At 38.5% G+C, this 288,358-nt stretch overlaps 1 protein-coding gene and 1 pseudogene across 10 annotated transcripts; both read left to right on the top strand.

Annotated features, from left to right (window-relative positions):
- The first annotated feature begins 47,424 nt into the window (after positions 1–47,424).
- Positions 47,425–286,362, top strand: Ccdc85a (coiled-coil domain containing 85A). 10 transcript variants are annotated; one of them, NM_001415114.1, is given in 7 exon segments: positions 47,448–48,448; positions 54,164–55,118; positions 233,783–233,859; positions 272,669–272,803; positions 276,136–276,255; positions 279,290–279,388; positions 283,113–286,362. In NM_001415114.1, coding segments are annotated over 7 exon segments (1,737 nt in total). In that variant the 5' UTR covers positions 47,448–48,187; the 3' UTR covers positions 283,203–286,362.
- Positions 97,741–97,858, top strand: LOC120096863 (U4 spliceosomal RNA; annotated as a pseudogene).
- Positions 286,363–288,358: the final 1,996 nt, after the last annotated feature.

Below are 288,358 nucleotides of genomic sequence, written 5' to 3'. Positions count from 1 at the left end.
CCATAAAGATCTACTATAAAATATGTATAACAAAAATGTGTAAGAATCACAATACTAATTATTAGGGGCTATGGAGCAAATTTAGTAAATGTGTCTACAACTTAATTATTACTTGTGAAAATATAAATTATATTTTCAAAATGACAACCCAATGTTGTTGAATTTTTAAATTTGTATATTCTTTCATTTAGTCATTTCATATTTGGGGATAAAATTACCTGCAGCTAAGGACTTATGTACAAAACTGATTGTTGCTATGTTGCTTGTAATTGTGAAACAAAACAGCTAATTACAGATAAAACCCCTCCAAATGGAAATATATTGTTGGCAGGAAATTATTGAATAAAGCATTTGAACATATTTAATTTTATTAAGATTTATTTTCAATCATTGTATAGGGGGATATGTATTCATAAAGACAGGTGTCTGACGAGGAAACAAGAAAGTCGTTGGACCTTGGAGCTAGAGTTATAGGCAGTTGTAGGCCAACTCATGTGGGTGCTAAGAACTGAACCCACATCCTCTGGAAGAGCAGTACATGCTCCTAACAATTGAACCATCTTTATAGCACCATACAGATTTTTATATATTAGAATTTTACATACAATTTTGTTTGAAGGAGATTCTTGGCACGTGCAAACTATATTTGAATACTATAGCTATTGCAAATGATGCCTGAACAGGGACTATTTTAGTACAATTACTCCACACATACAGTTATAATTATCTTTTGAAAGAACTAAGTATTGTTCTACTCCTAGCACAGATGAAGCCCTGAGTCTGATCCCTAGCATTAAATAAACTGGGCATACTGGTGCATGCCTGTTGTCCTAGCACTGCGGAAGCAGAGACTGGAAGACTAGAAGTTCAAAATCATCCTAAGTAACAGTCTCAAACGAAGGCAAAATCCAAGGTACAAAACCAAAATAGTTGACATAACCTGGATACCTAGGGGTGACAAATAGCTGTTCACAGTAAATTGTTCAAGAGTGATTTAGTTGGCCAATCAGAGCCCACTTTGAGTTTATCCTTAGAATTAGGAAAGGGGTTGCCCTCTTCTCACTGAGTTCAGTGGCTTTTATGATGAGGCAAACTTAGAGCTGGAAGTGACTCTCAACCATCACAGAGAAAGAGCTGAAAAAGGGAGAGAGTGTACTGAATTATCTGCACTCCTGGATCCATCTATTCTGAGTGAGTTTGCTGTTTTTTATTACGTTATTACTATCATTATCACTATTATCATCACTATCATCCTCATCCTTGTCAATTGTAGGATATAATAGTGGCTATTCACTGGGTTTAGTTTTATCAATAAGTATACATGGAAATGATTCTAACTTATATGAGTATAAGCCCAGAAACTATGATACTTTATATGATTTAGGGTCCAATAAATTAAAATAATAGAAAAGGGAAATTGTGGCATATTTCTGTTTCTAATTACATTCACTTGAACTAAACAAAACAGAGGGGAAGGACACCAAACTTTTAGGGTATTTATTTCTCACTGAAAACACTTTTCTGTATTGCTGCTTACAGTTCTCACAAAATGAATTGAAAACTGATGACTTATGCAATGTCTGCCACAAGAGTGCTTTAAGTGCACATATGGGCACCAATAGTAACTGCCAAAAGTCTTCAGAAGATTTTTTTCTGAGGAAATAAGAAGACAGGATAAGAATTGTCTTACTTGCATATGGAGAGAAATGAAGGAATTGTCTAGTTCATTAGGGAAAAAGCTATACAAGAGTGAAAAATGTAAAAGGAATGCACGTGAGAGTCACAGTGGGCTGGATACTGCAGGGGATTTGCTAACTTAATGAAGGCTGGGAAGCCAGTTCAGCTCCTCCATTGTAGGCAATGAACAGTCAAGGTGATGCTTGAGCAGTGGCAGAAAAACACATCTGTTTGCCTGGCTTTGCTTTTACTCCTGAATTCATCTACCTGGTCACTTGCCTGGGATTAGAGCCAGCTTCTTTAGGCTTCTTAGGACTGAAGACCAATGGCTCTTCAGGACCTTTACAGGCTTTCAGCACCAGACTGGGACTGCTGTGGTAACCAATCTGCTTGACTGATGGTGGATCAATTTATTGGCTTTTCAGTGTGAGACAGTTGCCATTGGACTACTCAGACTGCATCTTCAGTCTAATAAATTCTTTTAAAATACATATTCCTTCTGTCCATTCTGTTCCTTTAGAGGACATTAATTCAGATAATAAGGGGGAGAGGAGGATTGAGTTAGAAATTCTTATACTGAGGAATAGAATACCTACCTGATGGGGCTTACCTGGGTTTCTAAAAGTGCTGGCAATCTGGCGCTTCAAATTTCTGATTTCCTTACAACACTGAAAGGAAAGTTCCCATTTCATCAGGCTTCCACTAAGCACATGAGACCTACAGGATGCAAAGCTGCCATGGAGCCAGGCTGCATCAATGTCAGCTCCATTTTTCTGAATATCCTGTTCTCTAAGATGAGAGCTATGAGTATGACAGTGTCTCACATCCTAACTAGAATGACACTCATCTACCACAAGACCTGGGCAGGGCTAAACCAACCTAAAGAATAGGTATTGTTTAGTCTGTGCTCCAAAGCTTATGTATAGTTTTCTAAAAAGGAAGGCATGGTCCACCTTATGCAGATGAGTAGCAATAAACTCATCTATGTCTTAAAGAAGTCTACATGAAGCTGAACATGTGGGATCTTCCTTTAAGATTTGGTTTCTGGGTTTGGATTACAGAAATTGGCTTATAAAATTAATTTTTGGCTCTATGAAAGGCTTGAACCTGTTATAGTTTCTGGGTCTGTCATTACTGGCAAATATTATACTATTGTTTAACAGCATTAACCAGCACCTGCCCTCCTGAAAGCTTGGGTGGGGTCCATGTAAACCCTTGATGTATAAGCTTATGGTTGTATAGCTATATTAATTTTTGTGATTGATTTTCTTTTTATACCTTCACATAGAAAAGACATTTTCATTAACCTGAGCTAGAACAATGCAACATTTCCTCCATCTTTCTAGATCTTCTTCCAAGGGCATACAATTATCACCATCTTTCATATATGGTGGGTTATTTGTTTATAGATTTTTTTTTGGTTTGGAACAGGGTCTTTCTCCAAGTTTGTGATCTTTATGTTTCAGCTTGCTAATGAGGGGTTCCAGAGACAAGGCACTGTGAATAGCTGAGAAATGAAGACAGACTTCTGAAGACGCTATCTCAGTTCCCGGATCTGCTTCTTTCATGGAACAAACTTACCATCTGTGTAAATGTCTTATCTTTGAGCTGAGGAAAGTCATAACCTAATTTCTGCATGGTTCTTGTTGTTCAGTACATGGTTCTGAGGAGAGCTGTTAGGAAAGAGAATAAAAGGGGAAGCTTTGGTAGCATAGCAAACAATATTGATGGCAGTTTCAGGTTTGTGTTGCAATTTGGAGATACTAAGTGCATGATAAGAACAGGACACAGAGGAAAGTGAGATGAATTATACTACACAGCATCCAGAGAGGGCAATTCCAGTCCTGTGGAAACCTCTTTCTGAGCCCTTGTAGAGACTTTCCATGTTCATGTACACCACTGAAAACAACTCTCACAGAACATTGCTAGAAGCCCCATTTAGGAGCCAATATTGAACTAAGCATCAGCTAGGGTGCAGAAGAACTCTGAGGAGGTGACCAGTGGGCTGCCAAGTGTGTGGTCAGTGACACCAGGACATCATTGAAGACAGGAGAGTTTGGAACTCAGAGGAGATTACAAATGGGAAAATGTAATATATTTAGATCTATAAGGGACAGATTGTGGAGAAAGCACAAACTTCAAGGAAGTCAGAAATTCTTGCATTGTGATCCATACCAGGTTTTTAGATTTGGCTAATGTATTGAAGTATCCCTAGGCTAAAATAACCAGGCAAACACAACTTCCACAGTGAAGTCGTAGCCATTTCTAAGATGTATAGGTTGACATAGTTTAGCTTCTGACATATGCACCCTCTGTTTGTTTAAAAACTCAGAAACCCATTCCACTCTCTTCTAGTCCTTTTTTTTTTTTTTTTTTTTTACTTCTTGAAGGGACAGATCATAAACTTAGGTCACACATCAGCCCATAATTTCCACTCACTCATGACCATTTTGTACTCCCTACTGAAAGCAATGGCAGTTGGGTTATGGATTAGAAATGTGTTTCCTGAGAGAGAGAGAGAAGCCGTGGCAGGACAATATGGCGGGTGATGTTAAGATTCCATGCTGTACCTTTACAGGTTGTTACAAATGATCTTAAGCGATGGATGGTACTGGGCTTTGTATGTTTAGGTGAGCAATTATATCTTACCAATTGGGTCAAAGATTATTGTGTTGTGTGTTCTTTTATGTTTCGATTTGAGTGTAGTAAAGTATGCGGCGGCAGGAGACACTAGGCCGCGGAGGAGTTGGGATGTGTTTCTGCCAAAATATCTAGCAGATATCTTGGGGGCACCATGGTGGTGGACCTAGCAGGGTAAAAGATAACCTTACTTTTTTATTTTTTTATATTTTTACAACAACAGATGGTGAGCCATTGTGATGGGCAAGAATCCACAGCAATCCTAAGAGTTGAGAGAAAGTTTTTATTTTCTAAGTAAGAGGAGGCCAGTGCCATGTTAAGTCATGTGGTATCTCAAGGGTGGGAATTTAACAAAGAAACAGGGAAGTAGCCTGGGCTGGCAGGCCATAGGTCCCCTGCTGTGTGATAAGTAATGGCAGCTCAGATAGTTAGAGATTAAAAGTTGCTTTTTAAAGAAAGTTGTTTAGAAAGTCTTTCAGGATACTCATATTCTTTTTAACATGGGCTCCATGGGAATTTTGGGTTGAAATCCTAGTTAAACAAGCTACTTCTTAATTACAGGTATTATTTAAAGGTGATTAAGTTTGTTTTTAGAAAGAAGAGAGTAAAGAGATTCCCTGAATCAGGTGGGGATTTTCATCCACCATTCAGAACTTAGGGAAAAATTGGTCACTAACTCCAAGTAGAGAGTTGTGTAAATGTCTGTAACACCAGGGAGAGTGAATGCAGGCATATATTATAGAAGTTATTAAGGTTAAATAAAAATCTGTGGCTCCGGGTAGAGAGCTTAACAGATGGATATATTTTGGACTAAAGTCCTGGTTTGATATGTTGCTTATTGATATTGGAATTGATAGAAGGTATTTGGTTTGTTTTATGAATTACCCCGCTAAATGTCATATGGCTCGTTGATGCCAGCTAGTGAGGGTTTGTGGTTATTTTTTATATCTACCACAACAGGAAGCTCAGATTCTCTTAACATGGGCTCCACAGGAATTTTGGGTTAATTTCCTGATATAACAGAGTACAAAAGCCTATCAGGCTCATTGATTAGCTTACTTCCTTTGTAAAAAAAAACTGTTTAATCTTCATAATGGGTGTGACTGAGTTTTATGGTTATATTATTACTCTGGGAGAGAGTGCAAGATAACAAGCTTTTCTGGTTACAGACTAAGGAGCACAGTATATTGGGAGAAAGATTTTGTCTTTGTGTTTTTAAAATGTCTGATGAGGCTCTGGAAACCTCACAGAGTCATACTGATCAGATTTGATAGAGGTAGACTGCCTGAAAAAATTAATGCAGGAGAATCAAACAGAGATCTTGATTCTAAACTTTTGTCTTGAGAGCTGTATTTTACAGAGTATGCCTACTTGGATTCCTGGTTTCAAGGACTTTCAGCTGGGTCCAGTCAGGATGCATCCAGCTACAGCATTTGCTTCATTCTTCCTACCCTCTACCCCCAAGGATATCTCAACGCCCACGTACAGCTTGAAGAAGTTATGGAGGAGTCATTGCCCCAATTCCCTGGACTTTTGGGGGGATGAAAACAGTTATTCTAAAGTTGTTTTTATGAGGAATTTAAAATTGGTTGTAATTTAACAGGGAGGAATTAGCTAGATTGAGTTGTATAGTTATAATCTCATTTCATAACTAAGCTAAAATCATATCTTTGCTTTGATATAGAATTTATTTGTTAAAAGTTTAAAAGTACAAGGTTTAGAGCCAGTCCTTCTAATGATGTCATTACTAACTTCTGAGTTGATTATACCTGTGAGTTAAGGGCCAAATAATAAACATATTGCTGAGTTTGGGAGAGTATATTCAAGATATTATTAAGATACAAAGACAACAGTACAGATTGTCTTATATAGGTAGATGGTTTTCAACAACGTCAGAAATCCACAAAAATTGAGATTTAAAGTTATTTATCTTTTGTTGAGACATATCTGCTCCTAACAGTTCCCCTTTGGCAGATTTAGCAAAGAATTTGAACATCTCTACATCCAGGTGAGGCAACACTTTGTGGCTAGGCAGCTACTAGACAAAACTGCCTGTTTCATCTGCAGACTAATACTGTCCAGAAAAGGACAAATTATGCAGAATAGTTGACTGATAAACTCTACCAAGACAGGGTGATCAGCCTTTCAAAATCTGCATTTCAAGAGTCTATCAGTTGATTTTGGGCTAGAAGGCTGAATGAAGACTTGTGCTCACATGTTGCTAACAGGGGACTGTGCTAGTGGAGATTTGTCTCTACAACCTCTCAGTTCTGGAAGCCATGTTAGGCTTCCTATGTGTATAGATATTTGGTCATTCAAAGATTTCTGACAGGGTTGAAGACTGATTACAGTCTCATAGCCTATCAGACTGTTTAACTCTGAAAATACATATTTATTGGATAGTTATCAGATAGTATACAAGCTAACCAAGATATAATAATAGATTTTTAAGCCTTTCTTAAGCTGGAATGCATAACTAAATGTTCTGTTTAACTGATATAGTGATGAACTGGGTGTTGAGTATAGTATATGTTTTATAAATTGTAAAATGGTAATTATTGTAATCAATTTATATGTAAGTGAAAAGCCTTTTTAACTGGATAAAAAGGGGGGGGGTGTTGTGGTTTTCCCTGGAGTTAACTGTATTTTGATGTTAATTCCACGACAGCTGCCTAATTACATACTCAGGAATCAAGTGACTTCACCAGAACCTTCTCCCCTTTGAATTTGTAAAATACAGGTGAGGGGCAGGTACAAGATAGAAGGAGCAGTGGGCATGTGAAAAGACTGAAACTAGTTTATAAACTGGCTGATAACTAGAAGGTTAATTTCATTATTAGAAACTGACTATGTCATGATCCTGACTCCTCTGTGAAGCTGGGTATATCAGAAACCAAAAATATCCCTAGCATAAATCATGCCTCTTCTAGCATCTGACAGCCACTGTCTCAAACTCAATTAGCCATTAGGCACAAAGAAGCCAACACCATCACAGATTCATACATGCTTAATGGATAAAGCATGATGTGGGAACACATCTGACAGGCTCTGTCTCAAACTCAATTAGCCACTGGGCACAAGGAAGCCAACACCATCAGAGATTCAAACGTGTTAAATGGATAAAGCATGATGTGGGAAGTGATTTCCTCAACTTAATCTCTGCAGTTCAGTGTTCATTAGTAGATCTATTAAAATAATTAGGGCAACACGGGAAGTATAGTTAAAGCTGGGTTAAGCAGATATGCTTTATTTTTTAAAAGATTCAATCAATTTTATCCCAGAGGTATAAAAATAAAATTTGGGAGGCAGAGCAAATGAAACAGGCACCAGAGGATATATAGAACATTTAATCAGAAAGCTGCTCTCATTGCCTGGACAAGAGCCCTTAGCCCTGAGAGCAATTTTTGAAACTTAGACTCCGAACATAGGACAAAACCAGACTCCAGTGATTTTCATTGCTGACTAAGATGCTTCTTGGTAAGAAGCTAAGCAAAGACAAGGTTTCATTCATTGTCACTAGAAAATAAATATGTGAGTTACTTCTACTAGTCCAGTTTTAGCAGTTTTCTATACGATGATGTCTCCACAATATCTGTTTTTCTGTTGAGGATTAATAAAGGTATAGTTAATAAAATTATACCAAACAGAGTTTATTTGTAGTTTCCTGATGCTATAACTGACAGGCTCTAATATAAATACTTGAATAGAATTTTAGTCTGGGAGGCAATTTTAGACAGTGTCTCTCTGTGAATGTGTACATGCATGTGCATGTGTGTATGCATTTGCACATGTGCATCTGTATTCTCGCACATGTAATTGTACATGCGTCCAGAAGCCACAAGTCCATATCTGGTGTCTTTTTCAATTGCTGTCTTCCTTATTTTTGAGACAGAGTCTCTCATTAAATCCATCTAGAATGGCTAACCAGCAGTTGTTAGAGATTTGCTGGTCCCTTGCTCTCCCCAGCTGCAGTCCTGATAACCTGGGGTGCCTTGATTTTACATGGATGCTAGGGATTTAAAGTCAGGTTCTAGCACCTGTATGGCAAGTACTTACCAGCTGAGCCATCTCGCAAGTCCTTGTATTTATCTTTTTTATTATTTCTTTTAATTTTGAGATTGAAATGTATTTGGATAATTCCCCCTTCCCTTTCTACCATCCACGCTCTACTGTATACCACTCTGTAGTCTCTTTCATATTTATAGGCTCCCTTTTCATTAATTGTTGTTCTATGCATACAGGCATATGTATATACATATTTATTTCTAAATATAATTTTCCCAGTCTCTGTAACATTACTTGTATGTTTATCTTCAGGGCTGATCAGTTGCTGTTGGGTAAACAAGTGTTGTGTTTGTCTCACCCCATCACTTTCTTAAAATATGAGATTTTTAGTTGTTCCTACTTGTATGTAGCCTCTGTCATTGCCTTTTGAAATGAATTGGGCTTCCTAGTACCCTTGGAGTGATATTTTATATGGCTTTTATTTATATTTGTTAAACATATTTCCTATTTTTCTTTTATTGAAAATATATTTTCTCAAATATTTTAATTATAGTCCCTCCCCCCACCACTCCTGATTCTTTACCAGCTTCCCTCTAATCTGAATCTATCCATTTCTGTCTTTCATGTAAAAAAGACTTCTATGGGATTATAATAAAACATAATATAATAAAATATAAGATAAAACAAAAATTAAAATACCTAATTCGGAAAAGCAAACAAAAAAAGGAAAAAGACCCCAAGAAAAGGCAGAGGAAACAGAGACCCACTTGTTTGCACACTGAGGAATCTCATTAAAACAGTGAATTGGAAGCCATAATACACATGCCAAGTACATATAGCAAAAAAAGAGAATCATAGATAGATATAGTTTATATATAATATATGATAAAATATAGAAATAATAAAATAAGCAATTTTAGAAGAAGGGGCCTTAAATGATATTGCAAGAGAAGGAACTTTCAAGTCTAGTTTAAAGCCAGATATTAAAATGGCTGAATCAGCTTGCTGCTTAGGCCATTTGCTTAGAATATGTTTTTGATATCCTTGAGTTGATGTCTACCCTGCAGGTTAACATGTGTTTCTAGAAATCAGCAAGGAATGGATTCTGTTTTTGCATTCATTCTGTTAGTTTATGTTATTTATTGGAGAATTGAGAATAGTGATGTTGAGAGAAATGAATGAGCAGTGTCTGTTGATTTCTGTTGTGGCACCCATAAGTGTGCCGTGTGTGTGTGTGTGTGTGTGTGTGTGTGTGTGTGTGTTTCCCTTAATGGTTTGCTGGTCTAGGATTATTTATTCCTTGTATTTGTTCTGGTGGGTTTAAACTCTTTAGGATGGAGTTTTCCTTCTAGAACCTATTGTAGAGTTGGATTTGTATATAAATATTGTTTAAATTTGGTTTTATCATAGAACTTTATTGCTTTATTTCCATATTATGGTAATTGAACTACTGATTGTCATAGTATGGGCTGGAACCTTTGGTCTCTTAAGAGTTTGAAAAACATAATCCCACAGCTTTCTGTACCTAAATGTTGTGGAGGAGAGAACTGCACTCTCAGAATTGTGGACGTTCCTGAGAGCTCAGGGGAGACTACCATTTCTGCTCACATTCCTGACCCAAGAGTAACCCACCTAGAGCTCTCTGAGCACAGAAATCTAGGAGGAGTCAGAGGAAGGACACTTCCAATTTCTACCTGCGCTCAGAGCAGAAAGCCAGATGCCAGGAGCGCTGACACACCTGAGAGCAAAGGGATGGCAAACTCTTCTGCTTAGAGTGACCTGTCTGGAGGCCTCAGGATACATAAACCCATGAGTAGTCTGGGACAGAACCCTTCAGGTTTATGCCTGCATCTGGAGCTTAAATGGTCACACAACTCTCTGTACCCAAAGCTGGCTAATAGAAAACAGGTCTACAGGAGGGCTGAAACACAGGCTTACAGGAGGGTCAAGTCACTGTCAGAGACAACAAGACAAATTAACAACAGAGACAATCTGATGGCGAGAGGCAAGGACGGAACCTAAGCAATAGAAACCAAGACTACTTAGCATCATCAGAGCCCAGTTCTCCCATCAAAGCAAATACTGGATATCCAAACACACTGGAAAAGAAAGATTTGGATTTAAAATCACATCTCATGATGATGGAAGACTTTAAGAAGGACATAAATAACTCCCTTAAAGAAATACAGGACAACACAGGTAAATAAGTAGAAGCCATTAAAGAGGTAATACAACAGTCCTTTAAAGAATTACAGGAAAACACAATCAAATAGATGAAGGAATTGAACAAAACCATCTAGGATCTAAAAATGGAAATAAAAAACAATAAAGAAAAAACAAAGGGAGACAACCCTGGAGATAGAAAACCCAGGAAAGAGATCAGGAGTCATAGACTCAAGAATCATGAACAGAATGCAAGAGATAGAAGAGAGAATACAGGAGCAGAAGATACCATAGAAAACATTGACACAACCATCAAAGAAAATGTAAAATGCAAAAAGCTCCTAACTCCAAACATCCAGGAAATCCAGGACACAATGAGAAGAGCAAACCTAAGGATAATAGTAATAGGGAGTGAAGACTCCCAACTTAAAGGGCCAGTAAATATCTTCAACTGATTTATAGAAGAAAACTTCCCTAACTAAAGAAAAAGATGCCCATGAGCATACAAGAAGCCTACAGAACTCCAAATAGACTAGACCAGAAAAGAAATTCCTCCTATTACTTAATAGTCAAAACAACAAATGCACAAAACAAAGAAAGAATATTAAAAGTAGTAAGGGAAAAAGGTCAAGTAACATACAAAGGTAAACCTATTAGAATCATATCAGACTTCTCAGCAGGGACTATGAAAGCCAGATGATCCTGGGTTGATTTCTGCAGACCCTAAGAGAATACAAATGCCACAGCAAAACTCTCAATTACCATGCATGGAGAATACAAGATATTCCATGGCAAAAACAAATTTAGACAATATCTTTCTATAAATCCAGCCCTTCAAAGAATAATAGGTGGAAAACTCCAACACAAAGAGGAAAACTACACACACACAAAAAGGAGGAAATTAATCTTTTTTCAACAAACCCAAAAGAAGATAGCCACACACACATAATTCTATCTCTAACAACAAAAGTAACAGGAAACAACACTGGTCCTTAATATCTCTCAACCCCAATAGACTCAATTCCCAATAAAAAGACATAGAATAACAGACTATATGTAAATAGCATCCAGCAGTTTCCTGCACACAGAAAACACACCTCAGTGACAAAAATGGAGTAAAATGCTGAAAACAAATTCCAAGCAAATGGTCCAAGAAACAAGCTTGAGTAGCCTTTCTAATATCGAATAAAATTGACTTTCAACCAAAACTTGTCAGAAATGATGAAGAAGAGCAATTCATACTCATCAAAGAAAAAAATCTACCAAGACTAACTCTCAATTCTGAACAAATTTATGCACCAAATGCTAGAGCACCCACATTCATTAAAATAAAATAAAACAACTTTACAAAAGTTCAAAGCACACACTGAACCTCACACAATAGTAAGGGGATACTTAAACACTATACGCTCAACAATGAACAGATCGTGGGAACAGAAATTAACAGAGACACAGTGAAACTAACAGAAGTTATTAACCAAATGGATTTAATAGTTATCTATAGAGCATTTCATCCTAAAACAAAAGCATATTCCCTGTTCTCAGCACCTCTTGGTACCTTCTCCAAAATAAACCAAATTGGTCACAAAACAAGCCTCAACAGATACAAGAAAATTGAAATAATTCCATGTATCCTATCAGTTCACCATGGGCTAAGGCTGGTCTTTGATAGCAACAAAAATTTCAGAAAGCCTACATATGCATGGTAGCTGAACAATGCTCTACTCAATGATAACTTGGTAAATGAAGAAATTAAAAAAAAGAAATTAAAGACTTTTTAGAATTTAATGAAAATGAAGAAACAACATACCCTAAATTATGGAGCACAAGGAAAACAGTGCTAAGAGGAAAACTCACAGCTCTGCGTGCCTTCATAAAGAAATTGGAGAGAGCATACCCTAGCAGCTTAATAGCACATCTGAAAGCTCTAGAACAAAAAGAAAAAAATTCACCCAAGAGGCAGGAAATAAACTCAGGGCTGAAATCAAACAAGTACAAGTAAAGAGAAATATGCAAAAATCAACAAAACCAGGAGATAGTTCTTGAAAAAAATCAACAAGATAGATTAAACCCTTAGCTGAACTAACCAGATCACTGAGACAATATCCAAATTAACAAACTCAGAAAAGAAAATGGAGACATAATAACAGAAACCAAAGAAATTCAAAACATTATAAGATCCTACTGTAAAAGACTATACTGAACAAAACAGGAAAATATGGTTGAAATGGATACCAGGTATCAAAGTTAAATCAGGAATAGGTAAACCATCTAATCCCTAACCCTCCTTTTCCATATCCCCTATTGAATTAGAAGCAGTCGTTAAAATTCTCCCAACAAAAAAAATGCCCAGGAACACATGGTTGTAGTACAGAATTCTACCAGACCATCAAAAAAGACCCAATATCAATACTCTTCAAACTACTCCACAAAATAGAAACAGAAGGTACACTACCCAAATCGTTCTATAAAGCCAGAGTTATGCTGATACCAACACCACCTAAAGACTCAACAAAGACAGAGAAATTCAGAATATTGATTCAAAAGTGCTCAATAAAATTCTTGCAAACTTAATTCAAGAACACTTCAAAACTCTCATTTAACATGATCAAATAGGCTTCATCCCAGGAATGCAAGATTGGTTCAATATACAGAAATCCATCAATGTAATCCACTATATAAACAAACTCAAAGGAAAGAAAACACATTTGACAAAATTCAACACCCCTCATGTTAAAAGTCTTCTAAAGATCAGGAATTCAAGGCCCATACAGAAATATAGTAAAAACAATATATAGCGAACCGGAATCCAACATCAAACAAAATGGAGAGGGACTTGAAGAAATCCCACTGAAGTCATGGACTAGACAAGGCTGTCTACTCTCTCCCTATCTATTTGATATAATACTCTAAATTCTAGCCAGAACAATTAGACAACAAAAGGAAGTCAAATTGGCAAGGAAGAAGTCAAAATATCACTATTTGCAGATGATATGATAGTATACTTCAGTGATCCCAAAGATTCCACCAGAGAACTATGTCAGCTGATAAAACAACTCCAGCAAAGTAGCTGTATATAAAATTAACTTAAACCAGTAGCCTTCCTCTACTCATTATAAATAAGCTAAGAAAGTAATTTGGGAAATGACCCCTTCACAATAGTAACAAACAATTTATAAAATATCTTGGTATGGCTCTAACCAAGCAATTGAAATTTCTATATGAAAAGAACTTCCAGTCTTTAAAGAAATTGAAGACCTCAGAAGATGGAAAGATCTCCCATGCTCATGGAAAGGCAGGGTTAACATAGTAAAAATGGCCGTCTTACCAAAAACAATCTACAGATTCAAGGCAATCCACATAAAAATTCCCACTCAACTCTTCACAGAGATAGAAAGAACAATTCTCATATTCATTTGGAACAACAAAAAACTCAGGGTAGCTAAAACTACTCTCAACAATAAAAAACCTTCTGAGGGAATCATCATCCCTGATCTCAACCTCTACTACCGAGTAATAGTGATAAAAATTGCATGGTATTGGTACAGAGACAGACAAGTATATCAATGGAATAGAGTTGAAAACCCAGAAATGAACCCACATAACTATGTTCACTTCATCTTTGACAAACAATCTAAAATTTTCTAGTGGAAAAAAAGGACAGCATATTCAACAAATGGTGCTGACTTAGGTGGCAGTCAAAATGTAGAAGAATGCAAATTGACCCATTCTTTTCTCTTTGTACAAAGCTCAAGTCCAAGTGGATCAAAGGCTTCCACATAAAACCAGATATATTGAATTTATTAGAAGAGAAAATAGGAAAGGTAGAGGGTGGAAGGGACTTGGAATGAAGAGAGAAGGGGGAGAGGAAAAGGGGGGCAAAATCAGCTCTGGAAGTAGACAGGGGAGATGTACAGAGGGTCATGAAATTGAACAGAGGTATGTAGCAATGGGGCATGGGGAACTGGAGATAGCCAACTGAAAGTTCCAGGTGCCAGGAAAGCAAGAGTCTCCCAGGACCCAACTGGGATGACACTAGCTGAAATACCCAAAAAAGAGGAGAGAGAACCTATAGAGAGCAGAGCCAGAGGTTAGGCATGGTTCCAGTTGAGGGCTGGGCCCGCCACCCATTTCTAAAATATTAACCTGGAATTGCTCCTGTCTAAAGAAAATACAGGGACAAAGTGGATCAGAAAGTGAATGAAAGGTCATCCAGAGAGTTCCCCACTGGGGATCCATCCCATATACAGACACCAAATCCAGACATTATTGCTGGTGCTAGGAAGGAAGTGTTTGTTGACAGGAGTCTGACATATCTGTTTCCTGAGAGGCTCTGCTGTAGGCAATTGCTTTCTGCAAGATGGCTCTGTCTTTGTCACTGAGGTGTGCTTTCTGTATGCAGCAAAATGCTGGATCCTATTTACATATACAGTCTGTTAGTCTATGTCTTTTTATTGGGGAATTAAGTCCATTGGTATAGAGAGATATTAAGGAAAAATTATTGTTGCTTCCTGTTATTTTTGTTGTTAGAGCTGGAATTATGTGTGTGTGGCTATCGTCTTTTGGGTTTTTTTTTCAAGGAGATTACTTTCTTGCTTTTTCTAGAGTATAGTTTCCCTCCTGGTGTTGGAGTTTTCCATCTATTATCCTTTGTAGGGCTGGATTTGTGGAAAGATATTGTGTAAATTTGGTTTTGTCATGGAATATTTTTTCCATCTATATTGAGAGTTTTGCTGCATATAGTAGCCTGGGCTGGCATTTGTGCTCTCTTATGCTCTGTATGTCAGCTGCCCAGAATCTTCTGGCTTTTATAGTCCCTGCTGAGAAGAATGGTGTAATTCTGATAGGTCTGTCTATATATGCTACTTGACCTTTTCCCCTTACTACTCTTAATATTCTCTCTTTGTTTTGTGCATTTGTTGTTTTGTTTATTATGACACAGGAAGAGTTTTTTTTCTGGTCCAGTCTATTTGGAGTTCTGTAGGATTCTTGTATGTTTATTAGCATCTCTTTCTTTAGGTTAGAGAAGTTTTCTCCTATACATTTGTTGAAGATATTTCCTGGCCCTTTAAGTTGTGAATCTTTGCTCTCTTCTATACCTTTAGTTCTTAGGTTTGGTCTTCTCATTGTGTCCTGGATTTCCTGGATGTTTTAAATTAGGAAATTTTTGCATTTTGTGTTTACTTTGACGGTTGCATCAGTGTTTTCTATGGTATCATCTGCATCTGAGATTCTTCTATTTCTTGTATTCTGTTGGTGATGCTTGCATCTATGACTCCTGATCTTTTTCCTAGGGTTTCTACCTCCAGGGTTATCTCTCTTTGTGATTTCTTTATTGTTTTTATTTCCATTTGGATCTTGGATGGTTTTATTCAGTTCCTTCACCTGTTTAGTTGTTTTCCAGTTGTTCTTTAAGGGATTTTTGTGTTTCTTCTTTAAGGGCTTCAACCTGTTTACCTGTGTTCTACTAGATTTCTTTAAGGGAGTTATTTATATCCTTCCTAAAGTCCTCTATCATCATCATGAGATGTGATTTTAAATCTGATTCTTGCTTTTCTGGTGTGATGGTGTATCTAGGACTTGCTGTAGTGGGAGAACTGGGTTCTGATGATACCAAATAGACTTGGTTTCTGTTAATTATGTTCTTTGCTTGCCTCTAGCCATCTGGTTATCTCTAGTGCTACCCACCCTTGCTTTCTCATACTGGAGCCAGTCCCTCCTGTGATCCTGTTTGTGTCAGACCTCCTCAGAATCCAGCTTTCTCTGTGATTCTGTGATTCTGTAATACTCTGATCCTGAGATCCGTGTCAGAGCTTCTGGGAGTCAAGCTTTCTTAGGGTGTTACAAGAGTGGATGGAAAGACAGCACCCAAGAACTGCTCAGGGCACAGGTTCAGACTGGAAGAAACCTGTGCCCTTGGCTGGGTGGGGGTTCCTGCATCCCTGGATCCTTAGGGACCCCGTTATTACCTGTGTTGGTGCAGATGTTGTGGCCTTCTCATCTGTAATCCTGGCTGTGTTAGAGCACCCGAGAGTTCAGCTTCATCTGTGTGTTGTGGGATTGGGTTCAGAGCTAGCACCCAAGGTCTGTTCCAGTTTTTATTTTTATAATAATGATTCCAGAGTGTAATTGGAATGAGACTAGTGGTTTTGTGACTGTATGTTGTTACTACTGTTTCTATCATTATTAGTTCTTAGTGTTAACCTCTTATTTTTACCAAATTTACAAACAAACATCATTATAGCTATGTATGTAGAGAAAACATAGTATATGTAGTGTTTGATACTCTTGGTAGTTTAGGCATCTTCTAGTAGTTCTGGAACCAGCACAAGGTTAAAACTAAATAAAGAATTACTAGGAAAATATTAGGTTACATGTTGTCACCATCAAGAAGGATCTTGATGCTGTCAGGCTGTGGGAAAAAAAATTTGAAAACTAAAATATGGCCATTCAGAATCAGTGAAGCAAAGATTTACCAAAGGAAATCTAACCTGGAAGCAAGGGAGAGGTTCCCCAATCAACTAAACCACCAGACTAATGTGTACTATCTCCTATTTCAGAGTTGCAGAGCAATTGTCTAAATCCACAGAGCTTCAGATCCAGGTTTGTGTGGGATAGGCTTTCCACCACCAGAGGGAGCTGAAAAGGATCACTGAAAACTCATCTCAAAGTAAATTAAGACATTGAAACCTAATTGTTCATGTGACTAGACACTAGAAGATCATGGGTCTAACCCTCAGGATTACCTCAGCCCAATGGGTTTAGAAAGGTCCTTGTTGTACTCTATCCTCCCAAACTACCAGTAAGAGGAATGGTTTGATTAATTACCCTGGCAGAGAGCAGATTACAAAGGGTAGCAATAGAGGTTGTGGTAACACATGACTTAACTAGCAAAAACATGAATCTATGCGTTAAAAGACTCTAACATCTATGGAGAATTGAAATCAGGCTTAATGTTGATTTTAGGAATTGGAATAGAAAGGTCTTAGAACCCGACATGTGAGAGAGTAGGGAAAGATTGTTCTGCCAGTCCTCAGTGCAGGCTGCTGACATAGCTGGTTACAGTACCACACATGCCCTAGCTCATGGGTTGGTGGTAGTTAAAGGATCAGTGGTAGATCCCCAGAGTCAGGATAGGTCTTTCTTTCTGAATGGAGGGTAAGAATTCATCCAGGTAAAATGGCAGGTGCAGCGTTTTCTTCTTCTAAGGACACTAAGTGATTTGTTTGTCCAAGGAGCTCCATTTCTGAGTTAAGGGCAGCAAGGTCAATTCTGGAGCCTTTATGGGCAGCACTGTGGTCTTGACTGCTCTAGGCTTAGTGCATCATTTGACTCTGCATGACTTAAAATTGGTAAGTCATTTGTTTGCACTCTTAGTTTTCTTTAAAGAAAAACTCATATTCGTTCCTCAATATGCTTACAAGTGGTTAGCTAGATTTTTTTTAAAGTTTGGAATATTTGAAAATAAGCTTTCGAGGTGAAGATAAATGTGTTTATGTGTTTGTGTGTGAGAGAGTGTGTTAATATGTGTTTATATGCATGCGTCAGAGTGTATGTGCGTGTGTGTGAATGTGTAGATGTATGTTAGTGTGTGTGAGAGTGTGTATGTATGTGTTTGTGTGCATGTGCCTGTGTGTGTGTGTGTGTGTGTGTGTGTGTGTGTAGCACATGTGTGGAAATTAAAAGGCAACAATCGAGAGCTCCTTCTCTCTTCCACTTTTTTTTTTTTTGCCCTTTCTTCCTTATTGTTTCTGCCACAGTGCATACTCAAGGATATCTGACTTTCAAGCTTCTGAATGAGCTTCCTGTTCCTACCTCCCATAGGAATGCTGGCATTATAGATGTGCACCACCACATCCAGGGATTGTATGGGTTCTGGGTGTCGAACAGAGGTTGTGAAGTTAGGATAACAAGTACTTTTACCTACTCAGATATCTTGGCTACAGACTGTCAGTGGCTGCTAATAAAAGAGTTACTTCTCTCCAGGGACAATGTTCTGCATAGGATGTCCAATCCAAAGTAGTCATGAACACATGTACAATATAAGTAACATTAAATAGACTCAGTAAGTTGTATATACACACATGTAAATATATACACACATATGTATGCAATAATAAAGAAGAAACCATACATTTTGGAGCAGGGCATAAAAGGAATTTGAGAGAGGAGGAGAGCATGGTAGGAGCAATGTCCATACAGTATTTATACATGGTTCTAGGCTCTACAAACTTAACTTTAAAACATTTGAGTAACTATAATTTACTGTATGTAAAATTGAATTCTCTTATCTCCTTTGTATCTATCTATCAATCTCTATCTATCTATCTATCTATCTATCTATCTATCTATCTATCTATCCAATATATTGGCTAATTATTTTGTAGACTGAAATGAGTGTGTAGCCAGAAAGCAATTGAAAGTTGTAATAGGGTGCCATCTACTGGAGAAGCAGAACAATATAGTAAGAAAACAATAAAGGGTTTAATTGCAAGGGAAAAGAACTTAAATGTGAAGCAGAAGAAAACAATGGAAGAGATGTAATATTTTGCTTAATACTGGGAATTTCCATTTCAACTCTGTTATGCAATACTTATATTTTGTTTTAACATTTGGTCAGACATCTACAGAAACCTTCAGTATTTACTTAAAATCCTATAACTTTCAAGACCTTTGAACTCTCATGAAACAGATAAAAAGTGGTCACAGTGAGAAAGACTCACCCATGCTCTCCTGCTGAGTGACAGACCATTCTTTGGTCCTTCCATCACTGGGATAGCCCTCTCTTGGATCACATGTCCATTTGGCTGAATATAACCTGAGGTCTGCTGGACAGTGATGCAGGACCAGGTTGGGCATCCTTGCTCTTGGCTGGTTTGATTCAGAGAGTTGTGTGATTGGTGCTGTGCTCTTGTTTGGCTCTAATATTTTCTTGTTTGTGCTGTGGACCACCATCAAGACCTTCACAGGAATTTCTGAATAGCTCTGTGGCTCTGTTTAATTACAAGGCTATTGCATGGTTGCTGCTGTAGGTCTAGTTCTAATAGGAAGATGGAGATAAAAGTGACCATGGCCTTACTGAAGTGGTGTTATTCCTAGGGTACATTGATGAGGCACAGACCCTTGGATCCAGACTTCCAAGAGAAGAAGATAAACTTATTTGTTTAATTTGCATGAAATAAGGATGAAGAATAAAGGACAGTGATACTAAGCTATCTTGTAGAGTCTTATCACATAGTTGCTGACCATATGTACTGTAACAGCTGGAAATGGAACTCCGTGTATAAAGCAAAAGACAATAGGCTTCTTTGGGAGGGAGGAGGAGGGACGAAGACAGAGGAAGAGGAGGAAGAGAGGAATGGTAAGAGAGAGAGGGGCGGGAAAGAGACAGAGAGGTGAGAGAGACAGAGAAAGACAAAGACAGAGAGAGATAGAGATTCAAAGATGAAAGTGAGAGGAATAAGAAAAAGAAGAAACTGGATTTTGCAAGTTGAAAAATGGTAAGGTTGGTGGAGATGCTGAGTCCTAGAATAGAAAGATAATAACCCTAAATCTTAATGGCTATTGCAACCAGTCAGGGTGAAAAAGACCATTTAGTTTTTCTAAAAGTACTGAGGACCTAAACCATGAAGTTAATGTTTCTAAAGGCCGTAGAGGCCTCTAGATAGATTAGCAGAGCCCTTACCTCAAGGGTGGAGAATTGGCAGGGAAGATGGCCACAAAGGACCTACACATAAAACCAGATACACTGAATCTAATAGAAGAAAAAGTAGGGAAGAGCCTCAAACATACGGACACAGGGGAAAATTTCCTAAACACAACATCAGTGGCTTATGGTCTAAGATCAAGAATCGACAAATGGGATCTCATAAAGCTGCAAAGTTTCTGTAAGGCAAAGGACACTGTCAATAGGACAAAACAGCCACTAACAGATTGAGAAAAGATCTTTACCAATCCTACATCTGAGAGAGGGTTAATATCCAATATATGCAAAGAACTCAAGAAGTTAGATTCTAGAAAACCAAATAACCCTGTTTTAAAATGGGGTACAGAGCTAAGAATTCTCAACTGAGGAATACCTAACGACTGAGAAGCACTGAAATAAATGTTCAACATCAGGAAAATGCAAATTAGAACAACCCTGAGATTACACCTCATACCGGTCAGAATGGCTAAGATCAAAATTCATGTGACAGCAGATGCTGGCAAGGATGTGGAGAGAGAGGAACACTCCTCTATTGTTGGTGGGATTGCAAGCTGGTACAACCACACTGGAAACCAGTCTGAAAGTTCCTCAGAAAATTGGACATGGTACTACCTGAGGACCCAACTATAATTCTCCTGGGCATATACCCAAAAGATGCTCCAACATAACAAGGACACATGTTCCACTATGTTCATAGCAACTTTATTCATAATAGCCAGAAGCTGCAAAAAAAACCAGATGTCCCTCAACAGAAGAATCAATACAGAAAATGTGGTATATTTACACAATGGAGTACTACTCAGCTATTAAAAACAATGATGTCATGAAATTCTTAGGCAAGTGGATGAAATTAGAAAATATCACCCTGAATAAAGTAAACCAGTCATAAAAGAACACACATGGTATGCACTCACTGATACATAGATATTAGCCCTGAAACTCAGAATACCCAAAATATAGTTAATAGACTACATGAAGCTCAAAAAGAAGGAAAACCAAAGTGTGGATGCTTCAGCTCTTCTTAGAAGAGAGAACAAAATATTCAAAGGAGGAAATATGGAGACAAAGTGTGGAGCAGAGTCTGAAGGAAGTGCCATCCAGAAACTACCCCACCTGGGGAACTATCCCATATACAGATACCAAATCAAGACATTATTGCAGATGCCAAGAAGTGCTTGTTGACAGGAGCCTTATATAGCTGTCTCCTGAGAGGCTCTGCCAGAGCATGACAAATACAGAGGTGGAAGCTCTCACCCAAATACTGAACTCATAACGGGTTGCCCAATGCAGGGGTTAGAGAAAGGACAGAAGGAGCTGAAGGGGTTTGAAACCCATAGGAAGAACAACAATATCATCCAACCAGAACCCCCAGAGCTCTTAGGGACTAAACTACCAACCAAAGAGTGCAAGTGGAGGGACCTATGTTTCCAGCTGCATATGTAGCAGAGGATGGCCTTGTCAGACATCAATAGGAGGATAGGCCCTTGGTCCTGGGAAGGCTGGATGCCCCAGTAGGGGAATGTCAGGACAGGGAGGTGTGAGTGGTGGCTGGGGTGGAGTTGGTGGGGGAGCACCCTTCTAGAAGCAGGGGGAGGGAGGATGGGATAGGGGTTTCCAGAGGGTAAACCCTGAAAAGGGATAACATTTGAAATGTAAATAAATAAAATATCCAAAATAATGGCCACAGGTGATTATAAAGGTAAGGAAGCACCAGATAAACCAAGTGCAGATAAGTATAGATCAGAAGACCCAGGGAGGCACAGGAATCAGATTAGAGAGAAAAGTAGAGTAATTCTTTGAAGAATTTAAATCATTTCAAATTATTTTTCTATTAAGACAGAGGTTGAACTATGTATGTGGCATATACTATTGCTGATTCTGAATGTCAGTGATGGTCAGGGATCAGCAGTTTCACGGGATCCAGCCCCATGTAACTTTTTAAAGCATGTTACCGAAAGTCCTCCTATCACCATGGCAGAGGACATCCACCCTCATCCCTCTCCAGCCTAATATTCCATTTGCAACTCTTATGGCTGATTTTAGCTATATTTTGGCTTTTTATATTTACAGTATACTACAATTTCTTGATTTTTCCATCTTAATGATATCTGTCAAAATTTTTATTGAGGATGGAGACTTAACTGTGTTCTGTCAGCACTATCTTCCTGTAAGGACGGAGACTTGACGGTCTTCTGCCTGCACAATCTTATTGTGAGGATAGAGACTTGACTGCATTATCTTATGTACTATATGCTTCTATTTTGTGGCATTGTTATTATTTCTACTGAAATCTCTCTTCATATTTGCTTCATTGATGTCAAGAGGGAATCCTAACTCTTTGTTCTGTGAACATTACAGTGCACTCTTTGTCTCTTGCTTCATCTATTTGCCTTTCTCTTGAGTAGGAAAGCTTGATAAGGAGTCATTGCGTGTGGAATGGCCCTTTGCCTGTTAATTCCTCTGGACGTTCTCAGGAAACAAAGAGCAAGCATGGTTTGAATGTGTTTCCCGGGCTGTCTCTGCACTGCTGAGTGGGAAAATCTACCTATTTCTGGTATTGAAAGCCCATTTGGAATTCAAATCAAAGTATATGACCCAAATCAGTATTTTTGTTTCTTGCCGTCTTAAATAATCAATGGGTTTCTTTCAGTTCTGGAGTTTGGGAAGCCCCAAAATCAAGGTAGAAGCAGATTTTAGAATCTGATGAGGGTCTCCTCCATACAGACAGCTAATAATTTTAACCCTACATAGTGCAAACTAGCCAAAGGGCTGAATCACAGTAAGAGAGAGAGAGAGAGAGAGAGAGAGAGAGAGAGAGAGAGAGAGAGAGAGAGAGAGAGAGAGAGAGAGGAAGAAGAAGAAGAAGAAGAAGAAGGAGGAGGAGGAGGAGGAGGAGGAGGAGGAGGAAGAGGAGGAGGAGGGGGAGGAGGAGGAGAAGAAGAAGAAGAAAAGAGAAGAGACTTGTCCTCAATGTGAATTCCTAAGCTTTCTTTGCCATGTTGTTTAAAGCATGGCTTAAAGAACAAAGTGAGGCCTCATGGAGATCTCAGCAATGTGCCATGTGGTTCTTTGGGGTTTCTAAGCTTGGGAATAAACTCCTCTGTACAAGCTCATTGCTTCCAAAGATCTCCCTTCAGGTCTTCCCTGTTTCCTATCTCTGTCCCACCCGCTCTTCTGTTCTCTGACATTTGAGTATCTGATACTTTGAGGTTTCTTAATCATCATGCTGAAACTTGGTTTCCTTTTGTTCTTGTGCTGAACCATCAACTTTATGGATTCTATGGCTTGCTCTTTCTTGGGTTGTGTTCTAAACTGACATTTTACAAATGATTTTTTAAAGTATAGAATTTCATGTTAGATAAAATTCCCTTGAGAATATTGAAGGAAGTGTCCTCTAGAATCCCACCACGTCACAGGGCATTTCTGGACCCCTCCTATAAATACATTCTTCAAGGTATCAGAAAAGTAATGAGCTTGTACAGAGGAGTTTAACTAATTTTAGAACATTTTATCTGCCCATTTCATCTAGTCCTAGTCAACTACTGATCTACTTGTATGCCTATAGATTTGCCTAATGTAGACATTCAATATACATGGAATCATATCATACGCCATTCTTATACCTAGTTTCTTTTGTTTACTATGAAGTGACGTCTTTGTCATGTTGTATTATGTTTCAATTTTACTTATCAGCAATATTCTGCTATCTGCAGATGCACTATTGGTCTACTCACCTCTTGTTAGGTAGCCACATTCTTCCCCACTGTTAAGCAATTTTGAATAATGCTGCCATAAATATTTGTGTACATTTTGTGTGTAGACATGAGCTTTCAAGCTTTCACCTCTTATGACTGAATTCTATGACTAGAATCACTGGGTGGCTCTACTTGTAGTCTTTTGAGGAACTCCTGAACTTTTCTCATAGTGTCTGTACTGTTGCTGTATATTCCTGCTCAGTGTGTGTGAGAGAGTTTTAATGTTCAGCATCATTACTAGTATTTTCTATGATCTGTCTTCTGAACATGAGCATCCTAGTGAATATGAATGCTAGATTATTGTGGCTTCATTTGCATTCTTCTGGCAGATGATCATGTTAAACTTTCACATGTTTAATATGCTTCTTGGTCATTTTCATTTCTTTTTAAGAATTAACTACCAAAAATATTTGCTTGTTTTTAAATTTAGTCACTTGTCTTTTATTAATGAGTTCTAAGGATTATTTCTTTATTTTTTACTATATTATTTTTTAGCCTATGCAATCTGTAAATGAATCTATACCTATGAAACTCACAAATTCAAAACTGTTTGTATGCATTTGCAGGTATTCATTTCTGTACTTGGGATTCAGAATAATGAGAAAGATGTGCACGATGACACACAACTGGACTTCTAGAACTTAGGAAGCTGAGGCAGGAGGATCATAAATTTGAAGCCAGCCTAGTCAAGACATTGTCTCAAAAAAGTTTGTTTCAGTAAGTATATGCCAATAATAAACTATTGTGAGTGCACAGAACAGAAGCAATTGAAGTCTGAAGCCTTTGTTCTATGTAACAATCAAGAGAGAAGACAGGTACACACACAACAGAGATGTGCTATGACCTCCATCTTTTCCAACTTACCAAAATGTTGCTATAAGTTCTAAAAAATTAGATGTATGATATAACTCACATACAATATGAAGCTTAACAAGAAGGAAGAACAAAAAAGTGGATACTTCAATCCTACTTAGGGAGAACAAAAATATGAGAGGAACCTGGGAGAGAGAAAAGGGGGTGCAGGATCAGGTATGGGAAGAGACGGGAGAGAAGGCCAGAGGGTCAGGAAAATGAATAGAAATATGAGCAGTTGAAGGTGGGGAATAGGAGGAATCACTAGAAAGTTCCAAACCCAAGGGAAGTGAGAGATTCTCAGGACACAACAGGGATCGCATTAGCCAAAATCCCAACAAAGGGGAGATAGAACCTGAAGAGACCAGATCTAGTAGATAGGCATGGATTCAGTTAAGGGATGGGACCACTCACCCACTCCAAAAATTTTAACCCAGAATTGTTCCTGTTTAAAGGAAACAGAGATACCAAAATAAATGGAGCATGGACTGAAGGAAAGGAAATCCAAAGAACATTCCACCTTTGAATCCATCCCTTCTGCAGACACCAAATACTGAACACTATTGTTGATAACAAGAAGTTCTTCCAGACAGGAGCCTAGTATGGCTATCCTTTGAGAGGCTCTACAAGCATCTCACTAAAACAGATGCAGAAACTCACAGATAATCATCTGACTGAGCCCGAGGACCCGAATAGAAGAGTTAGAGGAAGGACCAAAGGAGCTGAAGGCAATTGCAACCACATAGGAAAAACACAACATCAACTAATTGGACAGCCACCCCCCCACCCCCCTGAGTTCCCAGGGACTAAACCACCAACCATAAAGTCTACATGGATGAGTCCATGGCTCCAGCTACATATGTAGCAGAGGATTGCCTTATCTGGAATCATTTGGCTCTGTGGCAGCTTGTTGTCCCAGTGCATGGGGGATGCTAGAGGGGTGAGGTGGGAGTGAGTGGCTGGATGGGGAAACACCTTCTTAGGGGCAAAAGAGAGGGAGGATGGGATGGGGGATTTGCAGAGGGGAGACTGGGAAAGGGGACAACATTTAAAGTGTAAACAAATAAAATAACCAATCAATTAAAAAAATGTAGATCCTCAACAATCAAGCAATACACATTGAAACATTTGATTTATGCAAGTGATGAAGTTTGTTTTGAGCTAACTATGTTTTTTCAGTGTAGCTAAATTGTTCCAAATCGTGACATACCCCATTATTATTGAGGTAAACATATACTCTCTTGTCACTGATAAGAAGTCACTTAGGAGCTGGAGAGATGGCTCAGGGGTTAAGAGCACTGACTGCTCTTCCAGAGGTCCTGAGTTCAATTCCCAGCAACCACATGGTGGCTCACAACCATCTGTAAAGAGATCTGATGCCCTCTTCTGGTGTGTCTGAAGACAGCTACAGTGTACTTATGTAGAATAAATAAATAAATCTTTTAAAAAAAGAAGTCACTTAGACTTTTTGTGAGCCTGAATCCTAGTTGGGATCCTCAGGTTTTATATGAAGTCATTAACCACACTTTTTCCTACTGGGGAATTGAATTTAGAATTCTTGGCACAGTATTTTATTATAGCATCATTTCATAGAATAATTGTTTGAAATGACCTGGAAGACAGTGATTTTCCTATGCTAGTTTATGTAGAAGGTGGTGATGGTAAGAAACCAGGAAAGCAGAGAAGTGAGAAAGTTTGATGTGAATTTGAGAAATGATGGTTATCTCAGCTCCTGGACTGAAGCATTAAACCAGATCTGGAAAACAGAAGACTGTACCATTAGAGAAAGAATATTTGGTGACAATAAATCATCACTCATGAAAATGTTTTGATTATTTACTATCTGACAGGTATAAGATATAGAAGAATGAATGAACAATGTTTTTTACCCCATATGACTTATCATTAGAAGACATCATCTAATAAATATTCCCTATGCAAGAAAAGGACAGGGTGCTCTGAAAAACAGAATGGAATAAATCTTCATAAAGGATGGAGGCATCTCTAAGAAGGTGACATTGAAGCAAAGACATGAAATTTGATGGGTGTCTAGATGCAGTTGTGCCATCATCATTTCTGAAAAGATGGATGGGGGGGATATTTTTATTCAAAGATAACGGTTGCTGCAGAGGCTTCAGTTTAAAGGTTTTGGTAAATATCCAATGAATCAAAGTATGATGAATGAGGAGTGACATCAGCAAATAGCAGTTAATGTCTTGGAGAAAGGCAAGGCCCTCTTTCTTTGAGAAGTACACAAAAGATGGGAAAATTAGGCAAAAAAACACATCTTCGTTTCTATATACTTTAATCTACATTTTGAAATGGATGGGGCCAGTGTAGAAACATCTGTAGTTCTGACAGTTGGCAGTGACATTCAAGGCTGTGATATAGGCTATAAGCAATCTGGATATAGGACTCTACGTTTGTGTTTATAGCAGAAGTGGGTTTGATCTAATTTGTCCCACAAGATGACTCTTCTACTAGTGTTTCATTATTGTTTAATGATGCTTCAGGTCCAGCTGGAGAAAATCTCTGAAGGGATTATATGTTGTATTTCATCTACAGGGATGCATGTATATTTGAGCGAGGACAAGAAGCCAGTAAGAATGTTAGTCACATTAAGGTCAGCAATGCCTTTGTCTCTATAGACAGCATCCTTAGGTGTGACTTGGCTGTATGTCTGTAGGCCAGAAAACTCTCCTGGAGTGTACTTTCTGTTTGTGAGGTAACCTTTAGTTTTAACTACAAATATGTATTAACCTATCTTATCCCCCATTAATACTGCATTTTTATTATTCAATTTTCAGAAAACATATTATTTATTGAAGTTGCAAAATATACCTGAAATTTTTCTCAATATTATATAAGATGAGATAGCATATTTGGTGGATGGGCTTCACAAATTAGAAGCAATTATTGTGCACCTTCATAAAGCCATTGGATTATGTGACTGAAGTTGAGTGGGGAAAGATATGGTTTGGTTAAAATTAAATGTTCTATTTATCTCAAAATGGTTGTCTGTTCATAGTGTTACCTGGCATAGTATGTTAGCTTTCCATTGCTCTGACAAAAGCTTACCTGATGCAAACCACACAAAAAAAGGTTTTTAATGGCTCATGGACTAACACAATCTAATACACTATAGTTGGCTATGATGCATTTGAGTGTTTGGGGATTCCGAACATTACAGGAGAAGTATGTTGTAGAATAAAATTGTTTACCCTATAGTGACCAGGAAACAAAGAGTTGGAGGGTTAGAGAGCTGAAGAAGTAAACTAGATTTCAAAAGCAGGCCCTGACAAACCTGCTTTTTCCAGTGAAGACTAGTCTTCTACCACCTTTCAAAGGCACCTCCATTAGGATACCAAACACATAAGCCTTAGAGGAGATGTTCCAGATTTAAACTATAGCACTTGGTATCCCTCTGAAAACTTTTCCTCCCATTTCTCAAAAATTTATTCTTGGTGCTCCTTGTACCTTCATTCCAAGAGAGTGCAGATTATAATGACTTCTTCAACTGGTCTCCAAAATCAAGATTTACCTTCCCTACCTGTTCCGTCTTTATAGGAGAAAGCAGTGTTGTCCTCGCAACTCTGGCCATGTGTGTACAAATGAGGGCTACACCCCTTCATGTGTTCCTGCTTTCTCTCTCGGTTATAGTGATGCATTGAGAGACAATCTCTGAGCTCTTCCCTGAGAGGTCTTGACTGGGAGTTGCTTTTCCTATGTGACTTTTTGGCTAAAGAGCCACTGTCAGATAAAATGGTGGTCATCCTGTAGAGAGCAGCACAGTCAGGACAGGAAACACCAGGGATGTCCAGCTTCTTCCAATGATTGCAAGAGCCACTGCTAAAACCCACCACAAACACAACTCTCTGTTTTAGCTATTTGAAGTTTGATTCTTTGACTTGCTGTTTGATAGGAAGCTAGTATTAGAAGTGAGTTTGGTGACTGAACTTTTTCTGAATGCACACTATGGAAACAGTAGCCTGCCCTGCCTGGTCTGTGTTTGTGTAGAGCAGAACAGTGCCAGCATGTAACCCCTCAGAATCAGTCTAGAGACCTCCGAGGGCTTTCACAGGGATAATCTGAACTATCAGAGATCTTAGGATAGGATTCCGGATTGGAAAATGTCAATTTTTTGTAGCCTTAACAATATGTATGTAAGGAAAAATACATTGGAATGATAAACTAATTGCCAGAAGAATGAGACTTCTCAGAAGTCCGTCTGACTGCTGTGAAGTAGGCTCTCACTTGACACTGTCCCTGGACTTTGATTCTTACTTACCAACTTCCATTAAGGAGGGAGTAATTGACCTTCTCTGAATATAGCTTCTTCATACTTGCCTGCCTTTTCACCAAATGCTCTCTATAAAAATTGGATATACTTTAAGGTTGTTTGAATATGTCATCTCCTCAAAACAGGGTGTCTTTATTGGCCCCATATAACATCCTTCTCTGTCTCTCTAGGGTTTTATACTTCCCTTAAAACTGATGCCTAACTTCTCCCATAATTATAAGTATACTCATTTTTTTGTGAAAGTTTTTATAACCTTAGAATCAGGAGGCTGGACAATCTAACTTTTAATCTTCCTTGTAGTAATTCTTTACTTGGGTTATTTTGCTGATCATACCAACTGCTCACAAATTTTAGGTTTAAATAAAGGCATATTTCATTGTCTCACAGAACCATAACCATAACTACTGTCCCTCCCTTATTCCCTCTAAGGTCCATCATTATCAGGGAGAAGGTTTTCCTTTGAACTCCTCAAAGCACAGAAGGTTGGACTTGACTTCATTTGGATCTTTTCTTTCTATTTAGCCTGGACCTTAGACCATAGAGTGATGCTGCTCACATATAGAATGAGTCTTCCTTCTTCTGGAGACAGCCTCACAAATGTGCAGAAATCTGTCCTGTAAGCAATTATATTTCTGGCCAAGCCTACAGCCCAGATTAACCATCACACTTTATTTCTCCAAGTTTCTCATGCATAAACTCTATTAGTTTGACAGGGGTGCAGACAATGTATATGTACCATGTTAAAAAATTAAAGGTGAAAGATGTGTGCTTTTGAGTTTGCTCTCAAATGTGGCCAGTGGGTTTTAGCAATGTGGGACCCAATCTTGAGATTAACACAGTTTTCCTTTGTAGGAAAACAGTTAGCTTTGTTTTAGAAGGATCATTTTAGAAAGGTTTTTGGAGACAATATCTTCTCTTACTGCATACTGAGATCTGACATGGAAGAGTTTTGCTTTAATCACAAACTCAATTTGGTCTGTATGCAAAAGTTTACAATCTTCCCAGAGATACAGGACATGAATAATAGAGAACTCACCAGGCAGTGTGCTTTTCCATAAACTTCGGTGTGTAAACTGAAGAGCTATCTTCAATATCACTTTGTGCAGCCTTAAATTCAGAGACATATCATCTACAGTATGACTTTGAATACAAAATGGAGGGAAAATGGCATTTTATTAATGAAAAGACCTAAAAGGATAATTAGTATTTCATTACTTGATTAACCTTTCCATCTACACATTCATTTTTACTGTCATTTGGAATGTAAAGTGTAATTTATTTCCTACACCCTCTCCCCCACTCCCTTCATAGCCAATCAGGTAATCTTGTCACAAATTTGAATGTTAAAGGTAGCCTGAACATCTTACTTGATTTGACAAATTAAGCATTAAGTTTTTCAGTTAGCTCTGTGTTTATTTGTGGGACATTGCATTGTACATGTGAAATAGATGGAAAGATTTTAGACTAAGAAGAAAGTCATTACAGATGTGGGTAAAAGGTCATGAGATATGTGTGAGATGCTGGATCCAGGAAAGAACTCCACAGCACTGGAGTCCATTAAGGCGAACTTCTTTTTAAAATTTTAAATCCATCCTCCCTGATAGGATTCATAAGACAAGTGGGTATAGGCTAAACGATGCCTACCTGAGGTAAAGAGACCAATCAACATATCACCTTTTTGTAATTTGGCCAACAGGGTTTACAAGTTTACATCTTTTCTGTTGTTGTGTATTGACATTAAGGACGTGGACATTTTGGGTCAGGAGTCATGAGAAGAGTGAAATATCTTTCTAGCTGTTCATGGATTCTGAAGCCATTGACATCCATCTTAGGGACGTGGGTCATAGGCTACTTTGTTCTCCAGATAATCTGATAAATGGACACAAAGACAGAGCTTACTATGAGGTTAATAATTGATCCTGAGAAGAACTACTCACTTTTAGCCTCAAAGAAAAATCCTCCCCTCTTTCGTTCAAACACCTGAATTTTCTGTCATCACAAATACTAGCATGGTACTTCTCACTCTGATTGTATTTCAATAGGAAATGTGTCAACTAAATGTTAGAGATAAAGGACCGGGTCCTCAGCTTCTTTGTGTCCTTTAATTGTATAGCCATGAACTTAATGTGTAATATGCTACTCATTGTTATGGATTGTAAACTATTTTATGAATTATTAATTTAATCATTTGGGTTCATTATTCATGCTTGATGAGCATCCAGTCAGTTAAACATATACATGAAGTTTCCATTTCTGTTATATTTTTTTAAATAGAGTCAGAGTTTACTTTGATTCATGATCTTTCTTTCATTGTAGAAGCTTTATGTTCAGAATGCAGTTTCTTTAATTCACTAAATATTTACTGGTCTTCCATTATGAGAAGGGTTATGGGTTATTAAGAAACAAAATAAGTGCATAACATGTGTGTTTTTCTGTGATTGGGTTACCTCACTCAGGATGATATTTTCCAGTTCCCTCCATTTGCCTATGAATTTCATAAGGTCATTGTTTTTGATAGCTGAGTAATATTCCATTGTGTAGATGTACCACATTTTCTGTATCCATTCCTCTGTTGAAGGGCATCTGGGTTCTTTCCAGCTTCTGGCTATTATAAACAAGGCTGCGATGAACATAGTGGAACATGTGTCTTTGTTATATGTTGGGGCATCTTTTGGGTATATGACCAAGAGAGGTATAGCTGGGTCCTCAGGTAGTTCAATGTGCAATTTTCTGAGCAACCTCCAGACTGATTTCCAGAATGGTTGTACCAGTCTGCAATCCCACCAACAATGGAGGAGTGTTCCTCTTTCTCCACATCCTTGCCAGCATTTGCTGTCACCTGAGTTTTTGATCTTAGCCATTCTCACTGGTGTGAGGTGAAATCTCAGGGTTGTTTTGATTTGTATTTCCCTTATGACTAAAGATGTTGAACATTTCTTTAGGTGTTTCTCAGCCATTCGGCATTCCTCAGCTGTGCATTCTTTGTTTAGCTCTGAACCCCATTTTTTAATAGGGTTGTTGCTTGAATTACCCTAGATGCACAGAACACATGAAACTCAAGAAGACTGACCAAAATGTGAATGCTTCACTTCTTCTTTAAAAGGGGAACAAGAATACCCTTGGCAGGGAATAGGGAGGCAAAGTTTAGAACAGAGGCAGAAGGAACACCCATTCAGAGCCTGCCCCACATGTGGCCCATACATAAACAGCCACCAAACTAGACAAGATGGATGAAGCAAAGAAGTGCAGGCTGACAGGAACTGGATATAGATCTCTCCTGAGAGAGCCAGAATACAGCAAATACATAGGTGAATGCCAGCAGCAAACCACTGAACTGAGAATAGGACCCCCATTGAAGGAATCAAAGAAAGGACTGGAACAGCTTGAAGGGGCTCGAGACCCCATATGAACAACAATGCCAAGCAACCAGAGCTTCCAGGGACTAAGCCACTACCTAAAGACTATACATGGACTGACCCTGGACTCCAACTTCATAGGTAGCAATGACTATCCTAGTAAGAGCACCAGTGGAAGGGGAAGCCCTTGGTCCTGCCAAGACTGAACACCTAGTGAACGTGATTGTTGGGGGGCGGGTGGTAATGGGAGGAGGATGGAGTGAGGAACACCCATAAAGAAGGGGAGGGGGAGGGGCTAGGGGGATGTTGGCCCGGAAACCAGGAAGGGGAATAACAATTGAAATGTAAATAAGAAATACTCAAGTTAATAAAAATTAAAAAAAAAGAAACAAAATAGTATTCAATTATTTAAAGAAGTTTCAGTTTAACACAGGAATGTGAAATGGTCTCTAAGTATCTACTTCTATCAATTGCTAGTGGCTACTTGGAATTGTAAGAAAGATTGTGAGACTGATGCACATCTAGGAGAAAATTGTCTAGTGACCAACTAATAATGTCTTTCGTTTACCTAGGAAATGAGAATGTCGATCCAAGTGTCATATATTATAACCGCAGGATCAGGGATGCGTTCAAACTCTAGAGAATGGAAGGCTTTTATGTCTAGTAGAATCAGTTAATAACTTCATCAGATTTTTTGGTATAGAGTAAGAGCCAAACAAATAAATAAGTGACATGAGCTTGTACACGTGTGTGTGCATGCATGCATGGATGCATTCATGTTTGTTAAAGTTTTATTATACTTACTATAATAAAAATCTATTTATTAATGTGTTAACGCCCTACATTGGCTGTTACTCAAAGGAAACATTGAAACAGGATCATAGACCTCATCATGTTCTTGCGTATCCACCCAGCCCTCCAGTTTATATCTCAGAGTAAAGTAATAATAAATAATCTTTATCCTTTGTTATTAAGGTAAAAGCTAACCCAGGTTTTTGTTTTGTCTTTTTTTTAACTTTTGAAATATTTTTATTTTCCATGTAAATTTCATAGACTTTATTTTGACCACATTATCCCTCTCTTTTCAGATCCATCCCCATATTCCAAGCCCACCAAACTTTTGTCTTCATTTATTTATTTTAAACCATCAAGTCCTATTTGTACTGCCTATATACTCCTGGTGTGTGGCCAAACGCAAGGTCATCTTAGTCCTACTCGGATTCACATTGTTAAAGACAATTATCTTCTTTAATTTTTTCCATTTATTTTCTTTACATCCCAGTATCAACCCCTCTCCTCCCAGTTCCCCCTCATATTCCCTCCCCAAGTTTCCCTGCCCTTCTCCTCTGAGAAGAAGGAGCTTCTCCCAGGTATTACTCCTTCCCCCTTCCCCAGTCTCTCTCCCAACTCTGTTATTGAAGTCCAGATTTAGTTCACGGTAGTCTGATGAGGTACAAGGCATTTCAATTCTCTTGTATCTGTTGAGGCTTACTTTGTGACTCAATATATGGTCAATTTTGGAGAATGTTCCATGAGGTGCTGAGAAGAAAGTATATTCTTTTGTGCTTGGGTGAAATATTCTGTAGATATCTGTTAGGTCCACTTGATCCATAAGATCTGTAAGTTTCATTTTTTTTCTCTGTTCAGTTTCTATTTTGATGACCAGTCCATTGGTGAGGATTGGATGTTGAAGTCTCTCACTATTAATATGTAGGGTTCAATGTGTGATTTAAGCTTTAGTAATGTTTCTTTCTTTGTTCTATGTATTTAGTGGCTTGGTTGGTATGTGGTGAGAGAATTTTATTTTCTTTTTTTGGTTCACTCTATTTGGTACTCTGTAAGCTTTTTTATGTTTATTGATATCTTGTTCTCTAAGTTATGGGAATTGTCTTCTATGATTTTGATAAAGATATTTTCCAGACCTTTGATTTGAAAGTCTTCATTTTCTTCTCTTCCTATTATTCCTAGGTTTGATCTTCTCACAGTGCCCCAGATTTCCTGGATGTTTTGTGTTAGAAACTTTTTAGCTTTAGCATTTTCTTTGACTAATATATCACTTTCTTCTATCTCTTTTATGCCTGAGATTCTTTCTTCCATCTCTTGTATTCTCTTTGTTATGCTTGTATCTGTAGTTCCTGTTCTCTTCCCTAGGTTTTCTATCTCCAGGATTGCCTGTTTACTTGTTGCTATTTGTGAATTAAAGACCATTAAGTTTTTACAGTTATCTGAGTCTACCTTGGATAAATACATTTCTGAGAGAGCAGCAGGAACTTCCAGGGGACCTTCAATTAACACCACTCCTCCAAGTTAGCACAGTCTTAGGGAAAGATTATTGTCCTATGCATACTGCATACTCATCTGGTTCAAGATGTACAGCATACCTTTGAGTGTGTAGGGGCAACAAGGGTGTCACATGTTGCCACATGCCTCTCCCACCACAATGTGGAGTACTTTGCAAGCAACACCTCTGGAATCTATACAGTTGTCTTCTCTGACCTTTGAAATGAATGTTTCCAGACTGCCAGTGGTTACTTGAAACCATATAAAACACCAAACTCTATGTAAACTCCGTTTCTCTTATAAACATACATATAATAAGGTTTGACTTATAACTTAGGCACAGTTATAACCACTATCACGAAACCACCAATATCACTATTCTTGAACTTTGGAGAATCATTAAGTAAAGACTTACTTGACTAGGATTGGTGTGTTATCACAACAGTTGATGTGATGATTTGTGGTTAGGTAGTAAGTAGCATTTACAGCATCACTGTGTAGATAGAAGAGTGACCATGTACCTACTGAAGTGAAAAGGAATCAGGAAATTTTCATTACAGTTGAAGATTTGCAAACTGTTTCTTTCTAGAACTTTCTATTTAATATTTTCAGACTGTCATTTATTTCAGGGAAAACCACAGATAGGTGTGTGGAGAATTGCAGTATCTACAACCTCACTAAGTGTCTGCCATGTAAAAGGAAACACTCAAAAAGTATCTGTTAGCCAGGTATAGTGGCATATGTTTAAAATCTCAGATGCTTAGAAGACTAAAGCAGGAGAATGATTTGGGCTGATAACTCGGGCCAGCCTTGGCCCTGTAATAGAATCCTATCTCTTAGAAATATTTAACAGATGAATAGATGAAGAGAAAACTATCAGTTTAATATTAACTTCAGAGCAAGAAAGTGCAAGGGGATTTCATTTCCCCACATGGTAAGCAGTTTCCAAGGAAACAGCTTGCAGTAGCTAATGGTCTAGGATTCATCCATGACTGACTTTCTTTTCATTGATGGGATTGTGCAGTACCAAACATCTCACCAATTTTCAACTAGATGAGACTGACTAGATTATAACAATGAAATGTGTAAGTAATGACTCATGCTACTTCCAGTCCATACATTTCACCTAGTGTGTCATGCCCACGTTTCCACTTCTCTAGCAAGGAGGTTTCACAGTCCAGTGTATATCTAATACATAGAATGTCATGCAGCTTTTCATTCTATGCCCATGTGTATTGAAATTACTCTCCTTCCACCTAATCTGCACTGAGAGAGGTTGAAGATCATGAGAAACTCTTATTGAGATAGTCAAGTTGAGATTTCCAAACCAAAGGGAAGCATCTGAGTTACTCAGTACTCAAAACAGAAGGAGAAACAACAGAAAAGGCCAAGACCCTAGGGTAGTAGGACTTAGTTAAGTGGGCTACAGTAGATGTGGTACATGAGAAACAGTGGCAATAACTTCAAGAGATGAAAGGAACTCAGATGTGGATGGATTAGCTTTGAGAAGTTCATTGGACACACATGCTGTGCATGGAGATTAGAATAGTACACTTTCCAAGGAGTCAGGTGAGAAGCCATATGTCATGATTGGTCTTGGTAGTCAACTTTTCTGCGTTAGCAGGTATCAGAGACTGAAAAAATATACCTCTGTGTGTCTGTGGGGGATGTTCCAGAGAAGACTGACAATTAGGACAGCAATTGGTGAGGGAAAACCTGCTCTCATTGAAAGCAACAACTTCCATTGGTCTTGGTGGCAAGAAATCTAGATAGGCAGCAGGCCTGAACGGGAAGGCACTTTCTTTGCTGAGCAGTGGTATCTTTCATCCTTGTACTGATTAACAAATGGTATGTAATCTACCCCCACCCCCACATCCCTTGTATAATACATATATATCCTTTTGTTTCTGTTGTGCTAGAAGATCCCGATTAGGCCCAGTTTCACTAAGTGGAGAGTTAAATACTAAAAGCATTTAGAAGCCTGGCTTATCAGTCTTGGGTGTGTTGGTGTGCATTTCATTTTCCCAACAACTGAGATTAAGATGTGTTTACAGGAATGGGTATTGATTTGTTAGCAACTTCACTGGTAGAGAGCCGTCTTATACCATTAATAGTCACAATTTGACACTCTGAAATAAAGGACCTATAACCACCTGTCTCTAAGATTCTGTCTCCTTGTGTTCAGAACTCTTTTCCTGGCTTTCATATATTATGGATGAGCACATATTTATGTTTCTCCTTTCAAATGTTTTTAAATTTTCAGAATTCTATGAATAAGTACACTGTATTTGCCTCAATTTGAGGCCCTTTATCCCCATTCTACTCTTCCCATGCCCCAAAATCCCTCTCTTGAATTTGACACACACACACACACACACACACACACACACACACGTGTGTGTGTGTATGTGTGTGTGAGCATGCAAATATGTGTGCATGTGCATGCATGTGTGTATGTATGTATGTATGTATACATATACATCTTATGAAGGCCAATTAATGTTGCTCAGATGTTTAAGTATTTAGGTCTACTTAGGCTTGAGTAACCTATCACATGGGTCTTGTCCCTGAAGAAAATTGTTTCTCTCTCTCTTAGCAGCAACTGACAGCTTGTAGATCTTTATCTAGAAGTGAGGCCTTGTGAACTTTTCCCCCATCCATGTTGGGATGTTGACCATTTTGGTGCAGGTCATATGCTAGCAAACATATTGTTGACAGTTTCCCTGTCATATCCACAAGATACCATCTTTCTGAAGTCATTTGGATCTTCTGCCACTTAAAATCTGTTTGTCTCCTCTTCATGGTGGCCTGCAAGCCTTGTGTATAGGGGTTATGTTGTAGATAATCCAATAGGGCTCAGCCCTCCACATGTATGCTTGGCATTTTGTCCATGGAGGTCTCTATTGATCTATCTCTTGGTAAAAAGAGATATCTCTTGATAAGGGTGGATAGCTGCACTTTGGGTATAAGGACAACTGGAAGGCAGTTGGAAACTATATTATGTTAGAAAAATGGCAGCTATGGATTCTTGGCTAGCTTTACAGTACAGGCATGAGTTCTTTCCTATTAACTTGCTCTCCAATCTAACAAGGCAATTGTTCGTTACTCCCAGTATATAATTGCTACCGTTGCACCTTTGAGGTTTCTTGCCAGGGTGGTCATTGTTGTGTTCAGTTTAAAACTTGGTAGGACTGTTGATAATATCTTCCATGGCATCTTGCACAACACCTTCTGACACTAGAAGATGTGCCACGAAGGAGGCTCTCCGTTCAGCTTGATCTTTCAAGGTTCTGTGATGGAGGTGTGGGGTGTCTCCAGCAACAGGGTCTTACCTTCAAGTTCTGGCAGGCAACCAGGAACAATGCCTATTTGTTGTGGGGGGTGTGTCTCTCGGTCCTCCTGACTAACAACTCAAAGGGAAATATTAATCGTTAATACTGGGGTTTTGTCATATAGTTGATATCTCCTGGGAAAGCATTATCTGTCATGTGGGATAGCTCCATTTAAAACTATATCTGTATACAAATGTATATATTATATGTGTATTTTAACGTAGTCTTATAGAATATAGGTTTTACTGTGGCTTTTTCAAACATTTTTAGCACTATTTATCACTTCTCCTTCCCTCTCCCTCTGCTTTCTCTCCTTCCTCTGTTATGTTGATCTGTTTATCTTCTGAGAATAAAAAATTACATTTTCATTCCAGAGTCTTAGAAATTTAGTTTCTAAGCCCGTTACCATAGCAAGATCTCTCTATTCCCCAGCTTTCCCTGGATGCATTGTTTATGTTTCTTGGCCAATATCTGAATCATTTCTCTCCCCACTCTCATGCTGCTGTTGTTCACTCCCTCCCTTGTCTTTGTTAAATATTTGTATACTGTACATGTGAAATTGAACGGAGCCTTCATATGCACTGCCTTCCTCTTTCATTTGTCAAATGGATAAATTCATGTTGACTGTTGTGTTCTGATGCCAGCAGCACAGTGTTCTTTAGCTTGGGACATTGTACTCCTAGTTGTCACACTTGTATTATACTTGACAGTGCTCTGTCTGTGGCTGGTAAACAGGGACTCATCCCTTCTGTTACACATCTGCAACCTTTGGGACTCGGAGCTCACAGAATGCATACTCAGTCTTTATTTCCATTAATTTTCAACTTGTTTATATTATTCCTGGCCTTGAGGACTTTCATTTTCCCCTTCCTTATTTATCATTGTTGTTGTTGTTGTTCTTGTTGTTGTTGTTGTTGTGTTTGTTATTTTCTCGGTTCTGTTATTTACAGCTCAGGTAAACATTTTCACAGACCCACCAGAAGAGGAAATTTGTGTTTTGTTTGTATTGCTTTGTTCACTGAAAGGGAAGATTCAGCATTGTGCCCTTCCCCTGTGTGCTTCACTTAACTTAGATGATTTCCTGGAAGACTGTGTGTTAAAAACAAATAAGCAAGCAAGCAAACAAACAAACAAACAGAAGAACATAAAAATGATGCTTCCTTCCAGCAGCTTATAAAGGGGCTGATCTTTTCTTAGGGTATTAGATGTAGCCCAAAGCAAGGACAGTTCAGAAACTAAGAGATGTGAGGGAAGCTAGAGTGAAGGCCTATGAAGGCAAGACTCTAAGTACCAACTGTAAACAACATCAGCATTCCGTAGAACAGATATAATGTAGCCCATGCATGACTCTACTAGATTTCACAGATCAGGGGAAATGGAGCTTGAATAGGAGTGCAGTCTATGGCCCACTATATACTGATGTATGGTGATTGATTTTGTTTTAACTATTGGGCTATTACATGTTACTATTTGATTTAAAATATTTTGGGCAAGTCTTTGAAGGATTTATGGACAATGTTAACATCTGCAAGGAAGAATGAGTAAAGCAATCACACTCCTCACTGCAAGTAGGGCTCCACTGAGTTCCTAGAAAAATAAAGAAAAGGTAGAGTGAGGGGAATTCCCTGTCTGTCCTCAATCTGGGTAAGTTTTTTTTCTTCTGATTTCACACATAGATGCAGACTTTAAGCCACACAACTGTTCACCTGGGTCCAAGATCTTCAGAGTCACAGAAGTTGGTACTGTTGACTCTCAGTAGTCAGGTTCAGCCCTTGGGTCTTCTCAGCCTCTGTGTTTATATCCTACAATAAATCTATATGTGTAGGCTCTCTATTTTTCCATCTGTCCGTCCATCCATCCATCCATCCATCCATCCATCCATTCACCTCATTCGTCTGTCTACCCAGCTTTATTTATCAGGAAAAAGCAGAGTAACACATGGCTGGAAATGTCACTGCAGAAGAGTGCCTCTTGATAATTCATTCAAAGCTTGCCTGTGGATTAAGCAAGGTTTCAGAATTGAGCATGGGTGTAGAGAGGTTGGTGGATATAGATGAAAACTCACATTCCCCTTAATTTAAATGTGGCTTAGGGGCTTGACTCTGGGGTGAAACTCTTGTACTCTACATAGTCAATTTTGTAACTCCAGAGGGACAGAAACAAACAAGGGCGTAGTTCGTTGGCTATGTTAGTGGTGAATCTTTAGTGGATACTTTGCTGGTTGGAGAGGGATAACAATGTGGAGACAAATAATATCCATAGTAAATACTATACGTTCATAAACATGTTCCCTTCACTATTTTGACACAAAAGGTCTGATACACATTACCATCCTCTTTTTAATGGTACAGAAACCAGAGCAAGAGAGGAGATGCCATGGCCTAGTTGTAACTGGAGGTCAGTTGGCTTCCTAGTTATGCTGTACACTGGGCTTCCGTAGCTTGCCATCTTTATTACATTTGGTTTGTAGTCCCACAAGGTTTCAGATTTTACTAAAATCCTCTCACCTCATCTCTTAGAAAATTGGGATGATTTATTCATGATCATACTTTTCATATGAACAACATTGGCAATTTGGGAGGTATAGAGTTCTATTATTTTTATGAGAGAATGAGCCTATTTTTATACATGCCAGAATAGATTTCTACTGTCATTGTCTGAGGATTTCTCTATTTTAATTATAGCTATAGAGATGAGAATCATATATATTCAAATGGACACAATAGCACACAGACATGCATCTTCTATAGACACACACATATATAACACATATGTAACATGGCCACTTTGTTCAGTGATTTGCTAAAGTTAGTACTTAAACTTTACTCAGGCTGACATGGCATTATAGAGACCTCTGTAGCAGGAGCTGAATGAGAGGTTATGCCTTTAGTGTCTGGTATGATGCTCATCCTTAGCCAGTAGTGAACAAATAGCAGGAATATTGTGATGCAGTTGAGAATTCTGTGTGCCCTAGAGAGAAGATGAAAGTCACTGAATATAAAACTCGTGTTTTGGCTTTGTTGTGCTTCTTACTACTCAAATTGACTTTGATTTTTTTTTTTTTTGCCTTTTATACAAGCTTCCTTCTGGGGCTCTGAATGCAAATTAAAGCAACATAGTTATCTACACTTTGAACCAGAAATAAGCACTTTAAAGGTATAGCACATTATATTTATGAACATTGTTGAAAGATTCCTGAACAGTTGTCCCAGCAGCATTCTAGGGGAGCATTCTGGGGAGCATTCTAGATAAAGAACGATTAAAAGAGAATGGTTGAGTCAAATCTCAAAGAACACCAGAATTATCTTCACCTGACATTTTACTGCTTGCCCAAATGTTCAGATTTCCCTCTAGTCCATCATTGACCTCTATTTGACTTTGGTTTGTGTTAGCGCCTCTCAGACTCTGTGTGCTTACATATTACCTATGGCCCCTGTTAAGCAGATGCCTTTTCAGTAATCCTGAGGTGCAGGTGAAGCACAGTGCTGCTTCCCATGGGAAAGGCCTCAATCTTACATCTTTGTTTAAGAATTGTAACTCACAGTATTTAGAAGGCAATATTAGTCCTAGAATCTTGCTTATGCCTCTAGTGGGTAGACAAATGGTACAGACAGATGGATAGGACTAACAGGACTTTCCCAGACATCCCAAAAATTCAGAGAAAGGGTCTGTAGAAAGGGCACCTTGTCATGACTCTTGCTGTCCATGGAACACCACCACCACCACCACCAAAAACAACAACAAGAGCAACACCAACACAAACAAACAAACAAACAAACAAACAAAAAAACTCAGATGAAGGAGGTGGGCCAGGGTCCACATAGTTGTATTGATTAATATTCTAAAAAAAGCCTTCCCAGGGGCTATAGAGATAGCTTGGTGGCTATAAATACTTTCTGCTTGGGACAAGGTCTAGAGTGGGGGAAGTAGCCCCCACAGTAGACATCTTGTAACTGTCGGTCACTCTAGCTCATCTAGTGCTCTCTTTTGAACTCTGTGGGCATCCACACTTCCTTGCACTTGTTCCTCCACCCATAATTAAAACAGGGGGTGAAGAGATGGCTCAGCAAGTAAGAACACTTACTGCTCTTGCAGAGAGCCAATAGGTTTCCAGCAGCTCCATGGAGCCTCATAACCATCTGTAGCTCCAGTTCCAAGGAATCTGAGGCCCATTTCTGGTCTCCACAGGCAGCAACCACACCTGAGGTGAACATACATACATGCAGGCAAACACTTACAACATAAAATAAAAAAAAATAAATATTAAAATGAAAATAAATATTAAAAGAAAAAGAAAACAAACAACCTTTTAATACACACTTGCAGAGCTCATTTCTCACCAGTGGCATGCAAATTTCCATCTCTTATGAAACATGTCATTGTTAGGGGCACCCTATGCTGATCAGTTAATGTTATTAAATACCTTATATCCATCCATTTCCTAAATGAGTTACTGAGTCATCTTACAGGTCAGACAGCAGCAGCAGCTATGTTTGCCCCGGGTACTCACAGTTTAAAGTGAAAATTAAAAGGATGTTATTAAGAGCTGCCCTATCTCTCTCTTGCCTCCCTACCTCCCTGCTTCCCTTCCTTTAGCCTCTCTCCCTCATGCCTCTCCCCATCCTGCTTTTCCCTCTCCTTTGTTTCCCCCTCCTGCCTTTCTCCCTCATGCCTCTCCTTCTCTTGTCTTTCTACCTCCTGTCTCTGTGGTTCTTCTTGCTTCTCCCCTTCCTTCCTCTCCCCGCTTCTGCCTGTGCCTTGAAGAGGCTTCAATGTTCAATCTCAATACTCAGGTGCAGAGGCAGGTGGATAGTTGTGAGTTCATGTCCAGTATGGTCTACCTAACAATTTTTGGCCACAGAGTGAGAGCCTGTCAAAAAAAAAAAAAAGAATAGTAGTAGGAAATGTATAATATGCACTGAGCAAGAAACAATGTGGTAGACTCAAGGTGAAGGGATCCATTAATTCATTTTCAGAGGTGCTGGTTAGTAATGGTGTGTGTCATGGGGCTCATCTGCTGAAGTTTCAAGATGGAGGGATCGCCCAGCAGCATGGTGGTGCTGAAGCAGGGAGGTTTGTGTGTGAGCATCTCTGATGGGCACAGCACTAGGTTTAGAAATTTCATTCAGTCCTCCTAGAGACACTAAAGAGACAAGTCACTACTGCCTTCCCAGTGCACTATTCTGCAAGTGAGAGTCTTTACCAGGTGACAAAAGACTAGAGATCAATTTCCTGATATCCCCATAGCCTCTCACTTTTTGTTCGCTCTTTCGCTAAGGCCCAAACTTTTTATTCTGTATTTGCTTTTGAATTTTCATTTATTTTATTCCATTTTCTTTTAATTTTTTTATTTGCTCTTTTGCTAATGTCCAAACTCTATGTTCACAGAGGACCCCCATGCTGCCCCCTTGGGGACTCTCAAGCCTCCCTTCCATCTTCTAGTGAGGATAAGCATTAGAAATTACTCTGATAACAACCGCAAGAGTTTGCCCGGAGCCCCTAATTCTCTGCAGAACGAACTAGTAGCATATGTCCTCTAGGTTATCACTAAGACTCTGAGAAAGCATTTGTCCACTGTGGCTCTGGAACCCTGGCCAGGGTAGGAAGTGGTTTTCTGTTTTGAAGGGTATTGAGTAGGACTCCGTTTTTAGTCTGCTATTTATAACATTTAGTTATTTGGGGGGAACTTGACCTAAACATTTGGCTGATCCTGCAGCTGTTAGAGCCTGAACTATTAGAGAAAAACAAAGTCTCTAATAGTTGATTTCCTTCTTAGCCTGCCTGATCTGGTGTGAATACTCTGAGCAGTGGACTTCGTAAAACAAAACAAATCTCACTGTAATGGGTGATAAGGAGTGGTATTTTCACTTGTAAGACTCCTTACCATCTCCATTTCAGAGGCATGAACAGACAGACTAGACTCTTCCAGATGAAGCAGAAGCTGGCCAGTTCTGCAGCTGCACATTTTTGCCTTGCAGTAAGGCCTGATAGCTAAACCCTGCATTTAACATTCTCTTTTCTCTGTTCCCCAGGTTATGGATCCTCGGAAATGCTCCAATGATGGGGCCTGCAGGCAAGGCAGTGTCTGTGGTGTTGTTTGTGATCTGCTGTTTCCCAAATGGAGATCACTTCAGGAGGCAGTCTTCCCTTTGCGCTTTTGTCTTTTGCACATCAGAGCACAGGCACCCTAGGGACTGAGCTTCAGATACATTTGAACAAGCTCTACTGAGCTCCTACTACAAATGCTTTACTTGCCAGATGTGGTAGAGGAATGGGGCCCTTCCCCTGTGAAAAGGAAGAGGGCGGGATGGGATGGTAGGTACCTACTGGCTGCACAGTATCTCAAGCACAGTCACGCTTTGTTTTAAGTGGCGATTTATTGGTTTTCTGTTGAGGCTGCAAACCTATTGCCTTAAAACATAGGTAACCAGAAGTCTGAAGTGAATCTTAGAAGAGTTATAAACAGCTGAACAGAAGGCTTTGTTCCTCTGAAAGCCCTAGGCAGCATCTGTGCCTTCCAGCTTCCAGAAGTTGGAGGAGACTGCGAGGCTTCAGACTCTGCCGCAGTGGTCCCACCACCTCTTCCTTGTCCTCTGTGAAACTGACTCTCTTCCCAAACGGGTTGAGACTAACAGTGAGATGGCCTGTTTCTTTTCCTATCATTGTGACCATACCTAGCAAGAAGAAACTTATGGTAAGATGGAGAGTGGCTCACTGTTTTAGCAAGTAAAGGGTATGGGCATGGAAAGCTCAATTATGGACTCAGAATTTAGGCATTAAAGGTGAACTGTAATGCTTTTATGGTGAGTCTTGCATATTTCCTGGGAAATTGGCTCTTGTTGAAATAAGAGAGAATGTGCCTATGGCTACCTGCGTTCCTGGGTTCAAAGCAGTGAGGTCAGCCCTGCTTTATTAGTTGCTATTGTCTGGCATCATCAGAAATAACAAAACAAAACAAAGCACAACAGCAGCAGCAGCAACGACAACAGAACAGTCAACTGAATGAACACATTTCACAGAACATTGTGGCTAAGTCATTATAGGCACATTTTATCCTAATTTTAAACAATTTGAAAAGGTTCCAACTGTGTACAACTTCCCTAACTTCCCCAACAGTACAATACAAGACAGTAAGTAATATTTGCAAAATTAAGGGTTTGTGTATATGTTGTGTGTTGTAAGACAATCCAAACAAAGAGACTAAAAGAATGAGAACAAGGAAAGGTCCCCCTACAATTGTGCTAGCATTAACCCCCTTTCTTTCCTCCTATTTTTATTTAGTGCTAACTCTGAGCTAGGAGTTAAGGGGCTCACAGAGATGAAAACTCACTTTCTTAGTTTTCCTATTATTGGGCAACTTACAGACACCAGGCAGTTCTTTCCTGTGGTCTAGAGACTGAGAAGACTAAGATTAGGGCCAGTCGTAGATGGAGGGACCTGCTGAAGGAGCACCTTGCCAAGGGCACCATGACGGATGAATGCATGGCAAAAGGAGACAGAAAGGGAAAAAGATAAGTTCTGAGAAATAAGCCAAGCAAGGCAGTAGATTCCTATGACAGGAATCTACTACTAGGGATAAATACCATGGTGGTTCCAAGGTTCAGACAAGAAACTGTCTCGAGCACTGTGGTCAGTGGGATGAACTTTGCAGCATCCCGATGAAGCACTTAAAAGCATGGCATCTCCAAGGGGCCTGAGTACCCCTGGCTCAAGATTCATAAGAAAACAAGAACAAGTAACAACACGCATGGTTTTCTGTCTTAAATCTTCTCTTCTCATCCCCAAACTGGTCTGGGGCATTGTCTTGAAAACCTTCTGTGCATCTGTGTACAAGGAAATATCAAGAAATTTGCACCAGACATGGTCAAGACCATCAAAACAGGGGAAAGGCTGAGTTATGTGAAGTGAAAGGCTGGGAGGGTTGTGAACTGAGGTGAGCAGTGGAAAGCACTAGGGGACTAGCTGCTTCTTGGTCTCAGAGGATGTTGAAAGAAGCCATTGACATCTCCCTTTGCTGAGACCTGAGAGAGTAGCCACTTCCTCCTATGATTACAGTGCTTCTATGTATCAAGAAAGACATTTTTGGGTTGCAAATATGACCAAAGGTTAGTGGGGAGGAGAGTTAGATCCCAGTATGTCAGAGAGAAGGTCAGAGGAAGTGCATGCTGTGAGAAGAGAGGTCAAACATAGAGAGAAGTCCCAATGAGTGTAGCTGTGTGTGTGTGTGTGTGTGTGTGTGTGTGTGTGTGTATGTGGGTGTATGTGTGTATGTGTGTATGTGTGTATGTGTGTGTGTATGTGTATGTGTGTGTGTATGTGTGTGTATGTGTATGTGTGTGTGTATGTGTGTGTGTATGTGTGTGTGTATGTGTGTGTGTGTGTGTGTGTGTGTGTGTGTGTGTGTGTGTGTGGTGTTCTTGGTCAGGGGCTAGCAGTACTACTTCCCTTTGCTCTCTAGAAAACAAAGGTCTCAGTCTCCAACTGGTCATTTTTATTATTTTATTTTAGTTTTTTTTTTTTTTTACAAGGTGGCAGGTTTAAAGAGGATACACATTGCCTCGTTTGAAGGTCCGTGCTTAAGATCCTCATTGCGACCGAAGCTCGGCTGAGAAGCGTGATTCTGTAATTTTCTGGTCCTGTGTGCTTCCTAGAAATGATACTGTCAGGGCCTTCTGCACCCATCCTCTAGGAAAATAAATGTATTTTCAACTGAAAGAGGATTGTACTGTACTTAACCAGAGACTAGCCCAATCAAAGAACCCAAATTGTCTCTTACCAGATACGAACATCAAATACCAGCCCAGTTCACAACACAGATGAGTGAAAATCTCAGTTACTGTGGTTGGTATTTCAATTTGCTTTGCCAAGGACACCGGGTGTGCAGACCTGAAAACCCAGGCCCCGGGAGAAGTTATTTTATTTTCTAAAGGCCTTGATGCTTCTCAAATGAATTTTTAAAAGGTTCAATACTTCCTCCTGAAGCTTCTTCATAAGGTGGTGAGTTTTTAGAGAAAACAAAAGCCTGGGAATGGGGTGGATGTCCTCAAACGTCTGAATTCAACAGCTCTTTGCCCTGTTTTCCAGAGCTTGAGAATTATGTGACCTCCGGATCAGGCTTTCTTCAATCTTCTCCAGTTCTCTCTATCTATCTAGCTATTCATATATCTTGTTCTCAAATTTTCTGCATCCAATTCTTCCAAGTACTGAATGTTTCTCATTTTGGTCAGCAGGCTGCTTCTCCTGGTAATTTGCAGAAACTGAGGGGAGGGGACCGCCTTTAGTCACTTGGTGGCGCGCGCGAGCCTCGCAAGGCCCTAGCCGCACCTGCTCTTAACTCCAGCCCCACCCGCACCTCTGTGCTCTGGGAACCGCGCCCCCAGCCGTCCCTAGCAGCAGAGCACCTGGTGCTCAGGGTCCTGTCGGGCAATGTCGTCCGCATTTGGCCCTTGCAGGAGGCGTTGCGGGATGCGGGCGTCCGGGACGCCAGCTTCCTCCCCGCTGCCGCTCCCCAACCCCCGCCCATCGTCCTCTGGGCTCTGAAAACCCAAGGCTTCCCAGAACAGTTTAGGATCAGCCGCAGGACTACAGTCAGCCGGCGGCGTGGATCGTTCAGGAAAGGACAGCCTCTCTCGGCGCGCTCCAGCCTCCCTGGGAAGCTCAGACGCTCAGCAAGCCCAGGGCAGCTAGAGGAGCAGCGGAGCCTTGGGGTTGAGCTAGGGGAAGGCAAGGGCGTGTGAGTGTGTGTGATAGACTGTGGGGGTGGCTGTCTCGATCTGAGCAAAGGAGAGGGCAGGGGATTGAGGCAGAACCCTCTGGGTGTCCCCGCCTGCTCCTGCTCCCCGGCGCCCTTCATCATGGACTTGCTCGGAGTTGGGGTGGACCACAGCAGCGGCCAGGAGCTGGCTGTCGGGCCCCGGGATTCGGCAGGTACGCACACTTGGATGGCGAGATAGGATGGCCGCGCAGCGCGATCCTCGCCGTCCCCACGCAGCGGTCCCCGGGAGGTGCCGCTGACTCTCGAAGCGCACAGGGGTGTGGGCGGAGGCCGCCCAGCCGCGCCCGCACCTTCCCCAGTCCTTTCGCCGCTTCCACCCACTCGCACCTGCCGCTGCGCGGATACCATGTCGAAGGCGGCTGGAGGAGCGGCGCCGGCGGCGGAAAGTTGTCCCTCAGCTCCGGCCGGCGTGTCGACACCCGCGGGCGTGGAGGATCTGTCTAAAGTGACGGACGAAGAACTGCTGCAGTGGAGCAAGGAGGATCTGATCCGCAGCCTGCGGCGCGCCGAAGCTGAAAAGGTGAGCGCGATGCTGGACCACAGCAACCTCATTCGCGAGGTCAACCGCCGCCTGCAGCTGCATCTAGGCGAGATCCGAGGGCTTAAGGTGAGTACTGGGCCTGGCAAGACAGCTGGGCTGGGCGTGGCAGGGTTCTGGGAGTCGCGGTGGGAGTAGGGTGGGAGAGCCAAACTTTCGTCCCTCTGTCAACAGGTGAGCTTCTCCCTTCTCCCAGGAGCACCCCTTGTACCCATCTCCAGGCTTAAAGTTTTCCAAACTTTGGAGGCCTTTCTTTTCTTCTTAAGGGGACTTGGCATCTGGCTTTCTCCCATGCTTCTGAGACTAAGGGAACAGGAACCAAGGATGCTAGAAGTCAGAGAGGGGCACGGTGATCACAGGGGGCCTTTAGTATCCCAAGGAATCAAGATGTTTCAGGAATTAGGTTACAGTACCCCATGGGAGAAAACTAGCAAGCTTGCCAGCCCTGTACATCTTCGCCTTTAGGGGTCGGGTGTAGCTGCTTGTGCGCCACCACTAGCTTTCTGGTGAGCAGAGGGCAAAGAAAGGACACCACTGCTGGGAGCAGGAGAGAAGCCTCGGTACCACCCGAGGAGCCAATGTGAGTGTGACTCGGTGCTGGGTGCAGGCAAGCGTGATTTCTGCCTTCAAGTCTTTTACAGCTCCTATGATTTTCTTCCCTTACTAGTGTTCGCATTACCTGGTCCTGCTTCACCTCCATGCTCTCTTTCTTCACTTGGATTTCACACATTAATTTTATTAAGCATGGGGTGGGGGCAAGTGTAGGGGGCGCCTGGTAAGTAATGCTTTGTTTTTGTGTCCGGTCTACTCCCAAACCCAGGAACTTTCTTTTCTCTTCGGAGAGCTCTAATGTGCCACTCAGGCTGCAGCAGACCCGTCGGGAACCGCCCTGCTGCTGTGCACAGCAAACTTCCTCTGCTCACAGTTAGCCTGGAGCCTTCTGATATTCCTTCCTCTCATTGTTCTGCTTTTGTTTATAGGAAGCCAGACACAAATGAAATCAACATAGGAACCCCAGGGACCAAATTCCCTCTACGCACAAAATGTTCCTGTCCCTCTCCTCTCCCCCTCGGATTCTCAGGGAATAGGCACTATTCCTTAGTTGCTCCAGTGCTCCAGCTCTGGGATTCTGGGTGATGAGGAATGTGAAGGGCCAGATGTTCCAGATTTACTTATTTGTGAGCTCCCACGGAGATGGCTCCCTCAGGCCCAAACCTGATGTCACACACTGCCTAGAACAGGTGCAGATATGACTATGCCCACTGTCCAAATCTTTCTCGTTTTTTAATTTATTACTAATGAGTATTTATTAAATACCAGACTTCTTGGGAAAATGAGAGGAAGGCTAGAACAGAAGGAATATGGTCTTCGAAGTAAGTTTGGAGAATTCTCATTAATCAAGATGACAAACTTGTAATTAATTTCTCAGATCTTTGTTTTATTTATTAATAAGATGAGAATGGTAAGCTCTATTTCCCAAGGTGCTGTAAGAATAAGCTACAACAATGTAGAGGGTTTTGATTCTGGAAACTGTGTTAGCTACTGTCATCAGGAGAAAGCATGAAGTAGACCCATGTGCTTCCAGGAGTTGGGTCTCTTAGCAAGGCTGGGCAGTAGGACTTGTTTGTGATGCTCCAGTTTAGTCTTCTTCCATGGTTTGAAATACAGTGTGGCTTAGGAGAGTTTCTAGTTAACTTCTAAAGATTTCACTTAGATGAAAAACTATTATTAATAACTCAAGAAATCTTTGGAAGTTCTTTTAGACTGTGTATGCTAACTATGTGCAAGTCTAGGAGAGGGCAGGGAGGAGAAGCATGAGTGGAACATTAACTGGTCATTCCTACAGTAGCCTCATTGGGACAAATAACTATTGAGAGTTAAGAGCAATTGTTCTTCAGGTAGGCAGCTTGGAGGGCTGGATTCATGAGCCAATATTACAAGGCTCAGTGGAATGAGAATCAATGGAAGTGGTCAGTAGGATGTTCATGCATGGTTTAGATCCCAGAATCTGACTAGGCCAAGGGCAGAAGGAAATGGCAGCACACGGACATACAGAAAAGCTGGGATCAGGTGGGGTGCACTCACTCTGATAGAGGGGTACAGCCTCATCACTCCTCAGGCTCAGTGTGCTTATTACATATGGTTGAACAGGGGGGTAAGATTTTTGCGTATAGATGAACAAGGAGGTGCGGTTGATATATATACATACACACACACACACAGAGAGAGAGACAGAGAGAGAGAGAGAGAGAGAGAGAGAGAGAGAGAGAGAGAGAGAGAGAGGAAGGTTTAGCTGATCTCCCATAGGCTGTGTCTGTAGGCTGTGAACATCTGGTAAAGGGAGAAAATGGTGACACATTGTCAACTCTGCCATCCTTCTGAGCCTCACCTGGGGAAGGCTTTGTCACTCCTGTGGGACTGTGGTAGTAGTATCCTGACATGCTACCAGCATATATCACTTACTCCTTACACGTTATTTTCTGTTGCAGACTCTGAGCCTTTTTGTTGTAGCAATGGTAGAGTAAGCCCAGGCTTTTTTGTCTGTCCTCTGTGTTCTGTGGTTTGAAGGTTCTTCTTCTGGGACAGAGTTCTGCCTTCCATTTATCAGTTTGGATGGAAGTTTCCCTGGATTCTATAGTGAGCCATGAATGTGCTTGACTAAATGAGTGATAGGAAAACTTCCTTATGTTGTTTTAAATGGAAGAAGGCCATTCTATTTTGGGGGCCTCTAAGGGCTTGGCACTCTTGAAGACCATAAATGTTGGGTAATTGGAACCACAACACCTTTCTGTGACCTGACTTTTAAAATCATATCTAAATATTTTGAAGTGACTAGGTGGCAGTGCCAGTGTACGGTTTGGCCAGTTTAGGGGAAAGGGTGGTCCATCATTCCAGTCTTCTGATCTGCTCAGTGATATATTATAATACCACATAAGCTTTTATGAAGGTTGAACATTACACAGACATAGTGAGGCCAGTGAGTTGAGAATGCTTACTCAAGGCCACACAGATGGGAAATGTCCAGGATCCTCTTTGTCTGGTGTGTGAACCCAGAGCCATGAGGGAGGAAATGCTGGTTAGTGTTGGTTAGAATATTTGGAAGGATCTCAGAAGCATTTGTGTGTACTGCTGAGCCTGGAATTCTGGTAGGGATTGCTTTGGAGGAATTGAGTAGCTGAAGATTTGTTGCCTGTATTATTATTATTATGAATTTCACCACAGTCCTTGTATATGTTAATTTGATGTTGCTGTGATAAAACACCATGACCATGGCAGCAAATGTCATGGTAGCAGGAGGAGGAAGCTGAAAGCTCAGACCCACAACTGCAAGCACAAAGCTGGTGGTAGAGATAACATGAAGTGGTGAGAGTAGCCGTTGGACTCTCAGAGCCCAACTCCATTGACGCACTTCTTCCAGCAAGGCCACACCTCCTAAATGTCTCCCAGATAGGGTAGCAACACCAACTGGAGGCTTTGGAGACTTGTTCAGGCAGCTGAACCTGATAGGAGTGTTGATGTTTGTGGGCATTATCATTCTATCATTTGAACCATTGTACTTCTTAACCCCCAATGTCCACAGAAGAGATGAGAGCTACATGAAAACAATTCTTCTTGTACTGAAGAGACAGCTCTTAATATTTTCAGGTGGAAATTCATTCAAATGAAGAGCAGCACAATTTGAAGTTCATGCCTGGATAGAGCTCAATGTTGAATAATTTTTGAATCTTATCAAGATTGATTTTGTTTGGTATCATTTTCTTTGAATATCTAAAGCTAATTTCCTTTAAAGCATTAATATCAAGGGCTAACCTTCCTACTGTACACTCCAACATAACAGGACCTATCTAAAAAGAACATGGGGTTCTTTCTCAGAAGCTGCAGCTGTAGCTTGTTTGGGCTATAGGCATAGAGCTTTAAAGAGTTGAGATGCCCATAAATATATATTGTGTCCACTGTATGCAGCATAACATAAGTATGTTACAGATACAGAGACATCAGACATCTGCTCCTTACATGGTCAGGGCTCTACATGAGAAAGGAGATAGGATGGTGTCTAGTGAATGCTCAAGTATGTCAAAGGCTTACATGTTGGATAGAAGAGTCATTTCATCATGACAGTATTATGGTTCTGGGGGACACTTAGAGAAATCTCTCATCTTTTGTAACTTCATACCAGTAAGGAGATATTTTCTACTTGGAAACATAATCAGATAGAAAAGGGATTTATTAGTTTTCCATGGCAATGGGGAGGTATCTGGAGTATTTCAGGACAGGCTCAATATGCATAAAGTGGTTTTGAAGACCAGTCTGGCAAGGAGTGCTGACTGAGGCTAGTAAGGAAAGACAGAAGATAGGACAAGGCAGTGTCTGAAGGTAGGAGAAGAGACAGTTTTTTCCCCACTGGCATTTTTCATACATGTTACTACTGTCTGAACTTGCTTTCTGATACTCCTTTACCAAGTTGTAGGATGCTAGGTTCTAGGGTATCATGAATGTGCATGAACATTCCCAAATATTTTCACCAGTCCCTAGCATAAATTATATATATATACATATATATATATATATTATGGTTACTAACTCTTTGTGAATGAAGAAACGGATTACTATTCATGCTACAGAGTAGACAGAGACAGGACATTTGAGGCTATGTTGCACTTGAGGGATGTTGGGGAGTGGGAAGCTACTGAAGCCTCATGGTAGGAGGGAAAAATGGTAACATTTGGAGGTCCACGTGGCACAGATTTGTTTGTCTCAGAAACAGAGGTTGAGGGAGGAGATGCTGACGATCCTGCATTCTTACAAAGAGCATTAGGTGGAGGTGACATTTACTGAGAGATGCATTTTGGAGAGGAGTATTAGAATAGCTTATGTTAAAGGTTGCCTGGGGGAACTTCCAGTGGCTATGGCCAGTGACAGTGGATAAAAAAGCCCCTAATGGGCATCTGTGTTTTTCCATAGGGAGTGAGGACATTGGCTGGCTCATGCTCTGTTGTGTCTGAAATCGTCACATCAGCTTTTTCAAAGTGCTGCCTCAGAGCCTCTCAGCATTTTCAAGGCACAAATAACTTTCTTTTCTCCTTTTAATCTCTTTTCTTTTCCTTTCTCCTCTCTTTTTCTTTAGTGGGCATAAAACTCACCATAGCTGCTTTAAAGTTCTAGAAAGGCTCCTGCTTCAGCCTCCAGGGTTCCTGAGATTCCCTATGTGAGCCACCATGCTACCATCTTTGTTTCTGGAGTGTAGGGCAGGGAAATCTAGTCTCCAGACCAACTTCCTGCTTATCAACTGGCTGCTCACTAAAAGCTGACTGAGCGAAGCTCCTTGAGGCCCAGGTTCTTCTGTGAAAAACTCTTAATTATCATCTCCTAAGCATTCGGGTGGAAAACTGAATAAAATAAGTGGTAGAATATCCTGTAAGGAACTTAACCAGAACCCATAGTTTAACGTTATGGTTATCTTCAATTTTCATCTTTCCGTGGTCTCTCACCTAGCATGCTGTGGTTCTCAACCTTCCTAATGCTGTGACTCTTTAATATCATTCCTCATGTTGTGGTGACCCCCACCATAAAATCACTTTCTTTGCTACTTCATAACTATAATTTTACTACTATTATAAATCATAATGTAACTATCTTTGGATATAGAGATTTGTCAAAGGGTCATAAACCACATGTGAGAACTACTGTAAGGATTATTCAGTTCTGTGGCTTTCCATATTGAGGGTCTAGATGACATGCCACATCTTCTGTCTGCCTCCCTTGAACTTCTATCTCTCTTTTCAGGATATTAACCAGAAACTCCAGGAAGACAACCAGGAACTGAGGGACCTATGCTGTTTCCTGGACGATGATCGGCAGAAAGGCAAAAGGGTATCCCGGGAGTGGCAGAGATTGGGTCGCTATACAGCTGGAGTGATGCACAAGGAAGTGGCCTTATACTTGCAGAAGTTGAAGGAGCTGGAGGTGAAGCAGGAGGAGGTCGTGAAGGAGAACATGGAACTTAAGGAACTCTGTGTGCTGCTGGACGAGGAGAAGGGCACTGGATGTGCTGGCAGTCGCTGCTCCATCGACAGCCAGGCCAGCCTGTGCCAGCTGGTGGCCTCTGCTGCCCCCTATGTACGGGACGTGGGTGATGGCAGCAGCACTTCCAGCACCGGCAGCACTGACAGTCCAGACCACCACAAACACCATGCCAGTGGGGGCAGTCCTGAACATTTACAGAAGCCCCGAAGTGAGGGCAGCCCAGAGCACAACAAACACAGGAGCACCAGCCCTGAACATCTGCACAAACCCAGGGCTTCTGGGACCCCAGATCATCCCAAAGCACTGAAAGGACCCAGCCCTGAGCACCACAAGCCCTTGTGCAAGGGCAGTCCGGAGCAGCAGAGGCACCCACATCCAGGAAGCAGCCCCGAAATGCTGCCCAAGCACAAGTTGAGTGGGAGCCCTGAGCATTTCCAGAAGCACAGGCCAGGAGGTAGCCCAGAGCATGCCAGGCACAGTGGAGGGAGCCCTGAGCATCTTCAGAAGCATGCCCTTGGTGGGAGCCTGGAGCACCTCCCCAGAGCCAGGGGAACAAGCCCAGAGCATCTCAAACAACATTACGGGGGCAGCCCTGACCACAAACATGCAGGTGGCGGTGGAGGCAGCGGTGGGGGCAGCAGGGAGGGCACCCTCCGGCGGCCTGCTCAAGAGGATTCTTCACCCCATCACCGGAATGTCTACAGTGGCATGAATGGTGGGTCAGTACGTGCTGGGGAGCTGCTTTGGCTTGGCAACTCAGTAGACCATTACGAATGCAGAGGGGATCTCCAGTAGTATTAGGAAGAAGGAACTTTGGCTAAGGGGCAGGTTGGTGGGAGACCTAACATTTGGGAAGAATAAAGATCATGTATTTCTTCCCCCCTTTGCCCTTATTTATTTTATCTTATACAACTATCAGCCAGCTGGAGCTTGGATGGGAGGGGTTACAGAGGAAAGGTGAACTGTTCACCTTGTGTGCTGAGTTGCCAGGGGGAATCTATTCTTCATTGGATAAAAATAGATTCTTTTACTGTGTCCTTCAACACATACACATGCAGTTAGCTGTATGCTGTTTCTTACCAGACATTACTTGTGGCATGGTTTCCAGATGAATCCAGTGGATAGCTTGTGCACAGGAAGAAATGAATATTTAAAAACAAGAATGACATTTCATGTTCCTAAACAGACTCCTTGAGGTTTGCTCAAGTAACCGCACATGCGCCTTTGTCTTGATTTTGTTTTAAATTTTCTGTTGGGTTGGGGTGAACCCAACATCAATTGTGACCTTTTTTTATTTGCATTAATAGAGCAAATGAGTCCTTCCCTACTCATAACCGTTCACCGAAGTCTCAACCATATTCTGAACCTGATGTTCCGACATGGTAGGAGACATCTTTCTGGGTCAGTTAAATGTGCCTGTTTAAAAGGTGCACTGTCTGGAGTCTAGAGAGTAGAGCACCCACTGTAATTGCTGAGGTGACATTCTTAAACCTTTTGGAAGAGGCTTAATTTTCTGCATTCTGGTTCTGAAGTCACATTTAACTTGAAAAAGAAATCATTTCTTAAAGAAAATAAAAATGCTCTATCCCCACCCCCAGCCCTGCCATCCAGTTCTTTTGATAAATATCATTGGGTTGGAATGGTCATGATTGGTCTTTATCAACTGTGGGGTTTCCATTCAAGATTTCTGAGCTTTATCATTCTATTTCAAATCTGCTCCAGAGTCTGTGGACAGTCAGCTCCAAGCAGGGATGGAGGTGACTGCCAGTTTTAGCAGTGACACAAAAGGGTGAGTTTTCAATACTGTAGCTGGGGATTGCCTTGTTGGACTCCATTTCATTGTAATCCTTCTCACTAGTGCTAAAATGGACTCTGGAAGTTTGCTGTCCAGTATCCAGCGCTCTGAGTGAAAAGAGGAAGAACAGGCAGGCAGGGAGAACACAAAGCTGATGCTTTCTTTGTTTTGCATTGAGAGGTGGCTGGGAGAAGCCAGTTCCCTGTCATGGTTCCTTGATGGCTGGGGCAGCTTTGGCTCCACAGTCCTCCTCAAGAGCCCAAAGTCATTTAGAAAGAGAGTTTGGTTGCTTCTGTTATGAGTGGGGTGACTGGTTATGATGCTTGTCTTCAAGGGCCACAGTCGGTTAATGGAAAGGTACAATTAATGCCTTTTCCATTTGTGATTACTCTTTAATGAGCTTGAGGAATAACTCTGTGTACTATTTTAAGGAAACTTTTCTTTAAAAAGACAGAGGGAAAAGCAATTCACTTATAAAATGGTTCTTTAAATAAACAGCAGTTTATTGTTTTATCTTATTGTGTTTAAAACATTACAGTTATTTTTATTTGTAAATTATCATTGCATAATTATATTAGGTAAAATGGGTGTAATGGTTCTGTATATAGAACATGGCATGGTCAAATCGATCTAATTAGTATATTCATCATACAGCTTAGAAATCGTGTTTGTGGAGAGATGTTTGAAGTTTGCTCTTTTATTTCGAGATGTGTAATATCTTGTTAATACCTATAGTCATCCTGCTGTGCCTTACCCCCTCTGCCCTTCTGTCTGTCTGGAAGTTTTAGCTCAGTTGAATGTTTGTGTAGCATGTGTAAAGCCTTGAGTTTGGTCCTGGACTCTAAAGAAAAATCAGTTGATCAAATATGTTGTTCTACTCTTGGACTTTTCTATCTTGTCCCAGTGGTCGTATGTCTTTAAAAGTTTTTTATTGCACTACCTTGTTTTCATTAAAATTAGTTTTTGATATATTTTAAATTGAGTTTGATATCTCCAGCTCTGTTCTATTGCTTAACATTGTTTTGGATGTTAAAGGTCATTTACATTCATTTTAATTTAAGAATTTTAAAAGTAATCTGTTTGAAAAATGACATTGGGATTTTGGTAACGATTACATCAATTAATCATGGATTATAGAATATTCTTTAGTTTATCTCTTTTTGCATTGATTTCATCATTTTTTATAGTTTTCAGCATACAGGTCCTATACTTCTGTGTGTGTGTGTGTGTGTGTGTGTGTGTGTGTGTTTGATATTGGCAGTGAATGCGTATGTGTGTTCATATATAAAGTTTAGAGGAAGGACATCAGGAGTCATGTTGTATCCCTCCTCTTATTCCCCAGAGACAGGTTCTCTTATTGAACTTGGAGCTAGGCTGGTGCCCATCTGTCTCTGCACCCCACACCCTAACCCCCCAGTGCCCTGCTTTCAGGCACATTCTGGGGTATACCTGGCTTTTTACATGGTTCCTGGGCATTAGAACTAAGGTCCTTATGCCTGCATTGCAAGTAGTCGTACCCACTAAAACATCTCGTCAGACCCTTCATTAAGTTTATACAGATCTTTTTACTATTTGTTGCTTTTCCTAGTATAAATGGGACCCCCCCTTTAATTTGCTCGTTGAATAGCAGCTAGTCTCTAATAGAGACTTATTTGGGGACTCTAGGTTTACATCTTATACCTTCACCTAATTTGACGAATAGGTGTAACAAGTTTTTTGTTTTGTTTTTAAGATACATTAGACATTTCTCTATAAAAATCATGTTATCAGCAAACACAGGCAGTTTCAATTCTTCCTATCCTATCAGGATGCATTTGATTTCTGCCTTGGCAAGGGCTGTCAGTCCTTGGGCGTCTTAGAGATGGCGTCTTAAAGAACTTACCTTCTGAGGCTCAGGATAGAGTAAGCCATGGGTTTATCAAGCTGGCTTTGACTGGACTGAAGCTCATTTTTTCTGTAATTTGTTGACTTCCTTTTTATGAAAAGATGTTGATTTTGACAAGAGCTTTTAAAGGTGGATCGTCAGATAAAGATGATGTTATACATGACCTGTATTCGGGTAAACTTAGTTGGCCAAACAAATGAATTTTAAAATTTAGCAGTATAATAATTCAAATCTAGCATAAGGGTTATACGGTTGAAAAATTTCATAGCTACTTCAGTCCTTGTCACTGTTTTCATTCCTCAGTAATGGATCTTCTGCTAAGAGTTGATAGTCTCACCATGCAGTTCCAGTACTTATGCACTGCATTTTTATTTCTGTAATTAATTGGAAACTGAAGAGTTATAATGAGATATTTACGGATCATCAACCTGTAAACTTGGGCATTGGGTAACTTGTATTCATTCTGCCATTGCAAATTAATTTTTGATATGGATGGTAAGACATACTTTTCCCTACTTTTAAATCCACACAAAATTTGTTGTGGTCATTGGTGTATGAACAGATAAGAACCAGCCAGGAAGTTAATCCTGAATTGCAGATTGGTTGAGTCATTTCCAGAGCCACTCTGTTTGGGAGTGGTATGAAATATGAGTGCTGTGGATTAAGCTCTTGCATATTTTTGCATGAACAAGAAGCACATGAAAGCAAATGGGAAGTTGGTTTGGGATATGACAGCCTGAAACTGGTAAACTCAGCTCTGGCAGGGCACTTCCTAGAGGCTGTATATCCCCACACCCACACCCGCGCACACTAAGGAAATCTATCCCCACACATGGTTATCTTAGCTCACTGTGTCTGGCATCTTTAAATCCTCTCCTGCTTATAGTCCTTGACCTTTATCTACTAGTTTCTTTTGATTGTCGTACTTGATGTAATCATCTCCATCTAGAAAGCAAAGGGAGATTTTTAGATACATTTTCACTCTTTAAGCTTCTTAGCTCTTATAATCGTTCCTCATAGCTGTTTGAAAAACAACAAAATTAGCATACATAAGCACGTATCTTCCAGACAAACCGGAATCTTCATGCATGGACATACATTTTTATGTGTTTTTTTTTCTTTCTAGCTTATAGAGAGCTGAGAGTTCCATTTTTAAAAAATGAAGTAGATTCAACATTTAATGCATTTCAACTTTAAAGAATATTACCGTTTATTAAAATTGCTTGTTGTACTCCAGATTTGTAATTACAGAAATCAAGAGTAGCTATTCCTAGCTATATACCTCAAACATTGAAAGGATGGGTTTTTATTTGCCTGATTCTGTCGAAATGAAACTTCGAGTTGAAGTTTCTTAGAAAGTTCAAGTATCTCCTTTCTCAAGTCTTGCTTGCAGATACCAACTGGAGGGTCTTTTCCTTTTAATGGAATTCTAGCTCAGGTCATGAATATCTTGGATGACTCAGGCTCTTTTAGCTACAGCTCTTCCCAGTTGTTGATCTCAGAGTCAGTTTACCCACTGAGCATTATCAGTGAGTCAAACAGTTTTAGTAAACAAGCAGTTAAAAGTTTTTAATTCCAGAGGCACAAATCTTTGGTTATCATATGGTATTCTTTTTTCTTTTGAAAGCAAGAGGGACACAAAATGATCTCTTTGTGTCCTTTAATCACATTTTTTTCCTTTTTCCTTTTGTTGATTTTTATTTAATATTCTCTCATCCTGACTGCGGCTTCCCTTCTCTCTACTCCTCCCAATTCCCCATCTTTTCCATCTCTTGCTGATTATACCCCCAGGGACACAAAAACACCACACAACAAGATACAATAAGACCAGGCACAATCACATCAAGGCTGGGTAAGGCAGCCCTTTAGAAGGAAAAGAGATCCAAGAACAGGTGAAAACTGTAGAGTCAAAGACACCTGCTCTCCCTCTGTCAGGAGTATCCTTAAACATCAAACCAACAACTATAACACACACACACACACACACACACACACACACACACATGACCTATCACTGATTCATACAAGTCCTACAATTGCTTCTTCAGTATCTGTGAGCCCTATCCTGCCTACTTGATACCATTTTCCATGCTCTTTCAGGGTCCTCAGACCTCTGGTTCCCACAATTCCTCCTCTCCTTCTTTTGTAGGGTTTCCCAAGCTCTGAGAGGGGAAAATTCAATGGAGAACTCCAACCTGGGCTCTCTCTCAGCTTCATGTTTGGCTCTGGGTTTCTGTATCCGTTCCTATCAACTGCTGGAGGCAGCTTCTCTAATGATGATTGGGCTAGGGCTGGGCTATTTTTATAGCAGAACATGAGGATTTATTGTTGTTTTAACAGTTATGTTTGGTTCTATCGTAGGACTGTGGACTATCCAGCTTCTAATTTCTGGTCACCCACTCAGTGTTCAGCATGGATTCCCTCTCCTGACGTAGGCCTCAAATTAGACCAGCCATTGGTTGGCCACTTTGACGAGTTCTGTGCCACCATCATTTCAGCACCATTGTTGTTCAAAGGGTTTGTGGCTGGGTTGGAGTTCCAGTTCCATACTAGAAGCCTTGCCTGGTTACAAAATATGACAGTATCAGGTTCCATAGCCTTCGTTAGAAAGAGTCCTCGTAGGGTTGCCCTTATGAAATCTTAGGAGTTTCCACTATACTAGGTTTCACCATTACCCTTAAGATGTTCTCTAGTTGTAGTTGTTTCTTCCTTTTCTTCTCTCATTCCTTCTCCCCAACCTGTTCCCTCCTATTCCCATCCCCACTTGCCCCCAATTCACCCACAAAATCTATTTTGTTTCCTCTTTCCAGCAAGATCCATGTGTCCTCCCATGTACAGCCCCCCCCCCTTATTAATTACCATAAGTCTGTGGATTGTAGCCTGGCTATCCTTTATTTTATAGCTAATATCCAGTTATAAGGGAGCATCTACCATGGCTGTCTTTATGGGTCTCAGTTACCTCATTCAGGATGATTTTATTCTAATTCTATTCATTTGACTTCAAACGTCATTGCTTTTAACTGAAAAAAATACTCCATTGTGTAAATGTACCACATTTTCTTTATTCATTCTTTGGTTGAGGGACATCTAGGTTATTTTTAGTTTGTGGCTATTATGAATAAAGCTGCTATAAACACAGCTGAACATGGTTCTTTGCGGTAGGATAGAACATCTCTTAGGTACATGTTTAAGAGCGGTATAGCTGAATCTTGAGATAGATCAATTCTCAATCTGCTGAGGAGCCACTATATTGATTTCCATGGTGACTGTAGAAGTTTGCACTCTCACTGGCAATGGAGAATTGTTCTGTTTGCTCCACATTAGTCATTAGGACAGATGTAAGTTGGAGTCTGAGTAGTTTCAGATTTGCATTTCTCTGATAGCTAAAGATGTTTGCCGAACATTTTTAAAAAAGTGTTTCTTAGATATTTGAGGTTCCTCTATTGAGAACTCTCTGTTTAGATCTTTCCCCCATTTTAAGAATTAGATTTTGGTCCTTGTTGATGTTTAGTTTCTTTATATATTTTGAATATTAGCCATCTACTAGAAGTGGAGTGGATGGAAATCTTTTCCCATTCTGTAGGCTGCCATTTTGTCCTTTTGATGGTGTTCTTTGTCTTACAAAAGCTTCTCAGTTTCATGAGGTTCCATTTGTTAATAGTTTATCTTGGTGCCTTTACTATAAGGATTATATTCAGGAAGTTGTCTCCTGTGCGAATGCATTCAAAGCTATTTCCCACTTTCTTTTCTGTCAATTTCAGTCTATCTGTTTTATGTTGAAGTCTTCGATCCCCTTAGACTTGAATTTTGCACAGGGTGATAGACATGGATCTATTTTGATTCTTCTACAGGCTGACATCCAGTTAAGACCAGCACCATTTCTTAAGGATACTTTCTTTTCCCTGTGTGTATTTCTGGCTTCTTTATCAAAAGTAGATGTCCATAGGTGTGTGGTTTATGTCTGGCTCTTTAATTGGATTATATCAATCAACATGTCTATTATGATGCCAATAACATGTAACTTTTATTACTAGAGCATGAAATCAAGGATGATGATACATCTTAAAGATCTATTATTGTTCAGAATTGTATTTATTGTTCTAGGTTTTTTGTTTTTCCATGTGCATTTGAGTATTATCCTGTCAAGGTACACAAAGAATTATGAAGGAATTTTTATGATTGCATTGAATTTGTAGATTGCTTTTGGCAGGATGGCCATTTTTACTATGTTAATTCTACCAATCCATGATCAAGGGAGACCTTTTCATTTTATGATACCTTCTCCAATTTCTTTCTTCAAATCCTTGATGTTTTTGTCATACATATCTTTCACTTGCTTGGTAAGAGTTATTATCACAGATATTTCATATATTTGAGGCTATTGTAAAGGTGCTGTTTTTCTGATTTCATTATCAGTCAATTTGCCATTTAAATAGAGGACTACTGATTTAATTTTAATTTTGAAATTTAATCTTGTATCCAGTAACTTTTCACAAAGTGTTTTTCAGCTATAGATGTTCCCTTGTGGAATTTTTAGGGTCATTTATGCATATTATCATATCATCTTTCAATATGATACTTTGGATACAATTTTTATCCTCTAGATCTCCTTATTGTTCTAGGCAAAATTTTAAGTATTACATTGAATAGCTATGGAGAAACCTTTTTTGTTTCTGATTTTAGTGGAACTGCTTTGACTTTCTCTCCATTTAATTTGATTTTGACTATAGGCTTGCTGTTAATCGTCTATTACGTTTAATATGTCTCATGTAACCCTAATCTCCCCAGTACTTTTATCATGAAGGGATATTGGATTTGTCAAAGGCATTTTTGGCATGTAATGAGATGATATGTGGGTTTTTCCTTCAGTTCATTTATTTCGTAGATTATATTTACTGATAACTAAGCTTTGTACCATCCCCATATCTCTGCAATAAAACCTATTTGATCATTGTGAATGATTCTTTTGATGTATTCTTGGATTTTGTCTACAAGTATTTTATTAGTTTTGTATCTTTGTTCATAAAGAAAAAATGGATTTTAATTCTCTTTGTTGATTCTTTAATGTGGTTTGAGTATCAGGGTAATGGTGGCCTCATAAAGTGAATTCGGAAGTGTTTCTTCTGTTTCTATTTGTTGAATAATTTAAGAAGTATTGGTGCTAGCTTTTCTTTGAATGCCTGACAGAATTCTTCAATAAAACTATCTGGCTTTAGGTTTTTTGTTTTTTTTTTTTACTGTTGCTTGGAGACTTTTAATGACTGCTTCTACTTTACCAGGGCTCATAAGTCTATTTACACCGTTTATCTGTCTTGCTTCAACTTTGGCAAGTGGTACCTATCAAGAAAGTTATCTATTTCTCTTAGCTTTTCCAATTTGGTTGAATACAGGTTTTTAAAGTATGTCCTTACAATTCTGATTTTGTTGGTGACTGTTGTTGTTCCCTTGTTTGTATCTAATTTGTTAATATTGATATTTTTCTCCATATTTTAGTTAGCTTGGATAAAGGTTTGTCTATCTTGTTTACTTTCTCAAAGAACAAACTCTTTGCTTCATTGACTTTTTTTTTTTTTCCGGAGCTGGGGACTGAACCCAGGGCCTTGCGCTTGCTAGGCAAGCGCTCTACCACTGAGCCCAATCCCCAACCCTTCCATTGACTTTTTATATCATTCTCTTTATTTCTATTTTATTGATTTCAGTCCTTATTCTTGCCATCTTGGGTGGGCATGCTTCTTTTTGTTCCAGAGCTTTGGGGTATGCTGTTAAGTTGCTAGTATGAAATCTCTGCAATTATTTTACATAGGCACTGAGTGCTATGAACTTTCTTTTTAGCAATACTTTCATTGTATCCCATGAGTTTGATATGCTGTGTGTTCATTTCATTGACTTCTGGAAAGTGTTTATTTTCTTCCTTTATGTCTGTCTTGGCTCATTTTTAGTTCAGTAGAGAGTCATCTTCCAGGAGCATTTGTAGGCTTTCTGTTGTTCACCAGATTTTCTTCATGGTGGCCTGGTAGGATGCAGGGAGTTATTTCTATTTTCTTATATCTATTGAGATTTGTGTTCAAGTTTGTGGTTAATTTCGGAGATACTGAGAAGATATATTCTTTTGTGTCTGGGTGAAATGATCTGTAAATATTCTGAAAAATTCTGTTAGGTTCCTTTTGTTTTAAAATGCCAGTTAGTTCCAGCATTCCTCAATTTAGTTTTTGTCTAGATGAGGTGATCCAAATATCAGTGCATGAGCATTAGTATGTAACGTAAGTTTTGGTAATGTTTCTTTTACAAAAGTGAGTGTCCTTTTGTTTGGGACATAGATATTAAGACTTGGTACATCATGTTGATGGATTTTTTTCTTTTGACTATATGGTGTCCTCTGTCATCTTTTTAATAAATTTTGGCTTGAAGCTTATATTTTTAGATATTAAAATAGCTATACCAGCTTGCTTTTCAGGTCAATTTGATAGGACTATCTTGTTCCAATCCCTTACCCTGAGGTGTGCTCCTTGAATGCATCAGGTGGACGAGTCCTGTTTTCATATTCACTGTGTTGATCTGTGTCTTTTTATTGGGGAGTTGAGTCTGTTGATAGTGAAAGAGATCAGTGGCTAATGATTATTAATTCCTATTATTTTGTAGTTGGTTTTGTTGATGTGTGTATGCTTACCTTCCTTTTGTCTTGGTAGTGTGAGATTATTTATTTCTGGTGTTTTCATGTGTGTAGTTAACCACCTTGGTTTGGATTTTTCCTTCTAGCACATTCTGTAAGACCAGATTTGTAGATAGATATTGTTTAAATTTAACCTTATCGTGAAATGTTTTATTTTTCTATTGTAATTGAAAGTTTTGCTGAGTATAGTCACCTCTGCTGGTACCTTGGTTAAGTCTGTAGCACTCTGTCTAAGCTCTTCTGGCTTTTAGAGTCTCCATTGAGAAATCACATGTGATTCTAACTATTTTGTTACTTGTTCTGTTTTCTTTGCAGTTCTTAATATTCTTTTTTTGTTCAGTGTGTTTAGTGTTTTGATTTTTATGTGATGAGGGGATTTTCTTTTCTGGTCCAATATATTTAGTGTTCAGTATATTTATTGTACCTTGATAGGCATGTCCCTTTTTAGGTTAGGAAAATTTTCTTTTATGGTTTTCCTGAAAATAGTTTCTGGGCTTTTGAGCTGGTATTTTTCTTTTACCTCGGTTCCTATTATTCTTAGGTTTGATCTTTCCATAGTGCCCCTGATTTGTTGGAATTTTGTCTCAGGAAGTTTTAGATTTTAACATTTTCTTTGACAGATGTATTCATTTCTTCTTTGCAATTTCAATGACTCTGGTTCTCTTTTCCATCTGTACTATGTTTATGAAGCTTGCCTCTGTAGTTCCTATTCACTCATCTGGAACTTTTTAGTTCTAGATTCCCCTCAATTTGTATTTTCTTTATTGCTTCTATTTCTATTTTCATGTCTTAACAAGTTTCATTCATTTCCTCTAACTATTTTCTTTCTTTAAGAGTTTTATTAATTTCCCCTGATTTATTTGTATTTTCTGTAACAGATTTATTAATGAATAAATTTCCTCTTTAAGTACCTCTATCACGTTCATAAAGTTGGTTTTAAGGTCTTTTCCCTGTGCTTCAGCTGTGTTGAACTATATAGGGTCTGCTGTGGTAAAATAGCTGGGCTCTGGTGGCGATTTATTGCCTTGGTGGTTGTTGACCATATCCCTATGCTAGTGTCTAAGCATCTGGGTCTGGGATGATTATAGTGCTGATTTCTGAGTTTCTCTTTGTTGGACATGTTTTGTTTCTTCATTTTTTGTTTCCTCTCTGGTCTTCTGCTATTTGTGGCCTGTAGTTGAGCAAGGGTGTTTGCATCAGAATTAGGAGCTGGATTTCATACAGTCTCTATGCCTTCTGCCAGAGTTGAGGTCTGAGACAGGGCAGCAAGGAGGATTGGAATGATTGAGAATAGGGTAGGGGGCACTGAGATTGGGGGGATCTGTGAGCAGGCAACCTACGTGATATTCTGCAGCCAGAGTGGCTTCTTGTTGAGTTGGGATTTTCTGCCTGAGTTAGGAGCTAGGACATGGCAATGAGTAGGGAGGGAGGATTGATGATAATGGGGAGGGGTGCACCAAAAGAGTCAGAGAAGTTCAAAGGTAGGTGGCCTACCTGGACTTCTTGTTGCTAGTTTGGCCTCTGTTTGAGCAGAGGGTCTCTACCTGACTTGTTTTTGAGCACATTTCGATGGACAATAGCTGTGTTTCTCTTTCTTATCACCCTAGCTCCAGGACACATGGGAAGAAATTCTCCACTTAGCATAAGGCAAGGTCTCTTTACAAATGCTTTTGACCACATTGGTAGGAATGCCAGAGTTATAAGCCTAGCTCTGGAAAGTTTCTTGTTCCTTTTGTGTTAACAGTTTAGAGACTATCTCTAGATACAGAAAGAGAGGTCATGTCTCCCAATAACTCTTTGTCCACAGGAGAAAACTGCATCTAGATGCTATCACTTCCTCCAAGTTGGCAGAATGCAAAATTAAGATAGGGTTTTCTGCATGGCCTAGGTTAGCCTGCTTCCTAGTTCAGCTCCCCAGTGCTATGATTACAGGAAGCCCTGGTTCATGAAACTAGTCTGTATTCTATGAAGTACTTTCTAACTTGGCTGCAGACTAAATTTATTCTATTTTTGAAAATATCAGTGATTGAGACCTTTACACAAATATGCATATGATGCTAACTGAGCATTTATCCTGTACACTTTCAGAAATTTCTCACTAGTGGTATGAATGACCAGGCCAGGGGAAAACTACTCCATGTATAAGCACTTGTGGCTTGGTGTGAATGCTTCCAACACTAAAATATCCTAGGAGGAAAAAAGTTTATTTCTTCTTTCCTTTGACTAACTCCATGGGTGGAAGGACTGAAAATAGAACACAAGACTGATGATGAGTCTTCACTCCTCTCAACTCTATGTCAGGCCATCTGAATGTTCAACGGCTTTGCAATAAAATAATCCATGTTTTTGTGTGGTAGAATTGTTTGACTAGATTCAGGGAAATGCTGTCATGTGAGCATTGGAGGACTGCTTTAGTATTTACATGTTCTGCACCCAGTTGGGAAATGGAATATGGCTTTCTTAGTTGTTCACAGTAGTACAATGCCTACAGTGCTGAGTATTTGCCACAAGACAATGGTGCATTTCAGACCTCCCACATTGTTAGTTGTTACCCAGAGTTTTACACTACTCCTAATTGTATACAAATGTTAGTGTGACTAAGGAAAAACATGACAAAAGTAGCTTCATCTGTGGGAATAAGATAATCTGTGTAGGAGGAACTTTGCAGGATTTCTCCAGAGCAAGTTATGCAATGGTGTACCATAGCAGAAATGATCACTCTTACCAATCTGTTGTTTTGCTTTAAAATTAAAAGCCAGGACATTACTGATCCATGTATTCAAACAGTAGAAATTGAAATTCCCTTGGGAGATTTTTAATTTTGAAATGTTAGAACTGAATTTCATCTCTTTTATGTTGTGTTATGTTAAATAGTTAATGGAACATATAGTGCTTTTTCTTAATATCTTATCGTGATTTGGTAACCTTGTTCATACTTTTATAATCCTCAGCTGAGACTGTTTTGTTTAGCTCTGTACCTCATTTTTTAATAGGGTTATTTGGCTATCTGGAGTCTAACTTCTTGAGTTCTTTGTATATTTTGGATATTAGCCCTCTATCTGATGTAGGATTAGTAAAGATCTTTTCCCAATCTGTTTGTTCCATTTTGTCCTAATGACAGTGTCTTTTGCCTTCAGAAGCTTTGCAGTTTTATGAGGTCCCATTTATCCATTCTTGATCTTAGAACATAAGCCATTGGTGTTTAGTTCAGGAAAATTTCCTCAGTGACCATGTGTTTGAGACTCTTCCCCACTTTTTCTTCTATTAGTTTGAGTATATCTGGTTTGATATGTAGGTCCTTGATCCACTTGGACTTAAGTTTTGTACAGGGTGATAAGAATGGATCGATTTGCATTATTCTACATGCTGACCTCCAGTTGAACCAGCACCATTTGTTGAAAATGCTATCTTTCTTCCATTAGATGGTTTTAACTCCTTTGTAAGAGATCAAGTGTCCATAGGTATGTGGGTTCATTTCTGGGTCTTCAATTCTGTTTCACTGATCTATCTGTCTCTGTACCAATACCATACAGTTTTTATGACTATTGTTCTGTAATACTGCTTGAATTCAGGGATGGCGATTACCCCAGAAGTTCTTTTATTGTTGAGTATAGTTTCGCTATCCCGGGTTTTTTGTTACTCCAAATGAATTTGCAAATTGCTCTTTCTATCTCTATAAAGAATTGAGTAGGAATTTTGATGGGGATTTCAATGAATCTGTAGATTACTTTTGGCAAAATGGCCATCTTTACTATATTAATCTTTCCTTGGTGTCTTCTATCTTAACCATCATATGTTTTGAGACATGCTCTTCCTGGACCTGGATCTTACTGAATACTTAACATGTCTGGCTGGCAAGTCCTGGGATTTGCCTGCATTTGCCTGACCCTCCAGTCAAGGATTACAGCTGTATATGATCTGAACTCAGGACATTATGCTTACCAGTTTACCTATTTCCCAAGCACTTATTTTGCCTTTTTAATATCTATACTATTTATTTCCCAGGCCTAGACTATACTTCAGATAATTGACCCTTTCTGTAATATAAGAACTCGGATAGTTATGGGTTTTTTTGGTACTTTGGCATAAGCATACCTTTGGCATATAATGTATATGATGAATGCTGAGTCCTGCTTGGCCATATGCACAGAATGGTTTGACATGGTTTCCTGCCACTAGAACAGAACCAGCAGAATGTAGGCCTCCACTTGTCTTTACAGTTGCTGGGTATGAGGTGTTTGTGTGTGTGTGTGTGTGTGCTTCAGGACACCCATTAAAGCTGTGGGAAAGAATTCTGCAAACATGAGTTCAAAAATATATAATTTCTCAGCTATGCAAATTATAAGGATGCAATATGAATTATATGAGGGACTTCATGAACCCAAAAAGACAGACATAGCTGTACTATGAGCCAGCAGTCAGAAAGCTAGAAAGGCAGGCAGATTTCTGAGTTCAAGGTCAGTCTGGGACAGAGTGAGGTTAGCTCCAGGGATAGTAGGGAAGGTGATCTCAGAGAGAGAGAGATCCCACCCAGCTTGCTTATTATCTCATTTCTCCTCTCCTCTCCTCTCCTCTCCTCCCCTCCCCTCCCCTCCCCTCCCCCTCCCTCCCTCCCTCTCTCTCTCTCTCTCTCTCTCTCTCTCTCTCTCTCTCTCTCTCTCTCCTTTCTGGTTTTGATCAGAAAACCCAAGATTACTTTTAGAATTTTTCTAACAGGATTTCTGACTTGACCGGAAAATTCGTCATTTTTTTTTCTAGCAGCTTTTTTTTTTTTTAATTCGATGGGAAAACCCATGAGCTTTCCAAAGAGTTTTTAGATTTCATTCTAGAAAGAGAGCTGTTTTAAAACTATCTCTACCAGAGAACTGTCTCAAGCAGAGATTTATCTGGAGAGCTGTATCAAGTAGAATGCAGGCTGTCATCTTGAACCTATAATTTGAAGTCAAATTATTCTTTCTCTGTTTCCTGACACCCCTTCCTAAGAATTCCTCTCCAAACTGAGGCTGGTCTTTGTCAGATGTGTGTTGTCTATATATGTGAAATTAATTTTGAACTCGATTCTTAGGCATATTAAGGATAATTTCATGTTCTGAAATAAGCTGATTTTAACAGAACCAAGAAATTTGAGAGTACACCATAAAACGCTGTAGCGCAGACACATAAAATTTTGGCACAAATTTATGGTGTCTGTAATCTGTGAGATTCAAGTTACTGCTGTGCCTGACAGAAAGCACATTCTCTTCAGAGTGCCATTCGAGTGTTTCCAGGAGGAAGAAGTGCTGCTCTTTATTAAGCAGAGAGGCAGCAGATAGGCAAGGCTGCCTTTCTTCTCTAAGATAAAGAATGATAATTGGACTGTGTGTGTACCATGACTGTTACTTACAGTGTTTATATTACTACTCTGTCCTGTGTATTCAGGAGTCACTATTGCTTAGACTAGCAGGGAAGAAAGGATGAGTCCTGGTCCTCAGTTGAAACTGGGCACATATTCAAGGTCTGGATAAATAAAACTTCAGGAGCAAAACCTTTAGCACTTTAGTTCTTTATGTCTCCTTTAGGCTTTTCTGTGGTGCAGAAAATGATGGATTTTATAGTTATGCAAAGACTATACTTATATTGTTCTCATCATCCTCTGGGTTTCTTACTACCACTTTCCTTTCCCTCTTACCCCTTTATTCACCATGTAATTTCTCTCTCTCTCTCTCTCTCTCTCTCTCTCTCTCTCTCTCTCCCTTCTCTTCTCTTCGTGTTTGTATTTATGTGTGCATGTGTGGGGGATGCATATGTGTAATACTGTTTTTATCTATGTATATGCACATGTGTGCTATACATGTGTAGATGGCTGTGGAAGACAAAGGCACTTTAGGTGTTGTCCTAGATAACTTTCCAATTTGTTTTCCATTGAACCAAAGAGCTCACTAATTGGCTATAGTATCTGTCCTTGGGATTTATTGTTCTCGATGAGCTTTTTTATACTGCATCTCTTTCATGAGTCCTGGAGTTACAAATATGTCATCAAGGCTTGCTTTGATGTGTATGCTCAGTATCCAAAATGAGGCCTTCATTTTTGCATGATAGGCATTTTGTCAATTAAGCCATCTTTCCAGCCCTCCATCTCTCTTTATCCTTGGCTAGACATAGAATTAAATACCTTATTGTACATTCACTTAAATGATCTGGACTTAAATAATTGAGTGACTTTTCCCTCATGTACCTCTTCTACTTCATTTTCTCTTACAGAAAAGAAAATGGAAGCCTTTAAATCTGAAGAATATTTACAGCACAATTTTGCCTGATGGTACGGTTGGGGCTAGACTACTTTAGTTAATTTGTTTAAAAATTGTGTTGTACTTTTAAATTTTAAAACACATCATTTGCTTCCTTCCCTTTCTTTCCTTCAATCTTTCTGCCTTGAGCCTTAGGTGCAGGAGCTGTGATATAGTTGTATCAAGTCTGGGCTGGCACCACAGAGTCACTTGCTCTAATTGCATTGATCAGTTGTGATTTTCTGTAACTGTCTGTGTCTATGGCAAGGAGATGTTTACCTACCTATTATCTATCTATCTATCTATCTATCTATCTATCTATCTATCTATCTATATATCTATCATCTATCTATCTATCTATCTATCTATCTATCATCTATCATTTATTGCTGATGGATGAAACCTGTACTTGTGTACATAAAGATAAATATCTAAACATTCAAAATGTAGGTATCATGCTATTTTAGAGGAGACACACACAGAGAGGGGGAGAGACAGAGACACAGAAAGAAAGACAGACAGACAGAGATACACAGAGAGAAACAGAGATAGACTGGTCCTAGTATGGGCTTCTGGAGTCTCAAAGCTCTCTGCCACTGAAGAACTTCTCAAACAAGGCCATACCTCCTTCAACAGGGCCACACCTCCCAATGCTTCTTAAACATTTCTACTAACTGGGACCGAAGCATTCAAACAGATGAGTGTATGGGGGCCATTCTTAGTCAGACCACCACAATGTATGTTTGACTTTTTTTTTTTTTTTGGTTTGGTCAACTTGACACAAGCTAGTGTTGTCTGGGAAGAGGAACCTCAATTGAGAAAAGGTCTTAATCAGATGGCCTATAATCAAGTCTGTGGAGCTATGTTTCTTGATTACTGATTGCTAGGAAAGGGCTCAGTCCACTATAAATAGTGCCATCCCTGGGCCAGCGATCCTGGATTATATTAGAAAGCAGGCTGAGCAGACCATGAGGAGTAAGCCAGTAATCCACATACTCAGATACCGCTGTATTTTAGTTGCTTACATGTTCAGGATAGTAACTTATAGTCTAAGAGTCACAGACCATACCATGTGTATAGAGAATGTTATTGTTTAGGTTCATTCAAAAGCACTCTAATATTACTTAATGACAAAATCATCCTTTTCATGTCTTGGGAAGTTTCCTTGCTGGGCATGGTGCTGTATGATATTTAGGAGGCTGAGACATGGGGATAATTTGAGTTTAGGAGTTCTGGGTTTTTGTGTTCTATGTTAAGAGGGTTCTTACTAAGTTCATCATCAATATAGTAGCCTTTGGCAATTAGGGTGGTGGGTGGGTGGGAGTTACCAGCTACCCAAGGGGTAATTTGCCCAGATCAGAAAGTATCTGGCCTATCTGGTATGTTTTACATGCACAAACCCACATGTAATTATTTGTTTTATTATTAATTAAATTTTGATTAGATACTTATTTCTCTACTTAAGAATAGAAATTAGAACAGGGTAACTGTGTTCAGTTTAGAAAAACATGTTCATAAATCTTAATTACACAGTGCTCTGTACTATGGATATCAAAGTATTCAAGCCTCCAGTCTTTTGGAGAAGAAAACTAAAACTGACTACTAGTGCTTAATGCATTGCTCAAAGCTGGTTTCCAGCTAGTTAAGAGGGATAGAGAAATTCAGTTGCTTTAGGGTACAGAACAGTTTTATGAAAAGGGCAGTGTATTTGTTCTCCCTGCCTAACCCAAGGTTGCATTCTTTTTTTAGATACTTTTTTGGCAAGATGGACTGACATTCATCCAGTCTTACACAGGCACTTCTACTAACTGCCAACATGTTATGTGTCTGGAGAGGTGTTGACTTCTGGACAGTAAGCAGCAGAAGAGAACAAGACCATAAGTGAGCAGATCAGCCAGATGGCAACACCAACTGCTCTCACAAAGCTGGGCTTTTAATAACCGAGCTTACTGCAAACAAAACTAATTAAGCCAGTTCTTCTGATTAGGATACTATAGGCAGAAGTAAATAAAAAAATATACTCACATTCACTTCTAATAGCTTTTCAAAGGTCAGATATCTTGATTTTTTTTTCATCATAGCAGTTACTCCACCAGATTGCACTTGAGAATTCAAATTAACTGTATTCACTAATTCAACAGCTCTCTCATGTCTCCCTAGACAGCAAGTGCGAATTCCTCCTTCTACCAAAACTGAATAATTAAACCCTGAAAGGAGAGCTGTTTGTCATACTGGTAGGTAATGGGTTGGTTGAGATTTAGTGGGAAAAGAAGGTAAGAGTCAACCTACGACAAGGGGGAGATTGAAAAAAGAAGACAAAGACAGTCTAGAGACACCACCAGTTTGTGAGGGAGAACTTTTATAAAGAACCTGAAAGAATCTGTCTGTTGGTTCATGCACACTGCTCACAGGCTTACACTGAGTGACAGGGTGGGCACATTTAGTGTTATATAGAACCCAGAATTGCTGTTCCTCTGAAGCTATGGGAAAAGTAGTTGAACCAGTAATGCATATTTTACACACGGGGAGAGCCTCCTTAGCATAGTGACTTTCATGAAAAGTCATTATGAACATCAAGCTTCTCAAAATTTGTAGGGCACAGACTTGAACTTGTTAATTTCTGTAGTGTCTCCTCAGCACTTATACTGAAAACAGTTCCTCAGCCTTTTCTATCCTAATACCATTTACAATGTAGATTTCATGTTTAATATCTTCGTATATTTATGTGTGACTACAAAAAGAGTAAGCATACCATAAGAATTATTGGTCTAATATACAAGCACATCTTTGAAAACATTTACTGAGACTACATACAGTCACATATACAGTTGATGATACCGATTTAGAAAAGAGTCTGGATAGCATTATTGTGTTATTGACAATAGAATCTAGTTACTTTTATTTGTCTGCATGTTTCTGGAATTTCATCCCTGAGGTAAAATAATAAGTAGATGCTCACCTTTAAATTGGCATATATAAGATTTATTTATGTAGCTTTAAAGAAGTGGAAACATCCCCCTAATCTCCCTCTTTCTATACGTTCCATTTACTTTCATAAACAAAATGGCAAGACTTTGCTCTCAAACTCTTTAAAATGATGGAATGTTGATCAGAGTTTAAAGAATGTTATGCACTAACTTATGGGGAGGGGGTGCCACATGTGCCCTGTTGCAGTTTAGATACAGAGTTTACTCTGCTAGTTTCTTGCCATGGGACCTTTCATACAATGGGAAACATTGTGGGCATGCAATGTGGGCAGAATCATCTGCCTGCCATGTGAAAAGCTGGGAGCAGGAAGTTTTACATTGGTAGACTCAGAATTTTGTCCTCACAGCTAAAATTTAGGGATTTTATCCGACAACTTTTTGCATCATTGAGTATGAACAATAAAATTGAATGCTCCCATTTCCTCAAAAAAAGAGCAATTTGACATTCAAAAATAAATGCACATACATTTAATAAAAAGTCTATGTGGTGACACTTTACTGATATGTACCTTAAATTTGTTCGTTTTGGAGTAAAGTGTTCTGATTCAACAATGCTATCACTGTGTATTTTCTAGTATAGTATCTGTTTGGGATATTTGTTTTCATCCCAGTTATAAAATATAGTTTCACATCAATAAACAGGCAGAGTTGATGTAAGGAAGCCAGGAGTCACAGCTCATGCAGTTACTATGACTTCTTTTATTTCCTCTCACTGGGGCAAGAAGGATGAAGATTCATAGCCGAAGATTGAAAGTAGCTCGATCTGGGAGCTCCTTTTCCACTCTATTGCTCCACCTGACATCTAGGAATTATGAAGCTAGGCTTAGTCTCAGCATGGAGAATAAGGACAGTTTCTAAAAAGAATTATTTGCAAATGTGGACAATTCACCATGTATGGCGTGGCCTAAATCCATTTCCTTTGGGTTTGTCCTCAACTTTGTAAGGGATCTAGCAGTTCACCCCATATGGTGAATGGAACCTTTCCTCTCAGAAGACCCACAGCAATGAGTCTGTACATTATAGGTGACCAAGGAACTCAAGATACTCTAGGGAGGTGGTGTGTGCTTGTATACTTCTAGAGTTTGCTGTTTCTGTTTCTTTGGCTTGGGCAGGTCTCAGAGAGCATGCACACATATGGGCTGGCTACTGTGAAGTGTGCACTCTGTCAAGATTCTTGCCTTTCTTGCTTCTTCAAGTTGCTTAGTGTGATAGTAAGCTGGAGGATAGAGTTAGTACATCACTTTCTGTTCTTTCACAGACTGGATTATATCAAACTCTGCTGTGCCTGCCTCATCCAATGGCAAAGTATAACCAGGAGAGTAAGCCATTGGCAAGCTAGGGGTCAAGCCGTGGCCCCTGGCTTTCTTTGTACTTTTTTATATTCTGCATTAGTAGATGTTACTGTCTGTTTTGGGTACAGTAACAAAATTTCTGGGAATGGGTACTTTGTAAAGTAAAGAGGTGCATTTTGGCTCATAAATTTGCAAGTTCAAGAATGTGAGTCTGGTGTGTGCTTAACTTGTGATGAAGGCTGTGTTCTACATTTTTCCCCATTGCATGGCGAAAGTAGAAATGCAAAAAGCCAAGGATGATGCCAGACTATCTGGACAATCTTATCTCATGACAAATTCGTCCCTACTAAACACCCTGCTGCCGCCCAGCATCCTTGTCACACTGACAAGAGAAGCCTCTGACTGAGGTTTGGTATGAACAAAGCCTATTCACGCTATACCACCAGGTTTTGATCGTCCTCTCCAAGAGTCTTTGGCTGAAGAGGCACATTATCCTCTTTCATTGGCCCTTTAATATTGTTCTTTCACAGCTAGAGCTTGAACTTGTTTGGAATAAAGCCTTCAGTGAAAGTGGGAGAGTAATAGTAACAGAAGGGAGGGGTGAAATCTATAGCAGTCTCATTATAGTCATTCGTTAACTAATGAGGCAGCCATGCATTCTCAGTAATGTCAGCGATACTGAAGATTTATCACAACACATTAAAGGCTGATCAGAGTGTGTCCTGAGATAAACAACGAAGTCAACTATACAGAAATGACAGTAGAGAAAAGCGCCAGCTGGTCAAAGGCTTGTGAGTGTGGGTACTCCAAAGAAGACTGAATCTACTCATATTTCTCTTGTATGAATCTCTGCACTGTTCCATATGCAGATGAGAAATTAAAAATCCAGATACACTACTTATTCCAAAAATATTTATTTTTGTGTTCCATGTGGGTGAGTATGATAGACACTACTAGGCAGAGTAGAATAGTGAAAGGTCAGAAGTTTTTGGTTCATCAGACATGTCCCCAGCTGAAGGAAAGTAGTGATGAGGAATATGTAACAAGATCCCAAGGGACAGGAGGTTGTTGGGGTTGTGGGATTTCATTCTCTGGAACATGGCTCACAGAATGCTTGTCAAGTTAAGGTTGGCTACTCAAAAGAGGAAGGATATGTGGTTGGTTCTTGAGCAGTCTTTGGGGTTGGATGACAGGGATGTGTGAGCTGTCAGAGGTTGAGGAGGTAAAAGTGACTGGCCTTTTCAGGATCAGCGAGGAGATTAGTAGGTCTGCTCTTGCTTAGGTTGCAACAGGTTGTTTTAGATTCTGTGTTGGTGCCCAATTACACAGGGAATGATTCCTAGATGTTTTGTAATAGCAACATTAGTTTATCACATAAGGAGTAATGGAAAATGTTCTCGTAGTAGCTGCTTTCCCTGTTAAGGTGACCAAATATCTAACAAGAAGCAATTGAAGGAAGCCGTTTATTATGGCTATTATTATTTTAAGCTATAATATAGTCATTATGGCAGGCAAGGCATGGAAGCAAACTGCTCTGTGGAGGACACATGGTGGGGTGGAGTTGACAGCAGCAGCTTGTTCACATTCCTTCAGCAGAACCAGAAATAGAGAAAAGGTTGGACTCAGGTTTGGCATATAAACATGAAGACCTGCCCTCCTCCCATCAAGACCACTCTCTGTAGTATTCCCCTCCTAGAAGCTATACAGCTGTGTGAGACATCACCACCAGCTGGGCTGAGTGTGCAAACAGTTGAGTTGCCAGAACAGTTGTTTCTTCATTAGACTAGTGCCTTATTAATACAAACAAACACTTATTGAATTTTATGACTTAATTTAATTCTAATGGCTTGCACTTTTTTTTTTTTTTGGTTTTCTTAAGAGCTCCTGAACTAAAAAGTTTTACATCAGTACTTGGTTTACCCTGATTAAATAATCCTCTCCCAATATTTATTTTATTTTCCAAGCCACTGTTACAATGAATTATAGTTCTGCTACTGTTGGGGAGTTACAACCATAGAGTCACCAACTAAGAGAATCCATCATCTGATTAAGGCTTCTGAGACAATACTGAAGATACTATAAGGTTTTGGAAAAATATGGCTTAGTTAGACATACTTGGACTGGAAGTGAAAAGCAACTGATTCTTTACAATCATAAAGGTCAAAAATAACCTAGGGACACTGTCAATCTGGCTCTTCAGGAAAAATAGCCTGGGAACGTTGTCAACTCTGGCTTCTCAGGTATGGTAGTGTCTGTGGCTTCAACACTTCATTGTTGTTTTCATTCTCACCACAATGGTGTGACCTCATTTTATTCTGCTGTGTTCCTCTATCAAGTCTTGGGAGCTTTTCATATCTTGTTTACTGTAAATGTATAATTTTGTTGGGCTTGGTGGAGATGTGTAGGGAGGAGTAGGATCCTATAGGACCTGTAGGAGTAAGCCTGTAGGGCATATTCTTAATTAGTGATTGATATGGGAGGGCTCAGTCAATTATGGGTGGGGCCACCTCTAGCCTGATCATTCTGGCTTCTATAGGAAAGCAGACTGAGCCAGCCATGGAGAGCAAGCCAGTAAGCAGCACCCCTTTGCAGCTTCTGCATCATATCCTGTCTCCAAGCTCCTGCCTTGACTTTCTTCAATGATGGCTAAGATGTTGTATAAGCAAAATAAATGCTTCCCTCTCCAACTTGCTTTTGGATATAGCATTAGATCACAACAATAGTAACTTAACCAAGGTGCCTTCTGGAGTTGGGGAGAAAACAGTAAAAGTTTCTTCAAAGTTATCAAGCTTTCTGTTGTCTTTCTATGTGTACTGAGATGAAAATATTTAGGACTCAGGAAATAATAAACTTTTCTTAAAATTCATGACTCAGTGTTTATATTTGAACCCATGAATGTTCATGTTTTCCTGTGTTAACCTATTCTTCTTTAGGCACTAAGTGTAATGAACCTGTTTTAATGCTTGATTAGATGAATGTAATATTTTGTGATATCAGTGAGTTTGAATTACAAAAGTCTGAGTTCCAGTTTTAGTTTCCTGCTCTGCCTTCAATTCTTTAGTCTTACATGAATATGAACTCTTTTTACAAGCAGTTTCTTTTTATAGCATTTCAGAACAATAATTTTATTAGCCCATAAGCAACCACGATAAATGGCTGCTTATAGCTAATTCTATTTATAAATGAAATCTGACTGTAGTCTCTCCCCACTACCCCTGAATCCACAAAAATACATGCAAAAGCCAAATGCTGCGATGGCAAAACTGAGAGCTGAGTCCCATGGCATCAGCGTATCTTGAGGGGGAAATATGCATTATGACACAGAAATGTTCATTTCATACAGCTCCCACTGTCAGAGTCATAAGTAATGAGCATTAAGAAGTGTTGGCAAGAATTTATTAGCCACATGGAAATTTGATTTCCTAGGGGTCAAGTTATATCTACTCAAAGAATCTTTCAGCTTTCATAGTGAATGTATAAACTTCAAGATAATAAAAAAGATAATGCCCCCATTTCCAGTCCACCCCTGGCAGGCTCATCCAGCATATGTGGTTAGATGAAAGGGAGGAGAGGGCAAAGAAACACTATTGGGGACTTTTGCTTTTTGTCTCAGGGTGCTTCATTTTATTGTAATATTAGTTCATTTACTTCATGGTCTTCAGCATTCATCTATAAATGCCAGAGAAGCCAGAATTTCTCTGAAACTCCATACCCTACCCTCAAACTCCATCCACTTGTTAGTATAGATAAGGAAAGGTAGGGATTCTTCAGCTTTCTTAAGGCCTTGATTGTGAAAACCAATTATGAGAAACAAGAAAATCAAAAGGGAGCATTTGGCCATCCTGAACATCATACCTGAAAGGGCCCAGTTAGTGACAAGGTCTGAGAATGGTGGCAAATGCAAGCTGGCTGTCTGAATTTATATCTAAGCCTTTACAATTAACTATAGATATCCCAGCTCCAGGTCAGATGGCTGTGGCACAGTGATTTTACAAAAAGTAGACAAAACGCTCATTTGTTTAAATGACCCACTTGAAACTAAACATTCTTATTGAATCTCATATGAATTTCTTTCTGTGCTCCCTAGAAAGAAAATTAAATGAACAGACAAACAGATAAAAACCCAAGTCACTCAAAAGAAGATTAAGTTAAGCCTGGATGATATTTGGGGAAAATTACAAAGACACAGATCTGTTTTCACTTTCCTTTTCTTTCTCATTATAAACAGTATAAAAGTCTCCTTTTTGAGTAGTTAAATGGAAATCGCCTCTTTCAGTTGTTTAGTATGTTTATTTTAGACAAAGAGTTTAATATATCGACTATGATGAACTGGCTGTGTTGATGGGTCTCCACTTGTAATGGAAATTTGGAGAACTCATCATTTCTGTTTTTGAGATCTAACAATGCATATAATTCAGGAATATGTGGTTCTGGGATATGGTAACAAATTTTGTCTTTATGGAGTTGTCAAAATACAGAATAAAGAAAGGTCATATCCTCAACTTACAAAAGCTACTTGTCTTCTTATCTATCTATCTATCTATCTATCTATCTATCTATCTATCTATCTATCTATCTATCTATCTATCCATCCATCTATCTATCTATCCATCCATCCATTCAGCTACTGTTATACATCAGACTTTGAGTTGCTATTTTGTAGTCCTGCTTCCTGGTTACTGTTGGCATCATCATGACTTTCTGTAACTAAATTGTGAACCATAAAATCCAGGGGAGATCTGGATGAAAAGTAGATCTTAGAGAATTGTTCAGAAGATTGAAGTCTTCAGTAGTACTGAGTCTTACTTAGTGTGTAAGGACAAGCAACATCAGGTGCGGCAAAGCAGCATTGGTGACACAGAGCTGCACTAGCTCTTTGCTCTTGGTAAGAGGCTCCAAGTGGCTTCTCAAGAACCTCTAGATATGGTAGGCTGTGCTCAGTGGTCCAAGGGCCAAATCACGTCATGGCCATGATTTTATTTGGTCCTTATGCAGTATTAAGCAACTGAAAAAGTCATATAAAAATCTGCTTTTCTTGTCAAATTGGAAGGCTTCCTGACCCTGGCCCATCATCTACGTACAACTGTGGGATCAGAGCCTTGCCTGTCCTTTGGAAGGGACATTGTATTTTCTTATTTCTGTGTACCAATATATAATGTAAAACACCAACCATTTCATTATGTTTAGGGATTCTGTGTGACAGTGGGAACAGAGTAGTTCGTTTTCTCTTCACATTTTGTGAGGTTTTAGCTAGAGGACTTTTTAGTTCTGGGGTTGGAATTCCATGGTGGTCTCTTTACCCATGCATCACATGCCTGGGGTGGGAGAAATAGGTTTTATTTGGTCAATCTGTGGACCCTGGGGAGATTACAGAATTTCATGTAGTCTAAGTTTAAATCTGAGTGTTCACTTTGGGGGAAGCTCCTTTTATGAAGCTGAGTTAGCATGACTGAGGCTGGGAAGCAGGTCCCTGGAGGGGGGTGTCACATTCTTTTCAGCCTGGTCTTTTGTTTTCTTTTGCAGGGATGTGTTCTCACCCTCATCCTCATTTTCTATTTCTCAACATTGGGTGTGTAGCTTCTCTTCATCTTATCTCTTCCTTGGGATGTGGCCATCATTTGCTTGATTATTATTTTTAAAATGTTCTAAGTATATTATTACTATCATTGTGAATAATTAAATCATATTTAATGTCTTGGAACTCCTTCAGTGAACTATTGATGGAAGTAACTTCAGCTGGAATACTGGATGCTCCTTTTCTCTCTTGAGTGTCCAACATTCAGACCATCTGCAGACTTGGGCAATCTGTCCTGCCAAAAAGCACCCCTTCTGTCCATCTCCATCTCTGCTGTCATTGCCTTAGCTCAGACCCACATTGCTTCTCTTCCAGGGCCTGCCGTAGTCCTCTGTTTACCTTTACTTTCCATCATCTCTAGTACCTTCCCACTCAATGTGTCCTCTGTTTCAGAGTGATAGAATTATAATTTTTATGAAGTATCCTGTATCAGAGGATAATAAGCCAACAGTAGAGTTTCATTACCTCTAAAAAAAACCCAGTCTCCTTTTATTGTATGTTATAAGGAAAATATGGACCGTACACCATATATCCAGGTTGCTTCATTCCTCTAACAAAGTTGTTCTCAAACTGTAGGTTGCTTATGACCCCATGACCCCTTTAAGGGTTGAATGACCCTTTCTCAGAGGTTGGGTGTCAGATACTTATATTATGATTCATAACAGTACAAAGTTACATATACAAAGTACCAATGAAAATAACTTTATAGTTAGGGGTCACCGCAATATGAGGAGGTCTCTTAAAGTGTCACAGCTTTAGGAAGGTTGAAAACTACCAGCCTAACACATCCACACTTCAAGCTGCTTCGGTTATAACTGACTGCTTGTTACTAAGTATTTGCTAGGTGTATGTCCTAGAGATTTATTGCTGTGAATAGATGCCAACGCCATGGCAACTGTCATAAAGGAAAACATTTAACTGGGCCTGGCTAACAGTTAAGAGGTTTAATCCAATATTGTCACGTTGGAAAGCTTGGTGGCACACATGCAAACATGGTCCTAGAGAGATAGCTGATAGTTCTACATCTGGATCTACAGGGAGCAGGAAGGGAGAGAGACTGGATTAGGCTCCAGCAACTGAAACCTCAAAGCCCATCCTCAATGACACATTTCTTCCAACAATCTCCCACCAACTCTGACAAGGCCTCACCTTTAATAATGCCACTCCCAGACATACAGTCTGTGGGGGCCATTTTCATTTAAAGGACCACAGTATATCTGGTCCAATTCCTAGTAGAAGCCTTCTCTGGTGTTAGGTTTTATTTGTATTTCATTCCCAGTGGCCCCCTTCCCCATGTTTTGTAGCATCCCATAGCATTTGTTTGAGCATAATAGTTTTTTTTTTATTGTCTGACTGTCCAATTCTAATTTAGATTTTTAAGGGAAGAAAATCCTTTGTTTCTTTTTTTCAAAACATGGGATAATAGGACTTATGGAAAGTGTTGATGAAGTAGCTGGCTTATTGAAGCCCAGCAGTGAGCCCATTCTGGATTTCCTTCTATGAGCAGCAGTGCTCTGTGTGGAGAGAGGACTTTGGGTTCATATTCGATAGAGGGAATGAATCATTTCCTGTGTTGTTTACACTATAAGAAAAGACATATTTATTTAGGAAGATAAATAGTGATGATCTTTATTCAAAACTATGTCTCTTGATTGTGTCTTTGTGTGTATCACCAAAGTACACCAAAGTACTGCTAAATGTCAAGATAAGCTTTTCTTTGTGTGTAACACAACTTGTGATCCTTTTCCTGGGTCCTCCAGTGAACAGTCTGTATTTCCACAGGCTACTTCACAGCTTCTATTAGGAGCTACCTGGTAGGGAGAAGAACATGCTATTTGGATCCAGGTGACCCCTGTACAGATTCTGGCTTGATTTTTTTCATAAGTTTCATGCCAGTGAAGACAGCTTGTGCTACTTTTCAAGGCTCATCTTATTTATAAAATGTGGCCAGCAGATTTTGGAGGATGCTGACAAATGCTCAATTTTTTTTTCTCCCGAGAGAACAATGTAATAGTGTTATTCCTTCCATTTTATTGTTTAATAACAGAATAGCCATTCCATCTCCTTTAACTCAGAGATGCTGATTGTGTCATTTCAACCTTGACAGCTAAGAAGCTAATAAACCTCATATATGAGTTATCATTAATGATGCACAATAAGGGCATAATGTTACAGTCAAGAAAGCTGGAGGGGAGAGCTTCAGGGCAACAACGACTTCATTAGGACTCTAGACTTTAGTGTTTGTTCTTCAATATTGTGTTTTGAGACAGGATCTTACGAAAAATAGGCTAGGCTTGACCTTGATATATATGTGAGGATGACTTGAACTCCTGATCACCTCTATCTTCCAGGTGCTGGGATGACAATCATAGCCACTATGGTTCATTTATTGCAATTCTAACAACCTCCAAATGGATCACTTTGGGCTCTGCAATTTACCAAAATAAGCAATGAGCTGGGTTTTGACTGTCTTCAGACTCTTACAAGTTTAAGACCACTTAGTCCTAGAATTGAGGCAACCTTTCACATTTATCTGTTATGCCACTCCTTGTAGAGACAGGCTGGGAGTGGCTTCATGGCAAAGTAGAACTGGAATGCCTTATTTGTAAAGATCTGCCTCTAGTTTAAGATCAGATTTTGGGTTGCCAAGAGGTGAAACTAAGAAGTTAAAATTACCTGTTTGAAACAAAAGAGGTTTTCTAGGAATTGCCTTCTTGTGGAGGATGCTGGAGGGAGAGAGAGCTGATTTCTCCTTGGATCCCTATACTCCAGGAACTAGGCCAAATGGGGATTGAACTGCCTCTTAAAATTTTTATTATTCTGCACTCTAGGAACCCCTTGAAAAAGAGACTAATGCACATTTAATGATTGGATTTTAAAGAGTATTTATTTCAAGTACAAAAAGTCGCTGTTGAAATCGTTTTCTTTCTTGCCTTGCTTGTTTCAGTTCAGGTATAGGCAGAGCAAAGCTTGGTAACTGGAAATAGAACAACCCAAATTGCCTCTTCTCATAAATGCGGCCGAATCACAGAGGCTACTAGTTGGTAGGAAGGCTTTAGTATTGAACTTAAAGTTTTGTGAATGTCAGTCAGAGGCAGGATGCAGCAGATAGAGAGAGAAGCACGACACAGCTCCAGATACATCAGTACAGCTGTGTAGACATGTGGACCAGGGTTGGCTAATGGAAGATGGTAATTATGAACCCCACTGAGATGCTCCTAAATGGATAAGCAGTTTTCTGGGGGAAAAGTAACCATCAACATACTGTGTGGTTAGCAGAGTAGGCTCCAAGGACACATAGGTTTAAATCCTGGCATTTCCAATTTCGAGTTGAATGACTTTAGACATGTTATAAAACCCTAGGACATAGGTTTATCACTTAAAATATTTTATTTTATGTATATGTGTATTTTGCCCATATGAATGCCTATTTACATGTGTGTGAAGTACCCATAGAGGACAAAAAGAGAGTCTCCTAAGGTATAGAGTTACAGAGGGACATGAAATGCCAAATAGGTACTGGAATTGAACCTGGATCTTCTGGAAGAACATCTAGTACTTTAAATCATCAAGCCAGCTCTCTAGCATCCCAAGAGCTCTCCCTTTAATAAGAATATTGAAATAATTTCATTTTATAAAATGTTGAATTAAGAAAATTGTATTTGTAATTCAATGATACCTGTATGCAGTAAATGCCTAATCTGAATTATCAGGATTTATACCAAACAGTTTACAAACTATATGTGAGGATCAATGGTAAGGTACATGGAACCCTTTACTGGTATTCATGTGGTCAATGAGTTTTGTGACTGTGGTGGATCAAATAAGAATGCCCCCTCCCCATAGACTCATGTATGTAAATACTAGGCCATCAGGTAGTGGCACTACTTGAGGGACTAGGAGGTATATCCTTCTCGGAGTAGGTGTGGCCTTGTTGGAGTAAGTGTGTCACTGGGTTTGGGCTTTCAGGTTCTCAAAGACCCAAGCCAGGCCCAGTGTCCTTTCTCTGCCTTCTGCCGGTGGCTGGATGTAGGACTCTCAACTTCTCCAGCACCAGGTCATCTTGCCAGCCACCATGCTCCCCAGCATGAAGACAATGAACTTTGCCTCTGAGTTATAAGTCAGCCACAGCTAAAAGCTTCCATTTATAAAAGTTGATATGATCATGGTGTCTCTACACAGCAATAGGACACATATTAAGATGGTGGCTTATGCTTAGGTATATGGTTCATTTTGAGTAAATTTTTTATGAATTTGTAAAGTCAGAATACACAGTTTTTGGGCCCATATAGACCACCAGTTGTCTCAGAACTGTCTTTTGGAAGAATGTTCTTTCTCTATTGAACTTTATTTCTTTATTCAAGATCAGTTGAGTAAAATTGTGTGGATTAATTTATGAGTTCTTTCTTCTGTTTTGTTGATGTTTGTGACTATTGTTTTGGTAATTTCACAATGTTAATGGTTCAATAGTGGTTTTTTACTCAGTACAAGGAGTGTCACTATTAGAAGGAGTGGCCTGGTTGGAGGAATTGTGTAGTTGTGGGGTGAACTTTGAACCCCTTCTCCTAGAACCTACAGACAGTCTTCTCCTGACTGCCTTTGGATCAAAAATGTAGAACTCTCAGCTTTTCCAGTACCATGTCTACCTGCTTCCATGCTTCCTGCCTTGAGGATAATGGACTGAACCTCTAAGCCTGTAAGTCAGCCCTATTTAAATGTTGTCCTTCACAAGAATTGCCTTGGTCATAGTGTCTCTCTTCACAGAAACTAAGATACTATCTACTTTAAAATGAATGCATTCATTCATTGCTGGGAATTTTATTTAAAGTTTATTAAACCTGTAAATCAAGTTTATTATATTGAATAATAAATTCAGTGATTGGAAGCCATCCACAGGCATAGATTCTCTCTCTATTTAGCTCTCTCCCTTTATTAAATCAGTTTTGTAGTTTTCCGTGTATAGACTCATAAACTGTTAAATATTTTAAATTTTTTCTGCCATTTAAATAAAATTGCTTTAAAAATTCTATATTCCTATTTTTCATTGCTTTAGTTCTTAGCAATAGTTTTTATAACCTCATCTTTGACCTTGCATATCCACTCACTAGTTTTAGAAAGCTTTTATTTCTTATCAGTTTTGGAGATTTCCTGCTTAGATAATTATGGCATCTGCTGGTATAAATGCAGCGTTATTTCTTTTCCCAGATTTGACAGTATTTATTTATTTTTCTCATTATGTGAGCTTGGATTTCTAGTACAATGCCAAACATAAACAGAAAGAGTATATTTCGCATTATTGAGGATCTAGACTCTTTCTTGCTGTTAAATATGATGTTAACTATAGGGTTTAGTGCTAGATCAGAGGTCCTCAGCCTGTGGGTCATGACCCCTCTGGAAAATCTCTATCTCCAAAAGTATTTACATTATAATTCATAACAGTAGCAAAATTACAGTTATGGAGTTATGATTGGGGTTCACCACAATATAAGGAACTGTATTAAAGGTTTGGTGCATTAGGACAGTTGAGAACCACGGGTCTAGATAATGTTTTATGTGTGTGTGCACACCTGCGTATGTATGTATGTCTGTGTGTATATGTATGTGCACATGAATGTTTGTGCATGTGCACATGGAATCAAATGACAACCTTAGGTATAATTGCTTAAATGCCATATACTTTTATTTTTAGACAGGGTTCTTCAGTGACCTGAAAGCTAAGCTGACTGGTCAGAAACATTGGTGTCTACCTCCTTCTCCACTTCAACACTGTGATTTTAGGCATATGCCATGACGCTTGGCAATTTTTGCAAGGACTCTGGAGCTTGACCTTGGGTCCTCATGCTTGCAAGGAAAGTACTTACTGACTGAGCTATCTCTGTAACACTAAATATTATTTATTAAGTTCTCTTCCTAGTATTTATGAAGACTAGGTTTTAGGTTTTGTTAGATGATTTTCTGTGTCAATCGAAAGCATATGCTTTTGCCTCTCCAGGATATATTCTTTTTGAACCTGCTAATTTAATAGCATCAATCTGTGCAGAAAATTCTTTGGTCTTTCACAGATTTAGGATTTGTAAACTGTATACTGTGGAATATAGCTACTTCTGAGCTAATTTTTTTGACTCAAAAACTGATGATTTTTTAATATTATTACATAGTTGAGAAAGTTCTAAAAATTTTTGTGATATAAGAGCTATGCCTCTCAAGTTTCATTGTGCTCCAATAATTGGAACATCGCTGTTCTCATTCAGAAGGGTTCATAGGCTTTCCAGGTCTAAAGTACTGAGCTCTTTGTGCAGGATATGTTTGTTGATATATAATATTCCACTACAAAAATAGCCCACAAACTATCCACTTATTCTATTGCTGATAAGCTCATTTTGCTAATTCCTGTCAGCTAAGAAAATAAAAAGCTACCATGAACATGTTTGCAAGAATAAATATACTTTGTACATCTAACCACACAAACTTTGAATGGACTGTCATTTCTGAGCCATGCAACGTCTATCCTTGATTTTACTTGACAACACGTTTTCATAGTTCATTGATATTCAAGGCTCCATTTGCACTATTAGTGGATGAATTTCTGATTTCTCTAGGTGCTCACCAACAGAGTTTGTACAGCTTAGTGTTGTTTGCCAATATGGTAATGAAGTATTTCCTGTAGAAATACCTTTTTCTTCCCGAAGAGCAATGGAGTCTAGTAAAGTCCTGAATCTATTTCTGTATTATTTCTCCCTTTCAATGCACTAATATTATATTATGTGTGTTTTCTTCAGTCAGCTTCAAATCTGTCTGTCCACCTACTCCTCCCACCTTCTATTTTTATTTAAATGGATGTGACTGTTTTGCCTGCATATATATCTGTGCACCATGTCCATGCAGTGCCTGAGGGGGCAAAGAAAAAAAGAGTGTATGATCCTCTGGGACTGAAGTTACATATGATTTTGAGCCACTATGTGGGTGCTATGAATGAAACCCTGGTCCTCTGGAAGAATGGCTAGTGCTCTTAACGTCTGACATAGCGTTCCAGCCCCTGCCCACATGTTTCTGATTGTGAACTTAATTGTATTCACACCACACAGTTCTCTAATGTTTTTTTATGTTTAGTAATATTTTCTCCTTTTCTCCTTATTTTTGCTTAAAGTCTGCAGTCTATATACATTCATATAGGCAAACACTCATACACAGAAACTAAAATTAAAAAAATTTCTTGAAAAATTGTTAATTATCAAGTAAAACTTGTATAAGGATGAAATACCAAAGTATTAGCAGGGTCAGAGAGTAAGGTGTAGTTATTTATTTCTATTCAGTAAGTAATCATCAATTTAAAATGGCTTTTGAGTATAGTAATATTCTGCAGAAAAAATGTACTTTCAAGAACTGGGCAGCAAACCACACAAAGGGAGTGGCTGGTTGCTTTCCAGAAACCATATTACTTAATATTCCTTTCATTGCAGGCAGCTTAGCAGGTCAGACATTTCTGAGAAGGCAGTTTGGACTTGATTATTTTTTCTTCTCAGTAGCTAAATGGCATTCCGGAAGATTGCACATCAGAAATGTCAGTATTCTTAATGATACTATAAACCACAAATGGATTGTCTAAGAATTCACCGTGACTGGCCTTACCTAACAAAATAGCAATGGCAGTTGATCTCCCCCTTTTCATTGCTCTCTCATTTCCTAAATAGCATAGAGTGAAAAATTTCCACAAATCTGGAGGGGAAAAATATATGCAGGTTGTCAAGAATATGGGGCCCTCGATTTAGCTACTAAACTACGTCTCCACTCTTACTAAAGGTCTTCTTCCACCTAGACAATTTGTTCTACTAGATTGAGCTATATCCATTCTCTTTTCAAAATATATTTGCCTCTTCTGAGAACATCACTTTTTAACATTCTAATTCTCTTGATATTTTCTGTGGTTTTTCATTTTCCCGACTTTAGTTCCTGGTGTACCCATACCAAGAACTAGCTTATGAATAAGTGATGAACCACATAGAAAAGGCTGAGGTAGACTAGACTCAGAGGTAGTCAGTCAAGAATAGAATCTGTCCATGTACAAGGTTTATCTTGACATTTAAAATTGTAAGCTGCCAAGTCAGCGAGAGTTTGTCAACCACAAACAATGGAGTGCATTCAGGTGACTAATGCTGGCCATTTATTTGACATATCTGGGAAGGGGGACTGTCAGTGGAGGAACTGCTTCTATGCAGTTGGCATATAGGCAAGTATATGGAACATTTGCTTAATTGATACTTTGTAAAGGAGGGCCCATCCACTGGTCCACTATGGTGGTGCCATCCCTAAGTAGGTGGGGTTTTGGCTGGTATAAAAATGGCTTGAGCAAGCCAGAGAAAACAAACTGGTAAGCAGCATTTTTTCCATGACCTCATCTTCAGTTCCTGCTTTGGCTTCTCCCCCTAATGGACTAACCTATAAACCAAAGAAAACTTTTCCTTGCCCAAGTTGGTTTTATCAATGTTTTATCACAGAGACAAAAAGCAAGCTAGAACATGCATTTATCCAGCATCTGCTTTCCATCCCAATTTTTTTGTCAAGTATTCAGATGGATGCTCATTTAGCTGATTAGACTAGGAGACTATACAGGAATCTTGTGAATGGGTCGCACTAGTGGTTTCCCTACTAGAAGTTGGCTTGCGTGTTTAAAAATCTCCTTAATGTTGCACTTATTAAGCATGTAATTTTAGAATGTAATAAAACAGAGTATATATGATGATTGTAAGAATTGTTTTCTATGAAAAATAAAAAAGTATCCTGAAGAGTTTCAGTTAAGGAGAATTGCAGTTAGCTTAGAGGTGAACAAGAAAATGATAAATATTTGGAAACACAATCATAAAAAATATAGAATAGATTTTCTAAGCTATAAATTTCTAGTTCTATTGTGAGGTTTTTAGGCAGTCTTCCTGTCTCACTTTTCCTTTTTGGGAATTGTCTCACTTTGTAGCCCTTTGTAGGCCTAGAACTTCAGCTTTTGCTCCCTAAGTGCTGGTATTAAAGTATGTTTCACCGCACACAGCCAACTGTATTTTAGAAAGGAAAACTAGCTAATAGTGGTTCTTTTTTGTTGCATTTTCTTCGGGCTATAGTTCCACCTTTAGAGAAATGCCTTTGCTTATATTTATTATTTTAATATTGATTATCAAATGGAACTCTTTAATTGGAATTCCGTATTTCAGGTACAAGCATGATGGTATGTTACTTGTAAAATGATTTCTAGCTTTGAAACTCACTAAGATATTGGAGTTAGGCAACCATTTTAGGCAGAAATCTTAAAATACAAGAACTCTTGGTTTTATGTGTAGCTATGAAAAGAGAATATTCCCTGTGAGGCTGCTGGGCTGGAATACTTCACATTTCAAAAAAGAAGAATGAATTTCTGGACCTAGTCAGGGAAAGCAATAAACAGGTCCTTCATCTACTAGGGAACCTGTCATGGTTAATTGAACCATGGAGAGTTAACGTCTTTGTAAATTTGTTTCCCTGGCACATACTATTCTGGGGCACACCAGCCACATTTTCCTCATTCATTGATAATATACATATCAAAAGTTTCCACTGTGAAATGTGACTAGGAAATAAAGAGACAGATTTAACCAAAACTCTAGAATATAGACATCCAAATGAGCTTACCTTTTCAAAATAATGACAGTAGGCAGCTTAGTAATTATTTGAGAGTTGCTATCTTTATTCAAATTCCTGTTTTAGAACTCATTGGGAATTACTTTTAAATACAGTTTATGCTTTGTGGGGGTTCACAGCTGAGTTACTTCAGAGACCCTCCTGGTTTTACAGCAATGGCAGTTTTATCTACTGTGATTTGTCATTGCATTTCCAAATAGTAACCTATCTCTCCACAAACACCAAAGTTTCCATAGGTATGCTGTTCACATATATATAGTCCAGGCCTAATAGCTCCAAGGTAAATTTCAGGAGTAGAGGGTCAGACAATGTAAACACCATTAAAATGTGAACTACCCAGTAAGATCAATACTTTGAAGGATTATCCCTTTGGATGTATGGACTATTTAATAAAAGTTAAATCATTAATATTTTCTGAAGAGATATCAGCAAAATATTTTTTATAAAAGACCAGATTATAGATATTTCAACTTTTCATTTTTTATTTTTCTGTCACTCCCATTTTGGTACTGTGTTTTCTAAATCATGGCACTGTGTTTTGGTACTGTGTTTTCTAAAAGTAAGTTGATCACACTATCTCAGTTTCATGCATTGAAAATATTCATTGACATAATCGCTTCAGTCTTTGATACAGTAATTACTATTTCACAGTGCGGCCAATTACATCAAAGAAAAATGGGCCAAGTTCTAATTACAATCCAACATTCTTAGTACTCAGACAAACTACAGGGGAATTTGCTTGTATTTATTTAGTTAAAAGGGCCTCCATGGACCCAACCGCCTGGTCAGGTGGGCACTCCTGAGGCTGCAGAACGGAAGAGACCACCAAAACTGCTCACCCCTGCCCACATCCCTGGCCCAAGAGGAAACTGTATAAGGCCTCTGGGCTCCCATGGGGGAGGGCCCAGGAGCGGCAGGACCCCTGCCTGAGACACCGCTGGAACCTGAAGGAAACAGACCGGATAAACAGTTCTCTACACCCAAATCCCATGGGAGGGAGAGCTGAACCTTCAGAGAGGCAGACAAGCCTGGGAAACCAGAAGAGACTGCTCTCTGCACACACATCTCAGACGCCAGAGGAAAAAGCCAAAGACCATGGGGAACCCTGGTGCACTGAAGCTCCCGGAAACGGCAGCACAAGTCTTCCTGGTTGCTGCCGCTGCAGAGAGCCCGTGGGCAGCACCCCACGAGCGAACTTGAGCCTCGGGAACACAGGTAAGACCAACTTTTCTGCTGCAAGAAAGCTGCCTGGTGAACTCAAGACACAGGCCCACAGGAACAGCTGAAGACCTGTAGAGAGGAAAAACTACACGCCCGAAAGCAGAACACTCTGTCCCCATAACTGACTGAAAGAGAGGAAAACAGGTCTACAGCACTCCTGACACACAGGCTTATAGGACAGTCTAGCCACTGTCAGAAATAGCAGAACAAAGTAACACTAGAGATAATCTGATGGCGAGAGGCAAGCGCAGGAACCCAAGCAACAGAAACCAAGACTACATGGCACCATCGGAGCCCAATTCTCCCATCAAAACAAACATGGAATATCCAAACACACCAGAAAAGCAAGATCTAGTTTCAAAATCATTTTTGATCATGATGCTGGAGGACTTCAAGAAAGGCGTGAAGAACTCCCTTAGAGAACAAGTAGAAGCCTACAGAGAGGAATCGCAAAAATGCCTGAAAGAATCGCAAAAATCCCTGAAAGAATTCCAGGAAAACATAAATAAACAAGTAGAAGCCCATACAGAGGAGACACAAAAATCCCTGAAAGAATTCCAGGAAAACACAATCAAACAGTTGAAGGAATTAAAAATGGAAATAGAAGCAATCAAGAAAGAACACATGGAAACAACCCTGGATATAGAAAACCAAAAGAAGAGACAAGGAGCTGTAGATACAAGCTTCACCAACAGAATACAAGAGATGGAAGAGAGAATCTCAGGAGCAGAAGATTCCATAGAAATCATTGACTCAACTGTCAAAGATAATGTAAAGCGGAAAAAGCTACTGGTCCAAAACATACAGGAAATCCAGGACTCAATGAGAAGATCAAACCTAAGGATAATAGGTATAGAAGAGAGTGAAGACTCCCAGCTCAAAGGACCAGTAAATATCTTCAACAAAATCATAGAAGAAAACTTCCCTAACCTAAAAAAAGAGATACCCATAGACATACAAGAAGCCTACAGAACTCCAAATAGATTGGACCAGAAAAGAAACACCGCCCGTCACATAATAGTCAAAACTCCAAACGCACAAAATAAAGAAAGAATATTAAAAGCAGTAAGGGAAAAAGGTCAAGTAACATATAAAGGCAGACCTATCAGAATCACACCAGACTTCTCGCCAGAAACTATGAAGGCCAGAAGATCCTGGACTGATGTCATACAGACCCTAAGAGAACACAAATGCCAGCCCAGGTTACTGTATCCAGCAAAACTCTCAATTAACATTGATGGAGAAACCAAGATATTCCATGACAAAACCAAATTTACACAATATCTTTCTACAAATCCAGCACTACAAAGGATAATAAATGGTAAAGCCCAACATAAGGAGGCAAGCTATACCCTAGAAGAAGCAAGAAACTAATCGTCTTGGCAACAAAACAAAGAGAATGAAAGCACACAAACATAACCTCACATCCAAATATGAATATAAAGGGAAACAATAATCACTATTCCTTAATATCTCTCAATATCAATGGCCTCAACTCCCCAATAAAAAGACATAGATTAACAAACTGGATACGCAACGAGGACCCTGCATTCTGCTGCCTACAGGAAACACACCTCAGAGACAAAGACAGACACTACCTCAGAGTGAAAGGCTGGAAAACAACTTTCCAAGCAAATGGTCAGAAGAAGCAAGCTGGAGTAGCCATTCTAATATCAAATAAAATCAATTTCCAACTAAAAGTCATCAAAAAAGATAAGGAAGGACACTTCATATTCATCAAAGGAAAAATCCACCAAGATGAACTCTCAATCCTAAATATCTATGCCCCAAATACAAGGGCACCTACCTACGTAAAAGAAACCTTACTAAATCTCAAAACACACATTGCACCTCACACAATAATAGTGGGAGATTTCAACACCCCACTCTCATCAATGGACACATCATAGAAACAGAAATTAAACAGTGATGTTGACAGACTAAGAGAAGTCATGAGCCAAATGGACTTAACGGATATTTATAGAACATTCTATCCTAAAGCAAAAGGATATACCTTCTTCTCAGCTCCTCATGGTACTTTCTCCAAAATTGACCATATAATTGGTCAAAAAACGGGCCTCAACAGGTACAGAAAGATAGAAATAATCCCATGCGTGCTATCGGACCACCACGGCCTAAAACTGGTCTTCAATAACAATAAGGGAAGAATGCCCACATATACGTGGAAATTGAGCAATGCTCTACTCAATGATAACCTGGTCAAGGAAGAAATAAAGAAAGAAATTAAAAACTTTTTAGAATTTAATGAAAATGAAGATACAACATACTCAAACTTATGGGACACAATGAAAGCTGTGCTAAGAGGAAAACTCATAGCGCTGAGTGCCTGCAGAAAGAAACAGGAAAGAGCATATGTCAGCAGCTTGACAGCACAACTAAAAGCTCTAGAACAAAAAGAAGCAAATACACCCAGGAGGAGTAGAAGGCAGGAAATAATCAAACTCAGAGCTGAAATCAACCAAGTAGAAACAAAAAGGACCATAGAAAGAATCAACAGAACCAAAAGTTGGTTCTTTGAGAAAATCAACAAGATAGATAAACCCTTAGCCAGACTAACGAGAGGACACAGAGAGTGTGTCCAAATTAACAAAATCAGAAATGAAAAGGGAGACATAACTACAGATTCGGAGGAAATTCAAAAAATCATCATATCTTACTATAAAAACCTATATTCAACAAAATTTGAAAATCTTCAGGAAATGGACAATTTCCTAGACAGGTACCAGGTATCGAAGTTAAATCAGGAACAGATAAACCAGTTAAACAACCCCATAACTCCTAAGGAAATAGAAGCAGTCATTAAAGGTCTCCCAACCAAAAAGAGCCCAGGTCCAGACAGGTTTAGTGCAGAATTCTATCAAACCTTCATAGAAGACCTCATACCAATATTATCCAAACTATTCCACAAAATTGAAACAGATGGAGCACTACCGAATTCCTTCTACGAAGCCACAATTACTCTTATACCTAAACCACACAAAGACACAACAAAGAAAGAGAACTTCAGACCAATTTCCCTTATGAATATCGACGCAAAAATACTCAATAAAATTCTGGCAAACCGAATTCAAGAGCACATCAAAGCAATCATCCACCATGATCAAGTAGGCTTCATCCCAGGCATGCAGGGATGGTTTAATATACGGAAAACCATCAACGTGATCCATTATATAAACAAACTGAAAGAACAGAACCACATGATCATTTCATTAGATGCTGAGAAAGCATTTGACAAAATTCAACACCCCTTCATGATAAAAGTCCTGGAAAGAATAGGAATTCAAGGCCCATACCTAAACATAGTAAAAGCCATATACAGCAAACCAGTTGCTAACATTAAACTAAATGGAGAGAAACTTGAAGCAATCCCACTAAAATCAGGGACTAGACAAGGCTGCCCACTCTCTCCCTACTTATTCAATATAGTTCTTGAAGTTCTAGCCAGAGCAATCAGACAACAATAGGAGATCAAGGGGATACAGATCGGAAAAGAAGAGGTCAAAATATCACTATTTGCAGATGACATGATAGTATATTTAAGTGATCCCAAAAGTTCCACCAGAGAACTACTAAAGCTGATAAACAACTTCAGCAAAGTGGCTGGGTATAAAATTAACTCAAATAAATCAGTTGCCTTCCTCTATACAAAAGAGAAACAAGCCGAGAAAGAAATTAGGGAAACGACACCCTTCATAATAGACCCAAATAATATAAAGTACCTCGGTGTGACTTTAACCAAGCAAGTAAAAGATCTGTACAATAAGAACTTCAAGACACTGAGGAAAGAAATTGAAGAAGACCTCAGAAGATGGAAAGATCTCCCATGCTCATGGATTGGCAGGATTAATATAGTAAAAATGGCCATTTTACCAAAAGCAATCTACAGATTCAATGCAATCCCCATCAAAATACCAATCCAATTCTTCAAAGAGTTAGACAGAACAATTTGCAAATTCATCTGGAATAACAAAAAACCCAGGATAGCTAAAGCTATCCTCAACAATAAAAGGACTTCAGGGGGAATCACTATCCCTGAACTCAAGCAGTATTACAGAGCAATAGTGATAAAAACTGCATGGTATTGGTACAGAGACAGACAGATAGACCAATGGAATAGAATTGAAGACCCAGAAATGAACCCACACACCTATGGTCACTTGATTTTTGACAAAGGAGCCAAAACCATCCAATGGAAAAAAGATAGCATTTTCAGCAAATGGTGGTGGTTCAACTGGAGGGCAATATGTAGAAGAATGCAGATCGATCCATGCTTATCACCCTGTACAAAGCTTAAGTCCAAGTGGATCAAGGACCTCCACATCAAACCAGACACACTCAAACTAATAGAAGAAAAACTAGGGAAGCATCTGGAACACATGGGCACTGGAAAAAATTTCCTGAACAAAACACCAATGGCTTATGCTCTAAGATCAAGAATCGACAAATGGGATCTCATAAAACTGCAAAGCTTCTGTAAGGCAAAGGACACTGTGGTTAGGACAAAACGGCAACCAACAGATTGGGAAAAGATCTTTACCAATCCTACAACAGATAGAGGCCTTATATCCAAAATATACAAAGAACTCAAGAAGTTAGACCGCAGGGAAACAAATAACCCTATTAAAAAATGGGGTTCAGAGCTAAACAAAGAATTCACAGCTGAGGAATGCCGAATGGCTGAGAAACACCTAAAGAAATGTTCAACATCTTTAGTCATAAGGGAAATGCAAATCAAAACAACCCTGAGATTTCACCTCACACCAGTGAGAATGGCTAAGATCAAAAACTCAGGTGACAGCAGATGCTGGCGAGGATGTGGAGAAAGAGGAACACTCCTCCATTGTTGGTGGGATTGCAGACTGGTAAAACCATTCTGGAAATCAGTCTGGAGGTTCCTCAGAAAATTGGACATTGAACTGCCTGAGGATCCAGCTATACCTCTCTTGGGCATATACCCAAAAGATGCCTCAACATATAAAAGAGACACGTGCTCCACTATGTTCATCGCAGCCTTATTTATAATAGCCAGAAACTGGAAAGAACCCAGATGCCCTTTAACAGAGGAATGGATACAGAAAATGTGGTACATCTACACAATGGAATATTACTCAGCTATCAAAAACAACGAGTTTATGAAATTCGTAGGCAAATGGTTGGAACTGGAAAATATCATCCTGTGTGAACTAACCCAATCACAGAAAGACATACATGGTATGCACTCATTGATAAGTGGCTATTAGCCCAAATGCTTGAATTTCCCTGGATCCCTAGAACAAACGAAACTCAAGACTGATGATCAAATTGTGAATGCTTTACTCCTTCTTTAAATGAGGAAAAAGAATACCCTTGGCAGGGAAGGGAGAGGCAAAGATTAAAACAGAGACTGAAGGAACACCCATTCAGAGCCTGCCCCACATGTGGCCCATACATATACAGCCACCCAATTAGACAAGATGGATGAAGCAAAGAAGTGCAGAGCGACAGGAGCCGGATGTAGATCGCTCCTGAGAGACACAGCCAGAATACAGCAAATACAGGCGAATGCCAGCAGCAAACCACTGAACTGAGAATAGGACCCCCGTTGAAGTAATCAGAGAAAGAACTGGAAGATCTTGAAGGGGCTCGAGACCCCATATGTACAACAATGCCAAGCAACCAGAGCTTCCAGGGACTAAGCCACTACCTAAAGACTATACATGGACTGACCCTGGACTCTGACCCCATAGGTAGCAATGAATATCCTAGTAAGAGCACCAGTGGAAGGGGAAGCCCTGGGTCCTGCTAAGACTGAACCCCCAGTGAACTAGACTATGGGGGTAGGGCGGCAATGGGGGGAGGGTTGGGAAGGGAACACCCATAAGGAAGGGGAGGGGGATGTTTGCCCGGAAACCGGGAAAGGGAATAACACTTGAAATGTATATAAGAAATACTCAAGTTAATAAAAAAAAAAAAGTGCCTCCATGACTTTGTGCAGTGGCAGTATCATAGCCAATGAGGTTTATCCGAGGCGCGATTATTCCTAATTGAAAAGCGCCACTACATTATTCTGACCGTCATCTTTGTTGTCCTGTCTGGGCAGGCACATACTTGTTACATTGGTGTGTAAGAGGTGAGGGGTTAGGCCTTTCTCCTCCTAGTAAGTGTTTAGGATGCACTTTAATTGCTAGTGGCACTGTTAGGCTGTTGGTTTACTTTACTTCTGTTCTTCTGTCCTTCATTCTTTTCATGTAATATCTCTAATATGTATTATAAAATCTAATCAGTTAAAATGTGTGCTTTAAATTGGGTCTCATAGCTAATGCCTATAATCTCACCTCTTAGTCAAGGAGAATCACTGCTGGTTTAAGGTCAGTCTTGTTATATAGTCTCAAAACAAAAAGGAGCGCAGTGGCTTTATTGTATATTTCCAGAAATCTGAAAACATGGCTACAAATAATTTTAGAAAACATTTATCTTCTTAAAACATAATAAGTATTTAACCATATACTCATTAATAATAGTTATTTTGAAACCTCCTCTATAACCTCAAAGAAATTAGTAATTTGCTTTTTATCTTGTTATTTTTCTACTATAAATATTTCATACAGATAGAATTATATAATATGGTGTTTTGTAGCTACCTTAGCATTATTTTTAATGATTAGCCATTTTTTAGCTTGTCTCAGTCCCATAGTTTTTTTTGATAAACAATATATTGATGTATATTTCCATCAGTTTTTTAGACTCTCTTCTTCAAATAATGGAATGTTAAGTTGCTTTAACTTTTGGTATCATGAATATTACCACTTTGAACATTTGTACAGAAATGCTTCCATAATCTTTGATAAATATTTAAGAACGGAATTGCTAGCTCATGTAACAATATGTGGTTTAGATTTGTTGCTGTGATAAAACACCATGACCAAAAGCAACATAAGAAAGACTGTATTTATGTTTACATTTCAGAGGTCTAAAATCTATAATGGTGGTTGAACTATTCTGGTTTCCATTGTGGCAAAGCACATGACCAAAAGCAGCCTGGGGAAGAAAAGAATCTATTCCAGCTTATAGTCTATTAATAAGAGAAGTCAAAGAAAGAATACATGGCAGGAATCTGCAGGCAGATAATGAAGCAGAAACCATGTAGGGGTGTTGCCTACTCACTGGCTCCCATGACTTTCTCATCCTGCTTTCTTTTTTTTTTAATTGAATATTTTATTTATTTACATTTCAAATGTTATCCCCTTTCCCAGTTTCCCCTCCAAAAACTCCCTAGCCAATCCCCCTACCCCTGCTTCTATGAGGGCACTCCAACGCTCCCACCTCACCACCCTGATATTCCCCTACACTGGGACTTCTGGCCTTCACAGGATCAAGGACCTATCCTCCCATCGATGCCAGACCATCCTGCTTTCTTATACAATCTAGAACCACCTACCCAGTAATGGCACCACTCCTAATGAGCGGCACCCTCTTGTGTCAATCATTAACAAGACATTACTTCACAGACATTTCCTTTGGGCCAGTCTTACTGAGGACATTTCCCAGTAGGTCAGTTCCACAGGAAATTAAATAAATACACAGTTTCACATTCAGATTCTCCCACTTTAAGGGCGTTTTAATTAGTTCTTTGATAGTTACATACATGTTTTGATCATATTCCCTCCCTTCTCCCAACTCCTCTTCAACTCAGCATCTTCTTTTGTCCACCCAACTTTGTATTCATTTTCATTTTTTAACACTTCAAAACTAATTTGTGTTGCTGAAACATTCTTGGATGTATGGTTTTCAATGAGGGAGTAGCTGACTTAACAGGGGCTACATACACTCTTAGAGAAAACTGCTCTCTGTTTTTAGTAGTAATAACTGTCAATAGCATCACAGCTTGGGGTATGATTAGCCTTACACAGTTTTTTTGGGGGGGATTGTTTTGTTTTGTTTTGTTGTTTTATATTTTACACGTGACGCATCTGTTCTGTGTTCATATGTGCAGTTGACCTGGTGTGTCTAGAAGATGATTTTTCTTGTTTTTATTGTTTTATAGTCATTTGCTTTAGACTCTTAAATGCTTTCCATTCCTCTTCTACAATGATTCCTGAGCACTTGGCAAGGGGTGCAAAACATATGTTCATTTTAGGCCTAACTATTCTGCTATTTCTTATTCTCTGCACAATGGCCAGCTATGGGTAACTGTGTTAATGTCAAACTACTGCTAACATAAGCTTCTCAGCTGAGAAATGAGAGGTAAATTGATTTATGGATATAATGATAAATCATTAGGAGTCAGTTTAAGGCTTTATCCATTTAGTAGCATAGTTCTAACAGATTCTCCCTAGGGAAAACCTGTCTAGCAATAGGTTCTTAGCCTAATAATAGTGCCAAGTGCATTTCATCATTTGTAGTAGGACATAAATCAAATCTGAAAGTGTTTTGTTACTTCCATGGTGTTTGTGCCATTATGACATAGGTAGGGCTATCTTTAAGGCTAGCCATTGTTGTAGCTGGCAGAGTTTATAGCATTTTTTTCTAATTTGTTGTTGCCCAATATCTTCTTAGGTGCTTAAATGAGCTGCAAAGCATGATTCCCATAAGGATTTGCCTTTACCAGTTTCTTTTTACATCTTAACATTGCTTCAAAAAGTGGACCAGAGTTGTCATGCATAAGTATTCTCGCTTTATACTAAAGGACAACTTGTCAACAGAAATTGCAATTTAGAAGCAAACCATATGCAAAAACAATTTGGCCCTTGAATACTATTTAGTGTTTTTATTAAGTTCTGACTGTTAGGTCTGATTGCTTAACAATTGTGTTTGCTTAGTCATTCAACTTGAGACCAAAGTCTCTCCTGAAAGATTGAAGATTCAATGTATTTCAACTGCCTTGTTGGTGAAAGACCTGGGGCTTAGCATAATCTCTACCTGACATGGCAGGAATAGCAAATCAGTTAATAAGATGAGCTCTTGAAACCTGCATATAGATGGTTTTTCAAGAGACCAGTCTTTGCATATACTTCTCTGCCAAAGTCAGCCTGAAAGAAGGCAGCAAAACAGTTGAGTTATTTTGACTACTCCTAGCATAAAAAAGTTGATTGACTATGACTTTAAATGATCCAACTTTAGAGAAGAGGGAACATTCTAAAGACTTGATAAAACTGCAACTGTCTGCAGACTGGACTCATGGTTCTAACTGAGAGCCAATAACTTTGTTTTTATATAGAATATGGTTTTGATTGCCATGCCTTAACATTGGAGAGAGCTTTGGATTTTAGAGAAGCTTGTGTTTAATGGCCCTGTGTAGGTCTTTCTTAGTTACTGTTTTATTTCTGTGATGAAACACCTTGACCAAGGCAACCCACAAAAGAAATCATGTAATTGAGGTCTTGCTTACAGTTTTAGAAAGTTAGCCTATGACCGTCATAGCAGAAAGGCAGGAAGGCAAGAATGGAGCTGGAGCAGTAGCTGAAAGCTCACATCTGATCCACAAATTGCAGCAAGGGGTGAAGAAAGGAAGAAGGAGGGAAAGGGAGAGGGGGAAGGAGGGGAGGGGGAGAGAGTTAGACTTGTAAACTTTGAAACCTTAAAGCCACCCACTAGTGACACATCTTCTCTAACAAGTACACTTCTTTTAATCCTTCCCAAACCATTCCACTAATTTTGGACCAAGCATTCAAACAAATGAGTAAGCCTATGGGGGGGGACTTTATCTTTCTAACCACCACAGGAACCCTAATATTTGAAGGTATGTGAGTCTGTGTGCTTAACCTTCCTTGGGGAAAGATCCTCAGCTATACTGAGTGTTTCTAGTTATAGGTTCTAGTTCCTTACTTCACCTCTTTTCTCCTTTCCTTCTAGTTCCCACCACTTTCCTGGGACAACTAATTTCATGGTTATGTCAGAGAGCACTAATCCCTTGACATCAGACAAACATAATATTATTATGCTTTATAACACTGTCTTTCTCAGCATACATATCATACTTCCTGTCCTTTTTTTTCTTTTCTGAATTTGTTCTTAATCCTTTTAAGATCCTGTCAGTGTTGGGAAGCCCAAGGACTCCCTCCCATGTGACTTTACTTTTGCCTAATTAGGAAGATTCAAGTGACTCCATTGTAGCTTTACATGTTGACTTAATACAGATGCTGTGCCCACAATCAGGGCTTCCCCAAGGTCCTCATTTGATTGTTTGTAAATACCTTTTCAGTGTAGGGCATTCCACTAGTGTCTCAAGAATAACATGCCAATAGCCAAACTCCGGATTTCTTTCTCATGGTAACTTCTTAACAGAATCACTCTCCTTAGAAAATGACACCACTCTGTTTTTGTTTGTTTGTTTTTGTTTTGTTTCAGTTTTTTTTAAACAAAGATTCCTTATATCACTTTCCACATTCAGTTCACTGACAAGTCCATTTCCATGATTCTACTAACAAAATTTCCTCAGAGTCTGAATCTGTCCTATAATCTTCCTGTCCCCTGAACAATTTGGCTCTGTCTCCCAAAGGGTGCTTCTTTGATGCAGATTGTATTGGATCATCCCACCAAGAAGGCTCAAGATTGACTTAAAATTACATCAGAGGTCCCTTTCCTTCCTCTGGAGAGTTCTTCCTTGCCTCCTTGCTCAGCCCGCATTGTCCACCCCACCTCACCCTCATCTCTGTGGAGTCCTCAGAGGACGTGTTGTCTCTGGCTGGGATGCTCTTTTATATTTCCTTCCTGGCTAGTTCTCATTGCCATTTAGATTTCTGCTTACTACTCCTTGCTTCCGAAACTACTAAGTACCTTCACAAGGTTTTACCGTTGATTTAGTTCCTAATTGGCCCTGTGTAATATTCTCCTGTCTGCGAAGGAAGAAAGCTTGTATGTTCTGTCCAGTGCGGTCAGGATGAAACATGCTTCTCTCTCCTCTTCAGTATCTCTGAGTGCTTCTCTCTGGTTAGTTATCTCTGTCTGCCTTGAATCTTGGCTCCTGAGGGCATGATTAGCATTTTCTTTTTACCATTTTTTTTTCTGGACTACAAAGAGCTGTATGGCAAGGTCAGTTCAGCAACATGATAAGTTATAGCTTCCAGGGAGACCTCACATCGAGAAGGACCTCACTAAGTAGCCCTTGAATTGTGCTTGGTTTCCCCTGAATTTCTTTAGATGTTCATTTTAGCAGCTGTTATTACCAGACAATGCCTTAGCTTTTGTGATGAAAAACCAAGGCTCTGAGAAAATCCCTAGAGAGACAAGGCAGAAAGATCTAAATAACAACCAGCAGGAGGCTGGAAGCTGTGGAAGGCTGACTTTCTGACTTGACTTCTACATTACAGGCGCTCACAGACTCACAACAGCCAGCCAGAGTTACCTGCTCAAGATCTGCCCTGGATCAAGCCTCTCGAAATTTCAGCATGGTTAAAGGAGGGTGTCTCTGAGGCCCAACCCCATGCCTACTTTAGGAGATGCTGAGGGTTAACATTTGCCAAGGGAGAAAGATTCACTCTTTCTCTAAGGGAGTATAGGCACTTGGAATACAGCAGATAGCTCTATACCTGTGCAGGAATGAGCAGCACGAACTGGATTTGTCTCTACTAGCTATAGGGAAAAAAGAAAAAAAAAGAAGAGAAAAAAGAAGGGAAGGGAAGGAAAAGGAAGGGAAGGATAGGAAAGGAAAGGAAAGGAAAAGGGAAGGAAAGGAAAGGAAAAGGAAGGGAAGGATAGGAAAGAAAAGGAAAGGAAAAGAAAGGAAAAGAAAGGAAAGGAAAATAAAAAGAACATAAACTTAGGGCACTGTGTTGATCAGTTTTCTGTCAACCTGACACAAGCTAGAATCATTTGGAAAGAGGCATTTGAGAATAATAAATGCCTTGATAAGATTTGCTTGTAGTCAAGTCTGTAATAATATATATTCCTTATTAGTGATTAATGTTGGAGGACCTGCTATGGAACTGTAAATTGAAATAAGTCTTTTCTTCCCAGGTTGCTTTTGGTCTTTTTTTTTTTTTTCAGCATTAGAATCCTGACCATAGCGTGCCATGTTGGAATCAGGAAGAGCCTTCAACAGTGACACTATTTGGTCACTGTTGCCATAGTAACGGCCATACAGTCCCAGTAAATCTTTTGGCTCATATTCCCAGTAAACCTTTTGGCTCAATTCTCAACTACACCTGGGAGTAGTTATTGCATATTCCAAATAAAAGAACTTCTGCCCTCTCTCTCTTTTTCCTCTTTCACCCCTCTTCTTTCTCCTCTTCCCCTTGTCTTGTTCTCCCATTAAATCTCTCCATGTTGGTTTGGTGATTTTATATATATATATATATCGTGGGCCGATATTTAAACAACAACACCCCTGACAGGAACTAAGGGGAAATAGGAGAATAATAAAATACAGAAATGCTGGAAGTTGCATGGGTGCCATGTTTCCTTTGGGGCCATAACTTGGTTCCTCTTGAAGGTTTTTCTTTTTCTTTTTGTTCTTTTCTCAATCTTGTCTGTTTCCTTACAGTAACTAATGTACGTTTGCATCGAGTGTCCTTTCCTTTCAAATGTACATTTCTTCACAACTCACTTAGAAATTTCCTAATAGTATTTAGAAATGATCTCCCTTTTATGACCTTCCTCCACCTTACTATTTACACATTTTTTTCCTGTCCTATTTGTTTCCTGAGTTTGGGGAAGACACTTTGTTTTAATTATTTGTTGAATAATAATGAACACATTATGAAAGGTTGAACAGTTTTTTTTTTCCCCCGGAGCTGGGGACCGAACCCAGGGCCTTGCACTTCCTAGGCAAGCGCTCTACCACTGAGCTAAATCCCCAACCCCGATTGAACAGTTTTTATGATCCCTTCAGATAGGATAGCTTAGTAGATCGTCACATGTCCCAGTTCACTTGGCATAAATCAGTTCATCTCAGGTTGTGAAAAACAGTTTAGTAAAGTCAGAAACAAATCAAAACTGATGAGAGATGTGGAGGTTCATTAATTTCCAAGGAGAGTTAGGAACAAGCTGGAAATATCTTCAGAGAGGTTTGGCAGTAGCTTCTTCAATGTTATGGCATGTGATGGGGAAGAATCTGAAGCTGAATGCTTACTGCCAGTCTGTTAGCTTGTGAATGGCAGTGTGGATAAACTCACAGGACAAGGCTATTGACCTACACATAGGGAGCTCTTTGTACAGACTCCTAGGTTTTGCTTAGGTCCGTTTACTGTAGTGTCAACCAAAATTTTGATTAAATAGTGTCTTAATTAGAGTTTTACTGCTGTGAACAGACACCATGACCAAGGTAATTCTTATAAGGACAACACTTAATGTCAGTTGGCTTACAGGTTCAGAGGTTCAGTCCATTGTCATCAAATCAGGAACATGGCAGCATCCAGGCAAGCATGGTGAGGAGGAGCTGAGAGTTCTACATCTTCATCAGAAGGCTGCTAGCAGAATTTTGACTTCCAGGAAGCTAAGACAAAGCCCACACTCACAGTGACACACCTAATCCAATAGGCCACACCTACTATACTAATAGTGCCACTCTCTGGACCGAGCATATATAAACCATAAAAAATAATCATCATGAACTCTATTTCGAATAATAATATAGTATTTATTTTCTAAATCATATCATACTACATTTACTCTGTAATAATTATATATTTAATTACACACAGATATATCATCTACATATAATTATTTTATTTTATATTATATATTTACATATGATATATAACTTATATAATATGTATTTGTATATATTGTATACATTTATTACCTATAACACATATCATACAACATGTAACATATAATTAAGTTATAATGTGTAATATATAATCAAATATAAAATATTGTAATATATAATATACAATAAAATTTATTCTGTATAATATATCATAATTATAGTTATATAAGAGTATATAATTATAAGATATAATAATAAATGTTATATTTATATTATAAATATAGCCTTCAGTGTTGGTTTTTTACATGTGAATGAAAAAAGTAAATTAAAGAAAAATAAAAATTGCAAAGAAGAGTATATATATATATATATATATATATATATATATATATATATATCAGATCCTTAGAGAAGACATTAGGTATTTTTTTTCCTAAGCTGATGCTTCTCTATAAGGCATTACTGGCACAAACATGCTGATCTGATGCTGACCAGACAGCATTTTAGTAGAGGAGAGAGACCTACGAAATCAAATGCAAGTCCTATAGATGTGCTACAAAAACAGGGAATAGATATTTTAGTTTCAGCTTATAGGTTCAGGGGATACTCAGGGAGGAGATATGTTTGAGATCGGCTTGGAAAAGAGGGTACTTCTTAAATAAAACACACTTGCTGGTAGGTTGCTAGTAGCCAGCAAGAGATCAAAGGTGAAACGCACAAAACAGAAGTACAAAAGAATAATCCCGGATTGCTTAGGGGCCCAGAACAATTCTGGAAAAGAGGTTGAAAATCCACACTAACCAAGCACAGTATTATGAAATATCATTCGGACTAGTTACAATAGCCCTGTCATGGTAACAACACTACCCTAGCAGCTTTCTTTGGGCTTTGGAAATCAAGAAGGAAATATCACCTGTAGCACTGGTACCCAGTGTGCACTGTGACAGCTGTGTTGACTAGCATTGTGAAGTGCAAGGAGCCACTGGAAAGTCTGGAGACATGCATGCTTGATTAAAGAGAGACTTGAAGCAGCTGAGGCACCGGAAACAATTGCAGTATGATCTGTGCTTGAATTCTTTGGCTCTATTTTTTCCTCTTCTCTCTAAGTTAGAAGTTAGGCGTTGATAGTAGTGAAAAAAAGAGATGGTGGTAGACAGTGAACCTCATGGTCATTCAGTTCTTTACTGTCGTTCTCCACTCATGCTTCCACATTCCAATACAGAATCTAAAAATACTTGGCAGATTGTCTGAATAAAGGGTGATAAGTCAAGGTAGAGGGGATAAAATAAACCCCAGACTTAGCTGCAGAGCAATGCACAGAACCCAGAGCTCCCGAGTGAGTCCTTTTCCCCCTCTTAATACAGGCTTCTGTATTTTAGTTTCATACTTGTGCAAAATTGAAGATTTCTTAAATACCCATTGTTCTTACTTCTGACCCCATCCCAGAGTGCCTAAGTGATACTGGGTCACCACAGGCATTGTAGTTGAGGAAGTAGCAAGGCAGGTGTCATCTGGTATAAGAGTGATGATTCTTTCTAACCTGTTCTTTTTTGTCACATCCATCATCCCTGTGAACTACTTAATTTTGGGGGTCTTTGGCTTGTGTTTTCATTGGTTACTAATCTCTGCAAAATGCTAATATGACACAAAAAGTTTATTTCTTCCTGGTGCCTGCTAGATATCAGCCTCACTCTGGAAGCTGCACATCTTGTCGAGGGTGGTGAGGACATCACTTAGCTATGGCTTGTCCAGTTTTACTAGAGTCTAGCTATCCCTTTTAGATTTTTCTGGTTTGAATAAAGAATAAAAGTAACTTACAATTAGTATGTCAAATGCATCTTGTTGTGGTGATAATTTATATCACAGACAGGCCCAGTTCCTTGGCTAGGAAGGTTGGGCTCCAGAGCCAAGTAGCAACCGTCTGCAAGGTATCTCTGTCTTTATGTTGCTTTCACTGAGACTCAGAAAATTGACCTCTAAAGCAATTCTATGGGGAAAGTCATGTGAGAACATGCTAAGTGAGAGTAATAATCACTAATGGGGTAAACATTTTGTCAAGCAATTTATCTAAACCCCACAACAACCCACTGAAAAAAGTGCCTGTCTATGCCTACTATAAAGACAAACAGACAGAACTTGGGAGATTTGACTAAACTTGTGAAATTTGAGTAAAGTCTACTAGCTGGTATACAGCCGAATTATGTTTGTCTTCCTTTTTTGAGCAAAAGTGGCTATGATGAAATGTGATGTTCGGTACAAATTCCTTGTCTTTTTTCTTCAACTTTTCAATTTAAACTTGCCAAAGTGCTATTTCCCTAGGAAATGAAAGGAAGACTATTGCCCCTTTGCTTCAGGTTTCCTCCCAGACATCGATGACTTGCTTCTGTGGTATGCATGCAGGGTTGCTTTTCCCAATGTGAGTGTGCACTGGGAAACTCAACCTCTACTGGGTTGTTGCAGGGCTTGAAGGAAATGGTCTGACAAATTGCTTAACAAAATGGTGATTTCAATGTGCGGATATTATCCCATACTGTAGAAGGGACAGATGAGGGCTGATGGTGTGTCTGTGGCCTTCCCTAGTGCACACAGTCGAGCAGTGACAGTGCTGGACTCAGTGCAAGTCAGTTAAGATAGGCTGGTCACCTCTGCTCTCAGCATTGTGCCAACATTATCTGTTCTCTCTCTAAAAATAAGCACAATAGATATCTTTTTCCTAGAAATAGTTTAGCACCTGTGCCATTCCTGGTGTAGTGTGCATATTCCATATTTTCATACTTTTATCTCTCGAACACTGTATAAATCAAGCATTTAGAAGATGAAGGGGATTTTCGTAAGTTACTTCAAGCGCTTGCGTTTTTGTGGATGTTAGGTTAATTGGAGTGACTGAATTGTGAGATTTGTTCATACTCATAGGGTCTCTTTTTCTTATAAAAGACCTGGTAGATTTCTTTATACAGAAGTATTCTGCAAGAGTAACAAAAAAAAAGAATCATGGTGCTTTTGAGACATGACCTCAGCACAAACTGATCAGAATATTGACCCACCTTAGGGGTGTTGTGTCCTGTGCGGTCTTGATTGTTTGTTTGGCTCTGGATCTACATTCGGTTTTGTGAAGGTTACTTACAAATTATTCTAATTATTCTTTTAATTTGTTTTCTTAATGGAGTAGCATACCAACACCCTTACTTTTCAACCAGAAGTGTAAAGGACTCTTAGAATTAAGCGTTTTATTGTTAGCAAAATATGAATACAAAAGAGTTTCAAAAGGGAAGACAGGGCTGCTTCCCTAACTTTTAAATGCTGAAGTGGGACGGCTCTGCCTTTCCAGGGTCCTTGAGCAGACATTTTATATTTCTGCAAGTCGACGTGAAGGTCACTTTGTAACCGTAAAGGCTGTGTAACAATCCTGAGTGGCTGAGAAGCAGGGAAATCATACGTTCTCATTCTCAGTGTGGTATCTTAGCACTCCTTTTGCTAGACAAGAGAGAGATACCTCTGGATGGTGAAGCCCAGAGAGGACAGACTGAAGAGACACGTTTGTGCAGGCACTGCCTTTCTTTTGTGACAGATTTTCTCTATTGGGTTTATCTGCCATGCCTAGATTTCCTTTTCTGAGTATCTTATAGGGAAACTACATGACAATGGGAGAGTGGTAAGTGCTGCCCAGTTGTCCAGTTTGAATCACTTAGGCCCGGAGTCTGTCTGAAAGCCTGCGTAACAGCTCAGAAACCCACTACACCATACATGCTTAAGTTGTGATTAGCAGTTTGTTTTTAGGATAGAGGCTCATTGAATAGGTCTGGGGTAAAGTGTGTTTTGCCTAAGGTGCAACACTTATTAATCTTTGTTCTTCGGGCCAAAGGTGAAGCTAGCACCTGGGGAAGGCTTGGGAAAGGGCTTTGTGTGGTTTATTTGTTTCTGACCAGAGTGACAACCATGGAAACATGATTCAGCCATTGACTGATTCTTTGAGAATTTCCTTGAGAAACCACCAAGCACACTTTGAAAATTAATTACAGCCTGAGACTCCTCTGCCCAATGTGTTGCTTTATGTATGTGCGTTAGGTAGCATATTTTTTAAATGCTTGAGCTTTACCAAACCTTGCCATAATTTTTAAATATATATCACTTAAGTATGAAATTCTTTCTGAAAATTTTGGATATAGTTCATATATGTTATGATTTATTCAAGTTCAATGGTCTTAAATATTCAGGGAACTATATAGCAATCAACCTTATGTCATTTTAATTACTGTTTGTCCCTCCAAAAAGGAACAGCACACCTGTTAGCAATTACCTGTTTCTTCTTCCTTCAGTGACTAACAACCACTAATCTATGTGTGTCTCTCTGGATTTGCCTCTTGTGGACATTTCAAGCAAATGGACTTGTGTGGTATTACATGACCTTTGTGTTTGTGTCTTTTACTTCACATAATGATTTTAAAGGTTCATTCACTCTGTACAAGTAATCTATCCAAGGCTGAGTAGTAGTTCATTGTGTGAAACATACATACATGCATACATACATACATGCATACAAACATACATATAAACATGCATACACACTAAATATACATATGTATATATGTATATGACATTTTATTTACCCATTTACTAGCTTATTTACATTGAGTTATTCTCACATTTTTACTATCATGAATGATGCTACATTAACTTTTATTATATTATTTATGTGGGCATATGTTTTGATCTTGCATTGTTTTTTGTTACACTTTTAGGGTCTACCAAACTGGCTGTAAAATGAATGTTCCATTTTATATTCACATGTGAATATTTTAGTTTCTCCATATCTTTGCCAACCTTTGTTATTGTCTGTATTTGGATCACAGTTATCTTAGGTGTGGGGCAGTAGCTCATTATGGTTTTGATGTATATCTCCTTAATAACTAAAAAGCATACTTTTAGGTAGCAAGTACTTATTCAAATTCTTTAATACTTTCTGAGTTAGGTAATGGTATGATTTTAAAATAAAACATTTGGATTGTGATAGCATTACAAGGTAGGGTCTTTCTGGGGTGACATAAGCATCTGTATTCTTCCCTGACAGGATTAAGACACCTATAGAAAGCCTGTACTCAGTTTGGCTGACTTGCTTTTGTGCTTCTTGTCCTGTGTAGCTATAAAAAGCAGGCTCTCACTAACATCTTTGGTCTTAGACTGCTCAGTTTCCAGAACTGTGACCAATAGATTTTATTCTTTATAAATTACTGTTTCAGGTATTCTATCGTAGCAACAGAGAGCAGACTGACATGTTTTATTGAGTCATAACAGCTCTTTATATGTAATCTACGCAAACACTCTTATGACTAAGCTTGAGGCCAAGTTCTTTACATAACCTAAGCAAAGCTCTTTATCAAATATAATCTGTAAATGCCTTTTTCATCCTGTCTTTGCATTTTCTCAGGAGTGTTTTTTGAAACACAAAATTGTTAATGCTGACACTAAAGTTCCTTTTACATTATTTAATTTTGCTTTTGGTGTCAGATCTGAGAAACTAGCATATCTTTTAAAGTTTTGACTGAAGTATGTTTTCTTGTAGGAGTTTTATAGTTTTAATGAGAACTTTGATTAATTTATTGGAATATGATATAAAGTCAATTCAGACTTCCTTTAGTGTGTGTGGCTGTGTATGCATGGTGTGTGGTGTGTGGTGTGTGTGTGTGTGTGTGTGTGTGTGTGTGTGTGTGTGCGGTGTGTGTGTGATGTGTGTGTGTGTGGTGTGTGTGTGTGTGTGGTATGTGTGTGTATGTGTGGTGTGTGTGTGTGTGTGGTGTGTGTGTGTGTGTGGTATGTGTGTGTGGTATGTGGTGTGTGTGTGTGTGTGGTATGTGTGTGTGGTGTGTGGTGTGTGTGTGTGGTATGTGTGTGTGGTGTGTGTGTGTAGTATGTGTGTGTATGTGTGGTGTGTGTGGTGTATGTGTATGTGGTGTGTGTGTGTTACGTGTGTGTGTATGTGTGACGTGTGTGGTGTATGTGTGTGTGTGTGTGTGTGTGTGTGTGTGTGTGTGTTTCTATTTAGTATCTTAGTACCATTGATTGCAAAGATTGTTCTTTCTGCAGTGAATGGCATTGTTACCTTGTCAGAACTCAGCTGGCCCCACACAGACATAGACTAACTTTCGGTTATACTACATTCATCTATTGTGTCCATCTTCACACTGGCTTAATTGCCAAAGCATTTCTAGTAAGTTTTTATTAGATTTATGACTTTTCCAACTTTGTTCTTCTTTCTGAAGTGTGTCTTATTTATTCTGTATCCCTTCATTTTCTATTTACTTTAGGATAAAGTTATTATTTCCAAAAAAGCTTTTTATTATTTTGATAGATTGTGCCAAATCTATAGATCTTGTCTTTTCCATATTTACAATGTTAAAATTTCTGATTCATACCAATTTGTTCAGGGCTTCTATAATTTGAGCAATATTTTGAATTTCCAGTGTACAAATTTTACATTTGGTTGTTGAATTCATCCATATATATTTTTACTTATATTTTATGAGTTTTTATTTCAGTACTGATAATATGTAAACATGCAGTTTATTACTATACATTTATGCAGTATATTCTAAACTAAAAAAATGCAAGTCAGTAGAGTCATAAAATGTAATATGGTAGAATAATCAGATTAAGTATGACTCTTTTAGCTGTCACTGTGTAGTTAGAAATCTTTCTATTGAAAAAAACTTTAAGCTAGAAATGTACTTGTAGGTATGTTTTGGTTTTGTTATATGGAAGGTTGACTATTGAAGGATCCTTTGTTCCTGTTTTAATGCTGTGAAAATATATTTATTTAGAGAGAAAGCAGTTCTTTTCTAATAGATTTATATCCAAGTTATGCAAAGGATTTGAAAGAGTTGTATTATTATGATTTTCAAGAACATTTTATATGTGTTCATTAACTCAGTGATATATTTATTACAGCAGAACAAACATATCTTGTTACACTCAGTTTTATCTTGTAAACATCATTATGCCATTCTTTAGGACCTATCTTGGAAACAACAGTTGTCTTTAATTTATACATATTTTAACACATTTACTGCAACCATAAGGTGAGTAAGAATTCAACATGTATCTGAAGATGCAGTACACAGAATGGAATAGGTTCATTGATTTATTCATAGGGTAAGGAAAAAAACAAACTTAGAAGACAGACTTTCATGTAGAGATCATTCAGCATGGACTTGGAGTAGGGATTTCCTTGTGGTCCTAAAGTGGGAATGTTACCCTGTTTTATCTTAGAGAGACTGATTTGGGCTTTTCATTAGGACCCCACAATGAGAAATTGGGACTTGGAAGTCACCTCATTTGAAGTTTGTTCAACTCAATGCATCCCCTTTTCTTCTCATATTAAAAGCTTAGTCTCCTCTAAATAACTTCAAGGAGCAGCAAACAAGATGGACAAAATTCTAACATCTTCATTTCCTACTTATTTGTTCAACTCAATGCTTCCATTTCTTTTTATAATAATCTAGCATAGCTGAATTTACAGAGTAATAGTAGGGAAAATGAGTCTTCTACCATTGACCCTGAGCATTCTTAAAGCTATTTAGAGGAAGCTAAGTTATTATTAGGGGTAAGAGAAGGGTTCCTACAGATACACTCTGGCACAAGGAGATGCATACTTTACCTGCTATGCAGAAAGCCACAGCAACTTCAATCTTTCTCTCTTACTGGATCATTTCAGAAAGTGACAAGGGCTATAAATGATTCTACTTAGATGGCTGTTTCTAGATGTCTCAATTTTGCAAGTCAGGATATGTCATTTTGACAAATGCCCCTGCTTCTAAATATTCTACAGAAACATTGGCTGTTAGGGGAGGATGTCTTGCCAGATGGCATAAAATAAATGATGGACTTAAATATCCTGAGCTTGGCTGTCCCTGGCTGGCCTTGGTTGACCCTTGCTTGGGTCTCTATCCCGATGACATATGGTTTTTGGGACAATGCTGCTGTCCTTATTAGGTACCAGGCTAGAACACTGTACTCACATGACTTACTTACTCATTGAATCAGTATGGTTTGCCTCCAGGGAATTGGTAAAACAGGACTTTGGCATTTGGTGACAAACCCTCCTGTGATGTCCTCTGCAAACTCAGTTTACAGTTACATCCTTGGTGTCCCAGGAATCCATTGTGAAATCAACTCCAGTTTATGTGTGCTGTCTAGTTTCATAGCAATTCGAAAGGAGCCAAAGTCATATGAGAGGAGAAAACCCCATTTTGGAGCTGCTAGTGGTGCTCAATGGTAGTGTTAGGTGCTATAAAAAAGCAGGCTGATAAAACCATTGAGTACTATCCCTTCATCGCCTCTGGATCAGCTCCTGTCTTCAGGTTCCGGCCAGGTTTACCTTCCTTCCTTCCCTTCTCTTGGTGGACTGTGATTTAGGATATATGAGTCAAATATACCCCTTTCTCCTCAATTGCTGTTGGTCATGGTGTTTCATCAGAGGAAAAATAGTTTTAACCAAGTCATAGTCTGTTTACTTCTATAAGTGGCTTCTGGCTACTCAGAGGTTCAACACAAATGTGGAAATTTCATATAGCAATGAAATTACAGAGTGATAATTTAGATAATTGTAAAAGTAAATAACAAAAATAATAATGATAATTGACTTTTTGATCACTTTTTATTATTTTTTGATGATTTAATTTTATTTTTAAATTATGTATATTTATATGCCTATCAATATGTGCAGGTGAGTATAGGTAGCTACACAGACCAGAATGGGACATCAGATCCTGGAGTTATATGTAGTTATCAGCTGCCTCATGTGTTGCTAGTTCTTCTGAAAGGATGAAAAGTGCTCTCAACAGTTAAGCCATTTCTTTTGTTCCTAAGTACTTATATGGCAAAAACTGAGTCAGTTGTCACATTCACAATTTAATTGCCATTAAAATACTCCAAACTGTATTTTCGAAAAGCTTCATGTTGCAAAAGCTTGACTCAGGTAGGTCATTGATACAAGGACCTAGGGATATTAATTGGCAAGGTCAGAATTTTTATTAGGTAGTCTGATTCTTTAATACATATTCTGAGCTACTATAATTGCTTTGAAGAGCATATGGAGTTGGGTCTATATAGACTCTCTGTTAGATTGTAGTGTTAGCAGTGGGGAGAGCTATTTCTGTGTCCTTTAGTCATAATGAACATGGCCAGCCCAAGGTGACATTGGTAGTAGCAAGGTTAATAAGCACCATAATCTTAACCCCTTCTGCATCACATTCCTTACGTTGTTTCTCGGGTATCCATCCCTGACAGACTCTATTGATACTATCCATATAGATCAGAGATGTAAGAGAGGAAATGTCCAAAGGACTATAGTCTTTGTCTTGTGGTAGAAGGATGTATCCAAGGCTACACTATAGGTTCCTGAGGAGTAAACCTACTACTACCATTCTTTCCATTGACTATTATTGCCTGGGTTCAATGACAACTGAAAGGCAGGTACAACAGACTGGAGTAGTCTTCTGGGGCACAGAGTTAAAGACCAGAGTGAACCTAGATATCTTACAGAGGCTATTTGTAAATCCATTCCTGAAGGACAACCTCAGAAGACACGTTATGGCGGTTTTAAGGTCAAAGGGTTTTGGCAAACAGCTATATTTAGGCTAGTTTGCTTTGTGTGCACATCTTTCCTTGACACAGAAACATGACATTTTTACACATCATATGATTCCAGTCTTCAAGAAGAACCTTATATCTGTTTATGTTACCTTTAAGTAAAAACTGTTTTTGTAGATGAAAGGTCTTCCCACATCTGGATGTCTTGTATACTTTCAAAATCTGTAACTCTGAATGGGCATAACATGTAGTTGTTTCTCTGTGCCAACACCTGAGATCTGGGACATTGTGTCCTTTGGATGCTCCTTTCTCTCCTAAACTTACTGAAAGTTCAGCATTTTCTTTGTCTCATTAAAGTTTAATTTGCTGTTACATTGCCAGCTCCTGCTGTGGCTATATTTAAATGGCTTCCTATCATAGTTTTCATTGTTCCCTTTGAGGACTCTGGAGCAATAAATGCCTTCATTTGTGCCAATAGTCATGAAGGGCAGGTGGGCTGCATAAGTGAGATTTGTCTATTCATTGATTTTGCTTCTCTGCAAAGCTCGAGAGTAAGGAGGGTGGGCAGGGCCTAGTAGGTCAAAGGAATCACTAAGGGCTTGGTACTTCTTCAACTATTGGGAAGTTCACTCAAAGCTTTATATTTTAAAGTTAGAATGCATTAATAAATACAAGCAATGAAAATATTTCTGAACGATGTTCTGTAACTGGCACAAAAATGGCAGGTTTTTTTTTAGGAACTAGAAGACATTTATAACAAAATACATAAAGCCACATAAAAAGTATATGACTATTTTTACTTTATATGTTGATTACACTGAAATTTGTTAATTTAACATTAGTTAAAAATAAACATTAAATTACTTATATTTGAAAATATCAATACATGATTAAAATGAACCTTTCTTTCCAACAGACCTAGCACTTTAGGAGTACATGATAATACAGGCCCACTCCAATTGAGAGCTAGGGGCCTGCCTAGGGGTGCAGCTTGGATGGAGGGGCCTGGATGGGTTAGGAGCTAGTTCTCTTCAACACCAAACACTAAGCCTTCATCTTCATCTTCTTGTGCTTCTTTTTTAGTAAACAGCATTGGCTTGGGTATAAATATATCATCTTCATGTTCTCTTGGCATGTTCAAAGGCTTTGATGCTTGATTTTCTGTCAGACTTTTTGATTCCATTTTTGTACGAAGGAAGTTGTTCTCAGAATGTTTACTACACGTATTAATGATGATCTGTTTCATAGCTGCAAATTCCTCATGGTGGTTTAGATGCTGCTCCAAATCCAATGCCATCTGGTTCTTCGTCTGGAGCAGGGCTGAGTTCTCTTTACTTAAGTTGCTGGCATCTTTCTCAAGTTGAGCTGTACACTACATCAGTGAGTCAACCTTGGAATCCCTCTGTCACACAAACTCTACGAGGTAACGGTAGGGTTGCTGAGTCTGATCTAAGAGTGAATCGGCTCTGTCAAGAGGTTCTGAAGTTTAGCTCATTATCATCACGGTGGGAATCGTGGCAGCATCCAGACAGGCATGGAGCTGAGTGTTCTGCATCTCGTTCTGAAGGCCTGCAGTGGTGTTTTTAAACTAAGCCCAAGTCCATGAAAAATATTTTCAGAAGTCAAAAACTAGAGTGAATTACATCATAGAAGCTATACATTGCTGTGTTAAAGAGATGATAAAGACCCGATAAAGGAAAAGAAAGGAGTGTGGAAGAGTCCCTTCCCCCGCCCTTCAGCAACATTCATAGAGCAGCCTGTTGATCTTTGGAAGAAAGCAGATAAGGAGACAAAAATGTTAACTACAATTTGCTAGTCAGTGTGTCTCCTCGGAGAGTCCTTCCTCCTAAGTAGAGGCTTTTTGTTCAGTTGGTACTAGGAAGCAGAGATGAGGAGGCTGAGTACCAACAATACAGCATTTGTTTGTTCAGCAGCTAATGAAGAGAGAGGCAGGAAAACAAACAAAATCCAAGAATGGGGCCAAGAGATCACTAGGTCACAAGTGTGCTTGAGCTAGGATTTGAGTTTAATGCTCAACACACATGAAAAAAACCTTGGCCACAGGTGAAGTACTCTTCTAATTCTGTTTTAGTAAGGTACAAAGCCAGAATTCCTGGGGCTCATTGGCCGGAGGGCCAAGCCTGATAGGAGAGTCCCAGGTCTCACTGAGACACTGCTCGACAAATCCGGTAAATAGTTCTCTTGGTATGAGACCCAAGATCTGGCCTTCACATTCACATACACACATGTTAACATGCATATATGCACATGCATATAGACATGCATACAAAATACCAAAGAAATAAGCCTAACCAAAGAGATAAAAGATCTCTGAAATTAAAACTTGAAGATACTAGAGAAACAAATTGAAGAAGACACTAGGAAATTGGAACACCTTTTATATTTACAGATTAGCAGAATTAACAAGAAAATGGCTATATTACGGAAAGTAATCTACAGTTCAATACAATCTTATTGCATTCAATACAACCCCACACAACTAATAAAAACTATCCTAAAATTCATATGGAAATACAAATGATTATGAATAGCCTATCTAAGCACAATTAATAAAGAAAGCAAAAACAATGAAAAAAAGGGAGGGTCTATTCAACAGCAACGAAAGCGTAGTAAATCCACCACATCCAGAAGAAAACCCATCAGTCCATTCTGAGAAAGAGCCCATATTTTCTGCTGCTCAGGTTTGTTACATTTCAGTGCACTTTAGCTCAACTGCCCTGGCTGGAGGCTGGCATCTGTTGGCTCTTGTTTTCATTGCTTTCTCTAGATCTGCACGATATCTTCTTCTTGGCTTCAGTTTTGCTCTGGCCCTTGACTTTTTCTCACTTAGCTTTCCTGAACAGCACAGAATTGCTCTTTTCAGTTTAAAAATCAACCTTCTAGTATCTTATACCAGAATAAATACTAGAAAGCGAAAGGGTCCCGAACAAGTAGAGGGTTCATAGCAGGCTAGAAGGTGGCTGTGCTTATTTTATTAGAGATTCTGAGTCTTTGACTTGACCTATTTTTGCATTTCTCAGTGGAGTTTATCCTGTTATAGTTCCTTTGATGTAGTCACTGAATATTAAGTACTTCCTTACAGTTTTCCTCTATGGAAGTTACAATTGAGTGGGGGCATAGCAAGCATTAATCAAATGATACAAAATTTCAGCTGTGAAATATGTAATATATAAAATTGGAATGCATATGAACATTGTGTACTATTTTTAAAAGATATTTATTAAAGCAAAATATATAGGAAAGAAGCAAAGCTATTATAGATATCATAGCTTAATGTGTTTTCACAGTTGATATACATATGGTTAATACGACACTAAGAAAGAGAACCTCACCAGAACCCAGAGCATTTCTCTTGTTCTCCTTGAGTTTTAACTGATTGTATTTCTTTTAATGAGGCAGGTCAGTCCACAGATTTGTATGTTGAATGGTGGCCAGAGTTGAAAGCTGAAAGTTGAATAAAATAATTATGACAAGCATTGAAGTGAGAGTTTCAGGAAGCAAGACATTTCATGGCAGAAGGAAACATTTAATGAACTAAAGGAACCCAATAAAATGGAATGAGGCATTTATATAGAATAAGACTGGAGTCAAAGGTAACAATGTAAGTGGATAGATCTGAATGGGCAAAGGTTATCAGAGCTAATGATGGATAAGCTGTGAAGATTCCACATAAGATATTAACTGTCACTTCTAAGTCTGTCTTGGAAAGATTAAGGCGTGATAAAAATTAATTGACTCTCTAGAATGTAGATTTGTACCAAACTCATGTTGCTGAAGGACAGGTTGTATTTGGTTTTGTGCCAGTTAAAGCAGATGGTGGTTCTTAGTTATAGATTAGCATATTTATTTATTAATTGAATGGGCATTTATCTATGTACCTTTTATTCCATTTACCTGAGAATAACATGCAAAACCTGTGTGTATAGATATACAGGTGTGTGTACAAATCAGTAAACATCACTTCAATGGATGTCATTACAGCTTTACAGGAAGTAGTACTGTCCAATACTTTGTAGTCATGTGATCAGTCTGGCCATAAATGTACACACACACACACACAACCACACACACACACACACACAACCACAAATTCAATGGATAGCATATGTGCACTCTCCCTTTTAGTAGGCAGGAGTTATGAAATTTACTGGATAAGAGGATTGACTACTACAAATGTAAAGCACATGTAGTAAATGTGGTCTCTAGGTTTGTCGAGTGTAGCCTTGTGTCAATGTGTAGGGAAGGGGCAGTGATTTGATGGTTATGAGGAGTGAGTGTATCTGCAGGGGTGAATACTGCTAAATTACAGCTTTCCAGCTTTCCTTTAGGGGTGAATTGTGGGATGAGTAGTCTCATCAGAGGAATGAAGGCATGACAATTCCAGCCTGCTAGGTGAGGACACAGGCAGGTTTTGCACCTATTTCCTATCAGATATTGTAAAATGTGTGCACTTTTTTTTTCAGTAATTGGTAGGCAAAGAGATGGAGGGACCTCTCCCTGTAAGCTTTCCTAGCCAGTCTTTTCAGAGGGACATAACTGGCAGTAAGATCTAGCCTTAACCTACTGGCAGGACCTTGTCCTTTGTAATGTTCACCGCAACCTGCAGTTCTCAGTGCAGAAGAGCTACATTGTTGTAGTCTAATAATTCACCCTGGTTTATTGCAAGCCAGTGATGTCATTTTATCATGCACTCTTGTCAAACCATTTATGTGACTTTAAAAACTTACTAACTCACTGACAGCACCAGGGCCTATCAGTGATTTTATATTGCATGATATCGTCTACTTGAGTTTGACATGTAGAATCACTTTTGATTTCATGGCAATTGACAGTCCTAATGGCTTGGCTAATTTGAAACTAGCAACTTTGCTGTGTGAAAGGAAAAATGGTGTTGTGTTCAGTAAATGTTTGAAAAAAAAAGATAGGATTAATACCACACTTTCCTGTTCTTTCTCATAAACCTTCCTAATAAGCTGTTAGATCAGTGGTTCTTTACTCTTCTAATGCTGTGACCCTTTTTATACATTCCTTGTGTTATGTTGATGCTTAACCACAAAAAATTTTGTTGCTACTTCATAAGTGTAATTTTGCTACTATTGTGAATCATGATATAAATTTGTGATATGCATGTTACCTGATATAGGATTGCTGTGAAAGGGTTGTTCAATTCCCAGTGGGGTCATGACCCACAGGTCTTAGAGGGTTCTCTGTACTTTTATTGGTGATTTTCCTCCATAGCTTTCATTGATGCTGTCTCATTGTACTTGGGGGAGGGAGGGTAGCAATAGTATCAAGGATAAGCTTATTCTAGTCATGAAACAATTGAGTGGATGTTATAGGGCATTTAAATGAGTATTTATTGTTTATGAAGATATCATATTTATTCCAGTTATTAGATATTGCAGATACAAATAGAAACAACACTCATTCAATTAAGTTTTTTTTTCAGTTTGTTACTTTGTGCCACTGGGCATGCTGTTTAAGGGTGAACTAAAGCAAGCATTTTGTTTCTGATTATGCTTGCAGCATATCTCAGGCAAGAAGAAGAAGTGATTTAAAAATCAAAGACTCAACAATAGTGATACATACTCTAAAAATAAATATTTTGTGCTATAAAGGCATAAAAATAGAGTATTGACTCTAGTTACGAACTTCAGTGGAGGATTCTGGAGAACTAATAAGATGATTGAAGAATAATATTATTTGGATGGAGAAAATAAAAAGAACATTTTATTTAATGTATTTTGAAGAGGTGACAAGCAAAAAGATTAGGATATGTGGGAAGAACACACCCTAAATTCTAGGGAGTAAAAAAAAATTGGTTATGTTTTTTCCTTTCACTAAATGAATGATGCAGCTTGGCATGGGCATTCTGATTTTCATAGGAACTTAGTGACATTAAGTTATGGAAGCATCCCTTCCCAAAGTATTGCAGTGACTGTAATGTGAAAGGTGAACACAGAATTTTTACACCTATGCTTTTCTCTATTCTAATTCAGAAGTACCTTGCCATATTGGTCCATGACCCATTTCATTGGCCATGCTGATCACACGATTTTACCTATTTGCTAGTTACTCTGTAGTGATTTCTGGTTGTGACTATCATAACGTTAATTAAGGTAAAAGTATGGATATGTAGAAGTAACACATGCCAATAAGTAGGTAAAATTTGTCTCATAATTATTTAGTAGTTGACAAAAATGTGAGTTGGAAGGAGATTCAAAAGGGAGTGGTAGGTTTGGGATCTGATAAAGACCCTGGGAAGAAAGGTAGAAAAAAAGGTTTAGTTCTGTTTTGTTGACAGTGTTAGAGGAATAGTCTGCTGGAAGTTTAGGAATGGGTCTTTCCAATGAAGTGGGAATGGTAGAATGCATTTTGGAGTGGTAAAAATATGGATGTGAGAGGTAATGAGAAGAGGTGATAAGAGTTTACACTATAAAAATACTCCCATATCTATCACCAGGAGCAAAAACAGCATCAAAAGAGAGATGATAAATCAGATTATGGTACCTGGACTAATGGCAACTGGGATAACAACATTTCAGGAGTGGTAACCAGCATTTTGAAGATGGTGGAGAATAAGATCTTGCTTTGTCATTTGTGGGATGGAAAGGACATAGTTGTTTGTCATTTGTCTTTGGTCATTTGTGGGATGGAAAGGACATAGTTGTTTGTCATTTGTCTTTGGTCATTTGTGGGATGGAAAGGACATAGTTGTTAAGCTAGGAAGGAGGAAAAGGAGTGCAATTTTGTGAGCTTATTAAAGTCATTGTTCAGGGCCTTATTTTAAGGGGAGACATAATATTAGGATGATGATAGGCATAGAGTAAAGAAGTGGAGATAAAGAGAATACAGAAATGGGGAGATATGACTTAGAGGATTCAAGAGTGAGTAGAATATACAGTTAGCTGTAGTAAATTGGAAGAACATTTAATTTTTAGAGAGACAAACAAGAGCTATACCAAAACTTCAAGGGCTGTAGCCATTTAGCATAAGGACATGACTCCATCACAGTAATCTACAAGAAAATGCTGGGCATGGGGTCGTATGCTTGTGTTCTCATGCTGGAGAGATTCAGAAAGGAGGTCTTGGGCTCTCATTGGCCAGTTGCCAAGCCTAATTAGTGGGAAAAAGATCAGTATGAGAATCTGTCCCATCAGTGAAGTGGAGGGCTCATGATAAATGATTATCTTTTGGCTTCTACACTTAAACACACTTAAGCAATCATGAATGTACATGAACCTACATACATAGATAGATAGATAGATACATACATACATACATACATATATACATACACATATACAAACATATATGAATGCACATATATACATACAAACTGGAGAATTTAAAATTATAAAGAATTATTCAAAGCATGTTTATAGGAATAATTGAAAATTGTATATGTTATGGAATTCAGAATCATTAAAGATTGCCTTTTTACAATGCTGACAAATAAAATAAGCTTTGTGTTAAATCTAGTTGGTTCAGAAAGGTCAGAATTCAACTACGTGATGATTACGGCCTAAAACACATCACTTAATCTGTAGTAGTAACTTTCATATTGAGAATATTTTATGTTATATTATTTTTATAAGAACTCAGGTCCAACCCGCTGGGTAAAATTGACTATATAATCTTTGAAAGCTGTCAAGGGTACCTTGTAGGACTACATGTGAGAATTAATTAATAAGAATATCTTTCAGATGTCAGGATCCTGCTTATTATTGCCATTTAATAAATGAGCACAATGTGTCCTTGGTGGCCTATTGACCAGTGTTATCAGCATTAAAACCATCAGTCATTCTAGCTGTGAATTGCCTGAAGAAAATTCAATTATAATACAGTTGACTAAAATAAAATAGTTCATCTATAAGGACAGAATGAATTGCACCTATCAGAAATCATTTTTAGTACTAAGTCAGATATGTTTTATGGGATTTGTTCTTTGCTGTTGATTTAAAATTCAAAGTAGAGGTCTTTTTATCCTTTGTGTAGGAGATATACAGCTGACTTATGTATTATTTGGCTAAATTTGATTTTAGCCAGATAAACTGAACCTTTCGGGCTCAATGTCTACCCTGTTTGAATGATTGTTATTTATGTAAACTCACTGTAACTTCAGATTTTTTGAAAAAAAAATACAGACTCAGAAGATTACAAGACCATTGTTTGTATAGTGTTGCTGAATGGATACAGTTTATATTTAATTTTATTTTTGAAGATTTAAAAAACAATTCCAGATTCAACATGTCTAAAATGTTTGACAGGGACAGAGAAAAATTTGCTTATACAGGTGAATTCAGCTAAATTCTATGTGGTAGTGGTACGCCATTTCATGAATGTAGAAAAACTAAAGTGACATATGGCTCCTTGAGTGATTGAGTACAGGTCATTTAATATTCAAGGTGCTATGGTTAGGATATTAGGGACATGTAAACATAAAATTTGGCTGCTGTCTTAAGGCATCTTAGAATATCACACAATTTATCAGTGGTGGGAGGTGGTAAGATAGGTTAAAGTAGGAAAGGCTTCATGAAGAAAGTATTATTTATAATGTGTGGTGAGCTCAAATTATAGTACAGTAGTGAAAGGTAGGGATGGGTAGCAAGTGTAATTGTACAACAAAGAGTAAAAAGTATGGGAGAAAAAAAGGTAGGAAGAAAAAAGTGTCTGCCGTTATGTGGCAGAAACAAGGGATGGGGAAGGAAGTCCCTGGAGAAACATCCAGGAAGAATGAGACATTGTAAACATCATGGAGACCCTTAGGATGCCTAGATGGTGATGTGTAGGAAGTTAATAATAAAACATTTAAGAAGCTTGCTCAAGTGTATATTTGGGTATACATTAGAGAGATGATATTGAAGACTGGAGATAAATTAGAAAACAATTGTAATGACAGTTGAGGAATCACAAAATTATTAACCAAGAAAGTTGCTCTCTGATCTGCCATGAGGGAAAGCTATCAAATGTATTATGGATGCCTCCTTACTGGGAAGGGAAGAGAAAGGGTTTGATTACAGGTAGCAAGAAGATGTTGATTTTTTTTCCATCAAAAGCAATAGTGAGATCAGAAGAAAGAGTTGTTGTGATTAATGAATGCAACAGGTTTGTGTGTATACTTACCCATAGTACGACATGTCAGAGAACTTCCTTGAAGCATCTTCCAACATGGCACTGGAAGCAGTCTCCAAGGAGGGAGTAGGAGAACGGCAGACTACAGTTCAGCAGCTTAGTGTGGGAAAGGAAGTGATAACAGTGCTACAGAAGTGTGCCTGTTGGCCATGGAGGAGACACTGGCAGGGAGGAGAAGGAGGAGGAGGAGGAGGAGGAAGAGGAAGAGGAAGAGGAAAAGGAAGAGGAAGAGGAAGAGGAAGAGGAGCAGTGCCTCTTTGCACTCTTCTCTGGGCACAGGCCTGTCCACTCTGTGGCCACACTGAGTTTTGGACAATCAATGTGCCTATAGAGAACTTCCAGACCACTGGTATATAGTGGAATTCACTGATTCTCCTGTACTCTTCATCTGGTTCTTGGGACAACAGACTTGTCCCTTCAGTTGATTCTGTTAGCACCTGCAGGCTGTGAGCATATGCCTCGATTGCTGTTCCTCCTTGAGTACACGATTACTCTGTGCTTTGCTTGCTTGGCTGGGGTTGTTATCTCTCTAGATCTATTTGACACCTGTTTCCTAAGGACTGGAAAGCCATCTATTCAAGGAAGTCATGTTTCTACTGATGGAAAACAATACTGCTATTTTGTTCTTGTGAAGTGGATCTCTAAGATGTGAGAGTAACGGTGTCACACATCTCAGTTTTATTGTGTTTAGTTGGCTTCTAAACAGACACCAAATCTATAATTACTCATCTTGGGGATCATTATGACAGCTAAATTATTTCTATTAAACATGGGCAGGCCTGGTTTCTTGTGAATGATACTACAAACCCACTAAATGTTACTGAAAATAGTAGTTTGGCAAGCAGACTTCGATTTGGGATAGGAACAGAGAAGTAGAATATTAAGAAAGGGAACTAGTGGTCAAAGTGTAAGAAGATAGACATTAGATAATACCTATATGTTTTTTGATCTGTGTAGGATAAGACCAAAAACATAGAGAAGAGTGGCCAGAGCAACAGAGGGAAGGTGGCCTGTGTGGGTTCTAACAGCCATGGAGCCTCCTGTCATATGGATTTTCTTTCTTTCTTTTCTTTTTTGTTTTTTGTTTTTCTCTTGGCCTGCATTTCCTAAGGATTTCAGCTAGAATTAGAGTCAGCATTGGAGTAAATGAGGGAGTAAAAGACAAGCACCAGAATCTCTCCTTTGACCAGCATTCTTTTCTAGAAGGTGTTTGCTGCTGTCTATAATGTGAGATGTTACATTTGAAATAAAACTTTGTGGAAGTAATTTGTTCACAACTGTACTGTTAAAGATGAAAACATTGTACAGTTTTTTTTAAAAAGTTCTTTTCTTCTAATTTTTTATTAATATGTGTGCATGTGCCATGCCATACAGGTAGAAGTCAGAGGACAGCTTTGTCTTACCACTTCTCTCCAGCCACCTTTCATGGGTCCTGAGGAATGAATTCCAGGATAACAGGTTTGTGTGACAGATAGGTTCCTGGCTCACAGGTTCCTTAAGCTTCTCTAAGGTCTAGGTAGCTTATCAGGCATCAGAAGCACCATTTGCAATGACTTCATATCTCAGTCCAATGAGAGGTCAAGGCTGTGATAACCATTATTTTTTGTTGGTGACCTTCATTAGGTACAGCAGGTGAGGTGGCCTGGAAATGGTATGAACGTAAGTGGCCATGGAACCCTCATATGTTTCGTGTGAATTTGAATAATTAATGGACTTATTCAGCCTATCTATTTAGAATATAAAAATTGACTTGGACATTTCAAAGTTTGCTGTCTTCTAAACATTTATTATAATTCTGTTTGTTGGCTGTCTTAGCTAGCACACATTACCTCAGTTACCTTAGAGCAATGGATCTTTCCAGTTACTCACAGAATGTGCATTTACAGAAACTACTGACTTTTCAAGTTCTTCCTGTTACAAACCAATTCTATACAAATTTTCTGGTTTTATTTTTCTTTTAAGACACAAAACCAACTTGGAATAGTGATAAACCTGACATCAGGATCTTGGGTTTGCTTCTTAGGTGATACTGGAGAATTTAGAAAGCTTCTTGGCAGTTAGGCTTCCTGCCTCTTGAAGTGGGGACAATGAAACTTCCTGTCCTCAGAGGAATGCAAAGGAAGCATGTTGAACCACATGCTATATGAAATACTCTTCCTGAGTTATAACCAAGATGAAAAGTTGCAGAGAGAAGCAGGCTGGAGAAGTGTTTACCAGCAGCAGTGGATACATTCCACTCCTTCCTCACAGTGGTGCTCTATGCTCATCACCATTGCATTTGGATGTACACTGAGGTGGGAGTGACTTCGGCATGGGTAGGCCTACTGTCCTTTAGAACATTCATTCTTCCCTTAATCAAATTTCTATGCTAAAATTTATCTCTTCTAAACCTGTCTGAAATGTAAAATGCATCATATCCCAGTAGAATTTCTTTGATAGCATGCCAGGAATTTTTGCTTTGTGTTACTATTAATTGCCTAACATATATTGAATGAGAATCCAGTATGTTCAAGGTATGGTGTTAGACACTGGAAAATATCAAGATTCTTATGCCTTGCTGTGTCCTCAATAACTAACTTCCTTCCTTCCTTCCTTCCTTTCTTCCTTCCTTCCTTCCTTTCTTTCTTTCTTTCTTTCTTTCTTTCTTTCTTTCTTTCTTTCTTTCTTTCTTTCTTTCTTCCTTCCTTCCTTCCTTCCTTCCTTCCTTCCTTCTCTCCCTCCCTCCCTCCCTCCTTCCCTCCCTCTTTCTTTCTTTCTTTCTTTCTTTCTTTCTTTCTTTCTTTCTTTCTTTCTCTCTCTCTCTCTCTCTCCCTCCCTCCCTCCCTCCCTCCCTCCCTCCCTCTCTCTCTCTCTCTCTCTCTCTTTCTTTCTTTCTTTCTTTCTTTCTTTCTTTCTTTCTTTCTTTCTTTCCTTTCTTCTTTTTTTTTATGGAATGAGTATAAGCTAACCTTGCTGTTTGAAAAGCAGAAACATAGCTAGTGATTTGTGGTCAACTGTGTTAGATGTGAAGCAAGTTTTAGTAGCTTTCCTTATATGCCCTCTGCCTACCTACTGACGTTCTTAATTGCCAAAAAGCCCAGCTCATGTTCTAGCTTTTCCTCTTCAATGCCTTTTTGGTACCCAGCTCGTCTAGATGGACAACTACAAAGAGCAGTGAAACCCACCTCCCACCTATTCATCCATTCATCCAGGGAGCATCCAGTGACAGTTGTCACATCACACATAACTGTGCTATGGAGTGGTTTTAAATTAAAAAGGGACATGAGCTTATTTTCACTCTGGTGGTAAAAATATCACAATTGGCAAGAGTCCAGTTGTTAAGGAATTTGATAGGTCAGTAGGGAGCTTCCTAAAGCTGCGTAATTACTTGATTATCTGATTCTTCTAGTTAGATCTTGATTGAGGTATGGGTAATAAGGGAAGGCTATGCAGCTAATAGCATTTTCAAAATTCATGGTATTTTGATGTGAATATGAATATATCAGATATTCTGGGAATTGACTGCAAGCAGAATAATCATATTTGTGCATAAATACTTGTTCCACTCTGTTTTATAAGTGATTGCTTCTTTTTCCCTGACTAATACAAATTAGTCTTTTCCCAGACTTCCTTGGCTCCAAGGCTTCTTTCCTCCCTCTCTCCCTCCCCCCCCTCGTACCCTCTCTCCCTCTCTCCCTTCTTCTCTTCCTTCCTTCTTTCTTTCCCTCTTTCTTTCCCTCTTTCTTTCTCTCTTTCTCTCTTTCTTTCTTTCTTTCTTTCTTTCTTTCTTTCTTTCTTTCTTTCTTTCTTCCTTCCTTCCTTCCTTCCTTCCTTTCTTTGTTTCTTTCTTTCTCTCTTCCTTTTTTCTTTTTTCTTTCTGCAAGATAGTTTTTGGACACCACTAGGTAAACGGCTATGAGTCAAATGCCCTTAGCTAGTTAGGAGTTGTCTTCATCTTACTGGGGTATAGTGATTTCCCGTGGTGACCATCCTCTACACAATGCTCAGCTTTCATTAAATTCTCTGTGGTGTCCAGTATCAAGTGGCAGTCATATTTGTGAGAAACCACAGCAGGGACAAAACTCATGTTGAAAGGAAAGTTGAGGCCAAACATGAGTTTCTTTTATTTCTGTTATGTTTCATGAGAAAGCTATCTTAGGCAAGGTTCTTGGTTCAAAGAATATCCATATAAAACCAATGTAACAGCTAATAAATAGAAAATTTAAATACTTAAATCTTTTGTCTTTCCCAGGAAAGTTTTCCAACTCCTAAATCTAGTAGGTCACTGTATTTCTTAGGCAAAGTATAGCTGCAATTTTCAATTCTATTGCTTGTAAAATAAGACATGCATCAGAGAACATTCTTTTTATCAAGACCACTTAAAACCTTGATTAAGAAAGAGACCAATGGGGGCAAACTGAAAATTTCAGAACAGCACTAGAAATACTTCAAGTAGCAAAGTACTTAATTAGAATTAAGTAAAATTTGACCTTTCTTGAGCACTATGACATGCTGTAGAAATACGGTATAACCCAGAGGTACAGAGTTCCTCCTACTGAGCCTAGAAACCCAGGATTCCTACAGTCCTGATACTTCCTGAGAAAGGGGCATTATCGTGTTCTTTGTCTGGCACTTCCCACATGGCTAAAGAGAGCTTCTAGTTAATACTTGCTTTTGTAAAGCTTGAATAAATGCGAGGAGACAACTAGATGAATTTACATTTTTGACCTTTGCTCTTTTGGGGGGAAACATTCTATGTAACTTAATTAGAACAATACTATAAAATTGAGATGAGGTGGGTGGAGGTAGTTGATCTAGCTGTTCCTAGAGATCCAACACTATACTTGGCGTTCCAACTCCAAGGCTATACTCTTACTATCCTCCCAAGTGTATAATGCAGGTATGCTTTGGGCTGGTCCTGTAAATGAGCAAGATAAGTCTGCCTATATATAAGCATTACTACTACTACTACTACTACTACTACTACTACTACTACTACTACTACTACGAATAGGGCCTATGCCCATAGGAGGGATGTGCTTTGGAATAGGTTAGTGTGAACAGTTGAACCACCTCATTTCTGAAGTAGACAACATGGGAAGATGAGCTGAATCATTCTCCCTTTACACTATGTTCGGTAAGAGAATTTATATGGGACTCTTCCTAGCTTCCTTCACTTATTTCTTTTTATTTCTTCCAAGTTAAAAATTGCCTCAGTTGATTTCCTCAAACCTCTTCTGTTGTAGTATATATTTAATTTCTACCAGGGGTTTCTACCGTGCCTTTGATCATTATGTTCTCAGATTAAAAACAAAAGAAAAAACATAAAATTTTTATATTTATAATAAGCTTTACTCAACACTAGAGATGGGAAGATATCTACCCTATAAGCTATTAGTACCTGCTTCTCTATCAATAACCCCCGGTAATAATTTGTTACATTCTACCTGGGCTGCTCTTACATCCAACTGGCCAACACTCATGGGCATGTGTTCATGATTCACCTACCTTATGGTATCTTCTCTCTCCACACCTTCTTCACTTTTGTCCTGCATGGTCCCTATTTCAGACTCCAAGCATGGAAAAACAAAACCCTGCCTACCTCTCTTCTGCTCAGCTAGAGGCTGTAGGAATCTTTATTAAATCAATAGTTTTAAATTGAGGAGCAAGATTACAGAGCATCACTTGGTGTATGTGAGGATATCCTCATCTCTAGGAGCAACCAGATTTGGGGGACCAGTATTTATCATTACAATACAGAGAACAGATAGAGCCTCAGTGCTCTCCTTTTTGCTATCAGTCCTGAATCTTCAGTTGTCTTGGAGGAGTATTATACTACCCTTTCAATCTCTAAATTATCTCTAGTTTCTAAGGACAGAATCTTGGGAGTCACTCTTGACTCTTCCATATATTGATTACATCTCTTATATTCAAACCACCAGGAAAAACTTTCTAGCCGTACATTCACAATATATCCAAAATTCACCTGTTTCCCCTGCCTCCTTTATGTACCATCTGGTTTAAGCTACTGTTGTTTCTCTCCTGGGCAGCATTTCCCTCCGAGATAAACACTCTGCTTTTAACCTTGTCTTTCTGTCTGTTTCTCGTGCAGCGAACCACTGTCTGTTCAAAGCCCTCCTAATAGGCTCCCATGAGTCTAAAATTAAAAATCCTTACAGACTTAAAAACAGGCACACTGTGATCTGACCCATGCTTTGCATGACCTTGGCTTTCTGCTCTATCTTACTTATCTCTCTCCAAGCCATCGCTTTCTTTCCCTTTAGACACACCAAGAGTTCCTCTATCTTAGGACCATTGCATGTGCTATTGCATCGGTCTCCCCTTCAGGTACCTGCGTGATTCAGACCCTTATGTTCTTTGGCTGTATCTGGAAAGGTCACACTTTAAGGAGTTGTCTTTACACTTGCACTTTTAAATACCACACCTGCAGTTCTTTCATCCTTCTTTAGTCTCATCTTTGCCTTTTGTTTTTTTTTTTCTCCAGTTTATCTTGCACATTGTGGCTTAATGTTCTAGTGTCTCAAATGTTGCTCATAGGTGCTTCTGACACTTTCAAATGTCAGGCAAGGAGTAGAAAGAGGGAAAGAAGAAAATAGGTGCTGAAAGAGGATGGACAAGCTATGGAGAAAGAAAAAGAAAAGTTGTGTATCATTTCCCCCAAAGTTGTACCTAGTTTAAACAGCTTTCTTTTCTGATTAGAAGCTGTTTTTCCTGCTGTCTCTCATTTATTGCTGGCCTGGACACCCATACTCTCAATTGTGTTCTTCTACCAAGGATGCAGGTTATTAGTGATGACATGGAAGACTCATGAACAGCGATCCCAGGTGCCCAGACAATAGGCTAAAAACCTAAGGACATTGTAGAGGATGGGATAGTTTGATCCAAAATAATTTTTTTTTTAGTCACAATGTCCAAGACACATTCCAAGTATAGCAAGACCTTTGAAGATTGTATCTGTGAGTATCCTTATACACTTGCACACATGAAGATAGGCTTATCTTTTATTTTGTAAATGTCATACAGTGATAGCGTAATATGTAATTATGGACAATAAAATGTTTATGGGCTTGGTCTGTGACATTTCCAACTAAGCAGCAGACTATTCTAAAATAGAACAGCTTTCACAGGTCCTAAAAATAGTCACCAACTCCTCCTCCTCCTCACCCTTCCGACTCTATACTCTTGTTAACTCTGTGGGTCTCACCACCTCCAGCCTAGGCATCAGAAAGGAGTTTTAAACTAACATCTTAAAACAATCCAATATGCAGTGTTGTTATTTTTATTTTGTTTTTAATAACATATCTGAGCAAAGATTTAAGATGCCTATATCAGTGAATTTTTTTAAGGTCCTCTTTAGTGTTTGCATGTAGTCTACACTTAGAATAATTTTAACTCTATTTTTGTTAATGTAGATTTTGGTTCTTCCTCCAAAGTATATTTGGTGTATTTAACATAGTGCATAGAGCACTGAATTTATCTGGACTTGGGCCAGATGGGACAAGTATAGAAAACAACCTGTCTCAGGCATGCTGGCATGTAGTACTAGCCCTGGAGCGTTAAGGTTTTACTGAGTGCTTACAGCCTTTATAGAGCAGAAATCTGGCTGCTTTACAGTGAACCTGAGAAGAGAACCAAACACAGCTGTGTTTTACACAGAACATTAGGGAGCGGGATTTAGCATAATTCTAGATTATTTTAAATTTCCTTTAGAACTGTGTTTATGATAAAGTCTAATTGGTCAAATATCCATTAGGATTTTGAAACATCTGTAATAGTTCCTTGAACATAACTAGAGCAACAGGCTAAATGGTTAGCAGTCTTACTAGCTGGTGATGTTTGTTATGATGAGTGGTAGTTAAAAATCCAACAATGACTTTTTAAAAATACATTCCACTGAGATATCAGGGAGGTAATGTAGACCCTCCCTCTAGTAAGATTTATTCATCTTTGCTTTCATTTAAAAAAAATTATTAGTGGTTTAGAAAAATTTTACTTTAAGTAGTCATATCTCATCCATTTTTAATGAGTGGTGTCAAATTTGGAAATTCTTACTAATGAAATTTATTTTGCTATCATTTTATAATATTTGGGAGTCTTTTGCATAGACTAGTTTCTGGCTCTGAAATTTCATTTCAAGGATGTCTTTCTGCACACTATCTCTTCTTACTGATAGACATTGCAAGCTACATATTTTTCATATTTTTTTGTCTTGTATTTTTAGGGGACAACAGAAGGGTCATCAAGCCATGGGCAGAGAAGTCATCAAGCAATGTGCAATACCAGTATTCCAAGAAGCCTTTCTCTATCCAGACCTGTAGAAATGACTTTCCTCCTTACACAAAAATCACATTAACATAGCCAAAATCCTAACAATGTACTCTTAACTACTTTTCGACTGGGTCCCCAAATCTTTATCCACCCATCCTACCCCTCAGCATGGATGTGTGTATATAGGAAGGAGGACAAGTTAAATCAGAAGGAAATAGTCTTGTGGTGATGGTGATAGGTCACACTTGTTCAGAATATGCAAAACATAAATCAGTGAGAATATTCAGAGGGCTCCTCCCAGGCTTTCACAGGAGGCTCCTGTGAGCCTGAAGTTCTGTTTCATTATCTGCACAGTAAATTGTCTTTGCTGATATACACTGATGATTCATTCATCGAGTCCATCATTATACGTGCTCTCCAGAGGCAGTGTGACACTTCACCAGCAATTTCAATTCTCAGCATCACTTGGGTGTAATTGATGCTGGGTTTTTCCTTTCACTGGCGCCATCCTCCTCTTCACTCAAATTTCACCCCCTTTTGGGACTATGTTGATAATAGGCTGGTTCTGGCCAAAATGGAGTTAATACCAATCAATCCCCTTGGGTTATCTCAAATTATACACTCTCAGAAGCAGAGTTATTTTGGTTTCCACATTATGAGCTTTGCTAGTGATTTTTATTTTATATTTAACAAGGAATAAGCATATCTGTGAGCAAGATCACTGATAATCTATTGAGTGTTTTCTCCCAGTAATGGTATTATCTGGCTAACTTGGTGTCAGATTCATTTTGTAGAAAAATAACCTGCCAAGTGTGCCTCATGTGTTTTTATTATGTAGTAGAATTCCTGAGATTTTTGAGGGATATACTCATGTGCTTGTAGGTCTGAACCAGATGATTGCACTTTCATTTACACTAATTAGTCACAGGATTCCAAAATGTTCAATGACTTAGGGAATGGAAGTTGGCAAAGTTTCAGAAAGTAGGGAAAAATTTGCAACACGTTTAAGTGCAATTCATATTATTTTATACTTTAGTAAGAAAAACGACATCCTAAAATGGTTCAATTAGTTTTCTGTTCCCATTAGTTCACTAAATACCATTGCATGATGAGTTTTTAAGATGCGTCCTGTGTAGTCTCATAGAATATTGCTACAACTCATGGATCCAAAGAAAATGTGATCAGAAAATATTAAAGAAAAGCTCTGTAAGGACTAGTGTCCTAAAAGTTTTGTTTATACATCAGGGGTAAGAGCAAACAAACATAACAACGACACATAGTTTAGGGTATCTAAACTGTATTAATACTGTGTACTTCCTGAGCAGTATTTCATCAGAATCGTTTAATCTACAGGGATAGTTTTTTTGTTCATTTTATGGGTTCAATTAATTTCAATATTTCTCGGGGTTTTTTGTTTGCTTGTTTGTTTCTCTTTTGTTGTTGTTATTTTAGTGTACACTAGATGTTGCAATGTCTCAAAGGTTGCTTTGTCATACATAATTGAAATCTGAAGTGCTTTGATCACCCAGAAGTCAGAGGAAAGTATTGAATTTAGGGCTAAAGAGATGGCTCAGTAGTTAAGAGCATATGACCCAAGCTTGGTTTCTAGCACTCATGTCACGCAACTCACAACCATTGTAGCTCCAGCTTCAAGGGATCCAATGCTCCTGGCTTCTGTTGGTACTTCTACTCTTCTGTGCAGGTCTGTATCCACTATTATCTGAGATCTGCAGGGTCTCTGGCCCAGTTATAGCAGTCAAGGAGTCACATTCTCCTAGGGGGAGGCTAGAGCTGCCTAGAGCAAGATGCTGTGCAGCAGAGCCAGTGGTAGGTGAGGGAGCTGAGGGTGAGGTGCAGCAGCCAGGGCTGGAAGTAGTGGGCCTGGGGAGCTACCTGGAGAGAACTCTCTTCTCCAGGAAGTATTACAGCTCTTATATGACAGAAGTTCTCAGATAGTCCTTATTGGAGTAATTCTCACACCTTTATTTTTCCTGGATAGACTCTTAATATACATTTTGGGGTGGATTGGGATCTGACAGATGTTTTCTATTGGGTTAGTCTGAGATGTTATGGATGCCTCATCTGAATGTGGAGGGACTTGAGGCACTGCCTTTACTTGAATGATTGACATGATCCCTCCATGGGGTGCTGTATTTCTTATATACATTTCGAGTGTTATTCCCTTTCCTGGTTTCCGGGCAAACATCCCCCTACCCCTCCCCTTCCTTATGGATGTTCCCCTCCCTATCCTCCCCCCATTGCCGCCCTCCCCCCAACAATCTAGTTCACTGGGGGTTCAGTTTTAGCAGGACCCAGGGCTTCCCCTTCCACTGGTGCTCTTACTAGGATATTCACTGCTACCTATAAGGTCAGAGTCCAGGGTCAGTCCATGTATAGTCTTTAGGTAGTGGCTTAGTCCCTGGAAGCTCTGGTTGCTTGGCATTGTTGTACATATGGGGTCACGAGCCCCTTCAAGTTCTTCCAGTTCTTTCTCTGATTCCTTCAACGGGGGTCCTATTCTCAGTTCAGTGGTTTGCTGCTGGCATTCGCCTCTGTATTTGCTGTATTCTAGCTGTGTCTCTCAGGAGCAATCTACATCCGGCTCCTGTCGGCCTACACTTCTTTGCTTCATCCATCTTGTCTAATTGGATGGCTGTATATGCATGGGCCACATGTGGGGCAGGCTCTGAATGGGTGTTCCTTCTGTGTCTGTTTTAATCTTTGCCTCTCTATTCCCTGCCAAGGGTATTCTTGTTCCCCTTTTAAAGAAGGAGTGAAGCATTCACATTTTGATCATCTGTCTTGAGTTTCATTTGTTCTAGGGATCTAGGGTAATTCAAGCATTTGGGCTAATAGCCACTTATCAATGAGTGCATACCATGTGTGTTTTTCTGTGATTGGGTTACCTCACTCAGGATGATATTTTCCAGTTCCAACCATTTGCCTACGAATTTCATAAAGTCATTGTTTTTGATAGCTGAGTAATATTCCATTGTGTAGATGTACCACATTTTCTGTATCCATTCCTCTGTTGAAGGGCATCTGGGTTCTTTCGGGGTGCTGTGATCACATGACAGGGTCCTGGTCAGGGAGCAAGTGAAACACCTACCATCCTCTGGTATGAGGTTTCAGAACTTCCAAACCCACTCAATCTTATCAAGTTTTCTGGCATGGTGCACTGTCCAACAACTTTTCTTTTTTATAAAGAAGAGGTGTCATCACAATAATTGTCTCCTAACGTGGAAACAGTTTGATATTGAATCAAGACCTGAGTAGTAGTGATCTTTGCAATGCATCTGCTGCTTTAGAAATTGGATGAGGCAGGATGCCAAAAGAAGCAAGGTTCTAATGGGTAGTAAGGGACCAAGGAGGGGAAGAAGCCAAGCTACCGAGAGAGAGAGTACCGAGGGGAAGAAAGGTTGGCAACATAGCATGCCTGGAGATTCTCCCAGAGCTCTTTAAACATTTGTACATTTTGTTCTGCTAGCCCAGATTATTGACATAGAAGCAACATTCCCTCCCTAGCAATGTGTTCAGCAGTAAGTAAGTCCAGGACCTTCACCTGGGTAAAGACTTAACGTGGATAAAGACTTGTTCTGGAGAACAAGTCCTGCTGAGGAGGTTACTTGGAGTTGAACAGACTCAAGGCTGTCTGTAATGGAAGCGATTGCCTGGTCCAGTTTGTCCTAGAAATCACTGGCCAGATGTTGTGTTTGGACAAGGGCTGCTCCAGTGGTTCCTGTCATGCCTAGTGAGACTGCAAGGCCCAGTCCAATGAACAGAGGAATGAAGGTCTCTCTCTCTCTCTCTCTCTCTCTCTCTCTCTCTCTCTCTCTCTCTCTCTCTCCCTACCTCTCTCCTTCTCTCCCTCCCTCCCATCTGCAAGTCAAGTTCTTCATGTTGATAGAGATAAAACTGGGGAACAATTGTCAAGGAAGTTCAGGAGCCTTGGGAAGGGCTTTAATACAGGCACCTTTGTCAAAGTAGTGCCTTTGGTCAAGATGAGAGCAGGATTAGCACTATTGATTTGATGATGGTGATGTCACAGGTACACGTAAGATGGAGTTTCAAGGAGTGTCCTACAAGGCAAAAGGGAGTGGGGGTTGATCAAAGAGACAGAGGATTGCCCTGTGCTTTCTTTGTAGGTAAGGGTCCATGGAGTTCATGAAGGGAAATGTTAATGGGAACAGCTGCCAATAGCAGTCAAGAGAGAGAAGCATAAAAAAGCATTGGGAGGAGCTGGGATGGGTAGTTAAGGGAAGGAGGATAGCTTGGAGTTCCTTCTGAGATTGATTTTCCTTTTGAGGAATATTAACATGGGTAAAGACTGTTTTGGAGGTGGGAACAAGCTCATGGGAGACATGTAGGTCATCTATGGGCTAGTTGGTATAGTCATTAGGTTAGAATTTACCCTTGACTATGGTTCACGAACATTTATCTCATGTGTGAAATGATGGAAAGCTGAAAACGAGTTTTAAGGTTGGCTAGCACAGTGCTGCCAAGGCTGGTGGATTCAGTGCTGCAGCTACAGTATCTGCGACTTCCATATGTGGGGACTTCCTGAAGACATTTCCCTATCTTTCCAAATATGTTTGTCTTCTGTGTTATATACTGATGGTCTTCACCTGAAAGGGACATAGTTTAATGTGACAGATTCTCTTTGGGTCTTCTAGTACTCTTCCTGATTGTGTTATTAAACAATATTAAAATTATTAAGGGATGACATTAAGCATTAATAGACTGCTACAGAAAATGGGATAGAAGGTTAACCAAGGGTAACAGGTTTTTAATAAAGTTTAGCAGAGTGAAAACGCAGAAAGAGAAGAGGTAAGGAACTTACCTAGACAGCAGGAACTTTTATCTGCCATCTGTAGAAGAAGGTTTTAACAAGAAGTCAGAAGCAAGTAGATGGGTCTCACAGTATTCTTAGTGATGCTGTAACTGGTGAGCCATACAGAAGGGGCTGGTGAGATGAGTCTTAAACTCCTACACAATGTGATTCAGTTAGATTCTTAAGAGAATATATCTTAAGAGAAGCTCTATGGTTAGGGGTATTTGTGTATCAGATAGTAAGTGTGAATTACAGGGCTGAAAATCACAGATCTAATAAATCTATGTAGTAAGCACTTCTGAGGAAAGAAAGCAGGATGTTAGTGTCTTGTGAAACAGAATCTAATAAATCTATGTAGTAAGCACTTCTGAGGGAAGAAAGCAGGATGTTAGTGACTTGTGAAACAGAATAATATTTGGATAAAAAATTTCTACCTGGATGTTTGAGACTGTTTCAGAAGTGTGGAGGCATATTCACAGGCTCAATGATGCTCATTGTGAAGTTCATGGATGTGAAATGGAAGTAAACATTATAAGTCATTTGAGGGGATTTCAATTATGAAGTCAGAATAAGGTAAACTGGTGGGAAAAAGTTGAAGACATGTCAATATTTAAGAATATTTAACTTTTATATCTGACTATTTGATATATATATATATATATATATATATATATATATATATATATATTCACCAAAAATTTGGAAAGTAAATAAAAGCAATGGAATGGAAAATAAAGATACCAAACTTAGGAAAGCAAGGTGACAATGTTTATATCTGATAGGAAATGTAGAAAGAAGGCAGAGAATGAGGAATAGAAAATTAATATAGAAATAGTTTTAAAATTCTCAAAACTAGAGGAATCTTGTTTGTAAAAAAGTATTCCAAGAAACTTATTTGGTCAGAGAATCTAGGACAAGAGAAATGATTGTTGAATTCTATAAGACTGGGGAAAAAAAGTGCATAAAAAGAAATCGAAATCACAGATCCATAGTGACAACATTGGATTTCAGAGAACATATGAATGACACCTTTAAAATGAGGAGCTCTGCTTTTCAGCTTAATATTTTATTCCCAAGAGAATGAGCATCCAAGTGTGCAGCAAAATAACTATACTTTAGAAATATATTAAAATCTGCCTTTCATATAACCTTCCTCAGAAAGCTACTGGTAGAGGTGCTCAGCAAAATGAATGGGTAACTGTGAAAAGTAAGGGATAGATTACAGAAAGTAAATTCAGTTACCACAGTAGAGAAAAAAAGAGGAAGTCCTAGGATTATAGCTGTGCAGCAAAGCTGAGACTGGGGGAAGGGTCAAAGAGGGTGATGCTTAGTGAGGGGTCCAGAAAAAACAAAGTTGATAGAGTATCTGACAGTATTTCATAGAGGGCAGTTTTGCAAATCTAGTGGTAAATATTAAAGGCAAGTAAGTTTAACAATTTTAAAGACAAACTTTGCTCATTGTTTCTAAATAAAGCACAAAGTTGGATAAGGCAGGAAACATAACTTCATACATAAGATTAAAAATTTCAAGCTACATTTTGGGGTGGATAAAATTATCTTACTTGTCTATCTGTTATTATCTACCTCAAGCATTATCATCTCATGTTTGGAGTATATTGTTCTGTCTAAACTGTGAATTAGGATTCTATGTGTGTGTGTGTGTGTGTGTGTGTGTGTGTGTGTGTGTGTGTGTGTGTGGTGTTTGTGTGTGTTACTGAGGCTAGCTAGCAGAAAGGTTCTTCTTCTCTAGTCATAATAAAGAACTAAAAGACAGGAATATGTCATAGTCCAAAGTGAAATTGCTTATTAACAAGTATTATAGACTTCTTGGGTAGTAAAGGGGCCCTCAGAACTGAGGAGACTACCAACTATAACAGTTTGGTGCTTTGTTAAGAAATTATTTTAATGGGTACACTGTAGCTGTCTTTAGATACCAGAAGAGGGCATCCATCATTGAATCCCATTACAAGTGGTTGTGAGCCACCATGTGGTCATTGGGAATTGATCTCATGACCTCTGGAAGAGAAGCCAGTGCTGTGAACTATTAAGCCACCAAATGTTTTCATTTGGGTTTAGGCTGTCCTACTCATATTCCCTCTCCCTCCCTTTTTCTGTTGATCTATATGAGTCTTTGAACTCCTTAAATGGCAGGGATTGGGTACTTGTCTCTCTAATTGCTGACAAGCAAGGGAAGAATGGAAATCCTAACATGCTGTTTTGTAGTGTAACAGATACAGAGAGATCTACTGCATGGGAAGGGTGAAAACTCACTCCTGGGAACAGAAAGTAGAAAGAAATAGAAATTTGCTGACTATTTCTGGGGCAGCAAGCAATAAAAAAGAATTCCTCAAACTGGGGCTATTTTGTTTCCCCTCCTGCCATCCTAGAAGTCCTTAGACACTGGAGACACAAGTCCCACTAAGCATCACTTGGCAAATCAATGGCTATATTGAGGTTTCTTACAGGAGAATACATAAGCCATTCTTTCACAGCAGTGTGGGTAACTCAAAGGCATCTTCATCGCTTAAAACCCTCCTCTTGTACGGGAGATTCCTGTGGCTGCATCTTTAGAGCTTGCTGCCTTGAGTGAGGAGGCTCAGTTAGCTCCATCCTTTTCCTGAGGAATCGTACACTATTTTTTACAGTCTTATGAATCTCGTGTATCTTGAAACTTTTTTTACCTTCCTGGGCATTTGTTTCTTAGCTTTCCTAATCTCATGAACCTCCTTCCTTCCTCCAGTGAGAGCTGTTTCAATTTAGAGGAAATAGCTACCCAATAATTCAGAAAGTGGGCAGAGATACATCAGTGTCCAGGTATCATTTGGGTTAGTTTCCTAATGCTACTCTAGTTTGGTTTTCTGTTCTGGTATCTAAACATTTTGACTAAAATGCAACTTGGGGGGAAGAAGTAGGTTTATTTTACTTAACAGTTCCAGGTCACAATTTGTTATTGGGGGAGACCATAAAAGTTCTGCTTACTGTCTCATTCACTAGTTCGTGTTAAGGTGGCATTCTTATACATGCCAGTCCCCCTACCTTGAGATAGTATTGGCCACAGCAGCTGGTCCCTCTCATATCTATCACAGTCAAGGCAGTCTCTCCTACACATGGCCACAGGCCACATGATTGAAGCAGTTCTTCAGCTGAAGCTCCACCTTTTCAGGTGTGTCAAGTTGAGCCTAAAACTACTCAAGGCAGGATCTATATATCCAGTTTAAATTTGATTCAGGAAAGAAGGATTTTAGTCTGATTGATGGCCAGGTGTGAATTATATGAAGTGAGTGTATCCTCCTTTTGGGGAGGTAGGTAAATTTAGAAACTCATTAATCTTTTATTTTTTCTTCTTACTAGAGCTTTTATGTGTAAATGTAAAATGATTCCCAGAATTCTATCATGATTAACAATATTATAAACCTAGAGGCTTGATTTCTCTTTAGCATAAATGCTTTTGTATTAATGTTCTGACTGCTGGTGCACTAGCTTCTGCAGATGACTGCTGAATGGGCTCAGGGCAGTTTCAGAACCTTGAAAAATGAGTTTTCACATAAAGGTCGACATGTACCTGGATTTCAAATACAAACCACTAGTCACAAGTTTCATCTGTGTTAGAAATCAATTTGCTAATGACTAGGTGTTAGAACGACTGGTACTGCTCTCAGGTGTGAAGGATACAGTCTTCAGTAGGCAAGTTCTGGGTTTCTCTGGGTTCTAGGACTCTCTGGGAAAACAGTCTTCCTTTTTTGAATTTTATTTTCAATTTCCCATTTTTCTGAGAGGTTGCTAGTTTTGGAAAAATTTCCCCATCTTCTTTGTTAAAGCCATAGAGCAATACAAAGTGTGACTCTACTAGATATTTAATTAGAGCATTTGCATTAATAATTTTTCTTTTGATGGTCTTACTATGTAGCTCAGGCTATGTTGAAACTCAGAATTTTCCTGCCTCAGTGCCATAGGGTTAACATTGCAAATGTGTGCCATATTGTTGAGATTTCATGGGTGAAATGCCTCGCAGTATCTAAAAGACACTAACTGACAAGTTGCCCTGGTCCTTTGGTTCTTGAAATCTTTCCGTCTCCTTTTCTATGTTGTACTTTGTGAATTACCATGTGGTAATCTAAACAAGATATATAGAAGGACCATATCAGTTTATAAGCCAACATAGGTGGGGAAATTTTCAGAAATTCCCACCCTTAGATGAAGAGCTATGGTCAGCCATTGGCTGCTAAGAGAGAGAATTAGCTTTTTTTAGGGACAAGAGTGGTTAGTCATAAATATATGTACATAAGAACAACACTTAATGGACTCAGATGCATGTGATTCATATATATATATTTATATCTATGCATTATATTACAGAGATATGTAAATATAGTTACAATTATTAGGAAGTAAAAAAGGTAAGTATTTCTTTACAAAAAATTCTGCATGCTGCCTCATTTTACAAGTGTAACTAAGCTATTTAGAATAGGTTGATTGGCTCTTCTGAAAATTCTTGAGAAGAAAAATCATAAGTGTTACTCATTTTCTTCCTCCTCCTTGTGACTAACTCATATCTGTCCTGTCTACTTTCTCTATTTATTCTACAAAGAGACCCAGAGTCTAATGGATTTCTATAGCCAACAAAAGAGCTCTTTAGAGATTATTAAACCATTATCTCCAGTTGACACTAGTGAAGTGCTTATGAAAGACTCATGGTTTGTTAAAAGTCATAGGGCTGTGACACAACTTTGGCTTACTAAAAGAAAACTGCTTCATATATATATATATATATATATATATATATATATTTGAAAAAATTCTAGAGGAAAAACATGACAAGCACATCTTCATTTAATCTTTAGCTAGCAATTACTGAGGCGCCTCTGGAAACTATGCACACTGTTTAGCTTTGGAAATGGCAGCCTGACTAATCTTTTAACTCAAAGTCTCTTTGGGAAATGCTCCTAAATTTCTTCTCAGTACATGCCATAGCATGGTGGCAGTGCCTCTTTAGTTTCTATGAGGCAATGAATGACTCTTGGTCTGAGTTTAAGCAGGTGAGTTATAGTAGATCAAATAGGTATGGGGAAAGGGCCATGTTTAAATAGACAAGAGGATACATGACAAATGGTGGGAGAGGCCTTGAGGTTCTGGAGAAGTTGCTCTGAATGAGATAATGTAAACACATGAGTATTTGTAGGTCCCTAGTGAGGCAGTCCTGGGAGAAGACGGTATCAGGGAACTTTCAAAGAATTGTACATAGACTGGGCTATAGCATTCTTTTGAAGTCAAAGAGGCAGCATCATGAAGACTGACTCCCAGGAGGAGAGGTTATGGCAGCATCAGAAAAGAGTGGTTCAAGTAAGTGCTACTGAATGCACTAGGGTAGCCCTGGGAGGATAGTAAACACAGGAAGAGGTTTGTGAATGTGAAGGTGAGATTAGACACTGACAGGTCTGATACCTATAGAGTGGGATAGCTTATAAATTGAGGGTGAGATGGCCAGTAGGCAGCTTGACAGGCTGGTTTTGATCAGGGCCTTGGTCCTGGCTAGAGATGTGTGAAAGTCTACAACTGTGTCCTTAATGTCTTCCTATGCTGATGAAATTCCTAGAGCCTTGTCTTAGTTAGGCTTTCTATTGCTCTGAAGAGACACCATGACCACTGCAACCCTTATAAAGGGAAACATTTAACTGGAACTGGCTTACACTTTCAGAGGTTTAGTCTCTTATCATCTTAAGCATGGCTGCATACAAGTCGAGACCATGCTGGAGGAGCCAAGAGTTCTACATCTAGGTTGACAGGCAATAGGAAGAGAGAAACACTGGGTCTGGTTTTGGCTTCTGAAACTCTAAAGCCCACCTCTAGTGAACATATCTTCCAACAAGGCCACATCTCCAATAGTGCCACTCCATGTGACTCTATGAGGTTTATGTTTATTCAAACCACCATGTTAGTTTGCATATCTTTTCTGGCCCCAACCCTTTGCTTTGAGAAGCAAAATAAGAGGATAACTTCTTCATGGTGTGCTATGTTGAATTGCTCTTGGTTGTATTTTGGATCCATTTCATGGCTTTCTGGTTATTTTAAAGTGCAAAACAGTGCAGTCTACTGTGCTATACCATAGTACTTGGCTTGGAACCCGTAATCTGATTCTCAGTGTTCTTGACACTTGGAAGGCCTTGGCACAGAAGTTGCATGGTTGATAGTTTTAATTTTATTTCTTCTAGGTTCTTTCTCCTTCACTATATGGGTTAAAAGTCAAGAAGGGAGATGAAAGAAAGGCGTGAACCACCTCCTTGACTCACAGTGAAACTGCTAATCTTGTTGAAGTGGCTCAGTAAAGTGTATTGGCTTGAGCCCAGGGCCCCCTGGACAAGCCTTTCTTCTTACCCATGAGATGATGTAGCCCATTTGGATCTAGTACCTTTGCTAGTTGTTAGTTTTCTAATCCTTTGGGAGAGTGGTACAGATCTTATTTAAACATCTCTGTTTTGGCTGTTTTAAAAATGCTTCATAAATTTGGGAGCTACTTCTTATTCAAAAGAGGATGATGCTTAAATATCTAAGCCATTTGCCAACAGTGGTGGCAATTAAGGTTTAGTAGCTGACAGAATTTCTTGTTTGTGTGTTTAGTTTAGATAGTACCACAGGAAAAAAAATGATCTGTAGGCGGAAGGCAATGATGCTAGAATTTATACATCTCACCGAGAAGTTATTTGTGGTCCATTCTCTCTCTTCCCTCTCAAAAACATTTGCTGAGGGGGTAGTACTGTATGCTAATGACATACATTAGTATCTAGTCCACAGTGATTAGACTTGAGATTTCCCTTTTATGTGGGGAATTAATATTCATAGGTCATAGGAACCATCAGTTCTTAGTTTTTTACTTTTTAAAAACAAATCTCTAAATAGAATAAAATGCATATGTGAGGTATTTATAGCTGTTGTGCTTTCTGGACCCATTGTCCTGCTTTCCTTGTCTGTGGTAAATTATCTTGATCTTTATTTTCCTTATCAGTTCAGCCATGGTAGTTTCCATGTATGCATAGTTTTCATGCTGTACATTTTCTGTTATTTTCTTTGACCATTTATAAGGCTTTTCATTGTGTTTCAGTTAGACTTACCTACTATATTTCCATGTAATATCCTTGCTGATATTGTTAATTATGCTCTAATATTGCATAACATGATTCTTTTTGTCCTAGTTACTTTCCCTTCTTTTTGTCAGATTTACATCATTCAGTCCTGTGTTTACATTAATAAAATATTTTAGCTATAAGTTTATGAATGTTATTACAAGATGTTTTACTTTTTTATTTTTTTTAAGTTCAGGCCTGAAATTCACAATCCTCCTGTCTTAGCCTCCTGAATACCAAATGACATGTTGTATGTCATGTCTAGCTAAACTTTTCAATAGTTACGTTTATTCCCCTTGTCTCTTGTGTGTTGTGTCATATATTTAACTTCTGTATGCATCCTAGACTTAGCAGTGCAATATTACTCATTCTATACAAAGTTTGTTTTCTTTTAATGAAATTAAGAGGGAAAGGTTGTTTCTCATTACTTACACATTAACTGTCTCCTGTATTCCTCTTTTCTCCTTTGAAATTCGTAAGATTTTCATGCAACTTGAAGAAATCTTTCCATCCTTCAGAAGGCTATTATTCATAAGGTAATACACACACACACACACACACACACACACACACACACACACACACACAGACTCACAGACTCACTCACACATGTGCATATACAGAGAGGTGGGGGAGGGGTGGGGAGGGACAAAGAGAGGGAGGGAGGTGGAGTGAGAATGGCACATAGAGCAAAAGAGTTTCTACAAAGCAGAAGACAAGTTCCTCATGAGGTCTGCAAGTCTTTAGGGTGTTTGAGCTAGGGCTCTTTCTTTCCAAATTTAAGGTTAGTTATTTTGAACTAACACAATAAGGCTGATAGATCCACATATTTCAGTTGAACAAATTCTGGTCTGGCCTTGAACTTCTTTGATGTGTTCACATGAAGGAGTCCTATTGATAGGAACGAAAAAGGCCATTAGACTTTTCCAGGTCAGGAGGCAGCCATCTTGGAAATTCAGCATTCTTACTTTCGGATCTCTCCCTATCTGTTTGCTTGGCAGCAAAATCTATCCAACTGCTAGTCCCTCATTCCCCTCTTTTGAGGGTCAAACCAAGCAATTTCTCCTTTGAGTGCAGTTGGATGAGACAAGCCCAAGATTTTGTATTTGTGCAGAATCTTTGTCACACTTGGAAGGATGTGGTCACATGATGATGAATGTTGGGAAGGGGATTCTCAGTCACTTCTGGTATATATATATATATATATATATATATATATATATATATATATATATATATATATATATATATGACTTTTCTGCCCACGAGGAAAAGTTCACTATAATCCAAACGGTTTCTCCTCTTGAGTCCCTTCCATTTATTTTTCTAGCTGATTTTATGATTTTTCTTTGTGTCTTTGGTTTTCAAGTTTGACCGTATAAGGTTATTTATGATTTGTGGTTCACTGATCTTTTTAGATATGTAGATATTTTTCACCAAATTAAAGAACAATTACCCATTATTCCTTTAAGTATTTTCCTGCTCTATTTTTTTTTCTTTCCATGTTTATGTAAAAGTTGCACACCTGCTGCATGCACTGAGACTTGAAAGCCAGTCACAGGAGCACCTAAACAACTGAGAGCAGAGGTAAGACCAACTTTTCTGCTCCAGGCGGCACCAGGACACACAATGGCAGAAGTCCTCTGGGACAGGACACTTCCAGTTTCTGGCCATGCTGGAACTGAACTAACCCTATCCCACACCTTCCAGTACCAAAATCCCTTGGGGGGAGGGAGCTGAACTCCAAGAAATGCTGACAATCTGAGACTTCTGCCAACTTCTGCTCACTTCTTCCCCCATTCCTGGCCCAAGAGGAAATTGCATAGTGCCTCTCCATACAGGAAGATAGGAACAGTCAGCAGCAGGAACCAGCTGGTGTCTGGCTGTACCCAAAACTGACTGAACTGGTACCACAGCTCCCTGCACCTAAATCCCAGGGGGAAGAAAGGTGGACCCTGAGAAGTGTGGACACTCCTGAGAACCCAGAGTCAACAAAAATTTTCTGCCCACATTCCTGACCCAAGAGGAAATCAACTAGTGCCATCTGTGCCCTCTGGCCACAGGGACCTAAAAGCAGTCAGGGGCAGGACCTGCACTGAGAACTGAAAGCCAGTTACCTGGAGTACCTACACACATGAGAGCAGAGCTCTCTGTTCCCAGACCCCAGTGAAAGAAAACAGGTCTACAGGAGTGTTGACACACAGGCCTAGAGGAGAGTCAAGTCACTTTCAGAGTCAGCAAGACAAGCCAATACCAGAGACAACCTGATGGCAAGGGGCAAGCACAGGAACCTAAGCAATGGAAACAAATACTACTTGGTGTTATCAGAGCCCAGTTCTCCCACCAAAGCAAATACTGGATATTCAAACAAACTGGAATAGCAAGACTGAGTTTAAATTCACATTTTATGATGATGATAAAGGACTTTAAGAAGGACATAATTAACTCACTTAAAGAAATACAGGACAAAACAAGTAAATAAATAGAAGCCCTTAAAGAGGAAACACAAAATTCCCTTAAAGAATCCTTTAAAGACTTACAGGAAAGCACAACCAAATAGGTGAAGGAAATGGACAAAACCATCCAGAATTTAAAACTGGAATTAGAAACAGCAAAGAAAGCACAAAAGGAGACAACTCTGGAGATAGAAAACCTAGGGAAGAGGTCAGAAGTCATAAATGCAAGCATTACAAACAGAATACAAGAGATAGAAAAGAGAATCTCAGGGGCAGAAGATACACAGAAAACATCCACACAACCATCAAAGATAATATAAAATGCAAAATGCTCCTAGCACAAAACGTACAGGAAATCCAGGACACAATGAGAAGAAAAAACTTAAGGAAAATAGGTATAGAAGAGGATGAACACTCCCAACTTAAAGGACCAGTAAATATCTTCAACAAAATTATAGAAGAAAATTTCCCTAACCTAAAGAGATGTTCATAAACACACAAGAAGCCTACAAAACTTGAAAGATTGGATCAGAAAAGAAATTCCTCCCGTCACATTATAGTCAAAACACCAAATTCACAAAACAAAGAAAAAATATCAAAAGCAGTAAGGGGAAAAGGTCAAGTAACATATAAAGGCAGACCTATAAGAATTATACCAGGCTTCTTACCAGAGATTATGAAAGCCAGAAGATTCTGTGCACAGGTCATGGAGACCCTAAGAGAACACAAATGTCAGCCCAGTCTACTATATCCAGCAAAACTCTCAATTAATATAGATGTAGAAACCAATATATTCCATGACAAAACCAAATTTGCACAATATCTTTCTATAAATCCAGCCCTACAAAGGATAATTGATGGGAAACTCCAACACAAGAAGGAAAACTACATTCTAGAAAAAGAAATAAAGTAATCTCCTTGCAATGAAACCAAAAGAAGAGAGAAACAGAAACATAATTCCATCTTTAACAATGAAAAAAAAACAGGAAACAATCACTATTCCTTAATATCTCTTAACATCAATGGATTCAATTCTCTAATAAAAAGACATAGACAAACAGAATGGATAGGTAAAGAGGACCCATCATTTTGCTGCATACAGGAAACACACCTCAGAGGAAAAGAGACTCTCCCTGGGAGTAAAAGGCTGGAAAACAACTTTTCAAGCAAATGGTCAAAAGAAAAAAGTTGGAGTGACCATTCTAATATCAAATAAAATCGACTTTCAACCAGAAGTTATCAAAAAAGATAAAAGAGGACACTTCCTATTCATCAAAGGAAAAATCCACCAAGATGAATTCTCAATCCTAAATATCTATGCTCCAAATACAAGGGCACCTACATTCATAAATTAAACTTTACTAAAGATCAAAGCACACATTGCACCTCACACAATAATAGTAGGAGATTTCCCCACCCCACTCTAATCAACGGACAAATCATGGAAACAGAAGTTAAACAGAGACATAGAGAAACTAACAGAATTTAAGAACCAAATGGACTTAACAGCTATTTAGAGATTATTTTATCCTAAAACATAATATACCTTCTTCTCAGCACCTCATGGTTCCTTCTCCAAAATTTACCATATATTCAGTCGAAAAAAGAATCAATAGATACAGGAAGATTGAAATAATCCCATGCATCCTATCACCAGGGACTAAGACTGGTATTTATAACAACAAAAATGACAGAAAGCCCATGTACACAAGGAAGTTGAACAACACTCTACTCAATGATAATTTGGTCAAGGAAGAAATTGAGAAAGATATTAAAGACTTCTTAGAATTTAATGAAAATGAAGGCACAACATATCCAAAATTATGGGACATAATGAAAGCAGTGCTAAGAGGAACTCATAGATCTGAGTTCCTCAAAAAATAAACAGGAGAGAGCATATATTAGCAGTTTGACAGCACAACAAAAGGCTCTAGAACAAAATGAAGCAAATGCACACAAGAGGATGAGAAGGTAGGAAATAATCAAACTCAGGGCTGAAGTCAACCAAGTAGACACAACAAGGACTATACGAAGAATCAAGAACACCAGGAGTTGGTTCTTTGAGAAAATCAACAAAGTACATAAACCCTGAGAGAGACTAATCAGAGGGCACAGAGAGTGTGTCCAAATTAACAAAATCAGAAATGGAGAGAGATAAGAACAGAATCTAAGGAAACTAAAAAAAAAAAAAATCATCATATCCTATTACAAAAGCCTGTATTCAACAAAACTGGAAAATCTGGAAGAAATGGACAATTTTCTAGACAAATATCTGGTACCAAAGTTAAATCGGGAACACATAAACCATTTAAACAATCCCCATAACTTCTAAAGATAATACAAGCAGTTATTAAAAGTCTCCCCACCAAAAAGAACCCAGACCCAGAGGGGTTTAATGCAGAATTCTATCAGAACTTCATAGAAGATCTCATACCAATACTTTCCAAACTATTCCACAAGATAGAAACAGACGAAGCACTACCACATTTTTTATATGAAACCACAATCACACTTATATCTAAAACCACACAAAGACCAAAAATAAAAAAGAAGGATAACTTCAGACCAATTTCCCTTATGAATATCAACGCAAAATTACTTAATAAAATTCTTGCCAACTGAGTGCAAGAACACATCAAAATGACCATCTATCATAATCAAGTAGGTTTCATCCAGGGAATGCAGGCATGGTTCAATTTCCATCAACGTAATCCACTATGTAAACAAACTCAAAGAAAAAAACCACATGATCATTTCATTAGATGCTGAGAAGGCATTTGACAAAATTCAAAAGTCAAATTTGATAAAAGTCCTGGAAAGATCAGGAATGCAAGGCCCATACCTAAACACAGTAACAGCAATATATAGCAAACCAGTAGCTAACATTTAACTAAATGGAGAGAAACTTGAAGCAATCCCACTAAAATCAGGGACTAGACAAGCCTGCCCACTCTTTCCCTACTCATTCAATATGGTACTTGAAATCCTAGCCAGAGCAATCAGAAAATAAAAGGATGTCAAAGGGATACAAGTTGGAAAGGAAGAAGCCAAAATATCACCATTTGCAGGTGATATGGTAGTATAATTAAGTGACCCCAAAAGTTCCACCAAAGAACTACTAAGCTTGATAAACAACGTCAGCAAAGTGGTTTGGTATAAAATTAACTTAAAAAAATCAGTAGCCTTCCTCTACTCAAAGGATAAACAGGTTGAGAAAGAAATTAGGGAAATGACACCATTCACAATAGTCTGGAATAACTGAAACATGGTGTGACTCTAACCAAGCAAGTCAAAGATTTGTATGACAGCAACTTCAAGTCCCTGGAGAAAGAAATTAAAGAAGATCTGAGAAGATGGAAAAACCTCCCATGCTCATGTATTGGCAGAAATAATATAGTAAAAATGACCATTTTTCCTAAAGCACTCTACAGATTGAATGTAATTCCCATCAAAATTCCAACTCAATTCTTCATATAGATAGAAAGAGCAATTTGCAAATTCATTTGAAATAACAAAAAAGACCTAGAATAGTGAAAATTATACTCAACAGCAAAGGAACTTCTTGGGGAATCACCATTCCTGACTTTAAGCAGTATTACAGAGCAATAGTGATAAAACTGTATGGTATTTGCACAGAGACAGGCAAGTAGCTCAGTGGAATTGAATTGAAAACGCAGAAATGAACCCACATATCTCTGGTCACTTGATCTATGACTAAGGAACTAAAACCATCTAATGGAAAAATGATAGCTTTTTCAACAAATGGTGCTGGTTAGCATGTAGAAGAATGCAAATCAACCCTTTCTTATTACCCTGTACAAAGCTTAAGTCCAAGTGGATCAATGACTTCCACATCAAGCCAGATGCACTCAAACTAATAGAAGAAAAAGTGGGGAAGAGTCTCAAATACATGGGCACTGGGAAAAATTTCCTGATCAAAACACCAATGGCTTCTGCTCTGAGATCAAGAATTGACAAATGGGATCTCATAAAAATGCAAAGCTTCTTTAAGGTATAAAGGACAGTATCATTAGGACCCAAAATGGCACCCAACAGATTGGGAAAAGATCTTTACCAATCTTACATCTGATAGAGGGCTAATATCCAAAATATACAAAGAACTTAAGAAGTTAGACTCCAGAGAGCCAAATAACCACATTAAAAATGGGGTACAGAGCTAAACAAAGAATTCTCAGTTGAGGAATATCAAATGGCTGGGAAGCACCTAAAGAAATGCTCGACATCTTTAGTCATAAGGGAAATGCAAATGAAAACAACCCTGAGATTCCACCTCACATTAGTCAGAATGGCTAAGATAAAAAACTCAGGGGACAGCAGATGCTGGTGAGGGTGTGGAGAAAGAGGAACATTCCTCCATTGTTGGTGGGATTGCAAACTGATATAACCACTCTGGAAATTCTTCAGATTATTGGACATTCCACTAACTGAGGACCCAGCTATATCTCTCCTGGACATATACCCAAAAGATTCTCCAACATATAGTAAAGACACGTGTTCCACTATATTCTTAGCAGATTTATTTATAATAGCCAGAGGCTAGAAAGAACACAGATGTTCTTCAACAGAGGAATGGATACAGAAAACGTGGTGCATCTACATAATGGAGCACTACTCAGCTATCAAAAACAGTGACTTCATGAAATTCATAGACAAATGGATTGAACTAGAAAATATCTTCCTGAGTGTAGTAACCTAGTCACAGAAAAACACACACGGTATGCACTCATTAATAAGTGGCTATTATCCCAAAAGCTAGAATTACCCAAGATATAATCCACAGAGCACATGAAGCTCAAACAGAAGGATGACCAAAGTACAGATGCTTCACTCCTTCTCAAAGGGGTTAACAAAAATATCCATAGAAGGGATATGGAGGCGAAATTTTGAGCACAGATGGAAGGAACGGCCATTCAGAGCCTGCCCCACATGTGGCATTCATTCATATATATATATATATATATATATATATATATATATATATATATATATATATATATACATACACACACACACACACACACACACACACACACACACACACATATCTCCACCAAACTATATAAGATTGATGAAGCTAAGAAGTGTATGCCGACAGGAACCAGACAGATTTCTCCTGAAAGACTCAGCCAGAGTATGTCAAATACAGAGGCAAATGTTAGCAGCGAACCATTGAAATTAGAACAGGAGCTCCACTGGAAGAATTAGAGAAAGGATTGAAAGAGCTGAAAGGACTTGCAACCCCATAAGAACAACAATGCCAACCAACAAGGGCTCCTAGGTACTAAACCACTACCCAAAAGCTATACATGGACTAACCCAGGGCTCCAGGTGCATAAGTAGCAGAGGATGGTCTTATTGGGCACCAAAGGAAGGAAAAGCCCTTGGTCCCTCCAAGGTTGTACCCTCAGTGTAAGAGAATGTTGGGAAGGGGATATTGATGGAGAGGGGAACACCCTTATAGAGTAAGGGGAGGGGAGTGGATAGGGGGCTTATGGACAAGAAACTGGGAAAGGGAATAACATTTGAAATGTAAATAAAGAAATATCCAATAATAAAAAAAGTTTCACACCTTAGGCTAATTGGGATTATGGAGGCTAACTTCATTGAAACTCTTATACTTTAAGTAATATTTCACCAATATTATTTTAATTGAATAATTTAAAAATATTGGTCCTGAATTTCAGAGTCTCTATTCTATTATCTCCAATTTGCTACTAACTTGCTTGGTGCATTTTAAATTTTTAAATATATTTCTTTTTAGTTTTAGAATCAGTTTGGTAGGAGTGCTCCATCTGTGTACTCATATGTCCGTATTTCTCTTGGGCCTCAAAATATTTATAATACCCCCTTAAAAGTTTTCTGCTCATTCCGACAACTGGGTCATCCCTTAGCCACAATTCATTTGTTGCTTAATTTTCTCTATTATGTCACGTTTTCCTGCTTCTTTAGATGGTTTATAATTTTTATTGTAAATTCAGTATCAGAGATAATTCCCTATATGGAATCTGGAGTCCATTGCCTTCCTCAAAAGGAAGTCGAAATCATTTGCACTGGTGAGTTAAATTTCTTTTGGTTCTCTTGATTCCATCAAACATACTTCTACTTTATATTAGGATACTTCTCTTTGTGGCTTAGCCTTGATCATAGTGCCTGGCCTTGACTTTAGAGGTGTGCTCCAAGATGTGGCCTTCTCTACTGCTTTAGTGCATGGCTCAGGTCTTCAGTAAAGACTCTCCTTTGAGCACAGCTGCCTCACTGTCTCTCAGCAGGGTGTGACACATGATGGCTTTGTTCACCTTTGTGCATCAAGGTATCTCTCCTTCCAGATACCTTCACTTTACCTGTGCAGCCTAGTCTTAAGTCTAGGATCCTGATGGACCTCTAAGTATACTCAATGTTCTGGGGGCACTTTCTCCCTCCTAGACCTCACCCCACAAAGGCCATTTGCTTTATCAGTAGTGAGTTCCTAGCTCAAGCTCCTTCACTGTGGTCCTGACGATGCAAGCTCCACTTCCCTGTGGAAAGACTGAATAGTGTTCAAGACAGGAAGCTCAAACATGGACTGCCTTTGTGGCTGCCTCCTCTTTAATGGGCTGCTGTTTTTACCTTTCCTGTGCAGTTCACGTCAGAGTTCTACAGCTGGTGTTCTGTCATTCCCATGCTTTTTCTACTATATGTAGATCAGGCTCAGCTCTTCATATGTGTCACACAACTCTTGCTTCTCAGTTCTAACTAACCCTGATCTTTCGCCTTCATTTGTTCATCTTTATTGTTTCTCAGTACTCTTTTCACAGTCTGCATGATTGCTAGAAATGGGACATGGTAGCACCCAGCACACAGTGTACTGTGAATATAAATGAGAACTACTTTTGGAAGTGTGAAAAGTTTTTCTTAATTTGGAATTTGACTTTAGGCCTCCAGTTCCCTTCCTGTTACCTTTGGGTTTTCTTTCCTCCACACACAGCTATCATGGACAGCCTAAGTCTTGGCAGACCTCCTCTAGGGAAGCTTGTGTTCTCTTTTCTTCCAGCTCTTCCTGGAGGCTACCCATACAGAGCCTGTTGTCAGTCTGAGGCTTGAATTCCACATTTGACAGCTCACTGTCCACTGATGAGTAGAGCATCAGTGTGGTCGGATTCTTTATTACATAGGGATGGGTGAACTGATGGGATGGAAGTCTACACATTAGTTATTTATGGCAAAGTTTTCATGATACAGCAGGCTTTGTAATTATCCACATCTCCTTACTTAAAATTTCCTTTTGTTCAATGTTTTTTTTTCTTTGAAGCATCAAGACAATCATCTGCATATGTATTACCTAAAGCAGAAAACTAGAGATGAATCACAAGGAAAAACACTGCCAGTTTTAAAGCTCCTGTAATATATAAAAACTAGTTCAATGGTTTTGATTGACACATTTCAATAAATAAATGATGAAGTTATTATGAATTGCATTAAATTTTGTTATATCTCCTTGCATATTTTAGCTTCAGACAGTGTGTTTAATTACGTACTTTTGATGCATTATACATAATTATGTTTACCTTTAATTTGGCATGAAAATTGCATTTCTAAAACCAAATGATGTGGCATATTTTCAGACACACCAATGGAGAATTGTATTTCATCTCCTTGGCCCTGTTTCTGTTCCTAATTCCATTAAAGTTAAATCAATGTGGGTTTTGTGTTGTTGTTGATAGTGGTGGTATTTTTTACATATTTATTTAATGAATCTTGTTGCACCTAATTGGTAAATTTTAGGATGAAAACACCACATTTAGTACCAACTCCTAGTACTATATGACTTAGTGTCTACACTCTGATTGAGAGGCTATTGTGTAATAAAAATGTTAATTATATCCAAGGGTTGGAGTAGGGAAGGCCTTGTACACATGATGCAGTAATTGTGCCCACATTCACTGACTCTTCTGTTGATGAGTTTTGCTAATATGGCAGTGAATTTTTTTTATAGTGTAAGCAACTGTGACTTAATAGCCTAAGAGATTTAGGGTCCAGGCCAGAGTTCAACTTCTAGATAGATCTGTCTAAACCAAAGATATTATGTCAATTGGAAGTGTATGTATTCACAAGTCAATGAACAAAAGGACCTATGTCTTTTGATTATCTCCTCAATTCAGTCTCAGTTCTTCATCTCATTTTGGTGTGGAATTTTTCATAGATATATTCATTGTCTCTGTATTTTTAAGTTATTTCTTAGTAACTACTATAATAGAAACTACACCTAGAAAGCGAGTTGTCAAGTAAATAGATCATCCAACAGAGCATAACGGTTTTGATATAGTTGTGATACAGTTAGCATGGAGGGCAACGGATGTGAGGCATTTGAACCAAGTCATAAAAGATAAGTGCAACATAGCCCGGCAAAGAAGAATATGTTGAGTATTGAAGAGCATGAAGTGAGAGTGTACAGCCGTTAGGTAAAGGAACATGGCTAGTCTAGTCCTGATGTCATACAGAGCCTAGAGCAGTCTTGATGTAGTTGGCAGTAATCACTGAGAGAGATTCAACTGAAACAAGTGCACATGAACCAGTTCTTGAAAAGTCTCCTCAGTTGTCATCTACGATCCTCTCTCCAATGTTCTTCTGTTTATGTGCTTTTTACAGAGTAATCTTTAGTTCTGATGTCTAAGTTATCATGAATTTTAATTAGAGTAGTTTAAATTAATGGCTTTATTATATTTCAAGGGAGTCTGTTCAACTCATTAAGACTTTTGAGTTGTAAAAGAACAGGCTGACATCAAAGCATGCTCCCTTTGTCAATTACTTTTGTTTGTTAAGAACTTTTAATGCTATACCCATAAGCACAGGTCAAGAGTCTTTTTCTGGGACCAGGCTATAGGCCAAGTTTCATCTCAGAGGGTGGGAATAGTGATTGTCCTGGTTCTGGGCCAGATTCCCTCTTCCTGCTTTTATGTGGTTCTGAGAAATTCTCTGGTCTTCTGCTCTGCTTTGTGATACTCTGACCACACCTGTCCCCAATTTCCTGCTTTTGTTCTTTTGTTAGTGTAGACATCTCACTTGTAGAGGGTTCTCTCTTTGTCTGTAATCCTTTGGAAAAGTCCTTAAATTGAAGCCATCACTTTTCTGTTTTTCTACACAGTCTGTACAAATCCTACAGGTTATTTTTTTTTGTCTGAGTTAGAATAATACCCTTCTGTTCTTCACTGTGTTTCATCATCCCTGGTTTGTTGAGAGGTTCTTATGAACATCCATCATCTTGGGCACAGGAGAGGGAAGAACGTGCTACTTGGTGTGTTTACATGCTACAATACGCCCAGGTCTACCCATTCGCTATGAACAAGAAAGTCAAATGATTTTTGTATGGATTGCTGTCTTTATGCAGGTTAGGGCTGGCACAGGATGGGGCAGGTCCTGTGATTGGCAGTGAGAAAGTGGTGCTGGACAGGGTTTTGGTTAGAGGAGAGAGAGAGGGGGAGAGAGAGAGAGAGAGAGAGAGAGAGAGAGAGAGAGAGAGAGAGAGAGAGAGAGAGAGAGAGAGAACCAAGATGGAGGCAGAGAAGGGCAGCCCAGATCCATGTGACCTTAAATGGCCACAGGTAGTTATGAATATTTCTTAAGGGATGGATTTTTATAGGTCAGTTTACCCTATCTAAGTGGGCAGTTTATACCATTATCAATTGGCTCTGAGTTTTTTGCGTGGACCTTTTGTGGAGTGTAAATATACTGAGATAAATTATTGAGATAAATCTGATTGTTAAGGTACAAGTTCCTCAAGTTTTGATTTGGTTGGGCTGGTGCGGGTTGTGACAGTGAACACAGGGGGCGGTTTCAGAGAATCTGAGTAGAATTCTGCAGCAGAGAGCCAGTACAGAGAGGGTGGTCACCACATGTCACTAGCAATAGGGGTGGAGAGACCACCAGGGACAGAGAATAGCTGGGTGTGGGGAGGGAGGGTTAGCATGGCGTGGTGTCCTAGAACCAGCTGCTGCTGAGATGAATAGATACCTGCTAATGCCATATGGCTTGGCAATGTTAGCTAGTGAGGATTTGCGGTTTTGTTAACTTTTACTGCAGCACTTTTGTTTCTGTCTGTGCTGAAATCTTGTTAAATTATTTCAGAAATATCTAGCATTGGTTGAGTTTACAGTCAGAAACAGCACTTATGGTGATTCTTCAACCCTTTAGATGAAAATAAAAAGGAAACAGCATAAAAACTACAGAATCTTAGGATAATTGATTTGTACAAAAGTGACTTTTGGATTTCTTTGTATTTTAAATGCAGCTCAGCATTATGCCTTGAACCCAGAGAATGTCTCTCTATCTATGTATGTATGTATGTATGTATGTATGTATGTATGTATAAACATATAGATTTATATATATTCAAAATTATTTTCTAGCATATTGAGAAGAATGTTGATTCTATTATTTATAAAAGAATGATACTGCTATTAAGTATCCAGAACCTTGAATTAAGCAGTTTATCTGGCTTCCCAAGTCAAATATTTTGGAGCTTTTAAAATGCTAATGTGCAATGTAAAGTTCCCACATAAGAAAATAAAGATAAAATATTTAAACTCTTTTCTTTCTTTTTTTTAATGTATTCATTTATTTATTTTATGAATGGGACTACACTTTTACTCTCTTCATACACACCAGAAGAGGGCACCAGATCCCATGTCAGATTGTTGTGAGCCGCCATGTGGTTGCTGGGAATCAAACTTAGCACTTTTTTCTCTGCATTTTTTTAATTGGATTTTTTTTAACTTTGCATTTCAAATGTTACTCCCTTTCCTGGTGTCTAAGACATAAGCCCCCTATCCCCTCTCCCTCTTTCTGCCCTTCTTCTATAAGGGTGTTCCCCTCCCCATTAACCCCCCTTCACACCCCGCCCACATACCCCTACACTGGGGCTACAACCTTGGCAGGACGAAGGGCTTCTCCTTCCATTAGTGCCCAACAAGGTCATTATCTGCTACACATGCAGTTGGAGCCATGGGACAGTCCATGTATCATCTTCTGGTAGTGGTTTAGTCACTGGGAGGTCTGGTAGGTTGGAATTGTTGTTCTTATGGGGTTGCAACCCCTTCAGCTCTTTCAATCCTTTCTCCAATTCTTCCAAAGGGGGTCCTGTTCTCAGTTCAATGGTTTGCTGCTAGCATTCACCTCTCTATTTGATATGTTCTGGCTGTGTCTCTCAGTAGACATCTATATCTGGTTCCTGTCAGTATGCACTTATTAGCTTCGTCAATCTTATCTAGGTTTGGTGGCTGTATATATATGGGCCACATGTGGGGCAGGCTCTGAATGACTGTTCCTTCAGCCTCTGCTCCAAACTTTGCCTCCATATGCCCTCCTATGAATATTTTTGTTCCCCATTTTAAGAAGGAGTGAAGCATCTGCATTTTGGTCATCCTTCTTGAGCTTAATGTGACCTGTGAACTGTATATTGGGTAACTCGAGCTTTTGGGATAGTATCCACTTATTAGTGAGTGCATACCATGTGTGTTTTTCTGTCATTGGGTTACCTCACTCATGATTTTCTAGTTCAATTCATTTGCCTGTGAATTTAATGAAGTCATTGTTTTTGGTAGCTGAGTAGTTCTCCATTGTGTAGATGTACCACATTTTCTGTATCCATTCCTCTGTTGAAGGGCATCTGGGTTCTTTCCTGCTTCTGGCTATTATAAATAAGGCTGCTATGAGCATAGTGGAGCATTTGTTTTTGTTGTATGTTGGAGCGTCTTTTGGGTATATGTCCAGGAGAGGTATAGCTGGGTCCTCAGTTAGTGGAATGTTCAATAATCTGAAGAATTTTCAGACTGATTTCCAGAGTGGTTATATCAGTTTGCAATCCCACCAAAAATGGAGGCATGTTCCTCTTTCTCCATATTCTTGCCAGCACTGTTGTCATCAGAAGTTTTTATCTTAGCCATTCTGACTGGTGTGAGGTGGTTTCTCAGGGTTGTTTTCATTTGCATTTTTCTGATGGCTAAGGATGTTAAGCATTTCTTTAAATACTTCTCAGTCTTTCAATTTTCCTCGGCTGAGAATTCTTTGTTTAGCTCTGTAGCCCAGTTTTGATAGGGTTATTTGTCTCTCTGGAGTCTAATTTCCTTAGTTCTTTGTATATTTTGGAAATTAGCCCTCTATCAGATATAGGATTATTAAAGGACTTTTCACAGTCTGTTGGTTGTCATTTTGTCCTAACGACAGTGTCCTTTACCTTACAGAAACTTTGCAGTTTTATGAGGTCTCATTTGTCGATTCTTGATCTTACAGCATAAGCAATTGGTGTTTTGTTCAGGAAAATTTCCCCAGTGCCCATGCGATGGAGCACCTTCCCCACTTTCTCTTCTATTAGTTTGAGTGTATCTGGTTTGCTGTGCAGGTCCTTCATCCACTTGAACTTAAGCTCTGTATAGGGCAATAAAAATGGGTCAATTTGCCTTCTACCTGCTGACCTCCAGTTGAACCAGCACCATTTGTTGAAAATGCTATCTTTATTCCGTTGGATGATTTCAGCTCCTTTGTGGAGGATCAAGTGTTCATAGGTGTGTGGGTTCATTGCTGGGTCTTCAATTCTATTCCACAGATCTTCCTGCCTGTCTCTGTACCAATACCATACATTTTTTAATCACTATTTCTCTGTAATACTGCTTGAGGTCAGGGTTGGTGATTCCCCCCAGAAGTTCTTTTTTTTTTTTTTTAATTAACTTGAGTATTTCTTATATACATTTCGAGTGTTATTCCCTTTCCCGGTTTCCAGGCAAACATCCCCCTCCCCCCTCCCCTTCCTTATGAGTGTTCCCCTCCCCACCCTCCCCCCATTGCCGCCCTCCCCCCAACAGTCTAGTTCACTGGGGGTTCAGTCTTAGCAGGACCCAGGGCTTCCCCTTCCACTGGTGCTCTTACTAGGATATTCATTGCTACCTATGAGGTCAGAGTCCAGGGTCAGTCCATGTATAGTCTTTAGGTAGTGGCTTAGTCCCTGGAAGCTCTGGTTGCTTGGCATTGTTGTACATATGGGGTCTCGAGCCCCTTCAAGCTCTTCCAGTTCTTTCTCTGATTCCTTCAACAGTTCAGTAGTTTGCTGCTGGCATTCGCCTCTGTATTTGCTGTATTCTGGCTGTGTCTCTCAGGAGCGATCTACATCCGGTTCCTGTCGGTCTGCACTTCTTTGCTTCATCCATCTTGTCTAATTGGGTGGCTGTATATGTATGGGCCACATGTGGGGCAGGCTCTGAATGGGTGTTCCTTCATTCTCTGTTTTAATCTTTGCCTCTCTCTTCCCTGCCAAGGGTATTCTTGTTCCGCTTTTAAAGAAGGAGTGAAGCATTCACATTTTGATCATCCATCTTGAGTTTCATTTGTTCTAGGCATCTAGGGTAATTCAAGCATTTGGGCTAATAGCCACTTATCAATGAGTGCATACCATATATGTCTTTCTGTGATTGGGTTAGCTCACTCAGGATGATATTTTCCAGTTCCAACCATTTGCCCACGAATTTCATAAAGTCATTGTTTTTGATAGCTGAGTAATATTCCATTGTGTAGATGTACCACATTTTCTGTATCCATTCCTCTGTTGAAGGGCATCTGGGTTCTTTCCAGCTTCTGGCTATTATAAATAAGGCTGCAATGAACATAGTGGAGCACGTGTCTTTTTTATATGTTGGGGCATCTTTTGGGTATATGCCCAAGAGAGGTATACCTGGATCCTCAGGCAGTTCAATGTCCAATTTTCTGAGGAACCTCCAGACTGATTTCCAGAATGGTTGTACCAGTCTGCAACCCCACCAACAATGGAAGAGTGTTCCTCTTTCTCCACATCCTCGCCAGCATTTGCTGTCACCTGAGTTTTTGATCTTAGCCATTCTCACTGGTGTGAGGTGAAATCTCAGGGTTGTTTTGATTTGCATTTCCCTTATGAATAAAGATGTTGAACATTTCTTTAGGTGTTTCTCAGCCATTCGGCATTCCTCAGCTGTGAATTCTTTGTTTAGCTCTGAACCCCATTTTTTAATAGGATTATTTGTCTCCCTGCGGTCCAACTTCTTGAGTTCTTTGTATATTTTGGATATAAGGCCTCTATCTGTTGTAGGATTGGTAAAGATCTTTTCCCAATCTGTTGGTTGCCGTTTTGTCTTAACCACAGTGTCCTTTGCCTTACAGAAGCTTTGCAGTTTTATGAGATCCCATTTGTTGATTCTTGATCTTAGAGCATAAGCCATTGGTGTTTTGTTCAGGAAATTTTTTCCAGTGCCCAGGTGTTCCAGATGCTTCCCTAGTTTTTCTTCTTTTAGTTTTAGTGTGTCTGGTTTGATGTGGAGGTCCAACTTCTTGAGTTCTTTGTATATTTTGGATATAAGGCCTCTATCTGTTGTAGGATTGGTAAAGATCTTTTCCCAATCTGTTGGTTGCCGTTTTGTCTTAACCACAGTGAGCTTTGCCTTACAGAAGCTTTGCAGTTTTATGAGATCCCATTTGTCGATTCTTGATCTTAGAGCATAAGCCATTGGTGTTTTGTTCAGGAAATTTTTTCCAGTGCCCATGTGTTCCAGATGCTTCCCTAGTTTTTCTTCTTTTAGTTTGAGTGTGTCTGGTTTGATGTGGAGGTCCTTGATCCACTTGGACTTAAGCTTTGTACAGGGTGATAAGCATGGATCGATCTGCATTCTTCTACATGTTGACCTCCAGTTGAACCAGCACCATTTGCTGAAAATGGTATCTTTTTTCCATTTGATGGTTTTGGCTCCTTTGTCAAAAATCAAGTGCCCATAGGTGTGTGGGTTCATTTCTGGGTCTTCAATTCTGTTCCATTGGTCTATCTGTCTGTCTCTGTACCAATACCATGCAGTTTTTATCACTATTGCTCTGTAATACTGCTTGAGTTCGGGGATAGTGATTGCCCCGGAAGTCCTTTTACTGTTGAGGATAGTTTTAGCTCTCCTGGGTTTTTTGTTATTCCAGATGAATTTGCAAATTGTTCTTCTAACTCTTTGAAGAATTGGATTGGTATTTTGATGGGGATTGCATTGAATCTGTAGATCGCTTTTGGTAAAATGGCCATTTTTACTATATTAATCCTGCCAATCCATGAGCATGGGAGATCTTTCCATCTTCTGAGGTCTTCTTCAATTTCTTTCTTCAGAGTCTTGAAGTTCTTATTGTACAAATCTTTTACTTGCTTGGTTAAAGTTACACCGAGGTACTTTATATTATTTGGGTCTATTATGAAGGGTGTCCTTGCCCTAATTTCTTTCTCGGCTTGTTTCTCTTTTGTGTAGAGGAAGGCTACTGATTTATTTGAGTTAATTTTATACCCAGCCACTTTGCTGAAGTTGTTTATCAGCTTTAGTAGTTCTCTGGTGGAACTTTTGGGATCACTTAAATATACTATCATATCATCTGCAAATAGTGATATTTTGACTTCTTCTTTTCCGATCTGTATCCCCTTGACCTCCTTTGTTGTCTGATTGCTCTGGCTAGAACTTCAAGAACTATATTGAATAAGTAGGGAGAGAGTGGGCAGCCCTGTCTAGTCCCTGATTTTAGTGGGATTGCTTCAAGTTTCTCTCCATTTAGTTTAATGTTAGCAACTGGCTTGCTGTATATGACTTTTACTATGTTTAGGTATGGGCCTTGAATTCCTATTCTTTCCAGGACTTTTATCATGAAGGGGTGTTGAATTTTGTCAAATGCTTTCTCAGCATCTAATGAAATGATCATGTGGTTTTGTTCTTTCAGTTTGTTTATATAATGGATCACGTTGATGGTTTTCTGTATATTAAACCATCCCTGCATGCCTGGGATGAAGCCTACTTGATCATGGTGGATGATTGTTTTGATGTGCTCTTGGATTCGGTTTGCCAAAATTTTATTGAGTATTTTTGCCTCAATATTCATAAGGGAAATTGGTCTGAAGTTCTCTTTCTTTGTTGGGTCTTTGTGTGGTTTAGGTATAAGAGCAATTGTGGCTTCATAGAAGGAATTCAGTAGTGCTCCATCTGTTTCAATTTTGTGGAATAGTTTGGATAATATTGGTATGAGGTCTTCTATGAAGGTCTGATAGAATTCTGCACTAAACCCGTCTGGACCTGGGCTCTTTTTAGTTGGGAGACCTTTAATGACTGCTTCTATTTTTTTTGGAGTTTTGGGGTTGTTTAACTGGTTTATCTGTTCCTGATTTAACTTCAGTACCTGTTATCTGTCTAGGAAATTGTCCATTTCCTGTAGATTTCCAAGTTTTGTTGAATATAGGCTTTTATAGTAAGATCTGATGATTTTTTGAATTTCCTCTGAATCTGTAGTTATGTCTCCCTTTTCATTTCTGATTTTGTTAATTTGGACACACTCTCTGTGTCCTCTCGTTAGTCTGGCTAAGGGTTTATCTATCTTGTTGATTTTCTCAAAGAACCAACTTTTGGTTCTGTTGATTCTTTCTATGGTCCTTTTTGTTTCTACTTGGTTGATTTCAGCTCTGAGTTTGATTATTTCCTGCCTTCTACTCCTCCTGGGTGTATTTGCTTCTTTTTGTTCTAGAGCTTTTAGGTGTGCTGTCAAGCTGCTGACATATGCTCTTTCCTGTTTCTTTCTGCAGGCACTCAGTGCTATGAGTTTTCCTCTTAGCACAGCTTTCATTGTGTCCCATAAGTTTGGGTATGTTGTACCTTCATTTTTATTAAATTCTAAAAAGTCTTTAATTTCTTTCTTTATTTCTTCCTTGACCAGGTTATCATTGAGTAGAGCATTGTTCAATTTCCACGTATATGTGGGCATTCTTCCCTTATTGTTATTGAAGACCAGTTTTAGGCCGTGGTGGTCTGATAGCACGCATGGGATTATTTCTATCTTTCTGTACCCTTTGAGGCCCGTTTTTTGGTCAATTTTGGAGAAAGTACCATGAGGAGGTGAGAAGAAGGGATATCCTTTTGCTTTAGGATAGAATGTTCTATAAATATCTGTTAAGTCCATTTGGCTCATGACTTCTCTTAGTCTGTCTATGTCTCTTTTTAATTTCTGTTTCCATCATCTGTCCATTGATGAGAGTGGGGTGTTGAAATATCCTACTATTTTTGTGTGAGGTACAATGTGTGTTTTGAGCTTTAGTAAGGTTTCTTTTACGTAGGTAGCTGCCCTTGTATTTGGGGCATAGATATTTAAGGATTGAGAGTTCATCTTGGTGGATTTTTCCTTTGATGAATATGAAGTGTCCTTCCTTATCTTTTTTGATGACTTTTAGTTGAAAATTGATTTTATTTGATATTAGAATGGCTACTTCAGCTTGCTTTTTCCGACCATATTCTTGGAAAGTTGTTTTCCAGCCTTTCACTCTGAGGCAGTGTCTGTCTTTGTCTCTGAGGTGTGTTTCCTGTAGGCAGCAGAATGCAGGGTCCTCGTTGCGTATCCAGTTTGTTAATCTATGTCTTTTTATTGGGGAGTTGAGGCCATTGATGTTGAGAGATATTAAGGAATAGTGATTATTGCTTCCTATTATATTCATATTTGGATGTGAGGTTATGTTTGTGTGCTTTTCTTCTCTTTGTTTTGTTGCCAAGATGATTAGTTTCTTGCTTCTTCTAGGGTATAGCTTTCCTCCTTATGTTGGGCTTTACCATTTATTATCCTTTGTAGTGCTGGATTTGTAGAAAGATATTGTGTAAATATGGTTTTGTCATGGAATATCTTGGTTTCTCCATCTATGTTAATTAAGAGTTTTGCAGGATACAGTAACCTGGGCTGGCATTTGTGTTCTCTTAGGGTCTGTATGACATCAGTCCAGGATCTTCTGGCCTTCATAATTTCTGGCGAAAAGTCTGGTGTGATTCTGATAGGTCTGCCTTTATATGTTACTTGACCTTTTTCCCTTACTGCTTTTAATATTCTTTCTTTATTTTGTGTGTTTGGTGTTTTGACTATTATGTGACAGGAGGTGTTTCCTCTCTGGTCCAATCTATTTGGAGTTCTGTAGGCTTCTTGTATGCCTATGGGTATCTCTTTTTTTAGGTTAGGGAAGTTTTTTTCTATGATTTTGTTGAAGATATTTACTGGTCCTTTGAGCTGGGAGTCTTCACTCTCTTCTATACCTATTATCCTTAGGTTTGATCTTCTCATTGAGTCCTGGATTTCCTGTATGTTTTGGACCAGTAGCTTTTTCCGCTTTACATTATCTTTGACAGTTGAGTCAATGATTTCTATGGAATCTTCTGCTCCTGAGATTCTCTCTTCCATCTCTTGTATTCTGTTGGTGAAGCTCGTATCTACAGCTCCTTGTCTCTTCTTTTGGTTTTCTATATCCAGGGTTGTTTTCATGTGTTCTTTCTTCATTGCTTCTATTTCCATTTTTATTTGATTTATGTGTGATTGTGTTTTCCTGGAATTCTTTCAGGGATTTTTGTGACTCCTCTCTATGGGCTTCTACTTGTTTATTTATGATTTCCTGGAATTCTTTCAGGGATTTTTGCGTTTCCTCTCTGCAGGCTTCTACTTGTTCTCTAAGGGAGTTCTTCACGTCTTTCTTGAAGTCCTCCAGCATCATGATCAAATATGATTTTGAAAGTAGATCTTGCTTTTCTGGTGTGTTTGGATATTCCATGTTTGTTTTGATGGGAGAATAGGGCTCCGATGGTGCCATGTAGTCTTGGTTTCTGTTGCTTGGGTTCCTGCGCTTGCCTCTCGCCATCAGATTATCTCTAGTGTTACTTTGTTCTGCTATTTCTGACAGTGGCTAGACTGTCTTATAAGCCTGTGTGTCAGGAGTGCTGTAGACCCGTTTTCCTGTTTTCTCTCAGCCAGTTATGGGGACAGAGTGTTCTGCTTTCGGGCGTGTAGTTTTTCCTCTCTACAGGTCTTCAGCTGTTCCTGTGGGTCTGTGTCTTGAGTTCACCAGGCAGGTCACTTGCAGCAGAAAAGTTGGTCTTACCTGTGGTCCCAAGGCTCAAGTTTGCTCTCGGGGTGCTGCCCAGGAGCTCTCTGTGGTGGCAGCAACCAGGAAGATCTGCGCCGCCGTTTCCGGGAGCTTCAGTGCACCAGGGTTCCAGATGGCGTTGGGTATTTTCCTCTGGCGTCCAAGATGTGTGCAGAGTGGAATCTCTTCTGGTTTCCCAGGCGTCTCTGCCTCTCTGAAGGTTTAACTCTCCCTCCCACGTGATTTGGGTGCAGAGTACTGTTTATCAGGTCTGTTCCTTCAGGTTCCGGCGGTGTCTCAGGCGCAGGGGTCCTGCTGCTCCTGGGCCCTCCCCCACGGGAACCCAGAGGCCTTATACAGTTTCCTCTTGGGCCAGGGATGTGGGCAGGGGTGGGCAGTGTTGGTGGTCTCTTCTGCTCTGCAGCCTCAGGAGTGCCCACCTGACCAGGCGGTGAGGTCTCTCTCCCACGGGGTCTGGGCCAGAAGTTCTTTTATTGTTGGGGATAGTTTTCCCTATCCTGGGTTTTATGTTATTCCAAATGAATTTGTAAATTGCTTTTTCTATCTCTTTGAAGAATTCAGTTGGAATTTTGATGGGGTTGGCATTGAATCTGTAGATTGCTTTTGGCCAAATGGCCATTTTTACTATATTAATCCTGCCAATCCATGGTCATGGGAGATCTTTCCATCTTCTGATATCTTCTTCAATTTCTTTCGTCAGAGACTTGAACTTTTTGTCTTACAGATTTTCATTTGCGTGGTTAAAGTCACACAGGGGTATTTTATATTATTTGGGATCGTTGTGAGGGGTGTCATTTCCCTAATTTTTTTCTCAGCTTGTATATCCTTTGATTAGAGGAAGGCTATTGATTTGGCTGAGTTAACTTTATACCTAACCACTTTGCTAAAGTTATCAGGCTTAGTAGTTCTCTGGTGGAACTTTTGGGGTCAATTAAATATATAATCATATCATCTGCCAATAGTGATATTTTGACTTCTTCCTTTCTAACTTTTATCCCTTTGACCTCCTTTTGTTGTCTGATTGGTCTGGCTAGGACTTCGAGTACTATATTGAATGAGTAGGGAGAGAGTGGGCAGCTTTTCTAGTCCCTGATTTTAGTGGGATTGCTTCAAGTTTCTCTCCATTTAGTTTATTGTTAGCTACTGGTTTGCTGTATATTGCTTTTACTATGTTTAGGTATGGAACTTAAAGTCCTGATCTTTCCAGGACTTTTAACAGGAAGGGGTGCTGAATTTTGTCAAATGTTTTCTCAGCATCTAATGAAATGATCATGTGGTTTTTCGGCTTTGAATATGTTTATAAATGCAGTACATTAATGGATTTCCATGTATTGAACCATCCCTGCATTCTTTGGATGAACTGTACTTGATCATAATGGATGATCATTTTGATGTGTTCTTGGATTTGGTATGGAAGAATTTTCTGAGTATTTTTGCAGCAATATTCATTCATAAGGGAAATTGGTGTGAAGTCCTCTTTCTATGGTGGGCGTTGTGTCATTAGGTATAAGCGTAATTGTGACTTCATAATAGGAATTTGATAGTGCTCTAACTGTTTCTGTCTTGTGGAATATTTTGGGCAGTGTTGGTATGAGGTATTCTATGAAGGTCTGATAGAATTGTGCACTAAACCCATCTGGTCCTGGGCTTTTTTGATTGGGAGACTTTTAGTAACTACTTCTATTTCTTTAGGAGTTATGGGGTTGTTTAGATGGTTTGTCTGTTTCTGATTTAACTTTGATACTTGGAGTTAGTCTAGAAACTTTTCCATTTTCTCCAGATTTTTTAGTTTTGTTGAACGTAAGCTTTTGTAGTAGGATCTGATTTTCTCAAATAACCAGCTCATGGTTTTGTTGATTCTTTGTATAGTCCTTTTTCTTTATACTTGGTTGATTTCAGTCCTGAGTTTGATTATTTCCTGCCTTCTCCTTCTCTTGGGTGTATTTATTTCTTTCTATTCTAGAGCTTTTAGGTGTGCTGTCAAGCAAGCAGATGATGTATGCTCTCTCCTGTTTCTTTTTGGAGGCAGTCAGAGCTATGAATTTTCCTCTTATCATTGTTTTATTGTGTCCCAGAAGTTTGGTTATGTTGTGACTTCATTTTTATTAAATTCTAAGAAGTCTTTAATTTCTTCCTTTATTTCTTCCTTGACCAAGTTAAAATTGTGTAGAGTGGTGTTCAACTTCCACGTATATGTGGGCTTTCTGTTGTGTTTTTTTTTTTTTCTTTTTTTCAGAGCTGAGGACCGAACCCAGGGCCTTGCGCTTGCTAGGCAAGCACTCTACCACTGAGCTAAATCCCCAACCCCGTTGTTTTGTTTTTATTGAAGATCAGCCTTAGTCCTTGGCGATCTTATAGGATGCATGGGATTATTTCAATCTTCTTGTATCTGTTGAGGCCTCTTTTGCAACCAATTATATCATTAGTTTTGGAGAAGGTACCATGAGCTGGTGATAAGAAGTTATATCCTTTTGTCTTAGGATGATATGTTCTGTAAATATCTGTTAAGTCAGTTTGGCTCATAACTCCTGTTAGTTTCTCTGTCTCTGTTTACTTTCTCTTTCCGTGTTCTGTCCATTGATGAGAGTGAGGTGTTGAATTCTCCTACTATTATTGTGTAAGATGCAATGTGTGTTTTGAGCTTTAGTAAGATTTCTTTTAAGAATGTAGGTGCCCGTGTATTTGGAATATAGATATTTAGGATTGAGAGTTCATCTTGGTTGATTTTTCATTTGATGAATTTTAAGTGTCTTTCCTTATGTTTTTTGGTTGAAAGTTGATTTTATTCGATATTAGAATAGTTACTCCAGTTTGTTTCTTTGGACCATTTGCTTGAAAAATTGTTTTCTAGCCTTTTACTCTGAGTTAGTTTCTGTCTTTGTCTCTGAGTTGTGTTTCCTGCATGCAGCAAAATGTTGGCTCCTCTTTACCTATCCAGTCTGTTAGTATAAGTCTTTTTTGGGGGGGAAATGAGTCCATTGTTGTTGAGAGGTATTAGGGAATAGTGATTGTTGCTTCCTGTTATTTTCGTTGTTAGAAGTGGAAATATTTTTGTGTGTTTCTTTTCTGGTCAAATCAATTTGAAGTTCTGTAGGCTTCTTGTGTGTTTATGGGCATCTCTTTCTTTAGGTTAGGGACATTTTTTTCTATAATTCTGTGGAGGATATTTGCTGGCCTTTAAGTTGGGAGTTTTTAGTTCCTTCTATACCTATTATCCTTAGGTTTTGTCTTCTCACTGGGTCCTGGATTTCTTGGATGTTTTGGGCTAAGACCTTTTTGTGTTTTACATTATCTTTGAAGGTTGTGTCGATGTCTTCTATGGTATCTTCTGCCCCTGAGATTCTCTCTTCTATCTCTTGTATTCTGTTGGTGATCCTTGCATCTATGACTCCTGATCTCTTCCCTAGATTTTCTGTCTCCAGGATTGTCTCCCTTTCTGGTTTCTCTGTTGTTTCTATTTCCATTTTTAAATCCTGGATGGTCTTGTCCATTTCCTTCACCTGTTTGGTTGTGTTTTCCTGTAATATTTAAGGGATGTTTACTGTTTACTTGAGTTGTCTTGAATTTCTTTAAGGCAGTTATTTATATCCTTCTTAAAGTCCTCCATCATCATCACAAAATCTGATTTTTATATCTAAAACTTGCTTTTCTGGTGCATTTGCATATCTAGTATTTGCTTTGGTGGGTGAACTGCGCTCTTATGATGCCAAGTAGTCTTGGTTTCTGTTGTTTAGGTTCCTGACCTTGCCTCTCACCATCAGGTTGCCTCTGGTGTTAGCTTGTCTTGCTGTCTCTGATAGTGGCTTGACCCTCCTGTAGGCCTGTGTGTCAGCACCTCTGTAGACCTCTTTCCTTTCAGCCCAACCTGGGAACAGAGAGCTCTGCTATCAGGTGTGTAAGTGCTCCTGGCAACTGGCTTTCAGCTCTCAGCATAGCCAGAAGCCTGAAGGGTCCTGCCCCTTCCTGTGCCCAGGAAGCACAAATGGCACTTGGTGATTTCCTCCTGGGTCCAGAATGTGGGCAGAGTGCAGTGTCCTCTGAGTGTCTGCACTTCTGCGGGTCCAGTTCTCTTCCCCATGGGATTTGGGTGCAAGGAGCTGTGTGACTGATTCAGTTCAGTTCCAGGCACAGACCAGATCTAGCAGGTTCCTGCTGCTGACTGCTCCTATATTCCTGTATCCAGAGGCATTATGCGGTTAATTCTTGAGCAAAGGATGGGGGCAGATGTGGGCAGAAGTGGCAGTCTGTTCTGCAGTCTCAGGATAGTTTGCACTTCTGCGTGTTCATCTCTCTTCCCCACTGGATTTTCCTTTGTACTCTTTTCTAATTTTGTGACCATTAAATTCTTTCAGGATGTAATTCTCTGAACTCATATTATGAATTATATGATAATCATCATGAACACAATTGAACTGATTTTGAAACCTTTATGTTAAAATTTAACTTGATTGTTTTCTCATTAAGAGACAAATATTGAGAAGAAACAGGGCATTGAAGAAAAATATTATTTTAGAAGCTTAATGATTGATGTCAGATACTGAGTAGAGTGATCCTATAGTAACAGGCTCTTATTTATTAACATTCAAAAAAACACTGATCATGTACTGAGGTGACTTGTGTTGGGCACTGGGGATGCATCTAGGAGCAGGCAGCATTGATTATTAGACTGTAAAACTCTCTTGTAGGGAATGATGTAAAGTGACAGTATTTGCAGAGAGAATCAGAGGTGGGAGCAACTCTAGGAGGAGTGGTGGGTGCCAGAGTAGCAGGTGTGGTTGAAGAAATACTTTTGAAGTAGTTGGTGCTCAAGCTGAGATGTAAGGAATATAAACACTCCAATCCTTGAAATGTGAAGAAGGAATCAAATAGCAGAAATATATACATACACACACACACACACACACACACACACACACACACACACACACATACACTCCTTGGACCACATAAGTACTGTTGAAGAATTTCTGGTCATATAGAGCTTGAATTTTTGGCTGAACATAATCCCATTCCACTAGAACTGATATTGATTATTCCTTCTTTGGAGGGAAGTTGTATTTGCACCTATATAAGTGTTGCTTTCTCTTGATATTTGAAGACTCATCTTAGGAACCCAGCTGATTGAAAAAGTATTAGATTAACTCTCTATTCTTCTATGCTATGACATACATTGAATCAACAAAGCTTATAGAAATAGACAAAATTCACAAAGCCTCTCTCAGTTGGAAGGTCAGGTCCTTGGATACTAGGTAACACTGCTGATGGAGTAGCAGGTATCTCTGCATTCAGTAACTCAGTAGCTACCCATGAGATGTACCAGTTGGACTGTTAAGGATCAAAGGCTTTGAATAGAAGAAAACCAAGGGCATTCTGGAGATGTGCCTCTGATGTCAGTTTGCTACATCATGGAATTTGTTTTCATTACTTCAGAGTGAATGTCAAGGCTAGTGTTGTATGTTCACAGATAGTTTTGCTCTGTTTTTATTTCTGTATTATTTATCTCATTTCAATGAGCTAAGTCTTCTCAGAGCTGATAATAATTATAATGTTGATTAACATCTGTTAAGTTACTTGTTTTTGGATCACATAGGAGTCAACTAATTACTGTAGATAAACTATTTACTTAAGCATCATTAAAACTCAAGATTTATTTATGAAAAGAGAATCATGTTTCTAGATTTCAGGGGTACAGAGGAACCTTCTAAGAACTTCACATTTAAAGCTAAGTCCACTTCAAATGTTGAAGTAAATGTTATCGCTTAGGGAGAGGATAGCAATTTCTATGGTCTGTGTATCAATTTTTATCCTTCCCAAATGTTCAAGGTAAGTTTGCATTATTAGTCCTAACCATAATAATGACAGTGACTTGACAGTGCTGATATCATATTATTAAGTAACTGAACTATACATATTACTAGATATGAATATGAAGTAAAGCTTGGCAGTTTAATCACTCAGATCTTGTTTAGTGGGTTTTCCTTTGCTTAGTTATTTTCTGCTGACTCGAGTGGTTTCTGTTTTTCTTAGTCCCCAGATGAGTTGCTCTTCACTAAACATCCTTTATGAAAGATGCTGTCCCACCCTAGAAAGAAAGGCTGTTTGATCAGGGCATCGTTTGTGTTTTACACTGAGTTTTCACTCTTGTTATCTTTAATATTGTGCCTTTCCAGCTTTATAGCAAGTTTGGTTGTCTTTTGCATAGTAAGTACTATATAACATTTCCGTTATGTTTATGATACGTGTCCTTTTATGCTTTGTTTCCTCAAAAATGGGAAAATGGTTTGATAGAAACAGGCATAAATATAATTAATGTGTAGATAGCTTTTCATTTCTGTGGCACATGAGTTCAGCCAACATACAAGTCAAGGAAAACAGGTAGACTTTGTTCTGCAAAGGTACTATTGGGGTTCACACTTTGGTACCCAGATTACTGGCAAAAGATGTGATTGACAAGTATGGGGCCATCTATTGAGCTGCGGGAGTCTTTCTCTTAGTATTGTTTCAAGTCACTTTTGTTCAAATTAATAACATATGATGTGCAAAGAGATTTCTTCCTCATGAGTGTTGACATTATTACCTAGTATGAGGAATCTCTTTGCAGTATAGGAAAAAAGACCAGGCCTGGGGAAATCCACAACCCATGGGAGAACAAGAAGTTAAGGAACAAGACTGTATGAAGCACTTCCCAAGCAGTGGGTGTCTGAGAATTTCCATGTCAGAATTCTGCCTACACAGCTGACATATTTTCTTCTATTTTCCAATTAAGTCTGTAAGAATAAATGTCTTACAAATAATGAAAAGGAGATAGGAGGCAGACAGTTCTGAAATGGAAAAGAAGTAAATTTTTAAATTTTGAGTTAGAGGTAGCAATTTTTTTTTCAGTATGTGAAAATGACATCAAGAACATCAGCATGCCAGCAACAGCCATTTGGTATAGCTTTCATTACCGTCAAATTCACCATGTGCAGAAATTTTATATATATCAGCATGCATGGCTGTGTCTTCTGTCAGAACACAGCCTTGTTAAAGGCTTATTCTAAAGTCCATTACTAGTTCAGAAGTGCTTCTTCTTGTCCATGTGTTCCAAAATCATAAGAAAGAATTTTAAAGTATTTATAAATCAGGCTGAGAAAGCCCTGAGAAGGGTGGTGGTGGTGGTGGTGGTATTAGTTTTCTTAGTTCTCCTTTCCATAAACAGCAAATAAAATGAGGAGCTTGTAGACTGTCCTACATCCATGGAAAGAAGGTGAAAACATTTAGACTATCACCAAGAGAACTTGCCATTAGCTGTTAGTTACCTGGAAGAATAATCAGATGGTCTGCACTTGGGTTCTTGTTGAAAATGAGGTGGTAACGTGGAATATGTAAGATAATTTTAAAGGTTTTTCATTTTTATTGAACATTAAGAAAGTATTATACTGAAATACATTTTTTTGAGGATTCTGGCCTGCTTTATAAAGGAATCATAGGACAGAGCACTTGAGTTGTTGACTTTGAGGGGAGGATAGACAGTAGTTAGGGACATTCCATTTTCCTTAAGAAGTACTGAGTTTTCTCTAATATTGGAGAGAGAAAAGAGTTAGCATTTTAAACAATTTACATAGCAAATTAATAGTGCAATAATTATCCATTGGTTTATTTAAAATGGGCCAAGATACCTACTTTTCTCAAGGAAGATGATTTCATTGCATGTACTAAAATAGAATAATGTCATATAGAAAAACAATAAAAATGAAATAAGACTTTTGAAGACATATTAATGCATAAAATATTTATTGTACAGCCTTAGTAGTGTTTGCATTTAATCATTTTTATTGTAGATTGGGGATTAGTCACTTCATTCTGGAATTCTAAAAAATGAACAGAAGATGTTTTGCAGGCACCACTTTTTCTGGAATGTGCTCTCAGTGGAATTTACTGAGGTAATACTTACTTGTCTAAAAGCAGGATCATGTGTATATAAGCACATTATGAATGCTTCCCACAGTGAAACTAAAATGATCAGAGGAAATGAGAGGCAAAGCTAGGCAAGGTTGCTTCAGAGCCATGGAATCTTATTAGTGTGTTCTGTGGACTACAGGTGAATTGAAAACTCAGAATCATTTAGAAGCAGTTTTCTATCTCTATATGTAGATACCCCCACCTCTTTCTTTCTCCCTCCAGTCCTTCAATACTCTCTTCTTCTTTTACCTCCTCTCTTGTCTTTGCACTAGCCTGTTTTCCATGTGTGAAACTTATGTGAAATTCAACATGTATTCTGTATGTAAAGTATATAGATATGTTTGTTCAACAATTAGAGCCAGGCCAGTGGAATGGCTCAGTAGAAGGGCTCTTACTACCAAGCCTGATCACTTGAGTTAGATTCTTAGGAGTCACATGGTAGAAGGAGAGAATTGACTTCTGCAAGTTGACCTCTGATCTCCACAAGTATAAGTGGCATGCATACTACTCTCCCACAAAATAAAGTAAAAGAATTTTTCATGAGTGTTACACACATTGCTGTATGATTTAGATGCCAGGATAACTCAAGTGGGAGAGAACTACACTGAAGAATTAAGGCCAAAAGTTGAAATATTGATGTTAACTGAGGAAATTTTCATAGTTTCAGGCTGCATTGCAATACAACCTTGGACTGTGATTTCTCTTTGGCATGCTTTTTGTGTTAAATTGTGCGATGTAAATTGCAGTATACTCTCCTCTAAGAAATGTCTCATAACATGGACCATAGGGCAAAGATGTTTGCACAGAGTCCCACTGAGGTTAGAGCATCTGCTTGAGATGATGTGGGTGTCTTGGATATTGACATTTGGAACTAGGTCCTCACTTTTGCCAGACAGAATGGCATCTGGCAGACGGTTAAATCAAGCTTGGCTCCAACCACTGTCTGACTAGGACTATAAAATGGTCTCTGGAATGGTAATACCTTCTAACCTGTCACAAACTTGGGCCATCATGTTCTGCAAACCACAATGTATTCATCTCTGGGCAGGATTGTAGCTGTGATTTTTGCTGTGTGTTTGCACAAACTGCTGGGGAGTGTGACAAAATGGGGCCTGTAGCATGGAAGCCAGTCTATATAGCCATGGATGCTTCCTAAGGTTGATGCTGGGTCAAGCAATAATGATTTTTCAATGGCAAATCTTGTCACAGAGATATTTTCAGGCAATTGGGGACTAACCGAACAGTACTGGTGGCAATATGGTAGAAGGAACCAGCTTATGGGAGACAGGAGTGATCTTCAATGCTCTGAGACTGGAAGTGAGGTCATGGCTGAAGTGAGAGGCTCTGATGCATGATCATATTCTCTATAGACACGATTTTCTGGAAAACAGTGAATTTTAGGTACTGAAAAGGCACATCTGTGCAAGATAGCCCTCATTTTCACCACTTTATTGGCTGCATTGTGAGTTCAAATCAACCACATTCTTTCATTAGTAAAGCAGATACTCTGAATGTTTAAATTCTGGATTGTATTTCAAGGCTCTCCTAATGTTTAATTTAAGTCAATTCTAAAGGTAAACTTTACTATTAGATATGGCTTCTATTGCATTCCCTGAGAAACTGGCAGATTTAGGAGATCTTTTATCCCTTTTACAGTTTCAGTGTTTTTCCATTTCCTTCTAGGATATTGAGTCTAGCAGACTACCTACTGGTTGTAGTGATATTACTAATCCAATGAAGAGAGAACAGCTGGAAGTCAGGAGAGGCAGAGAAAGAAGGTTAAGAATTTAGGGTGTCACTAATTGGGTATTTAACCATGCATATCACTTCCATTTACCTTGTGGCCTTTGAAATAGTGTGGTTTTATTATCTAGTTAAGTTCTAGGAGTTTGGAGGGCAGAGGCCTGGTTGGAGGTTGCCCATATAGAACAGCCAGAACAGCTGGAGAGAGACTAAGGATGAGATCAAAGGTGCAGAGTCTTCCTCAGCTCTGTCAACCTCATTACCATTTGGAACACAGGATAGCAAATCCAGTCACAAGGCAGCAAATGCCAGGCTTAGCTGAGCATTAGCAGCAGGCCTGAATAAAGCTTCCTGCACCTGAAGTTCTCATGCATTATTTATTCCACTACCTCTGTTCTTGCTCCTCTTATAACAGCACTCAGTCTGGAAGAAGAGGGGGCACAAGCAATCTTCAGTTCCTGGGCCTGTGCACTTAGAGAATATTGCCTGCCAATTTAGTAAGGGTGATAACAGCAGCAATATCCTTGGATAGCTTGTTTTCCGGGCATCTTTAATGGGAGAAGAGGATGTAAGGAGGCTATTAGCCATGGCTGTGTTAAGTTTAGAGTGCTGTCAGTAATCCTCTGCATGAATGCCCCCTGCTGACTTCTTTCTTGATTAATCTGTCTAAATGTTCTTGTTTGGATGCATTGGTACTATCATGTATGAGAGAATTAACATTCATAATTTCTGCTTGAGATCCTACAGCTGTATATGCTCTGTTCAGGAGTATAGATGTCTTGTGCTCCTTATTTACCTCTGGAAACAAATCTTGGGCTATGCTTGTTGATTATTGGTTTAACCCTGGACACGGACATTACTCAGAATAGTCAATTACCTTCTCACTCACTCACAAGAAGGATTCCAGTTGCTACATAGATTAGCAAGTCAATAAAGTAGATAAGGGACAGGTCATTTTTAGCCCATGAACAGGATAAATAAATTCTCCAAAGTTCAATTAACTATCACTCCCGTGCCTCTGTTCCCATTCCTTTATCATCCCTGTTTCTCATAGTTGAATCCTAAGTTGTACATAGGGTTGGGAGTGAGTTTTCACTAAAGGCTTGCCATGGTTCAGTGTAGGTACAATGAAGTTAGAATTCTACAAGTTCTCTGATGAGACAATTCAGATGACCCAATGTTGGATAAAGGAGTTAGCTTTATGTAGTTGGGGAGAACGCAAAGAGGTCAACAGTTGAATAGACAAATATGTGTATCAGTACCAACCTTAAGGACCACTATTCAAAAAGAGATGATGCAATTCTTTAGTTCTTGAAGGGCTTGGCTTACTGGACATGTTATCAAGATATAACCTTAGGGGATGAAGAAATGGGTAAGTGTTCTTGCAGAAGACTTGAGTTCAGTTCCTAGCACCTATAACAGGTGGCTTAGAATTCCCTGAATTTCCAGGATTGAAAGATAAGACTTCTTCTTTGGGATCTGCAGGCACCTGCACTCTTATGCATATACTCCATCCTCCACATGTGTAATTTTAAAGATAATAAATCTTTAAAAAATACTTGGGAAGGGCAGACTGATTTTGACTTACCAGTTATTTAGATCCTTAAGGATACATATCATGCATTGGTTCTGAATAAATACTTGTTGATTAAACATGGAAAATGTGTTTAACACACAATAAACTCAGATACAGGCTGTTAGCATGTGTAGAAGTGTTAATTCATTGGTGAACTAACTTAGATATACCTAACATTTTGCTATCTCACTCATTTCTGCCCTCTTGATCCTCTTGGGGTGAAGCTGACCTTGAATTTTGGAGGAGTATGCTAGAGCTGTACTAAATGGTATTGATTGGATAGAAAAGAAACATGGATGTAAAACCACAGCTATGCTGTTATATGCTTAAGCACGTGGCCTGGCTTCCACAGAGAAGATTCCTTTGAGTACAGGTATTCTCTTTTCTTCCAGAGGATTTTTGGGACTGTATCCAAAGAACATTCACTAAAACCAGATGTGATAAAAACAGGAGAGAGCATCTGGTGTGGAAGTATGATACTGGCCTGCTCATACAATATGCAGTTTTCGAGATGATAATTTTTCTAAGCAAAAATTCAGTGGTTATGTTTTCCTTACAAAGTTAAAGAGTCCTGCTTTGTAAACCTATGTTTTAAGTGTATTTAATCACATTTCTTTTCTTTCTTTTCTTGTAAGCACAAACAGTGATCTTTACTCTGGAGCACCATCTGGGTACTCTGTACTTAAAAGCACTGCTTTTGTTCTGTAAGCAGCAGCAGTTGGAAGAATAGCCCCATTTCCTGCATTCCCTGCTCTCCAAGGAGGAAATAAACAAGTTTGTAATAGAAACTGTAGAAGTAACCTCTCAGTTTCAGATGCTTTCATGGAAAACACATTTCTTAAATAAAATAGCATAGTAGCATTTGTTAGCAAATGATCAAGTGATACAGATACATGTTACGTATACAAAAATATGTGTGTCTTGTGTCTATAATGTATCTCATGTAGGAGTGTAAAGAGTACTGCCAAAGCATGTATTTGCTGTAGGGGCAGTTTATTGGGGTATAATCTTTTGGCCACTTGTGACAGATCACCTAAATTTTGGTTAAAATGCGATTAGCTCTAAGCTAACACGAGGGAGTAAGAAGGGAAGAGTTTGGAGATGGTATTAGAGATATTAAAAAGATCAATGGAGATTGCAGAATATGATTTTTGTAGGGACTGAAGTAGACTTTTAATGCAAAACAAAAATGACTTAAGAAAAAGGTAGAATTAAAAAAGAAAGAAACTATATCTGCCCCAGAAGGAAGGATTTATTTGACTGAGTATGGTATAATGAGGAGATAGAGGAGAGGGGAAAGGAGAGAGGGAGGAGAGAGGGAGAAAGAGGAAGAGAGAGGGAGGGAGACACAAAAGACACAAAGAGAGAGAGACAGGGAGGGAGGGAGGGAGGGAGGGAGGGAGGGAGGAGAGAGGGGAGAAGGGGGACAGAAAAGGGGAGAGGGGAAGAGGGGAGAGGGGAGAGGGGAGAGGAGAGAGGGGAGAGGAGAGAGGGGAGAGGGGAGGAGAGAGAGAGAAGAGGGAAGAGAGCTAGTGCCTGGAAGGGAGAATGTTTCAGAACGCACCAGTTGACACAGTGTACACCAGAATCCTTTCCTGTCACACAGAAGATGCAAAAATAGAGAAAGATGGACTGGTGGAATGCTTTTCAGGAGAAATGGATAAAGCTCTGTACCAAGAGCTCTGGATATAGAGTAGACGCAAACCATCTTTCCAACACAAAGACACTCTCATAACCTTGGTCTCCTTTGATGACTTCAGCATAATGATCTTTTCCACAACTATCCATGTTGAATGCACTGTGTGTTTTGTTAATTTAATGTGCTAAGGGCACTGTTCTGACCCAGCCTCATGTAATTATTGAGAGCAAGTTCTTAGCAGATCACATATTCTTCTCTCCTTTGATGTTCTTTCTGACCCTGTGAGGAAAGGAACTGGATCTCTGAAAAGCAGCTGGGTGGAAGGCTCAGTGGCATGTTAGGTGTCACACCTAGTTGTATGACCGATGGGGGAAACAGGGTTTTTTCTTTCAAGCTAGTACGTTTTCTTCTTATGGACCACAGCTGTTTTGGCAGTCATGATGGGATTTTGAACACCATTCTCTTCCTGAAAAGAATCTGTTACAAAACTGTTTCCTTGCACTGCAACTCCAGTTGTTTACTGTCAGCTGTTAGATTTATTAGCTCTTGGATAAGATATCTTCTTCACCATATATATCTAGTCCTGACAAGTACTAATCATCATACGAGCTCAAATCAAAGAATGTACTCTGTTTTCAAAGTAAAAATAGGCCAAAGGCATAACACTAGACATTAGGAACCAACACGGTGGCCACTGTTTTAATATTTTCTGTCTGGTAACATCATTCTTGGCACAATATATGGCACAGTATAAGGGATTCTTCAGTAATAATCACATAGAGAAATAGAGGAAAGTTAGCCAGGATGGTCATCGGTATGAAAGAACTTGATATGAGCTGGAAGCTTGGTCAACTAAGTTGGCTCTGCGTAGAGGAGAGTAGTAGGACAGACATAATAAGGATGGTTCGTGCTGTGAGTGAAGGCTGGGAAGTGTGGAGTTCGTGTTTAGGGAGCTACAAGGTTATTTTCTCTAAATATTTGCTGTGTTTCTAGTGCAGAGAAGTCACTAGTAACTTTCATATTTGATTGAGAAACAGAAGTTACTATCTTCTTAAAAGCTATGAACTGCCGTGTCCAAATTCAAGGATGAATTATTCGTCAAGTATGGATTATAATGTTAAACAATGGCATTATTAAGGATGAGCAATGTGTTAGTGGATACTCTCTTGTGATAGAGACTGTCTGGCAGTGTGCAGTCTGCTAGGAGATGCTAGAAACCTAGGGAGTAAGAGCTGAGGATGTGGATTATAGTGAGTGTGTCAGGAAGAAACTGTGAGAGGGAGGGTTGCATAGACCAAAGACTGGCTTTATATATTTTATATAAAGCTTTATATATTTTATATAGTTCTCATCTGCGTCAAATGTAAGCACTTGTTTGAGCTATTTCAGTTTGGTGGTAAATCTGTTAGTTCCTTGTATCACTGAGTCCTGGGTTTTTGTAATTTGTATTTTCATTAGGAAATGTTGTTCTCACATTCTTATTAGGAAATTGAAGGCAGTATCTGAAATACCATTCCATTTCACAATCAGCGCCACTGAAGATGAGGTTCACCATTGCTCCTCTAGTTTGATTCTTATTTACATACGTTTATTTATTTCCATAGCACAGACGTACTTGCCACAGTGTACATCTGGAAGAGATCAGAGAACAGCTTGCAGTAGTTGACTTTTTCTTTCCACTGTGTTGGTGGACAGGGTCTGGATCCAGATTGTCAATCAAGGCAGCAAACACCTTAACCAATTAACTTCTTTTTCTACCCCTGACTCCGTAGTTTTTTTATTTAAATTAAGCACCTATTATTGGGATTTTCTTGAGCTATGGAAAATTCATAAAACTGGAATTTCAAACAAACCATGTTTTAAAATGTTCTCATGCTAAACAATGGCACTGAGGATGTGTTCTGCATCTAATCTTAGCTTTGAGGATGGTGACCTACATGAAAATGTGACTTTCGCTTTGTGGCACTGATAATTTCCTTCAGGACTGTGTGAGTTCACCAGGCCAAGTCGACTTAATTACAAGGTGAATGAACTTTCTGTGATTATTTGTGGCTTGGATGGTGGTGGAATGGGAAAGTTAAGTTGTGTGAAGAACTCGCAACAGTATAATAAAAATAAAACAGACTCGCTGAAACAGCAAATATTCAAAAAGTATTTCCCTCTACAGTTGTACCCGTGGGAAATCTGGGAGACTGGAAAATATCTGACTCCAGGACAGTACCTTAAACAATGAAACAGAAAAATCTATGGATGATTATTCTTGAGATTATTTGCATAATTAAAGGAGCATAATTCTCTTAAATATTTTTGAGCATACAATACTGCCGATTCATGATCAAGCGATGGGGTTTAATATATGCATTTATTAGTAATTATTCAACAGTTAACCTGTATTAAGTACTATTTTAAGTGTTTCATAGGCATTAATTTGATCTTATAATAAGTATGTGGTATGGGTCCTACTGATATATAAATTAAATCATCGGACCAGTACAGTGACCTGTGCACAGTCGCACAGGTGGGCAATGGGAATTGGAGCATGCACATTCTGTAGTGCTGTGCTTTAAAGTGGTTAAACTCCATGAGTTTCAAGGCAGTAAGATGCTCTTGGAACACAGCCTCTGCCAGTTCCTCAGAAGGCAAGGGCATAACCCAGAGATAATGACATTTCCAGAAGATTCTGTAACTTGTATATCTGCCTCACAGGCAACAAGATTAGATTTCAGCAATGACTTAAATTTTATTAGGTGTAGAATTCAGCAAACTGTATTTCAGCTTTCACTGATTAAAGTCAGTCTTGGTTTTAATTGATTGGGTTGTTTAAATGATTAAAATTCAATATTGATATTTACAAGTGGCCATTGGCTGTGATTAATTGCTGAATTTAATTCAGCACAGAGGACTCCTCATTCTGCAATCAGCATTGCTGATTTAATAATCAAGTCCTTCTGTTCCCTGGATAATGATATTACATACCCTCAATGACAACTGAAAGAGCGGCACTTTTTTCTTATTCAACTATAAACTTGCTCCATAACACGATTCCTTCTTGCCTATGTGCAGCTCCCTGCATTGCCTTCTGAAACCATGCAGGGAGCCTTGTCAGAAGCCAATGCTGTGCCGAATGTGATGGCTGCAGTAGGAAAGCCGTGGTTACCCTTCCTTTTTTTGTAACATTATTGAGACTTCTAAGGTATCACATTTCCTTAAACAATAGCTTTGAATTAGGTTGAAAATAGTCAGCAATATATTGAACTGTCTGTTTGTATTAAGTAACCATTTATAAAAACATATATTGTAATGACATTAACTCAACATTAGGAAGATTACAAGTTTAAGATTGTGAAAAATATGAATTATGATTGTTTTATGACTCCACATTTATTTTATATAGCAACCCAGTGGCTTATCAAAAGTTTCCAGCTAGGAACCTGGCAGGTATGCTCAAATTACAAGTAGGCACATTAGCCACCTGCGTTATCAGTAGCTATTACTATGCCAAACTCAAGTTAGAGGCTGAGTTATGGAAGTAGCGACATCACAGCCTCTACCGCTGAACACGTGACCCTAATAAAAGACACTGACGGATTTGAGGAGATTGTCATCTGAGCCTGAACCTGGCCATGCCTTTTCTTTCCAGCTGTGGTTATGTCAGGAAGATATGTATACGTATATGTGTATGTGTATATGTGGATGTATGTAGTCTTTTTAGATTATTTCATATTGGATGATTGAAAATTCAAAGTTCATAGTTTTACTTAATTGTTGAAACGTTCTAAAGTATTAGATCTTAAAGATGGAGAAAAATATTTAAATAGAAAAAAATTCAAGAACTAAATCTAAAGCCTAGAGAAATCTGAGGAATTATCTTTGTAATTTAGTTCATTTATTTTGAAGTGAAACAATTGGAGATTTTATTTTATTGTCAACAATTTCCATGCTATTTTTTATTAATTAATTATTTTATTTATTTACATCCCAAGTGCTGCCCTCTTCTGGTCCCTCCCCCCAGCAAAATTCTTCCACTATACCTCTCCCCTTCACTTCTGAGAGGATGCCCCGCCTCCAGGTATCTAGCTTGGAGTCTGAAGTCTCTACAGGATTAGGCACATCTTTTCTCACTGAGGCCACAAAGCAGTGCTCTGATACACATGTGTTAGGGGCCTCAGACCAGCCTGTGTATGCTCTTTGGATGGTTGCTTGGACTCTGGGATATCCCAGGGGTCCAGGTTACTTGACACTGTTGGTCTTCCTGTGGGGTTGCCGTCCCCTTCAGTCTTTCCACTAACCCTTCCATAGGGGTCTCCAACATCAATTGGAGCTTTTATAAAGCTTATTATAAATAATGGTTTTGAAATTAGTTTTATTTACTTCTAAGATATGGTCTTATGGCCTATACAGGTTGTCTCTATATGGAAACAAGTAAGCCAACAAGTACATCATGATTCAACAGAAACTGCACAATCTGAGGTTTATTGTAGATGTTCTAAAACATCTGCTTCAATCTGAGGGCTTTTCACTAGCACTAAGTTCCATATATACTCCCCTTACCTATAGGAAAATGTTCAGTCTCAGATCTGGTAGCAGGGAGCAGCATAGAAGCTTCATGAGTTAACAAGCATGTGCAGAAGAAACCAGCCCTTGTCTTTACTGGATGACTTTGACACATGAAGACCTCAGACTCATTCTTTTTAATTGTTGCTAGCAGGTAAGGGACAGCACATACTGAATGCTTATTCTGTTCTAAGTTTAGTTGTTTCTTTACAGCTGTTTCACTGAGTATTTTTATAGATCTGATAATTGAGGCTAAAAGAAGTTAAGGTCCAAGGAAATAATGTACCTAGGCATTTTCAGAGTCAGGATTAGAACTCGCCCTCCCATGATCTCAATACCCAAGAGGCTTTTCTACATTCTATGAAGATGGCAAGTCTACCGTGGGTTTTGTGAAGAATAACATCCATTCTGGCCACAGGATATCTGAATCTTGTTCCTGTGTGAAATGACTAGGGTAGCTCATAATAGCGATTGGTAAAGTTTTTTCTTCTAATGACAGGGTGCTCTTGTTGTCTCTAGCATTGCCTTGAAAAAATAGAGTCTCTGGCTAAAGGACACCCCAATAAAATACTTTGATATTTGTAAACTTTGATTTTTATAAACAGAAAATGACTGTTTTCAGAATTTGACTGTTTTGTGCAGGCAGGCTGCATGATTCCTACCCATGGCTGATGTCCTGAGTGCTTTATGCAATGACTACTTTCAGTTAGTCAGGCTGGCTGGTTGTATGTATGAGCATAAAGAAGAAAGCCTTTTAAACAGTCATAATGACATCATTTTTTTACCACAAACCCTTAGGTGTTGTTAGGCCTTATATTTTATATGACTCACTGACTCTGGAGTGCATTGATGCCAATAAAATCCTATTTTATTCCCGTGGTGTAAGAAAGCTTTTAGGGAGCTCTCTGGTGAGTTTGACATTCTGGGCAGATCTTGCCATTTCTTCATACCAGCCTTCAGGAGGCTGCACACTTCATTGATTTCAGGTATTTAGTCCAGCATGGTGTTTACCATAGTGTTTTCCTCTGAGTCTCATTCTGTGAGCTATGTACACTTCTGAGAAAAGATCTCCTCTGTTCCCACTAAGGCTTGGATTGAAATGAAAAATGTACTGGAGAATCTCTCACTGGTATATTAAATCACAGGTTCTAGATTCACCCACCTAATTTGTTCAATTTGGTATTATTTAATAAAGTTATAACTTGTTAAAATCTACTTGAGGCAGAAGGTGGTAAGTATTGACTTCTTTGGACTCAGAAAGTTCAGGGCTCTGAGTGTCAATCAACTGCCTTCTGACTAATGCATATAGAAAGCAAAGCAACAGTCAAACCAAACCGTAATCTCAATGCACTTCAGCTTCCTTGAACTGAAACTGAGACCCGAGAATTTCCACTTTGATTATTTGTAGCAAAGTCTTCCTCATCTCCCAGAAGAAGAGAGCTCACTTCATCTGGACTCATATTTGTGGACAGGAAGAAAGATAACTCAGTTATTGAATGTGTGCAGAACTGAGACCTTTGGTGGATTCTCTGTTAGGGCTGCCTCCTTTGACCTCAGCTCTGGAAGAGAAGGAAAGGGATAAGCTTTAGAGTTTCATGGGTTCAGGACAAAGTCTTTCTTATGCTCAGGAAGCTCTTGGGTGGGGAAAGGGGAAGAAGAATCCTGAATCTGTGTTAAGAGGGGCTGGGGCAAAAACACTACAAACCAGCTATCTCCCTAGGAAGTGAGAATTGTGGATCTGCTAATTTTCAGCCTTGTTTGGTTTGGGCATGAAGCTGTGTTCTCTGTGGAAACAATAAGAAGATAGTATTCTTCACACACTAGTGTTACCAAACCAGGCAATAAATGGGTTTTCTTTTGATGTAATGGAAACTTAAATGCTTACTTGTAAAAAAAAATAAAAAGAAATAAGCATATAAATGAAGTTCTATGGAAAATCTTTTCATAAGAATATTATCTGTAGAATAACATATCAGTTTTATTTCTTGTTTAGGGGTCCTTCAGGAATAAGAAATATAAATGGTTTATGATGTGAGGTCTTGCTAAGATGATTAAGATAAACTTTCTTAAGAGAAGATCTAGCTCCTGGATGTGATAGGCATCTGTGTAGACCATAGCATACTTATACATGTGTTTTATAGGGTGCAGCTTGTAACACATTAAGTGACAGTGTCAACTTAATTATTCTAAAATCTTCACAGAACCTAATTGCCTTTGCAGTTACAGCATGAAAAAATTCATGGTATACTGATAACCTACTTATTTGCCACAATTGGCAATAATGTTCAAAACTAATGGTGATCTCTAAGGGAAAGCTATGAAATTTTATGTGGGTTTGGTTAACAAAGCAATTTGAGAAACAAAGTTTGAGGTAGATAGGCCAACTGAGGGGGTCAGTGGATTGGGTGAGGTGGGTGTATTTGGAAGTCGTTCACTTTTTGGCTATCACTTATAGAAAACATCTATGGGAGGAGTTAGAACACATGAGAATATTATGTATGCTTATATGAAAGGCTGCCATTGAATTTAAGCATTGCAGCATACATCCTTTTGAGAGTACTTTGGGGTCTGGGCAGTGATGTTTGTGGCTGACCCTGTCACAGCATGAATTCCCAGATTTCATGTGTTTGTTTCTCAAGTGTGACATATAATGTGCACTTGCCCAGTGTAGGAAAGATTGAGATTATTCTGCTTACATTCCTGATACTTTATATATTAAGCTCCTGATGAGGTCAAGAGGTTCATACTATCTACCTTCACCTCCATTCCTCAAATGACATAAAAGGAAAAGAACCAGAGACCTAAAGAGATTACTCGTCTCCAGTCTCATCCCTTTGTGACAAGGTTAAAGTTATTTTCTGTCTCTGCCTCCAGCCACTGTTAACTACATTGACAGTCTTCAGTACGGTGAGGCTATGCCTTGGGTGAAATGTCATAGCCATGTTCACTGATGCCGTGGATGGCTGCTTTTGTGTTTTGACATGGGGGCAGTGATATCTAGGTAGGGAAGCTCCCTCAAGGATAAGAAGCAGTTTCAGACTGAGTAAGGGCCAGCTTAGGATCTTATAGAGGTTAGCACATTTTACTGAAATTTACTATCTTCTAGTTAGTCCCCTCTTTGAGTGGTACTAATAGAAGTGTCATAAAATCTCAGTATTCATCTGGAATCTAACAGAAGGTTCAGAAGAAATTCTCTCAGACAAAATAGCTTTCCTATATTGTAATTTATAGTGAAACATTTGTAGAGTTCAATTACATTGATGGTTTATAGGTTAAGAACTAAACCGAATCAATTCTACCAGAGAATAAGAAATACCAAACAAAACAAAAGCTGAAGTAACTGATGTGGTGGGAGCACTTGAGAATGCCAATGAAAGGATGTTTCCCAGAGGAAGCAAAAGATAGGCTATGCAATTTTAGAGGTATTGCCTTCCCATATACTCAACACATGGTTAAGAATACTCCCTATGCCTGAGAAAAAGAAACAGCTGGCCTTCCCTGAGCATCCAAGTGAAGCAAAGCTATGGAGTTAATAAGTAACGCGTTCTCCAGAAAGAGAAGGTTCACTCCATTTGACTTTCTACTCTAGTTTCTAGGTCTAAATAAAAAGGAAACAGACTCTGAGAAAGCCGTATTCTCCCCAAAGAATGACTCATTTGCCTTTCTTCTAACTCAGCTTTCAAGGAACCCTTGCAATGGCAGTGACTTTTAATTTGGGGAGATGATATGAGATCTGACATTTCCTCCTAAAATTTCCTATAGGTTGAGTAACAGCACACCTCACATCTGCTGGCATACATAATTTTTACATGCAAGTGTTCTGATGTGTGGCACAGAAGGTTAAAGCAGTTTTTACTCATATTTGTTGTAGATTTAAAGCATACTTGAAAATTCTCGATCTCTTTTGATAAGGGAGAGAACAAGGAGAAACAGACTCTTCTGTCGCAAACTGTAGTCCAGCATTTGGAGCAGCCTTTCTCTTTGCTCTGGTTTACTGACTTGCCCCACCCCCACTATGTAGTTTGCTTCCTCACTCAGTTGTCTGTGTCTTATCCCACTTATTTGACAGCTTCTGTCAACATCCCAACACAAGGTCTGACTTTTAGCAATTCTGATGAGAGTTGTTTTGAAATTGATTCTAAAACCTCAAGATAATGAGATATTAATTGTCGATACTGTTACAGGTTTTAACAATCTTATAATGAAGACAAAGTAACTGACATTTAGTAAGAATCTAACCATGTGTCAGGTATGGTGCAAGAAGTTTTTACATGAATCTAGTTGATTATATGAATGTGATAGGAGTGTACTTCAGTAAAAGAACATGAGCTCACCATGGACAAGGCCTTCGGTTTCATATACCACAAAAAAATGTAGCAATGTAATTGCTCTTAGCAGGTATCGCAAACACTCTGAGAACAGGATATTAGGAAGTTGAGGTCTCTCACCTGGGGGATGAATTTAAGTATCCACTGTAGTTTAAACAATGTTTTAATAAGTTATCCTTAAATAAGCTGTGAGATCCATAGAATTTGTCATAAAATAAGTTCACTTGTGTGCAGTTTGAAAACAGAAGTTCAAGTATAGAAGACAGTGGTAGATGAGGGTTCATGTCTTGTTTGTGTGTGCGTATGATGCTAGACACATCCCTTTTCGGCTTTAAACTAGGCAAATGGTATAAGAATGGCAAAGAGCAGCACCAAGTGAATGTGGTCTATGGATGACTTTTTACGTGTAGGAACATAATCATAGCTATCATGGGCTATAGATGTTTTGCATGTAGGAGTGTAATCATAGCTGTCATGATCTAGCGAGATCACCTCTCAAGTGTCTTTCTTTAAGGACAACTTTCAGTTTATAAAGTTCCCATTTGGTGAAATGATTTAAGAAGTCTCTGCTTGTTACAGTGTATGTATTACAAAAAATGGGAGCCTAAAGCTAGAAAATCCTAAACTATTCTTGCCTAACAGAACGCAATGCTTAAAAGGCAGAAAATAATTTTAATGAAAGATTCACTACTTATTATGGCCACTCCAGTATTTTAAATTTTAATGGGTAATGTAATAACATTATATTTTGTGATATAGGAACAATTTATGATATATTAGAGCCCTTTATAGATTCATTGTGTACTGTACATGCTATACATATTATAGACCTTGAAAAATAATCGTATTATTTTACATGATTATAAGGGTTTATGATTACTTTATCTTCATTTTATGGCATTATAAATCATGTTCATGACAGCTCTAACACTGATTCCTAGCTCAGGAAGGAAGAACCAATTTTAGGAGTTTGAGAAAGAAAGCATGGTTTGCCTCAGGCAACCCAGCTTACGCAATGAGCTAATGGATTTTGACTGGGCAGAGAGAAAAACACTTTCTGCTCAGCACTTTGTTACAACATTCATTTCTTCAATGTTTAGTGGTCACTTATTATGTGCTATATGTAAGTGAATTCATTCCTGGTTTTGAAAATCTCTTACTATTTAATGAAAGTCAGTTGACATTTGAAATTCATTTCTAAAGTTTTATTTCCAATGGATACCGTTTTTGTCTTAGGTTTGTTCCCTGAAGTGCACAAGCATGAAACTAAGCAGAGCTCTTTATTTTCCCACAGTGCTTCGGAACACATCATCTTATTTGATCAGTAATTGGTTAAGTGGCATGCCAACCATATAGAGAGATGGATGAGCCAGATGATGTCAATGGCTTGTGAGGGATTGCCATGATTTTCTGAAGACTGTTATTGATTGTGTGACGTAGTTGGTCATACACATTCTCACGTTGTCTTCTATCATCTTGGTAGTCTGTAAATCATATCTATCTTATTTATGCATGTGAACTTTATTTTTTCTACTGTTGTGCAAATCTCTTATGTGCTTATTTTTTACATCATATATAGCATAATTTAGGTTCTGAATTTATTTGGTTGAATGAAAATAGAATATAAACTGATAGCCTGATTCATTTGCCTCATTTCTTGGGCACTATGTTTTTTTTTTCCTTCCAGGTCAGTTAGGCCTATGAAGATCTCTCTCCTTTCCAGGTCCTTACCTTAAGCCATGTTTTTTTCCAACAGACCATGATGCAATGAAGAGGATTTAAAATATAATAGTCTCAGCTTTGCCAAAGGTTCACTACTCTAATAAACTATCTATTGACTAAGCTAACTTTGGGGAATTGTCTATAAACTTTAATTTCACTTCCTACCCTTGTCTGGTTGCCATGGATACTTGCTGTGGCAAAGGTTGTCCTACAGAAGTGGATACATGATGTTGCCTATGGCAACAAATAGCTCAGTGGGTGGAGAAGGAACAGGGCTAGGATATGAGTGCAGACTATCTGGGAAGGGCTGGGGCAATGGTTGGAGCCAGCAGAGGCTGTGTGTAACATTCTGATGAGACTGGAGGCTGGGCTTGTTGAACCCAGAAGATTGTTTTGTGCAGGCAGATAATTAGAATCAAGGAGATCCACTAAGGCAGCATGTGATATGAGGACTCTAGCAGGAGGGAATCTGCCGAGTAATCCAGAAGCCGAGTCTGAATCTGAGGATGAGTAGAACAAGTAAGGGTACAGAGTCAAGGGGCACGAGTCAACTTAGATCATTAGACATGGGGGGAGAAATGACAGAAAATTTAAAGAAAGTGTGACTAATAGAACTGAAGTTGTTGTTGGGGCTGGAGTCCAAACATGCATAGTGGTATAGAAGAGAGAGAATTGATCAGGAATAGGATGGACCGTCCTGAGTTCTAGTCTCCACTCATCCAGTTATTTTGCTTCTCCGGGTCTCAGTTTCCACATAAATTGATAAAGAGGGTGAGATGATGGTGATTTTCCTTCATATGACCCAGACCCACATACTTTTGCAAGAAGAATTGTTGAAATAGTTTTGGAAAAACTACATAATGTATCTTCTCCTGACCTGGATAACAGTTCTAATGTCTACCTTACTATAAAAGTAGCCCCTAGTGAATAGTGATTTTTTTGGATGGGGGCTAGTGGTTCTAAGACTGTGTAGGACATCTCCTACAGAATTCATTTACTTACAGGCCTGTTGAATCATAAAAACCATGTGTAGTGGGACAGTCAGGATAGCTATTTCCCCTTTCCCTCTCTTCTTCCCTTGAACCTACAGTATAGATTCTGTTGCTGTTCAGAATTTCCCATCCCCTAGCTCTGGCGCTCTGTTTGTGCTTTTATCCTCATATCATTACCTGGAGGAAGAGGTATGGATGATGACCTTATTGTCCCTTCTTTTTTTTCTCAGTTTCTCCTTTGGGATTGCAATCAGCTTACATAGGTTTTCTTCAGTGTTTTGTCAGGGTGTCTCTTCTTTCCAATCCCCTTGATTTCCAATTTCATAGGCTTTTGGAAAATGAACCTCATGGGGAGCATCATTTCTGCATTGGGAGTTGAGCTTTTCTCCTTTCTCAACAAGTAATTTCCAAGTAAGTATGCTGTGTGCTGAGTAAGGTAAGCTTTTATAGACAATCTTATTAAACATTTTATAGTCCAGAGGAAGAAATATACTAATTGTTTTATCAGAGTACATTTTACATAAACAGCAGTTTGTCCTTCCCTTTAAAATTTCCACCAGCCTTTGGGGATGGAAATTGCATAGAATAAACTTGGTGGAAATAAATTTATGGTTTTAAGATGGAATATCTTCCTTCCTTGAGTATTTTGTTCTCCCTTATAAGAAGGATTGAGCATCCAAGCTTTGGTCTTTCTTCTTTTTGGGCTCCATGTGGTCTGTGAATTGTGTCTTGTGCATTCAGAGCTTTTGGGCTAATATCCACTTATCAGTGAGTGCAACCCATGTGTGTTCTTTTGTGTTTGGGTTACCTCACTCAGGATGATACTTTCTAATTCCATCCATTTGCCTAAGAATTTCAGGAAGTCATTGTTTTTAATAGCTGAGTAGTACTTCATTGTGAAGATGTACCACATTTTCTGTATCCATTCCTCTGTTGAAGGACATCTGGGTCTGTCCAGCTTCTGGCTATTATAAATAAGGCTACTATGAACATAGTGGAGCATGTGTCCTTGTTATATGTTGGAGCATCTTTTGGGTATATGCCCAGGAGAGGTATAGCTGGGTCCTCAGGTAGTACTATATCCAATTATCTGAGGAACCTCCAGACTGATTTTCAGAGTGGTTGTACCATCTTGCAATCAACCAACAATGGAGGAGTGTTACTATTTCTCCACATCTTCACTAGCATCTGTGGTCACCTGAGTTTTTGATCTTAGCCATTCTGACAGGTGTGAGGTGGTATCTCAGGGTTGTTTTCATTTGTATTTCCCTGATGACTAAAGATGTTGAACATTTCTTTAGTTCCTTCTCAGCTATTCAATATTCCTCAGTTGAGAATTCTTTGTTTAGTTCTGTACCCTATTTTTAAAATAGGATTATTTGATTCTCTGGGGTCTAACCTCTTGAACTCTTTGTAATATATTGGATATTAGCCCTCTATCAGATGTTGGATTTATAAAGATCTTTCCTCAATCTGTTGGTTGTCATTTTTGTCCTAATTACAATATCCTTTACATTACAGAATCTTTACAATTTTATAAAGTCTCATTTGTTGATTCTTGATCTTAGAGCATAAGCCATTGGTGTTCTGTTCAGGAAATTTTCCTCAGTCCCCATGTGTTCAAGGTTCTTTCCCACTTCTTCTTCTATTAGTTTGAGTCTATCTGGTTTTATGTGGAGGTCCTTGATTCACTTGGACTTGAGCTTTGTATTGGGTGATAAGAATAGATCAATTTGCTTTCTTCTAAATGCTGACTGCCAGTTGAACCAAAACCATTTGTTGAAAATGCTGTATTTTTTTCCCACTCGATGGTTTTAGCTTCTTTGTCAAATATCAAGTGATCATAGGTGTGTGGTATCATTTCTGGGTCTTCAATTCTATTCCATTGATCTACCTATCTGTCTCTGTACTGATACCATATAGATTTTTATCATTATCGCTCTGCGATACAGCTTGAGGTCAGGGGTGGTGACTCCTCCAAAAGTTCTTTTATTGTTGAGAATAGTTTTTGCTAACCTGGGATTTTTGTTATTCCAAATGAATTGTCAAATTGCTCTGTATGAAGATTTGAATTGGAATTTTGATGGGGATTGCATTGAAACTATAGACTGTTTTCGGCAAGATGTCCACTTTTACTATATTAAGCATGCCAATCCATGAGCATGGGAGATCTTTCCATCTTCTGAGATCTTCAATTTCTTTCTTCAGAGACTTGAAGTTCTTATCACACAGATATTTCACTTGCTTGGTTAGAGTCACACTGAGGTATTTTACATTATTTTGGACTATTGTGAAGGGTGTCATTTCCCTAATTTCTTTCTCAGCCTGTTTATCTTTTGAGTAGAGGAAGGCTACTGATTTGTTTGAGTTAATTTTATATCCAGACACTTTGTAGAAATTGTTTATCAGGTATAGGAGCTCTGTGTTGAAAATTTTGAGGTCACTTAAATATAATATCATCTACAAATAGTGATATTTTGACTTCTTCCTTTCCAGTTTGTATCCCTTTGACTTCCTTTTGTTGTTTAATTGCTCTGTCTAGGACTTTAAGTACTATATTGAATAGGTAGGGAGAGAGTGAGCAGCCTTGTCTAGTCCCTGATTTTAGTGGGATTTCTTCAAGTTTCTCTCCATTTAGTTTAATGTTAGCAACTGGCTTATTGTATATTGCTTTTACTATGTTTCTCAGCATCTAATGAGATGATTGTGTGAATTTTTGATATATATATATATATATATATATATATATATATATATATCCCAAACTCTGCATCAACATAATAAGTGAAATTGGTCTGCAACTTTCTTTGTTAGCTCTTTGTGTGGTTTCACTATGAGCTTAATTGTGGCTTCATAGAACAAATTGCGTAGTGTTCCTTTTGGAAATATGGAGTCAAAGTGTGGATCAGAGACTGAAGGAAAGACCATCTAGAGACTGCCCACTTGCGGATTCATTATATATATATATATATATATATATATATATATATATATATGTATATATATATGTATGTATATATATATCATATATTATATGATATATATTCATTTGATATATATCTCAAACCCAAATACTATTGCAAATGCCAAGAAATGCTTGCTGAGAAAGGCCTGTTATAGCTGTCTCCTGAAAGACCGCCAGATTCTGACAATACACAGGTGATGCTTACACCCAAATATTGAACTGAACACGGAGTCCCCAATGGAGGAGTTAGATAAAGGACTAGAGGAGCTGAAGGGTTTTGCAACCCCATATGAAGAACAACAATATCAACGCATGAAAGCTGCCAGAGCTCCCAGGGATGAAATTACCACCCAAAGAATACACAGGGAGGGACTACTGGTGGCTCCAGCTGCATAAGTAGCAGCTTGTTAGACATCAATGGGAGGAGAGGCCCTTGGTCCTAGGAAGGCTTGATGCCCCAGTGTAAGGAAATTCTGGGGTTGGGAGGTGGGAGTGGGTGGGTGGATGGGTGGGTGAGGGAACACGGTCATAGAAACATTGAGAGGGAGGATGTGATAGGGTGTTTCCAGAGAGGAAACTGGGAAAGGGGATAACATTTGAAATGTAAATAAATAAAATATTCAATAAAAAAGAGAATAGAAGATGGAATATTTTTATGAAATATCAAGTCCTTAAGTGATTCATAATACCTCCTTACTCCCTCCTGCCCTTAAGGAGTCCATGTAGAAAGGAGAAGCACAATATGAAATGAGTGCTAATGTGTTTGGACTCTCACTGAAGCAAAAGAATATACAAAGTGACTTCAGACTTTCATAGGCTAATTCAGTGAAGGCAGCCACTGCCAAGTTGGAAAACTCTATGGTCAGTCTTTGAAATTATAAAGCTTTTAGAAGAAAGTAGCAATGGCAAATGGTGGGCAAATGCATGAGGAAATTTGGCTACTTCAAATAAAATGTATTCAAACCCTGCTCTTAAAAGGATTTATTTCGACCCGCGGATCCCGGCCCGCAGCAGCTCTCTGCTCCCAGACCCGGTGAGAGAGAAACCCAACCGCCTGGTCAGGTGGGCACTCCTGAGGCTGCAGAGCGGAAGAGACCACCAACACTGCTCACCCCTGCCCACATCCCTGGCCCAAGAGGAAACTGTATAAGGCCTCTGGGCTCCCGTGGGGGAGGGCCCAGGAGCGGCAGGACCCCGCCGGACCCTGAAGGAAACAGACCGGATAAACAGTTCTCTGCACCCAAATCCCGTGGGAGGGAGAGCTAAACCTTCAGAGAGGCGGACAAGCATGGGAAACCAGAAGAGACTGCTCCCTGCACACACATCTCGGACGCCAGAGGAAAAAGCCAAAGACCATCTGGAACCCTGGTGCACTGAAGCTCCCGGAAGGGGCGGCACAGGTCTTCCTGGTTGCTGCCGCTGCAGAGAGCCCGTGGGCAGCACCCCAGGAGCGAACTTGAGCCTCGGGACCACAGGTAAGACCAACTTTTCTGCTGCAAGAAAGCTGCCTGGTGAACTCAAGACACAGGCCCACAGGAACAGCTGAAGACCTGTAGAGAGGAAAAACCACACGCCCGAAAGCAGAACACTCTGTCCCCATAACTGACTGAAAGAGAGGAAAACAGGTCTACAGCACTCCTGACACACAGGCTTATAGGACAGTCTAGCCACTGTCAGAAACAGCAGAACAAAGTAACACTAGAGATAATCTGATGGCGAGAGGCAAGCGCAGGAACCCAAGCAACAGAAACCAAGACTACATGCCATCATCGGAGCCCAATTCTCCCACCAAAACAAACATGGAATATCCAAACACACCAGAAAAGCAAGATCTAGTTTCAAAATCATATTTGATCATGATGCTGGAGGACTTCAAGAAAGACATGAACACACTTAGGGAAGCACAGGAAAACATTAATAAACAAGTAAAAGCCTACAGAGAGGAATCGCAAAAATCCCTGAAAGAATTCCAGGAAAACACAATCAAACAGTTGAAGAAATTAATAATGGAAATAGAAGCAATCAAGAAAGAACACATGGAAACAACCCTGGATATAGAAAACCAAAAGAAGAGACAAGGAGCTGTAGATACAAGCTTCACCAACAGAATACAAGAGATGGAAGAGAGAATCTCAGGAGCAGAAGATTCCATAGAAATCATTGACTCAACTGTCAAAGATAATGTAAAGCGGAAAAAGCTACTGGTCCAAAACATACAGGAAATCCAGGACTCAATGAGAAGATCAAACCTAAGGATAATAGGTATAGAAGAGAGTGAAGACTCCCAGCTCAAAGGACCAGTAAATATCTTCAACAAAATCATAGAAGAAAACTTCCCTAACCTAAAAAAAGAGATACCCATAGACATACAAGAAGCCTACAGAACTCCAAATAGATTGGACCAGAAAAGAAACACCTCCCGTCACATAATTGTCAAAACACCAAACGCACAAAATAAAGAAAGAATATTAAAAGCAGTAAGGGAAAAAGGTCAAGTAACATATAAAGGGAGACCTATCAGAATCACACCAGACTTCTCGCCAGAAACTATGAAGGCCAGAAGATCCTGGACTGATGTCATACAGACACTAAGAGAACACAAATGCCAGCCCAGGTTACTGTATCCAGCAAAACTCTCAATTAACATTGATGGAGAAACCAAGATATTCCATGACAAAACCAAATTTACACAATATCTTTCTACAAATCCAGCACTACAAAGGATAATAAATGGTAAAGCCCAACATAAGGAGGCAAGCTATACCCTAGAAGAAGCAAGAAACTAATCGTCTTGGCAACAAAACAAAGAGAATGAAAGCACACAAACATAACCTCACATCCAAATATGAATATAACGGGAAGCAATAATCACTATTCCTTAATATCTCTCAATATCAATGGCCTCAACTCCCCAATAAAAAGACATAGATTAACAAACTGGATACGCAACGAGGACCCTGCATTCTGCTGCCTACAGGAAACACACCTCAGAGACAAAGACAGACACTACCTCAGAGTGAAAGGCTGGAAAACAACTTTCCAAGCAAATGGTCAGAAGAAGCAAGCTGGAGTAGCCATTCTAATATCAAATAAAATCAATTTCCAACTAAAAGTCATCAAAAAAGATAAGGAAGGACACTTCATATTCATCAAAGGAAAAATCCACCAAGATGAACTCTCAATCCTAAATATCTATGCCCCAAATACAAGGGCACCTACATATGTAAAAGAAACCTTACTAAAGCTCAAAACACACATTGCACCTCACACAATAGTAGTGGGAGATTTCAACACCCCACTCTCATCAATGGACAGATCATGGAAACAGAAATTAAACAGTGATGTAGACAGACTAAGAGAAGTCATGAGCCAAATGGACTTAACAGATATTTATAGAACATTCTATCCTAAAGCAAAAGGATATACCTTCTTCTCAGCTCCTCATGGTACTTTCTCCAAAATTGACCATATAATTGGTCAAAAAACGGGCCTCAACCGGTACAGAAAGATAGAAATAATCCCATGCGTGCTATCAGACCACCACGGCCTAAAACTGGTCTTCAATAACAATAAGGGAAGAATGCCCACATATACGTGGAAATTGAACAATGCTCTACTCAATGATAACCTGGTCAAGGAAGAAATAAAGAAAGAAATTAAAAACTTTTTAGAATTTAATGAAAATGAAGATACAACATACTCAAACTTATGGGACACAATGAAAGCTGTGCTAAGAGGAAAACTCATAGCGCTGAGTGCCTGCAGAAAGAAACAGGAAAGAGCATATGTCAGCAGCTTGACAGCACACCTAAAAGCTCTAGAACAAAAAGAAGCAAATACACCCAGGAGGAGTAGAAGGCAGGAAATAATCAAACTCAGAGCTGAAATCAACCAAGTAGAAACAAAAAGGACCATAGAAAGAATCAACAGAACCAAAAGTTGGTTCTTTGAGAAAATCAACAAGATAGATAAACCCTTAGCCAGACTAATGAGAGGACACAGAGAGTGTGTCCAAATTAACAAAATCAGAAATGAAAAGGGAGACATAACTACAGATTCAGAGGAAATTCAAAAAATCATCAGATCTTACTATAAAAACCTATATTCAACAAAATTTGAAAATCTTCAGGAAATGGACAATTTCCTAGACAGATACCAGGTATCGAAGTTAAATCAGGAACAGATAAACCAGTTAAACAACCCCATAACTCCTAAGGAAATAGAAGCAGTCATTAAAGGTCTCCCAACCAAAAAGAGCCCAGGTCCAGTCGGGTTTAGTGCAGAATTCTATCAAACCTTCATAGAAGACCTCATACCAATATTATCCAAACTATTCCACAAAATTGAAACAGATGGAGCCCTACCGAATTCCTTCTACGAAGCCACAATTACTCTTATACCTAAACCACACAAAGACCCAACAAAGAAAGAGAACTTCAGACCAATTTCCCTTATGAATATCGACGCAAAAATACTCAATAAAATTCTGGCAAACCGAATTCAAGAGCACATCAAAACAATCATCCATCATGATCAAGTAGGCTTCATCCCAGGCATGCAGGGATGGTTTAATATACGGAAAACTATCAACGTGATCCATTATATAAACAAACTGAAAGAACAGAACCACATGATCATTTCATTAGATGCTGAGAAAGCATTTGACAAAATTCAACACCCCTTCATGATAAAAGTCCTGGAAAGAATAGGAATTCAAGGCCCATACCTAAACATAGTAAAAGCCATATACAGCAAACCAGTTGCTAACATTAAACTAAATGGAGAGAAACTTGAAGCAATCCCACTAAAATCAGGGACTAGACAAGGCTGCCCACTCTCTCCCTACTTATTCAATATAGTTCTTGAAGTTCTAGCCAGAGCAATCAGACAACAAAAGGAGATCAAAGGGATACAGATCGGAAAAGAAGAGGTCAAAATATCACTATTTGCAGATGACATGATAGTATATTTAAGTGATCCCAAAAGTTCCACCAGAGAACTACTAAAGCTGATAAACAACTTCAGCAAAGTGGCTGGGTATAAAATTAACTCAAATAAATCAGTTGCCTTCCTCTATACAAAAGAGAAACAAGCCGAGAAAGAAATTAGGGCAAGGACACCCTTCATAATAGACCCAAATAATATAAAGTACCTCGGTGTGACTTTAACCAAGCAAGTAAAAGATCTGTACAATAAGAACTTCAAGACACTGAGGAAAGAAATTGAAGAAGACCTCAGAAGATGGAAAGATCTCCCATGCTCATGGATTGGCAGGATTAATATAGTAAAAATGGCCATTTTACCAAAAGCAATCTACAGATTCAATGCAATCCCCATCAAAATACCAATCCAATTCTTCAAAGAGTTAGACAGAACAATTTGCAAATTCATCTGGAATAACAAAAAACCCAGGATAGCTAAAGCTATCCTCAACAATAAAAGGACTTCAGGGGGAAATCACTATCCCTGAACTCAAGCAGTATTACAGAGCAATAGTGATAAAAACTGCATGGTATTGGTACAGAGACAGACAGATAGACCAATGGAATAGAATTGAAGACCCAGAAATGAACCCACACACCTATGGTCACTTGATTTTTGACAAAGGAGCCAAAACCATCCAATGGAAAAAAGATAGCATTTTCAGCAAATGGTGCTAGTTCAACTGGAGGTCAACATGTAGAAGAATGCAGATCGATCCATGCTTATCACCCTGTACAAAGCTTAAGTCCAAGTGGATCAAGGACCTCCACATCAAACCAGACACACTCAAACTAATAGAAGAAAAACTAGGGAAGCATCTGGAACACATGGGCACTGGAAAAAATTTCCTGAACAAAACACCAATGGCTTATGCTCTAAGATCAAGAATCGACAAATGGGATCTCATAAAACTGCAAAGCTTCTGTAAGGCAAAGGACACTGTGGTTAGGACAAAACGGCAACCAACAGATTGGGAAAAGAGCTTTACCAATCCTACAACAGATAGTGGCCTTATATCCAAAATATACAAAGAACTCAAGAAGTTAGACCGCAGGGAAACAAATAACCCTATTAAAAAATGGGGTTCAGAGCTAAACAAAGAATTCACAGCTGAGGAATGCCGAATGGCTGAGAAACACCTAAAGAAATGTTCAACATCTTTAGTCATAAGGGAAATGCAAATCAAAACAACCCTGAGATTTCACCTCACACCAGTGCGATTGGCTAAGATCAAAAACTCAGGTGACAGCAGATGCTGGCGAGGATGTGGAGAAAGAGGAACACTCCTCCATTGTTGGTGGGATTGCAGACTGGTAAAACCATTCTGGAAATCAGTCTGGAGGTTCCTCAGAAAATTGGACATTGAACTGCCTGAGGATCCAGCTATACCTCTCTTGGGCATATACCCAAAAGATGCCTCAACATATAAAAGAGACACGTGCTCCACTATGTTCATCGCAGCCTTATTTATAATAGCCAGAAAATGGAAAGAACCCAGATGCCCTTCAACAGAGGAATGGATACAGAAAATGTGGTACATCTACACAATGGAATATTACTCAGCTATCAAAAACAACGACTTTATGAAATTCGTAGGCAAATGGTTGGAACTGGAAAATATCATCCTGAGTGAGCTAACCCAATCACAGAAAGACATACATGGTATGCACTCATTGATAAGTGGCTATTAGCCCAAATGCTTGAATTACCCTAGATCCCTAGAACAAACGAAACTCAAGACGGATGATCAAATTGTGAATGCTTCACTCCTTCTTTAAATGAGGAAAAAGAATACCCTTGGCAGGGAAGGGAGAGGCAAAGATTAAAACAGAGACTGAAGGAACACCCATTCAGAGCCTGCCCCACATGTGGCCCATACATATACAGCCACCCAATTAGACAAGATGGATGAAGCAAAGAAGTGCAGACCGACAGGAGCCGGATGTAGATCGCTCCTGAGAGACACAGCCAGAATACAGCAAATATAGAGGCGAATGCCAGCAGCAAACCACTGAACTGAGAATAGGTCCCCTATTGAAGGAATCAGAGAAAGAACTGGAAGAGCTTGAAGGGACTCGAGACCCCAAAAGTACAACAATGCCAAGCAACCAGAGCTTCCAGGGACTAAGCCACTACCTAAAGACTATACATGGACTGACCCTGGACTCTGACCCCATAGGTAGCAATGAATATCCTAGTAAGAGCACCAGTGGAAGGGGAAGCCCTGGGTCCTGCTAAGACTGAACCCCCAGTGAACTAGTCTATGGGGGGAGGGCGGCAATGGGGGGAGGGTTGGGAGGGGAACACCCATAAGGAAGGGGAGGGGGGAGGGGGATGTTTGCCCGGAAACCGGGAAAGGGAATAACACTCGAAATGTATATAAGAAATACTCAAGTTAATAAAAAAAAAATGAAAAAAAAATAAAAAAAAGTATTTATTTCCTTTTTATTTGTGAGAATGTATGTGTGACTACCTGCTTTCAGAAGCCAGAAAACGGTGTTATCCACTGGAACTGGTGTTATGTGTAGTGCTACCATATGTAGGTTCCAGAAACATTATGATTAGAGCTTCTCAGAGTACTAAGCACTTTTAGCCACTAAGCCACTCTTCATCTCAGGGAACAGTGAAATTCTTAAATCAATAAATGAGTGTGTGTGTGTGTGTGTGTGTGTGTGTGTGTGTGTGTGTGTGTGTGTGAATGCCTGCAAGCTATAAGGGAAAAAATAGCGAATTCCAAATTCCCTGCTGATTTTAGGCCTAGATATTCCCTGAATGGTGAGGTTGGGTGGATGCACTGGAGAGGCCATCTCAATGCTGCTCTTGAAACAGGAAGACCCACTAAAGGGTAGCAGTGTTTTCTAAGTATAAACTTTGTTCTGGGTCTGTGTCTTGGAAGAACTTACTGGTTAACAACCACTGGTGTTATGTGACATAAGATGTTGTCAGTGATACTTTACAGAGTGAAGAAATAGGCTTCACTTACAGCTTTGTTGTGGGTTAGAGACTTGAACACAGTGTCGATGCGGCTCAGTGGTCAGTTCTTTGAAGTCATTTGACATAGGCAGAACCAAATCCTTTGTTGACTAAACCATGGTCTCTGTTTACTAGTTCCCTTCTGCCTTCCTGAGATGATACTATTGTCAAGACAAACAGAGTATCATCCATAGATGTTATTGTAAGGCTCTGTTCTCTTAAATATATCTTGAGAGTTTTCTGTGTTAATACAGGGGGATACTTGTCTGCCCATAAATGTTTAAATAAGTATGTGGTTCAAGATTGCCATTTATATTTCAAACAATTATTTACGAAATGTTAAAAATGTCAGTTTTCTCTAGTAAACGGACATCAGTGACATTAACTAAATTGAAAGTATTAACAATATGTGTCACAAAAAGTTTTAAAATATCTTTGTGTTATCACAGATGGCTTATAAAATGTCCCCAAAGTTACAATTTTTCCTGTTTTGTTCAAGAAGACTTTCTATTAATATGACATATCACAGCTTCAAATATTTAGAAATTAAACCCAAATTTTCTCATGTCATGAGAGATGTGCATATGCATGAAAGATGGTGAGAGTATTGTTTTCTCTTTTAAAGTAAGCATTTTACAGAGTTAAGCCATTGCAACAAAGAGTTATGATCTAAGCTTTTGTTTTTTGAGCAGCAAACTTTAAGTAAAATCTATTGTTGCTATGGTTTCCTATTTTCACATTTAAGACATTTATCTGTAAACATACTTTTGTAAATAATTTTCATGTTAATTGGAGTTTTACCTTCTGCTTTAAGGAGCATACCTACTATAACTTGGAACATTTTAGATGTTTCAGCTAGGATTCACACAAGATTCCTGTGCATTTCTGTTCCAAATGAACAATGATGACATTTTTATAAATATTAATGACAAATGAAGGTTATTTCCTTTGTCTTGAAAAGCTAAGTGGAAAATTAAATACTTAGCCAGGCAAACCAGTTCATCTGTCCCTAGACTCTTCTCTTTCCTCATTACATGGAGATTTTACCAGAAATATTGAGTTGTGTTCATAATTGGAAATGAGGTTTTCAGAAGGAACTTTAAAAAAAACTGTTTATTTCAGAGCCTCCTGCAGAGTGTTTTGACTGATGTTCTAGAAAAACCTTTGGAATTTAAATTTTAAAATAAAATTATCATCTTAGTGTAGAAAAAGGAATCGTAACTTTGTAATAGCAGAGACATCTTTTAGTCATTCTCTTGGTGCTGCTTCTTGCCTTCTCTGTCCATGTCACCTCCATAGAAGATCTCGTAGGGATGGGGTAGGGGGCCATCCCACACTGCACTGTCTCACTCTCACGTCTACAGTCCTAATCATGTTCTGTGTCCTACATGGAAGGCTGGTACCTGCTGTGTATGTGATTTACTAACAAGCTCCTTTGACCTTAGTGTAGTTCAGAATGCCATTACTCATAATCACCAATGATATTGGTCTGATCTGCATGTCAGCACACCATTTTCTATTGACATTTACAGAGTTTAATCATGTATCCTTATAATAGATATTGTAGGCGTGTGACTTAATTTCTAGCTAACACTCTTTTTCCTAATAGTGGCCCTACTAAAGTACTTTTTGTTATCCCCCTAGTTAAATAGCCTATAAAACCTCTTCTGAACTATTCTTCCTTATGGCATAGTCTGAAGCATAATGAGTATATAAAGCTTTCTGTTCTCGCATCCTGTTAAGTTCATCCTATCACATATCCTTTACGCAACTGCCTTCAATCTCAAATGTTCTCTGTGGCTTCCTTCCATTCTTTCATTACTTATGAACTAAATGTCCTGACATGACAGTTCCTTCATTGTATGTAACATGCTTAAAGTAATTTTACTTGGGCCTGGAGAAGTGCATGGGTTACAGGAACCTGCTGCTTTTTCAGAGGATATGGGTTTAGTTCATAGCACTAATATGGTGGATCACAACTGTAACTCCTATTTCAGGGGTTGCAATGTTATCTTATGACCTTTGCAGACACATACATACTTGTAGGCGAACACTAATAAACATGAAAAATAAAAAATAATTTCACTTGTTCACTTTCCTCTTATGTCTTTGTTGTCTATTATCTTCTTAAACCTGAGACATTGGTACATTTGTTAAACTAAGAACTACACTGTTTAATGCATGACCCCTCCTCTGACCTAAATGTAAAGATTAACAGTCAAGATATTAAATAATTTTGTAATGGTAGATGGAGAAATTTTTTGTGTATAATCATTTAGTCAGTTTTACTGTAATATATAAGGTCTGTGAGTTCCTCCAAGGGCCTTTTAACTTACCTATTTGTAGTGGAGTTTCCACATCTGTGTCACAGATTTCTCCTACTTCTTTCCAGTGCTCCCTACAGCAATGAGGGCGTCCTCGCTGGAAGCTTCTATTCTTGCTGGGGTGAAGTATGACTGGCGGAGTGACTGAACATCTCTGAATGTCTGGGACAGAATCCAAGTAGAAGAAGACTGTATGGTTAAATGGTTGCATGTAGAGGTTCAGCATAATTTTATTTTCTGTCATAGCACTCAGGTGGAATAGAAGCAAACAATCTATTGGGGAGGGCAGAGGCACAGGGGTACTGGTGGTAGGAATGTCTAAGATATAGGTAGAACCAGGAGCAAATGCAGGTAATAATAAAACTTGCTATGTGGAACACTCTGAATTAGGTGACTTAGACATATGCATCCAATAATCAGAACAATTCTATAAGGTAAATGTTTTTTAATTGGTCATTTTATAATAGGGATACAAAGATGTAAGAGTGTAGTGTGTTACTAAACATACTAACATAGAAGCAGGATTCAGACCTATGCCATCCAAATCCAGAACCAATGTTTTCTTTTTCTTACTGGACATTTTTTCAAATTTACATTTCAAATATTATCCCCTTTTCTTGTTTTCCCATCCATAAATCCCCTATCCTATACCCCGTTCCCTGCTTGTTCCCCCACCCCCCATCCACCCCATCAAGCCTTGGCAGAACCAAGGACTTCTCCTCTCACAGATGCCCACAAGGCCATCCTCTGCTACATATGCAGCTGGAGCCATGGGTCTGTCCATGTGTACTCTTTGGATGGTGGTTTAGTCCCTGGGAGCTCTGGTTGGTTGTTATTGTTGTTCTTATGGGGTTGCAGACACCTTCAGCTCCTTCAATCTTTCCTTTAACTCCACCATTTGGGACCCCATTCTCAGTGCAATGGTTGACTGAAAGCATCTGCCTCTGTATTTGTCAGGCACTGGCAGATCCTCTCAGGAGACAGCTATATCAGGTTCCTGTCACCTTGCACTTCATGGCATCAGGAATACTGTGTGGGTTTGGTGGCTAAGTAGTACTCCATCATGTAAATGCACCACATTTCCTGTATCAATTCTTCTGTTGAGGGACATCTGGGTTCTTTCCAGCTTCTTGCTATTATAAACAAGGCTGCTATGGACATAGTGGAGCATGTGTCCTTGTTATATGTTGGAGCATCCTTTGGGTATATGCCCAGGACTGGTATAGCTGCATCCTGAAGTAGTACTATGTCCAATTTTCTGAGGGACCTCCAGACTGATTTCCAGAGTGGTTGTACCAGTTTGCAATCCCACCAACAATGGAGGAGTGTTTCTCTTTTTCCACATCCTCGCCAGCATCTGTTGTCACCTGAGTTTTTGATCTTAGCCATTCTGATTAGTGTGAGGTGTTATCTCAGAGTTGGGGAAGGTATCATTTTTGTCTATACATGAGGTAATAGTTAAAGTAGCATAAATGGAAGATTATAAAAGACAGAGTAATTTTAAGTACCCAGACAACTTTTCCATAGATCACATTAACTTCTGGTAGGGGTAGTTTATATAAAAGCTGTGTTTTTCAGCTCCTGTGAACACTGAACTTCAGTATATGGAGAGTCAGAGAATTAAGCAATGGGCACAGCTGCCATGATTCTGAGAAAAGAAGGAACTGTGACAAACTATTATATTCTGATACTAGGTGCCATTTGGTGGGTCCTCTGGAGGTGGTAGATCTGAACTAATGCCACCTGAGGTCACATAGAAGACAATCTGTACAGAACAGGACACTGGTGATGTTCTGGAAGTTGAATAGAGAGTTCATTGGCAGTCACATGCCTGACCATGGACTCTAACCTCATGTGATGAGAGACTAGACAACAGGATAGAGCATTCCTTTGGAAAGTTCAGGGATAAGGAAAATATCTAACTGAAATGATGGTCTAACCTTGAGCTCTGGGAAGAGTCTCCATTGTAGGTAACTTGGTTGCAATGAGGTCCAAATTGAGCAGAAGACGGTGAGTGGATGTTCTGATACTCTGAATTTCAGAATAGTCTACATGGTCCCATTTATTAATTTTTAATTTTTGAAATTATATTATAATTACATCATATCTCCCTCCTGTTATGCCTTCCAACCCTCTTACGTACCAGCGTTCTCCTGCTCTCTAAGCCTACACGCATGAAGTTTCACCAACATGGTTGCCTCAGCAAGACTTGAACAAAGGTCCCCCTTCTGTTATTCTTTCCTGGGGTAGAATCATTCCCAAACTTATGTGAAGGTTTGAACTGAACATGTAAACTGTTTTTCTATCCACTAAATTTATTCCCTAGGTTATCATGATGATCATTACAAAGAGACTATTTTTTTATACCTTAAGACTAAAGGCTGGCTGAATCTTATTAGCTCAGTATCAAAGTGTTCTTGTTTCAAAATTATGATGTGTACTCTTTCCAAGAAGTTAATTTTTCTGTGTGTTTTAGGAAATATATTTCAAGCTTGATTAAAGTGAATAAATATGAGAGGTTGATTTATCTTAGGCATAAATTGACTCTTCAGGCACTCCCACATAGACTGCATCTAGGGACAATATATTTCAAAGGAATTGTTGTGTAGACTAAGAAGATTAATCTTTCATTGAAATGATCTTTTTGGAAAAAAATGCAACTGTAAATGTAAGTAGTATCCAACATTTGTCTTGAATATGAATTTATAAAGACTGTGGGCCTATTATTCTATTCTGTCTTATTATTTTTGATGTTTTCAAGGAACAGACTGAAAATTAAAAACAGTCCATCTTGTGGCATTCCCTGCACTCACATGGTAATTCAGGAAGCCTTCCAGAGTCATTCTGCCATGACTACATCTCCTTTGGCCTAGAATGTTGGTTTTGACAGGAAGCTGAGTTTTTGGGAGAAGAAAGAAAGTCTCACTCATGATGATTTTATGAGCAGGCCTGCCACTTGCCTGCGTTACTTAAAATCTTGTGTAACTTTTGTTTATTTCTCCCGGGAAAGCAGACCTATCATTTGTTGTGCACTCTGGCTGTGCTCCCCACAGCTGTGCACTCCCAGAAGAGTCCAGAGAGAATGACATTCATTATTAATTAAAGAAACAGGGCAAGAGACACCCCTCTGGCCAGGCTCTTTATACCGGCAGGCATGAAAATATTTTATTATAATGGCATTTCCCAAGAGTATAAATATTATTTAATTATTATTACTTTTAGTTAGACTGCCTCACTTAAACCATCTGGGACCACATAGACTTTTTAATCTTAATGTAACCTCAAGGGGGTGTTTATTTGTTATTCCTTATGGATTCATATTTTATTCACAATATTATTTATTTCACAAGTCAAGTGATTATACTTTATTTTAGCTCTTACAGTCTAGAACTTCATGGGAATGTTTTGAACTCTTAAGGGTGTTCTCATGTTGAAAGGCATGTGCCTTAGTCACATACCATTTGCTATTTAAGATTGATGTCTAACTTGCGTCTTTTCCTCATAGGCATGAAGTTCAAAATGTACTTAAAACTTTTATACTATTTTAAGCTTCTGATTTATCAATTTCTTTTTGTTTATCATTTAAGGTCCTCCTTAAACACAATTACTATGCAATGAAAATCAGTAACTCAAGTAATTTTGAAAGAGTTTTCTATGTCACCTGCTTTGAAAGGAAAAGCAATACTTGTCTCTTTGTGGAGGATAATGAAAAGCTATTGATTTAAGAAAGTAATTTTGTAATCCAGAATTCTGCACCTTTGGAGTGATATAAAGTCAATCTGAAATAGTACAAACTGCATAAAATTTAACAGATTCCATTGTCTGGACAAAAAGAGTTTAAAATGTCTTTTTGTATGGAATTATAGCTAGTGCAATAAACCATTATTTGAAAAGTATAGTTGTTTTAGGCATGAAAATTGATTATATTTTAGTCTAGTCTTCCAGATACTGGTCAAAAATTACAATTCTGTTTCTCTCTCTCTCTCTCTCTCTCTCTCTCTCTCTCTCTCTCTCTCTCTCTCTCCCTCTCCCACTAGGTATGTATGCATGTGTATATAGACCAGCAGTGGCAATGTTCTCCAGTTTATCTTTTGACTCAGGGTCTCTTTGTGAACCAGGAGCACAGATTGAAATAGACAGGCTGGCAATTAACCACAGGGATTCCCCTGTCTCCACCTCTCCAGGACAAAGATCATAAATACACTCTTTTGCTGCACCTAATTTTATTTTTTAAGCCTAAGTGCTGGACACTGAACTTTAGCTTATCTTGCTTGCTCAGCAAGCACTTTTGCAACGGACCACCAATCTCTCAGCCCCAATAACTTCTAAAACAGTAGTCTGTGGTATCTGATTAGGGAAGTTGGGAATAAAACAATCAAACCTCCTCTCAGATGTCTATGATTACTTCCTCCATGTGATGCACATCAGATTGTCCTTGTTAGTTCTCAGATCAATGTCAACAGAATCAGTAGTCATGATCTTAAGTGGAATGACTATTTCCCTGCCTTTCTGGTTTGGGGATAGTCCACAGTTTTTGGATTAACACCTGTATCAATCAGCTCTGTTGGCTAGTTGGCTGACTTATTTGGTACTTTGGCTGACATTTGTGTACCCAAAGGAACAATCAGAAAGTTGAAAAACTTCCTGCTCCATTAGAGAACCACAGCTTTCCTTCTTCAGCTCTATCAACTAAGTATATAATTTTCTAAGACTAAGACGGATGAGAGTTTAAATCTGGCAGCGTATCCAGTGCTGCTCATGGTCTTTGGGAAGTGTTTTATGGAGGCCTTGGGATTGCCCTTTGGGTTTTTTTCTGCAGTGTAGTGTGCAATGCAACAGGAGTGGGTGTGGGCAGTTTCACACCTCAGAATGTGATCCAGAGTTATCTAGAGCCTATTAGTTTTGTGGCTTTCTTAAAACCATTAATTTTTCCATCTTTCTCATAAGACGAAGACCACGTCTACATCATGTTTAGCCATATAGATTAATTATAATCAGTCATGTGTAGGCTGATTTTTTTTTAAGTGTTTGATATGGAAAAAATCAAATAGTTAATATCCACGATGTTATCTCATTTGTTTATACGATGAAATTAACTATTCTGCTGTTGTCTAGTAACTATTTAGTGAGGACAAAATAATAATTATTGCAAGACTGGAAAATCCAAATGAACTAAGGAGTCAGCCCGAATTTTCCTGACCAATCTTTCTATCACCACACAAAGTGCGATGTATCAACAGGTACAGAGAATAGCTTACACATATTCAGGTTAGCTTGTGTTGGTTATACTCAACATGAAGTTTTAGATTCATAAATGGTAGTATAAACCCTGAAATCTTAACATTCTTTTTTTTTGCTGTAATCACATGAATTTTATCGATAGGAACCAGTGAAATATTAACATTCTTAACATGTATATAGTACATATACATATGTGTGTTTATGTGTATGAGTGTTATTAGACTTTGTTCTTATACTTCCCCTTCCTTCTGCCTTCTGTCATCCTTTTTTCTTCCATTTGGTGTCCTCCTTTCTCCCTCCAAATTCTCTCCTATGCTCACATGTCAAATGAATTAAATTTTACAAGAAATTCTAAATAAGTTAGGTTAGAAAATATCAGTAATCAAATCAATGCACAACTTAGTTCTGGTAATTTTTAAATACTTTATTATTTTTAATTTAACTTTTAAAATCATTACATCCCTATTTTGGTCCCCTTCCTGGTCCCCCCCTCCCAGAGTTCTTCAATCTACCCCACCCCTTACCTTCTGAGAGGGTGTCCCCCCTGACCTTGGGCATCCCCCTTTCCTGGGGCATCAGGTCTCTACAGGATTAGGTGCATCTTCTGCCACTGAAGCCACCAAAGTCAGTCCTTTGCTACATATATGCCAGGGGCTTTGGACCAGCCCATGTTCATTGGCAGCATAGTCTCTAGGAGCTTCCAATGGTCTGGATAAGTTGACACTATTGGTCTTCTTATGGGGTTGCCATCCCTGTCAGCTCCTTCAATCATTCTAGTAACTCTTACACATGGGTAGCCAACCTCGGTCCACCAGAAACTGGGGAAATTTTAAAAAAAATCACCAGATCTTACTACAAAAGCCTATACTCAGCATAACTGGAAAGTCTAGATGAAATGGATGATTTTCTAGACAGATAGCATGCATCAAAATTATATCAAGATCAGGACTATCTGAATAGTCCTATAACCCCTAAGTAAATATAAGCTATCAATAAAAACATCCCAACTGAAAAAAAGGCCCAGGGGTAAATGTTTTTAGTGCAGAACTCTATCAGACCTTCTAAGAAGAGCTAATACCAGCACTCTTCAAGCCATTCTTGCAAAATAGAAACAGAAGAAACCCCCACCTAATTCATTTTATTAATTTTAAAATGATTAACAAATAATTATATCACTTCCTGCTTCCCTCCCATATCTTCCAAACTTCTCAAATTGATAGTCTGTTTTTCTTTGATACATATCAATATATCAATGTGAGTACACTATTGTACTTGTAGGAATATATTGCTGTGCTGGTCATTGTTATAGGCATTTTTCACAGGCACCATGGCTGGATAAGACTTCCCTCCCATGGTAGCTTGTGTAGTACTTTCTGGTATTACACTATTAATTCTAATTATGGTGAAAATTATAGTGAAGGAAGGAGAATTTCAGGTTAGATCCAGATCCAACCTTCTGAGTACAGTGTCTGAAATTTGTGGGGTCTTCCGTAATAGAGAATTAACTTCAACTTCTGAGATGCAACTAAGGGTCACAGCAATAGATATCACCATGTAGTGATATCTATTCACTGTAGTCCTATTTCTGCCCCCATTCTTTAACATAGCCATTTGCTCTTGGCTTCTAATTTTACAAGAAAATCTTACTCCTTTTGAACTCTATACTTTATGTTTGACTGCTTATGGAATATCCTTCCTTAGCTATCCATAATCAATAATAAGATGAAGAAGAAGCAATTAAACCCCTTAATTTCCAATGCTTGTCCTGCTCTCACACACTCTCCAGTGCTGTTCCCTAATCACTCATGCCAGAATGTAGCATGTATCATTTTTTCATTAGTTCCTCATTTCTAGTTTATACATATGCTTTGATAAATTACATGCTGAGTCTGGGTGGTTTTTATCCTTTTTCTTTGCTCCCTTCCTTCCTTCCTTCCTTCCTTCCTTCCTTCCTTCCTTCCTTTCTTTCTTCCTTCCTTTCTTTCTTTCTTCCTGGCACTACAGACATGACCCACATGTACCCCGTTGTCATCCTGAAGCCCATCTTCAACTGTGCCTTTTTAGTGGCCTTGAGTTACCACTCTTTTGGGTCTTCTTTCAAGCTTTTACAAAAGCAAGAACAAGCAAGAACAATAAGGCGTTGTTTGTGTTCCACCTCTTCCCTCTTCCAATGGTTCATTGCTGCAAGTGGTACAAACCCAAGCTCTTTAAGGTGGTTTATTTCTCTTTCCAAGAGGCAGATAGATCTCCTTTCCATTGTTATGCTCGGGTACTTAGGATGTCTGGTTTTGTGCATTCTATTTTTCTGTTCTTTGAGTGTCTCTAGCTCATTCCTTTCTTGGAAACTTTACAATTTTTTGCATATTTTAAATATATTTCTTAGATGTTTGTATTTACATATAGACTTGAATATCTAGGTCCTATTTGTGCTCTACATGCAAATTAAAGTATAGGGTGTGGGTAGGGCAGTGATGTGGTACATACACATATGTGCATCTGTATACACACACATATATGCATCTATTCTTAGTACAGTATTTTTTGAAGAAAAGAAGAAAAGTTGATTTCAATATACTGTGTGTAGTACATGAAAGAGGGACTAGAGCATAGTAAATGCTCAAGAAATGGATTAATTCCCAATAATTAAAAAGTATTCAGTAAATATACTAACATAGATAAAATACATTTGAATGCATATAGTTTGTTCCTTAAGCAAATTGATTTATACTTATTATTTTAAATAAAAAATGTTATGCAAATGACATTGTTTCATAGCTAGAACAAAGAAACTCATAGACTGAATTTAGCAAACTCTATGAATTCCAAATAGGTTAAGTTCAAGTTAATGAACTCTTTGCTATATAATTTGATATTTTTATTTTCCTGGGAAGTATAATAGTAATAAAAAGCAACTTTAGGCATACAAAATACATAAATATATAAAAACATGTTCATTATTCTAAGAGAAAATAACATTTTTATAGGGTTATTTTCTTTTAGAGTTTTTGTTTTTTACAGATTTTCTTCTTTGTGCATTTATTGACAATACTGTTGGGATTCATTTATAAGGAGGCCACATACATTAAAGAAAATTGTTATGTGCGTTAAAATGACATCCGTTTTTATCCTCCTACATTAGGAAAGACAGTTATTGTCTCTGGGAAGTGTCAACTCCAGCAGCACCAGAGCTGTCGGAAGTACATATATCTTAGCCCTGAAAAGCTGTTAGGATGTTGCTTGTGCCAAGTAGCTCTTTGGAATTTGAAATATTTTTATATTTAAGTATATTGCCAGTTTTATTTTTTAGCTAAAGTGATTGCTACCTACCTGCCTCATCGTTGTGTGCTAGATGTTTTTACAACTAAAGTAAAAGTAAACAGGTTATCAGAGCACAGCAAGCCACCCTTCAGGCACATTGCTTGTTAGTGTGTTTTATTAGTGGAACTTGGGTTACATTTTGAGTGAACTTGCTCCAAATAGTCCAGGAAACACAAAAACATTGTGTGAGGCCCTAGGGCATTTTTGAACAGAGCAAACTCAATAATAAACTATTGAATACTGTTGTTCAAAAAGCATTGTGGTCATCATAAGAGAGAATGACCAGGTGAGACCTTACTAAATGGAGACTCCAAATCACATATAAAGAGACAGAAGTAGGAACTCCAACAAGGAGGTTCCAACTCCCAGGGTTTTGTTCCTTTTTCTGTTGCTATTATAGTTATTTGAGAGTGGTTATTTCATAGAGGAAAGAGTTCTGATGGGCAGAACTTGTTGCTGACAACTGCTCAGCTTCTGGGTATATGAAGGATACGGTATACTGAGATTGGGCTTGTGTGCTAAAGAAAACTCCCCATAACAATAAAGCTACTTCCTTGATAAACTGCCACTCCATAGAATTCTGTCTAGTCCTGTCCCAAAGGCCCAATCTCCCAACAACAATTAGTGTGTAACTTTGTGCATTATCTTTCCAAACCATGAGCTTTGAGGCACACATTCTGTGTGCATCTGGGAGCTGGATTGCATGCGGATGAAGACAAAGATGTAACAAAACACCATTTTATTTTATTTTACACTTCTTTCTATTATTGGATATGCTTTTATTTACATTCCAAATGTTATCCCCTTTCCCAGTTTCCCCTCCAGAAACCCACTATCTCCCCCTGCCTTTATGAAGGTGCTCTCCTACCCATGCACCTGCTCTCCCACATCCCTGCCCTTACATTCCCCTACTGGGGCATTGAACATTGACAGGACCAAGGGCCTCTTCTCACATTGATGCTTAACAGAGTCATACTCTACTACATATGTGGGGGGGGGGCATAGGTCCAATCGTGTGTACTCTTGTGATGGTGGTTTAGTCCCTGGAAGCTCTGGGAGGTCTGGTTGGTTGATAGTGATGTTCTTCTTATGGAGTTGAAAACCCCTTCACCTCCTTAGTCCTTTCTCTAATACCACCATTGGGGACTCTGTTCTCAGTTCAATGGTTGGCTGTAAGCATCCGTCTCTGTATTTGTCAGGTTTGGCAGAGCCTCTCAGGAGTCAGCTATATTAGGCTCCTGTCAGGATGCACTTCTTGGCATCTGCAATATTATCTGGGTTTGGTATCTGTGTATGGGATGGGTCCCTCAGGTAGGACAATCTCTGGATTGCCTTTCTTTTAGTCTCTGCTCCACACTTGGTCTCCATATTTTCTCCTGTAAGTATTTTGTTCCCCCTTCTAAGAAAGTCTGAAGCATCCACATTTTGGTCTTCCTTCTTCTTGAGCTTCATGTGGTTTGTGAATTATATCTTGGGTATTCAGAGCTTTAGGGCTAATATAAACTTATCAGTGAGTGCATACCATGTGTATTTTTCTGTTATTGGGGCACCTCACTCAGAATGATGTTTTCTATTCACCCCATTTGCCTATGAATTTCATGAAGTCATTGTTTTTGATAGTGGAATAGTACTCCATTGTGTAGATATACCATATTTTCTGTATCCATTCCTCTGTTGAAGGACATCTGAGTTCTTTTCAGCTTCTGAATATTATAAATAACTCTGCTATGAACATAGCGGAGCATGTGTCTTTGTTATATGTTGGGGAATCTTTTGGGTATATGCCCAGGAGAGATGTAGCTGGGTCCTCAGGTAGTGCAATGTCCAATATTCTGAGGAACCTCCAGATTGATTTCCAGAGTGGTTGTACAAGTTGGCAATCCCACTGACAATGGAAGAGTGTTCCTCTTTCTCCACATCCTCACCAATATCTGTTGTCACTTGAGTTTTTGATCTTAGCCATTCTGACTGGTGTGAGGTGGAATCTCAGGGTTGTTTTGATTTGCATTTCCCTGATGCTAAGGATGTTGAACATTTTTTTTAGATACTTCTCAACCATTCGATATTTCTCAGCTGAGAATTTTTTGTTTAGCTCTGTATCCTATTTTTAGTAGTGTTATTTGGCTCTCTGGAGTCTAACTTTTTGAGTTCTTTGTATATTTTGGATATTAGCCCTTATCGGATATAGGATTGGCAAGCATCTTTTCCCAATGTGTTGGTTGCCATTTTGTCCTAATGATAGTGTCCTTTGCCTTATGGAACATTTGCAGTTTTGTGAGGTCCCATTTGATGATTCTTGATCTTAGAGCATAAGCCATTAGTGTTTTTGTCAGGAAATTTTCCTCAGTGCCCATGTGATTGAGACTCTTCCCCACTTTTTCTTCTATTAGTTTGAGTGTATCTGGTTTGATGTTGAGGTCCTTGATCTACTTGGACTTAAGCTTTGTACAAGGTCATAAGATTGGGTCAATTTGCATTTTCTACATGCTGACCTCCAGTGGAATCAGCACCATTTGTTGAAAATGCTATCTTTTTTCCACTGGATGGTTTTAGCTCCTTTGTCAAAGATCAAGTGACCATAAGTGTTTTCATTCATTTCTGGGTGTTCAATTCTATTTCACTGATCTATATGCTGGTCTCTGTACCAATACCATACACCTTTTTATCACTATTTATCACTTTTATCACAGTATCGGTATGAGGTCCTCTCTGAAGGTCTGATATAATTCTGCAGTAAACCCATCTGGTCCTGGGCTCTTTTTATTTGGGAGGCATTTAATAAGTGGTTCAATTTATTTAGGAGTTTCGGGTTTGTTTAGATGGTTTATCTGATCCTGATTTAACTTTGGTACCTGGTATCTGTCCAGAAAATTGTCCATTTCCTCCAGATTTTCCTGTTTTGTTGAATATAGGCTTTTCTGGTAGGATCTGATGATTTTTGACTTTCTTGTTTCTTTTGTTATGTCTCCCTTTTCATTTCTGATTTTGTTAATTTGGATACACTGTCCGTTCCCTCTGGTTAGTCTTGCTAATGGTGTATCTTGTTGATTTTCTCAGAGAATCAGCTCCTGGTTTTGTTGATTCTTTGTATAGTCTTTTTTTGTTTCTACTCAACTGATTTCAGCCTTCAGTTTGATTATTTCCTGCCTTTTACTCCTCTTGTTGGTATTTAATTGCTTTCTTTTCTAGAGCTTTCAGGTGTGTTGTGAAATGAGCTGCTGATATATGGGTTCTTTTTGTAGGCAGTCAGAGCTATGATTTTTCCTCTTAGCACAGCTTTCATTGTGCCCCATAATTTTGGGTATTTTGTGCCATCATTTTCATTAAATTCTAAAAAGTATTTAATTTCTTTCTTTATTTCTTCCTTGACAAAGTTTATCATCGAGTAGAGCGTTGTACAACTTCCATGTGTACATGGGCTTTCTGTCCTTTTTTGTTTGTTTGTTATTGAAGACCAGCCTTAGTCCCTCTTGATCTGATAGCTGCAAGGGATTATTGCAATCTTCTTGTATCTGTTGAGGCCTGTTGTGTGACCAATTAAATGATCAATTTTGGAGAAGGTACCATGAGATGCTGAGAAGAAGGTATATTCTTTTCTTTTAGGATGAAATGGTCTATAAATATCTGTTAAGTCCATTTGGTTCATAACTTCTGTTAGTTTCTCTATGTCTCTGTTTAATTCCTGTTTCCATGATCTGTCTATTGATGAGAGTAGGGTGTTGAAATCTCCTACTATTATTGTGTGAGGTGCAATGTGTGCTTTGAGCTTTAGTTAGGTTTCTTTTATGAATGTAGATGCCCTTGCATTTGGAGCCTAGTCATTTAGGATTGAGAGTTCATCTTGGTGGATTTTTCCTTTGATGAATATGAAGTGTCCTTCATCTATTTTGATATCTTTTGGTTGAAAGTCGATTTTATTCAATATTAGAATGGCTGCTCCAGTTTGTTTCTTCAGATCATTTGCTTAGAAAGTTGTTTTCCAGCCTTCTACTCTCAGGTAATGTCTGTCTTTGACTTTGAGGTGTGTTTCCTATAGGCAGCAACATGCTGGGTCCTCTTTACATATCCAGTCTCTTAGACTATGTCTTTTTATTGGGGAACTGAATCTATTGATATTAAGGGATATTACAGAATAGTGATCATTACTCCCAGTTATTTTCGTAGTTAGAGGTCAGATTATGTTTGTGTGTCTCTTCTTTTGGTTTTGTTGCAAGCAAATTGCTTCCTTGCTTTTTCTTGGGTGTAGTTTCCCTCCATGTGTTGGAGTTTTCCATCTCTTATCCTTTGTAGGCTGGATTTGTAGAAAGATATTGTATAAATTTGGTTTTGTCATGGAATATATTGGTTTCTCCATCTATGTTAATTGAGAATTTTCCTGGATAGATTAGCCTGGGCTGGTATTTGTGTTCTCTTATAGTCTGTATGACATCTGTCCTCTTCTGGCTTCCATAGTCTTTGGTGAGAAGTCTTGTGTAATTCTTTTAGGTCTGCCTTTCTATGTTACTTGACCTTTTCCCCTTACTGGTTTTAATACTCTTTCTTTGTTTTGTGCATTTGGGGTTTTGTCTATCATGTGACAGGAGGAATTTCTTTTCTGGTCCAATCTATTTGGAGGCTTCTTGTATGTTCATGGGCATCTCTTTCTTTAGGTTAGAGAAGTTTTCTTCTATAGTTTTTTCGAAGATATTTACTGGTCCTTTAATTTGGGTGTCTTCACTCTCTTCTCTACCTATTATCCTTAGGTTTGATCTTCTCATTGTTTCCTGGATTTCCTGGATGTTTTGTGCTAGGAGCTTTTCGCATTTTATGTTATCTCTGATAGTGTGTCAATGTTTTCTATGGTATCTTTTGCCACTGAGATTCTCTCTTCTATCTCTTGAATTCTGTTTTTAATGCTTGCATCTATGTATCCTGAACTCTTCCCTAGGTTTTCTATCTCCAGGCTTGTCTTCCTTTGTGCTTTCTTTATTGTTTCTATTTCCATTTTTAAATCCTGTATGGTTTTGTCCATGTCTTTCACCTGTTTGGTTGTGTTTTCCTATAATTCTTTAAGGAATTCTTTAAGGAATTTTTGTCCTTCCTCTTTAAGGGCTTCTATTTGTTTACTTGTCTTTTCCTGTATTTATTTAACGGAGTAATTTATATCCTTAAATTCCTCCATCATCATAATAAAATGTGATTTTAAATCCAAATATTGCTTTTCAAGTTTGTTTGAATATCCAGTATTTGCTTTGGTAGAAGACCTGGGATCTGATGATGCCAAATATTCTTTGTTTCCATTGCATAGGTTCCTGTGCTTGCCTCTTGTCACCAGGTTGTCTCTGGTGTTGACTTATCTTGCTGACTCTGAAAGTGGCTTGGCCCTCCTGTAGATCTGTGTGTTAGCATTGCTATAGATCTGTTTTCTTTCAGCCAGGTCTGGGAACAGAGAGCTGTTCTCTCAGGTGTAGGTGCTCCTGGTGACTGGTTTTCAGGTCTCGGGGCAGGCAGACTCAGGATAGTATTTTATAGATCCATCCATTTGCCTAACCATTTCATGAAGTCATTGTTTTTTATAGGAGTTCTGGGTTCTTTTTAGCTTCTGGCTATTATAAATAAGGCTTCTATGAACAAATTGGAGCTCTTGTCATAATTATATATTAAAACATCTTTTGGGTCTATGGCCAGGAGTGATATAGCTGGGTTCTCATTAGTACTATGTCCAATTTTCTGAGAAACTGCCAGAGTGATTTACTAGCTTGCAATCCCACCAACAATGGAAGAATGTTCCTCTTTCTCCACATCCTCACCAGTATCGGTTGTCACCTGAGTTTCTGATCTTAGCCATTCTGACTAATGTGAATCTCAGAGTTGTGATTTGCATTCCCTGATTACTAAGGATGTTGATCATTTCTTTAGTGGTATCTCAGCCATTTCATATTCCTCAGTTGATACCTCTTTGTTTAGCTCTCTAGACCATTTTTTTCTTCCTTTTTCTTTTTTTCGGAGCTGGGGACCGAACCCAGGGCCTTGTGGTTGCTAGGCAAGCGCTCTACCACTGAGCCAAATCCCCAAACCCTCTCTAGACCATTTTTAATAGGGTTATTTGATACTCTGGTAGTCTTACCTGTGCTCTCAGGTGTGTCAGCACTCCTGGGAGATCAGGGATCTCCCAGAGAGATCTAGGTATAGGGATCTGTGGCACAGGGAACAGACAGAAACTGGAAAGATCCTGTCCAAGAATGCTGCTCAGTTCCTGTGTTCTGTGAGATCCAGGCAGATCCCTCTGAGGAGAATTGGTGATCTTAACTAAGTATCAGTACTCCCAGGAGTCCAGCTCTCTCCTGTGGGATCCAGGCACAAAGGGAAGCTCTGCACTACCACTGCAGTGAAGCCACACCCTTTTATTTTAATCAGGAATTTGGGATATTAGAAATGAACAAATTTTTGGTGGTTATTTTCTAGCAAACATAAGATATAGAATTTTTTCTGGTTTTTAAATTAATTTAGATATAAATTGCTATTTTAGATGTCTATTTAGCTACTTATTTTTTTATAGAAAATAATAATGTAACAAGCCAGCAAATATTTCTGGAGGCAGCTCTCACAGCACTACAGAATAGCAAGCATGATTTTTTGTCAAACAATTCTAGATAAACAATTCAGGACCTCCAGGCTTTGTTCCAAACAAAATAAACAAGACACTACCCGGCTCTGCTGTTCTTTTCCTTGGAAGTGATGAATTTTTCTGGTCTCAAAGAGACAGTTTGTTTGCTAAGGACCTCTGTCTACTGCCTTTTCGAAGCTGATCCCTGAGAGATCACAATCCTACTAATCAATAGCCAGGAAGCCCGTTCCCTATGTACTGACTAATTTCTGTAGTGTTTGCTTCTGCTGTAGATCCCCTGGTCAGGAGCAACTGGAAGAGGACGTTCCAATTATGTTAAATGTCTTCCAGTGATCTTCCATAACCAAAGCCTTCCTAACAGGAGCACATTTGCAGCAGAAGGGCATCTGTATTGTATTCTGCAATTTTAGAGACACAAAAATCTACATGTTGTTATTTTTTCTTTAATTGATTCTCTGTTCCTATCTCTTCACATATCTTGATCCAGCCTAGTGTGACTATTTGTTTGTTTGTTTGTTTATTATAGATGCTTAAATGAAATAATCTAGAGTTGGTAACTTATAAACATTCCCAAAGGCAGCAACAGACTCAGAATTCAGTAAGTGCAATTTTTCATCAATGAAACTAATTATGGAGAGGCAGGTTTGCTCTGGCTTTCTTTACAAGCTCGTATATCTTAAAATCATGCTGGGCAAGTTTTAATATATGAAAATTTGTGGAGACATAATTTTTTAATCCACAACAAGTTTTCTTACACAGACACACAAGCATATGCTTTAACCAAATGAGAAGACATTCAATCTTTTTTTACTAAAATTATTTACAAATCTCTGAATGCGACCAATCTTTTGGGAAATTTCCACACACTTTCATCTACAGTTTTATATTCTCCTATTGCTTGGAGTTCTTTTGTCCATCATTTTACTTTAAGTTCTGCTCTATATGATAGGAGGTGATGCAGAATTTTGACAAACAGACATAAGACAGGCTTATAACTATAGGGTAGGACTATGGGTTAGTACTCTAGGTATGGTAGAGGGAACCATCTGAACAGTTAAATGAAGAGGATGGAGTCTCACTAGAAAGTTGGATTAGGAACAAAGACTTGAAGGAGAGATTGTCAATTATATATCTGTGCAGGAACGAGAATATTTGGAACGTGTCAAGACTAAGGCAGAATCTCTGAGGCAGGAAAATACTTGTGGTACTTAGGAAAAAAGGGAGGCTCCCATGTCTTGTTACATCATGTGGGACCCCAGTAGATGTTATAAGGATTTTGGATTTTTTTGTGGATTGAATTAGGAAATGAAGAATAAGATCGAACTGAAAACTTAAGAAAACCCTCTGGATGCCAAATAGATTCACAGCGAATGTTAGTTTGAAGCAGGAGAGGCACTATTGGGAATGAGAAAGTGTGTGAGGAGAGTTTCTAAAGGTAATTCAAAAGGTAGAGCCACCAGTCTCCAGGGATGAGAATTAGAACACATGTGACAGCAGCCATGCACAATGTTAAGGCTTGGATCAAAAGGAAACTAGTTTAAGTGTTTTTCACAAGGATTTAAAAACTCAAGCACTTTAGTTTCCTTTTTCATGACTGAGCCAAGCTGTGCCAGAACTGCTCTACAGGACCCTTGCCTTGTCAGCTTTCTTTCTTTCTTTTTCTTTTTTTTCATATTCCACTCTGGTGAACTACCTCATGTGCTTAGATCTTATTGTCTGACTATCCTTTGGACTGTTTATTCCAGAACACTTAGGTTTTATCCTTTTTGCTTGCAATTATATCTCTAGTATTCAGGAGAACATTTCACATGCAGCACACAGTGACTACTGGATGATGCCATCCTTTAATGTTAAAGCAAGCCATAGTATATAAGTATGTTGTCCCCTGCAAGGAGCAGCACGGTCATTGTCTGGGAAACTGGGAAATACTTGGTCACATATTGGGTAAAGAAGTGGATAAGTCAAAAGGCATCCAGTGCAAAGTAGTTTGGCAAGTGAGAAGGAAACTTAATAGGGACATAAAGAGTAGGACAAGCATGAATGTACAGTATTGATCTGCAGAGTCAAAGGCACCATCCGACATTTCCCACTGAATGTTTGCTTCATCTCCTGGAGCTGTCTCTGAACACCATTACAATGAGCTTTATGTCTGTACAAAGAAAGTTACTCTAAACTCTGACGATTCTAATTTTTGAATGCGACCTTTCAACTTAATAATGAAAGAACAGGGAACATTTGTCTAGGCAGCGGAATAAGGAGAATAATTCTGGTTAAGGTAGAGTTAACAGTTAATAGAACTCTAGACCAATGAGACACTAAACTAGTTTCCTCTGAAAATAAGTCCTCAGCTCAGTGTCAAGTTGGTAGGGCTCAGTTAGCTTGATATTGATGAACATGGCACAAATACGACTCTACCGCCTACCTACTTAGAAGAATTGAGTTTCCATTTTTGGGGTTGTGGGCTTGTTTTATTATGTTCAAGATTATCTGCCAATAGATTGTCTGAATAAGGCAAATCTAAAAAGGCCAATTCTTACAAGAACTTTTAAAAATAAGAATATTAAATTATAGTGAATTTTAAAATCACTTGTATTTCTCTAGGAAACACGAACTTTAAATAGAAGGCTGACATTTGCTTCCAAAGAAAGAAAAAAAAACACCTTTTGTCAGTTCTGAGGTAATTTCTTTAGGAGTACTTAAAAGCCTGTGACTAGTAGGATCATTGTGGACTCCAACAAACTGTGCTCTAGGAGCTTCAGGTTTGCTGAAGAGATGGTCTATGGACAAGAAGTCATATAGCTAGTGGACTCTTGCTTAGACTTTTATTAGTTTGGTCCAGACTGCTGAAACTGCAGCAAAGAGTGCCATATTTACAATGAGTAGGTATAATTTACTGGCTTACAGTTCTAGAGACCTAGGTATGAGGACCAGTGTCTGATTAGGACCTGCTTTCTGCTACATCCCTGGCTGAATGATAAGAGACCAAGGTGGGCTTCACAGACTAGCTTCCCTATTACAGGGGTAGAAATCCTCTCCAGGAGGGAAGTTCTCCCAGGGCCACATCATCTCTTCAAGGCTAATGCACCACCCCTCACTTTCCGGGCAGTGACAAGTGAATTCGAGCCCGAGGTTTGGATAAAATAATTATTTGACATATAGAGATACATGCTCTCCCTCCTCTCTTTCTGTCTCTCTGCTTGAGTAAACAAACCTAGAGCCAGCAAATCTTCCATATCACCTGTACCTTCTCTTCAATCCCTCAAATGCTCTGGGGCTGTGGTTGAGCTTCACAGTCAGACCTTCCTTAGAGATGGTGGCGGCACTTCAAGCATGCTAATTACTCAGATGATGAGCAGACTCTAGTTTTCATTCTAATGACAAACTATTTACTACAAAGTGATTCTTGTATCATTTCAGGGACATGTTTCATTAGGGGGAGAAACAACTGCTTCAGAAACCGGGCCAGTAGTCATGGTTCATTTTCACCAGAGTGTTTTCTTTCAAGCTGACAGTGGAACAGCTGCTCTTTACATGATTGACCATACTTCAGGGAGGTTAAAGTTATGTCAAAGATACTGTCCAGTGAAAACATCAGATTATTAATCGTGGCTCATTCAGAGTTATTTTTGATCCAGGTGTAAAAGGGGAAGCAGTATTAAGTGATTTATGTGAATGGTTGACATACATACATGATGATAAGGTTCAAGGTGGGGTGACGTTGGTGTCTTGATAATAAAAGATGTCCTTTAAAAATTATCTAATTATATAGTGTTATATGAATTCTGCAGTGTAATAGTTTCTCATCTGAAAAGTGTCCTGGGAGTTGGTGGACTACGTGGAATAGAAAACCAGTATTGTTGTTCTGCCTATACATTGGAATCATTTAGAAAATACATTTCTTAGGGCTGGAGAGCCTGCTCTGTGAGTAAGAGCACTGGCTACTCTTACACTCTTGCATAGGACCTGGGAATGCCCAGAATCCATATAGCAGCTCAAAACTATCAGTAACTCCAGCTGCAGGAGATCTGATGCCCTTTTTTTGCCTTCTTGGTATTGTGCACACATGGTACATGGATATGCATACATGTAGGCAACACAATTATAAACATAACATTTAAAATCTTTATTTTATATATGTAAATATTCACACATACCTAGTTGATTCTTACGTATATTTCTTCATCTTGTTTTTTTAATTGTTTATGTGTATCTAATGGTGTTTGTTTGGCTTTGTGTGTTTATTGTTTGTTTTTGAGAGTGAAAATCTACTATTTTGCTGATCACTTGGTACTTGCTCTGCAGCTCAGGGTGACCTTGAATTTGTAGCAGTCTCCAGAGAGCTGTGATTTCAGGTGTGAGATAACACACTTAGTTTGCATATGTTTCTGACATCTACTATGTAGGAGTGCGATGAACTCTTACATGAAGGCTCAAATGAAATACTTGGAGAGAGTAGCTTCTACATGAGCATCTCTACTGTGTCATTAGAGTAAAAAACTGAATTCCTTTGCTTTGTCCAGCTCTTCAAGTGTCAGGTGACCATAAACACCCAAGAATGAAAAAAGAAATAAGAACCTTGAGAACAGTTAAAAGCAAAAGGCCTCATCTTGTGTCGGTGAAGCTCTGTCTTCAGATGTCTAGCTGTAAGCATTCCTCTGATTACTGGTTTGTCTCCTTTTGTGCTGTCCTTCTGTCTAAAACAGGGTTACAGGGTCTTTTTTGGGTGTCTGCCTTCTGTGGTGCCACATGTGCTCAGGGCCTGTCATAGTTCTGTTCATGTACTTTTAAGGTCAAGCCTCTCTTTTTAAAGAATGAAGTCAACATAGGTTGCTTTATTCCTATGTCCCAGTCCTGAGCTTATTACCACATGGACTTGAATTTATTTCTTCACAGCAGCTTGAAGATTTGTTAGAGATCTGGTCCTTCAATAACACACACATATTCTCTCTGCCCCACCCTGCACATATGCTCTATAGTAATTTACTTGTCTAATGATCCTTTGGCACTTCATTATAAGGCTAAAATGACATATTGATATCTCAGTTTTAAGAGACCTTTAGTTCCTAGTATAAAGCAACAAGTGATTGGAATTGTAATTTTTTGGTGAGCACTTTCTAATAAAAGAATGCTCACGTTTGTCAAATAGTTCTCTTAGGCTTTTCAAATTTCTCATGAGGACTGAGACCAGCTGATTTTATGGTCATTAGCCTTGAACATTGGGCAATAAAAAGATCTTAGGGTGAAGAGTCATAGCAGAGAAGGAGCGTAATTCTGACAAATGAGAGCTTCATTTCTATCTTAACCTACAAATGATTCTGTCAGTTCGTAGTCAGTTGAGACCAGGATGTAGCTTATAATGGGATTTTGAATGGCATGAGTTTTCTTATACTTATCCTATTGTTTTATTGTTTAAAACTAGTCTGTGTACTCTGTACCCCATGTCAGTTAATTACCACTACTCAAGCTAGGATGAACTATGATTCAGAGTTGTGAAATTTAATTTTTCCTGTTATTTTTTTTATTGGATAGTTTTTATTTACATTTCAAATGTTATTCCCTTTGCCAGTTATCCAACCATAAGCCCTCATCCCATCCCCCCTCCCTTTATTCTATAAGTGTTCTTCCCCTCTCCAACCAGCACCCCCTTCCCACCCCTCTGACATTCCTCTGCACTGGAGGGTCCAGGCTTGGCAGGACCAAGGGTTTCTCTTCTCATTGGTGCACAGCAAGGCCATCCTTTGCTACATACGCAGCTGGAGCCATGTGTAGTCTTTGGGTAGTGGTTTAGTCCCTGGGAGCTCTGGTTGGTTGGTATTGTTGTTCTTATGGGGTTGCAAGACCTTTCAGCTCCTTCAATCCTTTCTCTAATTCCTCCAACTGGGACCCCATTCTTAGTTCCATGGTTTGCTGCTAGCATTTGCCTCTGACATGCTCTGGCTGAGCCTCTCAGGAGACTGCTATATTAGACTCCTGTCAGGTGGATACACACACACACACACACACACACACACACACACACACACACACACACACACACACACACACACACAGAGGAACCCATGTGGGGCAGGCTTTGACTGGCCATTTCTTAATGGCCAAGTCTCTGTTCCAAACTTTGTCTCCATATCCACTTCTATGAATATAATTGTTCCTCCTTTTAAGAAGGACTGAAGCATCCATACTTAGGTCATACTTATTCTTGAGCTTCATGTTGTCTGTGGATAGAATCTTGGATAATTTGAGGTTCTGGGCTAATATCCAGTAATCACTGAGTGGATACCATGTGTGTTTATTTGTGCTTGGGTTACCTCACTCAGTATTATGTCTTCTAGTTCCATCCATTTGCCTATGAATTTCAGAAAGTCATTGTTTGTGATAGCTGAGTAATACTCCATTGTGTAGATGTACCACATTTTCTGTATCCATTGCTCTATTGACGGGCATCTGGGTTCTGTCCAGCATCTGGTTATTATAAAGAAGGCTGCTATGGACATAGTGGAGCATGTGTCTTTGTTGTATGTTGTATGTTAGACCATCATTTGGGTATATCTGCGTCCTCAGGTAGTGCAATATCCAATTTTCTGAGGAAACTCCAGACTAATCTTTTAGAGTGGCTGTACCAGTTTATAATACTGTCAACAATGGAGGAGTGTTCCTCTGTCTCCACATCCTCGCCAGCATCTGCTGTCACCTGAGTTTTTGATCTTTGCCATTCTGACTGGTGTGAGGTACAATCTCAGGGTTGTTTGATTTGCATTTCCCTGATGACTAATGATGTTGAACATTTCCTTAGGTACTTCTCAGCCATTCGATATTCCTCAGGTAAAAATTCTTCGTTTAGCTCGGTAGCCCATTTTTAATAGGGTTATTTGGCTCTCTGGAGTCTAACTTTTTGAGTTCTTTGTGTATTTTGGATATTAGCCCACTATTGAATATAGAATTGGCAAACATCTTTTCCCAACCTGTTGGTTGCAATTTTGTCCTAATGACAGTGCCCTTTGCCTTAAAGAACCTTTGCAGTTTAATGAGGACTCATTTGTCAATTCTTGATTTTAGAGCATAAGCCATTGGTGTTTTATTCAGGAAATTTTTCCCAGGGCCCGTGTTTTAGAGGCTCTTCTCCACTTTTTCTTCTACTATTTGAGTATATTTCGTTTTATGTAGAAGTTCTTGATCCATTTGGACTTAAGCTTTCTACAAGGTGATAAGAATGGGTCCATTTGCATTCTTCTACATACTGACCTCCAGTTGAACCAGGACAATTTGTTGGAAATGCTATTTTCTTCCACTGGATGGTTTTAGCTCCTTTGCCAAAAATCAAGTGACCATGGGTGTGTGGGTTCATTTCTGAGTCTTCAATTCTATTCCACTGATCTACCTGCCTGTCTCTGTACCAATATCATACACTTTTTATCACTATTGCCCTTTAATACTGCTTGAGATCAGGGATGGTGATTCCCCCCAGAAGTTCTTTTATTGTTGAGGATAATTTTAGCTATCCTGGGTCTTTTGTTATGCCAAATGAATTTGAAGATTGCTCTTTGTAACTCTATGAAGAATTGATTTGGAATTTTACTGGGCCTTGCATTGAATCTGTAGATTGTTTTTGGCAAAATGACTATATTTATTATATTAACCCTGCCAATCCATGAGCATGGGAGGTCTTTCCATCTTTTAAGATCTTCTTCAATTCCTTTCTTCAGAGACTTGAAGTTCTTGTCATACAGATCATTCACTTGCTTGATTAGAGTCATACCAAGCTGTTTTATGTTATTTGGGACTATAGTGAAGGGTGTCATTTTCCTAACTTCTTTCTCAGCCTGTTTATCCTTTGAGTAGAGGAAGGCTCCTGATTTGTCTGAGTTAATTTTATACCCAAGCACTTTGCTAAAGTTGTTTATCAGGCTTAGTAGGTAGTTCTCTGGTGGACCCTTGGGGTCAATAAAGTACACTATCATGCCATCTGCAAATATGATATTTTGAATTCTTCCTTTCCAATTTGTAACACTTTGACCTCCTTTAGTTGTCTGATTGTTCTGGCTAGGACTTGGAGTACTATATTGAAGACGTAGGGAAAGAGAGGGCAACCTTGTCTAGTCCCTGATTTTAGTGGGATTGCTTCAAAAAGTTTCTCTCCATTTAGTTTGACGTTAGCTACTGGTTTGCCGTATATTGCTTTTACTATGTTTAGATATGGGCCTTGAATTCCTGATCTTTCCAGGACTTTTATCATGAAGGAGCATTGAATTTTGTCAAATGCTTTCTCAGCATCTAATGAAATGATGTTGTTTTTTTCCTTTGAGTTTGTTTACAAAGTGGATTATGTTGATGGATATTGAACCATCCCCACATCCCTGAGATGAAGCTTACTAATCATGATGGATGATTGTTTTGATGAGTTCTTGGTGTCGGTTTGCAAGAGTTTTATTGAACATTTTTGTGTTGATATTCATATGGGAAATTGGACTGATGTTCTCCTTCTTTGTTGGATCTTTGTGTGGTTTAGGTATCAGAGCAATTGTGGCTTCAAAGAAGGAATTGGATAGCGCTCCTATTTCTATTTTGTTGAATAGTTTGGACAGTCCTGGTATTAGTCTTCTATGAAGGTCTAATAAAATTCAGCACTAAACCCACTTGGTCCTGGGCTCTTTTTGGTTGGCAGACCTTTAATAACTGCTTCTATTTCTGTAGGAGTTATGTGATTGTTTAGATGGTTTACCTGATCCTGATTTAAATTTGGCACCTGGTATCTGTCTAGAAAATTGTCCATTTCCTCCAGATTTTCCAGTTTTGTTGAATGTAGGCTTTTGTAGTTGGTTCTGATGATTTTTTCAATTTCCCCAGATTCTGTTGTAATGTTTCCCTTTTCATTTCTGATTTTCTTAGTATGGATACTCTGTCTGTGCCCTCAGGTTAGTCTGGCTAAGGGTTTATTTATCTTGTTGATTTTCTCAAAGAACCAGCTCCTGGTTTTGTTGATTCTTTGTATAGTCCTTTTCTTTCTACTTGGCTGGTTTTAGCCCTGAGTTTGATTATTTCCTGGCTTTTGCTCCCCATGGTTGTATTTTCTTTTTCTTTTTCTTTCTTTTTTTTATTAACTTGAGTATTTCTTATATACATTTCGAGTGTTATTCCCTTTCCCGGTTTCCGGGCAAACATACCCCTCCCCCCTCCCCTTCCTTATGGGTGTTCCCCTCCCAACCCTCCCCCCATTGCCGCCCTCCCCCCATAGACTAGTTCACTGGGGGTTCAGTCTTAGCAGGACCCAGGGCTTCCCCTTCCACTGGTGCTCTTACTAGGATATTCATTGCTACCTATGGGGTCAGAGTCCAGGGTCAGTCCATGTATAGTCTTTAGGTAGTGGCTTAGTCCCTGGAAGCTCTGGTTGCTTGGCATTGTTGTACTTTTGGGGTCTCGAGCCCCTTCAAGCTCTTCCAGTTCTTTCTCTGATTCCTTCAATAGGGGACCTATTCTCAGTTCAGTGGTTTGCTGCTGGCATTCGCCTCTATATTTGCTGTATTCTGGCTGTGTCTCTCAGGAGCGATCTACATCCGGCTCCTGTCGGTCTGCACTTCTTTGCTTCATCCATCTTGTCTAATTGGGTGGCTGTATATGTATGGGCCACATGTGGGGCAGGCTCTGAATGGGTGTTCCTTAAGTCTCTGTTTTAATCTTTGCCTCTCCCTTCCCTGCCAAGGGTATTCTTTTTCCTCATTTAAAGAAGGAGTGAAGCATTCACATTTTGATCATCCGTCTTGAGTTTCGTTTGTTCTAGGGATCTAGGGTAATTCAAGCATTTGGGCTAATAACCACTTATCAATGAGTGCATACCATGTATGTCTTTCTGTGATTGGGTTAGCTCACTCAGGATGATATTTTCCAGTTCCAACCATTTGCCTACGAATTTCATAAGCTCGTTGTTTTTGATAGCTGAGTAATATTCCATTGTGTAGATGTACCACATTTTCTGTATCCATTCCTCTGTTGAAGGGCATCTGGGTTCTTTCCATTTTCTGGCTATTATAAATAAGGCTGTGATGAACATAGTGGAGCACGTGTCTCTTTTATATGTTGAGGCATCTTTTGGGTATATGCCCAAGAGAGGTATAGCTGGATCCTCAGGCAGTTCAATGTCCAATTTTCTTCTAGCCCTTTAGGTGTGCTGTCAGGCTGCTAATGCATGCTCTCTCCTGTTTCTTTTTGGAGGCACTCAGATCTATGATTATTTTTTTCTTATCACTGTTTTCATTGTGTCCTATAAGTTTGGGTATGTTGTGCCTTCCTTTTCATTAAATGCTAAGAGTCTTTAATTTCTTTTTTTCTCCCTTGTCCATGTTATCATTGAATAAAGCGTTGTTCAACTTCCATGTATATGAATGCTTTCTGTCATTATTGTTATTATTGAAGACCAGCCTTAGTCCATGGTGACCTGATGTGATGCATGGGATTTTTTTCAAACTGCTTTTATCTGTTGAGGCCTGTTTTGTGACAGATTATATGGTCAATTTTGGAGAAGGTACCATAAGGTGCTGAGACGAAGGTATATTCTTTTGTTTTTGGATGAAATGTTCTATAGATGTCTGTTAAATCCATTTGGTTCATAACTTCAGTTAGTTTCTATATGTCTATGTTTAATTTCTGTTTCCATGATCTGCCCATTGATGAGAGTGGGATATTGAAATCTCCTATTATTATTGTGTGGGTCACAATATATGCTTTGAGCTTTATTAGGGTTTCCTTTATAAATGTATGTGTCCTTGCATTAGGAGTATAGATATTTAGAATTACGAGTTCATCCTGGTCAATTTTTCCTTTGATGAATATGAAGTGTCCTTCCTTATATTTTTTGATAATTTTTGGTTCAACGTCAATTTTTCTTGATATTAGAATGGTTACTCCAGTTTGTTTCTTGGGACCATTTGCTTGGAAAATTGTTTTCTAGCCGTTTACTCTATGTAATGTCTCTCTTTGACTTTGAGGTGTGTTTCCTGTATACAGCAAAATGCTCGGTCCTCTTTACATATCCAGACTGTCTAAGTCTTTTTATTGGGGAATTGAGTCCATTGATATTACGAGATATTAAAAAATGACAGTTGTTTCCTGTTATTTTTGCTGTTAGAGTTGGAATTATATTTGTGTCTCTCTCATCTTTTGGTTTCTGTGCAAGCAGATTACTTTCTTGCTTTTTCTAGGGTGTACTTTCCCTCCTTGTGTTGTAGTTTTCCATCTATTATCCTTTGTAGGCCTGGTTTTGTAGAAAGATATTGTATAAATTTGTTTTTGTTATGGAATATCTTGGTTTTCCATATATGTTAATTGAGACTTTTACTGGATATAGTAGCCTGGGCTACCATTTGTGTTCTCTTAGGGTTTGTATGATATCTGCCCAGGATCTTCTGGCTTCCATAGTCTCTGGTGCGAGTCTGGTGTAATTCTGGTAGGTCTTCCTTTATATGTTACTTGACTTTTTTTTTCTTGCTGCTTTTAATATTCTTTCTTTTTTTGTTCATTTGTTATTTTGACTATTATCCGACAGGAGGAATTTCTTTTCTGGTCCATTCTATTTTGAGTTCTGAGGCTTCTTGTATGTTTATGGGCATCTCTTTCTTTATGTTAGGGAAGTTTTCTTCTATAATTTTGTTGAAGATATTTACTGGCCCTTTAATTTGGGCGTCTTCGCTCTCTTCTACACCTATTATTTTTAGGTATGTTCTTCTCATTGTGTCATGGATTTCCTGGATGTTTTGGTTTCTTAGCTTTTTGAGTTTTACATTATCTTTGATGGTTATATTGATTGTTTCTATGATACCTTCTGCCCCTGAGATCCTCTCTTCTATCTCTTGTATTCTCTTGGTGATGTTTCCATCTCTGACTCCTGATCTCTTTTTTAAGTTTTCTATCTACAGGGTTGTCTCACTTTGTGCTTTCTTTACTGTTTATATCTCCATTTTTAAATCTTGGATGTTTTCATTCAATTCTTTCACCTCTTTGGTTGTGTTTTCCTGTAATTCTCTAAGGGATTTTTGTGTTTCCTCTTTACTTGTTTACCTGTGTTGTCCTGTATTTCTTTAAGGGAGTTATTTATGTCCTTCTTAAAGTCTTCTATCATCATCATGAGATGTGATTTTAAATCCAAATTTTACTTTTCCAATGTATTTAGATATCCAATATTTCCTTTGTTGGAGAGCAGGGCTCTGATGATTCCAAATAGTCTTGGTTTCTGTTGCTTAGGTTCCTGAGCTTGCTTCTCACTATCAGGTTGTCTCTGGTGTTGGCTTGTCTTGCTGTGGCTTGATACTTTTGTAAGTCTGTGTGTCAGTACTCTTGTAGACCTGTTTTCTTTCAGCAAGATCTGGAAACAGAGAGCTGCTTCTCAGTTTGTGTGTCCTAAGGCCACCAGGTGGGTCACTTAGAACAGAAAAATTGGCCTTACTTCTTTCAGGTGTGTTGGCTCTAGGTGCAGTCAGAAACTGGAAAGGTCCTGCCCTGGACTGCTCCTAGGTCCCTGTGCACAGAAGGTGCAGATGCCACAAGTCGATTTCCCCTGGGGTCAGTAATGTGGGCAGAAAGTTGTTGTCTCCTCTGAGTTCTCAGGATTGTCTCTACTTCTGAGAGTCCAGCTCTTTCCTCCACAGGATTTGGGTGCAGAGAGCTGTGGGACCCATTCAGTCCCAGTTCCAGGCAGAAACCCAGAGGGTTCCTGCAGCTGACTGCTTCTATATTCCTGTATCCAGAGGGCACTAGGCAGGTTCCTCTTGTGCCAGGAATGTGAGCAGAAGTGACCATCTCCCCTGAGATATCAGGATTGTCCACACTTCTCTTCTTCTTGTTATTTTGATCAGAGTTGTGAAATTTTAAGGGATTAACACAACATGGATTGATTTTTATGTGATGTCTATGTTGCATTACTAGTCTGTCTTCCTTCCTTTTTTCCTTCCTTCCTTCCTTCCTTCCTTCCTTCCTTCCTTCCTTCCTTTCCTTTCTTCTCTCTCTCTCTCTCTCTCTCTCTCTCTCTCTCTCTCTCTCTCTCTTTCTTTCTTTCTTTCTTGGTAGTTTTTCTTCCCTAATGGCTGATGATACAGAAACCCAAGATTTTGAGATTATATATTTTCCAGAGACTATGCCTACTTACTTTCTACCTGTTCTTTCATTGAACAGAAATTTCATCAATAGCATGAGTATCTAATCCAATGAGATTAGATACTGTCCCTGTTTTTGTCCCTAGGAGATTTTTTTTCCCAGAGTGGGATGGCTATTTGTGGTTAGGGGGAACTGTATGAAAAGGTTAAATAAGACTTCTTGAATCAGGACACCAGTTTGTAATCTAAACAAACAAACAAACAAACAAACAAAAAACCCCTGTATTTCTTAGAGCTTTTAATGATCTAGACTCTTTCCTAGAACAGTGACTGACACAAAGCAGTCACATGATCAATTATTACTGAGGAGATGAGTTCAAAATTCTCTTTGCTTTCTTATCTTTTCATATCTGAGTCTGCATTTGCAATGTGTACTTTGGAACATTCAGGCTTACTCTATCATAATTCATCATAAAAATTAGAAATTAAAAACTAGTTTTCAAGCTCATATTCCCCAATATATTTGTGTGTATAATGTATGTAGGTTGTTTTCCTAGAGGAGAAAGCTGGTTTTGCAGAACTGTATAAGTCAAGCATTCCTCCTTGCATCTTGATCTGCACAGTAAGGCAGACAGACACTCATAGGGCTTAATCTTGCCATTGTATTATACAGCGTACTCTATTTCCTCTGTTCAAAAAGTCCACATAGCATTGCTTTAGCATTTCCTTAAGCTTTAATCAAAGCATATTTTTAGCAAATGTCTTCAGTTTCCCCTGTGTTTCCACCTACTTGTATAAAACATTTGAGGTCATTGTGTCACTATGTTAGTTAACGTAATTGAGGATGGCTTGTTTGCAGATAATGGTGCACATGAACATGCTATAATTAGAACAAGATGACCTTGTTTTATTTGTGTGTTAAAGGCTGGTATCTCATATAAAATATCAGCTTCTTGCTTTTGATGATAAAAAGAAGAAAATGTGTTTATTTAATAACGGTTTCCATGATGAATTTCAGATCACCACTTTATTGTATAAGTAGCTGAAGCTTCCCGACTGGGTCTTCAGCATTTGCTATTACATGTGCTTCAATTTCATGCTTTGTTCTTCTTGTGTATTTCTGAGAAGCCCCATCAAGAAGCTTCAAGCTGCTTGAATGTTCACTAGAAATGGGGTTATGTACTAGAGGGATTGCACTGCCATGAGCTTTTGACTACACCTGAAAAGTGTCTGTCTGTTCTTGAGTGATGCTGGACATGCAACTGCACTAATGTATGAGACATCTGAATATTGTCATTTAGTGAAGAGTCACACTCTGAGTCCCCTGCTGGGACCCCTCTTATGACAAGAAGCTGTAAAATGCAGAATTTGTGTGAACAGAAATAGAGCACAAGACTTCTAAGTGTTCATCAAATGACCTTGAAATATAAAAGTAGCATCAATTGAATTGAAACTCTGTTGCTTTTAGTTACTTAAAGATTGGAGTGAAAAAGACACAAAAACTTACAAAGAAAGAGACACCTCTTACATCCTTAGACTCAGCCAAAATCAAAGAAGTCCAGCCCTAAATTAAATGTTTGGATCATATAAAGATATTCTGTAAATCACAGTTAACAGCTATAAATTAGTGAGAAAAATAAATGCTGTTTCTAAACCTTCAAATGTTTGTTGGGAAAATTCAAAGAACTCTGTATTTGGCATTCATTCTTGTTTAAAAAGTTAATGATATCTTGAAGTTGATTTTTGTTGCAAATCACATCACAAAAATGTTTGGTATATGGGACAAATAAAGTTATCCAAGAAGTTTTAAGGCTCAACATTTATGAAGCAACCTCAGCATCCTCATTTACAAATTTCTTCAATACTGTTAACATTGTACAATGCTCAAAAATGTATAGTGTGAATGGTTTCTCTGGAAAGAATTGTCTTTCTTTTTTAAAAAACTGACTAAGTAATTTCTTGGACCTACTTAGTAAATCAAGCCCTTGGCAGTAAACCAAACAAGACCTTGTAGATAATGTAAGTTCTTTCTTTTTAATTTTAGAATCAACCCTGTCCTATGTTAGGCAGCTGGAGGCCAGAGTCAGACAGCTGGAAGAAGAAAATCGCATGCTGCCCCAGGTGGGTGACTTTCAAAAGCTCATAGTTAGCGAGTATCATTTGAGTTGTAGCCTTTTATTGGAAATTTAAAATCTCAATTAAATGTTCTCCTTGAAATGATAGAATCAATATTGTAAGTAGCCATTCTTCATATAGACTGCTGAGGTTCCATGATGGCTATCATCCTCATTTCTGAGTGGTGCCCTGAAGGATATGAACAGCAATCAATAAGAATGGGAAGGGACTTATAATGAGGAAGAGGGTAACACCCATTTTACTGCCCATCACATCATGTGTGTGAGATGGGGGGGTAATTTTGCCAATTTATTAGCTCCATAAAATTGTAGGAGTTCATACTTTAGTTAAATTAGTGCTTCCTGAAAGTCCTTGATAAAGCTGAACTCCTTTAGTGGAGCAAAATAAAGTCAGTAAGTGGCAGGATTTACTTTGGGACTTTATTACCTATCTCTGGTGAGTGTGAAGTTATATTTTTGTGATATTAAATGACTTGTCATATATTTCACTCATAAATTTGTTTCCTTAGCTGTTAGACTGGTAAGAATGAGACTGTTTTTGTGAGGTGGTTTATTGAGTTTATTGCATTTAAAGAGTTTATTGAGAAATTTGACAAATCCACAGGTTCTAGGGTAGCTTCCTGTCTGACAAGAAGGCAGAGACTCTTTTCAGTGTCTGATAAGGGGTTTCTAAGGAACACATCCATGAATTCCTTCCATGTTCCATAGACATGTTCAGAGTACCAGAAGAGATTGTGCTGTGAAATATGACACTGATGTGTTCTCTTTCTATTTTACCTATTCATTTTACATCCACTTACTGGCCTCTTCCCAGTAACCTCTTCCCACAGTCTTTCCCCCAACCCCCTCCTGTTCTCCACTGAGTTGGTGGGGCCTACTGGGTATCCCTCCCCACTCTGCCCCATCAATACCTTATGTCTCTGCGAGGCTAGGGTTGTGTTTTCTTTATGTTCTTCCTTACCCTTTCACCTTTTTCCCTTCCTAAAAATTTCCCTTTACATTGAATTTTTAGTACAACTGTATTAGAATCCTTGGTTGAAAACATTAAACTTCCACCATTCTATCAAGAAAATTGAAAGCACAGCTTCTTGTGCCCACCATATCTCAGGCAACTGTAATTTTGAAATAAATAAAATAAAGGAATGTAAAACAATACACTTACCTTTTCCTGTCAACAGGAATTTGGTCTCATCTCAAACTCTGAAACACTAGTGTATATAGTGCAAGTGCCATCTTGTTAGAAACGAACAAGTGACAAGAAAGCGATGATTATTTTGTGTTTGTTTATTTGCCTTGTTTTGTTTTTAACTGTGAGACTGGAAAGGCAAGACTGGAGGTAAAGATAGAAGTCTGGGGGCACAGGTTTGACTCTTGGGCACTCACTTTGTGGGAGGAGCGAGCCTACTTATGCTGGTGGTACAGTGACCCCCTACACATACTGGCACAGGCTCCTACATGCACCACATGCACACAATGAGTACACAAGAAACACAATGTTTTTAAATCTGTAAAAATAACTAGAATTCTTGAAGGAAAACAGAAGCATTCTCATATGTGTGCCTTGTGAATATGAATGCTTAAATACATAAAGCTACATATTGAAGTGAGAAGATATTTACATAAACCCCCATGTTAAAGTGCTGGACAAAGTGTCCAGTTACATGCTTGAAATGCACTGAGACTTTGCTGTCAATGAAAATCTTTCTTTTTCCCTAAAATGTGTGGGGAAGATCACGTTTTATTGAACCTGGGCAATACGTTTATTATATAAATCATTATAAAAGAAAAAAGTTATATATAACCTGTCAAATTCTAGATAGTAAATATGGGAAAAACAATCTTTTAAATTTAATAATAAAGCATGCTTACTTATCATTTTAAAACAAAACAACTTATTCAAAATGTATGCCCAAAATAAGATGAACCTTAGTTTACACAGATACTTTAAGTTTTAAACTTTTGAGTATTGCTTTCGCTAATGACATGACATGTTACATGACAGAACTGCTGAAATCAAAGGCCTCTGTAGGCACACATGCACACAGGGCGAGATCCCAGAGAACTGAGAATTCTGTAATAGGGTTCTCTCCAAAGATCAGGACTTAGACTGCATGGCACAAAGGCAGGTGTAACTTGTTTTCAGATGTTTGGGGTATGATTGAAAATAATGTCTGATGGTACTCCCTGCAGAAATGGGCAGAGCACTTGTAATGTTAGCTGATTTGCAAGGCAATCCAGGGCAACATGATGACTTTCCTGTATAAATTAGTTTCACTCTTAGAACATTTGATTTTTAATTATAAGGGATTTCTCACTATGTGAGAATTAGATTGCAACTGATTAGAATGCAGCTGTATTACTAAATTTACTTATGAGTGTTTATTTGTTTTTTGGATAAATGGAAATAAGAATGTAGTTGTCATTGGGACCTTGAGTATGTCAGGTTCTTTTGAGGCTATACCCAGGTTCATTTCCAATCATTCAGAGTTTAGCCTTACAATGTATGGTGGGTTAGAGAAGAAGAAATCTCCTTTTAAAACATCTATACTCATTCCTTATATAAAACAGTTTATAACAAAGGCCCAACTATAAAAGGTTGATCTCTTCATTTGTTAGCAACAAGGTTCTGTGTTTTACAGTTTTGAAGGCGAGGTATAAATAAAGAGCTTGAGGACCTCCAGCCACCAGATTCTACCCATAGAACACTCTCACTGCCCTAACCACCAGCCCCAGCCCCCATCATACTGGATTAAAAGCCCAAGCTCAGGACTTGAACTCCCATCAACCACCAACCTGGAAATCTCTGCCCTGGAAAGCTCTGCCCTCCAAGGAATCCTGTAACAACCCTGTCTTCTGCTCAGTTCTTTGGGGCTTCTTTCCCAAGCAAGAGACGCTACCCTCCTTGCCTCTTCCTTCCAAATAAATGTCTTGTGAGGTTTGGTTTGGAGTATAACTTCTGGGCATTCCTTGCCTCCCAACTGCCTTTCCATCTGAGCTGCAATAAATACTTTGGTGCTGTAACTTGGAAAGGCTTTCCTGGTGTCTGTGTTTCCCCTTGGATTCCTAGTTGCATTAGGACACTATTCCCTCAGCTCCAGTCCAGTCACAACAGACTAACCTGAGAACAAAGAAGTGACTTCTGAGTATCAAGCACCGCTCTGTTGTTCTTATAGGTGATATACCCCCAGCCATATGGCCTTCTTGACCCCATTCTTTGAGCTGGAATCTTTTCATTTCTTTGGGCTGAAGGGAGTGTTACACCCTCTTCCCCTCAGAGCTGCTGGTAATACCACAGCTCCCCTAGGCCTTAGTGCCTTTTGGAACTCTGTTCCTTGGCGCTTCCCTATAAATGAGGTACCCATCACACCCCAAGAGCTTTTATTGTTTTGTCCTTGCTTTCTGGCCTTCACAAAAGCCCTGGTACAGGTGCTGAATCTCTCCTCAGGTTTATCTGGACAATGCCTTTGACCTTCACTGAGTGTAGTAACAATTCGCTGAATGATTTGGTTCTCATGCTATCCCATCTGAGTCCTGGGGACAACTGTGGCTAGAAACTGCAGTGGTATTTTTCCTCTTTCCTCTCGACCATGGGAATGGTGTCTTCCATACCCTCTTAATTCCCCTTGGGATGCCTTTTAGAGACCCTACAGCCTCGTCACCTGAAATTTGACCATGAAGGGGTGTAAATTCATCATGTAATGGAATTTGGCCCCATCACCTCTCAGACAGACAAAACAAAGTGCTATTTAACAGCACACAGATCCCAATATTATTTGGGATTTTTACAAATACTTTGGAATAATGGAGAGAAGTTTTATTTTTCCTATTTTATTTTTATCTACTCCAGTTTCTGTTTGGTTTTATCTGGTGTTCTCCCACAACCACCAAAGGTGGAAATGTTCTGTCTTTTAATGTATCTGTAAATTTGTTACAAAGTATGATCCAGGAGCCTGATCCAGCATGAGGGGGAGAAAGTAAAGAAGTAGGCCAGCTGGAGCATGCACATACTCTTTGCTGGCTGGTAAGTCTCTCATCTCCTTCTTGCAGAATCCTATGTCTATAGCCAGAGCTCAAAACATATTTATCATTAACCTTTTTTACTCTTAGCTTACTAGATTCAGTTCAACAGGGATTCTGGTCTCTTTTAGGGATTAGATTTTAGTCATTAGCCTCTTGATTTATGCTGTCCATTTTAATTAAAATGGGGTTTGGAGTTGGGGTATGGCTACCCCTCCTGTAGACTCAAACCTCTTGTTTAAAAGATTCTTCCAAAATCTCTGTCCCACATCAGGCAAGCCATCCAACTTTATGACAGAGAAAGGAGAGCAAATCAAAAAAGGGACAGACACTTCTCAATAGGGACTATTGCTACTCATGCCTTACATTTTTAGTTTTGGTTTTACTCTAAAACTTTGGTAAGGTATAAATCTTACCTCAGGATTTGTAAGCATATTGGATATGATTAGAAACCTGTAAACTCTGTAACAAAAGGGTTAACTTAAACTCATCATCCTGGGATTGATAGTTAAAAATCTATACATAGTTAAAGGAAACAGATGACTAGCTGCCATATTAGATGCCATCTTCCCATGGGGATGGAAGCAGTCACATGGCTGTGAACCATCTTTGCTAGAATTGAAGGATGGATTTTCTATGTGACTTCACTCCCATCTTAATTAAAAGTGGCATGGCATAAGCCAATGAAAGAAAAATAACTGGCTATGAAGTCCAAACCAAATGATTCCTCCACTGTTTTCAATCACACTAAGGAGCTTCCCCTTTATAGGTCTCAATCTATATTCCCTGCTCGCTAACTCCAGCCATTCCCCTCCTCAATGATTAGCTGCCCAAATCAAGCCCTTCAGGTGTCTAGAGTTAGATCACAGCAACCCTCACTCCTCCCACTGCTTGCTCGCACTCCTCTATGGGATCTTCTTTACCTCCCTCTACCTGGCCAAAACTGGCCACAGCTCTCCTTTTTCAGGAGATTGCCAGCCTAAATGGCTTGGTGAGGGTCCATATCCCCTTCTCACGAGGCAAACTCCCTCAAACAGAAAAATGTTTGGGATCCTACACTGCTAAGTCTTAAATCTTTATTAAAGAATGCCAGTATATTACCTAATCTTATAACCTCACTTTCACTGATGTTTATATTATTCTCACCAACAATTTTTTTTTTCTGGAGGAGCAGAGGCAAGTCTGGGACTAGGATAGGGCACATGAGAAGAAATCCACCAATCCAATGTTTGGGCTGAGGCAGTCTCAACTGAGACCCTAAATGGAATTACAATACACCAGGGGTCAACCTTGCTAGGGATCAGTTTATAACTTGTCATCTGCCTACTTTTTGAAAGGTCATCCTTACAGCGGTAAATTATTAAAAGAAATTCCAAGAGATCATCTAGGAGAAACATGGAAACTCATTTCAGTTCCTAAACTGCCTTACTAAGATTCTCCTACAGTATACAATGTGGGTCCTGAGGCTTTATATGGAAAATAACTCTTTACAACTCAATTCTTTCAGAGTTTCCCTGACTGTAGGGCTAAGCTTAAACATCTAGAGAAAGGACCCCTGACTCCATAGAAAACAGTGACACAATAGTCAAAGAAAAGTGCAAAATGCAAAAAGCCCCTAACCCAAAACATTCAGGAAATCCAGAACACAATAAAAAAACCAAAACTGAGAGTAATAGGTAGAGAAAAGAGATAAGATTACCAAATCAAAGGGTCATTAAATATCTTCAATAAGGTTATAGACAAAAACTTCCTTAACCTAAAGAAAGAGAAGCCCATAAACATATAAGAAGCCTACAGAACCCCAAATAGATTGAACTAGAAAAGAAATTCCTCCTGTCACATAATAGTCAAAACACCAAGTGGACAGATCAAAGAAAGAATATTAAAAGCAGTAAGGGAAAAAGGTCAAGTAACTGCCTTTATATAAAGGCAGTCCTATCAGAATTATACCTGACATCTCAACAGAGATTCTAAACACCAGAAGAGCTTGCAGAGATGTTGTACAGACCACAAGAGAACAAAAATGCCAGCCCCAGCTACTTTTCCCAGCAAAACTCTTTAATAGGGGTAGATGGAGAAACCAAGATATTCCATGACAAAACCAAATTTAAATAATGTATTTCCATGAATCTAGACCTACAATCACTAGTACTTAATATCTCTTAAAATCAATGAACTCGATTCCCCAATAAAAAGATATAGACTAATAGACTAGATAGGAAAAGAGGACCCAGCATTTTGCTGCATACAGGAAATGCATCTCAGTGAAAAAGACAGACACTACCTTTCCGAGCAAATGATTCCAAAACAAAACAAAACAAAACAAAACAAAACGCTGAGTTAGCCATTATAATATAAAATAAAATCAACTTTCAGCTAAAAGTCATCAAAAATGATGAAGAAGGATACTTCATACTCGTCAAAGGAAAAAAAATCTATCAAGATAAACTTTCAATTTTGAAAACCTATGCCCCAAATACAAGGGTAAAGAAATATTATTAAAGTTCAAAGCACACATTGCACATCACACAATAATAGTGTGAGACTTCCAAGAAGAAGGATGACTAAGATAAGGATGCTCCCACCCCTTTTTTTTTTTTTTTGGTTCTTTTTTTCGGAGCTGGGGACCGAACCCAGGGCCTTGCGCTTCCTAGGTAAGCGCTCTACCACTGAGCTAAATCCCCAGCCCCGCTCCCACCCTTTTTTAAAGGGGGAAAATATCCATAGGAGGGGATATGGAAGCAAAGTTTAGAGCAGTGACTGAAGGAATGGCCATTCAGAGCCTGTCCCACATGTGGCCTATATATATACAGCCACCAAAACTAAATAAGTTTTATGAAGCTAAAAAATGCATGCTGAAAGGGACCGGATATAGATCTCTTCTGAGAGACACATACACATATGTCCAATACAGAGGTCAATGCTAGCAGCAAACTACTGAACTGAGAACAGGATCCCCTTGGGGGGCATTAGAGGAAGGATTGAAAGAGTTGAAGGAGCTTGCAACCCCATAAGAACAACATACCAACCAACCAGAGCTTCTAGGGACTAAAGTACTACCAAAAGACTATACATGGACTGATCCAGGGCTCCAACTGCATATATAGCAGAGAATAGCCTTGTTGGGACACCAGTGGAAGGGGAATCCCTTGGTCCTGCCAAGGTTGGACCCCCCCCAGTGCAGGGGAATATGAGGGGGCAGTAAGGGGAATTGATGGGGGGGATACCTGAATGGGGAAGGGGGAAGGGAGGGAGGCTTATGGACATGAAACCAGGAAAGGGAATAACATTTGAAATGTAAGTAAAGAAATATATCTAAAAAAAAAAATAATGCGAGACTTCAACACCCCACTCTCATCAATGAGCAGATCCTGAGAACAGAAACTAAAGAAAGACAGTGTAACAAACAGAAGTTGTGAACCAAATGGATTTAACAAATACCTATAGAACATTTCATCCTAAAACAAAAGAATATACCTAATTCTCAACACCTCATGGTACCTTCTCCAAAATTGACCACATAATTGGTCACAAAACAAACCTCAACAGACACAAGAAGATTGAATTAATTCCATGCAACCTATCAGATCACCGCATGCTAACGCTTTTTTTTTAATTAAAAGCATAAACAACCTAAAGTCTACATATACATAAAAACTGAACAACAGTGTATTCAATGTTAATTTTGTCATGGACAAAATAAAGAATGAAAATAAGGCTTTTCAGAATTTAATGAAAATGGAGGCAGAATCTATCCAAACTTATGGAACATAATGAAAATGGTGCTAAGAGGAAAACTCATAGCTCTGAGTGCCTCCATAAAGAAATTGGAGAGAGCATACATTAGCAGCTTAACAGCACATCTTAAAGTTCTAGAACACAAAGAAGCAAAGACACCCAAGAGGAGTGGAAGACAGGAAATAATCAAACTCAGGACTGAAATCAACCAAGTAGAAACAAGGTAATCTATATAAAGAATCAACAAAACCAAGAGCTCATTCTTTGAGAAAATCAACAAGATAGATATTCCCTTAGCCAGACTAGCTAGAGGGCCCAGAGACAGAATAAAAATTAACAAAATCACAAAAGAAAAGGGAGACATAACAACAGAAACTGAAGAAATTCAAAAAATTTTCAGATACTACAAAAGCCTATACTCAACAAAACTGGAAAATCTGCGTGAAATGGATACTTTTGTAGACAGTCATTAGGCACCAAAGTTAAATGAGGATCAGATAAATCATCTAAATATTCCCCTAAGTTTTAAGGAAATAGAAGCAGTAATTAAAAGTCTCCTAACAAACAAAAAACAGGACCAGATGATTTTAGTGCAGAATTCTATTAGACCTTCAAAGATGAACTAATAGCAATACTCTTCAAACTATTACACAAAAAAGAAACTGAACTGAAACCACATAATTCATTCTATGAAGTGACAGTTATGGTGATACCTAAATAGCACAAAGACCCAAAGAAAGAGAACTTAAGATCAATTTCCTGTATGAATACTGATGTAAAGAATACTCAATAAGATTCTGGCAAACCAAGTCCAATAACATATCAAAATGAGGGGCTGGGGATTTAGCTCAGTGGTAGAGCGCTTACCTAGGAAGCGCAAGGCCCTGGGTTCGGTCCCCAGCTCCGAAAAAAAGAACCAAAAAAAAAAAAAAACATATCAAAATGATCATCCATCCTGATCGAGTAGGCTTCATCCCAGGAATGTTTCAATATAAGAAAATCCATCAACATAATTCACTATATAAACAAACTCAAAAGAAAAACCACATGATCATCTCATTAGATGTTGAAAAAGCATTTGACAAAATTCAACAACCCTTCATGTTAAAAGTCTTTGAAAGATCAGGAATCAAGACCTATACATAGAGATAGTAAAAGAAATATGCAGCATACCAGTAGCAAATATCAAGCTGCATAGAAAGAAACTTGAAGCAATCCCACTAAAATCAGGGACTAGACAAGGTTGCCCACTCTCTCCCTTTCTATTCAATATAGTACTCAAAGTCCTAGCCAGAGCAATTAGAGAAAAAAATGAGGACAAAGGGATACAAATTGGAAAGGAAAAATTGAAAATATCACGATTTGCAGATGATATGATAGTATACTTTAGTGACCCTAAAAATTCCACCAGAGAACTCCTATACCTGATGAACAACTTCAACAGTTGCTGGGTAGAAAGTTAACTTAAACAAATCAGTAGCCTTCCTCTACTCAAAGGATAAATGGCTAAGAAAGAAATTAGGGAAATGATACCCTTCACAGTAGTCACAAATAATATAAAATACCTTGCTATGACTCTAACCAAGCAAGTGAAAGATATGTATACTAGAACTTCAAGTCTCTGAAGAAACTGAAGTTGACTCCAGAAGATGGAAAGATCTCCCATACTCATGGATTGTCAGGAATAACATAGTAAAAATGACCATCTTACCAAAAGCTATCTACAGACTCAATGCAATCTCCATCAAAATTCCAACTCAATTCTTCACAGAGATAGAAAGAACAATTCTCAAATTTATTTGAAACAACCAAGTACCCATGATAGAGAAAACTGTTCTCAACAATAAGAGAATTCTGGGGGAATGACTATCCTTTACCTCAAGCTCTACTACAAAGCAATAGTGATAGAAACTGCATGGTATTGGTACAGAGACAGGCAGGTAGATCAATGGAATAGAATGAAAGACCTAGAACTAAGCCCACACACCTATGGTCACCTAGTTTCTGACAAAGAATCCAAAACCATCCAGTGGAAAAAGAAACAGCCTTTTCAATAAATTTTGCTGACTCGAGTGATGTAGAAGAATGCTAACTGATCCATTCTTATCTCTTTCTACAAAGCTTGAGAGCACATGGATCAAGGACTTCTACATAACATTAATACTCCAGAGACTTAGATCAATTTTACACAAGTGGGATCTCAGAAAATTGAAACACTTCTGTAAGGCATCAGGACAAAAATGGCAACCTACAGATTGGGAAACGATTTTTATCAATCCTATAACCAATAGAGGACTTATATCCAATATATAGAAGAATTCAAGAAGTTAAACTCCAGAAAACCAAATAAACCTATTTCAAATGGGGTAAAGAGATAAACAGAATTCTCCACTGAGGAATCATGAATGGCCGAGAAGCACCTAAAGAAATGTTCAACATCTTTAGTCATCAGGGAAATTCAAATCAAAACAACCCCAAGATCCCACCTCACACCAGTCAGAATGGCTAAGATCAAAACCTCATGTGACAGCAGGTGCTGGGTGAGGATGCAGAGAAAGAGGGAGACTCCTCCATTGCAATTGCCAGCCGGTACAACCACTGTGAAAATCAGTCTTGTGGTTCCTCAGAAAACTGGACATAGTACTACCTGAGGACCCCACTATACAACTCTTGGGTATTTACCCAAAAGACGCTCCAACATATAAGAAGGACACAAGCTCCACTATGTTCATAGCTGGCTTATTTGTAATAGGTAGAAGGTGGAAACAATCCTGATGTTTCTCAACACAGTAATGGATACAGAAAGCTTATAATGTTTATACAATAGAGTAAGACTCAGCTGTTATAAACAATGACTTCATGAAATTTGCAGGCAAATGGATGGAACTTGAAAAATATCATCCTGAGTGAGGTAAACCAGTCACAAAAGAACACACATGGTATGTTAGAGCAAAAAGCTCAGAATACTACCTGATACAACTCACAGACCACATGAGCTCAAGAAGAAGGAAGACCAAAGTGTCCTACTTAGTCCTACTTAGAACAAGAGAACAAAATAATCACAGGAGGTGGAGGCTAGGACTTGGGAGGAAGAGAGAAGGTGGAGCTGAAAAAGAAGGGCACAGTCAGGTGAGGGAGCAGACAGGAGCGACGTACAGAGGATCAGGAAATTGGACAGAGGTGTGTAGCAATGGGGGATGGGGAACTGTAGTTAAGAGAAAGTCCCAGATGCCAGGAATTCAAGAGGCTCCTAGGACCCAATTGGGATGACATTAGTTGAAATACCCAACAAAGGGGAGAAAGAACCTATAGAGAACATAACCAGAGGTTAGGTACGGCCCCAGTTGAGGCATGGTGCCACCCACCTGTCTCAAAAATATTAACCCAGGATTGCTCTTGTATAAAGGAAATGCAGGGACAAAGAGTGGAGCAAAGACAGAAGGTAAGGCCATACAGAGACTGCCCCACCTGGGAATCCATCCCACATGGAGCCACCAAACCCAGACACTACTTCTGATGCCAAGAAGTGCTTGCTGACAGGAGCTTGATATAGCTGTCTCCTGAGAGGATGTGCCAACTCCCGACCAATCCAGATGAGGATGCTTGCAGCCAATCATGGGAGTGAGCACAGGGATTCCAATGGAGGAGTTAGGGGAGGGACTGAAGGAGCTGAATTATTTTGGAACCCCATAGGAGGAACATTGATGTCATCCAACAGGAATCCTCAGAACTCTCAGGGACTAAATCACCAACCAAAGAATATGCATGGCTCCAGCTCCATATGTATCAGAGGATGGCCTTATCTGGCATCAATGGGAGAAGAGGCCCTTGGTCCTGTGAGGTCTGGATGACCCAGTGTAGCCGAATGATAGGGTGGTGAGGCAGGTGTGGGTAGCTGGGTGGGGAGGCACCCTCATAGAAGCAGAGTGTAGGGTGGATGGATAGGGGTTTTGCAGAGGGGAAACTGGGAAGGGGGATAGCATTTGAAACGTAAATAAAATAACCAAAAATATACAAAAAATTTATATCAAAATGAAAATTGTTACATCCGTTTTGATATGCTCACATATAAATACAAGTTTATTTTTCTGGATACAGAGTTATAGGTTTTTGGAACTGACTAGAAACTTACATATCCTTTATGACAATTCACTTTATAAGTGAAAGAATATCAAGAATATCAGGCTCAGAGATTAGGAGTGCTGTCCTAGACAGACTGCTAGTTAAAAATGGACTCAGGCCAAGATAGACGAGGGTTGACCTGTTAATTGGTTCACGCTATTGCTATAACTCAATGTAATGATGCTCCTAAATCTATTATTTTTTTCCTGCAGCCATTCTTATTGTTTTATCCCTTCTTCTTTTAAGAAAACATGCTTTTTTTTTGTAAAAGCAACATCTTCCATTACAAATAAGAGAAACCATGTATTTCATAGGATTTTTCTCCCTGAAACATCTCCAAAATACTTTAGAATCATATAGCTATAATATACAATCATAACTCTGCATAGAAAATTGACTTCTAGAAATGCGGTCAGAGAAGCTTTCTGCTCATGGGGCTGAAGTGGCCTGTTGATTAAAGGGTCACAGTGACACTTTTTAAATTGAAATTTGAAATACAATTGTTTCACCCAAAATCCAAGACTCATTTCAATCCCTCTGCATGCCATCATTGTTTGCTTGATGCCCATGGGGATTTATTAATGCCACTATGACTGTTTATGTTTTGGTCTGTTGTGGAGAATTATATTCGACTGTGTGTTTAAATGTCTGATGTACTTTATTGTAAAGCATGGTGCTTCCTTTTTATGATTACAGTTGCTTTTCATATATAACTTGATGTAAACTATCATTTTTGAATAATTATCCTTACATAGTCTGTATTGATTAATCTTTGCATCACAACGAGAGCTAAAAGTAAAGCAGTTTGCTGTAGGTCTAAAGCCAGTTAAATGCATTTGTTACAAGTCCTAATGGAAAATCTGTTCCCTTTGATCAAATGCTCTGGCACCAGCATCTGCTTGGCAAGAACTCTGTGTACTTTGTGCCTCACAGTGTACCTGCCCACCTCTTGAAAGAATCCAGGATCAATAAAAGCACCCAGAACTGCCTGATGGTCTCACCCCGCCCCCACTCTGTGCTGGGCTTTAGCAGACCTTCTTGACAGACATGGCTCTGGGCCCTTTTCAGTGAGCATGGATTTTCTTTTCTTTTATTGGGGGGGGGGTAGTATGCACAGTAGTATCTAATTTTAGGGCTGGAAATGAAAATTTACCCTCTCAGGCAATTTGATCACAATGTGGACTCACAATGCCGCCTTTCAGAGCTTTGAGAAGGAACAAGCGCTGTTTCCAAATCGGTTTCTGAACAAAGGAAAAGAAGCTGTCACTATTGCCAGAAGTGCTGAGAAGGGTACATAGGAGCTAAGGAAATTGTGCCTCTCATTTCCATGGCAACACAATATTAGTCCAGCTTCATATCTCAGAACTACTCCTTCAACTCTGGTTATGTGCACACATCAGCAGTCCAGTACACAGGCAGAGATGTCAGGATTCTCTGACAAATGTGGACTCTATGACCTTTCTCTTTTCTGCACTGGAAATTATTATATGTTGCTTTTGTCTCTATTTCCTTGTCACATTTTCTGACAATATGATTTGTCAATATTTTTGCATCTTGTAGTGCTGTAAGTACAGGTTTCTTTATGGGTAGAAATTACTATGGGGGCTCAGTAACTTGTTTTTCATATACACACAGGTACACACATATGGACATATGCACAGAAACATAAACACACATACACACAAACACACACACACACACAAACACACACACACACATACACACACCAGAGTCACATTGTAAGGTTTACTGTGTTACTTACAGCTCAGGGAAGTGATACTGTTCTTCAGCTGCTGTGTGGAATTTTCTATTCTGTTGTCTTTCAGAGCAATTGGTATAGAATTCTTTCTTTCTTATGACTATCAATCCCAATATGGAGACACACTTGGATAGAGAGGCTGGATAGGAAAATTAGTTAATGTATTAAAATCTGACCACTTTTGGAGTCATATTTGGGTGGAAATGGATAATTCATATAATTAACAAAAAGGGAAAGTCTACACCTAGTTCAGTAGAACCTCAGAGGACAAATTGAACTCTACTAGTGAGAGAACTTTTGAATGGAGACATATGTAAATACAGAAAGCAAGTTGTTGGGGTGTTGGATATTAAGAGACCTAAATAAATGGAGACTTAAACTAATGTCTATGAAAGATAATGTCATTGAGTAAAATCTATAGGGGAAAAAAGTCCAAGACAGCATAAGAGCTTTCAAAATGCTAAGATACATTGTACTCTAATGAGCTCTGCTCATTCCTTTTTTTTTTCCTTTTTTTTCCAGAGCTGGGGACCGAACTCAGGGCCTTGCACTCGCTAGGCAAGCACTCTACCGCTGAGCTAAATCCCCAACCCCAGCTCTGCTCATTCTTAAAGGGTCTTGCTCGGATCCATGAGAAGACATAGCTAGCTCTTGAAAGTGGATGTAGAAAGCTCATGTAGATATAGGTTACTTCCTCTGAGACTGGGGCAAAGGTGTGTAAGCCAAAATGTTTTCCTCTTTCTGGTTTTGATGTTTCTTATAATAAGATTCAAGCCCTTTTCATGAACTCTTGTGTCCCCATATTACTCCTCACTGTAGCCTAAACAAGGTAAATATTGCTCATAAAATAAACATACTGAAAATTAAGGTTGTAGCACTCAATAATTGGTAATCACCTGTATGTCCTTTTCACATAAGACAAGCATCAATGCAAATAGGCAATACCTATGTTATCTGATTTTAACCATATCATGCACAAAAAATGTAATATAGGTAAATAATGATCTTTAACAACACAAGTTTGTTGATATGTATAAATTTTTAAGTGACTTTAGAATTCCTTAAGTATTGCTCTTGCCCAGTGGAAAAAGACCCAATTCAGTCATATTTAAGGAACCTTGGGCAGGAGAAACGGCCCAGTAGTTAAAAGCACTAACTGCTCTTTCAGAGGTCCTGAGTTCGATTCCCAGGAAACACATGGTGACTCACAACCATCTGTAAAAAAAAACATCTTTCAAAGTAGAGATTATAGATAGCATTTAACATGAGTTGGTTCTGAGCACTGACAAGAAACACCCTGCAAAGAGGACAGGTGGGATGTGAGGGAAGTGTATATGGCATTCGATGCCCTTTTGGTCTGTCTGAAGATAGTGACAGTATACTCACATACATGAAATAAATGAATAAATCTTTTTTAAAAAGCAAGTTTTAGAAAGGAGCCTTAATCAATGACTTTGGACTCGGAGTAATCAAATGGTTAACAGATACTGTGATATCCTAGAAAGAACACTGGACAGAAATCTATGAGAACTTTGTTCAAGATTGTATCTGCCTTCCATCACTCATAGACCTGGGAACACTCCTATTTTCCCCAAGCCTTATATTCCTACCTATACAAGAGGTTGTCATAGGAAACATGAAAATTTGAACCAAGATCTGTAAGTTTATAACTCTATCAGAAGTATTTTAAATACAATATACACAAAAAAGTATTTTGTGTTATTTATGTTTTGATCCTAAAATTCCTTAAAAATTTAAAGCTATTGTTTTTAGCTTTTAACTTTAAACATGTCTATTTCTTTTTTTTTTTTTTGGTTCTTTTTTTCCGGAGCTGGGGACCGAACCCAGGGCCTTGCGCTTCCTAGGCAAGTGCTCTACCACTGAGCTAAATCCCCAACCCCAAACATGTCTATTTCTATCACTGTTGCTTATGCAATTTAATTGGTTCTAAAATTAATAAAATTTCACCAAGTATTTATTAAATATATTTAAATAGCATCAGCATAGTTATGTAGGTTTAAGATACATGTTATATTAAATACCTGTTGTAGTGGCTTCATATACTGAGCCGTGTTGATATACATGTATTTTCAGTGATGAAACATAAGCTTCTTAGCTTTTAATTTTTACATAAAATTTTATGTAGACAACAGGAAGACTCAGATTTTCCTTAATAATATACATTTGAAAATAATACACTTATGATAAATGGTTGTGGACTTTCTGGTTAAGCACAAATGCCTCATTTTCTCATGTCTAAGTAGGGTTTCATCCAGCTCTGTATATCCTGAACCTTAAAAATTAGAAGCCTGACTCTGTGTGTACCATTGAAACAGGTATAATAAGCAGAACTGAAAATTTATAAAGCCCTAGAATTAGGGAAAAAGAAAACATCTTTCAAAGTAGAGATTATAGATAGCATTTAACATGAGTTGGTTCTGAGCACTGACAAGAAACACCCTGCAAAGAGGACAGGTGGGATGTGAGGGAAGTGTATATGGCATGCCCTGGCCAGCTAATGCTGAAGGCTTTGTGATGCCTTGGGGATCAGCATATCCCACCAGAGACACCAACGTAGTTTTTAAAACTAGTCTGGGAATAAGACATTTCAAGCAGAGCCCAAAAATACCAACAGACATAATTTTAAATGCAGTGCTAGTTATTAGCTATCATTGATTGATAAGAGAATCCATTTAATCTACACACAAGAGCTAGAGAGATGCCTTAGGGGTTACGAATACTTACTAGCTTTTAGAGGACTCCATTAAAATTCCCACTACCCACCTTATATGGGCAGTTTATAACTGCACATAATTCTATCTCCAGTGGGTTCCATGCCTTCTTATAACTTCTGTGAGCACCTACACTTGCATATATACACAGAATATCCACATGCATTCATGCATGCATGCACACACAGGCAAACATGTGCACACATATGCAAAGTTTACATGCACATGCAGAGCTAGAGAGAGAAACATAAAAATAAACCTTGCTAAAATAAAAATAAAAACAAACCAAAATGATCAATGTCACTTCAGTTTAGAGAATTATCTCTTGTACGTACAAAAATACTTGCAATATTGCATGTCATTAAAAGAGATGCGACATTCAATAGAGGAAACTTTCCAAATTATGTTGAAAGAAAATGCAACAGAAGAAGTATAAAGAGACCAGATTTATCTATCCTTACTTCACAGTCAGACAATAGGTAATATTTACTTTAAAATGCACTACAAATTTTCAGTATTCGGTTGTCAGATAAGACAAATTACTATACAAAGACAAATTACCATGATATGACAGAGGATATCACACATTAGCTTTATTTTATTTTTTTGTGGTGTTATCAGATTGAGAAGAATAACAGAAGAGGAACTGTCTATAAATCAAAATCAGCTGAACTGTGATACTAATAAAGACGAGAGTGCAGAGGAAAAAGACATTTTCTCAAAGACATCGAATTTATTGGATTCATGGCGTAGACCGAGGAATACAAAATAGCAGCCAGTGGCAGACTGTGGAGCTTTCCATACATGGCCTGGTTCACACAGAGAATGTGACAAACATTGTAGACAAATGGCAGCAGCATGGTGCTGCTTTGCTACTTGAGAGTCTTTGCTTAGCTAAGCAAATGCTTTATAAAATAGTTAAGGGTTCTTGTAGAGTTTATGTTAAAACTTCTGTGTGGCATTTTTACCACAAGAAGCAGTAGATTGTTTTAGAAGACAACTACCACACTTGTACATCTGCATAAATGTTCTTCCGGCTGTAACAGCTCAAATAGGTGTTCAAGATGAAAACAGTCCTCTCTATTGGTTGACTATGAGCCTGTCCCAGTATATGGATTTCCAGCTATTGTCTTAAGTATTGTTGTGTAGGTTATAAGACTTTTCCCCCAAGTCCCTACCCAGAACCTAACTGTGGTTTCTCTTTGCTACAAGGATCCACTTCCATGCTCCAGCCAATTTTGAGCTGAAGATATCTACTTAGTATGGGTTCTGATTGATGACAGGCCATAGTGTGATGGTTTGCATATGCTTGACCCAGGGAGTGGCATTATTAGAAGGTGTGGCCCTGTTGGAGGAAGTATGCCACTGTAGTGGTGGGCTTGCAGACCCTCCTCCTAGTTGCCTGAGGATGCTCAGTCTGGTTCTGGCTTCCTTCAGGTGAAGATGTAGAACTCAGCTCTTCCTGCACCATGCCTGCCTGGATGCTGCCATGTTCCCACCTTGATGATAATGGACTGAACCTCTGAACCCATAAAAGAGCCCCAATTAAATGTTGTCCATTATAAAACTTTCATTGATCATGGTGTCTGTTCACTGCAATAAAACCCTAAGACGCACAGATTTATAAATTCACTTTTCACCTGAGTTTCAGGCACCATAGGTGGGAAGGAATAATTAACAGCCAAGAACCGCAGGTTAACGTAAACTCACACACATATCTACCTAGTCTGATTCTTCTGTGAGAACTTTATTCCTCGTAACTTCACAGAATATCATCAAAATTAACTCATCTCAGTTATTTGCGATATTAAGAATATGGAATCAAGACCTACAAATAATGAAACCATCTCTCAAAATTTCTGTTTATTTAAAACTTATGCGTTGATCTCAAAAGAGTAGGCAGAATTGTAATTTCATTGCTGTTTTGTGGTGAGAAATGTTCATTGAAGCCCTGTGAACAAAGCCATATATGTTAAAAAAGAAAAACAAAGAACTAGCCAAACCAAAATGTCCTTCTATCACAGAATTTAGTGACATAGGTATAACTTTACATTTAGTACATTTTAAAAGGGAAAAAGAAAACACCAAATGAAAACAGCTAGCATTAACATGATCTACTAAAACCCATTCTTTAACTATTTTTTAGTTCTTCTTATGTAATTATTATTCTCACGTAAATTTTTTGACTGAAAATAAATAGTTTATAGAAGGCATATATATTTGGCTTAAATGTAATGAAACAAATAAGGAATTTGGTATGACATTTTCATGACTTCTAATGCCTCTTATTTGTCACACATAATGTTCAAGGCAAGAGTTCTAGTTTTTGAAAGATCACAAATAGCTAAAAAATTTGCAACCAGATGGGAGCCGTTTTGGACTGACATATTTGCTGGTGCTGGGGAAAGAGCTTTCCAATAGCCAAAATATATCAGCTGTTTCTGATCCCATGCTAGGTGTGTTTTCATGTTGAAAAGAAAAAATGATTCTCATTTAATTATTTATTAAACAAGGAAATCTAATATCCATAACTGCAGAAATATCCTAAGTTCAAAACAAAATAATTATGTTGTACATTTCCTCACAGTCAGCCTGTATGCTGAGGGAAGTGGGGAGGCAGAGGCGGTGGGGGTGGGGGTGGGAGGAAGAGGTTGGAAGTGGAGGTGGTGGGTGGGGAGTGAGCTCTCAGGTCTTCTCATTGGGATGCTTTGCCAGTACTGAGTGACAAAAGACAATGAAAGCTCCAGTTGAGATTTAAATGATGGCTTTAGAAGAAGGGTTTTAAATAAAGTGTTTGGAAACTTTGTGCTTATCAGTGTGTGTTATTTTTCTGTGGAGAAGTCACATTCACTTCTTACGCCATTTTCCCCTATCCAATTCTAGCTTACTGTTCACAAAACTCAACATACTATTGTCAGGGAGGACCAGCCCAGGTTCTAAGCCAGTAGGAAAGGTCTTTGGAGAAGTCTGTTCAGGTTTGGCCTCCCATGGTTGCCAGTGAGGAGTATGGCTCTTGTGGCTTCACAGGAGTTGGTTTTCCTTACAGAGAATTCACTTGCTTAGGGAAACCCGGTCTCCTCAGCTTTTGAAGCATTGAATGTGGCAAAGATAGATAAGGAAGGTATCGATACAAATATTACTTCTTAAATGTGGGTCCTACACAGCAGAATCTTGTTACTAACATTGTTCATCAGACCCAGACGTGGGGATATTGCAAGACATTTTTCCATTTACGTATGTTGTTCAGGTTGAATATTTATGACTATAAGCGATTTTGACTTTATAAGCTCAAAGTATCTTATTTGAAAAATTCTATATTTAGTACCTTTTGCAATGTCTGGCAGTGTTTTTCTTTTAGATGTATTTTTGTTTTGCATTTTTTGAGGCATCAATTTTAGTTGATTTTAAGTCTGTTCAAAATCTTAGCCTTTCGGGCCAAGAGAGACTTTCTAAGTCATCTAAAGGACAGTTCTTAATTCCTTTATATTTCATTATGGGATGGTCGTGGGGACCAAGGTTTTCGATATTGTACCCAATTACAAAATAATCTGAAATCATTTAAGGTAGATCTGCCTTTTCTTGCAATTGGTGCACAAGATACACTATTCTGGGTGACTCAACCTCAAGCACTAACCACTGTGCCCCCATTGCAGCCCCACTCTTGGGTCCATCTTGACGATTGCAGTTCTCACCTTGCCATCAATGATTATCTCCATTTTGTGGATGAAAAATTTTCTAGTAATAGGAATAAACAAGCTATCTGTTAGCACCAGTTAACTGCCCTTCCCACTTGCTCACACTGTGTTTTATATGGCACATGCTTTGTTTCTCTTGAAGCACTTTATGTATGAAAACAACAATGATAGTCTCATCTGAAAAATGCTGCTGCCATTATGAAGCTTGGAGTTAGCCAAGAGATCTGGGCTTTCTAGTTGGTCTATCTACTTTGATATTTTCTGTGAGATAATTACTATTGTGGTCACAATTAAGCTTAGAATGATTGATTTCATTTTTTGGAAGAATTAAGGGCATGTATTATTCCCAAATAAGTTGTTCCTTAGGGAAGATCTTATTCTTCATCTCCTGGTTCAGTTTTGCTTTAAAATCTTGCCTGTTTTCAGGAACTACCCATTATTACAAATCTGACAGCTTCTTTATCTATAGGAACTCACAAGCCTTTAAAGTGAAGATCCAGTTAGTAAATACTTTTAAATTTGTTGTCATTATATGTGGTGCAATTCTTTATGTGTTCATTGAAAGCACAAGAATAACAGATATAGCCACAAAGAATATAGAGATGATGAGTGTGCTTGAATTTGTGTTTATTTTACGTGTTTTTAAATAAACCTTTACTTATGGTATAGGCAATAGGCTTTATTTAAGTTTGACAGTAGTTTACTGACTGGCAGATTATCTCAAAACTAAGATTTCATCAATTGCTTAGGCTATGTCTTACATCTTCCTTTTACTGAATATTTTATATTTAGATTTCAAATGTTATCCCCTTTCCTGTCCATAAACCCCTTATCCTATCCTAATTCCCATGTCGTCTATGAGGGTGTTTCCCCAACCATCCACCCATCCCTTCCTGCCTCCCTGCCCTGACATTCCCTTACACTGGGGGTTCGAGCCTTGGCAGGACCAAGGGCTTCTCCTCCCATTAGTGCCTAACAAGGCCATCCTCTGCTACATATGCAGCTGAAGCCACGGGTCTGTCCATGTGTACTCTTTGGATAGTGGTTTAGTTTCTGGGAGCTCTGGTTCATTGGTATTGTTGCTCTTATGGGGTTGCAAACAACATCAGGTCTTTCAAACCTTTCTTTAACTCCTCCAATGGGGACTCAGTTCTTAGTTCAATGGTTGGCTGTGAGCATCTGCCTCAGTATTTGTCATGCTCTGGCAGAGCCTCTCAGGAGACAGCTATATCAGGCTCCTGTCAGCATGCACTTATTGGCATCAGGAATAATGTCTGGGTTTGGTGGCTGTATGTATATGGGCTGGATTGCCAGGTGGGGCAGTCTATGGATGGCCTTTCTTTCAGACTTTTCTCCAAACTTTGTCTTAGTATTTCCTCCTGTGAATATTTTTGTTCCCCCTTCTAAGAAGGACTGAACCATCCACACTTTGGTGGTCCTTCTTTTTGAGCTTCAAGTGGTCTGTGGCTTGTATATTGGGTAATCCGAGGTTATGGGCTAATATCTACTTATCAGTGAGTTCATATCATGTTTGATACTTGTGATTGGGTTTCCTCATTCAGAATCATATGTCCGAGTTCCATCCATTTGCCTAAGTATTTCATGAAGTCATTGTTTTATAATAGTTGAGTAGTACTCCATTATGTAGATGTACTACATTTTCTGTATCTATTCTTCTGTTGAAGGACATCTGGGTTCTTTTCAGCTTCTGGCTATTATAAATAAGGCTGCTGTGAACACAGTAGAGCATGTGGTCTTGTTATATCTTGGAACATCTTTTGGGTATATGCCCAGGAGTGGTATAGCTGGGTCCTCAGGTAATACTATGTACAGTTTTCTGAGGAACCTCCAGACTGATTTCCAGAGTGTTTATACCAGCTTGCAATCCCATCAACAATGGAGTAGTATTCTTTTTCCACATCTTCCACATAATCTGTAGTCACCAGTGGTTTTTATCTTAGGTATTTTGACTGGTATGAGGTGGAATCTCAGGGTTATTTTGATTTACATTTCCCTGATCACTAAGTATGTTGAATAAAATTTAGTTGCTTCCAGCCAATCAGTATTCCTCAGTTGATAATTCTTTGTTTATCTCTGTACCCCATTTTAAATAAGGTAATTTGATTCTTTGTTGATTCCAGTCCTGAGTTTCATTATTTCCTGCCATCTACTCCTCTTGGGGGTATTTTCTTCTTTTCGTTCTAGAACTTTTAGGTGTGCATCAAGTCACTATTGTATGCTCTCTCCAGTTACTATTTGGATGCACACAGGGTTGTGAGTTTTCCACTTAGCACTGCTTTCATTGTGTTCCATAAGTTTGGGTATGTTGTGCATTTATTTTCACTAAATTCTAAAAAGTCTTTAATTTCTTTCCTTATTCATCCCTGTTCTAATTATAATTGAGTAGAGCATTGTTCAGCTTCCACGTGTATGTGGGCTTTCTGTCATTTTTGTTGTTATTGAAGACCAGTCTTAGTCCATGGTGATCTGATAGGATGCATGGGATTATTTCAATCTTCATATATCTGTTGAGGCCTGTTTTCTGACTAATCATATGGTTTATTTTTCAGAAGGTATTATGAAGTGTTAAGAATTAAGTAGGTATATTGATTTTTTAAGATGAAATATTCTATAGATATCCATTAAATCCATTTGGTTCATAACTTCTTTTAGTTTCTCTGTGTCTCTATTTAGTTTCTGTTTTCATGATCTGTCCAGTGTTGAGAGTGTGGTGTTCAAGACTCCCACTATCATTGTGTGAGGTGCAATGTGTGCTTAGAGTTTTAGTGAGGTTTCTTTTATAAACGTTTGTGCCTTGCATTTGCAGCATAGACATTCAGGATTAAGAGTTCATCTTGGTGGATTTTTCCTTAGGTGAATATGAAGTTTCCTTTCTTATCTTTTTTTGATAACTTTTGGTTGAAAGCCTATTTTATTCGATATTAGAATGGCTACTTCAGCTTGTTTCTTGGGACCATTTGCCTGTTTTCCAGACTTTTATTCTGAGGTAATGTTTGTCTTTGTCACTGAGGTATGTTTCTTACATGGAGCAAAGTGTTGGGTCCTCTTTCTGTATCCAGCCTAGTAGTATATGTCTTTTTATTGGGGAATTGAGTCCTCCATTGATGTTGAGAGATATTAGGAACCAATGATTGTTGTTTCCTGTTATTTTTGTTGTTAGAGGTAGAATTATGTTTTTGTGGCTATCTTCATTTGAGTTAGTTGAAAAAAATTACTTTCTTGCTTTTCTCCTAAGAAAGTTTCCCTCATTGGAGTGTTTCATCTATTATTCTTTGTAAGGCTGGATTTGTGGAAAGATACTGTGTTAATTTCTTTTTGTCATGGAATATCTTGGTTTCTCCACCTATGTTAATTGCAAGTTTTGCTGGATATAGTAGCCTGGGCTAGCATTTGTGTTCTCTTAGGGTCTCAATGACATCTGCCCAGAATCTTCTGGCTTTGGTAGTCTCTGGTGAGAAGTCTGGTGTAATTCTGATAAGTCTGTCTTTATACATTCCTTGACCTTTTTCTGTTACTGCTTTTAATATTCTTTCTTTGTTTTGTGCATTTGGTGCTTTGACTATTATGTGACAGAAGTAATTTCTTTTTTGGTCCAGTGTATTTGGAGTTCTGTAAGCTTCTTGTATGTTTATGGACATCTCTTTAGGTTTGGAAAGTTTTGTTCTATAATTTTGTTGAAGATATTTACTGGCCCTTTATTTTGGAAATCTTCACTTTCTTCTAGACCTATTATTCTTAGGTTTGATCTTCTCATTGTGTCCTGGATTTCCTGGAAATTTGGGGTTAGGAGGTTTTTGTGTTTTACATTTTCTTTGATAGTTGTGTCAATGTTTTCTATGGTATCTTCTGCCCCTGAGATTCTCTCTTCTACTCTCTTGTATTCTGTTGGTAATGCTTGTATCTATGACTCTTGATCTATTTCTTAGGATTTCCATCTGCAGGGTTTTCTCCCTTTGTGATTTTTTTTTACTGTTTCTATTTCCACTTTTAGATCCTGGGTGATTTTGTTCAATGCCTTTATCTGTTTGTGTTTTTCTGTAATTCTTTAATTGATTTTTGTGTTTCATTTTTAAGGGCTTCTACCTGTTTTCCTGTGGTATCTTGTATTTTTTTTAAGGAAGTTATTTATGTATATCTTAAAGACCTCTATCATTTTCTTGAGTTGTGATTTTAGATGAATATCTTGCTTTTCTGGTGTGTTGGGGCATCCAGGACTTACTATAATGGGGGAATTGGATTCTGGTTTTGCCAAGTGGCCTTGGTTTCTGTTGCTTAGGTTCTTGCCCTTGCCTCTCGCCATCTGCTTATCTCTTGTGTTAGCTGTTCTTGTTGTCTCTTACAGTGTCTTGACCCTCCTGTAAGCCTGTGTTTCAGCACCCCTGGAAACTAACTTTCTTCCACTGGGATCTGAGTACAGAGAGCTGTGTCACAGGGTTAGCTCTGGGAGCAGTCTGGAAGGATCCTGTCCCAGACTGCTTCTAGGTTCCTGTGTTCAGAGGGCTCTGGGTTGGTTATTCTTGGGCCTGGAATGTGAGAAGAAGTGGTGGTCTCATTCCGTACTCTCAGGATTGTCCACATGTCTGAGAGTCCAGCTCTCTCCCTACGGGATCTGTGTACAGATAGCTGTGTCACAGGGTAAGCTTGGGGTACAGGAGGAGACCAGAAGTTGTCTTACCCCTGCATCTTTTCTTTTAATGAGAAAAGATGGTATCTATGCAGAGATGAAAACTTAAGTGATAATATAAATTTTTCCTTATGCATACTCTTTTCAAAAAGTTTTATTGTTCAAATTATTTGTCTCGATGTCTCCAGATCTACTTTATGTGTTTGTTGATTTTAAATGTGCTGTAAGGTACTTGGGGCATAGGAGTAGTTGACCATCAGCAAAGCCTTTGCAAAGAAATGTAATATTTAGGAGGAAAAGTTTTCCAAGATCAGATGCTTGCATTTGACTTGAAAACACAAACCACTTTTCAAGGGTTGTGGTCCAATTGAGTGGGATATTTTAGACATGTATTTATAGAAATGTAGCAGCATTTTATTGAGTAAGTGATTATATTAATTCTGTGTCCTGGCTATTCTTGCATGCCTTGGAGAGACTGCTAAGAAAATAACATGAGGGTGTGGGTGGAGCTTTAAAAAATGATTTTCTATACTATCCTACAAAGACAAGTGAAACTCTAATTCTATGTTTAACAATGAATGAAGAAAACTACTTCTGGCTAAGGAAGCTAAGGAAGTTAATCTCTCATTTTTCTTTAAGTGAGAGGGCATTTTACTGAAGAATGAGGAACTTGTAGACCTCTGTAGAAATTAAGTAAATTCTGTACTTTTCAATTCCTTCATATTGATATCCTCTTTTCCCACTATCTCTAATCACGTATTCTCATAAAAGACAAGTTGGCTATTTATACAATATCTATTCATCAAGAATGTGAAGGGCACTTTGGGGAGAAAAAAGCAGTTTGTTGTCTACAGCACATTTGCCATGGTAATATGAGGAGAGTTCTCAGTTGTTGACCTTAAGATGTGTTGACATTAGAAGAGCTGGGGTACAAAGGGCTTTAAATGATTACACAGTGTGATGTTCATGTTGAGTCCTGAAATGCATACAATTATCACTTATCATTTAAAATAAAAGAAAGCTTAAAAAGAGAGATGAGAGAATTGTATTTACAATGTTTGGTTGGTGACCCAGTGATACCCTGACAGTTATGAGGCCTCTCTATGCCACTCAGAATTTTCAGAGTGCTTCTCAATCACGTTTGTTAGTCACCCTTCACAGTTACCACAGGAAACTAATTGCAAGGGCTCTCCATTCTCCTGTTGGGAACAAGTACCATGCTGAGTGTCAGGCATTCAGTGCCTTCTGAAGCTCATTAGTCTCTGATCATTTCTACCTTGGGCCAGAATAGTATTTTCTCCTTTTTGTAAAGCAGATACCTTTGAGCAACCTTAGGAAATCTTTTTCTAACAGCTAAGCTGTCTTCTAGGATAATGCTATGACAAAGCTTCAAATTAAAACAAATCTTAAACTTGAATTCTTTATACCTTCACTTTAGCCCTTTCCAGAAGTTTCTAAATCAACTTTTCCAATATCTTGGTTTGAATTTTAAAGGTTATCTTTACTTAGGTTATAGCCACAGGGATTTTTGCCATTTGATTTCTTTCAAGTCATTCTGAAATTTCAGGGAAACCGACATATTTTTAATCTCGGAGAGCCTGAGTGTGTATCTTTGCCTGTGGTAAAGACTCTTATGGAGGAAAGGGATGAAGAGATTTTTATTTCAGTTGTTAAGTGCTGCACTTTATCCATAAAATTTTATGTAGTTTTTGGAATGAATAAATGTGACCTCTTGATTACCTCAGGAAAAGTGAATACATAGTAGAAAATTAGTGAGTTCTCTTGACTTTTGTGAGTGTAACAACAACAACAACAACAAAAACCCTTAATAATCAGATGCAAGAATATCGATAAGTCATGAAAGACAGTCCATTCAATATTTTTGATTTTGTTTATTAAAACAGGGTTTCTCTGTGTAACAACACTGGCTGTCATGGACTTCCTTTTTAGGCCAGGCTGAATTCAAACTCGCAGAGATCAGCCTGACTGTGCCTCCTGGGTACTGGGATTAAAGATCTGTGTCATTGTGCCTGGCCATCTTTTACCTCTTGAATGTATTTTGCATATCTCTCAGTGGTACTTATTTAGGCAATGGGGACATAATATTGAATAAGAAATCCAAGGTTTCTCATGGGGTTTGCAGTTTAACAGATGGGTTATTTTTTTTCCATCTTTATGAACTTGAGTATTTCTTATTTACATTTCTATTGTTATTCCCTTTCCTGGTTTCCAGGCCAACATCCCCCTAACCCTACCCCCTCCCCTTCTCGATGGGTGTTCCCCTCCCCATCCTCCCCCCATTACCGCCCTACCCCCAACAATCACGTTCACTGGGGATTCAGTCTTGGTAGGACCAAGGGCTTCCCCTTCCACTGGTGCTCTTACTAGGCTATTCATTGCTACCTATGAGGTCAGAGTCCAGGGTCAGTCCATGTATAGTCTTTGGGTAGTGGCTTAGTCCCTGGAAGCTCTGGTTGCTTGGCATTGTTGTTCATATGGGGTCTCTAATGCCAGCAGCAAACCACTGAACTGAGAACGGGACCTCCATTGAAGGAATCAGAGAAAGGACTAGTAGAGCTTGAAGGGGCTCGAGACCCCAGATGGGTTATTTTTAAGACCTTAAATGTGCAATACTTCATGAAGGAAACAAAAGCATTTAGAGTTGGAGAGTGACCGGGATACATGAGTCAGAAGAAGCCTCTTTGTAAAGTTCGAAGTGACATCAAAGTGCCTCTAGCAAAAGGCATGAGCATGGCATGGAAACAGAGTCTGGGAAAGCAAGAGCCCAAAGAGCTAAAGCATTAAAGAAAGAAGTAAATCATGACTTAGGAACAGGAATGCAAAGACCAGGATGCTGATGTGCAATGCATGGAACAGAGAGCAGTAGCACATGAGCCAGAGACAGGCTCATCTGTGGAGTTTGTGGGTTAAGGTCAAAGTTTAGGATTCGAGTCTGAGTTGATAAAAAGCCACCAGAGGAATTGAACGTGAGGCAGAGTATCATTATTTACATTTTACAAGGGTAATTTTCGACATTTGCTGCTGACCCGATTGTAAAAGTTAGAAGTGGAGAGAGGGAACATAGGGACCTCTAGAATGAACTGTTTTGTAATCTGAAAGAGTTTAATGATATCTTCCATTCAGTGGAAAATTGAAGTCATAGTATATTTTAATATTTCTTTTTTAATATTTACTTTATGTGTATGTGTGTACCTGCAGATATACATGTGTACATGTCCACATACCTCATTCCTGTAGAAGTCAGAAGAGGATGTCAGATACTCTGAAACTAGAGATCCAGGAGGTAGTATGATGTGATGTAGGTACTGGAGACTAAATTTGAGCTCTTTGCAGGAGCAGTGAGTAGGCTGAACTACTGTGCTATCTCTTTAGTACCCTCACAGTATATTCTGAAACACAGCAAATATACTCAGGGACAATCTGGAAGTGGCATAGAAGAAGAGGATGCATATGACTTTGTAACTGGCCATCGACTCCAGAATGAATCATGAACAAAGCCTATATATGGAGACTGTGGAAAGAGGGAGTCACAGTATCCCCTTCCAACCAGGCGGCCTTGGAAAACTCTAATATGACCCTTGAAGTTTCATGTAAGGCTATGGAATTGGCAGTATTGTTTGTTGAGATGAGGAAGACTAGAAGGCACAGGTAAGGAGTATTATTTAGCCACAGGAGCTCTGACTCTGCTCTGTATTCTGCTGGGCTCTAAGAGATGAACTGAGGGGTTTAACACAATTATTACTGAGCTGTCCTTTGCATCCAAATGTAATGTTAATGACATTTGTTCCCACATTCTCAGTTCTGTTCTTTGTCTTTTCATGTGTAGTAATCTTCTCCATCGCAGCTACATTCCACTGGATAAAACCAAAATCTTTTATGGCCCTATACCAGACACTTTTTCTCTCTTTGCTATCAACCAATCAGAAGGTAACTTATGTGTATCACCCTTCCGATAAGTTCAATTCCTCATTGTAAGTGTTATGGATAATGAAAGTCTTAAATTAAGCCCATACATCAGGCAGAAGCAGAATGTAGATGAATGCAGAAGCAGAGTGTATGTGAAGGCAGTGGTTCCCATTTCCTACCTGTTGCTTAGCAGCTGCCTTTTAAGGACACCTTCATTGTTATGCTTTATCTGTTGTCACTCTGGCTAGGGGATAGAGAGTGTTTGCTGTCTTATTCTCTTCAACATACTAATGTGTCTCTTTCTGGCGTTTGTCATCTGTAACTTTTATTTTGAAAAGTATCCCATTTTAATTACTTGCATTTATTTATTTATTTATTTATTTATTTATTTATTTATTTATTTATTTATTTATTTTGGGACTTAAACTTACATGTTTGAAAACTCCATCTGGATTAACAGCTATTTCTACTCCCTCCGTCCAAACATTGCAGAGTTTAATCCTATATTATCAGCAAAAACGTACTTGTCATTGCATGAGGCTAGTAGCACTTATAATTTAAATATTTTTTACAAACTCCTTTTTCTTTTTAAATCTGGCTCATGAAGAGATAATGATTTGGAGGCTGTTGGCGAGGAAGACAGTTTCTGGGCTTCATATCATTAATTACTTCTTTCATCTTGGATTTAAATCTGAGGAAGGGATTAGATATGTTGCTGCCTTTGGTATTTCCTGTCCTGGTTAATGGCATGGCAATCTAGCTGGTACTCAGACGGAAAGCTGAGAGCAAATGCATATTCTTTCCAACTTCATTATATCCAGGTCCACATCAAGGTTCATACTGTCTTACCCTTTAAATCACTATCATCACATCCCTCTTTAGTTCTATTGAATAATGATCATTTGTCACCAGTCTTTTTATCAATCACCTCCCTAGATCTTCATCCCAACTAGATTGGCCCCACTGCAATGATTTTTCATGTTATTATTAGATGTGTCTGGAAAACAGTTCCCATTATAGACCATGGTTCCACTTCTTCCCATGACCTGGAAGATTAATCTGACTAGGTATCACACTGACTCATTGTCCGTGGCTCTATGCCTCACGTATGATACTGTGCTCATGTCTATGCATTGATTCCATTTCTCTGGGATGTCAGGAGACCAATGACATCACCAGTCCCAGGTGTCCTGTACTATATACTAGAACACTAACCACCTCCCTGGTGAGACACTCCAAAGATGTCAACTGCACTTGAGATGATGTCTGAGAGCATACTTTCCTTCCTGAATCTTGTAAAGTGAAAGCATCACTTCTGCTTATGATTTATACTCATACTACACCACACACACACACACACACACACACACACACTCACACATACACTGTGAAATAAGCATTTTTATTGAGTGCTCCACAGATGAAGTCTTTATTTTTTTCTGCCAAGCCAATTAATTTATTCAAACTTATTAAAATTGATAAATTTACTACATTTTGAATCATCCTTAATTATTTGCTTAAAAGAATAACTGTTAAAATAGTTTGTTCACAAAGATGTCACTTTAGACTACATTTATATTGAGTAAATTTGCCAAATATGAATTGTTTTTTGTGTACTCACTCCAGATCCATGAGAAAAAAAAAGAGAGAGGGAGAGACAATGAATTAGACTAAAAAGAGTGACATCCTCAGACTGAAATGTGACAAGAAAAATCATGAGACCGTAAAAGTGTAAATAGAGTACACACACAAAAGTGGAGAATTTTCACAGGAAGTGCATTGTTTCCCTAGAACGATCACTGTATTTGTTAGACTTCCTCATCTGCTTCATTTATAGACTAACCAACTTAGTATATATTCCATAGTGAGTACAGTGACTACATCGAACATCAAGTTTTATAAAGCTTGTGTTAGCATAAGCAGTGCTTTGTGAAACTACTGAAGGTGTAGGAGTGCACGTAGGAGTGAGTCAGCCACATGAGCACAGAGATTTGTGTCCTAGGTTCATCCCTACCAGTCCATAACAGGCCCAGAGACATTTCAAGAAGAATGATCTCCCCTAGGATCCTCTGAATCTTTCTGGAGTCTAAGAGCTAAATCAATGGACAAAAATAGAGAGTGTTTCATAGAAGAGTACAACTAACAAAGATTATTATAAAGTATAAATTATTGAGAACAACACCAACTACCTAGTTAATATGTCTTAAAATTTGTGGACAGTGAGATGGCTTATCAGGTAAAATGTCTGTGCAAACTTAAATACCACTTTTATCCCTGACACGCATGGTGGAAGTGGAAACTGACTTCATGGAATTGTCCTCTGACCTCAGAATGTGTGCTGTGGCGTGCACCTGTATATAATAGTAATAGGCCAAACATTTAAAAAATAAAATGTGTTTTTACATTACACACAAATACTGTGTCTCCAAAGATGGTTGGAAATACATACATAAGTGAAATAATAAATCTAGCTAATAAATATATATTCTCTCATATAGTTAGTTTTGTGACTGTATGTTTATTATTAGCATTTTCCAAGATAACTGATGCATTGTTACTAATACACTATAGACTAGATCTCTTGAACTCCTATTCATACGAATTGATACACTGTATTATTTGGCTAATATCGCCCTAACACTTCTCCTTGCATTCAACTCCAGTAGACAACCCATTTGCTTCACTACTACACGATCAATTTTTTAAGATTCCACATATAAATAAGATAACACCATCTTTCTGTTATTCTTTGCCTGGTTCATTTCACTTAGAATAATATAGTTCAGGCTATCTGTATTGTCAAAAATGAGAGAATTTTATCCTCTGTATGGTTGAATGGTACGCATTTATTCATTTTTGTATGGACACCCAGTTTCATATGTATGTGTGGCTGTCTCTGTTGCCAGGTTATTTAGGGATCTTAGGTATTTCTAATACTATTGTAGTGGAAATTGAAGGACAGGCATTTTTTCAGTCTCATTTCGTTTTTTTAGAAGTATGCACTGGTGAATCACTCTGTGATTCTATTTTCAGGTGTCATATTGTTTGTTTTTCATTGTAGTGGAGCTGGTTTGCTTTCTCACCAGTGATATATCAGTTTTAATTCCTGTGAACCCTTTTCCAGAACTTGTTATCGGTTGTACTTTTAACAGTTCCTTTTCTAATTGGGTTTGGATATTTGTCATTCCTTTTCAAAGTCATTATGGATATTAACATTTTTTCCATTTATCTGTTGTTTCATGCATTCTTTGTCTTCTTTTGAGAAATGTCTAATCAGGGGCTCTCATCTGTAATCCCAGCAGCACTCGGGAGCCTAAATAGAAGGTTACTTAGTAAGTCTCAAGCTAGTCCAGGCTGCAGAGGAAAGAGTGATTCTATCTGAAACAATTATGTGTATGTGAGTTCCTGGCCCTCTATCTAACTGAATTATTTGGTTTTATGCCATTGACTTGCTTGAATCCCTTACATATTTTAGACATTCATTGTTTATATATTATGAAGGAAGTATTTACATATAATAATAGTTTGTATTGGTCAGTATTAATATTTTGACTGATAGCATTTTGGTAGTACTAACATAGTAGGAACACAGTGATTGAAAACAGTTATGAATAAGAGGAGCCTTCCACATGTCTCCTTGTCTACTGGGGAGACATGTGTGTAAACAGACTGAATGTCCCAACTGTGTGCAAAGCAAATGCTCATCACTGCAATGTGTATCCAGATTTCTTTCTGATTTCTCTCTGCATGTTGTAGACTGCTTTGGCAGGAACAGTATGTTTTTTTATGTGTCAGACTCTTTACTTCTATTTGCTGTCATTTTTTTCATTCCTAATGAATATGCTTAAAATATAGTCTATGGTGTTTGCATTGTATATTAAGGAAGATCTATTTTGCTTCATGAGTCCCATAAAACACTAACAATTTCATTTGATACATCCATTTTTATGAAACTGAAGCTTGCTATGTCTCTCTGACATGGAACTCTGATCTTTGGACTATTGCCTTTTGTCTGCCCACTCAGTGTATATTTTTGTATAGAATTTTTATTGTAGGATATTAAGGCCACTTTTAATTAGAATACATTTCGTAGAGTAATTTCCTATTTATGGATATATTTTGCTTAGATTGCTTGAGGACTGAAGTATAGATAGTTTCTTTTTAAATAATTTCAAACTCTAAATGTTTCTTACATGCAGCATTTGCTATGGTGGTTGTATTTGTTACTTCTAGTTGCAATGCTAAAGTGCCATGATCAAAGCAGTTTAGAGACAGGAGTGTCTATTTAAGCTTGTGGTTGCAGAGAGAGAGAGAGAGAGAGAGAGAGAGAGAGAGAGAGAGAGAGAGAGAGAGAGATCTATCATAGTGGGTGAGAAGTGACGGCACGTAGTTGGAGCAGGAAGCTGAGATCATATCTTGTCATACTGAGAACAAACTGGAATTAGAGTGAGACTGTGTACTCTCAAAGTCCAAATCCTGTAATTTGCTTGCATTGGAAGGCCACAGACACCTCCTAAAGATTCTGTGCCATCTCCAGAGTAATCAAATAAATGTTGCTTTGTAATTTTCCTACATGGTCTCTTTCTCTAAAGAAGGGTTGCTTAAGAATTTGGGCACCATCTTTCTTTGTTCTCATGGAGATGGACCTCTGAGTTACAAGACATCTAGCAGTATTGTAGGCATCTGTGAACGCAGTGGTCATAGAAACTGCCTAGTTTAGACAGTAAAATGTCTAGAGAAACTTTTTTTTTCGCAAGGTATCTCCCTGAGGAAGAAAATTGTCCCAAGCTGAGAGATATTTCTATATATAAAATCATGTGAAAGTAAACTGACACATTATAAAATGTGTTGACAACAAAACCGAAAACATTCCTGATAATGAGAGTAAATACAGATCAGTTGTATGGAATAGCAGTATTCTGAGAGACTGTTTCGTGTCAGCTCTCAGATCTCTAGAATGAAATCCATACTATTTTATCACTAATACTTATAATTTGTAGATGATGAGACTGAGGCTCAGAGAGATAACATAGCTTTCTTAAAATTATGAAACTCCTAAACGTCATATAGAGTTTATAATTCAGACCTGTGTTTTCAATAAAAATTTATTGGGATATATAATTTCATGGTGTTTAATATATTACACGATAGTTACCTAAAATGTTTAAATGAATAAATAATCTATATAAATATAGAATACTTTAATATAGTGTCTTCATTATTTCTTTGAGAATTACACACACGCACACACACACACACACACACGCACACACACACACACGGTAATTTGGTTATATTTGTTCTCTACTCCTTCTTTTAACTTCTCTAGAATTTCCTCATAATACTCCATGCTAAGTCCCATTTTTGTTGTTTTTTTTTTTTTGTTAATAGCCCATTGCATACATATATACATTGGTATGGGGTAATCAACTGGAGAGTGGTCAATCTGTAAGGTACACACTCCTAAAGAGAACTGGTTGTCCCTACTTGAGTAGCCATCAACTGTCAATAGCCCGGGAGAGAGGCTCCTGACCATCTCCTCCTCCTTACTGGAATGTTGATTAGATTGATCTTATGCAAGTCCTCTATGGGCAACTATAGCTGCAATGAGTTCACGAGTGCATTGGTTTTGCTGAGCAGAAAAAGCTGCTGCTCTTCTCCTGACTTCTGGATCTAACAGTCTTTTCACCCTCTTTTCCAAATAGCCTGGGAGGAAAGTGGTGCAGTAGAGATATTTAATTTATAGGTAAACATTTCTCAGATAATTATTCTCTGCACTTTGAGGACTTATGAGTTTCTATGTTAGTACCCCCCACTGCACAAAGAAACTTCTCTGAAATGAACAGAGGACTGTACTGATCCATTGTTATGGAGGGAGATGCGCATTTATAAAGCAAATTGATGCTATGTCTATTTAGAAAAATAATAGTAGTAGGCTCACCCTTGGGGCCTGTGGCTACCTTGGCCAGATTTAGAGTACCAGGCATGTGTTTTCCTCCTATGGAATGGGTCCTAAATCCAACTGGGATATGGTTCATTACTCCCCCTAACATTTCAGCCACCATTGAATCTGTGTGCTAATTTGCCAAGCTGGTCATTCTTGTAATGTTCATATCTTAGCACTACTGTTTTTTACTTTTCTCTCCAAGCAGACTAAGTAGCCCCTTCTGGTACATGGTAGCTAGTCAGTCTTAAAAAAGTCTTCCTGGTTAGTACCACCTTGGTTTCTCCATGTTTTTTCTCTAAAGTGATCATCAACTGTCAACAACAGTGTCTTACTATCAAGTTGTGATGGGAAGCTAAGAACAGTAGCAATAGTCTGTATTGCTATAAGGGGTCTGACTCCCTGATCAACTTCTTGAAGGGAGGATATAAAATTTCTCAATAAGTTTTTAATATATTTTATATGTAGTTTTAGATTTAATTTGAATAAAATCAATTATCTTAAATACAAAGCAGAGGGTATATATCATTGACTATCTATGCAATGAAATCTTCTGTATAGTCTGCCAAAATCAACATCTCTTATTTAATCTACATGTCTCCTATGTGCAGCACAAGTTTTGCAATTCTTAAATGTGGAGATTATACAAAGAAGCTGAGTATTCCTTTTTAAGGAATTTGAATAAGATTCAATAAGATTAAGGAAAGATTCATTTTTTTTGCATTCATTTGTATGTGTGTGTGTATGTTAGTGTGTGTGTGTATTCAATAAGAAGTCTGGTGTACCCATTTTGCAGAATTCCTTAGTAGAATATATAACACAGGAAACATTATCAATTTTGAATTGCATTTTCCCTAATTACAGTGAATCATTGGGAAGAATTTTTGTGAATGCTTTATTTTGTAGGCAATTTTTCTGTATTGTAGAGACTACAGATCAAATTTTGAATAATCATCTCTTGTGACTTAAGTTTCATCCAAGAGAATAATGATGTTTTTACATGATTTCATGACTTCTGCAAGGATTCATTAACAATATGCATTGATTCAGATTTTAAAAGAATGATTAATTGAAATAGTTTGTTTTGCAGAATTGGCTTCTGATTTCTTAATATACATACACAACCCATTGAGAAATATTAAGAGATACTATATGTCTTAGAAGACCCTGTATATGTTCAGATAATTATAACTATTCACTAAAAGGGTCCTGGTTGGAAAGTAAGGGTCCTGATATGCTGATTTAAAGCTGGATTTGTATTTAAGAACAGAGGAGTTTCAGGAGCCACTAAAATTCTGACCTCTTAAATCCTGAGATGTAGGCACTGACTCGGTACAACGTATGTAGAGGATTTGAGAATGGTTCTTGTTTCTTCTTCCTTTCTAAGTCAGTGAAGTACAAATCTATAGATCAGACTGACTCAGAACGGGGAAGATACCCATAGCTTAAATATCAGCTACTTTATGTTTTCCAAACCCTTTTTCCTAAGATTCTCAATGAGTCCATATTAATGAATTTGTCTATTAACCTTTCAAGGGGAAACTATTTTATCTGTGGTTTGTTAGGATGCCTTGTCTTACACTGGCATATGTTGTTAACAGTCTCCTTTGCCTTTCTCTCAGGTCTTAATTTTTACTTCTCCCTTCTCACAGATTTCTAATGTTTCTCTGGCCCTTTCAGAAATTTTTAGTTTGTGAAAATAAAAACAAGTCCTTATTGTAAACTTTATTTCATCCATTTTCTTTCCTGCCTCAAACTATAAGTGTTTTTCTTATTGACTCACAATATCAAACTGTACATAGAAATTTTATTAAAGAACATATAGAAAATCAATAATTTTTAACTTCCAAAAATCATTTCAATGTAATGGCCAGTAGGTTATTGGAATATGATCATTACTTAATGGGACAATGGATGAATATGATTGGGTTTCACATGTTGCTGAAAATAATTCCAAAGGTAGAAATACTGAAGATTTCTTCTATTTTATGAAGTTGTCTGGAGAATATTTCATGGTAGACAGAGAGCTGGAAAATCTGAAATTTGTTGTTGGTGTGAATGAAGGTCAAAAGACAATAGTCTCAGAATGTATTTTTATATTTATCTAAATTCTCAAAGTCTTGAAATCTCTTATCAAATCAAGAATCCTGGTTCTTCAGAGGCATGGTTTCATCAAATTGGTTATTCTACAACCAAGAAGTTCTTGTATATTATTCCCATTTGGGGGCTTACTGATAGTGTACAAAAAAGAACCTTTTAATAAGACTTAAGTGTGCAGCTACTTTATGTTGCATGAGCATCCCCACATTGCATTTGTACTCTCTGAATGGCTCTTTGCTTTTGTAATCTTCTCAGGTGGGTATTTCATCGGGGAGGTACTACCACAAAGGTCAGGTATTGAGATTTGGCCTCACTACATATGACAGGAGAATGGAAATGGGTTTTAATCTTGTATGATTTACTTACTTAACTAGATCTGAAAAATTTAAGGTCTGAGAGATGCTGACGTCATGGAAATCATGAAAACCAGATGACTTATAAAATTAACTATACAATTTGCATTTCTAATTAATGATTCTCACAGAAATAAAATTGATTAGTGTGTGGGAGGCTAGTAAACTTAAAGCCATCAATCATTTTATAAATTGTTGGATATAATCATTTTGATGATCAAAGAGGTCAGATAATTACATATGAAAAAATTAACTAAAGGATAATTGCACATCAGAATTGCATGCTGATATGATCACAGACTTTGGCACAGATATATAATTTTCTGATACATATGATAGTAGACTGTGGAGGAAACGGTAAGCTGATTTTGCAGAGTGTGCCTAGTCAACTGCTATAAACAATTGCTACCTGTGACAAGACCATGCTCTATTTTCTTTGTTGTTCCACCCCTAACATCACTGAGAAAACAACACCAAAACACCAACTTCTAGGAAATGTATTTATGTGAACAAAATGCTTTTTTTTTTTGGAGCTGAGGACCGAACCCAGGGCCTTGTGCTTGCTAGGCAAGCGCTCTACCACTGAGCTAAATCCCCAACCCCAACAAAATGCTTTTTAAAAGTATATTTTATATAATTACATCATTTCCCTTTCACTTTTTCTGTTCCAGCCCTGTCTTATAGCCCTCCTTGTTTTATTTCAAATCCATTGTCTCCTTTTCATAAGTTGTTGTTTTATACATATATGTATATACAGTTACATTCCTAAGTATAATATGCTCAGTCTGAATGATGTTTCTCACATGTTTTCAGGTCTACTCTTTTGGTATTGAAGAACAGTTGACACTCTAATAGAGACGCCTAATAGACAGTGTCTAATAATGGATGGAGGAAGGCTGAAACTTCATCCCTGAAAATAGAACTAAAGTATTTTATTCTCAGTTTCGATCTCTCAGAATTACCCTACACATTTCCACACTGCGATTATTGGCCATCGTGTGGGAGTGTGATCTTTGTTTAGTTGTTTTGCTTGGGGACATAGTAGCCTTAGGAATAAAAACAATGTCTTATTCAAATAAGCTTATTTTGCTTCTGATTATTGTAATAGAATTATATGGGTAGTACAAAGCTGAACGTTCAGGGAAATTACTTTTAGAATTTTCTTTTTTCTTCATTTATATTACCTCTACTAACAATAAGTATACAAATTTGAACATTGAGTAAATTATTTTAAAAAAGTATAAAAGTTATTTTAATGCAATGATTATCTCTTAGGATTTGATAATTTTCATGATGCAATAATTTTGTTGAGAATTTGACATATTATTGATAAAATCTTCAACATGTATCCTTTAGCAAAAATCCTTATTGCTTCAAATTACATTACTAATTATTTCTGTCAAGTTTAAACATTCAACAGTTTATATATCTGAAAGATTTGTGCTGATTTTGTTCCTAACACATAAAATCCATGAAATCACATCATTTAAATATCCTGAAGAGTTTTTCTTTTATTTCCCTTTTATAAAATCTTTTGATAGCTTGAGGGTGCAGTTATTATTGTGTAAGTGACATCACTATGAGGTCCCACAAAGACTTCTGACTGATATTTTAGATTTTCCCCTAACTACAGGTGCATGTTATAGCTTGACATTGTGGTCATTGTGGTTCATCTCATTAAGTTTCTTATTTTGTCTGCTTTCTTGAGTCTTGGGAAACTGTATTTTTTCTGAGTGATTGTACCATATTGTTCCAAATATAAGGCCACCCAGAATAGAAGTCAACCTCCAACTAGAAACAGCTCAAATATGGAGAAAGGCTGGGGGCCCAGAGCCCGGCGGGTCTTGCAGTGGTGGCAAGGGTGCCGAGGAATAGGAAGATGCCTGCCCTCTCTCCCGGTGAGTGAAGATGAGTGAGCTGTCTGCATTTGCTTGTGTATAACCAGATAGTGTCTGTTGCTAGAGGAATAACATAGTTTGGGAGGGGGACATATATGCTAAGTCTGTGTGCGTGGAGGAAGGTGGTTGTATGCCGATGGGGTGGGAAGATAAGTGGGGATTGGAATCCTTTACCTTTTACCAGTTTTAGTTTTTTCTGATCTACATTTCAAGTTTGAGCAAGCCTAACTACAGGAGAGGGCCAAAGCAGGAAAAAAAACATGTAAAGTCCAGGTGCACCATGTGGCCTTACATATCCCTTGCCTACTGACAGAGTATCTGGATATTTTTGTGTATGATATGTATTTACAGCAGGTCTTCATATATGGCTTGAACACAAACAACTCAAGATGGGAATTGTAGTTCCAATTTTATTATGGTCTTTTATGTTTAAATTCTTCGTCTTCTGAGCCAGCCCAGTATAATTTAAATAAAAGGCCTTAATCTTATTGAAACAAGCTCTGAGACACTATTTAATATTATTTAGTGTATTGAAGTCTCCTCAGTAGCACATTAAAAACTAGTTTAGTCAGAATGGATAAGTCAACTGAGAGTACATACTTAATGAACCCATGTAATTCTCTAAATATCCTCATAAACGTTTAAAAAGCTGAACTTCTATTATGTTACATGAGGCAGAATGGGATGCTGAATTTTATTGTTACAATCTAGAAAGGCATTTAGTACATTTGGTATTAAATTTTACCATTACTTTTCTTACTTTCCTCCCAAACATTGTATGTATAGAAAGATCTATCTATCTATCTATCTATCTATCTATCTATCTATCTATCTATCTATCTATCTATAGATCTATCTAATCTATCTATCATCTACCTAATATTGGAAAGAAGAGGGACAGGGGGAAAGAGGCAGAGGAAAAGTGTGTGTGTGTGTGTGTGTGTGTGTGTGTGAGAGAGGGAGAGATAGAGAGAGAGAGAGAGAGAGAGAGAGAGAGAGAGAGAGAGAGAGAGAGAGAGAGAGAATAAGAGAGAGAATAAGAGAGAGGGGGGGAGAGAGAGGGAGAGAGAATGAGAATTCACCTTGATCTTTCTGGTTGATTGCTAGTCCATGGGTCTCAAAGATAATTTAAAGTTAAGGTTTTGAAAGATACATTTCCCCTAATCAATATTCCAAGTAAGAATGTATTATAATCATTTTAAAAAGAAAACTAATAAAAGCTTTTACTTGTTTCTTAGTAGCTATGATCAACACAGGTGTCTTCTAAGTTTAAACAATGCCAGTTGACTCAGGTCATTAGGTCATTATGTCATTAGGTTCAAAGATAGTTTAATGTTGGGTTTTAAATCTTTGTTAATCCAAATTATTTTTTAAAAGCAGAGTTCCCCTATCCAAGAAAATCATGCTATTTATTACTGATGTGTCTGGCTGACTTTTGGTTAAACATGTAAACAGAAGATTTAGAGATAAATTTTTCATAAAAGGGGCCTTAAGGAAGGAAATGGCAGGATGACTACCTACAATAGGAGTGTTTATGGTCTTGTCTATCAGATCACCAAGCAGAAAGAAAATAGCACAGTATGCATTGTTCTAAATGTAGGTGAACTGAATGCACACAGCCCCTTCCCCAGCAAGCTTTGCTGATAGAGAGTCTAGGTTAGTACCAGCAGGGGAAGAAAACTACAGAGGAATAGTGTCACTCAGGGAAGAAGAGTTTCCCTGTCACTCATGTCTTTGGAGTCACTTAATCTAAAGAAAAAAATTGTATAAGTTTTGGGGTTGCTAAGGTCTGTTTTCTAACTCTCATTACATCCCAGGCAATTCCACGGTTATTATTCATATCAGTGTTATTAGGTCTGATTTAAGTTACAAGCTAGGAAAAAGAAAACTTGATAATTTAATTTTCAAGTGGGTTTCGGGGGTTTATATTTCTCAGACTATTTCGTCTCCTGCTTTCAATATAAGACTTTGTAGCAATCAAGGAAAGAAGCTAAAAGAGCATATGAGTATCTCGTTGGACTGCTTCCTTTTGCTAGTAGTTAGTTTGGTTGGCAGGCAGGAGGTGTTATACTGCACAGCTCTTGTAACATAGAAAAAAATACTTCTTTCCTCCGTAGGCTTGCTAGGAGAAAACCAGAGCCTTGAAGGCTATAGAAAGAAACAACAGTAACAAAAGAAAGGGCATAATATTCCAAATGATAGATATTGTTAAATTCTATGTGAATAACATTGGGTGTATACAGCCATAAAGATTGTCTATAGTAACTGCTACTACTACTCCTCCCCAAAAATATCCACTGTCGAAGATCTCCTGTAGCTTTTGTAACTGAATGTCCCAAACTACTATTATTTCCCCCTTTATGAATTCATAATGCATCTTCAATGGTTCTTACTACTCAGGAGATTATGTTAACAGGACCACCTAACTGGATCTTTGATGACTCTATTAGTTGTGGCCAAATCTGTGTTAGTTGTAGTTTTGTTGATGGGAAGAAATTAAAATTCCTCTGGTTCCTTACGAATAAAATACTCTACAAAACCAACTTTGGAAAAATCCCCCTTGCTACTTTCCTAAGAGACAATAATTATAGCTCCGTTTTCTCTTGTGTATCCATTAGTCTTTCCTAATCAATATGCAGAAAAACTGCAGACCCCTGAGATTACTGTGGTTCACACAGGTTTAATTAATCATTTCTCAGCCACTGAGTTGAAGAATCATTGATTAACAAATATGTAAATTGTATCTATTTGGTTTTCATTTTAAAGGAGGTTAATAAAAATACTTGCTCAAGGAAATGTTGAATTTAGTTAAATCTCCTTTTAAAATGTTCTATTATTATAGATATTAAACTCAACAAGGTTTTTTTTTAAATAAGAGAAACAGTTTCTCCAATGCAACACTGTGATACATTAGTGTTTTTCTAAGACATATGGAATATGACATTTGTCCTCCTGAGTAAACATATTTAACTCAGCTTGCAGAGTGACTCATGAATTCATTGCTCTTCAGGTCTTTAGTTTTTAAAAATCATTCTTGAATCATTCTCAATGACCACTTCTTGGGGGAATTGTAGTCTTTAGTAAATTGGAGGTGGCATCCAGGCATTTATGGGGAGAGCTCTTGTTTTCTTATTGCTTAAGTAGCAAGTTTATTCCAATGAGTAGATTGATACTGCTTTAAGACAGGCTAGGGAAATTGAGGAGGGAATAGTAGAAAAAAATTAGACAAAATGAATATTGCTCTTTTGATGGTGGAATTGAATGTTTAATGGCACCTATATAGTTATAAACGACTTTTGTTTTAATAACAAAGTTGTTGGTTTTCTACTAAGGGTTCTTTTAGGTTGTCATCAGGGGCTGATGGGAATAACAGTTCACCCAACTCTCCAGCTAGCTTCAGTGGACATACCACACCTTCTCAGCAGCCTGAACCTGTGGTACATTCTCTTAAGGTAACCATTTACCCGGAACCTCGGTTGTGTTGTGGTTTGTTTGCTGTAGTCTGGCAATCCTCAGTCTTGCTGTAACCATACATACTTTATTTTAACCCCTATTCTGGTATAACTTTTTAATCTCTGATTTTAATTTGTGAACTGACACTGGGTTTGAGTGTTTAAGGTCAAATCTCTACTTTTGTTATTTTGTTTGAGTACCGTGATTCATTTCTATCTGCATTGAAGTTGAAGTCTGCTGTGCATGCATACCCATGTGAAAGATGTTACAGATTTTGTATATGAAATGTTATTGTGTACATGTCACCAATGTATCGCATTACTAAGTTTATGAAAGTAAGGAAGGCAGTTGAAGTTATTACATGATTATTCAATGAGTAATGAAATAAACTTCAATCTACTTGTTCTTCTACTTTAAATTGCAGTTATTCTTTCTCTAGACTCATAGTAGAAAATTTGTCTCTAGTTTTGACTTTTCAGATTTTATGGTGAAAATAAAAATTTGGGCAAAAAATTAATTATTGCCTTAGCTAACAATATTTCCAGTAGATAAAATTAATAAGTATTATAACAAATAATAATAAATAATTTAAATGGTTACCTAAAAGTAGAAACTGACAATGTATATAGGCAAAAAAAAATAACCTTAAAAACTGATATAATTTCTCAGTATGAAATACTGTTCTTTAGATAGGTTTATGACTTTGAAGAATTTTTAATCAACTCTTTCGAGTCATAATGCAGGTAGAAGGCTCAAGGTCAACTTTGGCATTTAAGTCTTATTACTTAAAGTATTTCACTTTTGGACTCACTATCAGCCTGAAGTTGCCGTTTTTGGAGTGTCCCATATTGTCTAAAGTATTCATGATACACAGATATGAGAACCTCAAGGAAACACTTTGGTTTTTGTGATTTAACTTGAAAATGAGATTTAGCTCTCAGGCTATTTCACTTCATCTAATAGAAAAATGAACTTGCATTCTTCAAACATGTACTGATTGCAGGTGAGAGCAGGCAAGATGTTGGTGGCCACAAGCAGTGCACTTGATCCTTCCTGCATTGGGGCAAAACGTAAGCAGGGACTGAGAGAAATTGATATAAAGCTATGTCAATCATTCAGGGCACTGCCCTGTCTCTGGCAGGTGCTGGCTTATTGAGTGATAAGTACTTTTCTTCTCTGAAGTAGTATTTGGTTGACCTTTAGCATAAATTAGGCACTGACCTTCTGAAAGCATTCTAGAATTGGAAAAGAGGAAAAGAGCCCATAGATCAGCTTTAATTTTGTAGCAGTTTAGTTTTTGCACAAAATCCAAAAGCACCACCTTGCCCTACTACTCAAACTATTTAAAAGCCATTTCAACCTGCTGCTTTGTTGAATGTCAAATGTGACATTTGAATCCAATGCACATAATGGGCCACATGGAAGTCCTCTAATTTCTTAGTGCAGCTCTGAATGTAGCCTCAAAGCACAGTAAGGACAAGAAAGAGACCCTTGGTTTTCTATGAAAATTTTCCCTAATATCCATGTAAAATGTCTCAAGAGAATGAGAAGTTGTATTATCAGGCGAACACATTAGTTTCCTTCATGAGCAGGTAATGAGACTTTTGCTTGCAGAGATCTTTAGAAGTTCTTAAATATCAAACGTGATTGCTGTTGGGATTTCCTGTGTCAGGAGAAGTATGTAAACTTGGAAAACATTTCATAAGATTAGTGTGCAAAATTGTGTGGCCAGAGAATAATGATGCAGTTTCTCCCTTTTAATGCATTTGGATTAATGAATGCTGGGCTCGCTTTATGAGGAAAATGTAAGTTAGCAAGAGAAACTGGTCTGTTATAATGGTACTGTAATTTCCTGGCTCCAAAATTCATGACTGCTATTAGTTGAAACTTAAATTAGTAGAGATTAACTGATTTGGACTACACAGTGTTCTGAGGTGCCTTATGAATCAAATTTATAGACAGGTGTTCAAGAGGTTCTTTAAATTTTCAATGAACTAAAAGTCAGCATTTATTCTCAGTATGTAAAGACTTATCATGAATCTAGTATCAAGACTTTTAAAGAAAAATTAGTTATGGTGATAATGAGGATCAGTTTTTGAATAAGACTATTAAAATATTAAACTTTGTCTCAGTGTTTATAAACTCGAAATGGAGACTATTCATTGTTGCTAATTATTGGAGCACACCCTTAGAGGTGGCATCCCTGACTATTGTGACAATAAAAGAAGCTAATTGGTAAGTCACAATTCAGTGTGGATGCTCACAATAAGAATCAGTTTTTATTGTACATCAATGCTTTTGCTTTCAAACCACTACAACAGTGACAAACAGCATCCTTCTGTTCCACCCGTCTGTTACTACAAAAATGTTCACATTTTGAAGTAATATATTTTAACCTATTTTGGGACAATTTAGGAAAGGAGAAATATAGGCGAATAAACTTGTCCAAAAGACAATTAAAAAATGCTGTGCTCAAATGAAAAGTATTTGAAGTGTTGTTTGGATATTTTCATTGTAAGGGGTCTGTATTGTATTCAGGATCCATCCCCACGACTCTTTCTTAGGCTATCCAGGTGAGAACTGTGAACTCAGCAATTCCCCATGTACATACTTCACAGGCTTATTCTTTTATAGCCATCTTTTCTATAGGCCTTGTATACATAGTACTCATACCACTTGGTATATAGTGAATTATATTCACTATTATATTGGGCCAAGAATTATTGACAAAATAATTCACACTAGCAAATATCTTAATGACCAAGTTAGATATATCTAATTATTTTAGACATTAGTAAATTTGATTGAAAATTAGTGGTACAATAGATTGCTTTGAATGAAAGAAAAATGAAATTCATTCCAGGTTTCAGAACAACTAACTACTTAAAGAGATTTTGCCATATATTAGTCCATTCTGATATGCAGACATGGAGAAATCTTAAGATTTGACAAAGTGGAGGTCCTTGATCATATTATCATAAACTAACAGATTTTTCCCATGTGAAATTTGCTTTTCTTTTTCAATGAATCCAGGTCTTGGATGTTGAGGAAACTGTAGATCGTCAACAGGGTAAAGAGTATGACCATGACCTTAGTGAGACAGAAAAAGCTATAGTCAGAGAAATGTGCAATGTAAGTTTGATGTGCTTTATTGTATATTCTGTGTTGAAAGCCTCATTACAGCTCAGTTGTTCCTTTAAGAACATTTACTTTGAAATTGATGACCAAATAATTTTACGTTTTTTTCATGAAAATAAAACAATGCCCTTGTTTTTATTTTCAGTTTGTTTTATTACAGAGATATTCTCATAGTTATTCTAAAAACCACCAAGATCAGTGGGATTGGTGATATATCTAGTGGTTGCCTACTACATGAGAAGCCCTGGGTGTAATCAGAAATGATCAGTCAGTCCTGTATTCCAGAAAGACTTATAAACATCTTTAAATGTTGAATTTAAGACATTATAAAAAGAATGAAAACTTACAAGGAACAACCCCAGAAACCAATTACTTCGCTACTTAAAATGGGTGCACCCATCATATCATACTAAGTATTGTCTTTACCTTTCATGAGACAACTCACATTTAGACATTGGATAGATAGGTGTATCAATGGAATCTATCCTGGAACAGAAATCTATCCTGGAAACTAGATAGATCAGTAAATCATGTAAATGTGATTATTGATTGACATATTGTTTAATCAAGAATACAGCCATGCACCTTTAAGGAGCTAAATAGATAATTATAGAGCAATGCATTTGTTAAATCCAAGAAGTCATGGCTAGACCCTAGCTTTAGTTGAATTTGTATTGTTATATTGTGTTTTTATCTCACAGTTTATGCACATAACAGCACAGAACAGCAAGTTTGCATAGGAATATCCTTTGGCTTTACATTTATCAATCCTGTATATTATCAGACCTATGATTAAACACTTCAAGATATTTCTGGAATCCAGCAAATGATCTTTAAGTCCCATGGGCATTTTACATGTGCTGAGGTGATAATTTCCAAACCTCTTGCTTACCTGTGTTGTGGCTGCTTTTAATTTGCAATCCTTTCCAAGCACCTTTCATTGCTGCACATCTGTTTTTTGGTATTAATTGGTCATGGTTCTGCATACCATTTTCTTCATACACTAATGTTTTCTCATTGTAGCTTTTCAATGTGTGCTTAAGATCTTTCTATTTGAGTATTTGCCTTAGATAAATGTATAGCACTGATTTATAAACCTAAGGTTCCTGTTGTTTCTCATCTATTGGCTATTAAAATAAATAAAATTCAATTGATGGGAATTATAGTACTGGGAGAAAAGCACAGAGTCATCTTCTGGTGGCCTTTTAAGAACATATGGAGGTACTTAATTGGATTTATGCCTTTAGCATCAGTTACAGGTGATTTGAGTGTGACACCTTGACCAAGAGCCCCAGCACTCAGTGTATGTTTGAAGGAACTAAGACCCAGAAAGGAAGTTGTGTCCTCAAACTCATTAGTGAAGTCAACATATTAGCCAGGTCTCCTTTGAGGACCTGCTCTTCCTACCTCTCATCATAATGAATGAAAGCACTTCATCCTATAGATAATATCTTCTTTATTTAGCTTAACACCGGATTGGCTTTTGCCCTCATGTTCCTGCCTTTCTCTTCCTTCCTTATGAAAAACTTTTTGAACATGTCTTGGGATCACACTTAGTTTTTGTTGATTTTTTTGTTTGCTTTAAAAGGATAGTAGGTCTTGAGGTCTTTTAGCTATAAAAGCAGACAACCCTAAGCCCACCCTTCTTATTTCTTTTTAAATTTCCTATAGGGTATCTTTTTCTAACTGTCGATGTTTGTTTTTGATACCTACAATATAAATGGAAAATGCAAACCAAACCTTAACACTTAGTTTTAAAACTCATATGGAAACGATACAAAATAGTACCCAAGGCACCATTATAAGTTATGCAACCACTGAAACTACACAGGAAAGACTGGAGAATAAATTCAAGAGAATACTGCAGGGTGGATAGTAAAGAAAGCAGATTATAAGGCAGCTTAATAAATAAATTTCCTAGAAGATAATGAAGATTACCAACACCTCCTATTTGAAAATCTATAGACTTATAATGTTAGAGAGTTATATGTGACATGATAAGCTTCCTAAAGTTCTGAAAAAACTCAAAGTAGTGAAAATCTTGTCAGTTTCTGATATTCCTCCGGAATGTAAGCGGGTAACATTAACTTACCAAAAAGACTGTTATCCATATACTGTCACATTGTTTAATGAATAGTTTGTTGGTTCTCTTCTAAGGATGAATTTACTGCCCTCTGAAAATCATAAACATCAATTTTAGTGACCTTGTCATTTTAGGTTTGTCTGAAGTCTCCAAGTGACAGGTGAGATATTTGGTGATCTCATTAACACCCTTATGTTATTATGAATTCTGCTTTTTATCTATATAGTATGCCTAGTATTATTGCTTTAGTTCAGAGTTCTGACTTCAGCAGGATTTTTCCTTTCCCTCACTTTAATACCTGGGTATGGCCCATTGTGTTCCACAATTCAGTAACTGAACAGGAGTTCCACTGCTTTGTTGAGATAACCAGATTTTTAGAAATATCTGCAGTTAGTCTGCATTCTTTAGATATATCCTTTGCTTCAAAATCAGCCATTCAAAACATTCTTGGTAGAACTGATTTTATCTGTGGGCTAGACATGGGAAATGCATGATATCATTTGAAACTTTCTTGACTTTCTGTATATAGACGAAGCTGTACATTGCTAAATAATTTTATTCTTAGCATTTAAGGGCCACAGCTCAAATTCCCTGTGAGTGTGATAAACTGTGTCATTTTAGTTTCACTGTCTTGGAAACGAAGAAAAGCATGACTGTGCATCATTGTTAGAGGTAGTGCATGTCCCTGGTGAATTTCCTAAAAGCAAAATAAAAAGAAATAGTCTCTCAATTACTAATGAGCAAAAAATTACTAATGGTTTTGTGTTCATGTTAGAACTCTGTTTGGTGAAAGTCATCAGTCTAACTATCTACAGTGAATAGTCTAGGGTAGTTAGGTGGTTCTACTGTGTATAGATATGCATGTGTTTATTCTAGTTAGTGCTTGTATATTGGCATTTTTGGTGACTTAAGGTTTTATACTCATGTTATTCTTGATCTTACCTTTGTGCTCTAAGAGCCACCCAAAATGAAGTGCTTTTAATAGGTATAATTGAATTTATTTCAATAATTTCTGAATGTTCTTATTTTTCTCTTCTGAAAATGAGAGAATTCTTTAGTAGCTCATTAGCAGAGTTGTATGGTGACCACACCTCTCACATTGCAAAGATTAGGAAACTAAGATTAGAAGATTGGAATTTATAGGGCTCAAGAATACAAAATCACTTTTCTTTAGACATTGTATCTCTTGTTATAGAAAGAAGTCAGTTTGCTCTTTTAATTAATTTAACTAATTCTAAATGCACATGGAAATCACTTTGGGAACTTTCAATAAAAATACAGATACCAGTGCCTCCTTCCTGCTAGCATCCTCAGAATTTCTGCAGGTGGGGATTATTGTTGTCAGGGCTGAGGACCACTCAGATAGCTAGGGTGAAATGTTATGTCCTTTTCTAATACAAGCCCTGGTTGCTAGAGTGAGATATAGCACCCTAGCTGATAGTTCCTGTGTTACAGAAGTTGTCACCATCACACAGTTGTCACTGCCATGCTTTACTTTGTGTTTCAACCCATCCATGTGGAGAATCTGTCTCGTCTTTACACTCATCTCTGACCCTCTCACAGTCCTCCCTGAAATTCACATCTGTTTCTGCAAGATAACACATAATTTACTTACCTCATCTTTTTTTTTTTAAGGTTGTGTGGAGGAAACTTGGAGATGCTGCAGGCTCGTGTCCTGGAATTAGGCAACATCTGTCAGGAAACCAGTACAAAGGGCCTATGTGAGAAGCAGTGCCTTCAAACATGACACCGCCACTACCAGACGTAGAAGAAAGAGAAGACAAAGATGAAAGTCCATATTTTACAAAATAGGACTCATGGCATCACACGGAGTGATTGTACATTGCGCATATATCCCCCTTTAAATTCTTCAGTGTATCTTCCCCCATACAGCTAATATGCTCTATACGTCTCAACTTTAGTGTTCATAGCAGTCTCAAGGTAGCTTTGGAAAATCGTTTTAGTATTAACACTTTCATGACAGCTGACATGTTTTAGACTCTTCACAACCATGATTGCGATATTGGGTAAACTGCATGGTTGAAGGAGTCCAGTAGAGCCTCTGTGGCTTTGATAGAGGTGGTTCATTGTATCTAATGGTAGGAGCTTTTTACTGTGTGGAAGATATGAAGAAGTATTTTCAAGCGTACAGCCTAGGTTACGAAGCTCCCTCATGTGATATATATATATATATATATATATATATATATATATATATATATCACTTGAGGAAAGATCACTTCCTGATGCATAATTAGTTGGATACAAGATAATATTTGGTTTTCTCATTTGAATTCTGAGGTGCTAAAAAAATAACAAAAAAATCTTTTACCAGCTAGAATATTAGGAGGAATTTTTAGAGTGCTTAGCAGAGAGTATCATTTATTTTAAATTGGTCAAAATAAATAATTTTGATGAGTTGTTTATAAAGGCATGTCTTTGGATCATACAACCCTTTATATATATCCAATGTACCAATGTCAACTAACAAGGAAACAAACATAATTTTTCTAGGTGTTTCAAGCTTTGAGATTGTCTATTTCTACAATTTAGTTTCTAGACATGCTGTATTTAATAAACTTTATGTAACATTTAAAGTCTTGCACTGCACTAGCAAACAGAAGCTTTCTCTGCCTATCACTGAAGCTATCTAATGTCTTAGGAAGCTAACGCATGTCCATTATTGAGGCTAAAAGCTCTTGTTCAGATTGCTTGAGATGTGTGCTAGCTTTGCTAGTTTTCTGACTTTTGGTGTAGATGTATTACATTAGAATGTGTGTACTGGAAATGCTATGATAGGTATTTTATGTTTTTCTAAATGCAATGATAGTTTCTTGTATGAATGTGCAAGAATCCTGTGACAGAATGCTGTTTTTACTGTAGTTTAAGGTTATAAAGTAGGGATGCAACAATTCCTGGATAGCTTCTAAATTTGTGATTTGATTCACAGTCAATATTCTTTGTTGTCTAAAAATGAAATGGTCTTATTATGTAATATTTAATGGTTATTGGCAGGGGGAATGAGAAGAAATTTGTCATAGTTTAAAAGAGAATAATTGTGATTTTTCAAAACTTCCCTCTATTTTCTGGAAATATTTATGAGTTTGTTTAATACAGAAGGATCTTTGTAATTGTCATAACTGAGTTATAATTTAAAACTTCCTTTAAACTGCTATAGTTTTAGTGTCTAAGAGAAATTTGTTTATATATATATCATATCTTCTTGCATAGAAACATCCTTCAATTGTTGTATTACTATAGTCTGAAGGCATTTAGACAAGTTTTTGTGCTTGTAGCAGAGCCTGCAGTAGCGATACAAAGGACATTGGTCTTTTGACAAAATACTTGTGTAAATTTTGATACTGTACGAAAACTATTTTTTTAAAGTTCCATATAAAATTGAGTATTAAGTATATGTGAACATCTTAGCGACAGTAATAAATTATTTAATCTCACAGTATTTTTGTCTGTTTTGAAATGTTCTTTCTTACAGAGTAGATTTCTAATAGTCACTGAATATCATTATAGAACAAGTAAAAGAAATGAAAAAGGAGTATTTAAATTATGCTTACAAGGGACTTGATAGTCAGAGACATCTTAATTTATACCACTGTCTATTGCATTCACCTGGTGTATGATTTAGGGACAGTTGAAATTTGTAGTAAAGTCCTCATTCCTTAAACTAATATTGGTAATGAAAACACTAAAATAGATTTTTAAATAATCAGCATTATTTTATGTATTTGTGGGATAAGATACAGTAGTACATAAGATTTCTCAGAAGTTGCCAATAAGGTGGTAGAATGAGGCTTCCTATGCTGAGCATTGGCCCAGTTTTAAAAAACAGAGTATATTGATCACGTGAGTAGCACCATATTCCTATGGGATATTTTTTATACATTTAACATCTAATCATTCCTGCAACAAAGATTAATTTACATATCTCAACAGTATTTATGGCTGCCATGAGGCTGGTAGACTGTCACAATTTAACTTTCAATGAATGCCTTTCTCATTTTAACATATGCTTAAAACTCTGTAGAAATTCATCATCTCATGTGACATTCCAAGAGTTTAATTGGTATGATTGCAGCTCAGTTCAGTGAACTAAGCTACCACTTAGTGCCTACCACTGCCATACAATTTTGACTTGCCAACCATGGTTCTTAGGGATTCTCAAGACATGCAAGAATGAATATCTCGGGTATCTGCAGGAGCTTCCTTTATCCTTGAAACTTAACATAAGATTGTCTCAGACAATTATTTCACTTGATCTGAAGCCACCTACCCCTAATGCCTTATATTAATTCTCAGGCTTTGCATTATGTAGTAAACTTCATGCTGCTACATCTTTCCCCCATCTACTGGAGAAACTAGCAAATCTTGGCATTTATTCCTATAAAAGTACCATCAAGTTAGCTCAGCAAAGTAGATTACCAACAAGATCAAGACAATTGTGAGGAAATCACATGCTGATTTCCAAAGAATCAAAACCCTCCACCATGTCTAAGGCAACACCTGAAGCTGAAAGATATGAGACCGATACACATGGTTACCTTTGTCTATGAAACAGCACATTTTTATGGTTCATCTTCAGATGGAGAGATTTTTGCATAGGTTGGGAGGATTGATAAATATAGTATCAGTTAGAGAAGAATCATCACATTGTTCAAGTCACAATTATGTACTATCACATTCTGCTTTTTCTATATCATTCAACTTATAAGCCTTACATTTTATGGTAACTGCATTATTGCAACAAGGGAGTATGTTTTGATTCTAATCTATGAATACTATTATTTGAAGCTTAAAATCTCTATTACTATTTAATTCTAAATTGTTGATGTCTCTATAAATACCTATAATAAATATTCTACATCACAAAGGCAGAATCATTATAGCCTTCTCTTTTGTTCAGACCTATTGAAATGGTTTTAAAAGCCATTTTAATAAATTCATGATCTCACTATAAGCAGATGAAACTATATGTGCTATAACCCAGAGATTAGTACTAATCCCTATAACAGAGAAGTTGATCCAGATGAGGAATGAATCTACAGCACAGCATCCATGATGGAAACTATTATTGACAAAGAAAGACGTTCCAAAGAAGGAAGACTACCCACTAAATAATAGAACTTGTGGACTTTATTTAGGAAAATTAATTTAATACCAACTGTGATGATGGTTCATGCATTTAACCTCAGCAATCAGGAGGCAGAAGCAAGCAGATCTCTGTGGGTTAAAGGTCAGCCAGTAACACAGTGGGATTCTATCTAAAAAAAAATCAGCAAAACAAATTAATTTTGAGATTCAATATGGCTGAACAGAGATGTCCAACCCTCATTTCCTTTCCTCCAGGGAAGAACCAAACTAAAAGTTGAGGAATGACTGAAATAATACAAAGTCTGCACATAGGACCTGGTAAAATCAGAAGCCTGAGACAGCAGCATAGAAGCATGACATCTGCTATATTGGTTTCACAGCGTGGACAGTGGGGTGTATTATTCTTTCATAGGGGTGAGGGTAAAAAAAAGAAACCAAGCCAACGTTATAGGTGAGGTCTGTCCTAGTGACCAGAAAAACTCCTAATCCCCACAGGCTTACAACCAGTCATATTGGAATCAGAAACCCACATAATGCCCTTGCTTTGAGAAGGATTTCATACCTGAGAAAAGTGCTATTCTCTTAATTTAGACTGCTTTATAGGTCTAGAGCACATTTATATTCCTATCTCTTGTGTTCTGTTAACATTTTACTATGCTGGCAACAGGGTATAGCTGCTACACATACAACTTGACACAGTATGGTGAATGACCTAAGCCTGTTGGCTTTATTAGACTGGTGTTGTCACCTGAGGTATATATTGTAAACTGACCCCAAGAGTCAAGCTATTGGGGCTCTTTCTCTCAGAGAAAAAGTGCATGACTTCCTGCATGTCAACTCACATGGTGCCAAGACTGAAGGCAGCTGCACATGTGATTTCTGTTACCTTTCCCAGGTACCCCTCTTGGGTACTGCTGACAAAGAATGGAGGATATACTGGCAATTTTTGCTGTTCTACCCATAATGGCTTGCTGGTAAGGCCTTATAAAACTCCCCTTTTCTCTCTCTCAATCAGTTTGTAGCATCATAATGGGGACACAACTGTCTGGGTCCTGGCAGGCATTGTCACCAAAGCCACAGAAAGTAACACCTGTTTCCATGGCCACCCTGCACACAGTTGTTCCCATGGCCATCCCCTATACCTAGTCTTATCATGCATTGCTATCGGGGTCACTATAAGTGACAGGGGGGCATCACATCAATTTTGATATCTTTGGATCTGTGCATAGAGTTGTTATTTGGGGATCACCAAGGCTGGGGTAGAAAACTCTTACACTGATCCATTCTGGTGCTTATTAGAACTTAAAATACCTCAGAGCTCTATGTCAGGTAGAAACTTCCCTGTCAAAGGGCTTTGCTACTGACAAGGCTACTGCAAAGGATGCCTGAGGAGAATACCATTGTGTAATAAGAGCCATGGCATACTTTTTGTTTTTTACTTTGAAGCAGGACATCATAATTTGTCTTATATAATACCTGCTGAACTACTACTAGCATGGTCTCTCACTGCTCCATAGAAGAAGATAAAAATTCTATTAATAGACTGTAAATCTATCAAAACAAAAAACCTAAAATAAATTTAAGAGATAACTATTTAAAATGGTCAATGATAGTCATAACGCAGATGCACAAAGAAATCAAAAAGACTTTGCAGAGAAAGAATGAGAAATTCAGCAGGAACATTTAAGAAATAAGAGAGATTTTGGAATTGAAGTGCTTGATAAGTCAAATAATGGGTGAGATCAAGTTGAACCAAGATGGTTTGTACTAAAATA

The sequence above is a fragment of the Rattus norvegicus genome, chromosome 14, assembly GCF_021556685.1.
Source record: "Rattus norvegicus strain SHRSP/BbbUtx chromosome 14, alternate assembly SHRSP_T2T, whole genome shotgun sequence".
NCBI classification, from domain to species: Eukaryota; Metazoa; Chordata; class Mammalia; order Rodentia; family Muridae; genus Rattus; species Rattus norvegicus.
The sequence above is the reverse complement of the archived record's forward strand: the minus strand, read 5'-3'. Positions and strand labels throughout refer to the sequence as shown.

Excerpts from the sequence above, each read along its gene's own strand:
- Ccdc85a (XM_087582682.1), top strand. The coding sequence starts at position 48,188 with ATGTCGAAGGCGGCTGGAGGAGCGGCGCCGGCGGCGGAAAGTTGTCCC. Across the intron at positions 55,119-233,782 it reads TGTCTACAGTGGCATGAATG|AATCAACCCTGTCCTATGTT; the intron begins GTGGGTCAGTAC and ends TTTTAATTTTAG. Across the intron at positions 276,256-279,289 it reads CTGTGGTACATTCTCTTAAG|GTCTTGGATGTTGAGGAAAC; the intron begins GTAACCATTTAC and ends CAATGAATCCAG.